We start from the raw sequence: 288,358 nt of genomic DNA on the forward strand, positions 1-288,358 counted from the left end.
ATGCCGGTGCGAGCCGCAGAAAAGCTGCTAAATGTTGGCAGGATGTCTCGGAGGTCTGGGGGGTGGGGGGGTGGGGTGGGGGGGGGGTGGGGGGAGAATCTTTGTGCGGGACCGAGAGTGCGGAGCTGAAAATCTGGAGCCGCTCGGCGCTTCGTGGTTCTTACGGGCGCCGGAATGTGTGAAGTTAAAACGGAGCTTCTGCGATACGCAGAGGGAAACTGGAAACATCAGTGGAGACGTGAAAGCCGCCACTTAGGTCAAACTGTTGGGTTTCAGTTTGTAATTTGCAGTTATCTGAATGAATTAATGTAGATATTTATCGGATCGTTCATCATTTACCGTGAAACATTTCTTATCACGATGGGAATTTAAATTTATCGTCTCAATAAATTTCAATTAATTATAAACAACTAACAGTATTGTTGTTTTTTTTCTTCTATTTTCTCCGATATTTGTTCCAGAGAGCATCAATAGATAGAAGTAAAATTGAAAATATAATTTATTGCAGTTACTTTGTGCAATTTAGTGACACAAATCACACTTTTTAAGTGACTGGCGTCCTAAAGAAGACCATTTCAAATGGGAATGTTTCTCAAAAGCAGTATATTTCTGTTTGTGGCACTATAAATGCTGCGTCACCCGGTCACAGTCATAAAATTACTTAAAAAGAAGCAATACATGTTTTTTTATTGCCATTTTCATCATTATCATAATAGCACTGCAAGATATAATTATAAAATTCTAATCCAAGGCAACCAACCCTAGAATGAATTTTATTTTTACAGCAGATATCTTTATAATATGTAATCAAGAATAATAAGAAAAAGATTGGGAAATAATGTACAGTGCTGAAAACAAGTCTAAAATGTCTCTAAATGTGACTTTTTGGTCACATTTAGACATTTTATTCATTTTAACGGCAACCATAACCCAATAACTGGTAGTGCTATCGCTTTTTGCTTTGCACTTTCTTTTTTGTTTGTTTTTTTTAAATAACTGTCCTGCTGAATAAAGCTAAATAACATCCAATCTGAAGTCAGTCACTGTTTCTTGGTGTGGCGAGTGAAGATCAACTAAGCTTTCTAAAAGAAAAAAAAGACGACGCGTGAATCATGTTTAATTCGTGGTTTAAAAATGAGGTAGAAGCATTTTTCCACATTGCTTTTTGTCTTAAGGAATAAAATCATCATTTGAAAATTGTGTGTTGTGATTACACAAATTATTAAGAGTTGTTAACAACAAGGTGTTGTTTTTACACATGATTAGCATCTCAAAAAAAGGTCAAATAAAACCTGAACTATGACCCCAAATCCTAGCGGAGATTATGGAGAGGCTTTATGGATGCAGAGAGCAAAGGAGGAAGTCAAACCATCTTCTTCATCAATCATAACGGGAAACAATCATATCGACTTCTCCTGCTTGCTTTCTAACTATACCGGCAGAGGAAATTTGAAAGACGAGCGGCAAAAGCAAATGAGGTGGATTAGCAGAGTTGTCAACAACTGATGGTGTCGTCCAGGACTGTGGAACATAATCTCTGAGCTGCTAGCTCGCCGAGGCAGCTCAACAGTCTTCAGTCAGAGGTCGCTACAGATTCAGGAACGGGCCACAGCTTTCCGACTTTCACCGGTAAAAATGGCATGATTTGCATCAATTATGTGACACTCTGTACCGGCGAGTCACAACAAAAAAATATGTGACTTTTTGTCACATATTTTAACCGCAAAGTTAAATCAATTTTGATTTAACTTTGTGGTTCTGGTTCAACAAAACGTGGGTTTGTTTTTCCTCGACATTTTTGCAATTTAAAGGCCAGAATTAAACAAAGTTAGAATTTTATGACATGCACTCCAAGTTATTTGAATAAGACACAGATTATTAGTAATTCTGTTGTTTGTGGAAATAATAGCTTTCAGAATTTTTTTCAGTTTACTGAGCACCATTTATTATTTATGGTAAAACAAAAAAAATTTTTGCCACGATAAAAAGTTTCCTTGATTGTTATCACAATAAATTTCAAATGTTACAAAAAACCTGATTAAAGACATACTTAAGTATCCCTCCCTTTTTTTTCCATGATATCGTCAGTAAACTCAAAAACATGATTTCTTTTTTTCTGTCCAGCAGTGTGGCACTCAAAAATATGATTAAATGAATTATCTGTGTGCAGTTTAGCGATATAACTCACACTTCTTTAACGTCCTGAACAATCTTATCTCAAACAGGAATGTTCTTAAAGACCAGCGTCTAAGTTTGTGGTGCTATGAATGCTGTGCCATGCAGAGTACTACAAATTATCGTGATAAAATTCTACGTCCATATCACCCAGCCCTGGCAGGTAGGTTTTTGTTTCTCTTTTATTAAATATTCTGATTTAGCTAAATGTATAAAAACATTTTTTTAGTTTCTAACGTTTACCATCGTGAGGACTAAACCTGGTCAGGACTTTCTCTTCTCCACACGGACCTGAACTCCACCTGTTTCAGACGAGGTGACATGCCGGGTTCCTGCGAAGCCGTCCGACTGAGCCCACCAGGTGAGCGCGTGACCCCTTGACCTGCGAGCAGTTGCCACCGGCGACAGTGGGGCCGTCCTCTGTGGCAGAGGTGCAATCTATGCACTTAAAACGGGGGAGAGACAGCAGGGCAGGGAGGCTGGGTGAACTGCGAGGCCGCTGAAATGCTTCTCATTGTGACAGCAACTCTGTTTAAACAGCAATCAAGGGTGAAATGCAAAGCGCCGCCACCTGCGTGGCTGGGCGTCTTTAGCAGGCCCTCAAACGTTGCTGACAGTAAATTAGGTGAAGCTATGACGATCCTGACAGCGAGAAACCTGCCGGTCACCGGCTGAAGGTCTCTCCGAGCAGCTACGACCGTTTCCCTTCCAGGTCTATTTAGAAACCGTGACTTCGCTGAAAAGAAAAATGGAAGACGGTGATTTTCACCGTCGAAGTCTCCAGATGAGTTTGTGATGAGCTGTCTGACATTTTGGTGAAGAAGCAAATAATGTTACCCGTCATCAGATTAAGTAAAACTTGCTTTTGGGACAACTAACACATTATTTTGTAGATTCAAGAAGGAGTACTATTAATTTAATTCTGTAATTTGGGATTTGATGTAACAAAGTAAAGTGATAACTGAAATAAAATGGTAAACGTCAAGCTTTGAAATGTTTTACTGGGATTTTATGTGATCGACCAACCAGCACAAAATAGCACATTGATATAAAATGGAAAAAAGCGATTGTTTGACAAAAACGTGGCATTCACTTTTATTAAACACTCTTGTGTTAAATAAAACACACGAGCGTTTGATGTTTTTTGAACCGCTGTTAATTGCAAGTCTTTGGGAGTAAATGTAGAGCTGAGTTAAAGTAGCTCTAGTAAAGTAAGAAATGTCTATAAAATAAATTATTCAAGAAAAAGTCAAAAGGTATTTGGCAAAAAAGGCTATTTAAGTACTGAATAACTGATCAGAAAAATCGGATTTAATGTTTAAAAATGGTTGCATGACAAAAAAAAAGTTATGTGCAAAGCTTTAGACTACAATGAGAGATTAAAAGAAATAAAGACATAATTACAAAATAACAAATAAAGGCAGAAGAAATACTTCTCTATTTTGTTAGAAAAATAGAAAGTTATTAAACTTATTAAACTAGTCCAGTATGTGTATGTATGTTAGGAGAGGGTAAAGTACATCCACTAACAATATAAAATGTTTACTGTAACTTTTTCACGTTTCTCAGCAGAAAGGATCGAACAAGAGATCAACAAAGCTGGTGGTCAGACAAGAGGTCTCACTTTAACATAAACTCCAGGTTTGTTTCTGCATCTGGTATATTTGTGGTTGTAATATTTGTTCTTCATTCAGTAAAATTACTCACAGTGGGTAGAGTATCCAGCACACACACACACACAGTCGTGTTTTTACATTCATTTTCTGCAGTCTAACCCGTACACTACCCCTAATCCTAACTCCAAACCTAACCATCACAGACCTAAAGCCCTGACCCAAAAACAGCATTTCCCCTCAGATACCTAAATGTCCCCATGAGGAGCAGTGGTCCCCACAACCCCACAGTGTAAACAGAAACAGGTCCCCACAAGGATATAAAAACCTAGTTCACACACACACAGGTGTTTAGATTCAGGTCAGGCACACTCTCAGTTGTATTATAACTTATTACTATATATGCATATGTCGTTGCTGATTTGTTTTTTTTTTCTCTTTCTGCAGGTTTAGAGGCAGACTCGTGTTCTCTCTATACGTCTTTCCTACCTCCTTTACTTTTAAACATTTTCCCCACCATTCACTCTTTCCTTTCTCCTTTCTTTTTTTGTCTTCATGGCCATTACACTTGAAATGAATCCAAAGCAAATTCTAATAAAGTTTCACATATACAATACAGGACAATAAAATAAAAAGACTTTAGGTTTGAACTTTGACTGGGACGTTCTAACAGATCCCTGGAGTCCCCCCCCTCCGGCCTCCTGGATTTCACTGAGTTTAGAATCAGTGACCAGAATCTCTGCCCCTCCTGAAGAGAGGCAACCCCACATCATGATGCTACCACCACCATGTTGATGGTGTAGTGCATTTCTAGTTTTGCTGCACTCGCATCGTTTTGCATGTCAGCTAAAAAGTCCCACTTTGGTCTCGTCTCACCTTGTTCATGTAACCTGAACATGGCCAGCTGCAAACTGTAAGGACGTTTTCCTACGATATCTTCCTCCTCGCTATTTTCCACAAGTTTGGAGACGAGTAGCTGTTCCTTTAAACTGATCGCACCTCACGAGTTACACGAGCAGAGAGCCTGTGCGAGGCTTGTTAACTCTTTTCTTCATTTTAATTGGGCAGGAGAGCTGCCGTGGTGCGGCTATGCCGGGGTTCTGGAGTGCGTCGGATTGTCTGCGGGCCTCTGTTTGGATAAGGCCGTGTGTCCATTGTCTCCGATGCCCCAGCTGGACCGAGGTATGCCTCCATGCTCCTGAAATAGACGGACAGCTGAGGGCTGCCATGCATACCGAGGGCAGGACCGGCCGCGCGGGCCGAGCTCCTCTGACCCGCACCGCAACTTAGCACAATGAGAGATGGGGTATTGTCTGGAGCCAGAGCGCAATGTCAGGGCCCCCCAGGCCCCTAAACCGCTAAAAGACTGATTAACTCTTGCTGCGTGTTGCTATCGGCAGTGTGTGAGAGACTGATGGAGGTTGGGTGGTGGTGGTGGGGGAGCGAGTAATTGGGGCTTTAGAGTGTGTTTGTGCCACGCGTCTGCCCGTCTCCACGCCGCTGAGCTGGCGGCTAAGACCTGAGCCCACACAGTTGCTGCAAGGTATTGTGGGCAGGCATGAAGCGATTACAGAAATATCCACCGGCGATGAATGCTTTGATCCAAAACGAAGCTCTGCTTCACCCCTCCGAGTTTAGGTTACCGCTACGGCAATGAGACGGCGACCTTTGAGGGCCAAAAACAGCCGCTTTACAGGGGAAAGAGAGCAGGAAACGTAGAGGGGAGCTGAAGGGCCCCACGAGGTCAAAAACACAATTCACCAGAGGAATAAAGTATGTCTTTATTCGTAATAATTATGTAATACAATTTGTATTAATTGTCACATATCAACTCTTTTTTTGAAACTAGTGTCAGATGAAAATCAGCTCTCAAAATCAGGGTAAAGCATCAACTGAGGATGAATTATTGTTTACATACACATTTACATATTTACTAGATTTTAACAGAATTCTATATTTCAAAAAATATTTATCTTGCAACAGTACACTTGAAAGAAAAAAAAATTTATTAGGTAACAAATTTTAAGGATCCAAATTTTCAACATAAAACTTACTGAACTAAAACTTAGAGTAGGTGATGTGTGTATTTTTATGTTAGCATAGAGTAACGTGTTTCCAGTGAAAACACAGCTGGTTGGAAAAATAAGTAAATTAAAATCCTTGTTCTTTAGACAGTGAAGTTACTCACAGTCCAGAAATTTTACTCAATTAAAAGTAAAAAAAAAAAAAGTGATGCAGTAAAACTCTTCCTAGTTTGTGTTTTTAAACTACTCTAGTAAATGTAGGTACTTCTCATTGTTGGACGATACAACCTCAGGTTTTAAACGTTGGTTATCTCTTAATAACCAAAATTGGTTGTTTTATCATTTGCATATTTCCCAGTCGTAAAAGTGTCACATTTAGCATCTTTCCATCACTTCTTCCTCTGACAAAACCCCACTGACGGCATTTTCACCGGCCTTTAAAATTCTTCTTTTAGTTTACTCACTATAAATAAATCAAACTATTTCAAACATTTTTTTTGTTGCTTTACTCTTAAATATTGTTATATTTACAAGCCACCTTGCTGCTAACAGGCCTAAGAACTGCTGTCGTAAAAATATTTCTATCCAATATTTCTTTCCATTACTTTTTCACACCACAAACCTCAGTGTATTTCATCGGTTTTCCAAACCTTTTACATTTGAAATAAAAACAATGATGCTAATCCAGTATACTTTGATACACAGGTAGACATTAGCTACCTGAGTCAGTATAACGTCCAGAGTAATTTTATATCAGTATACAGTTATTTATTCCCCCAGCAGCTGTAGGTTGAAAGTTGTTTTCCTAAGATTGATTCTAAAAGGAAATTACATTTTGGATAATAATAGGACAACATACAACGGGTATCAATAATCAATAACGAAACCAAACAAAACTGACATTGATATGATTTTATGTTTGTGGTGGTTTGTGCAGTTAAAAAAAAATAATTCTCCACCACAAAATTTGTTTAATTTTCTAAATGTGTTGGAATTGGTTGACCTCTGATGACCTCTGGAAACATTTAGGGATATCTTTAAAATGATAGAGGCACAAACAAAAAACACATTTGGGTTTTTTTGCTGCACAAACATTTGACAATAACTTGGTTTGATTTGAAGGAGTTGGGTGAGGAGCGAGGCCGCCTCCACCCAGGTCCCGCCAGGTCGCCTGACGTCTCTGCCTGGATGTCCCGCAGCTTTGACTCGGTTCAGCTCTCTTTCTTAGACCGCGCTTCCAAATGAAATACACAAACATCGCAGTGGGCGAATCAGTGCGGGAACGAGCCTGACTGCGTTGAGGCCGAAACGGTTTTGAGGAGCAGAGGGAGTGTAAGGCCCAGAGAGGTCAGCTGCAGTGAAGCGGTGCAGAGAAATGTGCAGGGGGAACGACGCAAGCCTCGCGTACACGCTTCCTTCTGTTTTCTGTGTGTGTGTGCGTGTGTGTTTTTACGGGACGGGAGCGTCCGTGTTTGTGGATTTATTTAAAGCCAGCAGCTCTGAGGACTTTGGGAACTCGTCTCCTCCTTGCATGTTATCAACATGCCAATTTTTTTTTTCTTCTTCTGACGGCACACCGAGTGACAGAGTACACAAACCAGCCGCTGCCTCTCTGAAGAGACCCTCGTCCCAGAATAGCTCGCGGCCGGCCCGCTCTATCTCACCGATGCCCAAGAAAAGTTGCAGCCATCACGGCAACACCTCTCCCGCCTGCCACGGCGACAGATAACGGCGTCAACCGGGATCACACGGCCCTCCGCTGCTTCCCCCGGGCCACTCGACCAACTGTTCACACGACCACAACGTTTTTCACAATTTGTCATGCCACAAACACAAGCAATGGTTGTTTTTTAAACAATCGGTATGCAATGTATGTAAAGTATAAGAGTGAAAAGGAAGAAAACTGACACAAAATATATGAAAATCTAAAACGTGTGTTGCGCATTTGTAGCCCTTCTCAGTTAGATGCCTCTAAATAAAATCAAGTGGAGGTCATAAACAGCAACTGTGTGTAAATTACTATCAGTAGAAATGCAGCTGTTCTGTATTTCTGTTGGTTTTTTTTTTTTTAACAAACAGCATAATGAAGACAAAGCAGACAAGCTTAGAGAAAATGTAGTGGAGGAGTTTAAAAGGGTTAGCTTATAAAACAACATCCCAAGTTGCGAACATCTCGTGGAGAACCAGTCGTCACACCTCCAGGCCACTGGAACATCATTAAGAAACATAAAATAATGAACTTTGACACCTTTATTAGTTCTTGTTGTTTTCTTAATCTGCTTCATAAATGCATCGGTTAAATGAAACCTGAATCATTACAACCCTAACCCTGCATTTGTAGAGAGACAAAATAACAATTAAAGCATCACAAAAGTTGTGACTGTGAAATGAAATTTAGCAGGACCGTTTGATTTTAACGCCATTTCTGACTTTAAAATATTTACTTCAAAGCTTAAAAATCAGCTAAAGACGAACCAGAACTGAACTGGTTTTTAAATGTTGTGTTTGTTTTTACTCAGTAGTTTTAAATATGTTAAGTTTCTCTTCTAACATTTTTTTTCGAGCTCTAGAAGGTTTTAATTTGAACATTCAGTGTCAGTGTACTGATGAAACAATGTACTGATGAACAATATATACCGTGTGGGAGCGCCTTTTGCGGCAGCCATCTTGGGTCCTTGCTAAACAGGAAGCCAGTCTGCAACCCAGTTCTTTTACAGGAAGTACGCTGCTAAGAGCCGCAGTTTGATTGGTTTAAAAGGTAAAATAATTGAAAGAATGAAAATACTTGTAAATTGTACATGTTCATACATAAAATGTTTGATATTTTATTATTGACAAATAATTGTTAATTATATAAATATGTGAAGGTAAACTTTGTTTCCTGTTTCCCACTGTGGAAGGCTGAGGCGATTGGCCAGTTTGAATTGAGAAGGCGGGGCTTGACATGTGGACCGCTGGATGGAAGATTGTTGGTGGATCTTTTGGATAATGTGTGGACAGAGCTAAAAGATCAGGCCTTGGAAACAAATCGTCAAAATACCACGGAAACAGACTATAGGACAATCAGAAACTACAAGAAGAGGTTCGATGCTATAATGCAGAAAAAAAAATTATATCACAAAAACTGTGCATACCATTCTAAGCAATCAAAGGATTTTTTTTGTTAATAAAAGGTGAATTAAAAATATTTTTATGTCCATCTGAGTGATGTGTGTCTCCTTTCCAGTCAGAAACAAACTTTGTGGTTGAAGGAAAATGAGTTTGAATCTAAATCTGCCAGAGCTTTGAAAAGTTAGAGGCTTAACTCTCTGGGTTTTATGTTTCAGAATGACCCAGTAAATATTCAGTAAAACCTTAAAACTGATCCTCTCAGAGGCCCTTCATCAAATCTGCTTGAATCCGAAACATGTCGAAAAAAACCCTCAAAATTTTACCAAGTATTTGAGTTTAGATAGTGGAAATATCTCAGCAGGCTTGAAAAGAGACAAAACTAGCTTACAAGTAACTTTTTGTAAGATTTCTTTGCTTTAAGTCAATAATTCATTGATATTATTATTAGATTATTTCACTTATGACATGGGGAAAATGTCTTATAATAAGTTAAACAATCTGCCAGTGGAACTAGTACTTTTTATCATCAATATTAAGGAATTGTGTACTTAAAACTCACTCCTATATTTTGCTAAAAACTTTCTTGTAAGTTAGTTTTGTCTTATTTCAAGTGTAAGCCATTTGCACTAGCAGCAAAATGTGGTTCTATAAAGTGGAACCAAATACTAAGGTTCGCCACACTTTCCATATTTTTTAATTGTAAAGAAAAAAAGGGAAAAATGAAACCATGCAGCTTTTATTTGTTACACTTCACAGTTGTCCTCTATGTTTTTTGGTCTATCAAAGAACGCATATGGTCGTAACGCTGCAACGTTTGGAAGTTCAAGAAATACTTTTGCTAGGTTGTGTGTGCTTGTGAATCTCGTTTGGGACCAATTTACAGAACCAATCAGGAATGCTGGACTCTGGCTTTGTCTATTCTGAGAACCTCTGGTCCTCTTCCCTCCCACTCCACCCCCCACGCCGCGCTGAAGGTCACAACAAATCACCCAACACACACATTTACGTCAACTATGGACTCAAACGTAACCCTCTACTCTATCAAAGCAAAGTTTCTTCTGACTTATCAATCCAACATGGCTGTCGTCTTTCTTTCTTTGGCTCTGTTGGACCAAAGCAGAACAAATATGTTGTATTCTAAGAGGAACATGGTGATAAATTCCCCTGCGGATGAGTGGAAATTGGGTGTTTTTGTGGTGTTGGCTTCACCTCGTAGTGATTCCGGAGCCAGCGCTTCATGCGCCATGTTTCTCTCTATTAATAAAAACCCGTGTATTTATAGTAGCGCGTTTAATGCCACGCAGCTCCTGAAATAATCTCTCCTAAGGTTGCGGCCGCACAATAGTGCACATCCCTGGCAGCTCCTGACATCACCGACCTGCCGCAGCGCGGTTCAGAGGACAGCGGCTCCTCAGCATCAAAGTCAAAGGAGCCCCGGTGAGCTCATGTTTGGGTTTCAGGGCGAGCTGAGCCCGAACCGACCTCCTCTAAGTCTCCGGCTCTGGACGCAAATCATTGTCTAAAAATGAGAATGATGCTCTGTCAGAGTGAAGAAGAAGAAGAAAATAAAAAGATAAATCCTCCTCTGCTGAGATGCTCCCAGCCCCCCCACCCCCCTCCCTCCAACAGTCACACACACACACACACACACACACACACACACACACACACACACACACACACACACACACACACACACACACACACACACACACACCCCACTCCCTCCTCTCAGTGTGTACAGTGCATGAAATATCTGGGATACAAAAATAGCCGGCTTGGGTTTAGCGCTATGACAAAAACGTAGCTTTCCTTTTGTGTCAATTGAGACGGAGGCTCCGCACCAATGGGCTGCGGAGGAGGTGGCATATGCTAATGAGGGACAGATGTCCAATGATCGTGACCTTGAGGAGCGGGCTATAAAGCGGGACACATCTGAGGGAGGTTTCACTGCTGAGGTCAGCGCGCTGCGTCTTTGGCGCTGTGTGGACGCTTTGGGCATTTTTTTTTTTTTTTTTTTTTTTTTTTTTGCGCGCAGAGTGGTTGCACTTTGAAAGAAACTTCAGCAGAATACTCAGCCTTTTTAGATTTCTCTTTTAATCTTAGTCCATATATATGTATGTATTTTTATAGCACAGTCTCATTTGGTGATAATAGAGATGAACTCTAAAAATAATAATAATAATAATAATAATAATAAAAAAAGGCCAAGCAAGCAACGCGTTCCAGAAACCCAAGGCCCGAGCGCAAAGATTTGTTTTCCCACCGAAAGGATTTCCACAATTCGTCTCCAGCTGGTCTAATGTCGCGCTGTGAGGTGAAGAAGTTTGAGGGGTTGAGTGGGTGGATGTGTGTGTGGGGCGGCGGTGAAGGCGAGGGGGGGGGGGAAACTGCGCCGCTTTTACGCACGACTGAAGGGGAGCTGCTGGTGGCGCGCCTCCCACGGAAGGGCCCCGTACAGGCAAGGCCTTGTTTGATTTACACGGCATGTGTGTGGAAAAATGAGCGAGTTTGGGTCTGACATGAGCTTTTAGAGATTTGTCTGCGAGTTAGAAATGTTCAAATGCAAACTTGAAAGGTGATAACATGCGAAGAGATTAAAGAGAAGTAGGACAAAATTACGATTTAAGCCAAAAGAAAACAAACTTCTGCTTGTTTTAAGGCAAAATATTTTAATTGTGCGCACTTATAATATTATTTAAATATATCTCATATTTTATTTACATAGATTTACTTATTTTTATGATATATTTGCAGCAATTTTATTTCATTTCATGATGATTTTATGTCGTAAAGCACGTTGAACTGCCTTGGTGCTGACTTATTTATTGAATTGTGACATTAAATTAGAAGTAAACCACTTAAAACATTAAATATATTTTCTAATGACAGTGGAAAATGTAACGACACTCTGCTGTGCTTTTAGGTTAAACACAAGTCTGGATCCAGAGGAACTGATTGTGTGAGCCTTCATCCTGGTCTGTTACTCTGTCTCTCCTCAGCTTCCTGTGTGATCCCTTCATTCGCTTTGCAGCAGAGGAATATAAACGCGGAGCAGCTCAAGACGCTCCATGTGAGTGAAAACTCGCCGTTCTGCCTCCATGTTTCCTTCAGAAGCAGGATTAAATCAAATAATAAGAGGTCAGGTGTGAACTGGACTCAGGACAGGGTTACGGGTCAGGTAGGATCTTAATATTCTTAATCTCATGCCATGTTCCTCCTCAGGCCTCCTCTGATCTCTGATCTCCCCCGTTGTCATGGCGAATCCACACAAACTGAGACAGCGCTCCAACCCTTACAGTCGATTTCTGTCAGGGTTTTCTCTTCAGTGAGTACAAACGCACACTTAAGTATCAGGCGCATGCATGGAAACACACACAGCACACATACACACACAGTCGTGTTTTCATCACTTGTGGAAACTTCTCATTGACTTCCATTAATTTCTATAGCCTAACCCCCAACATAATCCTAATCCTAACAATATCAATCACATACATAACCACTAACCCAAAAACAACAATTTCCCTCTTGGGGATCAAGAAAATGTCCCCAGAAGGAGCAATGGTCCCATAACCCCACATTGTAGACAGAAACGGGTTTCCATAAGGATATAAAAACCTGGTACACACACACACACACACGTACATGTGGAAACCACAACTACGGCAGCTTTTTCCATTTCTGTTTGATTTAGAAAGTGAAAAAAAAATATGTGTTAAACAGCTGACCTTATAAAGTCAGACGTTTAACAGGATTTTCTCGTTTTTCCAAGTTTTTTGGGAGGATCTGCTCTGACGCTGTGTGTCAACCAGACCCACCATCAGCCAACCGAACGGGATGCACAGAAAATGTAGATTAGAACAATACATGTTATTTCTAGGATGAGATATTTATATTAATAATGACTTGATTAAAAACAACACGGTGGTTGGTAGAACCAGACTGTATCAACATAAATATATCAGTGGAGCCGTGATCCAATGAATGTTTGTCTTTGCATCTTTTCCTTTAAAATAAGTTTCATTCTGACCTTCTGGCTAATTTTCACTATATTGAGACCCCCATTGTATTTCTGGCGGTCTGATATTAGGTTTTCAGGTAGCCGGTTGTATCAAACCTTTACACGCTAATCAAAGAGAGCAAAGGAAGCTGTCAAAAGAAGGATGAGGCCGGCCAGCTCGGTCCACTCCATCATGTGTTTCAGCAGTTTTTTAAATATTTGAATGTCATTCTATCCTTCAGAAATAATAATCCTTTTATTATCATCCCTCTTTCTGCTTTTATGTTTTTGTTTTTTGCAGTTTTCTTTCATCGTTCATTTTTAAAACACCTCATTTTATTTATTTTGTCTTTTAATTTGTTCTCTCATGGCCTTCCTTTTTTGTTTTGAGTCAGAATTTCTTCTGATTAAAAATAATTCCGATTCTGATTCTCGTCTTCATTTTATAGCAAAGCTCAGTAACTAAATTAGAGAAGCAATTTAAACCGACTCAGTTGGTAATTATTGGAAGATGGCGGAATAAAATAGAAATAATACGATGCAGTTATTGTTAAAGTGTTAACATTTTTAATTTGAATCAAGTGAAGAAGCTTATGAGGACCAGATTAATAGAGCAGCAAGACATTTGCCATTCACAATATGTATAAAAAAGGAAATAAATTTTTTCCTGTCCCTGAAAGGTGGCCATGTTGGGTGTCTTTCAACCCAGCAGGAAAAATCACTTTGTCTCAGCACTCTGTAACCTTCCCATAAAGATGTAGACATTTTTTTCCCCCCATAACATAAAAAGAGTTTTCTCATCTGGACAACAATCAGAGATATCAAGCCGGGGTATTCCCCAAGCAAACCCACTTAAGACCATCGAATGTTTTCGATATTTGAGTTTTTACATTTTATCCAGCATGGACTAAACTCTAGATAAAAAACAAATAAAAGCACATCTATTCTTACCTCCATTTTCTTTTCTTTCTTTTCAAGGAGGATGTGGCAGACTGGCTTGTTGAAGTCCTTCGTGAAAGCAGCAGCATCCACGTGAGTGACGGCCGCGGTCTCTGCACAAAACAGGAAGTCAGGCTGAAACCTCGAAGGAGACGTTTAGACGGCTAAAGCGGGATCTTCACCGTGAGTTTATTTATATCTGAATTACCTGGCTAATAAGTAGCAATATAAATATGTTAAAACTCCTTTTGTACATGGTAAATTGTGATCTTTTTTTAATCTACTTTTTCTGGTTCAAATAAGTTTATAAGCACAGGCTGCACTGCGTTTGGCTCCAGCAGCTCAGATCAGCTTCAGAAAACAGAACAGAAAAGTATCTATGGTCAAAATCAAAATGAAATTTGTGAATTTTGATTATTTTTTTTACTCAATCATTTTTAAGGAAACAAAAATGTAGGTCCATTTTCTTCCTCAAGGCTTCAGTAAACTTTTAAAAATTGATCCGATTCCAATTATTTTTGCTTTTACAGGAACCAGAAATTTCTGGAGGAATCAAAGGAAGTCAAAATAATCAGTTCCTCTCACTCTCTCGCAGCGTCTGTCCCAAAGCCCGGCAGATGGGAGAAGATCTGTGAAGGAGGAGTTCATTTTCTTTTCTTTTTTTTTGACAATGTGAGCCTGATGTGTGTTGTGCTTCAGTTTTTAGATGAACTTTAAATCTTGTCAGTGTTTTTGGGTTAACGGGGGAATCGTGAGCAGCGGTCGGATGGACCGGAGGCAGTTAAGACTTGCAGTGATGTTTAGGGCAATGATCTCATGAACATCACTTTAAGTCTGTGCTGGCTCCGCTCCGAAACGTCGAGGATCCCAGTTGGTGGCCGACAAAAACAAGGATAACATGGTGCATGAAATGATCTTGTTACAGTTTGTAAAGTCTTTTTTTTTTCTTGCATGAAGAAGATATTTTACTCACCGTGTTTCATTTTTGTTCATTTGCAATGATTTTTCTTTCTTCTTGCAGAAAAACAATCGGACTCGGCAGTCGTCCTCTCCGGGTGCCGATGACAGCCGGCTGCACACAGCCAAGGTGAGACGGTGTGTGAAGCTCAGCAGCCTGAGCTGCATGCTGCTCAAATTCATACATTTGACATTCCCAACAAGCAACAGCTTAATCTACGACAATGGTAAACATGAAACAAATGCAATCATAAAGCCTGATATGTTGACAGAGATCAGACCATTTCTGGATGAGACTGATTTCCATTTTCTTTGAGGTCTGAGAAGCCAATTCCAGTTTTGACCGATGCAGATATTTTTTTATCCAAGGAAAAATTTGGGAATTATAACATTACCACAATTCATTCATCAACGTATATGTCTCTATTAATAATAATGATAATAATAATACATTTTTAAATTGTACTCAATTTTAATGAATTTAATGAAAAGGGTAAAAATGTGATTTTCTAGGATCTCATTTGCAGATAACTGATGCATCTACAATTTAAATAAGCAGCAAAATTTGCTTAGACAATATCTGAGTTTAGTAAATAAATAATCAGTAAGGCATATTAACTATAATAAATGGTAATATTTGTATTCTGACATATTTAGTTTTGCGGTGCCAATTTTCAACAATCTCTGCAGAGAAAATACGGTTTGAATCACTAAAATGTAATTTATTTGCAAAAAAGTTTTAGTTTAATTCTCCCCATCAAACAAACAACAAAGAACTAAATCTGAGTGTTGTGCCTAGAGTAAATAGCATTCTCACATTTAATTTAGAGGCTAAACAACTGAATCTTATCTTATTTTTTGGTCCGTTTTGTTTTGTTGTCAGAATTATTTCCTCAAAGTTTTACAAAGATCTTCAGGGTCACTTGACAGAGACCTTGAGGAGCTCCACAATGCAAAATAAGGCTTAAAAACCAACTTACAGAGATGATAGACATGTATGTTTTCCCTCCCTTTGATTTAAAATCTCTTGATCGCTGACGTTCCCATGCAGAGGAAAGTCCTTGACCCCCTGGCTCCGAGGCGGGACTCCCCCTGCCCCATTTCGCAGTTGTTTCTCTGAACAGGTTTAATAACACCGCGAAACGCCACGAGCCCTCCGTGATACTCTACACCTTTGCATTCAGTCTTCTGCTGAAGAATGACCGGTATGCAAGGGCAATGTCATCGGCGTGTGTGAGGCGTGTGCTTGCCCTTGTATGGTTACCCGGCGTGTGTGTGGCCCCACTGTTAATAAGACCCCCCTCTGGACCCTCCCGGTCCCATTCACACACGTTACGCTCTCAGGTCTCTGTCCATTCTCTTTCTCTGCTTTTCTAATTTAGACAATGCGGACGGTGTCCTCAGGGCCAGGTGGTGACATGTGTCAAGCAGCAGCTGCTCGGGGCCCTCCCTAAAAATACTAACCCCTCCCTGGATGCCCCGATGGCCCCTTTTGTCCACAGCGTCTGTATTTCTGAGCGGCCACATTGATGGGATGAGTGTTGAGTGACGGAGGATTAAAGCCGCCCGTCCAACAGAGGGCTTTGGTTCCTAAATAACCACAAACTCTCACCTTTGAGGGGCGCGCGGTACAGAGCCATGTTAGAAATGCAATCAGCTCCCCCCGCCACATCCCCACACACCTCCACGCACCCCCACCACGCACACACACTCTCTCCAGGCCTCAATGGGAGGTTCTTGACCAATCTGCTTTGGGTTCCTATTTAGGAACTGTGAGAGCCCTTCCAGCTGGGACCAACTCAACCTGGCAACCCTGTTTGTCTTCACATAAAACCAGCTAAGGGTGTGTGACTTCATGTGTAGGATTAGATATGACGGAGCGGGTCGCAGCGGAGCAGGAGCCAAAAATCGGGCACCAAGGAGAAGGCAATAAATAAACGGGGAAGTCCCCGGATAAAAATTTCTCACCCTCTTGCTCCCAGTTTCTTAAACCGAACATGAAGTTACCTTAACGGCCTCATTAGAGATTACGAAACCGTTCTCACAGACACACCTGGTTTTAGTTACAACCCCGGTCAGACGGTTCCACAAACTCGTCATTGGCATGGAAGGCATCTAATAGGGGATTTTTTTTTTTTGTTATCAGTTCAAACTTTTGCTGCGAGGGTCAGAATGGTCACTCGCAGGCTACAAAAATCTATTTTTAGAGTGGAAAACTAAAAACTACATCCCCTGCGACAATGTAATCTGGTCAACAATGCAATGAATTAAGTATGCAAGGTGTAAATGAAACATATAAAGTTGCCAAATTTTTGTAGAGAAAGAATCTGTAAACCATTGTTGATCTGAAACATAAAGATGTTGCGCTGTTGCCAAATTAACAGACAGGCATGTAACTTTCACATTTTTGCAGGTCGATTCTTCATGTTTTTGGGCTGCAAAAATAGAAAAATAAATGGCCTCCGGGTTGCACTTTGGACAACCCGTGTGCTTTTAATTTGAGTTGAGTTCAGGATCACTCTAAAAGCGTTACGTTTGCCTCCTGTAATCTGTTTGAGACGAGTTCTGATCTTCATCCTGTTGGAACGATCATTGGGTTCAAGTTTCCATCGGAAAGCCTTTGATTTTAGGTGGAGTTGAAGAATTTGGAGGTAATTTCTCTCCGTTATTCCACCAATTATCCACCGTAAACTAAAGGGCCAACAGCATGATGCCATCGCCACAATGCTTGACAATTTGAAGAGGGTCTGTTGGTTTGAAAGTCGCACATTGACCCCTTCTTGTCATTGTATCAAGATGGTTGAATCTTTGATGCCTCTGACCATAAAATTATTCTCCAGAAGGTTGATTTTCTGTTTTTCTGGTCCTTCTTCAGCTGATGTTAAATTTTCTGGCCAGTTCGTGGTCAGCTTTAGCCTTGGTGGTTCCTGGGCTCTTCTTGAACACCCAAAAGAATTTCTTCTGAATTTTTTTGAACTTTTTGAAGAAAAAAAATTATAGTAATAGTCACAAAAGTGGCAAGATGTACTATCGGTCTATAAAATGTCAGTTCAGATGCATCAACATCTGAAAATTCGTACAACAAAGTTTTATATAATGAATCCTCCAATTTTAGAGGAACAAACTTCCCAATGGCCTCAGTAAATCTCCTTCTAAGTTATTACCATTACATTCATGTATTTTTAATTTCAAGCAGACCTGAAAACCAAAAAAGCTCAAATTCCCTTCCCTTCTAGCACACTTGGTGCTAAAAGTTTTGTTTAAATCCCCCTTCAACTCTTATTTTTATTTCCTTATTTTCAGAAATCTTTGGACCTTCTGCTATGTCCCCAAACAAAATAAAACCTAAACCGTCTGCTGACAACCGCTGCAACTGAGAACCAGCTAATCTCTCTGAAGGAGGAAGGAAGAGGAAAGCCGGAGGACGCTCCTGAGGTCGAGTGGAAAAAGCTGCAGGAGGCGGCAGGTCATCCTGAGAGCCGCTAATCAACGTTAACACCTCAGCAGGAAGCAGCAGGGTCCCAGAGAGGACGATAAGGAGATATCTAGGATAAGAACTGGATGAGTGTGTAGACTTTCACTGATGTGACTGAAAATTTTAATCATTTTGGCTGCTCCATCTGTAGACTCCTTTGTGGTGAAGCAGAGAGACAGCATGCTGGCTTTTGAGTCTAAGGAACTGTGCAAGCATTTATTACATCGTTTATCATTTATCGTGGTAAATTCCTTAGAAGAATTTTGATTTATTGTCACAATAAATTCCAATGAATAATGTTTAAAACCCCCAAAAGATGTCCGTATTATCCGCGCTGTTACTTTTACTATCATTTGTTTTATGAGAGTAGCAATACATACCAATAAATTTCAAAATGTGACTAAATGTGGTTAGTGTGTGGTGTTAAATACAAATCCCTTCTTCATGTGACTGGTGTCCTAAAGAAGCTTTACAAACAACTTGTTTTTCAAGTGAGGCATTTGTGTTTGTGGCAGGATGGTTTGTGCCATGCAGTCACAGCCAAAAAAGTAGCAAATAGTTCTTCTTAACTTGTTATCACAATAGTACCACAAAATAATGCGACAAAACTTTAAGTCCATATTGCCCATCACTATAGCTCAGCTTATGCTAAGTTAAAAGCTAATCACAGCTTAGCTTTTGTTACAGGATTTGTTTTAGGCTCTCGTGGCCGGGACTCGAACTTGTGAAGGCCACGGCTCAAGTTTGCGCACGTCGTAAGTATCGAGTTTAGGATTAGGATTTTCCGGTTGAGGATTTTCAAAATAAAAGATCCAGAAGTAGTTCATTATTTCTTGCGCGGCCCGGTACCAATTGGTCCGCGGACTGGTACCGGTCCGCGGACCGGTGGTTGGGGACCACTGCTCTATCCCACTGCCCAAATTAAGGCAAATATTTTATCCAAAAGCTTCATTCTCGTTCGCTCTCCAAAGGAAAAAAAAGAAAAGGAATAAACAAGCCCGAAAGCAAACAAAAGAACAGAAAATAAATAACTAAAAACCAGCAATTCCAGTGTGAGCCTTATGATGCTAATGATAGGGTTAGCTTCCTGCCCGGAGCAGCTAGCTTGATAAACCGTCTACAACTCGGCTCATGACGCTTCAGAATGGAACTAAATGACCTTTGGAGGAATTTATTAAAATTAGCCACCAGGCTTAGAGCAAGGACTAAATTTAGACGAGCCTGGACGTAATCCTCTGTTGAAAATGAACTCGCACGGCACAGCCATCTCGTGTGATGTCTCATGTGGTTCTGGGTGACTGTGTACACCGCTGCTAATAAACATGTCGCCTTGTGCATCTCAGTTTGTCCAGTGATGCAAGGCGTGGCCGCCACGGTCAAGCATTTCATCACTGCAGACACCCAAATTAAGACTGTAAAGCCTCCGACAAGGAGGGTTTTCGGGGAACAGATCAGTAAACAAATGCTGAGGCTGAAGTTGAGTTTGTATTTTAAGGATCGTCTTTTAATAATTTCTAAAGTTCCCTCAGAGTATTTAAGGCGGAGACAGAAAAGAGAGTTAACAGCAGAGTCTTAAAACTCAGATGAAAGATGGACGTCTAGCTTCCTTCAGTATGGACCTTACCAAGCTCCGCCCACAACCGACCCACGTGACCGCAAGTCTCACAAACAAAGCCTTGCTGCTCTTTGTTTCTATGTAAACATGACTCCATTAGTGCATCATTTCTACCGGATTTTCACAATATATCAGCTACTACAATGGACAGAGGAACTAACAAGTTCAGGTCATCATCTGGGAGGAGGTTACTGGTTTCTCAGTCACAAGCTGGTTGCAAACCTGAGGCCAGCAGGTGTCAGTCAGTTATGGTAGATCTGACATTTGGTTTGATGACGTCAATATGAGAAGCTACAGACTGATAGGAGGAACCAAAGAGCTCTGTAAAGGTAAAGGCAAATCTTCTGAAGTTGGGATATAATTAATTTAATTTCACATAATTATTGCGGTAGAAGCCATTTGTTTGTTAAAATTTAATGAAATATATTTGTTCTATTTGATGTTTGTTGTGAATGACAAACTCACAAACGAACGAGGTAATTAGTCCAACGTTTAGAAACTACAGCGGCTGTAATGCGCCACAGCAAAGGTAAACAAAGGTAAAATAACCTGAACAGGTGATCAACTCAAAACCACTCCTACCTTTTTACTCTCTCTCTCTCTCTTTGTAGTTTAAGCACACCTGTTACCGTGGCAACCGCCTGCGCCCCGCAAGACGAGCAAAGATTACGTTAAAAACATAACATTCAGTCCGTTACGATATCAAGTTTCCAGGCTTGATATTTATTTCTCGATTATTAATCAGCGCTTCCCTGAACACAGTGATGGTTGACTGACTAGCTGTACTTGGTGCTAACGTGGCTAACAGGAGTAACAGTTTAGTACAAAACTTTTCTGCTAAAATAAAATCTTTAGTGTATGTCAGATACAGACACATTGCATATTGATCTGTTTAGCTAACGTAAGACTGTGTAGCAGACAGGATTCAAGGTGTAGAAGTTGTATCAGTTCTGCCATTATGCTGTACTTAGCTAACGGGAAGCTAAGTGTGTTTGTGAGACGGCCACGCACGTGACCACGTAGAATGGGCATCAGCCAATGAAAAGCGGCCCCTCTGGTAAGGTCCATTGTGAGAGATGAACTACATCACATTAGCCACCTGTTGCTTTCTGCAATCACCAGGAGCTCGACATTAAACCAAAGAATTAAAATGAGTAGAACAGCCTAACTCAAAAAATAAAATAAAGCTTAAATAATACCTGAACCCCGAATCCAACATGAGTTGAAAAGGAAGCTTCGGGCTGACGAGCAGGACCAGAAGGCAGAGAATGAAGGATGAAGTAGAGCCATCTCTTCCGATCAGTCATAATGGCCAACAGTCATCTCCCCGACTCCAACGTCTCTCTGGTCGGCTTTCTATTGCGTGCTGTTTGCAAAGTTAAAAATTTTTTAAAAAACAATAATTTGTTTTATTTAGCCTCAAATAAATTTTTCAGTCATGTTTTCACCTTTATTCGTACAAAATACGTAATTTACCAGCTAAATGTTCAGTTTACAAAATAAATATTTAGCTTTCAAATTAAATACATAGAAAGCAAAATATCTAGTTCCCAAACAAATTGGAGCCAAATGTTTAGTTTTAAGCTAAATATTTAGTTCCCAAATAAGTATTTATTTTGCTAATGAAATATTTTGTTCCTCCTCTACCCTTCTGCTGTGTTTCTTGATCTTCATGATGCTGTTTGTTTCTGAGGCCTTCACAGGACAATATGAAAGCTAAATTTCTAAATATTTAGCTTGCCATCTAAATATTTAATTTCCAAACTAAATAATCAGCTTGCCAACATGGTGAAATATGACTGAAAAATGGAACACCCACGTTTTTCTCCAACAGGCTTAAATAAGTTAAGCAAAAATGTAATTAATAAAAAATTAAATAAGCAAAAATTAATTGCTGTTAATTTTTGACTGTGTAACTTGACAAACAAGGCAGCCTTGTAGATTTAAAGAGAAACGCCAAAAAGCAACTGAGGTGGATTAGTGCTTCCCAAAACCTGATGATGTCACCCAACACCTGCTGTCCTGTGGAATAGTCAGTTTTCTTTAAGTTAATGAAAATCACTAAACTGTAGAAGAACTGCATGTTTTTCAAAAGTTCTACAAATGACAATCTCAAAAGTGGAAAAAAAAAAAAGCAAATGTATACAACGCCCTTTACTTTGACATTGAAAAAATAAAATCCATTGCAACCAATGGCCTTCGCCAGTCACTTGATTAGCAAACTGGAGTTCCTCCGAGTAATTTAATCTACGCATGAGTCCGGCTGTCCTGTGAAGGCCTCAGAAACAAACAGCATCATGAAGATCAAGAAACACAGCAGAAGGGTAGAGGAGGAAGGTGTGGTGAAATCCAAAGCAGTTAGTTTTTGAAACATCCAAAGCTTCAGACATCACACGGAACAATGTTTAATCTGGCTTCGGATAGTGAAGACTGCAAATGGAAACCGAGAAAAAGTCATCCACTAAGGCAGGGGTGTAAAAACCTTTTGACATGTGGGGCCAAAATTGTAGAGTAGAAATTTATTAGTTCATCAAGCAAATTAGCCTCAATGACAAAATGATTTTGCAGATTTGATTTATCAAAACGAATGGCGTCCAGTTTTCAAATTCTTTTGGGCTTTATTGAACAAACTTATCCTCTGTCATAAGAACAGAATTTGTGTCACTTTCTTTCAAAATGTTTGCTATATTAGGGTTAGTAAATTAGATAAAAGCTAATTTGGGTGCAGCAACGTCAGCTCTTCAGTGAAAGCCTCTGGATGGACTTGGTTCTACTTATTAGAAAAGCTTGGTCGTAAAAATACGGCTACTTTGTGTTGGCACTCAACAATCTCCGATACAAGAAAATTACGTCAGCAGTAGTTTGACCCAGTTTAAAGATAAAAAGAAATTTTACAGGAGAGTTAAAGGGGAGATGGATTCTTCAGCAAGGCAGTGAGTAGGAGAGTTTACCTTTGAAGATAAAATGGATCCCGGTGAAGAACAGCAGAAGGTTTATAGCCGTGTCATGATTGGAAACAGATCTGGACTCCTGTTGTCCAGAACAAACCGACGAAACATAAACCGAGTTTTAAACCAAATAGAGGAGCCTGAAGGAAGAGTCTTCTCTGAATACTAGCACCTGCATAGTTTATTCTCGTTCTAAAGCATCTCTCACAACATTGAAACAATTTGTGTTAGAGAATGGGAACACTTTAATGAACAAATGAGTTAATATATATATATATATATATATATATATATATATATATATATATATATATATATTAAACAATAAAAACAATTATCCTGTGCAATGTTTTATTCTACAGTTTATCCAGAGTTAAAAGCCATTGATCAAAACAAAAGAAAAAATAAACCTCAAAAAGAAAAAAAAGAGAAAAGAATAAAAATAAAATAATCACGAGTCCCTGGGTGAAGCTACTGAAGCCACAAACAGAATGAGTTTTCTTAAGCAAGAGGAATCCTTTAAGATATGAGAACCAGGCCATCTTGCTGATTAAATGGGCCAAGTAGAGCCAGAAAGCACCAACCAAAGACAGCCACGTAGCAAAACAGGGCCAGAGAACAGGAAGATGAGAAGTCCCCCCCCCAGCACCTCTGCAAACGCTCAACCATTCGCATTTTGTTCACCTCTGGCGAGGCAGTGGTGTGGCATGAAGTCAACAGTTAGTCAAAGTAGTGAGAGAGTGAGGCTGGTGACGACACACCACCGTCCTGCACACGTGGGCTCAATCTGTGCTGAGTTTCAAAATCAAGTCCATGTGAAAAGAAACTGGTTGTTTTGGGGGGGGGGGGTTGTTTTGTTTTTTCTTTTTACATATAATTTGTTCATTCATACTTTTCCATAGAGTTCTGTATAGGCTATATAAAAGGCTCTATCTGAATTTCACATAAAGCAAACAACCAATGCAGGTGTCGTTTTTCCAAAGTCTATTATTGTCTGTTAGACCACTGGGAAAGGGGGGCCTGTAGCTTTAAGTTCTCCTTTCCAAAAAAACAAAACAAAAAGCATTTTAACTTTGTGAGAAGATGACAGTCAGTCGAACTCCATTATCCGCTCTCAACTGTGATGACGGCCTCCATGCGAAGGTACGGACAGCAGATGGGTGAGTCTTTAGATCCTGAACGCAGTCACAAAAACACCTGGAGGGGTCGGATCAGAGGAGTCTGAGCCACAGGTGGCCACCGCCCCCCAGCGCCTCCGCCCGCCGGAGGGTCAATCTTCCAGCAGGTCCCTGTCCAGATCTATGAAGGGCTCGTCAATGTAACTCACAATGGCACAGCGAGAAGTTCTGTCAGAGCCCAGAAGTACTGACACCGTCTCCTTCCAGTAGCTGAACGGGATGCAGGAGCTCTGAGGGGGAGAAAGCACAGAATATTTACTTCTGTTTGTTCTACAGCCTTAAATAGGGAAAATATTTTGTTCATCTGGAATGGTTAAAACTAAAGTAGCTGCTGCTAAACATCAATCTTATGTTTATGCCAAACAGAGTCACTCTAAAATGGTTACTGATCATTTTCTGCCACTTGGGGGCAGCAGTAACATAGAAAAGTCCACAAGAGCTTAAGATTATTTTTTGATAATTATTATTATTATTATTATTATTATTATAGAAACATGTATAGAAGTAAATAAATAGCTCCTTTCAATTTTTACATCCAGCTCATCCTGGCAAAATTAGCATTTGGTCACAATCATGTAATTACTTTGACTTTTTCTAAACGTAACATTTTTATCACAGCATCAACACCTGGGTTGACCTGTAAGGGTGTCCAAACTTTTCAAACAGTGGGCCAGATTTAAATTCTGTATTCATTTAGTACAATTCTCATTCACCATCACGTTTCATTTTCTTGTATTCTGTATTTATAACTACAGAATATGAAAGAATAAATAAGTAAAAAACTAAACTAATATTGAAATAAAATGGCAAATTAAATATTGATCATCTAAAGATTATACTGTCTTACTATTCGTGTTACAATTTTTAGATGGAATATTTGGTTGGCACATTACTTACTTAAACCATTCATTTCTTTCAATATCTATTACCAATTTTGGCAGCATCAGGCTCCGTACCTCACTTTAGTACAGAAAATATGAAACAAAAAATCGACATTTCAGGTGTGGCATTCAGTTTGTTCTCACTTACTGCTGCTAGACTCTGATGGACGTTAATATAGTTAGCTCTAAAATCAACGTGACACTTTGTCAACTGTACAATACAGCAGAGGGCTAAAAATACCAACTGTAAATTAATGTGGAAAAAGTTATTTAAAAAAGACCTGGATCTATTCCAAGGTGTTAGCTTAGTCCAATAAAAACATTTTTAATGATCGGTCTGCTGCATTACAACGTACTCATCATGCAATTTGCAAGATCAATTTAAAAAAAAAAAGATTATCCAGGTTGAATTGCATTTTGAGTGAAATGATCAACAAGTCAGATCAAAACAGAGAGAAAATGGAACCAAAGACTTCAGCAAAACCTGACTTCATCAGACTGCAGGTGTACATGTTGAGTCAGATCTATTTTTAGAGATGTGTAGCTGTACTGAAGAAACTACTGATGGAACTAAATATTTGTCACTGAAGAGCAAAGCGATATTGTGGAGTTCGGGATGTCAGTAAGGAGTGACTGAACACATCATGCAGCGTGTTAATTTACTGCAATTTATTTTTGTGTTGAAATAAAAAATATTATTTAAAGCAACTGAGTTTTTAACTATATGAATGGCATTGAAACCTAACTTAAGTAGAACAAGTAAATAAAAAAAAATCTACACACATTTGGACAAAACATTTATTAGCCTAAACTAGCAGGCTAGTTTAGACCACACAAAGATCTGACTTGTGAATGAGTTTCTGATGTCTTAAATTATTGGCACTAATGTCATGCTCTCTGTTCAACCTAAAGGCCCCATTTTAGTTTTGTTCAAATCCAATTATAAAAAAGAAAATGATTACCACTATTTACACTTGTAAATAGAAAAAGAGCATGTTGTGTTTGTCCATTTCGTCCTAAGTTTAGACTTATGAATTCAGTGTTGCAACCGACATTAAACTTTTTAAAGCAATGTTTTTCAGTATCTGGCTGCTGACAGGCTGCTAAAATCAAACCGAATTGTGTAAAATTGCACTTAAATTTTCCTTTCGGTTTGTAGCTCAAATCTGCTTATGAAGTCACTTAAACTCATTTTTGACAATCAAACCTAAATCTGCTATGTCAGGAAATCCAAAATAATAATTTGTCATAAACCTGACTAATTATGATTCCACCGATGTTCTTCTGGTGTGACACTAGAAGTATTTGTTGTAGTCTGGCCCGTCACAAAAACTAATGTTTCTGGACGATTAATTGTCTCAGGAGTTATCGTGATAAACGATAATATTGTTCTGAGACAATTTGCCAGTAAATTGATGACAATAATGCAAGAATATATTCTGAAAGATCAATAAACTTGAAATTCTAATGAACATTTAACACTGGAAGACATTTTAAATATCCAAAATAAATCAACAAAACAACAGAAACAACTAGTGAAATGAATTATGAACTCTAGAAATAAAATTATCCTTCAAAAAAAAAGGTTTAGTTGAGACCAAAACTTCAGATTGAACACTTTTATCATTCATTTTTTAATAGAAAGAAAAAATAAATAAATTATAAAATTGGAAATTAATGAGTTTGTCTTAATTTATCATGCAATTAATTGATTTATTGATTACTGTGCCAGGTTGTATTGTGTTTTCTTTGTGCACTTGTGTTTGTAGACGTGTCACTCTAAGCCAGCCTGCTAGAAAGCAACTTTTCAGACTGACTATTGCACAACTGGTCTGTTTGAGCACTTTTGGCTGATTTATCAAACAGCTGGAAACCACAGGAAGCTCTCAATGAGTAAAAGTACGAGCATCAGGTTGGTTTGCTCAAAATGGAAAACTGAACCAGAGTTTCCACTGACTCTATAAACTCCTTTTTCTTGCTGTGTTAAGCTTTTGGTTAAGACTGTTGGTAATGAATTTCAGGGCCCAGATTTTAACCAACAAGCCTGCATTTCCATTTCGGGATTATTTTTGAATGGTTGACAAATAATACAAAAAACACCAACCGATCTTGATGCGACATGGAAAAAGTAAATTTACGCTAACAACTCATAGTTTAACTGCGTTCAGGGACTCACGTTCTCCAGACATGTGCTATCCTTGTCCTTGTTGAGGTAGTGCCGTTGCCAGAAGCGCAGCAGGTTGTGGAAGTTGTTCAGCAGGCACCCGGGGTATTTCTCCATGTGCTCCTTCTCCCGCAGGGCGTTGAGATAGAAGGGCAGCTTCGCCTTTCGTCTGGCCAACATCAAGATCACCAAGCTGGTATTTAAACAGCTCACATTCTCCTGCAGAAAGGAAGAGAGGCGAGGCGGGGGTCACATGACTCGGTGTCCAGCAGGTTCGCCTGTTTCTGGACGAACACACCGCAGCGAAAGCAAACCCCCACCTGCGTAAGTGTTTGTACGTTGATGATGTTGATGAGTCGGAAGAGGAAGGACAATCTGTTTTCAACTCTGGCAACGTAGGACAGCAGGCAGCACTCAGAAAGCACCTCCATAACTGAGGACAGAAAAATCACTGATTTTTTTTTTTTACTCAAATAAAGCTACTAACTATTTTTATATAACAGAATCATACCAGGGTGGAAAAATGTGGCCTTCCTTAAAGGCTTGTTTTACCTTTGACATCTTCGGTCTGGCTTTCAAAGCGGTCCAGTGAGAGGACGATGCAGCGCACCAGCATGTTGGAGTCCACCAAGGAGCTGTTGATCTGAGTCAGGAAGGCCTGAAACTAAAACAGTTTGAGGTTTAATCAGCTATGACGTCACGTTTACTGATCAATCAAAACGAAGCAGAGGAGTGACACTAAACGCAAAGAGAGAATAAAAGTACTGCGGCTTTAGCTGTGACATTTTGTTGGGTAAAAACAACAAACAGGAAATCATTTCTTAAAACCAAACAAGTACATTTCTGATTCAATTTAAGCACTAAATGCTAAATCAACAGCTACAGTGGCCATGCAGCAAAGAAAGCCAGAATTATTTAAATTTCTGTTCACATAAAATGGTTTCTATTGCAAATTTTCCTGAATTATATTTATGCCTTGCCAATTCCAAATTTAACTCAAATATTACCTAAATTGTATCAACAACCACAATAAAGAGAAACATTTTATTTTTCTTTTAGTGTTTATTATACAACACAAATTACTGAAAATTATTTCGTTGTTTCTGTAAAGTGCTTCAAAATTAGTCTATTTAAAATATTTTTGTAAAAAGACAAAAGAATCCAAATGTGTAGAATTTCATTTATAAAGAGCATTTAGGAAAATAATGACGGTGCTACATTATAATGAGAACTATAATGTTCCAATCACAGATGCACTAAGACGTGCATGGCAGTCCATTTTTTGTGGTTTTTGATAGGACTTGTTGATACTTCAGTGGTAAAAGGTTTTCTTTGCGGCTCCAGTTGATTTGCTAAAGATAAAAAGTCAAAAAGACTCACTCTACTCCTTCATAAACAAAGTGTCATCCTTGAATTTTTTTTTATGGTAAATGCCACACAAATGTACCAAGGTCTCTCCCTCAACACAGTCGGCCACATCAGAGAGTGAGCTACAGTTTCTCTGTTACTATGGTGACCTGTGTAATGGCTGATTAGTAGAAGAATAGAGAGGTCACACACACAAATCAAAAAATATATCAACAGATGTTGTCGCACTCTTTGTACTCTTTCAGATTATGCGTATGTTCTAACATTTTCATATCGGAGTGTTTTCATACCTTCTCTGGAGTGTTGACATATTTGTTGAACCTTTTAAAAGCATCAATGTTGAACTTCATGAGCTCCCCCAGCAGATCAAAGTAGCTCTGGAGGACGTCTCGAGACGTACAGCCGCTGTCTATGATGCAGAGCAGGATGTGCTGTTGGAGGATTGAAATAAAAAACGAGCAGCGACTCGTTAAAATGACCAAAGTTTAAAAAACGTTGTTTTTTTGTGTTGTTTTTTTAACATGAGTGTATTCCTGCGGGACAAACATGTTCTACCTCTAGGAGCCCTCGCTTTAGGAGGAACATTTGGTCTGCATAAGATGTTGCTCCTCTGAGAAAACTTTCCACTGCCCTCGCCTGCCAGAACCTAAACAAACAGGAAAAACAACACGGTTTAGTTCAACGTGCTTTCTGGAATAGAATTACAGTGACAATAATATATAATCTGTACCTAAAGGATGAGTCGGGAGGTTCCCTCTTCATGACGGTGAGGAGACGCGTGAGGAGACCCTTCTTTCCGTCACAAACTAAGCTTCTGTCTGTGTTGACTAGAGCTTCCACCTCTGGGATGTTAGCTTTCATGGAAATGGCACTCAGTTCGTTCAGCTCCTGGTTGTTGAGCAAGAGGTACTTGTTCCTGAAAGACGGACAGCAGATTCTAAAAAACAAGACACCAAAACGCTAAACATCAGCACAAAAGCAGGAGAATTTCAGGACACGTACTCATGGTGATCGCTGAAACTCTGGAGTAGCCGCAGGAATTGGATTTTAAAGGATATCTCCTGCACAACAACAAGGAACATTCTTTTTTGGGGGGTTTTTTTGGACAGGTGATATAAATGTTCACATTCTCTGAAGATTTGCACTTATAAGTGAAAGCAGAAGGTGAAGAGGTTCATACTGGGCTGCAGTCGCAGTTCTCATTCTGGCCGTGCACCACGTGATTGGACGCGGTGTATTTCCTCCAGATGAGCTTGTCGAACAGGTTGTTGAGCCCCGGGATGAGACGGAAATCGGCCAGCATCTTGTGGACCTACGAAAACGACAAGGAGGAATGAGACGAGGCTCGGCCGCGGCGAGGAGCGGGACATGTTTGACTCCGGACGGCGGAGCGGTACCTGGTTCCTCTGTCGGCCCATCAGGAGGACGCAGAGCACGTACAGAACCTCCACCTTGTACATGATCTCGTGGACGGTCTTCATGGACTGGGGCAGCCTGTGTCTCAGAGGGCTGGTGGCCAGAGGACTCTCGTCTGATGACTCTGAAGAGGAAAACAAGTTGAAATTCAGACCATCTGAGACTCTATACACTGTCACTGTCTCTCTGTCACAGTGAAAGGGACACTTTCCACAGAATATAGTGAAAGTGGACATATGTTAAATCTGTTAGGTCTGATTTTCTATAGGCTGGTGCAGTGACATGAAAAGTGATGTCATTATAATCTGGCTAAACCAAGTTCTTGTTTTGTTTTTATTTGGGGATGTGGGGAGGAAATAAAAAGTTTAGAAAATATGAAAATATCAATAAAGCTTAAAAAAAAAAGTGTAACTTTAACAGCAACTTTTTGAAAAAGGTGCCACAAAATTAGAAATAATCACAAGAAAAACATTCTAGAGGGACTGAACTGAAGCTGTAAAACAAAATAGTAGATGGGGTAAAATAATAAGTAAAGAAAATCCAGATTTTCCCAAAAATGTCCAAAATCTCACCTGTGCTGCTCTGCTCAGCCTCCTCGGTGGCCATCTGCATGAGCGCGTCAAGCACCAGTGCGTTGTCCAGCCAGGTGTACCAGTCCTCCAGCTCCTGCAGGAAGTTTGCTCCTGTGGCTTCAGACACTTTTCTAGTGGCTAACTTACACAGCCGCTCAATGAAGCCCGGGATGTTCAGTAGAGTCACTGTGAAACAAACACAGAGATCAGGAACCAATCAGTTTGTTTATTTTTCCCAGACCAATCTGATATCTGTACATAAAACCCAACCTACCCTGGTTGACCTCAGCGCGAGATGGGCAGGCGTTGCGCTTCTGCTGAGCGTTTTTGGCCAGTAGCGTGTGCTTGTCGTCGTTCCCTATATCTGGTTCTGAGATGGTGACGGACAGGATGCGGCAGAAATTGGCCAGCTGCTGCTGGTCGAAGCTTTGGACAAGACCTGAGAGGTTGGGGATTCCTTCCAACTGAATCATCTCCTTAAAACAGACGTGTTGCCGTCAAATTCACACGGAGCGCATTTTACTGGATAACATCCCACATTTACTGACAGAGATCAGGCTGGGGAGATCAACATCTGGAGTTTTTTGCTGATTCATGGTGTTTCATCGTTTTGGTCAACTGAACCAGAGACTCATTGCCAGAAACCGTCACGGAGCATGGAGGACATTTTCATTGCTTCAGTGAGGCCAACAATTTAGTGTTACCACTTTAGATTATTATGCAAGCTGACCAATGATTGTTCTGGTTTCCATCTAACAGTATAAAGACACAACAAAAATTATTCAATAGAACTATTCTCACAATTTCCACTTCTTCAAAAACTAGATTCAAAAACTTTCTATTTTTTCCCTCCAAAGCCATTTGTTTGTATCAGGATATAAAACGCAAAAAATATTACAAGATTAATGGTTTATAATAAAGTGATTTAAACATATTGTTGCAAATTAATTGATACCCAAGCATGAAAAAACATTTTTACTACGTTTTAATCTTAAAAATTAATCATGGTCTTAAAAAAATAATATTGCACTTCTTTATAATCTTTTTAGGCATCTACACTGGGACTTGATTGCATATTCTCAATTCACAACAGAACTCAGTTTGCTAAATATTTTAATCCTGACATCATAATACAGAATATAGTAAAGGTTACAATGCCAGTCATTTATAGGTCTAGTCAAATCCCTGAGTTCCAGTTGTTTTCAGGGCTAAGCGGTTGCTGAATACAATCTAAACGATGTTCGTGTGGCTAAACCACATTGTTCCAGAAAAAGTACGTGTTTACATTAGACAGAGTGCAACTAGAAATACAGAGAACGTGTTTAAAGAGTTATTTTAAAAAATGTGGTTGATGACATGTTTCTCTGCTTGGTGAGAAGAAAATGATTTTATCAATCTCTGAAATAAGAATTTAACAAAAATCCTGCATTTTAACTTGATGCCAAATAATGCAGGTTTATAAAAGCAAAAATATAAGCTTACTGGAGAAAATAAAAAATGTAAAGCCTGTCCTTTTCCTTGTATGATCACTACATATGACGTATTATAACATGAGAAGAAAACAAATAATTAATCCCTCAGCCCTGGTGCTTCCAGAGTCCCACGAACCAACATCTGCAGGTTCAACATGAGAGCACTGCTCACCTTTTTCACTCCAAGAATGTCTTCAATGAGTGTCGCCGTCTGCAGAAACGTCTTCTTGTTTGTCATCAGAGTGAAGAGAAACAGAACAAAGTCGTCCCTGGCTGCCAGGCTCTTTGTCACTCCCTCCGTCTGCAGTCAGAAACGAAACAACTTCACTACAAATGACTTGTCAGAAACAAAACATTCTTTGAAATAAATGGCATGAAAGCTTGAAGCACCTCTGCTTTTATCTTACATTAATAAAATGTAATTGAACACTTACACATATACAACAGTTGTAGAGAACACTAAGGCAGTCTTTGACGAGCTCATCATTCACTGTAAAAATAAAGGAACAGATGTTAGCAGAAATTGAATTGATAAAAGAGAAAAAAATTAGAAAGATGCCATTTTGATGTTATTCTTACTCACTTTTGGGTTTCTTCTTCTGCATAGTTAGTGTGGGTCTCATTAAGATTTCCACAAGCAGCTGCCAAAGAAACAGAAGTAAATTACAGCTTTCATTCAAAAAAGTAAATAAATAAAAGAAAAAAATTGAAGAAATTCTCAAACTTACATCAACTCCACCAAACAGATCAAAGGTGTAGGTGTTGGGGAAGGTGGATTCCTGAGCGGTCTTCCTGTCTTCTGTGACGAAAGACATGGCCTCCACCGAGAGCTGTGATGATAAGCTCTAGAAAAGGAGGGAAAAAAAAGAAAGTGCTAATTAGCATAAAATCTCTAAGCACCAGGTTGGAATCACTGAAAAGGCTGCAACTCCACCATGACAGTGAGCTGCGTACCTTGAGATAGCTGTGAGCGTGGGAGAGGTCGCTGTTGGGGTGGCTGCTCTCGTGGAGCTTCTGGAGCAGGTCAGGGATGCCATGCCACTTAGCAGGTTTATCTCTCTCCTGAAGCAAGCCTCCAGGGAGCTGCAACGTACCAGAGAGGCTGGTCAATAAGACACATGCAGACCCACACAGACAAAACATTTCAAAACAAATGACATGCTGCAAGTTAAACTACTTTCAGTCATGCTATTCAAACTGTGTATAAAGTATGTAAGCACTAAGAATAAAGACTTTAGCTGCAGCAGAGAAAATGAAGGGAAAAAACTAAATCCTCGAAAATGTAAAAGTATCTGACACAGTTTGATGTTTGTCTGCCATGTGGTAGCAAGTGTGTGTTGCATTTAATGAGGTTTCCAGCAGAAAACTGGCTGCTTGTTTCAGAATGCATCACTTTGAACTGGGGGAGTTATTGTTGACATGGTACATTTTGGTTATTGATGATAAATTAAAATTTAAAAAAAAAAACAAGACTTACAATATGATCTGAAATGTTATTTTTGCTTTTATCCTCCACTGTTTAGTATTTTTTTAGTTAACTGTATATCATATTCACATTTATTGATATTTATTGAAGTTCATGTGGAACAAAAAGTAATATAATATAGTAATACTAAACATTGTGATGAAATTGTAAGTTCGTATCACTCACCCCGACATTGAACGTCAATAAAAGACAATTAATCAGATTAATCGTCTTTGAATCACTTAATAAAATAATCGCCAACTGGTTCAATTAGCTGGAAAATACAGCTTCAATAAAAGGCCATTTGCTGAAAGAACAGCACAATCAGTCCAGTAATTATTCAAAAATGCACAATAAATTTATACTTTTGCACTCAAGACAAAAAAAACAAACAAAAAAGAAACACTGGTCTACAAATTTACTTTATCCAGGACAAAAAAGCGTTTACTAAGAACCTGTTTCTACCCAATTATTGATCTGTTAATCCAAAAAAATAGTAAACTGATTGATGTTAAGTTGAGCAGAAAGGGCTGAGCTTCTCACATTTCGATGTTTGTATCTTTTTTTTAGCTGCAGTTGTATCCTTTGATACAGACGATCGGTCCATATTAGGCAATTAAATATTTTGTCAAAAAGTTTCTCATTTTAAAAAAGGAATTCATCATTTATTTATTTGCATCTTTTAATCTAGATAATATTGTTTGAAAATGGTTCAAGTGGTTAAATGAAGTTTTTGTGGAACATACAAAAGTTTTTATCCGATTAATCGTCAGAATAATTGATAGAGCAAACGATGACTAATCGTTAGTTGCAGCCCTAGTGGACGGCAAAGTGTAAGAGAGAGAACCAGAGATCAGTTATATTTGGCAGAGGAAGCCGTCATGTGACGTTTATTGTTAAAATCTCTTCAAATGACTTTGAAGTTTAGAGGATGACTGCAGAAACCTGATTTAGACTGTGGAAAGTTGTAAAGACTTAGTCAGGAAATAATCACATTTTATTCTCTTACTTATTTGAAGGGACCAGACACTGAAAACAAATCTTCTAGGTTCAAGAACTGGATATCTTTGTAAGCAGTTGTGAGCGAGCCCCAGGTTTTTCTGTTACCGTTTTAATCTGGAATCTGCATCTGTTTACCTGCTGACTTTTACAAACTTTAGACACACTGAGGTCAGGACCAGAGTGAACAGTCGGGAGCAGCGGCTCGCTTGTGCGTAAATGCACAGAGGAGGTGAAGGTTTTCTAAATTAAACCACATTTTTCCACTCGGTGATCAGTGGGAATTTAATCAAGCTCACAAAGGAGCAACACCAAAATCTGGAAACAAACTCGCTGCTTCAAATATTGAAAGCTCTTCATGCTGGAGATAATTTTTTGGACAGCAGGACTTTTCTTCAGCCATAGTGTTAAAGGCCAAATCAGTATTCTGTCTCCATGTGGCCACTTGTCCTTATTGTGCACGTTTACCAACTCAGTTAAATACTGCATGTCAACGTTGTTTTCACCTGTTCACAGCAACAATAAAAATTGAAACTACCCTCTACAAATCCATCTGTGGACAAACCCAACGTATAAACAGTCATGTGCTGATATGACGTAAACAGCATTGAAATGCGTACCATCAAAACCACAATCATCATCATATATTTTTATGACTAATTACAAAAAAGCAGCTAAAAATGCTTTAATGCACAAATGTACACAACATATTTTATTCAGAAAGATAAATTCCTTCAATTAAACACCAAATAAAGCATTTTATTGTTTACATTACTGACACAAAAATTAAAGGGAACCTTTACCAGTGTGTTCAAAATGTGACTCTTTCAGTTCAATAGAGAATTAAGAATTTTGATTTATTGTTTTATTGAAATAGTAGCTATTCAATATTTACAGTATTCTAGTCTAAAATATTAGTCTCTCCCCTTTGTTTTTCCTCCCCACTTTCTTTCATTAGTATGAGATTGCAATTAATTTGTAATTATTGTGAAGGGGCAGGTTTTTATAAGGTTTTTCTTCTTCCTGCTCCTTTTCACTCATGTAGATGAAGTGTTACAAGACAGTGTTTTTGGACATTGGTGATGGAATGTGTTTTGTTGAGTGAATAAACCGATTGACTTATCGATTAGTATTTGACATTTAGGATGTCGTATAGTTCAAATTTTATATCTAAAGTGCAACTAACCCCCAAATAAAATGTTTATTGCTGATAAACCGAATATATTATTTAGAGTTCTAGCTCTTTTTTTTTTTTGAAAATTTAATTTTTGTGTAAATTTGTTTAGTTCTGCTATATTCTACGTCTATATAACAACATGCTTTTGTACCAACTCTCCCTGCCGACTGCTTCCAGAGTAATGCAGAATTTTCCTGACTGGAAAATCGTGGGTAAAACTAAATTACCTGATCCTACCTGTTTTCGTTCCCTAATACAGCCAAAGCTGTTCATTACAACACCCTCCACCATGATGTAGCTTTGCAGTTTTGGCTGCTTCATGCTTATGTTTTTTAGAATATGAAATTATTAAAACCATCTCTGAAATCTTGCAAAGATTCATGTTTAACATATTTAGAATAGATATTTCATAGTTTTACCATTTCAGAAATTACTGTAGATTTAACAAATTGTGTCAAAGTAGTCCATAATGAAATTTTTAAGAGATGATGCAAATATCTCACGGGATACTTTTAAAACTTATCACTATATTCAGTAGAAACCTTTTTGCAATTCTAATAGAGATATATATACATATATTTAGATTTGTCGCGTCAAATTAGCTCCCAATTCAATTCTGACAGTTGAGAGGCTAACGCAGTTACCAGGACAATCGAAACCGTTCGTGCTAACCAACTCAACACATGAGCTCTTCATTTGTTGAAGAATACATTTTTACAATAATACATTTTTGTCAACTTGTGAAAACCAAAATAAGCGTGTCAGCCAGCCCAGGCAGCTGCTCTGCACTATCCATTTATGGAAACGGTAGTTATTGTGGTTTCTGCGTGGTTACGTAATCACCTGAGCTGTTGTACTGCCTTAGCTAACCAGCTGTCGTTAGCCCGTTGGCTAACATTAGCAGCTACAACTACCGTCAGTAACGAATTGAAAATCATATATTAAATAAAGCGGAGCTTCTTTTTTTTAGCAACAATTGGATCTTGCAGTACAAAACAAGGATTAATCTAAACAGCTTGACTTATTAGATGATATCGCATTACCGTAGCCCTAGATGCTAAGCTAACGTGGAGCTAACAACAAAAGATGCATTTCATGCGGAGCTTCCATTTGCACTGGTATGAATATTTGCCCAACTACAAGCGATAAAATTCCATTCCAATGCAAGTCATATTTATTATTTTTACCTCTAAATTTACTCTGAAACGTTCTGCCTAATTGGCAAAATACACTCGGACAGGAACGGGAACCTCCCCAACTAACTCTCCGGGATAACGTCTTCATTTTCAGGCTCGACTCCAAGCGCGAGTCCCCGGTCTCACTCGTCTAACTTTCGAAAGCGTTCACAATCGATACAGGCGTCGTTTCTCTTACCTGTGTTCCTCGGTTGAAACCTTTCCCGGTTATTTTACTAGACGTTAACTTTGTGACTATATTACTGTTACAATTTCTTCGTTTTCTTCCACTACTAGAGAACTCAGACCCCAGAAGCGTCGCCATTATTTCTTCTTCCTGAACCCAACTGTTTGGGCAGGAAGTGGAAAGCTTCAATAAAATTGAAAAATGAGGAGTGGCGCGCCATCTGGTGGTAGCGAAACTGACACTGCACGTTTAGTCTCACATCAGTGTATTTTCGTCACAGAATTTGCTTTGTTCAGTAAAGTGCTAATTCAATTAAATTATTAAATACTTTATTGATCCCAAAGCGAACTTAAATATAAATAAAAAATTTAAATTAAATCATATCAGTGGCCCCACAAATTTTTCAGCTTTTAAACCTCAAAATAAGTAATAAAAGATAGAATAACAAAGGTTAAAAAATACTCAAAAATTTGTCTTTAAACAAATTGGGAAAGCCCAGATGATGTGATGCTTCATAAGTTTATGATAGGTTAATTCACCACATTTGAATATGGTGACACTGTGGATGTATTTTGAAGAATCTCATAAGCAACATGGGAAACACTCAAATTAAACAGATCATAGGTGTACATTTTAGCAACGATGACCAAGATTAGCTTTGGAGGAAAAAGAGCCAAGCTTGCAAGCCTGAGAACATAATTCATGCTGTGTGGGTGTTTTGCTGCATGAGAAACTACTGGTAAGAGAAGAAACAATACATATAACAATACATATAAACGCAACATTTGCCACACAGTTGGCGCTTGGGAACAAATGGATCTTCTAGAAGACAAGGTCTATCGGAAAGTCACCACATTAAAAACAAAAGGCTGAAAAGCAACAAAGTCAATGTTTTGGTGGGGTCATCACAAAATCCTGTTCTCAGTACCATAAAAACATGCAGGCAGAGCTGAACAAGCTTATTGTTTCACCAATTATGTCAGGAAGAATGGGAAAAAAATTGAACAAACTGTTGTGAAAACCTTGAAATACTTCATCCAAGCCACCAAATATTAAGGAAATGTTTACAAGTTCTGAATTTAAAAAAGTAGCAATAATATTATTCTATAACTGCTCTACTATTAGTAATAGAAAGCCAAAACAAACAATCTGTTTGTTGTGATTAAATTAACGTGACTGTAATGAAAAAAATTGACTGCATAATTAAACGTTTTTGTAATTCATCCTTTTAGCATTGTGTATGTTAAAAATAAGAATCTGTCGAAAGTAATCTGATTATTTAAAAAATGTTAATATACTTTGAAGATACAGACCTATTTTATTAAATCCACAGTTGTGAGTTGTGTAGTGAAATAAAATATTGGAACTCAAACATTAAATGTGGTGTTCAGTGTCAGCGCCTAAACTTTTTAATTTATGCAGTAATATTTGTGAAGATGGATTTTATTTGCCAATGAGAGACAAAGTGAATTTTTTTTATTGCTCGTGCATCCATTCTTCTACGTTGTTGTCTTCGTTTCTCTCCTTTTTTTTTTTACAGACTTCACTGATGTTTTACGGCCTATGATTTTTTTTTTTTGTGCTGGACTTTTGTGTACTTTTACTTTCAAATTTGCTTGAATTTGAATTGGTGAAGCAAATATCAATGCATATGATGTAATATAATGAGCAAAATAACATTGAACAGGGAAATTATCATTTTTGTTCTTAACTTCTAGAAGCAGTGGCGAAGCTAGAAAATGTTCATGGGGGTGACGGGCTGGGACCGTTACTCACTCAGGGAGGCCAACAACTGATTGGCGCCAGAGCCGCAACGGAGCACAACATCTATATTTTCAAAATAATTCACTAAAGACAGAAAATATTTTCTTGAAGGTCTTACTATATTAATAAACATAGGAGTTTATTGGTTTCATCACTGCTGCCACCACCTGTTTTGGAGGGGAACTGCTTGTTGCTCTGCTCATGAGCGACTTACCTGAATTAACCAATCACTTCACAGGAATGGCAGCAGAGGTGGCCAATGGTTGCCATGGCCACACCCTGGCTCTGCCCCTCTGAGGACTCATATTTACTGACTTGTCAGTCCCCAAACCCAACCTTTGGAACCCTTAAACTAAATCATATGAAATTTTTAAAAAAAGCTCTACACTCTTGTAAATATGTGGTTTTTATTGGTGTAAATTATTTATTGTTAGCGTATAGATTATATTAGTTTCACATAACAAGACAACAGCGACAACATTCAGATACAATCACATTGCTGTAACAGACAATATTAAATTAAAATCTTCATAAATTAGGTGAAACATTCATCGCCTCTTCGCAGCTGACATCCTCTGCCTCTGTGCTTCGTCCGCCTGGCACTAAAAATGGCCGACAGTTTGACTCGTCTCTGAGCAGTGTAGTGCCTCTGCCTCGCTTCTGTTCCGGGACTAATCCTCAGAGACGGCGTTTGGGCGCGCAGAGGACCATCTTCAGGGGTTTGCTCAAGCTTGCAGCAGCCCCAGAGCAGTAATTCCCTTCACTTTTTTTGTTGGACTTCATTTTTTTGTTGACTTTTTTCCCCCCAAACTGACCACACAGGCTTCCCTTCACGTGTCCCAGCTGTGATCTTTGCACTCTGTTAACTGGAGGTAGGAGCTGATGGCCTCCCTCAGCCCGTCGCTCACCAGAGAGTTGTCCGACTCGGTTCTCTTCCTCCCGAGGACCACGGACCTTTTAAATGGAACATAACAGGAAAACGGTTTAGGGGTTTGAATCGCTTCGGTTTTGCTTGACGAGAAAGAAAAAAAAAAGGCCGCAGAACAATTATCACAAATAAAGTAGAACTTCACAGAGTCACACATCTGAACCCAGCGCAGGAAACTTTCTTCAGACCGAACATGGCGGTGAAGCATACAAATAGCAACGAGTCAATACAACCGCAGCCTTATCTACCCCGTTGATCATGTTTTCAAACTCCTCTGCATCGGTTCGCGTAGCTCTAAATCATGCAGTACTGTCGGACTGAACCAGGGTTGTAATAGTTCTGTTTCTCATTATAGTTTCGTTTTATGTCGTTGCGACTTTTTGCTTGTCTAATTTAGTTGGATTTAGTGTGTGTTTGCGAGTCTTTATTGGTTATTATTAGTTAAATGTTGCCTAGTTTTAGTTTAGTTTTTATTAGTCATGGTTTAAAAAATAATGGATTCAATTATTGCTGAGCAACCGTCTGAATTTGCCACCAGCTGATGTAAACTGTCTGTGTGTGTGTGTGTGTGTGTGTGTGTGTGTGTGTGTGTGTAATCAATTTCTCACCAGTTCGAAAGGCTAAGAAATAGATTCATAAACACAAAAACGAAGAATATTATACTTATAATTTCAGTATGTTTTAGTTTTATAAATGCACAACATGGGTCCAGTTTCAGTTTTCGTTACTTTGTTGGTTTTAATGACCTTGGACTGAACCAATGCACTCTGAGGCAATGCCAGCAAAAACAGCCATCAGTTGATCCTCTCACCTGCTAATTTCCCTCCAGTTGATGGTCGGCCTTCTGACGGTGGTGGGAACCGGTCTGGGCTCATCCAACCCTTGGATGAAGCAAGGGACCGTCAGTCGACAGCACAGCCCGTCTGGAAGTTCTGTGGAAGGAAGAATCGCGCCGATGTCAGCCAGGTACATTTTGCTGCGATGACATGAGAAAACAGGGCGAGGACCTCAGCACAAACCTGAATAGTGTTCCACCAGGTAATGGAGGGAGGGGAATGTGAGACCTGGAGAAATGTAGACCCAGGAGTTTTCCAGCTGGGAGATGCGGTAGTGCTTCACGGGGTTCAGGTCTGAGGAGCCGGTCCTCCGCAGGACGGAGAGAGAATAGCTGTCTAAATGCAGAAAACACACACAGACGCAGCTGTTAAAATACACAGGTTTGGACTTTTGTACTGTTTTCCCTGGAGTTGAAATCCCTTTGTTGCACTTTTTAAATAAACGATCAAACACATAGATGAGTTGAGTGATAGAAAAAAACTGATGAATATTTAGATTCTGCCCCCAGAAGAGATTGTTACAATACCAGCAGGGCTGGTCAAAAGTTGAATGGAGCCCTGGGCAGAACTTTGGTTTTTGGCCCACTTCCTGTTTATTCATCAGCCATCATTGCACCAATAATATCTATTTTATATTGTCCACGCTCGATTGTTTCACATTCTGCTTTCATCACATCGTTACTACTTAGAAATCGCTCCGATTCTTTTCTTAAATAGGGATCTGTTAAAAAGTAATTCTCTTAATTGAAGAACGCAAGTTTCTAATCAGCGCGGGACTGACAGCAAACATTTCATAAAGGTTGATGAGAGTGTTATTTCCTTAACCAATAAATAGGTGTCATATTTAAATTGTGGTTTTGTAACATGCACAATTTTCAGCCTGAGTTATAAAATTTCTTGTGCTTTTTGGGCCTCAAGGCCATCAAGGAACTCTAAGTGCTTCTTTTTCTAGGATCATCTGGATCCCAGGAAAAGAATATGCAATATATACTGTAGAAAATGTAAAGATACTGATTTTAAAAATAAAATTTAAAAAAAAAGTTTGTTGTATTCAGTCCCCAAGTTGCTAATCTGGCTGCATTAGCGCTACTCCTATATGAGCTAAGCTGTTTATGTTTTCTCTGTCTTCAACAAAAAAAGCAAGTATTTCAGTTCCTTCATGTGTATGTCTGCATTTTATAAACTGCTGAGTTATTTCTTCAAGCAGAATGCTGGATTCATGGTGCTGGGACAGAAGTTGTGTAGTTTCAACTAGACGTTGTGAGTCAGTTAGTCGGGACAGAGAAAAACCAGAAAGAGCCGCCATTTTGAACTATTCAACAACCTGATGAGTCTACACTGAAACTCTCCCACAGGATGAAATGAGAAATGAACAGATAGTAAAATGATGCGATAAATTATGTTAATGTCAGTGGGTACTGACTAGCTTACATTCACCAGTTTAAACATTAATTAGCCTTTCAGTTTTTAAGCGGTTAGCGCAAGCTAGTGCTAGCTGTGTTCAATATTCACACTTTCACCAAAGAATTAGTCATCAAGTTAATGTAGCTAGATAAAAGGCTAAACTTGTTTCTACTTTCAAGTTTTCTCACAAACGTGGTTCAACATAAGGATCCAAGAATTTTAAACATTTCCATTCTGAGAGTTCATTTTAGGATCTAAATTCAACTTTCTCGATAAGTAAACACAAATTTAAACTAAAACAAATCCTACACAGTATTCCATTTACATAAAGGCCACTCTATGGCAGGCTGAACATTATTTAATGTAACTCATATTCAGTGTACTGGGTCAACCCTGCATGTTAACCCAACTCAGGTCTGAATCTATTTGTCTCAGTGTCCGACTAGCAAAATAACCGTAACAGAGCTGTTTATGGCCTCAAACTCGTTAAAGTTGTACTTTCAAATTAAATACATCACAGCAGAGGCTATTACATTGAATTAAATGTGTTTATTATACAATTTACTATTTAAAAAAACAACAAAAAAACTCTAACCTCTGTTTGTCTCTGATTCGCGGATCAAAAAGGCTCCAGTCTGGTTGCTGGGATGTTTAAGGAGTTCCTCTGCTTTATACCTGCTGATCCCCGTGTACAGCCACCTGTCACAAAAAAAAACAAAAAACAAAAGTATTACCCACATATTCAACAAGATGAGACTACATTGCAACATTTGGTTAATGTTTTCAGGTCTGGAAAATCCACTGGAACACTATGACAGAAGATTGACCCCCCCAGGAGGAGGAGGAGTGAAACTGTTGGAGGCTGTTTGTGTCACCAGAGAGAGCAGACATCTTGTTCCAAACGTCTTTCTCCACCGAGGTGCAGTTCACCTACACAGAACCTCCTCTCACGGAACTCCCCTCTTCTCTTCACGTTCCCTCTGCTTTCTCACACGTACGGCTATTAAGTCTTAACGTCACTCACTTGTCTGTCACCATCGTCGTGTAGTTGGTGGGAACGTAGCTCTCGCGCCCGGTGGTCGTGGACCTCACCATCACGAAATCGCCGTCGCTGTGACGTGAGAGAACAGACGTCTGTCACTAATCTGCCGTCAAGCACAGATCGGATGATGTTTGGAGTTACACTTACTCTGACACTATGGTCAGCCTTTCCCCCATGTGCATGGTCAGTTCTGTGCGCTCAAACGCTGGGTAGTCGTACAAAGAGACGATCACACTTTCCTGTTGTCCTGCAAGAGACGAGATACGTCGATGTTTTCCTTTATTTATTTAATTTATTTACTTTTTTTTGTCCTCCTGCATGTTTCGGGAGTGGAGCTTACTTGGCGTCGCAGATCCGGGCTGATTTCTGAGGACCGTCTGGTTGCACTGACATCTGGTGTAGCAGGTGCCCATCCTCTAACTGGTTTGGGAATTTGTGAGAACAAGTAGAAGAAGTAGAAGTAGAAGAAGATCAAATAGAAGTAGAAGAACAAAGAGAAGAAGAGGTAGAAGTAGAAGAAGAAGTGGAGAACTTAGTGAGACATTCTGGGAAACATGGAGATTTAATTTTCCTCATCCTACTCATTATTGCTATGACTGTGCAGCAAATCGTGGCCACCTATAGGGACTCTACGTTTATTGTAAGCAGGCAACAGACACGAGGTGACAGGAAGGCGCCCGACCACAACAAGAAGCCCGGTGATATCCTGTGTTAAATTTCCATGCAGCATGTAAGCGAGGGAGCGAGCGAGGCTTTGATGCAACTCGAAGGCTAGAAAAGAGGAAGATTTTCCTCTTATGACACAAACTGCAAAATGCACTGAAGACAACGCATTTACTGTTCATCTATTTATCATGAGAGAATTCAATAATACATGTAATCTAAAAAAAGGGTAAAAGTCTCCAGTTAAATAGAACTTACCCAGTTTGTTTCTTGCTCCAGTAATTTATCAAGAGGACGCAGTGATATCCAAAGACAATGCTTGCAGATAAATCCTTATCTTCTGTAAGAAAATCCTTTCAATGCGAGTGACGCTGAGCTCTGCCTCTTCTTCTTCTTCTGCTGATGTGCGCTCTTGGAGGCAGCTGTGTTTTTGCAGCTGTTTCTAACGTGGGCTGACTGAAGAGAGAGGAGGTCTCCCGCCTCGCCTTTATGTACGGCTCCAGCTCCAGCTTCCTGTGACGTGCGACGCTCGAACATCTGACTCAGAGCGCCCTGCAGCGCTGCTCTCTATCCTGTGCAGATCTCTGAAACACACCGCATGTCTATGGAATGAGCCGCCCCGCCTGCGCAAGTGGTGTTTGCACTCGCAGTGCTATTGTGGTTTGATCTGGTGACATAATTTCAATGAGAAAAAGAAAAAAAATTCATTAGCAGTCGTTGGAATCCAAATGTGGCGGCCAGATTACATGATTCTCCGTCGGCCCACTGAAACCCAGCTGCTGATTAAATGGGAACGTTCTGATTAAAGAGCCAGAACCCTGCAGAATCACGTCGGGCTGCCAGCCTACGACTCCATGAAGTGATCATTTCTCATCAGTCTAAAGTTCACCATAATCCTGAGGTTATAGAAGCTTTAACTCTGAAATTCATATCGTATAGTGGAATGGTAAAGAATATTAAAACTTATTTGTAAAAAATATAGTAAAGTAAAAAAAAGCAAAAAAAAAAAAAAAAAATATATATATATATATATATGAAAAATTTTTTAAAAAATATATATATATCTTTTTTCATATATATGAAAATATATATATTTTTCATATATATTTATATGGAAAATATAGAAAATGTATGTATTTATATATACTTATATATATATAAATATAGTAATATACTATATTATATATATATATAATTTTTTTTATTGATTTTTTTCATAAATGTATCTAAAAAAAGAAGAAACTATTCTGAGATTGGATCGTCTAAAATATTTCCAGTAAGACTATTTGTGAAATAGAAAAGTAAAGAGGTGTAAAAATTTACCCTAACCTCTCTCCTGTAAAATAATAGATTTAAAAAGATATATTTTTTTTTTGGACATCTCTCAGTGATCCAGTTATCTGCTAGGGGAAATTATATTGAAATATTGACGCAACATATAACAACTTTTGTAAGAAATCTAAAGCATTGGCACAATAATGAATAAAAGCTTTTTGAAAGGTCCTGGAGGCTTTTATTTAGCACTAATGAGACAGGAAGTGGGAAGGTTTTATAGTAAGGGACCTAAATCTCACCCTGGATGGTTATGTGGAGGGATGACGGTTTCTGTATTTGGACTGCTCTGATGCCACACCATGCGTTGCTTGTAAAGCGAGGCGGCCTACAAACCTGACTCCATTACACCTGTTCTCCATATTACTACATATTAAACAAAGATGCAGGCCAAGTGGAAAGGTCACTGAAAAATTAAGAAGAAATTCACTGTGGCTGTGTTGTTTCTACTTGTGCATTATAAAGGCGAGGAAAAATATTACGATAACATTTTTGTTTGTGCCGGAAAAGGCATCTTCACTGGTACTGGGGGCGTGATAAAATCTTGAGGTTCTTAATCAGTTGCTCGGAGTTTTTATAAGAACCAAAACGACAGCAGTGAACGGAAGAAATAGAAGAACAGATCAGACTGGAGTTAATCACCAGAACAGCCTGTTAGCACAGATGGAAAGTTGGGTCATCACCATTAAAAATCTTCCATAGCAACAGAGCAACATTCATGGAACAGGTCAGATTTTCTAATGGCGGAGCTTAGAAAATCTGACATCATCAGATTCAAGTGCGATGCAGCAGAAGCAGTATTGTTCTGGCCGCCTCCGCAAACCGTTTTACGAAGGTTTCACCAGTACATTTTTCACTTTTTAAAAACCATTTGTAAAACCATTCTTAGTAAAATTTAACACAAGAGATGAGCAAATGTAATGGGACAAAACTGAGACATTTCTGGGGTATTTTTGTAGCTCGTGACAGCAGCTTTGTGCTTCTCACATAGCAAGTGGCTAGACAGCCGTATGCTAGCTACTAACGGTCGGTTTGTTTGCTTGCTAACCACATAGCAAGTGGCTAAACAGCCGTATGCCAGCTGCCAACGGTCGATTTGTTTGTTTGCTAACCACATAGCAAGTGGCTAAACGGCCGTATGCTCGCTGCTAACGGTCGGTTTGTTTGCTTGCTAACCACATAGCAAGTGGCTAAACAGCCGTATGCTAGCTGCCAACGGTCGGTTTGTTTGCTTGCTAACCACATAGCAAGTGGCTAAACAGCCGTATGCTAGCTGCTAACGGTCGGTTTGTTTGCTTGCTAACCATATAGCAAGTGGCTAAACAGCCGTATGCTAGCTGCTAACGGTCGGTTTGTTTGCTTGCTAACCACATAGCAAGCCAGTATTAGCAGCTTGTTATCAGTAGCCTTAACCATATAGGCTAAATGAATATTAAGTGTTTGTGGCCTTGACCACCTTGAGTCGCAGAATAGCTTAAGTTAAGAACGTTTTGCCTGATAGAAAAGTCCTCCGAGGAAAAAAAAATCTACATAGAATACGAAATTAAATAGTGCTGACACAACAAAATTTAAATGATTAGCGCATTTAATGCCAACTTACATTTTTAATCAATTTAATACATATTAAGGCGTGGGATGCGTGTACACCCTGCTAAAAACCAGAACCGAGGGTAAATTCTGATTCCTGACTAATTTTTATTCTGTTTGTAAACTAAAAATATTGCTGAATGAGTTAACAGAATGATTTTTGCACAAATATTTCTCAAGGGTTGAAAAATTAAATTAAAAAAAAAAGAGGAAACTGGGTTTGATTCGTTAACGGACGTCCCCCAAAAAGATCAATCTTAACAGCGTTACATTATGACGCAGTGTTTTCTTGCGCTTGCATAACGTTTAAAGAGAAACTAGAACATTCCTATGCACAGACACATTGTTTTTGTTCCACTCTGCACCTCTCAAGTCGTTGTCTTTTGTAAAGCAGCTGATCATTGTTGTTTTTTATCGCTGCGTGCTAAAAATAGACGGCCTCATCTGTGACAGCAGCAGCTATCACTCAGAAAGGAAATAAGAACATGTGCGGTTGGAAACAGTCTCACCACCGTCACCTCGTTTTTCCACCAACACTACAAAGTACTAGAACTTACCGGCTGCCTTTCTCCTGCCAGCTGAATGAAGAAGCTCCTCTTCCACTTTATTGGGAGAAAGATACAAAATAAAGGCAAACAGAAAAACACCAGACATGTTCTCGTCTCGCAGCTTTTTATTCAGTAGAAGTAGAAATGAGCTGAATCAGCGGACAATGAGAAGCCGTTCTTGGCCCCTATACGTGACAGGACTGCTACACGTTTCACACCTGAACCTGTTTATTAAGCGTCAGTGAAAAATCCATTCAGCCCGAACACAAACATCAACACGGAGCGTAAAGAATTACAGAAAAAGATGGAGGCGTTGAGTTCGATCACAAGGAGAAATCTAAGCTAAACGGTGATATTTTCTAGGAGAATCTCACTTGTGCTACGTCTGCCTCACTTCATCTGCCGTCAAAATGCGGCTCCTCTGCTGGCTCACAAACGTGTGCCCGATATGGTTTATGTGGTGTAAAATAATGAGACCTAAATGCATTCTTACAACTTTGTTCCCATCATCTTTAATGCATCGATTCAACTGAAAAGCAATGAATTGGCGAGATGGAAGGAAGAGAAAAAAAAAAAACGTGGTTTACTTGATTAAGTGAAGGTTTTCAGTCAAACATGGCTGACACTGGGAACCGTTTCACCAATAATACATTCTTAGTGCATGGAGAACACAAGCTGCTCTTGTTATTACTTTTGGCCTCTCAGCGATCCTCCTCCACCCGCTTTTGTCACCATGGTATACAAATGATGCACTGCAAGATCTTGTATCCTTCTCCTGACTGCTACCTTTAAACAACAAGATTCCTTTAATGCACAGGTGTCAAACTCCAGGCCTCGAGGGCCACAGACCTACAGTTTTTAGATACGCCACAGGTACAAACCACTGGAATGAAATGGCTTAATTACCTCCTCCTTGTGTAGATCAGTTCTCCCAGCCTTGACAATGACATAATTATTCTATTCAGGTGTGGTGCAGCAGAGGCACATCTAAAAGATGCAGGACAGCGACCTTTGAGGACTGGAGTTTGAGGCCCCTGCTTTAATACTTTGTAATCTGGCTTTAAAGGCTAGATTAACAAAATGTCTGGTTTGTTTTTCCAGTTCGCCCATTTTTCTTGCAGAAAGTTCATGCACTTCTTCAGTCTTTTCAAAGTTTTCCAGCTCCAGATTTTTAAGAGGAGAACAATATAAAAAACATTTGAATTTGCTACTCTCTAATGTAATTTATTACAGTTATTAATAATGGCTTGTGATGGTAATTCTATATTCTACAGCAGAGACAAAGTAAGCTGAAATGTAGCAAAATTTTATGTTTTCAAATGTCTCCGTACATCTGACTGGGTTAAGTTGCAAAAAAAAAAAATCTTGCTAAGTTTTATGGAATTTACCAAATTGAAATAATTTTGCTAATTGTAACATAAAACAGGAATTAATTTCAGACAGTAAAAAAAAAAGCATCTTGTTTTATTATGCTTAAATATCCAGTCAGTTTCAACTTTAAACGATGCTTTCCAAATTCAGACTTTTAATCAGACGCTATAGATTGCGCTTTCTTTCAAAAAAGGTGACAAGAACTTCAGATGAAATGAAACGCGTTCCAAACCTTGAAGACACGCAAATGAAACTCGAGCCTTTTCGAGCACACCTGCTTTCAGTTTTATCGCACCACATAAAAACATCCCATCCAGGAAAGACCTTTAAAATGATTCATCGTGGCCTCATCTTTCACATCCCAAACCTGCGTCCCGACAAGAATCTGCGCATGTTTTTGTCCCTCGCTTCCTTCTGTGACTCCTCTGCATTGCAGCAGGTTTAAAAAGAGAAACACAATTTGCTGAAAATCCATGAAAGAACTTTAAAAAAAAAAATAAAAACACAATGAAATAAAAGAAGCTCTAGTGAACAGAGAATTTCTACAATGAAGGTCTGAAGAGGCTTAAAACAAAAACAAAAAATAAATACAAGGTTAGACAGCTGACTCAAACATTTAAATATACAACATCTGAATGTTCTCATCGTTTATGTTAGTATGTTGACTTTGACAGTATATATGTATAACATATCCTCTAATATGCTTCTGTTAATATATTTTTTTTATTAGCTCCTCCTTTTCTAATCACACACACACACACTCCCTCTGGCGTCGAGTAGCTTGGGAGCAGGATGAGAGAGAAAAGAGAGGGAGGAGGGGAGTGGCGTATAAATTACTGTGGGAGTGCGCACGCAGGTGGGGTGGGGTTTAACAGGACACCTCCATGGTCTGGGGCGCCACCTGGCTGTCCAGCGCCCCGGCGGCGGCGTTGCCCTCCAGCAGGCTGCTGATGTTGTTGCGGCTGCGGCTGCTCTCCATGGAGGTGATGCTGGAGGAGGAGGTGGTGCGCGAGCGAGCCAGGCGAGTCATTCCTGCTGACGGCACTGAAACAGGGAGGAGGAGGGAGGAGGATAAAAAACAAAAAAACAATAGATGTTAATATTCTACTCTCACACACACACACTCACATCAACACAGAGACCAGAGTGAAGCAGGGATACAGAAACAACTGAAAAACAGAAAAAGAAAAGTGCTTACCATGCAAGCAATTCTCAGATAAAACGACTAATCAGGCTAAAATTCAATAAAGGCGTGTGACTGAGAACTGCTGAACGTGTCCACTGAAGGGGAGGGGAAAAAAAATAAAACGACACAAGCAATGCGGCACAACAGAGCACGGCATTTTGCAGCGGGTCATGCAGTATTTGGACGCCGGAGCGAGGACATGCTAACGGGAAGCGCCGGGCTCCGACAGGCAGAAGAAGAAGAATGTAATACAGAAGCTTCTGAAAATGCTGCTGGAAAACGTCTAGCAGAGCTCTGTGGGGAGCTTTCTGCACACATTCACATTCAGAATGGAGCGGGGTGGGGTGTCAAACTCATTTTCATTTTGGGGCCACATCAAGATAATGAATGTCCCAAAGGGCCGTTTGGGCCGGAATGTATTACTAAAACCCATTAAGCTGTTAAAGAGGCAGTATTATGTGCTCTTTAGGCACAAAGTGACATTTTACAGCACAATCAAGTAACTATGTTACCTTCAGTTACTATCAAAATGCTGCATATACCAAATATGACTTAAAAGAAATTTGACTTTGTAATTTAACACCTTGAAATTGGGCCTTTGTCTCTTTAAGAAACTCCTACTTTTTTCTGAAACTCCACCTTCAGGAAGTCGTCACAACATGGCTCCTTTATAAACCCTTTTAACAACATTTTTACCAGTGGTTCACTGAGAAATAGCTCCTATATTATTAGACGTGACGTTACGCTTATGCAGGTGTTTGCTAATTGCTGCTGGCTAGTCTGAAGGAGCTGAAGGAACTCAAAAAAAGTTGATTTTACAAAAATACTGCCCCTTTAAAAATATTAATAAATATCCTTGTATGAATTCAATAAGCACTTCTTAAAAAGTAAATAATATGGAACATCTTTTCACTCTGGTCAGTCCCTCCAGGATTTCATGACTGCAAAAAAATCAATGAAATTACAAAACCAATCAAAATTTGAGGGGCTAATTTAGAAATATTGGCATGAAATGTTGAGCTTATATTTCAGTAAATGTGACTTTTTTGCTACTCTCCATACTAATCATAAACTATAATTTAACATCAGTTAAGGCTGAGGCAGCAGTGTAGTAGATGTAAGACATACTGCCACCTGCAGGTGGGAGTTAGCATCACTTTAACCCATTGTTTATCAACCACTGTGGAAGAGTTGCAATAAACTCACAATTATGGAGTGGCACGAAAAAGTGCGGAGATCTGTTGATTTTGCGACGGCGAAAAACTCGAGGGACTGATTGATGCAGTTCGGCCGTATAGAGATAAAAACTGTTGCTTTGATTGATGAAACAATATTTAAGCAAACAACTGCTAATTATAGGTGTCCCCCTGCAGTCCAGAGGGACACATAAGTAGCTAAGGCGGGCCGGATTTGGTCCCCGGGCCTTGAGTTTGACATACGTATGCGCCGCAGAAGCATTTTGGTTCAAAGCGCCCCCTGGTGGAGGAGCTGGTGAAGAGTCCAGTACCTGATTCGTTGCTCAGGTGACTGAGGAGAACGTAGGGAACTGAGGGCAATAGTAGAAGAAGAAAAGACAAGAGAAAAAGGAGAAGAGGAGTGAAAAGGTGCATCTTTTTGTTTATAGAGGAGGCTTGGCAGTGGCTGAGGACAAACAGCAGCTGCCTGGCAACAAGAGGTAAGAAATCACAGTATGTGTGCACACATCGAGGGCTGCTTCCTGCCGTCTCTGGCCGTTTCCTGTTGCATTTCACGCTGCCCCGAGGTGTTAATGAGGGGGAAACACACTGAGGTGCCGAAGTTTTATTCTGCACACATTCGCCCTTTTTTTAATCTGCTCTAATCCCGCGGTGACATTTACTCGATAGGTGGCCTGGATGGCCTTTAAAGCGCCACCGCCACGCCAGCTCCTCCCACGGCGAAGAGTTTGAGAGCAGCAGAGACCAAAAGAGAAGTGACATTAAAGAGATTCACTCATACGGCGCCTTGCAAAAAAGTGCTTTCACTTTTTGTCACGTAACATCAAACTGCAGAGGGTTTAATGTGGCAGGCTGACAGGAAAAGAAAAGAAAAGACAAAGAGTTGCATAGCAAGTGGAAAGAAAAATTAACGTTTTGCTTTTATATGAGCAAAAAAATAATCGGAAAAGTGTGGTTCGGATTTATTTTCATTCGGATTTTATTTGCACGTTATTGTGCATTTAAAATGAAGCAACCCAAAAAATACCTAGAGGCAAATTATCTGCCTTGAAGCTTTGATTAATTATGCTTCACTGTTGAGCACAGTGTGTAATGCCCTTATTTCTGCTGATGAGTTGCTAACAAAGGCTAAATGCTGTTAGCATAACATTTGACAATAATAATTGTCATTTTTTTCCAGGGTTTTCAGGTGAAGCAGATAGAAGGAAAACAGCAGGAAGCTGTAGCTGACGCTTAACGAGTGTAGCTTTATAGACGAACCAGAAAATAAATTCCCTACAAAATGTATGCAATATGTACAAAGCTGACATGCGTGTTTCTGTGTGACAAAGATCCCATCACTCATATGGATGCTAAAGCTATAAAAAGGCAATGCCAAGTGAGTGTTCAGTGATTAAAATGACTAAAAATGAATAAACTACAAACTGGAGCATACACGTAAAACACACACAAAATTACGTTTTTGAATATGTAGCTTTTTAATGTTATTACATTGAATATAATTTCAGATTATTGTGGAATTTTGACATAAACCTGTATTATTGTTACAGGTTCATCTTCTAAGAAACAGGAAAGTAATTGTTGGAGATGCACAAATATGAAAATTTGGGCTGATATCTACAGCTGATATTGACACTTCTTTTATTTGATTACACAATTAATCATGAGAATAATAGATGGATTACTTGATTACTAAAATCGTCAACGGGACGATTATTCGTCAAGCACTCCACAAAATGAGTCTTTATGGAGAAGTAGCACGAAGAAAGTCTTCTTGGTCTCTGACCAAAAGGGAACTATGTGCTAAAAACTGACATGTGGCAAAAAACACTGACCACCACTCATCTCCGCACCACAGTGAAACATGGTGGTGGCAGAGTCCCTCAGAGCTAAATCCAGGATAATTCTTGAAGATAAACCTATTTGAGTCTGCAAAAGGCTTGAGAAAGGGGGCGGAGCTTCACCTTCCAGCTGGACAACAAACTCCAGAACTGCAGGCGGATGCCGAAGCTCAGAGCGTGTTCATATTCTGGAACAGCTCGCTCAAAGACACTTTCCATCCAATCAGACTGAAACATTTTTTTTGCAAAGAGGAATGGTGTAGGTGTGCACTGAGCAAAATGTGGTTCTGCAAAGCGTTGAATCAGGGAGGCTGAGTATAAATTTGTTTAACCATTTTTTATCCTATTTGCAAAAAATATGATAAAAAAAGTATAATTTTCTCTGCACTTCCCAGTTATGCACTACTACCCTCTGGACTTGTTAAAGATCCACACATTTCCATTTATTTACTTTATATTTAGCTCATATTTAAAGTACTTGTAGTTTAAATATTAATTTCACACTTGTGTTATAAATATCACTAATTGTTGCTAATATTTAACTGGAGTAGTTTGTCAACAAATAAGCAATTTCCCCCTGGGGATCAATAAAGTATATTATTATTCTCTTGATGACCCTTGTTGATCTTTTACATGAAATCTAAAAAAAAATAAAAAATACAGTGTGGTTTGTTGTTGTAACGTGACAAAATATAAAAATGTTCACTCTCATCACTAATTTTGCAGGCCACTGCAGACAGATGCCATCTGTGTGAGAAAGGAAAGCAAAACTTTATAGACCGAGTCATCTGCCCGGAGGTCACACTCTCAATCTTTTTCTTTTTTCCCAAAACTACAAACAATAAAACCAGAAAGCCTGTTTAACTATGACTCTCCCTCAAAAGAGAGCGCATCAGTAAACAGTTGAGAATTAAAAGGGAGAGAGAGAGAGAAAAAAAAAGCACACCACGAACAATAAAAAAGGGGTCATTTTCAACACCCACTCTGTGCCGAGCAGGAAGCAAATTGCTGTTCAGCACATCTGAGTGTGATTTCAGACACAAACCTCACCTACTGAGAGCTGAGAGTGGCACACGCTGCAAAGAGCACAGAGGAAATTATATTAGCACCAACAGAACCCCCTGCAGGCCGCTCCGTCCGGGATGGGGGCGCAGAGAGCGTGCCTCTTTTCATGCTCTCCTGGACAAAACCCAACCCACTCCACCAAAACCAGGGTTGTTTAGCAACAGGCAGCAATGAGAGGGAGAGAGAAAAACAAAAAACAACCCCCACCAAGTTCAGGAGTCTTTTGTAATTGCGCTCACGTCAACAGGAAGCCGAAGAAGTAAACACAGGCGAACCTGAACCACAAGAACGTCATCGAAAAGCAGCTAGAAAGTGACCACAAAGTCAACTGGTTCAAACCCGAGTTACTATATATATTCATATATTTAGATGTTTTTCAAAGACCTTTGACACATTAAAATGACAGCTGTTTACTTACTGTATCCCATGCCCTGAACAAAGTACTTGAACGCCTCGGCGAGCTTCCCGGGCTGCAGAGAGAAAGTCAAGTTTTATCTCTAAAGCCAATTGGAGCAACAAGGCAGTTCAAAGAGTTCGACATCATAAAAACGTAACACAGTAATGATGAAACAAGCAGCGAACGCTACATTTTGTCAAATGCTATCATTAAAATCATCAGTACACAAATATGTTGATTAATGTTCCAGTTATTATGAATCAAAGGCAAGTCTAAACAGGTGAGTTTTGATTTGAAGGCAGTCAGTGTTTCTGCAGTTTTAAAGTTTTCTGAAAGTTTATTCCAGATTTGTGTTGCGTAGAAGCTGAATGTTGCTTCAGCTTCAGAAAAAAAGTGATATGTTGGATTTCTAAAAAGTAAAACACAAAAAAATTAACTAACCTGCACAACTTGTGGCAAGCCTCCACAATCAGCCATCTAAAGAATCAATATCAGTTTCATTAAAACATGAATTTCAAAGCTAAAATTGATTTGAGTTTTACCGATTCGAAATAGCAAACGCTCTTCACCTTTAGCAGTGTGGTCTTGATGGGATTCAACCTGGAATTGCACTCCACCTGAAACACATAGACGTTGATAACAAAGAAGAAGCAGCAAATTATTTAAATGATCATTTCTGATGAACTTTGACCTACCACAGCCTCGACAGCAGGTGACGTGTCTCCAACCACCAGCAGGGCGGGGCACCTGGTGTGGATGAACAGAAAAACATCTAAGGTCACGCTGCGCTCTGATGCAAAACACCGATCAGCGCCGCCTCAGTCTCAACACCCACGTTAGTGTGTTCACCGTATCCTCGTTCAACCCCACGATGGGCCTCTCGATCTCAAGGTCTCTGCGGCTGCAGACAAAGTAACGGCGTGTTAAGAGAAGATGAAGCCATGATTTGTGTTGACTTCAACTGTGGGGTTAGATTGGCCTTATTGGGATTAATTTTAAGTTTTAACCAGAAATAAAAAAAAATAATTAAAGAACCGAAGAAGGAGAAAAAGCAAAACAATGTGCAGCTTTCACGTCTTTGAGCTTACTACTGGTAGGAGCCACAGAACAGGGCCAGGTTGTCCTGGTTGATGTCCTGGGCGATGTGGAGGCGGTAGGTCTGGATCAGCTCCTGGTTTTCTGTCAGCTCATCCTGGTGGACAGAAAATACTTCAACAAATTCTAGTAAAGACAAACACATTTTAAGAGTCCAGTAATTGTACTTCTTTCTCGTTTTGCCACACTTGGCATGATGTTGTCACTGCTATGTTTCACCATGGGGTGTGCAGGGTGACCCATTAAGGGTTTTTCATGTGCATTTTGAAGCATAGCATTGTAAATAGGTTTATGGAAATGGCAACATTTGAAAAAACTCCATCAATTTCACAAAGATATTTTTACTTTTTTCTGGAAAAGTGTTAATGCGCCGAAGGGGAGATGGAAACACATTTGCTGAACAAGTTCTGACATAGTCAACGTTCCCATCCTACTGGTGCTTTGTCAGAGGCATGGAACAAAACGAAAACTTGCAAAGTTCTCGCTCCATTTTTTCTTAGACTTGTGTGATCCATGCTAGTTTGTAACCTCCACTTCCTGTTTAGTGCAACCATGTGTTTATTACACCTGACGAGATTACGCTTTGCATAGCCTGGTTGATTCGCTCCAAACCTGGAGGCAGAAATGCGCCTAATTTGCGTTTTGTTTTGTGGAACATTTTAGAGGTTTGCTCAAAATTCACAAAACAATTGGATGGAAACATAGATATGGTTAATTTTTAGCCAAAACCTGGACTTTTACATGTAGGTCAAAACAAATAACCTTCTCCCACATGTTTTCTAGTAGCAAACAGCTAACAGTACTTCTTTAAGCTTTCTACTGCCTCTCTTCCATACATGCCAGGTCTATAGAAAGTGTGACTGAACTACTACAAAGTCTTCATAGGTCTCTCACACTGCTGCGCACACACTTCATATCACTTGGACAACATGAACATGCATCAAGAACAAGCTGCAAAAACGTCATAAAGTCCTTGCACCCATGGTATATAGAACTAATTTGTCTGCTCTTATGGAGGATGTATAAGCCCCAACAGCTGTCTATAGGGGGCACTGATTACAGTTTTCAGGTCCGTCGTTGATCTTTAAAAGGCCTGACTTCCCAATTCCAATTTTGGTCGATAATGTTTTTGTTTGTTTGTTTAAAAAGCGACTAAATATAGCGACAAAGTTGCTAAGTTGGCAACAGTGGGTGACTATTGTTGACCTCTGTCAGTCAAACCTCTCCCAAGGCAGAGGAAAAGGGAACAATGGCTGACTTTTAGACCTATGCAGAGGAAGATAAGATCGGTAAGACTGAGGAAATCGGGGCCAATTTTTCAGTTCACACCTACTTGTCTAGTCTATAGAGTCTGTGGATCTCTGCAGCTTCACTTTTCAGATGGGTAAAATACAACCTTGTGTAATTTTTATTCAGCTTCACAATTCTGCTTTAGTTGCATATGACGTCAAACACAAAAAAAACAATGTTTCAAATTTCTGTGCCTGTAATGTGACCTCGTGTGCTGAAAGGATCAAGGAATAATCGATTTCATACACAACAACGTACAGGAAGTCAAAAGCGCAGTGGATGTGAATACATTTTACATGATTGATTCACTCCAACAGCTGCATATGTTTGCACAGTGGGGTCATTTATAGCACTACTAGATGACTGTTTGCTTTAAGCTGGTCATGATCGGCCTCTCTGCATATTAAAGATGTTATTAGCAAACGTCGGATAGCCGTTAACAGTTAGACAAACCTCTGGCTTTTCCAGAGAAGTTGAGTAGTTTACTACAGACGCCAACTCAGAGTCAGTAATGAACGAGGGGAAAATAAAAAGAAAGAGAGTCGCAGTGAGTACTCACAGTGCTGAAGTGGTGAGCCATGACGATGTCCACCAAGTTACTGGTCCATCCAGACAGCTACACACACACAGCCAGCAGAGACAATGTAACACATTTGTCATCATTTTGTTAGTGTGTGCTTTTCATTTTCTTAGGGAACTGATTTTTGTACTCGATGAGCAAATTCAGCTTGTGCAACAATAATAAAAAGAATAAATAGCATAATTAGAGTGTTGCTAAGTTATTACTTAAATAAACATTATTGAACAAGAAACGCTGTCTACTGTGTGTTTTAGAAATGAACATAGAGCAACTTAATATATCTTAAGCTGCACTATGTTACATCAACATGAGGTCTGGTAGAAAAACAACTCTATCTGATTGTATCAGCGCTTTCTGATAAAACTTACGATGTGTATTTTTAACCACTGCTCATCTAATAAAACTGAGTCAGCTCTGCCTGTGCAGATCTTATATTGTACACTTTATTACATTAGTTAAAAGCCAAAAGATTGTCTGGGAGTTTTCAACTGTTTTAGGGTCATTTTGAGGAGCTCAATCCAAAAGTCACACTGGTTTTGCTCAATCAGGTCAACTTTCTGAACTATGGAGCAACATGAGCATCAAAATGCACAACTTGTTCTCATGTCTGGATCCTGAGAATCTGGATCAATGAATGTACAGCAGGAGGAGAGACTCCATCAGGACAGAAAAGAGACAGAGAATTTTACACAATGAAGACAAAATGTTTGATTTACATGTAATTACCTTCATAAATGTTTGTTATTCAATTTACAGAAATCCGAGTTTGTAACATTTAATTAATAAGCTCTGTCGGAAAACAATTTTTTTCTCCTAAAATCATTTTTGGATGAGAAACATTAACAGAAATGAACGGATAAAGTCACAAAAATGTCATGAATTTAGTCAGGAGATTGGATTTCTCTAAATCAAATAAGAATAAAAACCTGATTGAGAAAAATTGATGTAATTTTTGGATGCTAAATAGTCCTAAATCAGTTGAAAAAATAGACAACTTCAAAGAATATTCTGTTGTAACCCAGTGTTGTTGTTCCACCATTTTTGTTGGTAGGATGCTCTTCCTCTAGCAATAATTTAAAAGTCGTCTGAATCGCAGTATGACAACGGTAAAATAAATATATATTTTTTGTGTAGTTTGTCAGTTTATTTTTCCATTTTGGTCGCTTCTGATAGCATATTTCTCATTCATGTTTTCTCATTCAAACTGTCAGTTGGAACACTGACCTTCGAAGCGGCCCAATCAATCCAGCCTTCAGCGCACGGGTCGACGTTGATCAGAACCAGTCCTTCTACGAGGCTGGGGTTGTTCAGCTGGAAAGCAAGCAATAAACGCGAACGTAATGCAGTAGGCCAGCTATGTTTTAGAGACAGGTAAGTTTTAAATAAAAACAAAAAAGGGAAACATTTTTAAATGATTGTGTGGCCATGAACTTTCTTTAAAAAAAAAAACCACTAAAAAGAAAGTGAACAAAAACAAAGAAGCAGGTTTTCTTCTACTCTGATAAACATAGGAGCAGTGAATGGAAGCAGCGGAAAGTCTCAGTTTTTCTCTTTACTACAAATACTTTTCACTCCAGAATTATAAAACAATTGAAGACTTGATTTTAAAGGAAGCAACAGCAAACAGGAAGTTAAGGGGACCAGCCCACCACACAGTTTATGCTGTGGCAAAGGACACACAGTTCTAGCTGTGCGTCAGCCAGCAGGCCACTGAGGTCAGAGGTGATGTTCTTTGTGGGCATAAACTGTTTAAGATAAGAAAATGATGTAATTTTTATTTTGCAGGCATCTTCTGTCACTCTGGGGATGACATGATAAATAACAGGCTGTGGATTTCTAATGCATGTTTACCTGCACTAACAGCTGCAGTCGTGACAAAATGTTTCCTACAGACCAATAAATGAGAGCAGCTGACTGTATCTTAGTATTTTATCTTCAGCTCCTTCCACTAGGTGTGTGGTATTAGCTTGAATTGACTTGTTGAAAAACAACATGCGAGAAAAACTAATTGCTGATGTATGTATGAAGCTAAACCCTCTCAAATAAGATGGGGACTGAAAAGCTCTCTTTACTTTTTCCTCCTCACTGAACAAATTGTTGCCTTATAAACAGGCTGGAGACTATCTCTAATTTTATCTTGGGTGGCAATTAATAATTCATACAATAAATCATCACTCTTCACTACCTTTGTCTGCGCTTTCGGCTGGTTGCCTTTTTCCTTCTAAACATTACTCAGTTTTAGAAGTTGAAAGGACTATCACCATCATCAGCTAAAAGCTCAAAAATAGTTTAAGAAGAAAAATTTTTGGAAGCTATAACTACTAATTGTTTCTTTTTCAAATAGGTGTTGGGTTACAGATTGGGGAAAATAAATATGTTTTTAAAGCTGTTAATGAAGGCAGGAGAACATGAAGAAAATAGCAAAACATAAGAATTTTATGCTCATATGAAGACACTGATAAAACTTATAAAAAAATAAAGCACATCTGTCGGTTCAAATGAAGCTGAGATATGATTCAACAGAGAGTGCTGGGACTCTAAATGCAGGCGAGTGGCTTTAAAATTGCCTGAAGGCAGACAGAGGCTGTCTGGGGAAACACAGAATTGATCTTGTTTAATATCGAGTGGATTCTGCAGATGCTGCGTTTGGCCAAACTATGAATGCGGTGCACTGTGAGTCGCTCTGCCCATCTTGGGTAAAAAGGTTCTCTTTCCGGCCTGTTAAAGCCAAACATATTTCACAATCAATGTTTCCACTTGAGTTTTAAACAGGAGCAGACTGTCCTTGGAGAGACCGTTGCTACTTTTCCATCTCTGCACCTCCCTGCATTACCAGCCTCGTGTTTCATTATTAATCTGTCAGTACTTCCTCTCTTTTCCAGAGCTTTCTGCTAGATTGTGGTTATTTTAGCTTCGTTAAGCAAGTGCAGAAACAAGGCGCATGAAAAAGGAGGGAATCTTAAAGGTGATTCATCACGGGGTGACCGGTACCACAACAGGAACCCGAGAGGATTTCATGTTACAAGCTGTGTGGTCGAAAACCGTCTGTGGGAGAGTGTTGGGGGGGTTCTTTGTTGCACACAAAGATAAATAAAAAGCACCAATGTGGAGGACTCACTGCAAAGCGGGTGAGGACGTAAGCTCCCGCTCCTACACCGATGCCGATCACACTGTTGACCCTACAGAGACGAACAGATACTGTAGCGATTCAGACAAAAAAAACCCCAACAAAACATTAACCAGCAAACAGCAGGAAAAATGCTCACTTCAGCTGAGTCATCACAGAGGGCAGCATTTCAGCCAGCTCGTCCATGGTAGGGTAATGGTATCTGTAGACAGGTGAGAGGTCATGTAATTTATAGTAGGGATGCACGACATATCAGCACAAACATCAGTATTAACCACTCGGTATAGCTGCATCCATATTCCTATGACATACTGGCACTAATATTGACATCGGCCACACAACATTAATATCAGTAATTAATACCAGTATTGGCAGTATGATATATCAACACTAACATCGCATCAGACAAAAATATATAAGCACTAACATTGATATCTGATACACAATATATCAATATTAATATCAGTATTGGCTGTATGATATTTCGGCACCAACATCGTATCGGACAAAAATATATCTGTCCAATAAATAAAACTGGGCCGATATTAACAGCTAATATGTTTTTCTGTTTCGTTGCTGTTTGTTTCTGGAGGGCAAGTGGAGGAGGTTGGTCATGTGGTATAAGTTTGGTCATGTGACATTGATAGAAGCAGAAAAGTTATGTCAATGAAGTGATTTTTTTAAGTGTCAAAATGGTAGTACTGTATACATATATATATATATATATATATATATATATATATATATATATATATATATATATATACGTATATATAAAATAACAGTAAATATTGAGTATCACCCATAATGGCAAGATTTATTATTGGATATCGATATCGGAACAAATCTTTATATCAATGCATCCCTAATTTATACTATCATGTAAAACTGTTTGTGCACTGACAATCTTTACATCATTTTTTCAGACTCAAACCTCAGGAGATTGTATTTAGATTTTGACTGAAGGGCCAACACAAAGTGGTGAATAACTGAGAAGTGTAAGGAGAATTATATATTGTTTTTAATTGGTCATTCTCACACATGCACATCTAAAGCATTCCACTGCAGCTCAGGCTGTACGCTTAGAACAAATTTGAACAGGAGGTAATTAGTTACCCTGGATTATGTTTAGTGGCATTAGAGTATGGGATATATTTGTATATAGGTTTTTCTTTTTGAAAATCCACAAATACTTGTTTCTATTTTGCAGCTGTGCACCACTTTGTGCAAGTCCATCATATAAAACCATAATTAAATACACTGAACATCATGGCTGTAATGTGACAATATTTTTAAAAGGTTCATGGAATACAAGTAGTTTCTAAAGCCCCTTCATTTTCTCATCTTTCAGTTCATCAGAGAAAATGAGATCATTATAGATTTATACATTTAGGAAGTTCGATTTGAAAAACAAAGGACTGGTGAAAATGTTTCCATTAGCAAATGAACCTGCTGCGTCAGGACCAGCTCTAAAATGAATGTGTTAAAGGAGAGCGCCACTCACCCACTAGGGAAGGGAGGCGCGCCCTCCTGCTGGCCGGGCGCGTCCACATGGACCACAGCAAAGTGCTGGGTGATCTCCTGCATGTCCTCATAGTTGAACAGGGTGTTGAAGCAGGACTTGTCTAAAAAATAAAAAAAAAAGAAGGAAAAATAAATTGGAGACAACTCACAAATAAGAAAAAAAAAAATACGAAACACTAACACTAAACCGTGCCATCCATCCTGGAGGGTGGGACATGGGTGAACATATTTTTTGGCTAACTCACGGTTGAGTCCGATGTCGTGATAGGTGAGGATGACGGGCCTGTTGCCCTTGGTAACGCCTCGCATCGTCACATGGAGAACTCCGTGAGGAGTTTCAATATCGTGTTCCTGCAACCGAGGAGAGGGAAAAAATGAGCTTAGGATGAAAGGTGCAATGCCGTAAGGAGGGTAGAAAGGCAGATTTTCCCTTCACATTAAATAAAACAATTCTAGTTTTCTTTTACCAACAAGCTAGGTTACAACAGAAACCTCTCAGATGAACATGAGCAGCAAAAGAAGGTATATAATGTTTCCTGAGAAAGAAACTACTAATAAATAACAGCTGGGTTGTTTCCTTAATCCAAATGGTGGATTTACTTTGGTGGGAGAGTTGTCTAAAAACTGAGAACCAGCGAGCTGGGTTAGAGAGGAGACTAAAAAGTGCCACTTTGAATGAGATATTACTCAACCTCTTCTGCAAGATAGCATAAGCAATGGTAAGGAGGTACAATGATGCTGAATAACAATGTTCATTTCAGCGGCTTATGTAAAGAACATAACATAATTTGTGTAACTTTTCGTCACGCAAGGAAATCAATTTGTTCATTTTAGCGAGCTTTAATTTATTAGCACAAGCTAGTGCTAGTCATGCTAGCCATGCTAGCACTAGCTTGTCAAATGTCTGACCAAAGAGTCAGACATTTAATATGGACATGGTAAGGATGTGTAATTATTTATATTACAAGTTTTCTTGCCGTTTATTAGTTGTGTTACTCTAATTTAAATGAGTTTTACCAAAAATGCACTCAATTTAATCAAGAGATTTAAATGCAAACTGAAGTAAAAAAACAACAACAATATAACAAAAATAAATGTAATTTATTTTGACCCAAATATTAATACTTTAGTACTTTAAATTATTACTCATTGGCCATATTGAGGGTAGAAATGAGCCGCTTTAACTATGTTTTTGGTTAAACACTTCAACAATTAGGTCAAGCCAAGGCTAAACTAAACTATTCAAGTAGAAATTTAAATGTAGTAACACCGGATTAATTACTACATGCTATTTGTTCCTTAATGTTTTGCAGTCCTCAAACTGTTGACAGGTCATTTCTAACACATTTGTTGTATTAGAGTGTCCACCAGGACACTTTAAAGTTTATAAATTGGATATGTAAAGCATGTGTCTTTTCAGTCCTGAGTCCTTGAAGAAACAAAGCAGTGAATAAAGACAGGCTGCAGAACATTTTTCATTTGGTTAAAAAAGGAAAGAGAAAAAGCAGCATTACCGTTCAGGACTCTGAATTCGCTTTCACCCGGATGACTCTGCAAAAATTTCAGCATGGTGTGCTTTGGGCCAATGGGTTTGCAAAGAGAAGCATAATGAAATTCAGAAAGCACTTCCCAGCATTTTTTAAAATATTATTTCTTCATTGTTAACCGGAAAGCCCCATGTTTGTATCAAACGATTAAAAAAAGTGACAAAAATGTGGAATTTGCACAGCAACAAACAATCAAAGCATTGACTGTGTTGATGCAATTCAGAGAGAGGTGACAGGAAGAGGGGGGGAAAAGCCACTTTCCAGGCCAACCTTGTGATTCACAAACTCATCATATTCCAACAAGCAGATTTCTCAAGGTCAGCATGATGCGGCGCTGCAAACAACGCTCTGCATGATGCGGCTCCATACATCTGTGAGGGCGTGTGAGCCGCACAGAGCAGCGGAAGGGGCCGCCGCCCCGGTCTCCAGGCCCGCTGGTCATCAATAATGGAGAGAGAAAGCCGGAGCGAATGAGAAATCCACATTAAGGACAACAGATCGAACGTCGGCCCTGCTTCTCCGTGAACTCCCGGCAGCATTTGGCGAAGCGCATGTGTAGTAAACACTTCAGATTAGATGGAGGCTAATCCTGAGGTCGCTGTAATCGTTCTGATCCGCTGAGTACAACGGACACAGCAACACAAGAAGAGGAGGAGGAGTTGATCCTGTCGGTGCCGTTTTCCTGAACCCCACAGGTCCAGGCAAACATTAAAAATGTACCGCAGTATCAGAAATGAGTAGGGCTGAAACAATTAATCGGATTCATCGCGATGAATCACGATGAATTGATTGTTGAAATAATCGTCAACTAATTAGTAATCGATTAATTGCTAACTGGAGAATACAAACTATAAAAAAGGCCACTAGCTGAGAGAACATATTAAGAACAGCAATTCAGCCAGAACTGTGAAAAAAATAAATAAATAAATACATATTTTGCATTTAAAATAATAATAAAAATCACTTTGTAAATATGTTCAACCCAAAACACCTCAGGTGTTATAGCTAAGTTAGCTAAAACCTTAGCTACTTTTAGCTTTTCCACCCAATTATTAATTGGTTAATCAAACGATAAACCAATTGATCATTGGTTTATTTTTACTGATGAAAAGTTAAGTAGAAAGTGCTGAGATTTTCAGAATATTTAAACTATTTTTTAAGCTGCAGATGCATCCTTTGATTCAAGTCAAGCATACACTAAAGGAATGCTGTTGTTGCGTTTTTTATTTTAAGAACAATGAAGTACTTGTTTACTTGCATATTTCAGTAAACTTCTAATAGTTTAAAAAAAAAGACTTAAGTGGGTAAATGAAAAGTCTTTTATTCGATTAATCGATAAACCGTCAGAATAATTGATTTCAAAAGTAACCATTGGCTTCGGCCCTAGAAATGAGTGGCAAATGAACCAATATTGATATTGAACTCTCATGGCGAGACCAAATAAACCCTGACGGAGGAACTCCTGCCTTTGTGTGGAGCCTTCGCTCGAGGTAAAGCAGAAAAACAACCAGCTGTAGATGGAAAGACCGTCTCAACGGCCGTGCTGCTGCAGATTTTCATTTCCAGACAAGGACAGAGTCAAGGACAAGTCCAGAAATATACTTTGCTCAAACGCCTGTCTTCTTCTGTGCGTGTGTGTGTGTGCCAGAGAGAGCAGGCACATGCATCCCCACCGCTGACATGAAATGAAAAGGTCCATGGATGGAAGCGGGGTGACGATGGGTTAGACGGATCAAGGGACAGACTGGACGTAGACGGAGGGGAAGTAGAGCGTGAAAGTCGTGGCAGAGAGACAAGACAAGAGGCTGGCTGAGGGAGAGTGCCTTAAAACAGAAAGGCCTGCGTCGCTTTAATTTCTCATGTCTGTTCCAACTATAATGTAGAAGGGGAATGAAGGAGGAAAGGAGAGGAAGAGATTTCTGTCGGGCTAAAAGTGTTATTGATTCACTCTTCAAATCTCTCGTCATGCTTTTAAACATATAAACATGAGTGCTTGGATAAGTTCTTAGTAGAGACGAACCAATCAGCGTTGACCAGGCTGATTTTCTTTGTAATAGGAAGTGTTTTTTTTATCCTAATAGCAGTGGCTGCTGCAATTTTCTGGATCTACTGTGTGTGAGCTTTCATCCAGCTTTATCCAGGCTGACAAAGATTTTAAATTTGTTTTGATTATGACCAATTCAGATGTTGTTTTCCTTGAGCAATTGCACAAAAAGAAAAACAAATGTGTTGCAGGCTCCTTAACAGAGGTAACCATTTCTAATCAAATAGAAAATAAAGAAATTACATGACAATCCTGGTTTGTGAATTAGTGTATAGGCACAAATACTGAATTTTATGCCTGAACGAGGAAAAACTACCTCACTTGAACTTCTCTTATCGATCAATCTCATGTACCGATGTTGATCGGTCCATGTGTAGGTTGTAGACATGGCCTGTACAAAACTGGGCAAACGTGTCATTGCAATATTAATTTGAATGCTGCGATGATAACATCGATTGAGATTAAGCCAACATGCGACTCCCGTAGTTGTACCTTTTCCATCAAGATCTCTCTACCATTCTCCCTGAGCTTGAGCCTCTCTGCCATTAAGATCCAGGTCGGTTGTGGGTAAAAACAGCAGCATCCAATTCAAGCTATTCTTCCAATGTCTGTCTTTCAAAATGACTGAATTATGACTCTGCAGTACAGATGAACTATTTAACGTAATTGGTATAGAAAAGTAGCAATCTGATAAAATGTTAGATTTATAGCAGTATTTGTTGTTTGAGTCTCTGACTGTATGTAGTGGCATATTTGCAACCAAATAAATGTTTGATTGATTTTTATTGTCATTGTAATAAATATAAAGTTTGCGATGAAATTCCTCATCTCCCACCCCTACTGGTCGAATAAGTTATTAGTAAGGGGCGTTTGATTGGAAACATAACGACTACTAGTAGAAATACTACTAAAGATGAATATGGATGTGCAATATGGATATTGCACACATCCATATCCTACCAACGATTGTGATTCAACGCATAGAGCTATACGATGGGAAGGGAAGGGCGTTAGTATTTACTCCTGCCCGCTTTGGGCGCGTTGTGGGAATACCAGGGAAACGTCTGTGCTTAAAATAGGAGTATCAGCATGTTCATGAGTGTGAAAAGGTTACAAATGTTTCTCTTTCTAAAAAAAAAAAAGGTGCAAAACAGAGAAGCCACCCTCATCGTCTTCCCGCAACGCCTCGGTCGATCAATACCTGCACTCTCGTTTCCTCCTCCAGCTAAAAACAAGGGCGATCTTGGGTGTGAGCCACTAAACACCTCCATGCACATACAAACATCCATGTGCATATTCCCCCCCAGCGGCCCTCCCCTGCCCGCAGCCCCCCCAATGCTACTTGCCTGTGTCACATCCTAACGGCGGGCTGGAGCTACAAACTCAAGGACTCTGCATGGGGAGTGAAGCAGCAGCAGATGTTTTTAACGTGTTGTTGCCATGCCGTGCGCTGGGGGGTGAGTGACCTCCCTCCCACTGCCTCTTTTTAGTGATGGATGAATAAGAAACACAATGCATGGGCGCACCGCAGACGTTTGCAGAACACGTTCATCTGCAGCGACACACGTACCCACAGACACCGCGGGCATCTTTCATATCGTCACCACACCCTGAGCAAGTTTGGGTGCTGTGTGACCTGTGGGTGTTTGCACACACACACCTCGCAGATGTCCCCCTTATTCAACCAGCAATCCAGAACAGACCCATTGAGTTACTAACAGTCAGTCTATTGAAAAAGTGCAGAATAACGCCTCTCCTCTAAAGACCTAGCCAGGCACTCTAGTCCGACGCATTAGTCACTCACCGCATCATTTCCAGCATACGAAATCTGCTCCAGGTCCAGGACGGTTGACATGTTTTACCCAATGCGGGAGCGGAGTCTGTTATGCTATGCGGAAGCGTGCGCTGAGCGGCTCTTAAGATCTCCAAACCCAGAAGGGGGAGGCAGAGGAGGAGGAAGAGGAGGAGGTTTTGGTTGGATGGGAGGGATGTGGGGTGAGGCTGCCAGATGATCAGCAGCAGCAACAGCAGTGACAATGGAGGAAAAGAGACACACAGAAGAGTGAGAGGCGAGGAGGACGAGGGTAAACAACTTGAATGAAAACAAGGTAGAGGGAGGGCGACTGAGAGGCAAAAAGACTAAGAGAGGGAGAGAGAGAGAGAGACGGGGAAGTGGTGGGAAAAGAGAGCAGGAAAGGAGACAGACGAGGAGGAGAGTGAGACTGCAGCTTGTGTTTGGTAGTCACAGCGCGATCATGCATTCAGCCGATGCTGCGTCTAATTGGACTGCGGAGGGTCAGGTGGGTTGGTGGGAGAGGGAGGGACTTTGAGGAGCATCAAGAGGAGGAGGAGGAGGATAGCGGAGTGGGAGAGGGGTGACGGGGTCCACGGGATGCAAAAAGCAGTCCAGGAATACGGACAGGCTGCTGACATCACTGTGTGCAATTGATGAAGAGGAGAAGAGAGGCAGGGAGGAGGTCGACTTTGACGGCTGGCCCTGGGGTCGTTTTCAGCGTCAGCAAAATGGCCGAACAAGATTGCATAGCTGCCAGCGGGAGAGATCAGAATGACCTTAACCTAACCCTATTCTGGGAGAAATAACCCTAACCCTAAAACTAATCCTGAAGGACCCACTTAATGACCTCCAGATTAATAAGAGGGAGTTGAACTCTGATTTCACACAACACTGTTATGATCATCCATAAGTGCTTCTCTCATAGACCAGAAAAAGGAAACAAGAAGCTCCTTGTTTCCTCTCCAGAACCAGAACGATGAGGATTTTTTTTTGTCCTCTAAACTTCCTGCTTAGTCACCTGATCCACACGGTTTATGGATCTCTCCTCCGTTGGTGCACAGCAGCTAGCAGAGCATGGAGTCACACCTCCGTCGGAGATGGGCTGCTCGCCTCAGCCAATCAGGCGCAGCGCAGTAGGTGAGATTTAAGAGGCAAAAAATGGGTTTTATTGGTCCGTCAGTGCATTAGCATGTTAGGTTGTAGACTGCAGTTTCTAGATCTTCTCATGGTCCTGACCCATAGAGGGGGCTGTTCACACAGTGTAAGGACATGTACAGTAATGTAACACATGGGAACTACTGTATATGTGGATATTGTGTTTCAAACATTTTAATGCTGGCCTCTTAGTTCCTCATGAATGTAGATGGTATAGGCTGCAGCAGAACATATGTCAAACTGCACAAAGGTAGTGTGTGCCAACACAAGGGATTTGTGTCACAATATGCTTTATAGTCAGCAGTGTCGCATACAGGTGATTAAAACATAGAAGCATCCTTTTCTTGTGTCACTTTATCATACAGTGAGTCATCAGGGTCTAAGCATAACTCCGCAGTGGGAGGTTTTATAGATTCACACGAAGCTGCTCAGGTTTGCATTAAGCAATGCACTGTAGCTTTCCATCCATCTATCAATCAGCATACAGAACCCAGCTAAAGTATTCTTGCTCTTGAACCTTCTACATGTTCTTGAATTAAAGCCACAAACTTCAATAGGTTATGTTGGAATCTTAATGTGATAGATAAGCAAAATGAAAATAATGTGCGGTTTTCATTTTCTGTTTACAATCAAAAATCTGAGTGGTGTGGTCTTACATTTCAACTCCCTTTACTCCGACACAGCTAAATGAAATCTAGTCCATCGGTTGTCTTAAAGGGAAAGCAAGGGTGAGATTATGAAAAATATATATTTTTTAGCTTTATATTATGCTAAAATGTTATTCACTCATCTAAAACGTACCAAGTGTGTTGCTTTGAGTCACTCATGCATGTTTGAGAAATCGGTGAATATTTACCGAAAGCGTTTTATTTAGCAGGGACAGAATGGATGGAGCTCAAAACATTGCAGTCCTGAGAAAAAAGTTTGATTCTGCAAAAGACTTGAGATCTGGGAGGAGGTTCTTCTCCCAGCAGAACAGTAAGTAAGCATGTAAATCCAGAGGGAACGACTGAGATCAAAGGATTTGTATGAGTATACAGCTCTGGAAAAAATTAAGAGACCACTGCAAAATGAACAGTTTTTCTGATTTTACTCTTTATAGGTAAATGTTTAAGTAAAAGGAACATTGTTGTTTTATTCTATGAACTACTGACAACATGTCTGCAAACGTCCAAGCAAAAATTTTGTATTTATTAGCAGAAAATGAGAAATGGTCAAAATAATGAAAAAGATGCAGCACTTTCAGACCTCAAATAAAGCAAAGAAAACAAGTTTATGTTCATTTAGAAACAACAATACTAATGTTTTAAGTCAGGAAAAGTTCAGAAATCAATATTTGGTGGAATAGCCATGAGGTTTTTAGTGGGGTTCAAAGCAGTGGGCTCTAACAGGGTTTTTTTTCCAGAGCTTTATTAGTTATAATGCTTCCAAAAATGCATTCAAGTTTGTAGTTAAAGGCAAACATGAAAAACTCATACTTTCGCAGGGAATGCTACCAAATGCATACACTCTTTATGATGATCACAACTCTCAGAAGGATTATCCTTCAGTAAAAGCTGCAAGGAGGAAAGTCATCATGTAAAAGCAAACCAGTCTCAATGAAACAGACAGGCTGATGCTGCCCTCTGCTGGGCACTTCTACGGAGTTAACAATCCTGAGCAGCAACCTGAATCATGTCGAAACGACAGTGCTCAAAGGAAAGACGCTAAATTGCATTAAGTATGCAAATCTATGGTTTATTTCTGAAATAATTAAAGCCAAACAGATTTGGAAAAAAAGAAAACAGGTCATAAAAACGGCCTTGAGCAGACACATCAGGGAAATCTATTTATAGAGCCCAGCATAAGAGCACACTCAGCTGTTTTAGTCATTTTCAGCCCATGAGGCGACTCTATATGCTGACGCTTACACTTTAAAACACTGTTTCACATGGGTCTTACTCAAACCTCCATCCTCAGTATGTCACACAGTGACAAGCAATGCATGATGGTCACGACGCTGTGGGCTGCAGTGTTAACGGAGCAGCCTGCGGGGGGAGCTGTAAGAGCAGGTTTATTGATTTCCAGCTGCTCAGAGTGATGGTGCAGTGGCACGCTTAGTGTATAGATGTAAAATTATGCTGCGTAATGCATATGCCTATTTTTCCTTCGTCTTAATATAAACACTTTTGGTAATGTTCTGAGAAACACAGACTGCTGTGAGAATTGAACCCGCAAACAGCTGCAAAAATACGCTGATGCCTGCGTGTGAGGATGTGCTGTGAGAAACGGTCCAACTGATTCCTGCTTTCCTCCAGGACGTAGTCCAAAGATGGCTACCTCTGAAGTAATTAAAGCTGCTTATGTCCTGGTTTTTAAATACCAATGGTATAGACTTTAAAGAGTCCTTTGTGTAGGGATTGTGTGTCGTTCTTTTATAGTGACTGATAAATGTGGTAGTCTAAGCTTAAAACGGCAACCGAGGAATTAAGGTCAAACGCGTTTAAGCCCGCCTCCATGCTCCTGTCACAGATTTTCTGCAGCTTACAGCTGCATACCTTCAACTGAACAGATAAAAGAAAACGGTGATGGAAAAGACGTTTTATGCTGAATAATTGGGCAGCAGCTCGATATGAACATGACTTTATTAATATCAGCATAAAAGGAATGAGTCCCGAAGAGAATGTATACCATCTGCTTTACCTGAAGTACTGGTACCCTTCCTGCAGCTGCTATATTTAGCTCTGAAGGGATGATAGGATGTGGCTTCAAAGCCAGAAAAAAAAAAAAAAAGGAGAGCGAGGGGTGAGATACTTTACCCCCTTTATGATGATCTCTGAGCAGCGCTACCAGTCAGCTGGCGCAGTCAAGAGCAAATCCATAAAGCTGTTTGAATGTGCTAAATGTCTGCAAACCTGGGTTTAAATATTCCTCCTAACTCTTACTCTAACATGCAGAGGCAGACCTGGTCCTGTCTGCCCTCATGCATAATAATGTACATTTATGTAAATTACAGAAAGGACAAACAGTGTCGCCTCATCATCGACCAGAGCTATTTGTGTTATGCAGATTGCTCGCATAAAAACAGTCTGGCGTTAGCTGCTGGTGGAATTTATCCTCTTTTCTAATGAGGTGTGCATGCTAATTCAAGTAAATACATTTTATATGCAATTAAATCATCTGGGCTGGGTTTTAAAAACAAAATCAATCGAGCGTACGCCATGTTTGTGCAGACATATTTTAGCTTTAATTCATACTTTATATCGCAATATGAATTAGAAAAATGACATATTTCATAACTGGTTTAGAAACGTTCCAGCGTGACGTCTCTGATCGGTTCTTAAAGCTTACAGGAATGCAGAGTCAAGTGAAGACATAATAATAATAATAATAATAATAATAATAATAATAATAATAATAATAATAATAACACAGTTATACAGCAGAAACTAAACTTAAATACAAATAGTTTCCATCTGGACATAATTTGTGGGTTTTTGTCCATGTGTATTTGATGTAATTTGCTTAGTAAATCCAGGGCAGAAATAAATCAAACACCATATGCATGACAATTGCCCTTCAAATGTTTCTGAATGTGAATCGATGTAACATAACAATGTTTTCTGTTGACTGATTTTCTCACTGATTTTTATACGTGTGTCCCTGTAATCCCTTCAAGCTCTGCCATATAAATGTTAACGTGCCAACATGTAAGATTAATTTTATAGGATTATGACTTTATCCAGTTATATGACACTATTATAACAAGTGGATTTAGACAGTGTTGTCAAGCAGTGACAATTTCCCATCACTTTCATGTTGAGGATTACTGGATATGTGATTTATATAAAAAAAAATTTAAAGTGCAGTTTAGCTACTGCAGAACGTCTGGATCCAACTGTAGAGGAGCAAACCATGGTAGATAAACATGATCTGAGCTTCACAGTTAATCAACAGCTATAACAATCTTTAGTATTATGCCTCAGTCAGTCACACCAAAACAGCATTTATTAATTATTAAACCTTAAACCCAGGAGACCCACGGGTCCTAATAAGGAGGAGCATTTGTTTTGTTTTTTTTTGGTTTTTTGCTGCAGCTTTCAGAAAGCTGGACAAAAAGCAAATGCGGGGTGCAAAGATTGATTTATCCATAAAAAGACAAACAAACCGTACTTCTCAGACACTGGGAGGAACAAACACACATGAACACACTTCCAGTATAACAGGGAGGCCGAGGATACAGCCCTTAACCCGTCCACCCCAAGAAGCCTCACAGCATCCGCTCTGACCACCACATAATTAATGGCGAGGAGAGCAGCACTCACCTGGCAGTCGAAATCCTGGAAGTTCCGCGCGTTCTGCAAGAAAAGCAAAAAGAGGAAACTTTAAATGGGCGCCGTTCTCATATCTGAGGCATTTGGCGAGGTGAGCCGATTATGTAGTTCTCACTAGGTTTGTGTAACGCTCACACAAAGGAGGCATGAACTCCAGGGCTTTATGATTCAGGATCTAATAAAACACAATCTGATTCTAAAACGATCTTAATCCAGCCACAGATCACACACTGTAGAAAAAACAAGAAGCTGTTGCATCCCGACAAACCCGCCCACCAGCTCATGTCTGCATGTGTGCGATTAACAATGGTCACCCAGTTTTAATGATTTATATTTATATTATAAACATAAATCATTACGAGAAAAATAAATCGACACTGGCCAAATCAGAATCAGCAAGTCAGTGCAGAAAACTGCAATTCACCTTTAACTTAAATAAATATCGACATTATGGAATATATTGTGTGGGGGTTTTTTGGTACTCTTCATTCAGTCTTTGTACTCTTGATCGTTAACCTAAATTGTTAAAACTGGGACAACAGCAGCTCAGATTTAAACCCAAACAGTGAAAAGATCGACTCCAAACAGGATGAATTAGGAGTAGGGAGCATCTAGGAGAGAATAACTCCCAGTAGGTGTGGACTTTGCAGAGAACACTAAAAATATCTGCAGCAACACTGCAGATATTTATTATCATACAGAAAAAGCCTTTCAAAGCACTGAAGGAACGGGAAACGCACAATATATTCTCCCCAGCAGTAAAAAGGATGTTTCCGCTAAACGTAACAAATAAAAGTGGAGCATTTCATTCTTTTGTTCGTGTTGGCAACGTTTCCACCCACTGCGCACCTTGCTGCAGCCAGAGCTGCCGGCCAGAGCGGTGCGAGTGGGCAGCAGGCAGCAGGGAAAACTATACTGGGATTCTCTCCAGGCGTTACCAGTACAGTTTAGAGGCAACAAAGAGCTTATTGTCGTCTTCCCAAAAACATATCGTATGTAGAAGAAAGTCAAAAAGATAACAAAATATGTTTTGTCTAAGATGGACACTTTCCTTCTCACCAACACTGCACTCAAAGTATGAATTCCCAGATACTGAGATTATATAATTTGGTGAAGGGAGGAAAGAAAAGGCAACAGAAAAAAATTCAGTGTCAGGCTTTTAGGAAAACAGCACCAATGAAATATTAGTATTTATTTACAACGATTTGCTCTCATAATTACCACCATCCTTTGGCTCTTACTGTTTATCTGCCTCATTAGCAAAATAATATCTGAACAGAACTTTTGCCATTGGCCTAAAGGATAAAGAGGGCAGCAAAGCCTCTCCTCTCCAGGTTACCAAAGTTTAAGGCTTCCAGCAGCTGCTTTCTGTTTTGATTCAGGTTAGAGTCTGAAGGGAGGGAATGGACAGAGCTAAAAAAACAAAAAACAAAGTGTATCTCACTTTAGCAAAAATGGTTTTCTTTAAGGAATTATACTTTTTGTATAGATTACACCCACATATGGCCATATTTAATTATATTATTAACCATTTCTATTATTTTTACAACACTAATACTCATCATCTGTGGTTTTTGATGTGAACGATACGGCTCTCCACCCAGGGCTCCATCACTCCAGGGTCAGTTCTATATTTAAAATGAAAAAAAAGAGCTAACAAAAACTTTATTCCACTTGTGAAATCACAGAAAAAGTCTAATCTTGTGGATGGAAAGCCAACATTTTGTACTGTGCATCAGAGGAAGGAGGAGATGTCAATAATGCTAAGACCATCACATCCAGGAAGTAAAAAGAAAATATGAAAGTTTTCTTTTTATATAGAGAGGAACCCTCACGTTTGATATAAACATTTCTTCACGACGTTTGACTTGATCAGATGTTTGACTCAATTAAAGTAGCATCAAAATGTCAAATGTTGTCGAGAACAAGAGTGAACTCTTCTCCATATTTACAAGTTTAACTCCATCTGCTAATGTCATTTTAGTAATCTCTTAATAATCTCAAACCTGACAGATACTAGAAGCGTGTTTGCCATGTCTTCAGGTTACTGCAATTCTTCCAACTAGGTTTATTTTCCTGATATGATCACAGAGGAAGCAACATGAACAACTTAGTTAAATCACTTTATGAAATCTTTAACAGAAACAAAAGAAAGACCCTTATTCATCCATGTTTTGTCTTGATCTTTGCCTTAAACTTCTGTAAGCTCTTTTTGATGAATTGACCACTAGGTGGAGTGAGAGGTCAGTGACAATGTTGTCCATTCAAATGGCGTTTCTGATGCATTTCTCCTGCTGTCATGCATCATGACCAGGAGGAGTTGTCTCCTCCTCGGTCTTCACACCCCCGCTGTGGAGGTGAGATCCCCTCAGATTGGATGAAGAACAGCTCACACTCCTCCTCTCCGAGGTGAGAGGAGCGATCTGCTTCGAGTTTGCTGAGGGAACAAAACGCCCAATCAGATAATCAGCTGCCGAGATGATACTTCAGGGAGGGAAAGGGAGCCGGAGCGAATGGGAATGGCTTTGATCTGCCATTTGGGGTTTTTCTTACCTCATGCTGGCTAGTCAACCTTTTTGAAAATAATTTTTAAAAACAAGGATTTCCTCAAGCTCTTCCTTTCATCTCTTACATTTTTCGACCCTCCTCTGTTTGCTGGCTCTATACGTTTGCCCCCAACATTTCGAGCATGTATGAATAATTCACTTTGATGACCAGAGCTGTAGAGTGTGCTGTTTGTTAGCGTAGAGTTTGGCTTTGGAGCGCTCCGTTTCACTCAACACACAACACTTGAGTTCTGTCTCAGCTGCGCCGGTGACATTAGCAGCTCGTTTCCGTCTCGTTGCGACTCGCCACTCACCTTACTGGTCAGCAGCGGCTTGATCTCGGTCAGCTGTACATCCTGCAGCTCGTCCATCTTCCTGATGCTGAGAATCTCTGCGTTTACTGAAATGACAAAAAAAGAAACAAAAGGAGAATAAAGTCAAGCTGAAAACGAAACATTCAGGAAAGCAAAGCGGCGCATAGCGAGAGTGCTGCACCGTTCAACAACACTGTTTAGATCTGTTAGGCATTACATAACCATCTGGATGTGATTTTTAAGCTCAACGGTAATCACTCTGCATAGGATCCAGGGAGCGGAGGAAATCGAATCAAACGAAGAGGCGTCTCTTCTTAAAGATGCCACTCCGTGTTTGTGTGTGTGTCGTTTTCTCAAACTAAAAGAAGCAAAGTTGGAATAAAGTATGAATTTGTGTTTTTTGCGTCTGTAAAAAACTGCTAATTGTTAGTTTCTGGTAATTGCCAATTTGGGCTGATGATGACAATAAGAGGCAAGAAAAAAATTGTATTAATCTAGCAGGACTAGCAAATATCGGCATCATTTGACAAATTTAGACATATGAATCATTTAAGTTGCTTTTAAGCTGCAAGGGGATCAAACAGATTTTGACTCCGGTGACCGCCACTGTGGAAGTTTCTCAGCAGACTATTTCAGGTCATCCTACAACATCTTAGTCAGATTTCCTGACTTCGACTAGGCCACTTTAAAGCTTTCTTTTCTTCCTCATTTTTGAAGTCATTCATAGGAGGGCTCTGAGCGAGGAAACAATGTGGGAAAAACAGAGTTATAGGTATTTTCTCAACCTATAGAAAAGAACCACAGACAACGTTACTGAGTTTTCAACCAAATTCTTGCAAGAATTGAGAAGGCACAGAGGATCAGATCCTACAAGCTGATCTCCTTGCGTTCTGCCATCCTGCTGCAGAACTTGTCTTTTTATTAGCAGAGAAGGGGAGAGAATGGGAAGTGGGCGAGTGATCTTAACAAAACAGGAGGGCTACACTGTTAACAAGTAAGGATAAACAGAACTAAACTCTACACACAGACAGTTTACAACTAAGGAGTATCTCAGGAAAACCCCCTAAATAACACTTGTGAAAACATGCGTGAGTTCAAGGAAAGGTTAGTTATGTCCTACACACAGTTTATCAAGTTCCTCCTCTCTGGGGTGAGAACACTAAACCTTAAAACTAAACAACAACTAGTAATATAAAACTACTAATGTAAGAAAAATAACAAAACATAATAATTCTAACACAGAGCTTCTGCACTTCTTACAAACTCAAATTTAAGACCTAAATTTAAACTTTAATGGTCTGAAAAATGTCTCAACACTTGCATCTCCAGATAAATGTACGAACTTTGACCAGTTAACTGACGATAAATTTGCATTTATCCATGACATGCACAAAAATGTTAGCTAGCTAGCAAGGGTATATTAGCAGCTACTCAGCGGTAGCCTCAATTGTCTCGAGTCACATGAGAAGAAGTGTCACTCAAACTTTTCCCTGACAGAAAAGTCCCATGAGTAAAAAAACAACAACAAGAAAACAATATACGTGATAAAATTGTTCTGCCAAGACAAAATTTAAAACCTGGGTATAACAATTTGAAGGCCAACTTACTTTATTAATAAATTTAAGACATTTTAAGGCCTCGATTTTAAATACGTTAATTTAATTTAAGACGCTACAAGAAACAACAAAAATACTTAAGGCATATTTAAAACTTCTCACATGCGTTGTCTTATGCATTAAGCAATGTCACCGCAAAAAAACAACTGTTGAAGCTTATTTTTGAGCGGGTCAATTTTATCTCAACTAAATAACATTTTACAACAAACAAAGCAAAGCAAAAACAAAACAATTACATGTCTTTTTATGTAGGTGACCATTTCTAATGTGATTTTTAGTAGGTTTAATAAATATTCATAATGCTACATGAATTACAACTTGTTGAGCAAAGTAGTGTTTCATTTATCAGAATGAACAGAAAAAGACTAGCAGGTTGTAAGTTTAAATTACTTTAAAACGAGTTATTTAGCCTTTCTGTTCAGTACCTTACTAAATAATCAACGGTAAGTGTTTAAAAAGGGATGTGCTGTGGTGGCGCAGGGGTTAAGCACAACCCAGTTTAGGAGGGCTTAGTCCTCGTCGCAGGTTCGATTCCCGGCCCGGCTTCCCCCTTCTCTCATTACCCACTTTCCTGTCAATTAACTATCAAATAAAGGCCACTAGAGCCAATAAAACCTTTAAAAAAAAAAAGCACATGACTCATTTGCCTTCATGTGTCCATTTGCCGGAGCCCGTTTCTCTTCATCTTTACATCCCACATGCTGATTAATAGTAAGTGATAATGACAGCACAGCCAGGGATGACATCTTGAGGAAAAGGGCATCCTTCCAGCCCACACAGGTGTTGCTGCAAACACACAAAGACGGACCGGGCAGACTCGACAAGATGTTCCGAAGCCTTCCTCATTTGTTTTCTCCTTGAAGGGAGCAGCTTGTCCCTGCGCACGATTATAGAGCAACGACAGAGACACAGAAAAAATACCCCCGCCTGTCCCCGAGACAGCTGCTGAAACGCTGCCTGCTCAGCCTCGCCTGGCTGCAGGAGGCGCGGACAGGAAGTAGTGTTGGATTACCTGGCTCAGGTTGCAAATGATCGCACATGAAGCCTGGTCTTTGTCAGTGCCTCAAGCTGCCTGAAGAGGTCAGATCACCTTGTGTTATTTAGAAAAAAAACTGTCTTCATACAGAAAGAAGACACTTCATTAAGAGTCAAAAGCTCTACAGAAGGAAACTCTGAAGGACATAAGACAAGTTTTTAAATTTTAATCAGCCTGTGAATGTAATGTTCAATAATAGCTAAATGTCCAGGGTGTACAATAAGAGAAAGAAACAACCCCAAGGATAAAAGCGTTCACACAATGGATGGATGGATTCTTTCATTAGAAATTTAAATAAACACTATCGTGCTTTTTTTAATGAACTGCTGATTATGCAGAGGGTTTGTACGCCCATTTAATTAGGAAGAGAAACTGATATCCATTGCCTGTTCACAAAAGTCAACAAAAGACTGAAAGAGTAATTTATTTAAAGAATTAAAATTATTTTGAATAAAAACATTTGGATTTACATTTTAAGTATACCAGAGCAGAGCACACCTGACCATTAAATTATTTGTGGAAAATTTACAGATTTTTCACATATTTACAATATTGGAAAGAAAATGCAGCTTGTGAAGCTCAGATACGTAGACAACGCTTTGGCTAGCGTATACAAAGCAGCCAATGCAAGAGAACCATTTATTTTTCCTGTCGTTGATTGGCTGTAAAGTCAAGAGCAGCAAAGAGAAGCTAACATCCACAGCCTTGGATGCTAACTTCTGCATCAGTGCTAAAATGGCTTCCACTGTCCGTATTAGAGCATATTAAGGTATATTTTGTGTTTTAACTATTAAAATAGGTAGTTCTAAGCGTTTATTGAGGGGTTCTCAACTAGTTGCGGATTTTAGCTTTTTGCGGACGACAGTGGTTTCTAACTCCCGCCAATAGCGGGAGTACGCAGTAGAAATTTAATTTACTTGCTAGAGACTTTTGGCCGTAATGCTTACACAGTTTCTACTCAGAAATCTTGGTTAAACTCTACCCAAATGAAACATTTTGAAATTAGTCCATCAGTTTTATTCATTAAATTGTATTATCTGTGTGTGTTTATCACAAACAAGAACACTGACAAAGCTATTCAAGATGCTATACAAATGTATTTGTAAAATTAAATGTACTACTGCTACCACATTTATTGAATGCTAACTGATAATAACATAATATTGTTCATCTAGTTTATCATTCATGTTACAAAGAAACTGAAAATATGAGCAGCACACTGTAATTTTGGCATTAAGCGTTGCTGAAATTGAGTAAACCTTTCCAAATCAACCGTAACTCGGAGGCATGTAAACATTTTCCCTGATGCCTAGCTAGCAGGTTTGACTTTAGCATTAGCGCTGTCATACACGCTTAATGCATACTTAGAAACTTTTTAAACTAAGTCCTATGACTTCTTAGCAAGCCATAAAGACCTGTTTTACTGTTCTTAGCTAACAGTGGATAAGGAAAACCGTTAACTAAACCAAAATTCTTCGCATTTTATTAGTATTTTTAGCTAAATGTTAAACCCATGTTTTATGTAAGAATTGTTAATAAAACTAACTAAATAATCCAATCAGAACTGAACAATTATTGACAATTACATTGAAAAATTGCACTGTCACAACTCACAGAATTTAAATGGTCAAAATTACAGTAATTCCTGTTTAGAGCTCACAAAATGTGAGGAAACGCACTCAGGCATTGGGGACCAAACCAGCTGCTGGAACGGAGCAGAATCACTTCCTGAGTCTGAGCCAATCCTCCCTGAACAACCTTGAGCGGCTGGTGTCGAATAACTTTCAAGGTTGCCGACTGATGAGCCAACTTCCGGCAGGAGGGGTCCTGCCGCCATAACGGCGGCAAGCAATCACGTCTGCATTGACCTCAGATTAAAGCGACAAAGGTCTGAACAGACATCTGCCTACTGACGGATTATTGGTGTCAGAGGTCGCAGCGCTCTGTCAACAGACTGCGTCTCGCACGAAAACAACCAGCAAAGCAGATGGACGCAAGGCAGCAGAGGCTTTAGATTACATAAATCAGAAAAAACATGGAAAGATCCAGTGCGGAAAGTCTTCAGCGATCACAAATAAGAAGCGAAAACACGGCCGGAGAAATCCCTGCTGACAAATCCGGCTCAAGTGTGGAACTGAATAATATTTAGACAAGTGAGCATGGGAGAAAAAGAAAAAAAAATATTCAGCATGCCTGGGCAGATTGAAGGGATCAATCCAATACTTCCTCTGCCACAGAAAGTGGGATAGAGGCAAATACGGCTTTAATTATAGCAGGAAAGTCGGTAATTGAGGCATTAGTGGGAGATAAAGGTCAGCATATGCTTTAACACTGATTGGGTGGCTTTTTCCGTCCCAACCCTACTGATGTCCTACAGACGGGTTACCCAGACATCCTTCAAATACTGATCACCCTTTTCTTAAATGATACCTACTCCTCTCCTGATATCAAATCACAACTTTAAAAAAGACCCAAGCAACCAAAAAAAAAAAAAAAAAACACACGCAAACACCACCACAGTGCACCCATTTCCTTCCCACTACATGCCAGCTCCGCCGCTCGGCATGCACAGCTGTTGCCATAGAGACAAAGCTGGTTGCTGATGTTCATTCTAAACTGGGATAGACCCATGGGACAGATGTGAGGCAAGGAGACGAGCAATAGAAACAATGCCGCAGAACCATGTCTTCACTTTATAAAATCCGTTTACCTCCCGACAATCCCCAAACGAGACGCCAATAATAATAATAATAATAATAAAAGAAAGACGGTAAAGCGAGGTGGAACCAGATCAGAACGTCGTCTCCCCTATGACAGCGGAGAAATCTATTTGCAAGCTGTGCGGCTTGCCCCACATTCACACCATACCATGAATGTGGAACAGCATGAGGCGAGGGATGGAGAACTGATCGTGTACGATCAGAAAGTGGGATTGCCTCTCTCTTGCAAAATGCTTCCCCATTACACCAGACGTTCCTTTAAAGGTGATGAACCAACGTACAGTTACATGGTTAGCCCTAGAATCCTGTTCTCCATGTCCACTCCCCTGCACGGTGCTCTGTTGCAAAGAAGCCTCAGTTCAGCTGTAATTATCACACCACGCAGCGAGGGGCGAGGAGGCTGCAGGGGACGAAGAACTGAGTCGAAGGAAGACCTGTGAGGGAGGGAAGAGGTCCGTTTTCACAGTCAGCGATACCTGTGAGAGATGGACTGTTTACGCAAAGACATGCTCAAATGTGTCGGTTTGATAAACGGGTAACACGTTTAATATCTCATCTCCTCTGTACTGCGCAAACATTTCTGCTCTCCAACACCTCAACACATTCAGGGTTTTGGATGATGGCGTAACAAGAAGATGGATTTGTGTATCGGACCACCTGCAGAGCACAAGTGTTTTAGATTTTGTCGTGGTACAAGAACAACAAACATCCAAGTTTTTTATTGATATTTTAAATAGACCAACGCAAAGTATCCATAAGTTACTGTTATTATAGTCCGGTGGATTGTTCTGATTGGGGAGCAAAATTGCTACATTTGTTACATTTTAGGTGGAGCGGTTCGCTTTCGCACTGTCAAATGAACCGAAAATTTGTTCGCCTCCTCACCTGTGGGGGCGCTGCACCAAAAACCACTGAAGAAAACTACACAAAATCCTCTGAAGAAGACACTGAGCACAACTTCCTACTTCATGAAATGTAAACAAAAATGGATTTCAGTGGTGGTTGGTTATTACTGACAGGCCTAAGACGATCACAAAAAATAAAAAAATAAAAAATCACCCCAAAATGAATTTAGGTTTGTAGGTGTTATGTGACAAAATGTAAAAATGTCCAATGAGGATCAATACTTTTGTAAGGTACTTTTACTCTTTCCGGGTGATCAAGAGGCCAGAAGGTACCACCGACCCACTTTTAGCCTCTTCAATTGGTACCCATTTTCATTTGTCACCATAGTGACGATGACCGTCATTATGACGGCGACTCTTCTGATTGCAGGGTCACAGAGGTGACCGTCATCGGCCTGACTTGGCCACAACAACGTTGGGCTAAACTCCTGAACTCAAACTGCTGAAAGAGGATTATAGTGGAAACGGTGGGAGACGGCTGAGTGACAGGCTGTAGTTAGACCCGGTCTGCCAAATGAAACACTCATTCATTTGAGAAAGCATAGTTCACAATAGACTTGAATTTCAATGCAAGACGATCTCGGTAATGCCGTTTATCCTACCACACAGATCAATCAATATATTACATCATAATTCTTATGATTTATTTATTATATTTACTCAAGTCTAGAAAACATTCCTTTATGACGCACAGCTCCACTTGAAGCCTGCTTTAGAAGTTGGGTGTTTTGGGAGTTTCTTGTTGCAAAGCCGTTCATCAATTTACATAAATCTCATGGAAGGTTATGCAGAAAACTTTGAAGCTTACAAAAACTCAGGTATTAAGTGAAAGTCTCTGGCGAAGGAAAATAATCTGGTCTAGAGAGGGAAAGAAAGAGAGAATAGGTTTCTTTAAATTATCTGTTTAACATGTCTCATCTTTTATCCAAAGCTCGCTTCCAATTGATCAATCAACCCCTTGTGACGTCTCCTGTCTCAAAACCAGGACAAAATGTCTTCCCTGACTGAATGAGAGTTGTCCATTTCTGTCCACGTTAAATGATTTTGTTTGCACTTTACAAAATACGTTATGTTTGGGTTCAAGTTCCTGTAAACACCAGACCTCATACAGTCAATTGGTGACTGTATGAGGTATTTATACCTTTATTTTTGTGTTCTTATGACGTAAAGAACTTTGAACTCATTTGCTGCTGAAATGTGCTCTACAACTAAGCTTGACTGAATGATAAGTACATCCTAATCCTGAGAAATACACCCAAATCTTGTCATTCTTCCCGTTATGCGAGACTGTTTCCTCAAATTCATCCGTCAGATTGATTTTCTGATTATGAAACTGACTTAATATTTGGTAGATTGTCAGACTCGTTTATAGTCTTAAATAATTCAAAGTAGCATAATCAAGTTACATTCCATCCACACAAAATCTGAACTATGCATTGGTGTTTCACTTACGTGGTCATTTTTGTCCTTTTAGAGTCTGGAATTGATTTCACCATAACTTTGTCTTATCAGATTGTATCAGATTGTATTCGACCACCGGCTTGGCTATCAGGGAAACCTAACATATGATTACAGCTCTCAGTTTATAGATACTTTCCAACCTAAATATTACTTCTGCAAGTAGAACACAATCATGTCTCCAGTCCTCACGCTTCTGTAGTTATTCTGGGCGACAAAACGAGACCAGACAACGTCTTCTGGTCGTGTTCGGCTGGGAAACCTCCAGGATCATGTCACTGGAAATTTCCTTATCCCCTCTCCACTTCCCCTCCTGTGCCCCCCCTCCCCCACGACTTTTCGTAAGCCAGTGTTTACTGTTCTGGGTTCGCAGAGACGGCCATCGGCAGCAGAGTAAAGCTAATGGACTGTGACGAGGCTCAGTTCCAGATTATTGCTCCAACACGGCTCGTTTGGTAACAGAATTAGAACGGGAGAAATCCGTTTGAGCGGGATTTGAGCCCCCGCCTCCTCCCTCTCCACTCGTTAGGTCAATAACAAAACATGGGTGAGGTAACGGTTCACTGATTATCTCACTCGTGTTGTGTTGAAATCAAGAGGCCCAAAGAAAAAGAAGACCCTGGGAGCAAATCTGATCTGGGGGTATAATCCTCTCCATGGTGGAAAATGGAACCACCAAAGGTCTCCTGCTGATATTTCCAGCAGACCCCACTCAGACGAAACTCACATCCTCGCACAGCTCCACCCCCCTGTGCTGGGCGTCTGCTTAATTAAATGACAGCTTGCTCTCCCGAGGCGCCGTCCTCCTCATTGCAGCTCCCAGGACTCTCCTGACGCAATCTTCCCGTCTTCAACAGACAATGTGACAAAAAAAAAAAAAAAAGAAACGATCAAAAGATCCTACAGAACACCCACGTTTGAGTTTAGAAATAAAACTGAGAATAATGTGACAGGATGCTTTGAAACGGCAACCAGAACAGGGAAGTAGAAAGCTTGATTAAGTTTGGAAAAAACTGAAAAAAAAACAAGCCTTAAACATGAACCTCACTCATTGATCTTTCCAGGATTAAAAGGGTCTAATAAAAGCTAAAAAGTGCATTACTATAATTGTCGGCGCCTTTATTAAATAAACTCCATCTGAAGCCAGTGTGACGCAGTCTTCACAGCACTTTAAGCTCTCCATCCTCCGTAACGCAATACAGAAGTGATAAACAAAAAATGAAAAAAAAATGTTGCAGAGGTTTTACTCGAACATGGGGAAACCGGATCGATACTCCAGGCGCTGCTGCTGAGGCCTGAGAGCCTCAGCACCCAACACAGCCCATCCAGGACCATTAAATTTACTCCTAATGTGGATGTCGTTATCTCTTTTAGGCAGCCTATAAATAAATCCAAGGTTGTCCTTTTGTGAGGCAAGTTTTATTTGATTAATTTAGGATATGCCTCAATAAAAGGCCATTAGTTCAGCACCTCAGGCTTTGCTGCAACCCTTTGTGGTTTTAAGTACCGGTAGCTAAAAACAAATGGAAACACCCTTAATGAGTGCCATTAAAGCTAATCTTTTTGGTTTCAAAAGATGTAACTAATCGAGATCAAACATATTTTTATACACCTCTAAACTATTATTATTCCTTACCTTATACAGTTTGGAAATGTGATCCTAATAAATACTGCCTACAGTGGACCACCGCCTAGTCCTGGTTGAGTATTCATGGAAAATTTACCTGTATGTGATTTTTTCCATAGAGTAAAATATTCCAAAGAAAATGCAACTCGGGAAGCTAAGACACCTAGCTACAATGCTACTCGACATGCAATTGGCTGGAGTTTACAAAGCAGCCAATCCAGAGGCAGATATTCTTTTCCTTTGGCAGTGATTGGCTGTACCACAGCCCAAGAGTGGAGATGAGGAAGACTGTGGATGTTAGCGTCTGTGGTATTGCTAAGATGGTTTCAGCTTTACGTAGTAATGCAAATTAAGGAGTATTTGATGTTTTGACTATTAGACGAGGAGGCGTAATCTGACATATTCCATAGTCAATTGGCCCAATAGGAGTGTAACACAAAGCTTTAAGTAAATATACAACTATATGGAGGCTATTTATCTCCATAATTCATAGAGACAAAGAGAAATAAAGTACTATGATGAAGTACATCTGTAAAAATAATGAAATTGCAAGACGTAGATAAATGTGGGAGACAGGTATCAAATAGGCAAATGTAGTCTGCAGCAATAATCTTAGCTAATTTAATTATGTGATACAAAATAATCTTTGAAAATTGCTGAAGAATGGAAAACAATACCAGAAGAAAAGCCCTAAAAGAAAAGCTGGTGACAGGAATCGAGTGTTATTCAGACTGAATGGCCCTAGTGAATGAGAGTCAGAATCGTAAAATCCAATCCTTTTCCGCTCAGTAAATGCACCATACTTAAGCCCTATGAGGTCACGCTGAAAAAATAAACACTCTTGTGTAAAAGATGCTACTGATTTTGAGAGTCAGTCAAGTGTTTAAAAACATGGATCCCGAGGATGCGCAAGAGGTGGAAGAAGCTCCTAAAACAGGAAACCGTATCCTCTATGAAGGCATGTCAGGTGTTAATTCAGGCTGATACTTTTAAACACTGAATAATGCTGCAGAGAGGCTGAATCCATTACCACAAAGTTAGCTCTGTTTTATCTTTGTCAGCTTCCAGCCATCGTCTGTCATGGAACATTATAGTTTTGGAAATCCTGGCAGCCTTTTAAGAGTTCAGGTAAAGATCTACATTCTCCAAGAAATATTAAAACTTACGCTTCATAATACAAACTGTGATAACCACCAACATAAGATGCTAGTTGTTTAAAATGTTCCAGATTATTGTAACATCCTCTTTAAAGTCACTTCCTCTTTGCTTTAAAATGATTTATAGTAACTCATCTCTCACACAGTGTGACGTCGCTGCTTAGTAAGCAGCTAACAGAAAGAAAACAATATGTATATTTTGAGTTAAGGTATTCACAAACAAAATGGACGTGCTTTGAGTCCTCGTTGTGATGAACTGAACTTCATGTTGTATTAGCGCTTGCCTCCAGGTCTGCATGCTAACAACCTAGAATCACGTTGTTGGGAAGCTACATGTCTCACCAGCCTCTCTTGCTTTCTTCACCGCAGCGATCGGCTTACAGGCCAGCTGAGACCCGGTGAGTGATTGAGCACGGCGCTGACATGAAATCACTTAACTGATGACAGATTAGAAAGATCCACAGACCTCATAACGCCCGCTCTGCGGTGTAATTTAGTGATAAGAGATAGATGGATTTGAACAGAAGCTGAAAAATACAACTTGTCCAAACAAACAGTTGCATCAACAAAACATTTGCATTCAGACGTGTATTTCAAGGACACATCTGAAAGCGGGTAAATGTCTTCAGTTTCTCAAAGCTGAAGACATGCAAGCGTATATATCATTTAGGAAATGTTGTCAATATCACAAAGTAAAGTTGGGAGAAATGCTCTTTTAATCTAGGTATTCTGTAGTAAATCTTAATTTAACATGTTTTCTGCAACTGCGTCTGGTTTTAAGGAACACAGTGTGGGGTTGCAATTTTAAATCAAACAAAGGAAAATATTCAGACCATAGGAAACTTTGGTCTGAACAAAGTCACTCAGCAACCCACAACTTCGACTCAATCAAATAAAAACACGTCGAAATGTCTGGTGAAATATTAATTACTTTAGTAACAAAAGGAGGACGGACAGAGAACGAAATTATAATTTGACAGAAAATGGCTTCTTAACTGCCAGGGCTTAAACCCCGCAAATATTAAAACGATTTAAAAGTTTTGTATGAATTACGACTTCTCAGCTTTCGCAAAATGTATTTATTCCTTGGAGAAAATATGGTTTGCAGTATAATCCAATCAAAGCAGTAGATGTATTCTAGTAATCGTCTCTGTTATGACTAAGTCTCTCTGAATTAGGCCCTTCTGTACTTATTTCTGGTTCGTTTTATGCCGCATGTGCCCATCTTCTGCAGCCGGTGGCCTGGTCCTTAATGTAGCATGCACAGGTAAGGGAGTGTGTCACTAAGGTCATTTAGATTAAATTACATCTGTAAAGTTAAGCCAAGTTTATTTGTATGGCACTTTAAGCAACAAGGCAGTTCAAGGTGATTCACACCATAAAAACATAACATAGTAACCAATTTTATAAAAACAACAACTAACTTTGCACTTTGTGAAATGCCATCATCAGAATAATCAAATATGTAGATCAATGCTCCATTTTCTACTTATCAAAGGCAACTCTAAACAGGTGAGTTTTTAGCCTTGATTTAAAGAAACTCAGTGTTTCACCTAGTTTTCAGTTTTTTGGAAATTTGTATCAGATTTGTGGAATGCTGCTTCTCCATGTTTGGTTCTGATTTTGGGGATGCAGAGCAAACCAGAACCAGATCATTACTGCTGGTGTTTGCGTGTTTTTTTGTTTGTTTGTTGTTGTTGTTTTTTTAAGTTGTGATTTGATATCAGGAGAGGAGTGGGTATCATCCATCGTTACTCCCAGATCTGGGGCCTGATCCCTAGTTTCTAGCTGTAACAGCTGAAGTTCACATCGTCTTCAAAATGAGTTTAGAGGACCTCTACACAAAAGTATTTTCTACTTCCCCTTATTAAATGTTACACTGGAAAGTCTAATTGTACTCGCATGTCTTAACAAAAGAAAGAAAAACCCATACAAGTCATCTGTCACTGCAACGTCTGTATGCGTATCAGCGAGGAAAAGGCTCGGTCATTAGCAAAGACAGAAACTGGCACAGCATCACGGACTCTGGGTTGCACTGCCTGCCAGAGGGGAGGCCTTCCTCTAATCACTTAGAACTAGAGCCGTGTTTGGGGAAAGCCTCGGATGCACTCATCCATCTAAACAGCACATGACCTGAGCAGACTGGGCCTGTATGCACTGCAGCCACGCAAACACATCCATACACACTTCTTACAACATTGGGCAACAAACTGTAAAACACCTCATTACTAGGAGATTCGAAAGATTTAAATGAATTTAAAGGGCCCTTATGTACCAAGTTGTGCTCCATCATAAAACAGTAGCGCTGGACTTCGTTCATAACGGCATATCCCTCAAATTATCATGTTGGGCAAGATGCACAATGAGAGAAAGCTTCAGAAAACCTGGAAAGTTCTCTGAAAAACAGTGCCATACTTTCCAATATGTAGGCCATGATTTCCAGTGGCAGGCTTATTTTTTTTATACCAATACAGACTCGGGAAGCGACACCAATATTTTCCACTGGCGGAGAGATGTTTCAGACCAGTAAACTGGAAACTATTTATTTATCTATCATTCCCGTAAAGAGAGGACAGTGCACGGAGCAGCTGGGGACTCGGCAGGGTTTAGCTGGGATGTGAGTCAGTCCTCTCCTGTCCACCCCTCTTTAGTGCATCCGTCTATACGGCCTCACAAAGTTACCAAGGATTCTATTTTAGTCAACTTCATGCATGATTAAAAGGACAATTTCTGCAGTGAGTTGCATATCAATTTTATGGGAGTCCTTCAGATTAGCGCACAGAGGCTCTCTGGTTGTAACCAAAGACTGCAACGTAAAACATGAAACATGGGGGTGAGTCAGTACCCCCTTGTCAACAATTAAAATTCATTTTTCATGTCGTACTTACAGTCTGCTTTCAGAAAAAATAAAAGTATTTATCCTCTTGAGGAGATTGAAGAGGGTAACTTTTAAAAAAAAAATCAAGTAGTCAATAGCCCCCCAAAAATAAAAAAAGGTATCACGATCCCAAGTGAATTAAATGATGACTGCGTTTTGAAAATTTTCACAAGAATTTAACTCAATAATACATGGGAAATAAATGCAACTACAAAGAAAATATGCCATGGTTCAAGTACATGGATACAGATTGTCTTGTTTACCAGGATAAAACAAAAGAGGGTAGGAACAAAATGCCAATTCATAGGAATAGAGACAATGTCCTCTCTAAGCTTACTCTCACAGGTCATAAATAATTTCGTAGATTTTCAGAAAAGAAGCTGCCAAATCAAAGGAGGAATTGAAATGAATTCATAAGTTTTGGTTTAACCCTTTGTCAGTGGGCATGCCGTGGTGGTCCTCAATGCGGTCGTCGCGGGTTCGACTCCCAGACCTGGCAACATTTGCCGCATGTGCTCCCCCTTCTTCTTCTCCCTTTCCTGTCAGCCTACTTCCAAAAAAATAAGGGACACTAGAGCCCACAAAAAGACTCCTGGCGGGGTACAAAAAATAAAATAAAATAAACGTCAGTGTGTTTTGACGATGTGACCATAACTACCTTGCATGGTGCCTCAGAGGCACAACAGCAGTGGGATGGTTTAAAACCCCCCTACTGTCTTGGTCCTTACAGAAAACCTACAGGAATGCAGTTAAATCTCAGCTTGAAGTGTTTTTAAAGGGGATTAAGTATTCTGTTAGGTCTAGGAAGATGGATAGAAATTGGGTTGATCACCTGTAGATTGGAAGACAATGGGCATCTACATCATTACCATTTTGCAGTGGGGCATGAAAGCAGGAAAACCTGTGTGAAGTCGACATTCTCCAACACTCCACTTCTGAGCTCTCAACCTCAGTGACTCATGGAACAGGTTGAAATTGGAGATGTTCCTAGCGCAGGGCATTGTGGGTAAAAACAACCAAAATAATCACACAACTCTAGCACATGCAGAAGAAATGACTCGTGGTCTTTTACCAAAGACAAAAGAGAAAACCTACAACCGCTGAAAATCTCAGGCCACTCCATTTTTTGTTTGCATTTTGTGAAGGAGGGAGTTGTGCTCAGTGTTTTCATGTCATTTCCTTCAGTGGTTCTTGGTGCAGTGCCACTACAAGCGAGGGGCTGAACAGCTTACTCAAAGAGTTTGGTTCGTTTGATACAGTGTAGCGTGAAAGCAAACCGCACCAGCTGAAAATGTAACGAATGTTCAAATTTTGGTCAAACTGAGTCTACCAGACTATCAAACAACCTCAGAGTTAAAGAGGTCATTTCTAGAGACCTGAGACAAACAATCATGAACACACACTTAAACCTAAGGGTGATTAATGTCTAGTTTCCACTGAGCGGTACGGCATGGATCGGTGAAGTTCGGGATGCTATTTTGTCTGATTCCATTGTAAAAGTGGCCGATACCATACTATTCCTCACCCCCTTTACCTGTAGCTCCATAGGACAATGGTACAGTATGGTTAGGGTGGAGTTATAGTCCATTGATTTGGGGTATGAACAACGCGTTAGACGTTTGGGTTCAACCCCGTCTGCCCAGTGAAGGTCCACTTGCCGGTTGGAAACTAGGCATGAGAGAAACCAATTAACCTAATATGAATTGATGTGCACAGTAGGAGGAAGTTGGGAGAACCAGGAGAGAGAATGCAAGCAAGCATGGGGAGATCATGCAAACGCCATGCAGAAATCCAGCAGCTTCTTCCTGCAAGTTGACAGTGCCAAGAATTAGATGAAAATAAGTATTGGCAGATAAAGTTTTACAAAAACTAGAGATAGGAAATTGGCCACAAAATTCTTTAGCAATGCATCTTTTGCTAAAGGGTAAAAACGCAGCTGCAGATAATTGCTAAAAAAAAAAAGAACATTGCCAACAAAAACACCGAAAAAAAACAAACCCTCTGTTCTAATAGGTGAAAGTGAGGTCTGAGCCCAGCTGAATGTGGCTCTCCCGGCTGAGCCCCTCCTTCTATTCAGCTATAAATAAAACTGAATGGCTGCCGCTGTCAGCCCTGCACTCAGAGCTGCTAATAGAGTACCTGTCCCTCCGCCGCTACACTAAGCGAGCTGCAGGTCTGTCGGGATTTCCTCAGCCATGGTTGGCCATGTAAAGAGCACTGTCAAAGACAAGTGTCTGAGAGACTCTTGTGTGTGTTTGCGTGTGTGTGTAGCCAGCAGACGTGAGGAGTGCAGAGTTTCCAGAGCAGTGGAGCCCCGCTGGAAGCTCAGCAGGATCCGCAGAGCGCGTTCAGACAAGGGCAGATGTGGCGACAGCGGTGAGGCCATCTGTAAACCCTGCTCGCAAAATGACCGACTGAGACAGAGAGCGCTCGACAGCATGGGCCGAAACATGAGACACAGGCTTCAATAAAACATGAACACAACACGGTGATACCTCTGTCTGTGAGAACATGAAGAGCTTTACATCCAAACACGTCATATTTCAGTGTGAGAACCAGTTCCTCGCGGGAACGCGCCTTCGGCTAATAGAGTTATCCGTGTGGTCAGCCTGGCTGTCACAGTGACTGATTACTGACAATTCAATCTCCAGAGAAACGCCGGGAACACTCCTGCACCGCCCCACCTTTAGCAAACACTGGCTGTGGAGGTCCTGAGTGTCCTTGGCAACCACTCAAGAGGAGGTCCCCTCCCTCCGCCTTCTCCTCTCTTTCCTAACGCCATCCGAAGCTCAGCTGGTGGCGGCCCTGAACTCAAATGACCTTCCAGACATCATTTACATGAAGTCATTCTGCTTTCATGACTTCATTCAACATGTGGAAAACAACAGGCAGCCAAAGCTTTCTGTGCAGAAACAAAGAGTAAGATACACCATGGAGATAAATCCATCGACAGCAAAATAAATCGATAAAAATGTATACGGTGATAGACACGTGGTCAACATCGATAGATAATTTGTCTGACAGAATCTTCAATAATTTCACTGGACTCCGATCAGGACCGCACAGCATTCTGGGGGACGTAGGCAGAGGAAAGGCTTTTGTTGCTCAACCTTTCAAGGTCAGCTAAGCATGATTGGTGGCATCAACTCACTCACTCACTCATTTGTTACCTAGCAACAACCTGTTGAATATCTTGGGCACCAGCAGTTGAAGTTTTTGACCAAATCATAACTGCTTAAAAATAAACAACAGCATGGAGTGAAATGTCTGGATAAAAGAGTCAGGGTACCAGTTTGGCAATAATTATCAATATCAACTGATACGAAATGTTCATGTCGTAATACATTTTTCAGCAATATCATCCAGCCCTATCCATCCTAAGCAGACACACACACGAATCTGCAAGTCCTGGCACACACTCCCTCCTGAGAGATCCACCACCTCGTAGTGAAACTGTGTGTGAACGTTTTCTCCGTGGGCATCAGAAAGAAACCTGCAGCCTCAGAGAGAGCGTCTTCAAAACATCAACAGTCGACGTCCGGCAGGGGTCTCCCAGGGCCAGACGAAGTCCCTCAGGAGGACGAACACAATGTATTGAGAGTCAGTGAGTCTTTACACGAGGCTCTTGCGACAACGTCACTTTTAAACGGGCTCTGGAGAAGTATTCATGCCCCTTTAACTTCACTCTGCAAGACTGTCTGCAGCTGAACAGAAACAGAACTGAAGTTTTCATTTTTGGACCCAAAGAGGAACCATCAAGAGTCAGCATGCAGCTTCAGGAGTTACTGTTAAAAACGAATTATCAGGCCTGAAATATGGGTGTAGTCATGATGGACTCAGACCTGAACCTTCAGAGTCACATAAAGACAGTTACGAAGTCGGCCTTTTATCACCTGAGGAACATTTAGAGGATTAAAAGACTAATGTTGCAGCAAGATCTAGAAAAACTCATCCAAGATACATTTATCTTTAGTTGCATTGATTACTGCAACAGTGTCTTTACATGTCTGCCTAAAAAATATTAGTCTGACAGCTGCAATTGCTCACGTTCTCACTGAAACCAGGAAGATAGACCATATCACCCCAGTTCTAAAGTCCCTACACTGACTCCCTGTAGCTCAGAGAGTAGACTTTAAAATATTTCTCTTAGTTAATAAATCACTGAACAGCTTAGCACCACAATGCATTCAATATCTGCTGTTGTATCAACCTTCCAGACCTCTCATGTTTCCTGGTACTACATTCCCAGAATCAGAACCTAACACGGAGAAGCAGCATTCAGGTTTTACGTTCCACTAAATCTGGAACAAACTTACAGAAACTGCAAAACAGACGAAACGCTGACATCCTTTAAGTCATGGCTAAAAACCCACCTGTTTACATCTGCCTTTAACTAATAACAATTGGAACATTAATTCTAGTCTGAGAAACAACTTTTCATTTATTTTGCCACTAATACAAGTGGCAAAATATTATTTCTATTATTATGCTTGTTTATACTGTTAAAAGCCACGGTTGAAAGAACACCGCTAGAGATTGTGTTTATAGTATGGACACAGAAAACAGGTGGTTTTCCACTTTTTTCCAACCACATATATTCCTGCTCTACTTTGTGTTGGCCTATTAAATGAAACCTCAATAAAATACATCAAAGCTGGTGGTTGCAGCATGACAAGGTGTGAAAAAGTTCCCAGGCAGTGTGTTGGGGGCATGTGAATCCTGGATTTAATGTTTTGGTTCAACTAGCTTAAAACCTGAGCTTTGCTTCTCCCCATCCCCACCTGCTGCCGGTACAGTTGATACTGAAAATGGAGACCGACAGAACCCAGGCTCCAAGCAGGGGAGCCTTCCACCGGATAAAATGCAAAGACTCTCCTTATTGCCTCACTCAAGATACCCCGTCTCAGATACAATTCGAGTCACTGCCACGCTTTTCTTCTTTGCCTTCAGGAAACTCAGCGTTCCCATCGTCCCAACAACCAAACAAAAAAAAAACATCAAAGAAACCTCTGGAGCCGTATGAAATTCCAGCCGGCTTTGTTCCGGGAGACATATTCTCCTGGAAGAGGTGGTGTCCTTGCTTTCGCAACGCTTCGGCTGTAACTCAAAGCTTGGAACATCTTAAATTACAAATAACTTCTAGTTACAAACGTGCTGCGCCTGTGCAGAGCAACGGAGCGAAGGGTCCGGCTGACATCGACGCATAAAGAACAATGTTGGCCTTATTGTCATGACGAAAAACAAACGGCAAACTGAGTAGATGATGATGATAGCAGGCATTTTTGTTTTTGAGGAGCAGGTCAGAGAAGAACTCGACTTGAAACTGGTTGTAGTCTTGACGTCATGAAGACTGGTCAACGTGGACTTGTATGGTGACCTGTTAGTAAATCTAACCATTAGTAACTGACCAGAGAAGAGCCAATTACCAAACTCAAAGTATATCAAAGTTTTAAAAAGTTGCAGCATCAAAACGGTTTTACATTTTCCATCTTTTTAAGGAGACACCAGATGGAAGTTCTCGTAAATACCAGCGAACTTTCCCCTCTCCCCCACCTGCTGCTAAACACGTTCAGCTGGATGAACGGCTGCTACACTTTTTTTTTTTGGTCACCTCTGTGACCTTCGCTTATGAGAAAGAGAAACTTGGAGGGATGCACAATATCTGAGCGCCAATATCAGTTTCAGCTGATATTAGTTATTTGTCGGTATATCTTAATGTACCGATACTGGCCCAAACTTTCATATCGGTGCAGCCCTAGAAACTTGTCTTTAAAGCAGAAGTTGCTATTGTTCAGATAGCCTGACTAAGTAATGGCTAATATCAAGTAGAGCAGAAGAAATGTCCTTTGTAGTCCCGCAACAGGGAAATTCTGCTGTAACAGACGAAAAGTGACAATATATAGAACTTGAATTAAAAATAGCATGCCATATCGTAAAATTTACAACATTAAATACTCTGTGGTAACTAAAGAAATTGAGTATTACAATCTAAACAAATGTGCAACTGAGTAGGATCATTTTTATTTTGAAAAGCACTAAGTGTCCAAGTACACCAAAAAACAGATTTTACTGATAACAAAAACTGATAACAGGCGAGGTGTTATTAAAAATGAGAATCACTGAAAATTTGGAGGAGAGCTGCTGGGAGGAAGGATCTGTGATAATGCTCCTTTGTGCTCTTCAGATGCTGCTGAATGAGCTCTCCACTCCAGCAGCAGCGTGGTGTTAGTAAGCTTCACCCCATAAAGAGCAGAACATCAAAAAAATTAGAATGTGTAGATTAAAGACCTCAAAGTACTGGTGACAGAACCACCAAAGGTTTGGGCCAACACAATCTGCAACACCAGCTAGTTTAGCATGAACAATCTCATAAATTAACCAGCTGGGATTGGATCCTTTCATTATGTCTGAAAGAAATTCAACCAAACTCTGGTTGCCAATAACATAATTGGCCGGTTGGATGAGATTTCAATTTTACAGAGAAACAATTTTTACAGTGGTTTAATCGCTAAACTTATTGCAATATCTTATGACCATGTGCCAATTTTTTGTTTTCCAAATATGTTGCAGTTTTATGCAAAACAGGTTCATAGGAAAAGTCAGTTACTTTAGTAGTTTTTATTAGTTTTTTTAATTTATTTTAGAAGCCAGATTAAAAAGCCATTATGACTTAATGACGTTTCTGAGAAAACAAAGTTAAACCTACAGTTTAAATGCAAGTGTGTTTATGTTGGACAGTAAACAACAATGTAACATGTTTCTATTTTGAATGAGTATTTTTATGTAGAAATATGCAAACGTCAAGAAAACTGCAGCTGAACATTTATTAGAACATAATATGTAACTTTTTATTAACGATACGCAATTCAAACAGTGGCTTTAGAGTCTGTGCACGCATCAACAGTAAGGTCTGACCAGGCCTTCCTCTTACAGGTGTTTCAGGTTTGGTTCTCTGGGTCTGAACATGGATCGATTTTTGGCCCAGCAAAAGCTGAGGTGGAAAAGAAAAAGAAAAAAACAAGGCAGACCGACTGTCAGCACGGAGGCTTAATTACTGTCTCTATCCCTCCGCTGGGTGTTACGGCCTGACATTCATCCCCCGCCGCTGCTGCAAGAAATCCTCTTCCACACAAGAGCTTTTCTGCCTTTTTATGTGCTCGCTAATCCCTGCAATACATCAAGTTTACGCTGTAATCTGAGCTGAAAAGGGCTTTAATATCAGTTTTGATTAATGCGGACGTCCTGAAATTATTTCACATGGTTCACGGATTGTGTTGTTGTGACAAAGAAGGGCCGGGCGGCAGAATTATTCTGTAGTAGTGAAGAGTCGAAACAGATGGGACCGTAATTTGTGGATCTTAATCTTGACTGGTGCCGTCCAACGACTTGAAACTCAGAAAACTACATCTTTTTCTGAGCAGTGAATGCACCATGCCGATTATAGGAGGTTGCACTAGCAGCAACGCTCTTCTGTGTGGAAGTCGTTACTGTGAGAAGACTTAAAAGTTTGCCATTTCTGTATCGGTGAGTGGCAAGTCTGTCGCAATAAGAAATTAATCAACTAGAATGAGCTCAATCATTTCCATTCTGATGATTAATATTTTTTGAAGAGCAACTTTGTTTACAGAAACTTAATAATTCATTTATTTATGTTTTTTATTTCCTATTATTTACAGTTTTGTTTCTTTGATATTTAAATTATCTTCCATTTCCAGTGTGGGGCGTTGTGAACAAAATTACAGTTTAGTAGTCTTTGAGAATGTGGATTAAGATTATTATCCCATCATCGATACATTTCTTGAAAATGGTCTAAAAAAACAATAATATCATATATTGCAATAATTTCTGGGCCAGTTCATCAGCCAGTAAAATGTATTGCGACAGGACTAGGTGTCCTTGCATTGTTATGCCATTATCATTACACTAATTGAAAATCATCTCAAAAATATTATTGTTTAGCGCAATAATGTCTGAATTTACCATCCAGCAAAATTTGTTATTTGAACAGGCCCAGTGAGGAGTTTAAAATGAAGTCAGAGAAAACTCAAATTGTTTTGGAAGCAATTTGAAGGGAAGCTGTATTTTCTACAAGCCGTTCACTCAGACTGCTACCACTAATCAATTCAATTCCGACTCAGACAACCAGATGTCAGCAGTTGCTGCTCATTTCAAAATTTTAGCATTTTTTTCTAGCATGGGTCGTCTCCTACCTTTTCTAGCTAATAATTAGCCCCCCCCCCACCTTGAGGACATTCCTTCACCGGTTGAAGGAGTGGCTCGGCCTGCAGCGGACTTGGGCAGACAACAGAAAGGCCGACCAGCGAACCCGCTCCGTTTCGTTCTTTTGAACCCTTCAGCCTCTTCCTGTCACGGAACATGCTGGATTTATAAACACTGGGAGGCTTTTGGAAATCTCCAAGTTAAGCTGAGGATCTGCGTAATCTCAGGAATGCAAACGGAGGCTGATGTTTTTAGTCATGTTATTGACACTATTAGCGCTAAACCCTGAAAATAATCCCCAAATCGATAACCGTTTAGTTTTCATGAAGTCTGTTGTGTACTGTGATAGCATATTTGCTACTTATTTAAGTAATTAATGACAGCTCATAGTGGGAACCTTTCTTTTGCTGTTTACTTACAATTTGTTGTATTTTTCTCAGTGGGTAAAAGCTTAAAGAATAAAATCTACGGCTGTATCTCTATCTCTATCCTTTTGCTTTAGTCTTAAGACACTAAAGCAAAAATGTTTCCAACAAAATTAAACACCCTGGGGGCAACATGTGGATTAATGAACAACTTTTGACCGTCCCATTGGTATGGCAGTGGATTCTCTGTGTAATAATCAACCAACACACTTCGACAACATGGCTGTAAACCTCTTATTACCCCAGCAAGCCTGATCCTGTAGAAAGACGCCAGCTTTGGCGCTAATCTGTTATCTGGTTGCCTTTCAAGGTGGAGCAACGGTCCTCAGCGGTTAATGTTGCGAGTGTCAACAAACTCATGGTTGCTGCTTGTTGTGCAAGCTGTACGCACTACTCACACTCTGCTAACTGTGTGATGTGTTTAAGGACGCCATGGGAGATAGAGAGCATGAGTCAAACAGCATGACGATGAAATATGGACTGGAGAATACAAACGGATTTGAAGAAGTCAGCAAAAAAAAAAAAGGTCACAATGACCTTCCAGTGTTACCATCTTTTGTTAAAATCAGAGATAAGTGGAATTATGTGTGCGTCTTGTGGTTTTAGTCTCAAACTACAGACTGAGGTCAGCCCACGTGGTGCTTTTTGACCCTGTGTGACCTTCGTGTGTTGTCCTCCTGACATTGGAGTGCATGCCATGTGTGAATGCATGAGCCGATCTGTTTGATAATGATAGATATTAGCAGTGAAATTAATAGATTACTTCTGACACAAATAGATCATAACTTAGTTTTACGTTTCCTTCTTTACAAAAAGAAGGAAAAAAAATCGAAACATTGTGAACGTATAATCCCGTCATAAATAACCAACTAGTAAGAACTTTTATTTTGTGGTTTACATTTATTATGTTTTACTATTATTATTTTAAAGCTGTGTGACGTATTCTGCTAAAATCACATTCGCTGGGAAACGTGTTTCTGTAAGAGGTAGTCATAAATATAACCTGTTAACTCGTTTGTTTTTTAGCTCGGTTTATAAAAAGGTGACAGGCCTTTTCCCATTTTTTTCCTGTAAAACCTACAGCTAATTTAATCCGTGCACGATTAAAAATATATATTCCTACTTAGCATCCCGATAAAAACAAAAAAACGAGCTCCTCGGTGTGTTAATGTCGCATCTCTGTGAGAGATGAGCAGCACTCGAACTCGATCCAGTTCAGCTGCAGTTTTTCTTACTGAACCGCTCCACTTCGTCTCATTTCAGCCCTCTGGGTTCAAACATGTGGCTTTAAGCGGTAAATTTGGGACTTTTTGACGCTTTCACCACCAACTCGGTTCGCCTAATGTAACAGGGTAACATATAGACGAAAAGCAGAGCAAACTGTACCGTATCCAGAAAGCTGAGGCAATCCGCCTGTAGCATCGGGCGCATCTGTAACTGTGGTTAAATTGAAGATGTTCCGGGGTAAACACGGACATAACACTTACCTCGTCGGTGAAATGAGCTTCCGGTGAATTAAAGTTAACTCCCCGCTTGATAAATTGCTGAACAGCAACAAATAAATGCGTATCTTGAGCTGTGGAAAACAAGGAGCTTCTGCTTGCCGCTTCCTCTCCACGACAGCCTGAACGTCCGAGTGACTGTGGGCGGAACTACACGCTGCGGAGGAGCCAATGAGAGGAGGCGGCACAGCGACACAGATAGGAGGAGGAAACAGGAGTTCTCACTCCGCTCAGAAAAACAGACGCGCTTAAAAATCACAGTAATTCAATTTAAAAAGGAAAACTCGCACGACGTGCCATTTTAAATACATTGATATGTTTCCAGGGGCTGTTTCTGTTCATTTTAATTGTTTTAGTAGCTAAATAAAGAAACGTCGATTCAGTTTCTCAGAAATTACAATACTTTGCATGAACAACAACAAAAATAGTTAATATATAAGTCTTATTGTCTTATCTTATAAAAAGCTGGCTCTTCAGAGTGCTGTTTCCTTTACAATCCATATTAGAGAATTATGCGATATTGGACAATGTAGCTAAATATTGCGATTACCTGAAGTACATAAACTGGCACTGTGATATCTTACTTCCTCAGATTTGTTCCTGATGTAGACTCATAGTAAATTTATTCAACTGCTGAAAAAAATTGATACTATGCAAAAAAAAATTGTGGTGAGATAACTTTGTTGGACATTCTAATGGCTCCAAAAACACTTTCTGCTGCAGTATATTCCAAACATAATCAAATATACAATGGCAATAAAGAGGCTGAACACAAGGTATTTAGCTAAAAATTACTGCAGTTTGAGCAATTCTTTGCAATACTAATACGGTGTACAGTCATAATAATAAATTTGTGACTTCTTGTACAGCCCTAGTATTCATTCACATTGTTTGGTTTAGCTTAGTCACTAAGCCTTAGTGAAAGGAAAAAGTGCAGTGGAGAAAAGCCCACAAGCAAAAGGGCCAATTGCAACTTTGAGAGGATTGTGAAGTAAAATTCAAAAGGAAGATTCATGAGTTATGTCTTCTCTGCCAGAGACAAAATCAGCTAGCTGCTTATCCAAGATCAGATTAGATGATTTAAAAGCCACTACAAAAGCAACCTAGGCGTTATTGTTTTAAAAATTGTGTTACTGGCTTTATGTAGAGTTCCAACTTTCAGAGAAACTGACTTTTGGAATCACGTAACCTGATTTCTGTTAAAAAATTAACGGGAATAAGTGCAAGTAAATACTCAGCATCTCAATTATAAAAAAGAAATGTCAATCTGACTCTTCAGTAAAGTGGCAGAAATGGGCTATGCTGTCATATTCAAATAAAAATATGGATTCCAATGACGATCATTTGTCAGATTAAAAGCTCCTTTTGGAAATAACCTTTAAAAGTGTATGAAAAATTTTTCACATTTCCAGTAAAAATAATCAGATGTTTTCATTAGCTATAATGAAAGTGCAGAAAAATAATTACTAGAAATAAAAGCTTGAAAACATGACAGTGTAACATAAGTTTCATTAAGTGAAAATTGAATATGTGAGCAACATTCCAATTTATCGATATGACCGACTTGTTTTTAGTGTTTGAGTAAATAAAAATAAAGCATGTGCAAACAAGATTTTTACCAGGCATGAGCTGAAAATTGTTTTTATCTTATACCAAGATGAAACATTCCCCGCCCCCCATTTTCAGAATCCCAGAATAACCTTTTAATCCCATGAAGTCTCAAATTTCAATCTGAGTAAATGTGACCAAAATAAGCGTTGACCAGAAAAATATTTCCTCCCCGATAGCTTCAGAAAACTCATTTTAAAAATCCAGTTTCTGTTTCCTTGTATAAATGGTGATTTTGTGCTGCAGGTCAGATCTTGAGTTTAAATTTCTTGCACAAGGAGGGAAATTGAAACACTTCTTCGTAGGCCTCCCTAATCCTACTTACGATTTCCACCGCAATACGGAAGCCATTTTGGTTCATATCTTTAATTCTGCGTTAAACAGAAATAGATGTGAATGAAACTGTGCGAGCTGCGACCTCCAACCTAAACACAAAGGCAATCAAACCCATTTAAAATTGTCAAAACGTTTGTTAAAAACGTCACAGAAGATGTGCATAGAGATTAATAACAATGATAGTTTATTTACGTTCCAGATCTGTTTGCATTGCCGTTGACATTTTCCCTGCTTCTAAGACAGACAGTTACAGTACATTACCATACAATATCTGTATTTTTATTCAGAACACATTTTGAATGATGGCTTAAAAACAAAAAGAATCAATGAAGAAAAAAAAAAAACAGAGGAAAGAGAATGAGATAAAAATAAATGTACACATGTTCTAGGCAATATATTACACTTACACAAAATGCTATGTTAAGAGGAATCCACATTACAAGTTCCCAGTGAATCATACTTCAAAATGCTACAGCGACACAAATATAGAAGTAAAAATAAGGAGATGAAGTAATAAACACGAGCCAAAAAAAAAAAAACAGAGCCTACCTTTCATGTGAGACAGAAATTAACTTCACAGTGTATAATAGGAAACTGATCATTTTTATAGACCTCTTTGAAACGTAATTTTACAGTGAATGTCTTCAAATCGCCACCCGTCTAAAAAAAAACAAAACAATTGTTCAATTTAATATGGCAGGACAGACGGAGAAAAACAAAGTCTGAGATGCAAAAAAAACAAGCGAAAATGTGTTCGAAACACTATTGCAAAGAGTGTGTTGGTTCAAGCACACAACTGCAATCTGAATCTAAAGCTGTGTGTAAAGCACTGTGCACCGAGAGAGAGAGAGAGAGAGAGGACAACCTTCAGCGGCAGTTCGGACAAAAGGCATTCACAAGGTTTAGAGTTGCATGAGAGCCACGTTAAGTGTAATCTGGTCCTAAGGATTCCGTCTGGATTTCCCCCCCCTCTTATTTTAACGAGGTTGCTCTTTATGTTAAATCCTGATGCAAAGGATGCTTGCTTTTCCGTTTGTGGACATATCGATATTTCTATGATTCCACCTTGGACGGCGGGAAGCTGAGCGAGGTCGGACCGTTTCCCCCCCAGAGAGAGAGCCTCTTTCGCCGCTCCGCCGTAGACACACGAGTCGCCGCCAGGCGCTCTAACCCGCAGCGGACCTCTGGCGCCCTCATGTGGAGCTGTACAGGGAGATCTGCTGCACCTTGCCGAGCTGCGTCAGCAGCCGCTTCATGCGGTGTTTGAGCTGAGGGAGGCGTGCGAGAGGCTCCGGAGGCTCCAGCTCCCCGGTGTAGTCGAGCCAGCTTTCTAGCACTGAGGAGGAGAAAATAAGAAGGTCAGAGGCTAATGGACACTTTGATCGGCTCAAAAGCAGCACAAACTGGTTTTTTTTTTTGTGTGCTTTTTTCCCCCCCCCTTTACCGTCCAACTCTCGTTCTATGAAGTCCATCCTATGCGAGACCTCGTCCTGGACAGCGTCGATGTGATCCAGCAAGTTAATTTGCCACTGTTGGTACTGGCCGTTATCTGCGAGGTCTCTCCCATCATCCTCTCTGCTCTCAGCATGCAACCATGACACACCCATTAAAGCCTATGATAAAAATAAATACAAGGCATATTTAGTTTCAGTAAATATTTCCAAAATAGCGCAAAATAAGTTAATTCACATGGCTTGTAACAAAGTTCTTTAGGTTATAACTAAAATGGGTCTGATACTCAAAGATCCAATCTTCTAAAAATCAGTGAATGCAACATGACTAGGTGCTACCAGGTCACTGTAGCAACAGCACTCTTCAATGTGGAAGTTATTGAAAGTTTGCCGTATTTAATACAGGGTTCATACACTTTTCCCCCAGTAAAATTCAAGAACTTTTCAAGCAGTTTCAAGAAAACTTTTCCAGCACAACACTAGTAAATTGAAACTGTCTAAAGAAGACAGTTTCAATTCACCATTCTATGTGAATTGAAATGTATTATTATTAGTAGCAATCTTGTATTGCTACTAATAATGTCCTATTAGGTTTTCCCTTATAGTTTACGTTAGAAGGGATAATGTAAACTAAAATATAACAAAATGTGATGCTTTGAAATGGAACTGTTGCTAATAATGCTAATTGTGCTATCGATAATAAAAGACGCCAACATCTATTTACAACAACCGATTCAAACATTTTAGATTGATGAAGTTTGAATTAGTTTTTCCAGATGCTTTTGGTTATTGTAGAAATTTCAGTGATAAACTTGAAAGGACACATAACTTTTTAAAATACAGTTAATAATAGATCATGATTGAATAGTTTTAGTCCAAATTTATGAGAAACAGTGTATTAAAATCTGATTAAAATAGTCCTTTTTAATAAAATTTTTAATAAATAAAATTTATTGTAATAGACATGTAATCAATATCAATAAATAATGGATCTGATCGAATATTCAATAAGCTCAACAAACTGATTCAGAACCGCACAGCATGCTGGGGGACGGAGGCAGGGGAATGGCGCAACCTCTCCCAGCTAGGCTAAGCTAGGTTAGTGGCAATCAAGTACTTCACTCATTCTTTGGTTACCTAGCAACAACCTATTGAGTAACTTGAGCAGCAGTTTCAAGTTTCGCTACAGTGCCTCATAACTGCTTAAAAATAGAAAAATGGCGTGAAGTGAAATGTCTGGATAAAAGAAGAAAGGTCACACCAGCAGTCTGGGAGTATTTCAGATATTTAAAACAAAACCAAAACCAATAATTATCAATAAACCGATGTGAAAGGCTTATGTTGTGATACGTTTTTCAGGCATATCGATTTTTTGACAGGAAGTAACTTTTGGAAGAGTTTTCCCTCATGGAAACCCCTTCAGAAACTAGTGCCATGAATCCAAACCTTGTTGCTGTTGCCCGTTGACTTGGGCCTGTCCATGTCCAGCAGGCTCCCGAAGCGCTGCTCCCGCTCCAGCAGCTCCTCTGTGCTCCTCATGCTGTCCTCCAGCTCGGAGCCCTGCCTGGTCTCCACCACCAGCCGCTGCTCCACGGCCGGGTAATACGTCCGCGGCTTCTGGTAGCAGTGTTCGCTGGTGATGTACGAGTCCTGGAAAGACGGGAAGGGCGAGGGGGAGCTGGAGGACGACGAGGCGGCGGAGGCTGCAGCCGTGGCAGCCCGGCTCAGCTTCTCCAGCGCGTTGGACATCAGGATCTCCCCCCTGCTCATGTCCTCGTCGGGGGTGAGCGGGGACGGGGCCGTGTTGCTGCCGCGGCACGAGTCCGAGCCGAGCCGCGGCCGGTCGAAGTGCTTCCACGGCTGCTGCCATAGCCTGAGGTCGGGGTGAGTGCTGCTCCTGCAACAATTCCACAATGAAGCTTCTAGAAAATAAATGACGGCGCCATTTAAAGCCGACGCCTCGGACTCACTGTAAGACGCTCATCTTGAGCTGCAGTCCGTTGAGGATCTCCACCACGTGGTGCACGTCCCCCAGCAGCTGGTGGGTGGTGGTGATCTTTTTGGCGTTCTGGTGGGAGTAGTTCTCCTCCAGGAAGGAGAGGCCGTACATGTGGCCGTTGGTCAGCCACTCGCGGTCGTACCAGTAGCGCAGACTCTGCCTCTGACCTAAGATGGAGAACACATGTCTTACAAACTGCTGAGTTCTGCATCTGATTTTAAAGACTTCCTCAACTGTAGCTGCGTTTCCGTTTACAGTAAATTTGTGCAGACTGAATCGATTACTCCAGTTTTGATGAAGCTAACGTTTTTCCATAAGACGTTTTTGAGCTAGGATGAGGTGTTTATTCAGCTTTTTTCACATCACAGGAGTCAACGTGACCGGATGTTACTACTGATGGAAACGTCGAAGAAGACAACAGGAAGTAATCTTCTTCGTGGTTTGTTTGGACAATGTGCAGCCGGCTCCAGCAGAGCTCTCGCAGCAACGCACACTTCATAAAAAGTTGTCATTCCAACATGTTGATTATTATAGCTCACTTAACTGTTTACATCCATTGCTGCCATGATATATAATGACTTATCGGGTGAACAAGCTTATTCACAGGTGATTTTAATTTCAGATGTCAGGCATAGCTGACATCAGAAATTGCATCAAGCATCAAGATTAACATCTTTTTGGACGAATTCTCTTCTTCCAATCAGAGGACACTATTCTAAAGTATATTTGTCATCTGTTACTTTATAAATAAACTGTTGCATTTACATGTGTGATGCAAGCAGATCCGTTTCTTTCCAGTTGTGGTTGAAGGTAACTGCATGTCGGTCTCACCTGGCGGATCTCTGCAGATGTAGCAGGTGTATCTGTCCGGGACGTTGTCCTCCATCAGACCCATGCAGGTGCCGTGCTGCCAGCACAAACAATCCTCGCACTGACGAACGGGAGAAACGCGTTAGCTGAAAGCCGCGTGCTTTAATATGACCGAAACGTGTCGGGAAGCAAAGCAAAAACCAGCACAACCTGAATCATGAAGTCGTTCTCCTCTTCCACCTCGCAGATGCAGCGCACGATCTCCTGGTCGGTGGAGTCCAAAGCGCCGGAGTCGACGCTGAGGGGAGGCGTGGTGACGTCCAGGTCCACGTCGAAGTCGTCATCGCTCCAGCCGCAGCTGTCAGTGGACCAGTCGCTGATGCTGTCCTCGTCTACAGAGGCAGGGGGAAGCACAACCGCTGGACTTCAACAGAGGTTTTTCCTCGTCAATTCTGCCACGGCAGAATGTAAAAGTAGCCAAAAGCTGCTCGGTGATTGGATGATTTAATGGGAATTTGCAGGTTAAATCATGAAGCAAGCCACTGCAGCAGAGAAAAGCTCAGGACTCAACCAACCATCGGTTTGATATTAGATATTCATGTCAGCAATGCACAGAGAAACCTGCTGGTTGGAAATAATCAGAAAATCCAACCTTTTTCTGATCGCTGGCCCCACTAGGCTGGCCTGACGACACTCTTCAGAGTGGAAGTTGTTACAGTAGGAAGCAAATTCAGTTCTGATTGGATTGAGTGCCGTTTAAAAATTCATTAACATCCAGCAGAAATGTTGTAAAAATCCATTTAAAAAGAACTATATCCTACTACAAATCAGGACATTTCATGTTCATTCAAACCAAGCGAGACGACAGTTTGGATAAGTGGATTAGTTCAGGGCCTTCCAAACAGCCTCTGGGAAATGAGCCCTTTGCAAACACATAGTGTTACTAAACATGTAAGACACATCAAATTTTACAATGTTTTCTCACTTTTATTCTCTGTTTGATATTACATTTGTTTAGCATAATAAGACATAAACAGATCTAACAGTTCCAGGTGGAACCATTTCCAATTAAACTTTTTGTTTTATATCCTTAACGGTGAAGCACTTTAGTCCAGTTTTGTAATTTTGTTTTAAATCTCCCGTCACCTACATTATAGCTAGTAATGCTCGTCACCAATATAACATGCTAAATGATGCTTAAAATGTCATTTCCAAATCATTTTGGCTCCACCCAAGACTGATAAAACCCTGTCTCACAGCGACACCATTAACCCCACATCTTCTCATATATTTAAAGAAATGTGTGGCCTACCAGAGCAGGAATTCTAGAAAGAAATATTTTGAATGACATTAATTTCTCAAAAAAAAAAAAAGGACTTTAATTTGATTTTATTTTTTTTTATGCTTCTATTGCTACTAGAGGTAAAAACAAAATTACCCCAAATATCTGATGCGTCTCTGGTGCAGTATTGTATTACATTAGATATTATTTGCAAAGCTGGCAGCATGGTTGATTGAATCCCAAGCGAATAAAAGACGGGAGGAGGGAGCAGCTGTCAAACACACTTATTCAAACTGAAGCATATACACACACACACACACACAGTTATAGATATACCCACCATCAACAAGTATCTGCTCTGTGTAGCTGTGTCCAGGCCTGCTGGGGTAGGCCTCGTGATTGTGTGAGAGGGGGAATTTGAGTGGCAAATTCAATTTGGAGTGAAGACCCAATACTGAGATGTCAATATTCTCCTCACTACCAGTGTTTTCTGTTAATACAGGGAGGGGTGGGGAGCAGATGTGAAACAAAAACGTCAGCTGTGGAACAAAACGCCCATCAGGAGGCAACAAAACAAAAACAAAACCAACATCGTTGGTAATTATGGACTCAACAACAACAAGTTCTCAAATAGGTGGTTAGAGGTAGGGCTGGGCGATAAATCCATTTGATCGATTAATTAAATATTTGGCTTTTGAAGATTTTGAGTAAAAAAAATAAATAGAAAAAACAAAAAGGGTGGGGGTAAAAATTTGCATTTTTTTCAACCAACCAACTTATTGTGTTTCCATAGTTGAGGGTGATGTCAGCGTGCCCAAGGCGGCCATCTTGATTAACAAGCGTATTTGACAGCTTCTACTTATCTGGACTTTAATTCAAGTCAACTGGGTGATAAAATATAAGGACCAGGTTACAGTTTCTTTCATTACAAGAATGAAGTTATAATATTACAAGAATACAGTTATACGAGAATAAATCCAAAATAATACGAGAATAATGTCCCATTTCCTGAATAAAGTCGTAGCATTGAAAAAATGAAAAGATAGAACAAATTATCCCAGCTTTGTTTTATTAAAACAACCTTCGTGGAAGATGTTTTTCCTGCATCACTGCATCTTTATTCTCCCAATATGATGACTACATTCTCGAAATTAAACAAATAATTCTTGTAGTCTGGCCCCAATACGTCATTGTACGACTCACAGAAGGGATGACTGAAATAACAGTTTTGAAAATGTTTTCTGTCATTTATAAAACAAAAATAAAAAATTAGCAAAGACAACGGCAAGAGAAAAAAATTTCAAAAATTGGAAAGAACAGATTTTGTTTCTGCAAAAAAAAAATATATTTTTTTTTTTTAAACTAGGATTTTATTTTTAAGCCCTATCACCCAGTCACAGTTAGAGGAAGGCAGCGTGTACATACATCTCAAACACAGTATAGGTATGGAACATAGAGATGAATGTATGAGTCCAGCCAATTAAATCACAAAAAAAGCCCCTGAACTATCAAAAGAAATTATCTGACACATCCTGGCGGTCATGTTGGAGAGACAAAGCAGCCAGAAATGTTCCACTTCTCCCACACACAAGCTCAGTCACCACACCAAGAGGAGTGAATGGATCGCTTTGTGCTTTTAGCAGGCTAGCCATCGCAGCAAGCGCACATGCAGAGCAGCAGATGATTGACCTCGCCCAGTTCTGGGGACCTGCTTCTTACCAGACTTGGCCTTCTTTTTCTTCTTCTTCTTCTTTAGCTTAATGCGGAGGAAGTCCTTCTGTTTGGGTTTCTCTTTGGGTTTCCCTGAGGATCATGAAATAAACATTAAAGGCCATGTGAACACAGAAAGATTGGACCTCTGGTGCAAAAAAGATGAAAACAAATTTCATCTTGTATAGGAGGAGCATAATTTAGCTGTGACAAAACAAAACAAACAAACAAAAAACACTTATTGGCACGCCTAACAATTCTCCTAACTCAACTCCAAGTGTATTATCTTTGTCATTAGTGTTTTGCTTAAATAAAACTATGGCTTCTAAATCAAAATCTACTTAAAAATGTTAATGCAACACAAAGATCCTATTTTTCAAGCTTTCTGGTTTTCTTCTGTTTTCATGGTAACTAGGACCACATCTAGTGGTCCAAGTACACCTTGGTGGACCCAAATCTGCTTTTAACTTGGCTAAATACAGAATGTGTTTTGAAATGAAAACTGCCCTTGACTCTGTTTTTATTGCCAAGAACAGATGAAATACTTTTTCTGTTTCCTTCATTTGAGGTACTGGCTGCCTTTGATTTAACAAGAAAAGTGTGCAAAAATCATTTGAAGTTTCTACATGTCGACCCCAACAGTGGAAGATATAACAAGTAACATCATATATGATTTAAGGCAAAGAAAGCACACTTTACATAAGGGAAAGCAGGGAATAAAGATGAACATCTAACTACATTGAATCAGTTTTTCACTAAATAAAAAACTGCATCACACTCACCAATGTCAAAGCAAATCTTGTCAGTGTCCTTGTCCTGCAGCTGGCAGAGGTTCCTGTCCAGCTGGTTCTCCTTACTCTTCTCCCTCAGCAGCGCCCTCTGCTGGTGGCTGTGGGTGCTGACTGCAGGAGGGGCCGATGTGCGCCTGCCTGCAGCCTTGATGTCACCACGTGGAGCCGCAGCAGCTCCAACTGAGTCTTAAAAAGAACTAGAATTAGTTCATGTACTGAGCAATTAAAGGATGTCACGATTCAGAAAAAGTGAGTCTTATTGTTGTAGGTCATGGATGTATTATGACTGTTCATGCAAACATTGTCTTCATAATTTCCAGGAGCCCCAGTAAGGATGCAAGTTATTGATTAATGACTTAATCTAAATTTGATTGATCTTATTGATACACTAATGATTAATTGATAAGTGGCCATTTTCCTAAAAACCTAAGTTTTTTAATTAAGAGGGCAAAATGTTTCAAAAATATTTACAGTAATATTACAAATATTAAGAAAATTACATTAACATTGTGTCAGCAGTGTTGCACACCAACATACTGAAAATTGTTTTTCTAACATTAAAACTTTCATATTTTTGTTAGATTTACAAAATAGAACAAACATAAACCTGTTAGGTTGCTGAACAGAAAGATAAAAAAGAATAAGATATGTGAAACGCTTAATTCCCCATGAACAGAGAGAGATTTGTGCTTGTAGGCTTCACGTCCCTCTCCCTCTCACATTACAATACTTCCGCTTTATTCTCCATCACGTCCTCGCTTTCTTATTTTAACTGAAAAGTTGACGCCACTATTAAGGTGATAACTTAAGGAGCTTGTGGAGTGTTTATTATTCAAAACAGAATCGGTTTTAGTGCATTTTCCATCCCACACCGAACTCTATTTGGACCGTTTCTCTTTGCTTTTCTGGCATTCCCCGCCATCTTTCATTTCTGCATCAGCTGGCTCCGCTTACGGATGACCAGCGGCGCCCTCTGCTGGATGGCGGCCAAACTACACCACTAAAAGAAGGTCTAAACGGACTTTATAAGTTAGTCAATATGAACTAATTTTAACCTAATAAACCATTAATCTTTGATTAACTGTTGGCATCCCTACACCTGAGTGAAACCGGGCAGGAACTCACGCATAGAGGCAGAAATGGTGCGGCGTCGCTTGGAGCTTTCCAGACCAGGAGCAGCAGCAGGCTGCTTGTCAGAAGCCCTGGTCTGGACGCTCCTGGTGGGGCTCTGCGGTCCCTCCGCAGGTGGCTCTTCACCGTGGTAATATTTCATGTGATAATGCAGCAGCTTCGCTTTACGGAATGACTTTGTGCAGCCTGGAGCGCCACACTTGAAGGGATTGTGGTCGAGGTTGATGGACAGAACCGGAGGAGGCTGGTTTTTGATGACTCGGTACACTAAATAAATAAAATGAGAAAAAAATGGGGGTTTTTTTGTTTTGTTTTTTTTTAAAGCAGATAAAAACAACATATGTGAGGAGACTTACATGGCTCTCGGCTGAATCTGTTGGGATTGTGGAAGCCCTGCTTCCGTACCGCTGAAAATATAACAAAACTTCAGCTTTTGAATAAACCGAATCATCTATTTTTTATTATAGTCATTTTATTGCTGCTGTCGAGCCAAACGCTTACGTTTCACAAGCTGAGGAGGCGGTGCGTCCGCTGCAGGTTGCGCACTCTCTGATTGGACGTTTGGCTTCTGCTCCACATCGCCGCTGGATTCGGCGGTCGTCATAGTGACAGAGTCCTGCTCCGTCGGTGCCGACGACTCGCTCTGCATCTCTGCGTATGGCTTGGGTGGCTCCGTGTATGGCTTTGTTAGGCTCTGCTCCAACTCCTCCTCTTCCTTCTTCACGTCTCCGTTCGCGCGGCGCTCTACCTCCGTCTCCCCGTCGTCTTTTTCCACCTTCACACCATTCATGAGTCCCGTTCCCTTCTCGGCGTCGGCAGGGTCGCTCTGCTCCGAGGTTGCCGTCTCCTGTTTGGTAGCGGCGTGCTCGGCCTCGGAGATGCCGTTCAGTTTGGGGTTTTTGTCGTTCACCGCACCCTCCTCCTGCTCTTCATCATCGCTGTTGCTGTCCTCGTCCTGGTCCGAAGTGCTGCGCCGGGCGCGCTTGTTTTTGGGACAGCCGTTCTCCTGCGGCCTCCTGTCTCTGCGGTTCGGGGCCCTTCGCACCACGTTCTTGTCTGAGGACCGAGATCTGCCCCCAGCTCCACCTCTCTATCAGAACAAAAAACAAAACAAAAAAACAAGTTCAGGAAATCGGCCAGAAGAAGCCGATAGATAGATGGACGGAGAATGTTACCTCTTTAATATAAGGCTTTACATGCATCCCCTTCACCGTCTGGATGACGCCGTCGTAGAACTTCACAGTGTAGGATGCTGAAGGTGAAGACACAGAAACTGAAGCAAACTGTATTTTACACAATCTGGACACAAGCAAGTCCATATTGTGTCTCGCAAAAACCTGTTGATTTTTTACTTTCTCGTGTTACGACTGCAACATTCTGTGCATTTAATTGTGATTTTATCAAACAGAGGAACACAGAGTAGCACATAATTGCGATGTTAAAGGAAAGATTATTTCCTATAATTTTCCAACATGCATTTTCATTCAATTCACCAGAGTCAGCAATTATCTGAATCACATTTCTGCTGAATTTACAGCTGAAATGGATTTGGATTACGCAACTAAGAGAAATAACTTGACTTTTTAAAATAAGATACAAATCCCAGATTTTAGCAATTTTTCTGTTGTGTTTTTTTCATGGAATAGTTCAATTTAATTTCCACAGCAGAATGACACTAAAAGTACCTGTCACTTTTTATTTGGATCTATTTTTTTATGAGGCTGGCAACTGTGCAAATATCAAGAAACTGTAGCCATCATCTTTTTGAAAACGTTTTATTTTTTTTTTATATTAAAACCTAAACATAGGAATTTTCAAAAAAGTAAATATTTAACAACATTTTTTTTAAAAAGTCTTTTCTGTGGCTCTAAATCTGTTTTATTTAGCTGGACTGACGGCCTGGTTGTAGCTTCATCAACTCAGGAGCTTCTCTTACCCGTCAAAAGAAAACATGGTCCCACCATGTTTCAAAAGGCAGATGTTGTGTTGAGGGTGATGTTTACAGTCAGATTAAATGACAAAACTGGACTCTTACCTAAAAGAAGAGTGGCTTCTAAAGGGAATTAGTTTATCTGGAGTGCCAAAGTAAACTGTGCTGAATACAAATGGATGTCACACTTTTTCTAGCTTATTATATCCCAAAACTCCATTCAAGTTAATTGCAACATGAGAAAATATGAATTACTTAAGAGGCCCTAACACTGTTTATGCATCTTGAGAAGCTGGGGCTACTTACCATCTTTATTGACTGAAATGACCTTGGCTGGGTAGAAACGGCAGTCAGACCAGCTGGCCAGAACCTTGTCATTTACATGAAAGCCCTGGAGGAAAGAACACAGTGATCTTAGCAACTTCTGCTGGCGAGCCGATGTTTTCTAAAAGCCAACAGAGAGCAGCACTGCTTTCTGTAGCTTCGCTGAAGTTAAAGCAGAAGCTAGCATTTAGAAGGCGTAAACAAAACGGAGGCGGTGCGTTTTCCCCGTCTCTCCGGCCGGAACGGAGAGGGAGCGGACCGCCGTCTTACAGGTGAGTTGTCGTCGTGCAGGCCCTGCCGTCTCAGCTGAATTCTCTCCACGGGTCTCAGGTACGGACTGGTCCACTCAAACCATTCATCGTAGCGGTGGCTCCACTGGCGGTAATGAATCAGTACTTTCTCATCTTCGTAGTCAATCTTCTCTATGTTGGCAGCATACCTTAAAAAAAAAAAAGTTTATAATGGAAATCATGTTGGGGCTCAAATCAAAATTTGTGTTGCATTTAATATTTCCTACAGCCATCAAAATGAAGAATAATGTGATCTTAGAGGGAAAGAAATTTATTTCCCTTGTAATGATTTCAGTGAGAGGTGAATCTGATGGGGGGGTGGGGGGGGAGCGAACAGTTTACTGGCACGGGAAAAATTAAGAAATAAAAAGTCTAAGATGTTTTTCCCCAACCATAGCCAGTCAAATCAAATAAAAAAAGGAAAATATGCTACAAGAGGCTGAATGTGAGAAAATAAGAGAAGTGAAAGAATGAGGGGAGGAATGAGCGAGGCCATGACTCACCAGTTTTTGAGGCTGTCTCTGGCCTCGAGCTGAGCTCCCACCTCAAATGTTATCCCTCTTCTGTTAGGGGGCGTCTTACTCATACTGCCCACATCAAGGCTCCCTTCCTGCACAAACACACACACATTAACCAACAACATACCAACGCAAAGCTACACTCCTATAACCTTGGGTATGCTACAGAGATACAACACAGAGCCGTCAAGGTCTCTGCAGGCGCTCGACTCCACAGCCGGTCTACAGACTGTGGAAAAAACTCGGCTCTGTGAACCTGAGTGGCAGGTTTGACACCAAGGAGGGGAAGTGAGACAGCAACTTAACAGCAGAACAACGCTGCTGGAAAACACCGGAGAGCAGATGCCCTCTGCAAAAACACACACAACTCATACGTTACGCACGCATTAACTAGAGAGACGCACCGTCTCAGCCGCAGATCAAAATATAACGTTGCCCTTGATCAACTCTCACCTGAGATTTTCAGATCAAACGCTAAATCTGATTTTTTTTCCCCTATTAGTAATGAAAACTTTCACCATTTTCTGCATTGAAACACAACACCAAGCAGCGTAACTAAGACACGCTGCTCAGAGGAATCAGACGTCTAGGTGTAGCGGGGTTTGAAGTGAAGATTTTAAAAGCTTTTCTTTATAGTATTTTAATAAGATGCTTGATAAATCCCAGCTGTGTGAGGCACAAATTAAAGCCGTATGCTGCTGCACACCATCAGTCAGATGGCTGAAAGCAGGCCACTACACCGACTCTGATTAGAATTCAGATTCGGCTGACAAAACAAAAAAAACACAAAAAAATACAACTGAAACAAGCAGTTAGCTAACCGGCTAATTGCTAATTAAATTATTAGTGTTTTGTTCTGCTAGAGCTCAATAGGCACACAAAGAAAACAATCTTTAGCAGGTGCTTAATCTACATTATATATATATATATATACATACAATAGATTGCTGGAGATTATTGGACGTGCAGCAGCATGAATAGAACAGGACTTAGAGCTACACACACTGACCAGTAAATAAATCAGATCAAGGTTACAGACACGTTTTGATACACAGCTGAAGATACTCTTCCATTGCTGTCAGATTAAATTGCATTACTTCTATCAAATAACCCGCAGGAGGAATTTTTTTATGAGTTACATTCCTTCTAAAAAGAGAATTGGTACAAATCAGAATAGCAGGTCAGACCTCAATAAGAAGTGGAGATTGGCTTCAGACTGGAAATCCCTGATCTAGCAGCTCTACTATGAACAGGGTGATGAAAACTGGACTAGTGAGGTGAGCCATGCCCCTGAAATGATGGTGGATATGTTCAGCGACCAGATATTCAAATGAGAATGTGACATTAAAAAAAAAACAACAGCTATTATGCCAGAGAAATATTCACTCCGCATTTCTGGAGAAGACACAAAACGACCAAAGACGGACCATTTTTACCGCCCGCTCCATGAAAAGCCACCAGGAAGCAATCATGCGCCAAGCTGATTCCCGCATCGACTTCACTACACGCTGCGTTAAATCCCACTCTGGTTGTTTCATATGTACACGTTCCTAATACTGTCGGCTTCGGTTTAAAGAAAGGCCTAAATGAAAGGAGATTCATTCAGTCGTTAAAGGGAGGAGGGGGGAAAAAAAGGGCAACCGCATCATCCCTCCTCCGCTAACAGAGCTCCTTTTGTTATGCATAAAAAAGCACGGCGGACACGCTGACATACCGGCGCCCTTTAACTAACAAGCAACGACAAACATTATTTTTAAAAACATGCCGGCAGCGTCTTACTTCTCTCCCGCGTTCAGCCGCCCGGTGAGGTTCGCCATGGTGGAGGTGTTAGCAGGCTTTCATCAACGCAACACACTGCAGCCTACAAACCGGATGTCTCCACACTTCCCGGCCCACGTGTTTTCTGCTCAGCCGATTTCGCCGAACAGACACAATAGGAGACAAAGACTGCCGCGATCATCCTCGTGTGGCAGCTAAAATGTTGAGCACGACGTCAAAAAAAAAAAAAAAAAAAAAAAGCATGGATAGTGATCCAGCCTGAGGAAAGCGATGTTTAAAAATTAACCCGTTTGTTTTTATGGCCTGTAGGAGCCAAAGATGACAGGACGGGCAGGGAGGGAGGAAACCGGGTTTAAGATGCCAACCCTGGGTCAGAGGCTCCGATTATTGGAGGTTTTAAAGGTGAGAGCTTAGCGTATATGTTGTGTAAGCATGAATTTACATATTAGTTCAGATTTAAGCAGTGGGAAAAGGTACTTCGTGCGAAAACAGTCTTATTTATACGAAAGAACTACATACGTGGATAGGTTTCAGCTTTTATTTAAACGGATACAGCGCGAACACGTGCCAAGTTTCCAGGTAAGCTAATGTTGAACCACTTCCACCGCTGCTGGCGCTTTATTGTCCGGCGTTTGGTAACCACAGGGCGCAGCTAGAGACAAACCAGCTGTACGTCAGTGGTTTAGATAAACGTGATTGGTCGAGCCGCTGCGGCGTGGGCGGGCGCTCGCTGTGGCTCGCTGGCGATTGGACGCGCGGTTGCCAGTCACAGGGTGGGCTCTCAGTGGCCTCGCGCTAAGGCCTACCTCCTCGTACTTTTCCAACCGCGAACGAGCGGCGTGGAAATGCAAAACAGTAAACTTCTCCGACTGGGACACCGCACTCACGTCTACGGCTACCCAGGCAGTAACAAGGAGCGTACGCCGAAGTGTAGACGGGTGAACTCATAAATACGGAGCAAACAAATGTACTTAGAGGACATTAAATTATTTACTTCGTCACGTTTGTTTTGAACTCTCCGAGCCGACATGCGGCATCATACCAAGTGTGTGATGCAGCCGCAAACAGGGCTTCGTTTACGGCGGTATAAACTCGGAGATGCGCCATACTCAGAGGATTTAAGCCTCTTACCTGTTCTCCAGTCACTATGTGTCAGGTTGGGCGAAAAATATAGCCTGAAATCCCTTGACTGCGCAGATACAGCCGCCTCCGCCTGTCTGCTCCAAACCACGCAGTTGAATTTCTCTCGCTTGCATTTACCACCGGCGCGGGTAGTGTAAAAGCACGGTGCGCATGCGTGAACCGCCAACTGAACTCTTGGTAATTTAATTATTTAGATAAACATGGTTGTTCCTTTATTTGGGAAATAAACAAGCTTAATATTCACAGACAAGGAAACTCTGAAGTCAAAAATGCCATCTCCATATGCAGTGTGGGCCAAATATTGTAGGACCCCGAAGCAGAAGTAGAGCTGGGGCCAAATCAAATAATTTATTCAAATAAAAGTCGTAAATAAATGGTGGGATCATGGTTCTTTAACTTACAGACTTTGTCTCGAATTTGTATGCGGAGTTCAGCATTTGAGAAAAGACTCGGTTAAAGTAGGAGGTCAGTAGAAATAGTTAATTATTTACTGATTATCATGAAATGTATGCAGTTACATTTGGTATCACAATGAAATTTACCTCAAAACCATCAGAAATTATTTTAAATTAGCAACAGTAAATGACTGTTAACTGTAAACCGTGTTACATTTTTATGCCACGACTTAAATCCAAAAGAAATTTACATTTTGAAATATATGTTTGAAAAATGCTAATACTAGTTTTAATATTTTCCTCTGAGAGCAGTAGCCTTCTCTCGGGCCCCTCTCCCCCTGCTGGCCTGTGGACGTAACAGCAGCGTACTGCCATGAAGCAGAAACACACAATCTCTGAGCATTTTTAAAATAATCTTTTTCTACTTTGAAATATATCTTAGCTCTCTAGAATTATGGAGAAAACAAGAGGCATCATTTTATTGTTCTTTATCTTTGAAAATGCTCTGTAATTTCAATTTTCTCTGAAGAAAGAGTCGATATTGGTTCAAAATAAAGCAGCGAGTGAATTCAGATAATTTGCATCATATAGGCTTAGGCAGTTGAATAGTTGAATTCAGAAATTATGCGCAGTAAATTAACAAAGCTGGGTATTCTGGAAGGAAATGGCAATTATTTAACTTTTCTTTTCCCCTTCTGCTGACTAGAAGAGAAAATGGATCCTTACTCATTTAATCCATTCAATTCTGTCAGGATGTATTAATAATGCACAGCCTCCTAATGGAACAGCTCCCATGCTGCAGGAAGTGGCCTCATGTAGAGAATAACTCATGGAGCTGATGTGGAAAGATATTAAAGTAGAACAATTAAAGCCTAAATGTTAAGGTTGCTGCAGGCAATTTATTGATAACATGTGGTGCATTCACTGTGCCTCTGAAACGGGAACTAGGATTTCAGAATGACGTCACATCCAACTTCACGTTCTGATCCATAAAAGAGACCGCAAGCAATTTTGAGACATGCAGTTCTGCCAGAAACCTTCCCGCATCCTTCAGTTGATTTGTGGAAGAACAGTCTGGTCTCAAAAGTTCCTCCAGATGGACAGCATTCAAGTCAGAGAAACATCTGAACAGAGGTCATCTTTTGGGTTATTGTGAACCTGTTAATAGTTAAATGTCACATAAAAATACTATAAATGTTTAAAAACACATTTTTACTTTCTCATTAACTTTTTAAAACCGTCATGGTTTTAAGAACTTATAGTCCCATCAGGTTTTGGGAGAGGAAAAAGAAGAATACTGTTTGGATGCGCTGTACACGCAGTCGCCATATTGGATTTTGGTTATCGTGGTTGATGAGGAATTTCTTTCTAAATCTTGTGTTGCATCTTCACGGAAACATTCCAGTTATGTTTTTTAAACTTTTATGTGAACGTTTTTTCTGAACTGCCCCAGTTGCAAGTCAGAAAAAAACAGTGCTACTAGTGCTAATTACTATTAGCAATACGAGCTAACAATACATTTCTCAGCTATTGTTCTGTAGCCATCACGGTCGTAGTTCAAAACATTAAAACTTTATTTCTGGACAATTTTCAGCTAATTTGATTTTATTCACTCTGCCAGGGCTTTTTGGAGTTTATTAGAGTTGAATTAAAAATATACATTTTCTCTCTCATTGCCCTAATTTATCTTGGCATGACCACAATCCACTTTATCAACAAATGAACAAACTTTTATTTATAGTCAGTCATTACAGAGAAGACAGTCTGCAAACACACATATGCCGAAAGTGGTTTGAATCTGTTTGTGTTAAAGTAGCAAGCAGTTACAGCAGGAAAACAAGCTGTTAATCACAGCCTCTCACTTACACATCTTTTTTATTGCTCTTTAGAGTGAAACCGAACCCTCTTCCATCCCCACAAGCCATCCCACCCCATAACCCAGATAATTAGAATATACTTCCAAAAGGTTAGTACAAATTTCCACACAGAATTTATTTACAAACCGCTCAGTTTACATATTTAAGAGATTTCACCGACACTTCATTTTTCTCTACAGGTGTTATTAACTGAATTTCAGTCAGCGATATTCATCCAACACCCATTTTTCCCCCCAGTAGGACCTGAGCTAAAAAAAAAAAAACAGAACAATTCCAACTGAAAGACTGACAACAAATAAAATACTTATTATTGCATAAACGGGCTTTGTGAGAGGTTCCATTTTGGGGGAAAAAAAAAAATCTCTTTACTTCTTGTTCAATAAAATGATCTCTAAAGCAGACGTCAGTACAACTAAAAGCAGTCGAGGCAAACCTACCAATAAGACACGACTACAAGAGTTCTTTTGACTTTCGGGTTACACAATAAAAAAAAAAAACCCAAAGGTGTCTTCTGTTCACACTGATAAACCACACAAACACACATTAATAAAACCTGAAAGCTGGGGGGGGAAAAAGTTTCACCTGCTTAAATTAATTTTTCTTTTTTACAAATGAGTGATTTCGATCTTGAATCTCGATTCAACCCCACCTTGCTCGACCAAGCTGTAACAGTAGTAATAGCCCTATAGTTAGAAATAAAGCGTTTTCACGTGCTGCGTTTAAACAAATAGAAATCTGAACTGAAGCGTCTTTCTGGAAATGGAAAACCCCCCCAAAAAAACAAGCATTCACACACATATTCTAAGAGCTGTAAAACATCACCTCAACAAGTTTCCAGTGTGACCTAAACAGAGACAGTGTTGATTTTATTTTATTTTTTTTCTCCGCTGGTTTGTAAATGTGTGACCGATATGTGCGCTCTGGGCATTCCAGTGTCTACACCACGCCCTCGATGAACCCCGTGTCCAGGTGGACGATGAGCATCCGCAGGAAGGACATTTCTTTGCGCGTGTTCTCAAAGATGACGCGCGGGTCGTCCGAGTGGCACCGGAGACAGTTGGGGGCCATCACCATGGCCAGGTTGTTGACATCCATCTTGGTTACGGCGACGTTGGACGGCTGGGCGAATACCTGGAGATGACGCAAGTGTGAGAAGGAAGGAAAGACGAAGGCGCACTGGATGGATGAGCCTTAATCTGCACTCAGAACCTATTGTTTTTGTCGATTTCAGTTTATTATTTACATTGGCTGCCCTACCCCTAGTTGCACTGACAAAACAAATTAAAGTTGGGTTGATTTTACATGTTTGACCAAGCTTGTGAAGCTATTGATGCATTTAAGTGTGCTGCACTGGTGCAGTTGTCAAATAAATTTGTAATTCAGTACACGTACGTCTGTGTTTAAAAAAAAAACGTTTAAAGTCAGAGCAGCACAGTTTTTCAGTATCAAATCGGCAGAGGCTAAACGTCATATTTATATTGATATCGAAAGAGGGGGGGGGGGGATGGACCAGTGCATCCCTGTTCCAGACAGTATGTGAGAAAATGCTGGTTGTTACCTGAAGGAAGTGGATGAAGTAGCACAGAACCAGTCTGTTGAGTTCTGGCAGAGACTGCACCACGGCAATGGCCGCCACCGGGTCGTCGCAGTTGATGATGCACTGCTTGTAGAAGTCCATTGGGATCAGCGGCTCCTCCAGTTCCCGATACCACAGCTTCATCAGAGAGGCTTCATCAAAAGGAAACCGTATTAATCCATAAAGCCTGACGGTGTGCATGTGAAAACGTCTCTGGATGATAAATCCAACCCATACCTGGAACGTTGGGGTCAGAGAGATTCTCTGGAATCCTCCACTGGTCCACTTGGAGCTTTAATGCGTTGACTTCATCAATGTCTCCAGGCACTCTAAAGACCAAAGAAAAAAAACACGCTAGGGTTTCAGCTGGGTCCTAAAAAGTCAGCAAGAATCGCAATGTTAGGCCTTAAGAAGATTTAAATTTATACATTTAAATGTCTTAAATGACATTTTATGGACTAATTGAAAGTCCATAAGTCAATTAGTCATTTGGACTAAATGATTAAATGTCATTTAGTCCAATTTTAACTTCATGTGTAGCTGCTCTGGCTGAGGTAGGAGGAACTGACTGGAGTAGATTGGCACTAAAGCGACTTCTGCTCTGTTTAGGGAAATGAAATCGAAAGGTACTATATATATATATATATTATCCACTGCCAGATTCTTTGACCAAACATACCGGGTGTGTGTGCGCGTGTGTGGTACGTTCAAAAAATTATAAGCATTTGTTAAATAATTAAAATCCAAAATGCATATTTCAAATTATTTCATGTAAGAGAAAATGAGCTGGTGTATGTAAATGGTCCCTCAATGTGTCACCTCCATAACAGAAAAAAAAAAAAGCAATCAAAAGTTTATAATTACTGGCAACATGTATTTTACATCACTATGAAGGATGTGTGTAGATACACATTGTCTGAAGATAAGAAAATCTGACAAGTGGCCATTTATTGCAGTATATATTATATATTGCGATAAGTTTCTGATATTAAATTTGATTTGTCATTTTCATAATAAATTACAATTAATGATGTTTAATAAACCCCCAAACTGACTGGGTTGGCAGGACCCAGTCAGGTTTACTACTTTTGAGATGAGTTTTTCAACATGTTTTTAGTTACCTAAATAGAGGAGTATTACACAGTTTTTCTCACTTATCGTTATCAAAATAGTACCTGAAAATATTGTGATCAAACTTTAACTCCATATTGCCTGATTGATAATCAGACATTTTTCGGAGTGACAAAGACGGAAAAATCCCACAGTTGCACTCTTTGGCCACTAGAGGGACCTTGGTCTCTATTCCACATGTTCCTCAGAGCGATTTTGGATTGCATTTGTTGTGAATTGGTGCAACATAAACACACACAATTCAATTAACTTGAATTAAAATGCAGCTTTTTAAACACAACCTCTTGATCCCAGCAGCCGTACTTTTACTGGAGACGAAAATCAAAACACAATGAAGTCATCATAACCAAACATGCCTTCCAGAGACTTTCCACGGCATGAAGTTTGTTTCGTAAAGGGATCTGATTTGTAAACATGTGGAAATCATACAGAATTTAATCCGACTGAAAACTCTCCACACGCACATCGCTGAGAGGACCCCACGTGCTCTGCCGCTCGGACAGCAATGTAAACACACACATCACCCGGTGTCGCGTTACACAGAGCAGCTATGAGCAGCAAAGTTTGCTTAGAAACAAAAGGAATCACAAGACCACACACACACACACACTTGTTTACACACACTACAGATGCAATAAAAGCCATCCATGTTCTTATGAAAACCCCTTTTGATTAGCCAGACCGCCACAGCGTCGCTCGTGTCGAGGCACGTCGTCGGCCGACTCGGGGTCCGCCTCACCTGAAGATGCCCTCCGTCTGCGCCCCGCCCAGAGCCAGGACGTACTGGGACAGCTGGACCTGCACCCAGGGCAGCTTCCTGTCTGGGAAGAGCTCGCTCTGCCGCTCCATCACTTCCTCCAGAGAGCTGCCGAACAGAGACGGGGTGATGATGGCCCGTCTGCTGTGGTCGATCTCCTCCAAGGTGGGCTTGCGCAGACCCTGCAGGGTAACGGGGAAGCAAGAGGTAGATTTACAATCCAAGTGTGTCAAGGAGACATGGGGGATGGGAAGGGCAAATCACGGCCAGGCCTGCAGGTGCGCTGCTGTGACTGGGCCTTGTGTTTACGTCTCTGCCTGTGACTGTTTCGGCACACCTGTAATTACGTCTCCTTCAGAGACGGATGATTCAGAGGAGGTTCGTACCTTTCAAGCTGATTTGAATGTCCTGCATCGTGTTCCTGCACAGCTTTCGCTTCAAAATTACACTTTAGTCGACTCAAACTTGTAGAGTTCTCAGGACTTTCAGACGCATGCTGAAAGTATCAAACTCTAACTCTGTGACAAAGGCTGTCGCAATAAGCAATAATTTTTTAAAATATCATTATAAATTTAAATGAGCGTGACAAATTTCATGCTTGTTTGCTACATTTTGTAAATATTTTTTTAATATTAGTGAAGAGCCACCAGTTTGAAATTTTTGACAGCCACTTTTACTTGCACTTTTATTTTTTATAAAAGTTCTGAGAGGCACTTTTTCCTATTTTCCCCATCTGTTTTAAAGGGCAATTTTGTTTTGTTGAGACCTCATAATGCATTTTATTTTTTGTTTCGGTTGTTTTGTTTGTTTATTTTTGGATATTTAAAATGCCTCCCAAATCCAGTGTTAAATATTCTTTGGAAACTACAGTTTATTGAACTTTCAGAAGGCGTACTTTCATTATGCCATTTGAAAATGGTCTCAAAACAACAATATTATCGTTTATCACAATGCCTTCTGGAACAATTTATCGTCCCGCCAAAGTGCGTTATTGTGACATATTTACAGTAGGCAGACATTAAAAATAGAACCTGCATAAATCATAGGATGGATAAAACAGCATGAATTGTATCCATCCTCAGATGGTGAACAGATGGTCAGATGGATGAGGGGATAGATGGATGACGAATAGATGGATGGATCAAACGATGGATGTACAGGCAAGCAGATGGACAGAATGAATGGATGGACTAAAATATGGATACATGATGCGACTGATGGAGAATGAACAGAAATTGATTGACAAAAGATGGATGGAAAGCATTTTTTGTTCCCATCTTGTTTTTCCATAAACAAATAGTATTTAGAAAACCTCAAATCGCATTCCAAACTTTTGCATATTGTAAAAAGCAAAAATAAATAAATAAATAAAAAATTATCTGCCCTGCTCACCTTTTTGCCTCCAGTGATCGCCACCTTGAGCAGCTTCCGATGGCAGAACTTGGCGTACGTGCTGACAGGAAGGCCTGCGGAGAACAGAACAAGCAAACACTTAGGACCAAAGAAAACCAAACTTCTCTGGAGACAAAAAAACATAAACCCCCTTCTCTATGTCCTCAAAAGATCCCAAAGTAAAAACTCTGGAACCGTCAGTCAGCGTTGAACGCACAGAACAACAAATGATTTAGATTCTTTCCCACGAACGGGAACAGCAGTGTTTTTATTTCCCACAGATGTCAAAAGGGGAGGCAGAGTTTGGGAGGCGGGCGGCGGTAACTAGAGAGACATGTTGACGGTGCGACGCCGGCATGTGGGGATTAGAGCGTACCCGGTTAAACTGTCAGACTGAGCCGAGATTTACTGCTGCTACAAAAAGCTTGAGGTACGATCCAATCCACACACACACACGCCCACGCACACACACAGGTGATTCATCAGCATACACACATTTAAAAAGAGAGAAGCAGCAGCTTGAGGGGCTTCCTGTCTGACACCTGCATTGGGAGCCATAAACTATTTCAGAAGAGAAATGCATTACAAGTAGGGATACAAGGTATCGATTAGTGAGTTATTCTAAAGTTGACTGATCAATAAGATTGACTAGCAATTAATTGATAAGCGGCAATTATCTTTTAGAAAGAAAACAACATAAAGGGCTAATTTTTTTCAAAATATGGCGAATTTATTTTAAAAATCACCAAATTTTAACATTATTTTTGAGTTAGCTGTGTTAAACACTGACTGAATAAAAAGGAAATATTCAAACTTTGTTCCATGAAGCGGGTTAACTCATGACAGCTTTCAAAATCAGATGTGCTTATTTTTATTATTATTTGTATTGTTTGTTTTTTTACAATCAAGTTACATATTTTTTCAGCGTTTTCTGTCATCATGTCCTATACTTCGTAGCTCTTGCGTAATATTTGGTTGAAAAGTTGACGCTGTTGACGTTAAAGCACGGCTCAATGAGAGCTATTAAGGTGATAAATTAAGGATTTTGTCGAGTGATTATATTTCATAACAAAACCACATAAAGTGCGTTTTCCATCCCACACCGCTATCCGTTGGGTCCGCTTCTCTTTTCCATTCCGATGTAGCTCCGCCATTTTTAATTTCTGTATCAGCAGGCTCCGCTTAAGGATGACCAGCGGCGCCCTCTGTTGGATGGCGGCCAAACTACAACACTAAAAGAAGGTCTAAGCCACAGATGTCAAACTCCAGTCCTCAAGGGCCGCTGTCCTGCAGTTTTTAGATGTGCCTCAGGTACAAAACGCTGGAATGAAATGGCTTAATTGCCTCCTCCTTGTGTAGATCAGTTCTCCAGAGCCTTGCTAATGACCTAATTATTCTGTTCAGGTGTGGTGCAGCAGAGACACGTCTATGTAAAAGTTGCAGGACACCGGCCCTTGAGGACTGGAGTTTGACACCAAGCGGACGATACAAGTTCATCGATTGGAACTAATTTTAATCTAACAAACAATTAAGTGACAATTAATCGTAGGTTGATTAATTGTTTGCATTCCTAATTACAAGAGCTGCCCCCCAAGACTGGACACATTTTAAGAAACATGGAGAAGATTTGAAAAGAGTAACCCCCCCAACCCTCAGAAAGTGTCCTTCTTCAGCTCTCAAAGTAAAAACCAAAAAAGAAAGTTCTGACATTCAGGCATGGATATAATCCACCATCTTTCATCAATGAGGTAACTTGAGCCAAACACTAAGCTCTTGTGGGCTTTATTGTTGTTCTTCAGTGTCCTCACCAAAGCGAGTACCTGAGGCAGGCCCATGTGGAGATGCTTTCTGCAGGGATTTATAAAGTAACAAACTGTCCCCGACATGTTCCCTGGGGTCAAAGCGCTTAGATTAATTGCAAACAGGTGACTCCTATGTGAGATGTTAATCTGACAAACATCAGACTATAATTACATCTATTTAGAAAGATCAGACCAATAATTTGTCCTTGATCTCCACATTCTTCTCTACCCTAACAAAAGCTCCCAGCAGAGACGCAGAACAATTAGTGGGAGAGAAGCCTTAAAGGATAGCTCCCTGTGCTGCTGCTGGTTTAACGCCACCGTTTGCATATATTTGCATCAGCGTCGACGCCGTCAGTACAGCGACAACCAAGCAACCAATGCCTTTGAGAAATAGGAGCCCATTAGATGCTTGAGAGTACTGCTCCGGACTGAGAACAACATGACACCAAACAACTCCCAGTGCTGCTGATCACAGCTACTTGTTGATCTGGTCAGCTGCTATCTACTTTGCAAAAGCATTCCTGCAAGCACTCAGGCTCTTTTAACGTTTCCGTAACCCAAAAAGTTTGGTTTTTGGTCTCATCTGACCAAGGAACCTGTTTTTTGATCCTCTAAAACAGCTTGTTGTAAACTTTTAATTTACACTATGATGGTTGGTTTAAGTGCTGAAGCTCTTTGGTCAACTTGTTTTAAATGTGTTATAAAAATAAATTTGACATTTACATGCAAGCAGCCACTGTCTCCTAAAGGTCAGATTTGAGTGGAGAGAAACTAATACTTCTCTAATCAATACACTGATCAAGTTTTTTGCGATTCCTGATGCAGAAATTCACCTCAAATCAACAGATTCCCACATTTTTTCCACCATAATGCGTAATTATGGTGGAAAAACGCACCATAACTTCCACCAAGATTTTTGCAAGATTTCTGCAAAAATGGTGAAAAACATTTGGTTCAAGGGACAAACTCACCTTATTGCTACTACACTGCTGTGTCAGCCTTACTTGATGTTAAATTATAGTCCTTTATTTATAGCGAGTAACAAAAATTGAACTATTTAAGTTATTTAGAGAACAGAAATGTTTGCATGTGTAAACTGTCATATTTTTCTCATGTTTATTTCTTCTTCATGTAGATTTTGGAAACATATTGTCAAATATGTAACTCCATAAAAACTGTGATTTGATAAAAAATAATTTTAAAAAAATCACAAAAACGATCATGAGGTCGTTATAATATTCCCCAACAACCTTATTAGGTGACTTATAAAATCAACGGTAGCAGCATTAAAAAAAAAAAAGAGAACTGAATGTAAATGTTCACTGCTGCGAATCATTTTTATCTTTTTACTTCACAATTTTGACCCCAATTTGTGTTGATCCATCAAATAAAATCAACTCAAATGTCAAAATGTGAAAATGACTTCTGCAAAGCTGCCACTCGTGTTCCAGCTCTAACTACCAATGTAGGTTTTATTTTCCTCATTTTGATCTTTAACCAGTGGGCTTCACCTTTGACCTCTGAGCTCTGCCTTACTCTGTGTGATTCTGAATCACAGCAGCTCGACGCGAGGCCGCTGTTGTGGCGCTGGATGACGATGACGTCACCGACCATCCAAGTCAAAGGAGTCGGTGAAAGGAAGCCACGTGCTGCTGATGATGATGATGAAGAAATGACCAGAAATGGTGCCAGGATGATTCACAGAGTGGACCATTGTGGCTGTGAAGGACCATCTGAAATTCTCGTCCTACTATTTTTCCCTCCCTGTTCAGCTGTCTGTGAAGCTCACTCGTTGTGCCAGTACATCAGCGCGCACTCATCTGACAAACTACACGGCCCCCGGTTTTCCATCCTTCTTCCAGCGGCCGCTCCGCAGGGAGCAGTCCGTTTGATTTGTAATGGTTTTGCACGGCTTCTGCGGAGAGTGGAAAACCATGTGTGGGACTCCCGGCCTGCTTTAGCTTGTTGTCCAAGCTAAAGCAGGAACACTGGCGCAAGTGGGATTTGCTCGCTTCTTGCCAAAGCGACAACCGAGACGTATTTTGAAAAATGCAGATGAGCGAGAAAACACACCTTCTTCCTCCTCTGTGTTCTGTTTCCGCTTCTTTCTGGACTTCGAGTTCTTTTTCAGCTTAATTTCCTGCTGCTCCAAAATAAACTGGGTCACTATGAAAACAAAGAGGGCAAACATCAATTTTCTGGTGAAAACGGAGAACAAGACGCCGTTTTCCATGGTTAAATCTGTCCTCCTACACACTATTACAGCACACACAGACAGAAAATGAAGAAAAAGGACTGAGTTCTATCAAAAAGTATCACAGAAGGGCTACAACTAATGATTATTCTCACAACCGATTAATCAGGTAAAACAAAACATTCTACAGATTTTTCATTTAATCACACAAATCTTTTTTTTTTAGATAATATTAGAAATGCATTAAAAGATGCAAATAATAAATAATTTAGTTCCTTTATAAAATAAGAAAATAAACATTGTATTGCCTAAAATGCAATATGCATTCCCTTTAGTGACTTTGAAACAATTGAATAAAAAAAAAAAGCCACTTGGGGAGTGTCGGGTAAAATATATTTACAGAAAAATGCATTTTTATCTTAAATGCAAAATGTATATTTATATTATATACATGGCTTAGTATGGCTTAGTTTTAATTATCACTCTGAATATGTAATTTATTTCAGCAAATAGCCTTTTTTTAGTGTGATTAATTGATTACTAAATTAGTTGATTATTTTAATAATCAATTCATCACAATTATTCCCAATAATAATCTCAGCCCTAAAACAAAAATTCAATTCCTTTTTTAAATGAGAAAATAAACATTTCATTGATCAAAATGCAACAGCAGCATTCCTTTAGCTTGATCCTTTGTAGCAAGAGATGCGTCTGTAGCTACAAAATACTTCTAACGTCAACATGTGAAAAGTTCAGCCTTTCCTGCTTGATTTAACATCAAAACAGGTCAGCAGATCTGCTGATTTATTTTTGAGTTAATTTATAAATAATTGGAGAGCAACAGGTTCTTATTAAGAGATTTTTTTTCACAGAATTGGAATCAGATGAAGCTAAAACTATCACTTGAGGAGTTCTGGGTAGAAAATATTTCCAGACAAAGTTTTTTTTTTCTTAATTATCTTAAACGCGAAATATTTGTATTTTTTGCAAGATTTTTGCTTAATAACTGCTCTTAGTACATTGTTCTATCAGCAAATTGCCTTTTTTTGAATTTGTACACTCCAGTTAACGATTAATCGACTCCTAAATTAGTTAATTAATCGATTAATCACAATTAATTGTTTACGTCCTAAATCACAGACAAAACAGGGAGGTGCAGACAGAAAGAAAGGTGACCCACCCTGTGCCTCAGTCTGAGACTCACATTTGTTGTCGCTGTTGGGCTCCGTGTGTCTCTGAATGTAGCCCTCCAGGTAGCAGCGAAACTTCGGCGAGGGCGCAAAGAAGGCCAGGCTGACGGCCATGAGCTCCCACCCCGCCGCCAGGCTCCGGGGGCTGGCGTTGCCCGTGGTCTGCCTCACCAGCTGCACGTACAGCTCGTCCCGCAGCCCCGGCATGTCCCAGCACTTGGTGACGATGAGCAGCGCACAGTGGCGGCGGTCGAGGCGCGACGGCCGGTCGCCCATGTAGGCCTGCACCAGCTTGAACATCTCGCAGGCCTCCTTCCTGATGGCGCGGTCGCTGGTGACCAGCATGGGCTTCTTGATGGACCCGCGGTTCCAGGACAGCATGTTGGCGATAGAGACGCGGCGCCGGAACAGCCCCTGCGTGTGCATGTTGAGGTGCTTGCTGGCCCAGTCCTCCATGCCCATGTCCGGCGGCGGAGGTTGCCGCAGGGTAGCGTAAGAGAGCTGGAAGGAGGACCCTCCTCCTCCTCGGACTCCTGCTCCATCGCCTCCTTCTCGGTTGTCGTGGCTGGCAGAACGATGCGGACCTAGAGACGCCGTCCGTCCATCCACCATGCCTTTCTTCCTGCTCTCCAGCTGAGCCTGTAGCTCTAGGGTTCCCGCCTGCAGGAGAAGGAGAAAGGGACGGGAATCAACGAGGTAGTGGATACAAAGAGGGAGAGGCAAAGAGAGATACAAACTCTGAGTGTAGCTGCATTTTTCATTGTGTCACACTAAGAGCCGGACGGCCTTTCGCCTAATACTCTCCCCTCTCTGCAGTGCTGGGACTCCAGGGGAAACTGTAGCAAGATCGGCACATTCGTTTCCTACAGCTGGATGTGTAGCTGGCAGGAAAGTACGTCCTCCTAAACTCTGGCTGCACACCAGCACAGCAGTCCGAACCCCAGCTCTTCCCTAACATCAGACCGGCCTTCCAGAAAATCCAACGCTTTCCTCTTCGCAAGAACTCCCTCTGAACTTTGCGGTAGAGTAAGCAGCAGCTCTAACTCCTTAGAAGAAATGACCGAGAAGGTCAGATATATTCTACACACAGCCAGAAACAACACACAGAGCAAGACGAGGCCCAAAGCGGAGGTTGTTTTTAGTAGGACATAAAATGCACCAAGATCTCTGATTACTGGATATTTGGGTGGAATGAAACGATCTGTGTTAGGGGAAACTGGACTTCAGATTTTGGTTTCCAATAATCAGCGATAATTGTTTGGATCAACAGAGTCCGTATTGTTGAGGCGTATTAAGATACATTCGGGTTTTAACAAGCTAAAGTTGCAAAACTGCTACAATTTTACACCATTCCTATGGATTAAGACAACTTCTAATGGGGCCAGAGATAGCAGTAGATAGACAGGAGTTTTCTTAACTTCAAAGCTCAAGGCTACTAAACTTTTTTCCTGCATACCAAAAACAGACAAATTTGGTTGCTTAAAATATTTCCAGTAGCAAAATAAGAGCTCCACCCGCTGTGCTTATTAAGGTAAGCCAATTAAAAAACTTCAGTTGGCTACAAACTGTATATCTGTAAAGCAGCAGACTGCAGGCTAGTTATGCAAACAGACAGAATAATTAACCAGCTAAAATCATCTCATTATGCATGTTATTCTGGAGACCTTTGAAAACATTTTTAGGACAATTACTATTTACATTTATATGTAAATTAAGCTTGCTTAGCTTGTTAAGCAAGTTGTTGCTTGCTTAACAACTTAAAAGTTTTTCCAGTTTAGCTTGTGCTTAAGCAAGTAATTTTACATCAAGGTTTTTTAACTTGAACTCTTTGCGGTACACAGCAAGCCTCACAATTATCTACTGAAACGTTTTAGTAATAAATTTAGATATATTCACCTTTTTTCAGACAAAATTAGTCTATATCGTTTAGAAGAAAAGAAACCGCAGACTCATAAACATCAATCTTCAACCAGAAGAAACTATCCCAAAGACATACTTTAGTTCCTTTCAGATATTTAAAACTTTTTAAGACCTTCCAGGACACTGCAAATTTAGCAAATGTTTTTTTCTATATTTTGGCTTACATCTATAAAAAAAGAATGTCAATAGTTTGGATTATTTTAGATTTTTTCCCTCCTGTCTAAAATAAACAACAGGTTCATCTTAGGCCATTTGTATTTAAATTTTAAGCAAATATCTTGATGTAGTGACATTGGAGTACTTTTACTCACATTAAGCACACAGTGAGTCTCATAGACCAGTGGAAAGCTGTCTCAACTTAAAGCAAAATTAAATGTTAGCCTGTCATTTAGAAAAAAAAACCCCAGTATATTCTATGAATGTATAAGCCTGATCTATCAGCAGGTCTGAAGAACATTCCAGCAGACTTAAGGGGCCCTTCTCAACGCTGTCGCTGTTTTCTAACACACGTCAGCTGCAGTGGTACCACAAGGCATTGGTACCACAACGCCTCTCTCCTCTTCCTCACAATCCTAGACCATATGGGCCTCAGTGGTCCTCCTTCCTGACCAAAGGAGGCCATGTCCTGAATCTCTCTGGCCTGGCTTGGGCTTCGCTGCCCAAGCGCAGAGCTGGCATATGAGTTTACAGAGCCTGCAGAGCGAGGCAGATGGAGAGCAGTAAGAGGACGATGACTATTGTTGGAACTGCGGCCATTATAGCCAGCAGTGCTCAGCCCGATGTCTTGGGACCATTTAAATCCCTTTCAGGAGCGCCTTTATAGTAGAATGGGTATCTAGTTATGCATATATGGCTCCCATTTACCTTACAGTTCCTCTCAGCTTTATGCAGATATTTATTAGGCCATAATAATAGCCATCATAACCTATTGAAAGAGGGCATTGAGTTTGAGAATTAGAAATATGTCCGCCTGGCTGTGGGAAATGAGTAGGCATTACAGATGTGGCTAACACAGCAAAGCCTTGCATCGATTACTGCCCTGTGCTGATGGAAGGCCAGAGGAAGACCTCCATCTCTACAGTGGGGTCCACTTCTTCCTATCCTTGGTTAAATAAGTGTTTCTATACCCCACCCAGAAAGATTGGCGTTATAAATCTTTAGAGGAACATCTGGTGGCTCGTTCAAGCTCATTCTGCTGCTTTTGGATTCGTGATACGCAGCAGGTATTTGAAAAGGGACTTTAGTCTCTTTACATTGTAAAAAGACCATAAAATTCAATAATTACAAATGGTCAATCTTTACAAAGTGCAATATATGAGTCTTTGGGATGAATCAGACTTATTACAGGGAAGGCTTAATGGGCGTTAACACGATGTGAAAAGTTGTAATAGTTATAAAGCAGGAGTTTTCTCTACATTCTCAACATTTCTTTCATTCTGCAGATTTTGTAAAGACCTGTGGCTCAAATGTAACCAAATGTCCTCAGTGTGGTCTGAAAAATATACACTGTGTGCAGAAGTATTAAAAAACTGAGTATTCTGACCATCATTTTTTAGGCATATTTTCTAACTACAGTATACACGAACATGAATTCTTTATTTACTTAAGAACAGGAGATAAAGTTTATCTACGTAATGACGGAGCGTGTGACCTAAGGATGTCAACACAAGGTGAGCATAATTATTAGGGAGCTACTTTTCTTTAGGAAAAATGGGTTAAAAAAAAGAGATTTAATCGACTATGAAAAGTGAAATATAAACCAAAAGTTTCTTGGAATAACCAAGATCTTGAAGTCTGATCACAGAAACAAAAGTTTTGTTGAAATAGTCATATGGGTCGCAAGAAACATGTTGAGAAAAATAAGACAAGTTAGCTACCAAAGATTTGAGAAGAGTCAAGCATGAAACTGATCAAGCGACTAACTAAATGATCGAAATGTTTACTGGAAAGTTTTGAGTTGAAAATAAAACAAGTGAGATGGGAAAATGTTTGTTTTTCATTTGATTGAGTAATAATTCTCAACAATAATAAATGCACAAAGATTAAGTACAAACAAATATCCTCCTAAGAAAACCAAAACATCACTGTTACTTTCTTAAACACTCATGTTTGAAGTTTACTAACCTTCTGGATTAACCAAGAGCGCCGTAGACAGTGATTATTAAAAGTAATCCGCACAAATAAGACTTGCCTAATAATTGTGCACACAGTGTAATCTAATCAGTCAGCAGGTACATTTCTGCCCTGCCAAACAATCTGTTCATTGTGACTTAGAGGAACTAGACACATGCATATCTAAAAATTCACACAACTCGCAGATGAAAACAAAGATGCTTTATCCAAGCATGACCGGGCCTCATTTGGGAGCAAATTCTTTTCTTATCCGATAGCTAATCTACAGAGAGATCAGTAATCAGAGCTCCACCAGCTCAAATACACTCAAGCATGTTTAAGCTTTTTAATTACATAGTAAAGACGGCGTTAGATTAGCTAGAATGACAACTTAAATGTTTATTCATGCAGCAACAGATTAGAAATGGGTTGTTTGTAGCTTCATCAGCCCTGGTCTTCTTCCAATAGTGTGTATACTGTGTTTAAGCATTACCAGGTTATGATAACAACTAAACCGTTACAAAGGGAAGACTTAAATTAACCATTTTCAGTATCAGTGATGTTTTTAAAATCAAGTTAAAGGAAAAGGTTTACAATTCAGACTGCAAACAGGGAGAACCACACTTTAGAAAACATTTAAAACATGCAGGTCATTGACACTTTATATTACTGGCCTTAGTGATGCCAACTATGCTAGTCACTAATATATCTCAGAAAGATATTGCCTTTGCTCATAGTATTAACTATTACATATAATGACAGGAGGAGTACAAAAAGGTACTAGGAATTAACTTGGCCCCAGACCTACAACCAATAGTCATAATAGGACGTTACCTGTGATGGTGGTCCTGGGGTCTCTGGTGAAGACAGGCTGGCCTGGCTGTTTATGCTCATCTCCAATGTATCCACCTTTTCATAGGTTCTTTTTTGCCTCCCTGGTATCTCCAGAGGGGTCAAAGCAGGGGGGCCGTAGTTAGCCGTCCCCTTTAGTGACCGCGGCGCACCGCTGATATCCTCTCGTGACGGACACCTGCCCGCAGAGCTCACTCCTCCTCCAAACCACCTGAGTGAGTCGGCGGGGGAGCGTGTCCGAGGTACAACGCCCCTCTCCCCCATCTCCGGGTCCAGTCCCGCTCTCACCTCTCTCATTGTGTTGGAGCGACTCACCACCTCCCTCATTTCAGCCATAAGTCTCTCATTTAGGGCGCACAGCTCCCCGCTGCTGCCTACGGAGCCCGGCCGGCCTCCTGCCCCTCCGCTGCCTCCCATTCTCCTCCGGCTCTTTCTTCTCAAGCTTGGAGAGGGACCCGTTGAGTAACCGGAGTCTTGATAGTTTGCTGTGGCCTGCGGCGTTGTAGACGGGAAATCTTGCGAGGCCTGGCTGCTCTGCCTGCTGTGTCGTGCGTCCATGGCACGCTGCACGGTGGCCTCAAGGATTCGCCAGTTATGCTTTTTGTCCAGTGAACTCGGACCCGGGGTTCCTGGCTCTCTGTCCCTCAACTGGCCTCGTGATTGTTGCGAAGGTTGGGGTTGAGGCAGAGTCAAAACACGCTCCTGTCTGGACGTGGGGGAGGCGGCTCGCGCAGGCAGAGGAGAGCTGGATGGGAGCCCCTGTTTGGGGTCCACGTTGACCATGTGCTTGATACACTCCAGACCAGCTGGGCTGTAGTCAGAGGAAGACGGGTCTCTCCGATGTCTAGAACCTGGATGTGACGACGGAGGGTGAGGGAGAAGTCTGGGCTTTTGGAGACTTTGGGTAGGTGTCAAACGAGACAAATGTTGTCCATTGTACAGGTGTGCCCCCTCTACTTCCATATCTGTAGGAGGTTCGTCATATATGGGACAGTCAGAAACTGGCTCATCATAGATCGGGGCAGTGCTACCATACGGAGGAGATACGGGACGAGGGGTGCAAGTCTGTGACCTATGGAGGAGCGGACTGGGATGGCCACCGTCCGACGTTGCCAAACAGAAACTACCGTTGCTGGATTTTCTCATGTGGTGAGCCTGACGTGCATCACTGGCCATTTTGCCAGAAGGGGCTGTTTTATAGCCCTGGCTGGAGCTCAGGTGTCCTCCTTTGGGTGTGTTGCAGGATTGGTGGAGGGAAGTGGTGCTGGCTTTGCTGAGGGCACTGTGCTGAAGAGGTGGGTTGGGCTGGCCGCGCTGCATGCTGTTCACCTTCACCAACATAGCTGCTTTAGAACCAGGTGCTGGCTGCCATCTTTGAGCATTATCCCTGGAAAGACATAAGTGAGATTTAAATTCAGTAGTAGTAGAAGAGTAAACGCTTTAAAAAGCCTGTCATAAAAACGGCATCATTATATATGACAACTGCAGGCCTGACGGGGCTGGGAAAATCTCCAGCAATCCATGAAGTCTTTTCCAAACATTTCCCCAACCTCTAAAGACTTGAGTCCATTTTTAGCCTGGCAGTCAAAACAGGCCCGTCAAAACCACAACACAATGACTCCTGTATGTGTGTTGTGCAAATCAGTAGCCTAAAATTACCGACTGACTGAACAAAACATATCTCTCTTGAGGTTCTCTTAATAGGTGTGACTCATGTCTGGGGACCATATCGGGACTCATGCAAAAATATTTACTTGGACTCATATGTAGATGATCAAATGCGGAGCTGCTGGGTCGCTGCTGGAACATCTGAGCAGTGAATCAGAGCACAGAGACCTGAATGAAGTCAAGACCACAGCTCCTCACAGATGAGGTTTCCCGAAGGGTGACTCTCCCCCCTTTTTGGGTTGAATGACCGGCCAAACTTCAAAACCAAGAGCCGGCTGCTAATCCCGGCAACGAAAAACAATCTGCCATCAATCTGGTCACGCTGCTCTGGTCTGCTGCCCTCAACGCTGCTGCTGCTTTTTAATCCTCTATTACGATCTCATCCCTCTGCTGATCAAGACGTGGCCTATAGAACAACTTCTACATCTAAAACCAGCATTAAACGTGTACGTCCATGAGTCTACGCTGAGAAACGTGTAAACGACACAAGGCTTTCTTAAAAGGAAAAACAGGTAAATGGGTTTAAATTGAGGCCAGGCAGTCTTACCTTCACACACTCCGACCTAGTCCAATACGGTAATTAATTACATCAAAGCCGATCATCTGGGTAAAGCCAAACAAACAGATCAGTGCGGAGCTGAGAACTTGTGCTTAAAAAGAGTCTCTTCACCGGGAACACTATGACTTGAGAGTTGGACTAGAAGAGCAGGAAGAGGACGCCGAGGGAGGAGAGTAGGAGGTGGAAAGACCCCCTCCTTCTGCCCCTTACGTCTCTCTGGAACAATGCTGAAACAATTCCCCAGAGCTCCCTCACACCAACGGCTAACTTCCTTTAATCCTAGCAGCTACGGTTTTGCCCTCCATCTCTTTATCAGGACCCCGTCTGTGTCTCCCCCCATAACCCCCCATCATCTCCCTATACAGAGTGACTCACGCTGCCTCAGTCATCTGAATGTAAACACACACACTCATCCTGAAACACACACTCATCCTGAAACACTCCAGCAAAGTCGCCATCCAGGCATGGCCTATTAGCAGCCACCCAAATACGCTGCACTGATATTTGACGAACATCAACCCACACCCTCTTCCTCACCAAAGCCTACCGGGACGTTTTACTGCCCTCTTAACACATCCACAGACAGACACGTGCGAACAACCGCTCTGATGAAACGCCACTGTTAGAAGTGTTACAAGCCAGTGGCAGTGTGCCTGGTTACACAGGGTGGTCAGGTGACAGCTGTAAACATGTGGAACCGCCGCCTGCTCGCTTTGAACCAGGGGACGTTTTCTCACTCTGGCCTCGTCAAACAGGAAGAGGAGCCACTGCGACAGGTGGCGCACAGCCGGGTGTTTTAACGCCGCGCAGAAAACCACAAATCCCAGTCTGGTACTCCAGCATAAAAACAAAGCGTTAGGAGGATCTAATCGCCTGGTGAATAAAACATGACTGGGCTTCTCCATATTTGGGCTGCGTGAGTGACTAACTTTGTGAGGATTGACCCCCAAAGAAGAAGTGACCACTACTTCCTGTGTGGAGAAAACTAGGAGGGTTGGGAGAGAGGGCTTCCCTATATGCTGTACAAACAGGAAATGCTTTATGTGAGGTTCACACGCTGCATTTATGGAGGAGGGACTTTTACACACCTTCGGAAAATAAGAAGAGCCTAATTGTGATGTGGAAGGAAAATGAGAGAATCGTTGAAATAAAAAAAAAGTGTCATGCATTTGTATTGAACCAACTTTACTCTGATACCCCTAGATAAAATCCAGCAAATGCCCTCAGATGTCACCTAATAAGTAAACAGAAGTCACCTGTGTGGCTGGGCAATATGGCTGACAAACATGATAAGCATTTCAGATCAGTTGATACCAATAATTATCGATTCATATTTTGCTTTAAATTTCTGAAATACAGCCAAACTGGTGGCCCAACCTTTCCTGTTTTATCCAGTTTCCTCTCTGGCTATTGTGAGAGACGTATAATGGAAAAGATTCACAAAAGCTCTCCATCTATTCTGACTGAGGTCTGTTATGCATAAAAAGTGCTAACTTTTCATTCTGTAGATGTGCAAAGCTGGAAGAGTGAGAACCAAAAAGACTTGCAGCTGTAATTGCAATAAAAGCTGCTTCTGGGACATACCGACATGCTGGGGTTGAATAAACCACATTTTTATTAGTGAAGGCTTTGAAAATCATGGTTATGTTTTCTTCCACTTTGAGTTCATGCACCATTTTGTGTTGCCTGATAAAATAAATAGAGGCTTAGCAGCTCATTTCTCATAGTTCCAAGGGATGGCTTTTTAAGGCGTTGTCTTTGTTTTCTTTGTCCAAACCAGACATGGCAAAATGCTTAGACTGTTTACCATGTCTTATTACATGGATGACATACCGAGTGTCATGATCCTTAAGATAATGACTGTTGTGATTTTAGTCTGACGTCAAACTGTCTTCAGTAGACACCAGTCTTTTTGCGGTCCAGTATTTGCAAATTTTCTGTGGAATGCAATTCCAAATTATTTGTGGAAAATTCAGATATTTGCCGATTTTTTTCCCAAAAGATATTTTCCAAAATATATGAAAGAAAATGTATCCTTGCACCTAGGCACAGTGATACTTGAGAAGATAATGACTGGTGTTTTCAAAGCCACCAACTCAGGAGTGCCATCTATTTTCCTTGGCACTATACCACCAACAGCGTAGATAAGACTGTAGATGTTAGCTTCTGCGGTAGCGCTAAGATGGTTTCCATGGTGTGTATCAATGCATATTTTGGTATATTTGAGGTTTGAACTACTAAAATAGGCAGTTATGAGCGTTTTTAGGGAGGGTTTCAGGTATTTGTAGGTTTTAGCCATTAGCGGATGGCTGTGGTCCCTAAGGCCCTGCAAATACTTGAGGTTCACTATACAGGACTTTCAATCTCTTTCCAAGACTTGTCATCCCGTCACACACCAAACACATACCAACCCAAGTTAATGAAAAGCCCGGTTCTAAATTCTGCACCAAAAGGAAGACCGGAGCAGCACAATGCCGAGAAAAGCCACAGCTAGAAAACATGGGGTAATTTGGAGGTGGTTTTAGTGTGAGGTCTGAGTGAGGAGCAAGAGAGTGAGAGCGAGTGTGAATGTGTGTGTGTGTAAATGAGAAGGGGTGGGGATTAGTCGTGGGAGAGTGCAGCAAGGGAATGAGCGGGAAGGCTGGAATTCCTCAGGGCTCATTCAGAGGCCTTTGTGGCAGCTAGGCGAGCCCAACACAATGCGTGGCTGTGCCATCGTCACGGAGACGCCTCCCTCAATGGCAGCAATGGAGATCGGTGGGGGAGGGGGAGTGGGGGTTGGTGGGGGGACAAAGGAAACAGCCATCTTTGACCTCTCGCGAGTCTGGCGGGATCCGGGTTATGTAATGCGGCGCGGGGCCCTGGGCGTCATTCTAACCGCAAAGAGAGTTGTTTGGAAAGGGCGTGTTGTTTGCTGGATGGCCGCCTGTCAGGTGTTAGCTGAGGATGGGCGCTATGCACGGCTATTCATCACAGAAGTTCAAAAGGCAGGCTTACAGACAGATTATTTCGATTCTTAACATTTAAAAACACACACGAACACACGAACAGCCCTTTAGAAAACAGAAAATCCTCTCCTGAGCAACGAGCTTGCATGTGATAAAGAAATGTTAGATTAAATATGTTTAGAGCTCCTCTGGGACTGAATGGGGTAATCTGATTGCTTCTGAAGAAACAAATCAAGTTATCTGTCAGCAAATTTCAATTAGCTTCAGATCCTCTAGTGCCTCTAAAGCCCAAACAAGGTCTTTGAAAAGCATTTCACCTCTGAATGTTTATTGGAACATTTTATGTAGCCACTTGGTGGGCGGTATGGACTTAGGATTTTATCACGATATTTTGTGGCACTGTTGTGATAGTTCTTTTTCAAGATGGCCCTTACTTAAAGAATTGTGATTTATATAACTGAACTGCACATAAAACTTCAGTTAATCATATACATTTTTTTACATTTACTGATATTTAGTGATGCTCTCATGGAATAAAGTGTGAAGAAAATAGTAAAAATAACATTTCAGTCAGTTTTTTAAAAATATCAAGTGCAATTTATTAACAATAAATAAAAATTCGTATAAAGAGAACTTTTCCACAACACCCACAGCTATTATCCACCCCCATCTCTGTTAAAGAGACGCATCACAATGCCATGATGCTTTCACCACTGAGGGGTACAAACCTGTCACAGTGAACAATAAATCAATAAGTCGTATGATAAATTAAAATGAGCTCAATAATTTAAGGGCTGTTTTGCTTACAGAGACAACAATCCATTTTATTTATGATTTTGGTTGTGGGTATGTTTTTGATTTCCATTTCATTTATGGTTTTTGGTCATTTTGTATATTTATTTTAGATATAAAGTTCCAGTGTTAGGTGTCCTTCAAATGGAAGTTTATTGATATCTGAACTTTCATTATTATGCCATTACCATTATATTACTTGAAAATGGTCTCAAAAATAACAATGTTATCGTTTATCACAATAATTTCTGGGACATTTTATCATGAATTCTTTTGAACTCTACACTATTTCTGAATCTGAAGTTCAGTTTCGGGAGAGAATTCTCACCACATGTCCAAAATAAATTTGGAGAAGCCATTAGCAGAGTCACTTTGCAGGACTTGAATATGGATTTGGAAATTCCTAAATATGATGAGAACAGTGGGATAACAAAAACAGGTTATTATTAACATCGGCTGAACAGGAAGAGGAAATGAGGTCATACGGAGCTGCTGCTGCACAAACACCTCTGAGAATACGGGATCAGTGATCCACAGAGAGGAAGGAAACCAAAGATAGAGTAATCGTTAAAGATAATATTGCACCAATTGGCCAGTGTTCAAGGCCAATTTTTCTTTTTAGAAACCACTTTTTGAAATACCAAATGACATTAAAAAAAAAAAGAAGAACGATAAGATTGAGGGTTTTTAGGGGGAGCTGGTAGCATCCTGTTTCCTGTCAGAGACCAACAGAGAGCCAGCTGTCCTGCAAACAGCTGAAAAAAGACACACCTCCCACCCCCGAGCCAAGACGTCTAGCAGCTGTGTGGGTCCGAGTCGAGAGGAGAACCCGGCCGGGTCAGAGGAGAGCCAGCACGACGGCTCTGGACGATACCAAGGAGACCAGTCTCTGCCATCTGAAAGTTTATCTGCAGCTCTTTCAGCAGCTCCGATAATAGACGATTTGCTGAAACCGTAGTCAGCGTCAGCTCGCTGAAACATAATCAGAGAGCAAAACAGAAGCACACCAACGGCAGTACGCAAATAGACCAGCTCTGACGGCGCGAGTCGATCGAAGGGGTCGTAGCTGAGGTCAGATGCAACCTGGTGCCATCGGGTTTTTAAGAAAAAACACACATTCCATCACATCCCAGAATCACAGTGAGGCGGTTTACTGTAAAAACGCCTTGAATAGGAGCTGAAACAATGGAGGTTTTGGACAAACGGCACGTCTGTAATCAATCTTTTGAGGATGAGATAAACGTCGCAATTATGTGGAATACAGAGAACAAAGTGGGATGTGTAGGAAAAATGGTTTGAAAATGGAAAAAAGAAGAGCACGACTTCAAGGAGACCAAAGTAAAGAGCCATAAACTCAACATGTAGGGTTTTTTTGTAAGTGGAAAAAAAAGAGGCAAAGATTTCCTTTTTTTTTTTTTTAAAGAGCAGACTTAAAACAGCCTCTATAAAGATCAGGAATAAAAGACCTTACCACACCAGCAGAGTCGAGATAAAAACAAATCCTTCCCGTGTGTGTGTGTAAAAAACGCTGCGTACGTCCTCAGACTGGTGCCGCATCAAAAAGCATGAAAGACTTCTGCTCTCGTAGGAAACGCAGACAGAATGTGTGATTCATTAAAATCTTTATCTTACCCATAAAGCTCGCCCTGGCTTCCTAAATAAACCCCAGCAGTGATTTGGCCCGCATGGCTCATGGCCTGTTACTCACGATCGCGTAAGAGGAAGACGGTTTGTTTGGGTTCCTCTGAATACTTTTGCTTTTTGTGCGAAGGGTTTGTTTGCAAAATTCCCTTGGAAGAGTCCCTAAAAACTGAAAGTGAAATAGAGAGTCAGGGTTGGTTCACCGTGGCATAATTCAGAAGAACGGAACATAAAGCGCTCATATAGCGCCAGGGCAAGTTATCAACAAGCCTTTAAATCAGTCAGGTGTTTTCCTGACAATGTTTCTCTTGAGTCTTCAAATTTGAAAATAAAATGTTTCTCTTAAGAATTGACCCATGAAAAAAAAAAAAGACAGCTCTGATAGAGGTAATGGTTTTACAGCAAAAAGAAAATAAAAGCATTTACATGAATTTCCACATTTATTATATATATCATGTTTTTTAATCTATATTTGATTTTTGTTAAACACAAAAATAGCTTGACTGAGTCCTTAAATTTCCTGTTGTTTTTGTTTTTAAGCCACTGGTAATGTTTGACAGTCACTAGAAGGGCAGAGAGAGAGAGAATGTATTTTATTGGATTATTTTATAATCACAAAGTGGTACAAAAACTGTTTTCAAGTTCTTTGCAAAATTTTAAAAAAGTCTTTAGAGTTGAGATATGTATTCAACCCCTTTACTCTGATAACCCTTAATAAAATCTAGTACTAGGTCAGTCACGATAAATTTAGCTAAACAATTAATTGTCCTAGAAATTATTGTGATAAACAACAATATTGTCATTTTGAAACCATTTTTGACTGATAATAATAATGACATGTTGATCCAAGTACACCCCGTCAAAGCTTAAAAACCCCTCGTTTAACACTGGAACTGGAAAGCATTTAAAAATGAAAATGGATTATGACGTCTCAGTAACCAAAACTGCTTTTCAGGCAAAAGTGGCAGGTAGTGCAAACTAGCTACTTTGTAGTGGCCATCAAATCTTTCTCAAAATGGCGGCTTTTTAACAATATTAGAGGAGCATCTTTTTAACAACTGTTGTCCAAATGGAAATGATCCCATTCATTTTAATTTATTATGCGACTCATTGATTTATTAATAATTGTGATAGGCTTGTGTAGTAGTACAACCAAATTGACTTCAGAAATCAACAATTACAATGTCCCACTAAAAATAAAATAAACAATGTCAAAATTGGCTTTACTGTCATCGTGTCTAGCTTTGGCTAAGAGAGCAGACACCCTGTAAAACAGCTCACTGAGAAATAAAGTACTCATAACTAGGCTGCTCCAAAACGGGAAATGCAACCATCAGTGACTAATGGTGTGAATTGCTTTGACTGATCATTACAGGAATAAATTAGAGGTTGCTTGCAAACAGAATGCGGTTCCTCTCATGGCAGCATACGTAAACTTCCTTAAAAAAACTACAAAAAAGGAAGCTTTCAGTTCACCCTGGGGCAGAACTATGTTCAAAAATACCATTTGTTCGCTTTGCTGGTGCATGCTGCCCCTCAGGGCGCAGCACAAGACAAAGGAGAAGCCACGGAGCTCACGTAAACTTCCTCGAGTCGCTTTCTGGTCAACTTAAAGCAAGCAGTCAACCGTCACGCGTGGCTTTATGATCCGACGAACCCTACAGGTGTGCAATTGAAAAGCTGCATGGGAACACGCCCACACGCAGCCGCTATGTACATAAACAGAGAGCCGTTTAAGTCTTTGGTTATGTTTGGTGTTTAACCCCATTAATACCATGTAGACTAATGAATTTCCCACCTCGTTTATCAGTTTTCATCACTACGTCATGGTAAGACCTTGACACTTTCCATCCTGATTCTCCGAGGGGTTCATGGTACTTCCCTAATGAGCTGCTTGAGAAACAGAAATTTCCCTGCACATGTGATAAGACTCGGTCAATGATTCACAGATCTGGCACTGAGACAGACAGCCACACAAGCGTAAACTCACGTGACTGGATTCAGCATTGTTTAAAACAAAACAAAACACAAATACAGGTGTGAGCTTTCTTCCACAAAAAGAAAGGAAGCAGCATCACCAAGTGCAGCTTAGAGACTTTCATAAAAACTAAGCTGTCAGGAAGCTTTTCTGAACGCGTTTAGTCATAACCTAAAACAAAAATAAAGGACAGTCCTGTTTCCACACAGGGCAGCTCTGTTTTTCTAAAACAGGTCAGATGTTAATGTTTTATTCCCACTGCGCTACAAGAAATGGGAACATGTCGAGACGTGTCCGAAATAGCTCAAGTGTTAATACAGAGGGGGGAAAAATTGAGGAAATGGCTCTTTTTTTTTTTCAAGCGAACATTCGATGACCGGAAGCAGAAAACAATCGGCTCATCTCAAACCTTCTCCGAAGCCTCGATTTCAACCATTTTGGGGCAACGCATTCCACCCTCTGTGGGTGTTTTGTGGTTTCCAATTACCTGCTGAGAGACTGAGGGTGGTGAGCCTGTGAAGGACCATATGGTTAATTGGGGTATCAATCCTGTCGGCTAAAGGCTCCTCAGCTTTCTGTGTTGGAATACAACTGGCTATTGTTTTAAAGGAGAGACAGAAAAAAGTTCTGGGAAAGGTTGAGTCACGGGGGGTTGAGTCAGTGTGGGACCCCAGAGTGAAAACTCTCTCTGTAACAATGTGCTGGCAGGTTAACTCATACCTCTAGAACTCTTTTCACATTTTATCACATTACAAACCACAAACCTCAATGTGTTTTACTGGGATTTGATGGGAAATCAAGTAGGTCATAATTTTAAAGTGAAAGAAAGTCATACATGGGCTTCAATCATTTCGCAAATGATCTGAAAAGTGTGGCATTGATTGGTTATTTTGGGCTTTAAAATGTTTATATAGATTCCATATTTTTAGAAACAAACATCAGAACAATTTGATTGGCTGCTTTTCCCCATGGGCCCGCCCCCAGCTACCGATGAAAGCTGCTCTTTGCTCTGGTCCAGCAGGGAACGATTGGATAGCTCCAGTTTTCAGTGGGTTTGGTCACAGTAGTAACACAACAAACTGGTGCTTAGCAAGCGCCAGCATGACTTTGTGTCCATTTTTGGATGATTGACGGAGCCGTTCAAAGCTGGCAATATTGTTTTGTCCTACCACCTCCACCAGTGCCACCCATCAGATTACAATTTAACTCCTCAACCATCTTTCTACAGCACCAAATACAAAGCAGATCCAAGCTGCCAGCCAGTAAGAAGAAGAAACTAATCAATTTTCAAAGACAAAACCTCTGAAAACGTTTCAGGGTTAGCCTTGCTCATAAGCAGCAGGAATGTGGTGGCTCTGTTTGTTATTAACCACCACAACATTCTCTCACATGCCTCTCATGCATGCACATTAGAGGGGTTACAGCGTTCTATGGCCTGGAGCCTGGATTTGTTTAAGGAAAACGAAATGAGCACACAGAGGGACAATGAGATAGCCCCGGTGGCCGTGCGCCAGGGGAAACAGAAGTGGCATGTCTGGTATTTGACTTGGACAGGGAAAGATGCGGTGTAGATGAGGCCGCAACGGCGAGCTCATGACGGGGTTTCTGAATGACTTACTGTTAGGGCTCGTTCTGCACCAGTAACCCAAGCGCGAGGGGGGAAATGATGTGCTGTCTAATATAGCGGACCGTTTTTCCCCCCCATTTGGTAGCGATTTGCTCAAACGGCCGGGCACGGTTCACAGGCGATCGTATGGAAACTTGGGATGTATGGAATGCGCAGATAAGTGAAAAAGAAAACAAGAAAGCAGTCTGAGTCTGGCCCAGATGGTCAAAAGTCAACGCAATCTTGCAAATTCTCACAACAGAAGCATTTGAGAGTCTTTACAAGCAGCAGTGACATATGCTCCGATCGGTATCACGTTTCCTCAACGGTAATATGAGCCTCTAATGATCAAACCTAATCTCAGTAGAAGTCCCTAAAGCAGAGGTGGTGAACCCATTTTCATTTTGGGCCACATCAGGGTCAAGAATGTCCTCGAAGGGCCGGCTGTGACAGAATTTATTGATAAAACCCATAAATGTCAATAAATAACTGCCTCTGCATTTAAACTTCAATAAATAAATAATATTGAACTTGAAATTACAACTTAAAATACAATTTAAGTACACAACAGTTACCTTGAAGGTTTAATTTATGAATCCCTGTGGAATCTGAAGCAGGTGTTGGCTACTTTTAAAGCTTTCAAATGAGCCATTTTGGCTCTCAGTCGAGCTACATGAAACATGTTGAGAGCCCCAAAAGTTGTAATTATAATTTTAGATAAATAGCTAGGATATTTTTGTTATTTTTAACCATTTTATTTCTATTTTGAGGTTTTAAAATAAAGAAAAACTAAACTTTTAGGTCTATAGTTAGGGTAGGCATTTAGCATATTATCATTTACTGCTAAAATTCTCACGGTTTATTGCCATCACAAGAAAATCCAGTTAATGTTTTTTTTAAAAACTGTCTTGTCAGGATTGTTAGTTTTACTATTTTCTCCACTGTTTGTTCAGTGAGTGAATCAATAAATATCCATAAATTTTAAAATATGATTAAATGCAGTTATTGTGAGAATCTTAGTGATACAAACCACACTTTTTTATGTGACTGCTGTCCTAAAGAGGCATTACAAATGGTTTGTTTTCCAAGAGCAGGATTTGTGTTTGTGGGGCTATTATTGCTGTTTCATGCAGTCACAGCCATACCGTTACCTAACACAAGAAGCAATAAATAGTTCCCATCGTCAGTTTATAATTATCACAATACATTGCGATAAATCTTTAAGTCCATATTGCCATCCCCAGTCTAAAGAGCTCCTTGTGGAGATGCATGTTGCAGACCCCTGGTCTAGAGGGTCACATAAAAAGCTATGGCGGGGTGTAGTCGCTTACCTCTGAGGGTCTTTTCCGTCCTCCACTTCATGTTCGGCGCTGCTTCCATCTCCTTTGGTTCGATCGCCCGCTGCCGGGTCCAGCTCGGAGTTGGCACTCTGCTCGTACGGCTCTGGGGCTCTGGGCAACGGGCCGTCGTCGTCCCGTTCGGCCATAGGGGTGCGGCGCCCCTGGCTCCCCACACTGCCTATGCTCCCGGTGGTGGAGCGGTGGTGGTGCTCCTCCGCTGACCCGCTGGCCTTCCTGGCGTCGCTGCACCGCTTCATGGCCTGCAGCTGGGAAAGGGGCACTATGTCGGCCCCCTGAGGCCGGTGCCAGACTGTGCGGCGCCCTGTAGAGTTGTAGTAGTAAAAGCGGCCGCTGTGGGGGTCAAACAGTTCCCACCACTGGTTGCCGTCTGCCTGGCGGACTGGAACGCCGGTAGGGGGATCCCAGCCGCATTCGCCCGTGGTCAGGTTGACATACATGCGCTCGCGGGAGCGAGGCTCCAGAATCTCCACCCAATCAGAGCTGAGGAGGAACAAGCCACAAGATAAAAGAGTTACCAGCAGGTAAAAAAACAAACAAAAAAAAACACAATATCCACGGATGGCACACGATCCACCTTTAGAGGTTGCAGTCACGCCTGAGCACTAATCAACTGGACAGGTGGTAAACAAGTCACGCCATTTGGCAGGCTGAGAGGTTCAAAAACACACGTGTCCATATGGTAAGAGCTTTAATTTCTGGGCTCCCCGTATGCGTCCATCTGTGTGAGTGTGAGCTTTGAGCGATGTCATCTCTGAACTGTGGGGATGTAGAGTGATGGAGTGTGTTCCCCTCAAACCGGGAGACAGGTGGGAATGTCGGTGGGAAGCCAGAGCGTGGGGTCGGCAGTGCCCGAACAGACCCACACGCTCTGGGTGCGCCACAGAAACCACAGAGCTCAACTACAATCAGAGCGGTCTGCAACCGCCAATTCAGCACAATGCAGGCAGGACACAAAAGAAACGCTGGGAGGGAGGAGGCGCAGGAAACAAAAGGAGATATGTAGGGAGGGCGGCAGATAAGTACGCCGCTGAAAAGGTCTGAACCAGTTTATAGTTCTACCATACATCAGAAAAACTTAAAACCCTGGGACAAACTGTTCCACCATTAGGTCAAAATATAAAAACTTTGCAGAGAGCAGATTTTAAACTGGGTTTTAAGGGTTTCTTTAACTGGTGAAAGTCACAAGAACAATGTTTGAAGCACTCTTAGGGAGGCACTAATCAGGCTAATGAATGGTAGCGCTGGGCGATGAATCAAAAACAATATATATCACAATAGACACGTGATCAATATCAACAGATAATATGTCTGATAGAATACTGAGCTTTGACCCAGAGCTGCACATCAGTCTGGGGCATGTAGAAACGGGAAAGGCTTTAACCTCTCAACTTCTCACAGCTAGCTAAGAAAGGTTGAGCGGCTAAACCCAACTCACTCACTCTGGTTACCGAGCAACTACCTGTGAAGTAACTTGAGCAGCAGCAGTTTATGGTTTTATCACTGTACCTCAAACTGCTTAAAATAAAAAAACAACGGCAAGGAGCGAAAACTGGATAAAACAGGAAGGGTCAAGTCTCCTGTTTGGCAGCATTTCACATATTTAAAACAAAAAAAATTAACCAATAATTATCAATATTGACAGACATGAAACGTTTATCTCGCAACACGTTTTTCAGCCCTAATAAATGTGCAGATTATCATTAAAGACACATTGAGATAAGAATTTTGTGCCCAGTGAAATGACTATGCAGATTTTCAATGATTCTCTAAAAGCTGCATTATAGATAGAAAAGGGATTCAAATATCTCTGTTATGCCTCCTGCAATAAATATGGAGGCGACGTCTCACTGTGTGAGAGAAAAACCTAAAAGTAAAAGAGCTTACTTTTTAAAATGACATTAGCATCTTATATCAGTCATTTGCATCACTAAGATGGCTAGCATCATTAAAACTGGTTTTTATGTTAGACTTCATGGGTCTAAGATTTCCAAATCCATTGTAATCCATGACAGAGGATGAAAGCTTAAACAGGTAAAGCAGAGAAACCTTTTTCCTCTGCTACGCCTTTCCGTTACCTCCTGGGCCTTAGGGTTGCTAGGTGACGGTGTAGTGCCCGTCTATCGTCACTTAATAATCCAGAGGTTTTGAAACGACTCATTTTCAGGTCACCAAAAATATCAACTTATTGCTAAAAACAGCTGGTTGTTTATTTTTAAGTGATTGAGTTGTTTTTAGAAGCAGTTGAGACCCAAATAGAAGTACAGAAACATGCAACATGTGAATTTAAGCAATGTTCAAAATCCAAAACAAACTCAAAACGGACAAATATGCAACTATTGTGTAAAAAAAAAAAAAAAAAAACAAGACTCAAAGGCCTCCACTACGACAATCAAATTAACATCTGATAAGCATTTATCTAAATAAAAATAAACAAAGTGCATGAAAACACTGTTAGAGCTGTGTATCCAGGCCGTTAAACTACTGTACTTTCTAGACTCCTTTGATCTAGTTCACCAGTGAAAGACTTTATATATAAATTTTAAAAAAAGGCCAGGCCTATTCATGAGGGAAAAAGGAGAAGTCCTTCACTGAGGCGATGTGTAGGTCACCCCCAGAAGACTGCTTAAAAAAACCCAACATATAATCTGTCCTCCTCTCTCACAATGACCACTTGAAGATCGTGGCAGACTGAGCTCCTTTTCTCTTCCTTTGTGTCCCACCCAGCTCCAGCTAAATATCTCTGGCAGAACGGGCCCGTGGGGATGAACTGGTGTCACTGGAATCTGCTGGATATTTGGCCGCTTTCCCAGTCTGCGACTCTGGGTGGGTGGAAGAAAACCTCCTCGACTCCTCTCTGTCGTTTTGTTTGTAGGCTTGCTGTCCAGACTACCTGTGCTGCTCAAGGGGGTGCAAGAAGCTTAGCGTGGATCAGAGTGTGGAACAACAAGCGCACATATGCGCTCCTTGAGCTCGTGCCAAGTCTCCGCTTGTGGGCTCCAACTCGGGCTCAGAAATAGACACAGAAGACTGGTGCCAGTCAGCCCTGCCAGGATTTACACCGTCACCCACTCTGGGAACGACAGCTGTTCTGTTTTAACGGGAACGCCTTGAGTAATACTGCGGTACCTGTTCCGCCGCACTTTAAATATGGAGTTCAGTTTAATCGGGTGCCAGAAGCAGCCTGGGGCGCTCCCGCTCCCTGATAAAACATCCAGGTAAATGCAGAGCAAACACGGAGGGGAACATAGGAGCCTTCCATGCACTATTTTCCCATGCGGTTCTGGGCTCTCTGCTGGGCAGCCATCTGCTTCATTCCCTCACACCGGCTCCAACCTTCTGACGACTCGATAAGAAAGCTACATTTTATGGCAAGGGGGCACATGAGCGTCAAAGAACAAGCTGCCATTGTTGGGCGCAATGTCTGACGTCCCCCGAACTCAGAGGTCCCACAAAGAGAGCAAACCATTAGAAGATGACTCGCAGACTGATTAGATCCGTAACACTTAATGGCTGGGAAGCCTGGAATATAATAGGCCATTCAAAGCGAAGTCAACAGTCAACATCTCCCCCCACCCCACACACACAACACACATACCAGAGCCTTTATCCTTTTATTGCTCCCAGTCTCTAAATGAGGCGCTCCCACACTAAGAAGCTCAGCTGCATTCAGCGACATTTAGCTGGCTTAATCACCACTTTCTGCCTAGGGAAAGTCTGAATCTATCAGACAAACAGGAGTAGCAACGTGTTGGATGAGGTTTGTCCCTTGACTGCCTCAAATGTCCACTGTAGTGAAGAGGGAAGGCAGGAAAGCAGGATTCAGGGGGTCAGCAGTCAGGGAGGTGGCCGACGAGTTGAGCGGCGTAGGCTGCGTCAGTCGCAAAGGCCGGCTCCCTTTGAGTACATAATCAGCAGTTAGAGCTGAGAGCTAGCCTGCTGGGCTCTGTTGACATGAAAAGATAAGTAGAAAGGCTGGCTAGTGTTCAGGCTGAAATTAATATTGAGGGAAAACTGCAAAGACAAGCAAAAGCCTTTAACAAATTTACCTTAGGAAAAACAAGATTAAATGGTTTTTTAAAATATTTTAACTAAATTGCTGCATCGATTAACCTCAACAATGTTCCATCCAAGGGGCGATGTACAGCGTAGATTGGTCACCAGTTCATTAACAGGGTTTCACCAACTCAAATGTAAGACTTTTAAAATTATGAATGAAATTTAAAATTTCAATTTGTAGCGCGATGTATATGTAAAAAAAAAAACAAAAAGATGATAAATTTGCACTTACCCGTGATAAAAAAAGCTAGCTAACTAGCAAGGGTATATTGGCAGTTGGCTACTGGTAGCCTCAATTAAAGGGAATCACAGAATGCAGTGAAGAGGTCTGCACCTGACTTGAACTTTAGAATGACAGAGAAGTTTAATAAGGTCTGAGTATACGAGATTGTCCTCCCACAACAAAATTTAAGACCATAATTAACTGATTTAAGTTGCTCAATTTGCATTTTTTAAAAATGAATTTAAGTCATTTTAAGGCTTTAATTTCAGATACGTGAATCTAGGACTTTTTAAGGTGCGTAGACACCCTGATTAAAGATGTACGGCTTTTGCACCAAAGAGGTTCCAGTATTTAACCAGCCAGTTCTTCACTGGCTCCGTTAAAACAAACAAAAAAAAAACACACACAAATTATTTGCTTTTCCACCACCCAAGAGCCAAGCCAATGCCGTGTCATTACATCACTATAAAAGTCTCATCCACTTAGTGATCCTTCCACTGTTTTATGCTGTGTTTTTGTAAAGGACTGTCATGGTTGGAGAGAGCTTAACAAACAGGGAATACCAGCAAACAGATATCTGTACAATACCAATCAAATTTATGTTTCACAATCCTAATCAGATGATCTCTCATCGGTGCCAGAACCGCTGGAAAATCAGAGTTAAATAACTTTTACGGCAGAATTGATCAACAATGACACAGCGTTACAGAAGGGACCTGGAGATGGCATTTATGGATTCAGTAGAAAATAATTTGCCGTTTTCTTTTTCTACATGGCACACTGAACCTCTTGAATTCAACGAAAAGAGACATTATTGTATACAGTTAGGAAACCGTTTGTTTTGTTGTGATGTTACTTAGACTTGGTTGTTGTGAATGTGGGATGTTTTTACAGTTTTTTCTTTTTAATTTAGAGGATTAAAGGTGAAGCTAAACTCAAAGTATGGAGCTCGTAAATTTTGAACTGATTCGATTTCAGATTTTTAATCTGCTTAAACCAGTATTGGCAGGTAAAAAGAAAAATCAACGCTTGGCTAAAAACAACTTGCAAAGTTAAAATAAAAATGGTCGTGGCTGAGATTTTAATTTAGGACCGTCTTGTTGTGAAACAGCTGAAGTAACAAATAGTCATTAATATACTTCATGAACAAGGCAGAACAAAAAATAGAGAGAGAGGAAAATTGTTTTTGTTGCATAGCGCTTGTAAATAGTATTCTGTGTATGTAAACTGCACATGATACCATGTAAATTAACCTCAGTTGCCTCAGCAGTAGGCAGTCTGTCTGAGTTGAGAGGCAAACATGAAAGAATAGCTGAGTGCTCTACATAATGTGCTTCATGCTGTAAATGTTCATAAATGGCTTGGAATGCAGTCTGCAACCAGCTCGCTGACATTCAGCTCTGACAGGAATGGGTTTTTTTTATTGATCTAAAATGAACTTGATACGCACGCGGTCCTATGACTGATGAATACAGCACCTGATTTACCTTACGGGGAAACTCCAGCTGAAGCACACCGGTTTCTGTTTCACTCCAACATTGGGAATGGAAATTTTTCTTGTCCATTCTCTTCTTTCATAAACTCTCCAAAGAGCTGCTTTAACTTTTTGTGTCTCAGAAAACATAACTGCCCAAAAGATAGAAGAACTAGGAAGAAATGTAACGTCCATTTTATTCTGGTGTGAAACAAGGGTTTCTATCTCCCAACTGGGTCAAGGAGACGCTTCAGCTGTGTGTTTTTTCTCTTTTTTTCCCCCACAGCAGCTAAAAATAAAGCTGGTCAAATTGTAAATCCACCATCAGGACTAAAAGATACAGAGACAAAACACACCTTCCGCACCATCATATCAGTGGTGGGGATCTCAGAAAGCTCTCTCGCAACTTTCTGGGAGAGAAATAAGACATCTATCAAACAGATTTTTTACCGTCAACTCCAAAAATAACTGGGAGTGAGGGCAGTGTCCCAGAGCGAAGGAAACAACAGAACATGGAATCTGCCCCATTGTTCGAAGCCAACGCCAAAGTGTAAATGGCACTTTTCCCAGTAGCTGTAAACATACAGGACTGGACAATGCAGTCTCTGGAAATAGGGCAACGAGTAACCATGTGTCATTGTCCAGTTGTGGGTTTCAAACAAACTTGAATACCAATGAGTTCAACAAGGAGAAGGAAAGAAATAAATAGAGAGTTATATAGTGAACTCCAGTGGTAGCGTTTAATCAGATCATCAAGAAACGGCTGAATTGCAGCTTTCTGCTTCATTGCCACTCTGGCATTTTGCGATGAACTGATAGGACACCTCTGACAAAGCACAGCAGAGGCTGTCGGTGAGTTCCCGTTTTACACATGATAGTCTAGTAGACTCGGTTCCTTTGGGGATGAAAATTTCAATATTTGTTACATTTTCCGCTGGTGTGTTTTGCTTTCACACTGAACCGTGTCATACAATTCAAACTAATCAAAAACCCTGTTCCCCTCCTCACCAGCGGTGGCGCTGCGCCAATAGCTACTCCAGGAAATAACACAAAGTTGTCCAAAGACGACAGGAGCACGACTTCCTCTTTCGCAAAAAATGTGAACAACAATGGATTAGCGTCAGAATTTAGCAGTTGTAGGAGTTCTCTTTTGTCTTTGGTAAAAGACCACAAGCCATTTCTCCCGCTAGCGCAAGACACCTGTGTTTGTTTTGGTTGTATTTACCCCGAATGCCTTGCACTGTAGTTCTTTTCATGCTTTGGGAGCGGTCTCCGGTTTGCTTGTGTCCAAATATGCATTCGTACCACCACAGAGTTCATTCCAACTGAACCGAGACCTAGGTTTTTAGGCGGAACAGAGTCTGCATCAGAGTTCGATTGCGCTTTCACACCTCCCCAAACGAACCAGACTTTCTAGGCAAAGGAGAGATAGAGTTTGATTAAAGTGAACTAGACTAAGAGGAAAGCACTGAGGCAGTAAGTTGCCAGGTAATCTAGAACATTCTCCAACAAACAGCCCACTCTGAGCTGTTTCTGATGGACCAAGGCAGGCGGAGCTCTCACACAGGGCTCGCCATTCATCCAGGAAACCTTAGCACCCTGAATCGCCGAGCCCAGCAACAAGTGCTAGGGGTCCACCCTTTACCGGTGTATTTACAGGAGTAGCTGCCTCCTATTTCTGCTCAGATACCGACTTAAAAATAAGACGGCGCCTCCAGGGAAAGGGAGAAGTGTTAAATCATCTCACCACACGGAGAAAAGCAGTTAAAAAATTGTGCAATGCTGAGAAACTACTGGGTTATTTCCCCCAACAAAGCATGCAGAGGCCTGTGAATGAAACACAAGACATGATCTGCCAAAATACAAGACTTCTGTTTGGTTATGGATAAAGCATGTTCAAAGTCTATTCAGGGTGGCTGCTAAGCAACGCGCTTATCTAAATATTGTAAAGCACGAAGCGTAGATATGGACCGACAACAGAGCGCTTGGCAGCAGTTCCAGTAGCTGTAACTGTAAACCCAACACGCTGCAGGCCCCGAAGCCTCGCTTCTGTTTCGCAGCGTGACGAGGAGGGCCGTGAAACCAAATGGAGGGGCCGCAAAAGCCAGAGTTGCTCCTGCAGGAAAACAGGAAGAAACTGAGATGAGGTGCAAGATGCGTGACCGGGGTCCGGCTCACCACCCCAGATGTCCGGAACAATCCGAAGAGAGGGGAGAGTGCACATACCTCACATGACAGAAAAACGTCCTGCACCTGCGGCGCACACATTCTCTGGGGCTTTTGTTTAACACCTCCCATTCCTATCGTGTCAGAGGGAGTAGGGAGCAGGACACAGCACAGCTTGTATTCAGCAATGCTTCTTCAGGCTTTCTGAGGAGCCTTTGAAGAGTTGTTTTCTGTAAATGATGGCTGCTTTTTAGTCCCAATTGAAAAATCGAAACAGTCCCTTCAGTTGATTAAACTACTGAATGTCACATTGTATGCAATTGACTTGTAGGGAATCACCTTACTCAGACAAATAGCAGGATTACTACTGCAACAACACATTATCAGTAGGGTAAAACTAACCTGTCTCTCAACGGTCTAACCAAAGCTGTTTTTGGGCCTTTCAATTTGTTTTTTGTAAATGCAAATGAAGAAATGATCAAGAAAACTGCCTCATCAGCCAATCTCCAGAAGGATTGTTTTTTTTATATGGAAAACATCTGATCTTTTGTTTATATATATGACTTTGTCTAGTTGACTGATTTGTAGGTATGTTTTAAGTTTCCTAAATACCCATTCTTCTGGGAAAGGTCAAACAGACTGGTCTAAAAAGAAATGTACATTATATTAAAAGACATAACACAACTAATCCTGAAAGACATTTCTCTTAAGGGGGGCATTGTGTATTTTCTAGGCGCATATTGGGATTTTATAGCACAATCCAGTAACTGTTACCTTCAGTTGCAATAAAAAAGGCAACATATATGAAACATGACTGAAAAGAAATTTGACTTTGCAATTTGACGACTTGAAGTTGGCCTCTGTCTTTAAGAAGCTCCTACTCTGACACTTCGCCTTCACCACGATGCTTCTCATTACGCCGTTTGACAGTTCTTAGGAACATGGGACTGAAAAGTAGTTTGCTTGATAAGCTAAGCAGACTTGCAGTTTCACTAGATGTTTGCTAATTGCTGTTGCTAGTCTGAAGGAGCTGGGTGGGAAAGTTGTGTGGGAGGATGAAATTATACAGTCAGTATTTACTAATAAAAGTACTTATAATGGCAGCTGGCTGCACAAGTTTTCATTACAGGGCGTCTGGGATTGAACACAAGTGAGCGCCACACTTTTCAGAATCATTTGTAAAACATGTTGAAAACCCATTCGTCATTTTTATACGTCTGCTAGGCAGAGTCCAAATTTAAGTTTGTGATTGTAAAGTGAAGATCTTCAAGTGATATGGAGACTTTTGCAAGGCACTGTAACTCTGCTAGAAATATCTAGGAGGTATTCATCCCCACAGCAATCCACATTAAAGTTAATGTTAGGATTCAGGGTGTCATTTACCCATCCTGATCTGTCTTTAGCTTAGTGTTTGTTTTATATACCAGACCCAGTCAAGCCTGCAGCACACTAGTGGTGATTCTACAAAATCCTCTTCTATTTTCTTAAACAGCCCCACATTACAAGACCCCTTAGATTCTCCACAAAATTTGCCAACAAATACTTTGGATTCCTGAAGAGAAATGATGGCGTGAACTAATCCACAGACTTTCCCTTTGCTTCAAGCGTCCTCCAGCTTCCTCTTCCTGTTCTGTTCAGATCTCCAGCAGTTGTTGATGTCCATTCCTCACACGTTGAAATACGAGTTTGTGGGGGGAGGATCGTCTTACGCTCTTAGACACGGGAAGCACGCTAGAACTGCTTTAACTGAGCCAGCAAAGAATGAAGACTGGAAGAAGAGTAGACTCAACAGGTCAAAAATCTGCATGCCTAGTGAGGGAAACGGGGGTCGAATACGATAGAACTGTAGGCACCCCCTGCGCTCTTATCCCTGTGACCGGATTCACTTCCAAACATTGGAATAAGACTAGAAAGCTGTTAATAATGGCTGAAACAATGGTCCTAAGACTGCCTTATATTGCATCATGTGAAATCACATATGGAAAGTGTTCCCTCTCTAGGACGTTTTATCTGAACAGATAAATGTCATTGCCACTTAGTGGAGAAGAGTAAACAGACTCTCAGTAATCTCCAAAACTGACTAGTGCAGTTTTGAGAGATGGGCCAATATTTGTTACTCACCACAATGACGCACCCAAAGGTTCAACAACCAGACTAACCAGTTTGCTCGCAGCACTACAGGACTGGCGCATACAAACTAGTCTAAACATGGGGTTTTTCTTAGACTGATGCAAGGTAAAAAAGAAAAAAAAATACAAAGAAAAACATAACCTTTTCCAATCAGAGTTGTTCAGCAAAACACTACCCGGTTGAAAACAAAGGCAAACTAGATGGTGTGTGATGTGGACACTGATATCACTGAGAAAAATAGGTCAACTTGCTCTGGGTCAGAATGGGATTCTGGGATTCTCACAGTATCACAACCTTAACCTTGTGTAATATACCACAGTTTTGCTTGATCACAGTCCTTGTAAACAAGGAAGAAAATGTATGACATGATCCTATTGTGTTTATTTCAAATTAAACAAGTCAAATTTAAGGCTTTTTAAGAACTTTTAATGCCACCTTGAATGAAATTTACGACATAAAATCATAAATATATGGAACGGTTGGGGGATCCTGTTGTACTAGTCAAGCATCACAAAGCCCTCTGTGGTGCCTAGCTTAAATGTGTTTTGTACAGAATGCACCTAGCCTCATATGTGTTGGCAGCAGAAGTGAGCCAGTAGCGAAAACAAACGTCGTTCAGGCCAACTGGATCTGCACTTAATGATAGACACAGAAAAGTTAGCTAGCTAGTTAGCATGGACATATTAGCAGCTAGTTAATGGTAGGCTTGACCATCTTGACTCACAGAATGCAATGAAGACTCATGACTCAAACTTTAGCTACACAAACAACGTACTGGCCCTCTTTCAGCCAACCAACAAGCAGTGTGCAGCAACAGGTGGGGTAGGGGCAGCAACTCCGGTCTCTGGCATGTCTTTAAAAGTACTTTAAGCCATTAGAGCAATATAAGACTTTTGAAACTGCGACCTTTTAACCCCTTTTAGACTACTGTCTACTGTTGCATTAATTCACTGAACAACCAAAGTATTGTATGTGTATCACTAATGCCTGTTGATGCACACTCCGAGGATCAAATTGGAAACACTTTGTCACTGTCTGGCAGTCAGTTTATTTTGCCAATTAGCTTACCAAATACATGTTAGATCTATGTGCTAAGTATTTAAGTTCAAAGCAACATCAGATGGATTTAGAGTCTGACAAAAACAACGGTCCATACATTTATAAGGGGTTAAAACTTTGGTATACATTGGTAATTGTAACTGGCTTGTGCCTAAAAAGCATTTTGTAAGGGGAAAAAATATGGTACCTTGTACATAAGAATGTCCCATGAAGACACGTGACCGTATGGATTACAAAGCCTTTGAAATAAACCTTTTTCTGAAGCCTGTGGTGGTGCACAACAAAGCCAACTATTGTCAGATCAACAGGCGGGCGCTCATTCAAGGAGGTCTCTGTGCCGCCACCACACGAGGAGAGTCTAGCCAATCAGAGGTAGGGTAAAGGGAGGAGTCTGGGTCATGTAGGAGAGGTGTGGGGTGACCTCCAATACAAGCTGCCCCAAATTTAAAACAAGAGACAATTTCCGCCTCTCCTTTGGCACAGACTTAGAATGGGATCCCACAGGGTCACCGAGCCGCCTTGGGCAAGGCCAATGTTTCCCATACTCTCTTCCAACAAACAATTTTACATGGCTTGAGTGAATTCACGTCCAGGAGCCGCCAAACTGATCAGACCCAGCTGAAGCAAAGTAATTCTCCACAAGTTGTGAAATAAAAGCGCCTAACCCTTTCAAACAGCTCCAGGAGAAGGTTTTTGTGGGACGGCACTTCAAAGCTTCTTCAGATACCCGGCCACAGTGTCTGCCAACAAATTGAATGAGAAGAAGCGTTGCTCAGATCTCTCTATGGAGAGTATTGCCAGGTCCGTCGTCCTGCATTCTCCCACCAGAGCTTTCAGGAACCTCCACCCTCCATCCAGTTCAGCTGAACAGTCTGTGTCTGTCTGAGGTCGCACTCGGCAACAGGATCACTGAACTCTTGGTATAGTCATTCCTGAAATCCCCCCCCCCCACCGAAAACATTTGGAGACTTTTGAGGTCAGATATGAGAACGGGATCAGTGTTTAGCACAAACACGCCTCTAACGTTGGTCTTTGTGACAAAGCTGTCACAAAGCGAACAATGGGGTCACTTGTCCAAACAAGATAAATCCAATTCCTACTTTATTGTTGTAAATTGTATTGTATTTCTTTTGCTGGTGATTCAACAATTCAGTCGCAGTAAATAGAAAATCAGAAACACCAATGGAAGCAAACCAAAGTAGAGGTGGAGAGGCCTACTTGATAACTAGATTTCTTAGTACAAAAACAGTACCGCATCATAAAACAAGCATAGTGAGTGGTAAAATGCGGTGTTTCAAATAAAGTTTCATCTTACAGGCTTTACATACTAGGACTACTTTGACCAAATTCTATAAGATTAATGTATCTGACGTGGGTGAGGACCTTTTGCTTTAACTGGGCCACCTGCTCTCTCAGCAGGCTGGCGGCGGAAGCCAGGTCGGTGTTCTGGGTTTTCAGCGTCTTCACCTTGTCCTCCAGCCGTGAGATCCGCTCCAGTTTGTGCCTCCGACATTTGGAGGCGGCGATCCGGTTTCTGAGCCGCTTCCGCTCGGCTTTGATCCGCTCCTGCGAGTCCATGTCAACGGGAGAGAGCGGCGGGCTCTCCCCGAAGCTCTGGACGTCGGGTACCATCTGGGGCTCCTCCTTCGGTGGCTGAACCGTTACATCGTTAGAGAAAATTTGATCTTTACCATTATATTAATTTAATTTTTCAATGGAAGGTGGTTCAACTTTCAGCCAGTCTCGTGACAGCTATAAGTAGACCAAACAATGCCATTTCTTTCTTTTTTGAAATTTTCTTTTTCAATTTTTGAACAATTTTGTTAAAAAAAACTTAACATCCCTGAAACATCTCTTGCTAAACAAAGACCACATACGTATTTAAGCAAGCTGGTCCCCGTTTGTCTTTCCACCAGCAGTAATTTGTACCATCGTTTTAAGAGGAGCCCCACCTTCGCCCCGCTCCCCCAGATGACATGATAAACGACGCCAGCGTCTAATCCCGGCGTGGAGCTAGGAGGTTAAAGTGGAGGTCAGTGGGCGGACGAGGAGTCAGGCAGGATACGCATGTCCGTTTGTGTTGTCCTCTGGAGGAAGTGAAGACGCCGACCCTCCAGGATTAGAGACGCAGAGCAATCTGGTGAAGATGTTAGCGCTCAGTCTGGCCGGGGCCCGACGGGGAGAGGAGGATTTAAGAGGCCATGGCAGGGGATCAGCATGCAGGGAGAGATTAATATTTCCCAAACAATGGAAGAGCAGTGCAAAGTTTTGTTCCACTCCTGTGTGATTTATACCTTTCACTCAGTTTGACAGCCCACTGGTACCACATGCACCGGCTACATGGGTTAGAACGAGATGAGTCACCCGTTCAGATGTCTATCTGCTTGGTGCAATGAGTTATTATCCGCTTTAATGCGGCTGAGTGATGATCAGCATTTTCCGCGTTGGCTTCGGCTCTGCTGTGCGCAGGTGAGGCGGAGCAGCTTGCAGAGCACGAAAAGTGCGCAACATCAAATGGTTGTGCAGGTGAAGATAAACGTGTTTGACTATAAACCACCTTAACCTCATTACGGAGTCACTGTTGCAGGTCACGGCGAACCAGGTTCAAATTAGAAGGGTGTGTTGGGTTCAACAGAGCTGATCCGCAGATCTGAACAGGATTACAGTTCAGGACAAAAAAAAAAGACATGAGAAACACTAGGGCTGCAGCTAAGGATTTTAGTTATCGATCAATCTGTTGATTGTTTTGACAAACAATTGATTAATTATATTTTTAAAAAACAGTCTGCAGATTTTTAATTTGACCCTTTTTTATACTGTATTAGAAATACATTAAAAGATGCAAATAAACCAGTAAATTCAACTCATTTTTAAAAGTGGAAAAATTCATATTTTGTTGCCTAAAACTAGTGAAATGCTTGACCATCTGTGGCAAAGGATGCATAGCCAAAAATAAAAAATAAAAAAACTAAATAAAACTTCTATCAACAACATATGAGATGCGGTATCAAGCAGATCGGTTCATTACTTTTAGATTAGCAGATCAATACCTGGAACTTAATAGATTTATTTATTACAGTCAAAACTATGCCATGCGAGTTCTGAGTGAAAACCTTTTAAAGACAAACTTTTGTTTTTTATCCAAGATGCATTTTTACAGTTTTGTACTTCTCTGAATATGTTGTACTTTCAGCAACTGGTCTTTTTGTGAGTCTGTATACTCCAGTTAACGATTAATCAATTAAGTTAGTTGATGGTTATTTCAATAATGAAGTTGTCGTGATTGAGCCAAATAATTGTTTCAGCCCTAAAGAAAAGCAAACATTAAATCCTGGTGACATTTTTAATATTTCAAAGTATTTTAGAAGCACTCAACGTCAAAAACACTTTAAAATGTCCCGCAGACCAGCAAAAAGATTAGTTAATTGTCCGAATTTCTTGTCTTTTTGTCTCTTTGACAAAACTTTGATTCATTCTGTAAGGAAGATAGGTAGGGAGTGTGTAAAGTAAGTGGTTCTCCTTTTGTTTCAAACTTCTACTGCAGCCCAACAGGTTAAACACCGAGGTGACGTCCCATTGTGATCCCAGCCATTCATATTAACAAGCCCGTGCAAGGAAGATAAACTCTGCCTTGCGACGACAACAAATGGATCGGAGTTTACGCCATAAAATGACGAGAGACGAGCTTAGTAGAAATGGAGAGGAAAAACCTTTAAACCGCAGCACCCAGGCAGGATGGTGATGGGATCTGCAGCACCCAAGAAGCCATGTTGGCCTGCTGTACCAAACCAACAGCTTCAGGCTATGCAAACCACATCAATAGCTCTGTTTTTTTTTAGATCATGTATGTGGAACAGCTGTCAACAAGAGGTCTTTACAGTCAAATAAAAAAAAAAAGTTACCACTAGGTACACATGTACCAGGGATAAAACAAAAATGATTCTCATGGCCACAGCTCCATCAACTGAGCCATAACAATATCTAGGGAATATGTATACATTTTTTACATCTTTCACATATTGTCACAACCAAAAGCAATGCATGTCACTGAGATTTCATGTGGTAGACCAGCACAAAGCTGTGCATTCTGTCGAGGAAAAAGGTTGGATGTCTGTGAAACGCCTTCACAAACAGGAGATATGAAAAATGAGGTGTGTATTTGTATCAAGTCCCTTTTACACTGACATCCCTAACTAAAACCCTGCACAACTCATCACCCTTGTGTCATTTCCTCTCACTATTGAGAACAACAGTGAAAAAAACAGCATCATGAAGACCAAAGAGCACAACAGACAGGTCTGGGAATAAATAGTGGAGATGTTTAAAGCAGAGTTAGGTAACAAAACAACATCCCAGGATTTAAATAACTACTGAATGGAAATACTATGTCACACCAGAGAGATATGGCTGTTCCCCACAAACACTTGGGGGTCAGGAGCTTCCATCAGGAAAATCACTTTACATCACACTAAACGACGGTGAACATATGAGGAGAATCTAGCTGTGGGGGCTGAAATACAATGGAGGAAAAAAAACAGAGTAAAGTTTTAAAGCACATCTGCTCTGAAAAGCAGATAGTGAAGACAGAATACGAACCCTTATGGCTGAGGCTGACTGAGCCACCAGTGAAACCCGGAGCAACAAATGGGAGACTGTGGAACATTTACTGGCCTCCTAAACCACAGCAAAGAGGAAAGTTAGTCCAGCAAATTACTGGACGAGATCAAAGCCAACCCAGACTTTGTGGCTGCTGGTGGTATATCATTTGGGAGAAGATAAATCTCAAGTCCCTCTACAGCCACTGCTGTGCTGTAGCTCGTTGAAACTCTTAATTAGCGACAAAGAGCTGCAGACGTTTCAGAGTGAAACCTGTTGTTTTCAGCGCTAACCGTTAGCAAACTATAGCAGCGTCAATATGAGTGTTAAAATAAGATTACCAACAGAACCAGACGACACATTTGCAAAGAGAGTCAACGAATCGTCTAGTTTTCCATCCTTTAAGCCTCTCTTGCGCCGTTTTTATCCACAAACTGTAAAGTTTTAAAATTAATTTGAACTAATTAACCAGCAAGTGGCGCGAGAGCAGTCGGGATGATCGCGAGCGGACACACCGAGCTAAACTTTCTGCCTTTAACTTCGCATGAAGGGAGTAAACTTACCTCGTCCCGGCCATTTCTCACATTGTAAACCAAGCGGACGCAGTGAAGAAACTCAGCTCTGGTTCGGAGGTTGGTTTTTCGGAGCGGTGAGTAGCAGGACGGTCCTCCCGGCGCTGCCTGCCTGGGTGAATCCGAGATGGAGTCTCCGCCTCCCCACGTGAATCGTGGGGGTGGGATGGGGGTCACCCGGTCTGCAACCCCCACCGAGGCACTAATACAAACTTCCCAGCCCACATTGAACTCCTCCTCCTCCTCCTCCTTTACTCCACGCCACTCGCCCGCTTCACTCCGCGGCTGTCCGACGACAAGCCGCAGCGTTTGTGACTCATTCAGAAACGGCTTGAAAAGTAGACCTTCCTGCCTGCCACCTTTAAATAGAGCTACGTGAAACCCATTACTGTTAACCAAATATATAGTATATGAATTTCTGAATTACCCAATCTTTTTATTAATACCACTTTCTAACCCTTTACTTGCTCTATTTTGGGTTCAGTGGGTTAGAAAGATAAAGTTGAACCTGTTTCGACTGCCAGGTGTCATGTGGTTCTGTTCCGGTATACTACTGAAATGGAAGGCTGCTGTATTCACCGACTTTCAGAAATCTTGTCTCTCAGTGTTTAGCGAAACGAAAGGTCACCTGAAATCCTACTCTTAAAGTAGGGGCTAAACAAGCAACCCTGAGTTCAGCATCCAATATGGCCGCTTATGAGCGTTTCCTATAGGAGCAAAGAGCAGCAAATCGGCTCGAAATAGCAGCTATTGTACAGTGTAGTGGGTGGAGTCATATATTTGGGTGGCAGTCCAGAAAGTAGCATCCATATGCAACACAAACTCAACAATGGAGGACATGGAAGCTATGTAGACCATTCTGCTTAGTCTGCCATTGTTCTTAAAATCTCCAAATACACTCAGTGGTAGTTGTGAGTTTTTTCAAATGACAGGTCAGATTATTGTACAGGGGTACCAGTGACTTCACCCCCTAGCCAATCAGTGACCTACAGTCTTGACACCAAGTATTTCAACCTGACTCAATACTTGGGACCCCAGCAGATAAGTTTCTAAAAAAAAAAGGAGGGCTGGTACCATGCAACTGGAAAACGGTTATTAACAGACGTCGCGCTGTGTAGGCGCTAATGTAAAAGAGCCTTACATTATAGTAATTACTACCAGTATAAACTATAAACCACTGGTTTCTTGTATGTACAAAATAGATAAAAAATACTTGGTAGACTCTTACTCCATAATTGCACTTCCCACCGTTTTCCAAATTGCAACCAAAATGCCCTCTTCTCTGATTTGAGCCATTCACCTGACATCCAAAGGTGACTCAAATGCAGCATCCGTACATAAAATATCAACTGTTACTAATCAGAATCTCAGACATTGTTTTTTTTTTAAATTGGGCAGTATGGCTTTCCACCCAGGGCAGCACACCACAAGGAAAGTCATTTGTAAACAGGTTTTAGCTAATTTTCATAATGACTCAAAGGAAATAGGTATTGTTAGAAAGTGTGTACACAAATGATTACGCTGACAGAGCATGTGCTTCACAGCTTATGATTCAGTGTTGAATCAAGAGGTCATTTAAAATCTGAAATGTTTAGACTGATTACGCCTCAGCTGGATAATTTGATTTGGAGTAACAGCAAAAGGGTCTCACCTTGTCAATGCTACAAACTGAACTGATTAGAGAGACAAGTTTACTCAGATCTTGGTTTGCTATTTCACATATCACTCAAATCTTGGACTCATGAAAATGTTTAATTGTATTAGAGAACATATTCACCTTATCTACCCATTTTTAATTATGTATTTTATTTTCACAAGCTGTATCTCGCTGCTCTCTGAACTGCAGCACACTGTGTAAACACTGCTCAGCGTATTCGCCCAAATGAGATCCTATCCAGTAGACAAGCAGACAGAGACACCTGCTGGACAAAAACAACATCATGACAATAAAACAATAAAATGCATGCCATTTTTTATTTCAAACAAAACACTTTATTATCCACAATTACTATCAGCTCTATTTAGGTCTATGGAAATGTTTACAAAGAAAAACAAAACATGTTCTAACAAAAAGCAAGTACTTCACATCAAGTATTATTAAACTGTGTTTTTCCCCCCCTCTGGCACAGAGTAGACTATGTATTGATTATTGTACACCTCATCACAGTGAATCCTTTAAGTGCTTTTCTCACGTAAATAAGGACAAACATACAAATCGTGGGATTTCTGAAGCCGCTTCTTACCCAATACGTTCATTTTGTCAACTTGTATTGTACATTGAGGTCTGCCTCTTAAGTATTATAAAAAATATTGTAAACATTTATATTAATTGCACAACATACATTCAAATACATACTGTACTGTACAGCAAAGGTTTAATTCCGTGTTGTTATCCAGTAGCACCATGTATAGCAAGCTAAACAAACTATATAGAAACCTCTAAAGTGTGGTACAAAGGAGTAACATCGAAGTCACTAATGTCACTTTGTGTTCAACGGTCAAAAATCCTTCTGTTCTAACTGTGAGGGAGTGTCCAGTGAAGGCCTATTCAAGGGTTTTCTGTGTAGGTGGTTGAATGATTGTAAAGGAAAAGTCTGGTCACGTCACATCTCACGGCTCTGAGGGAGATGATTCCTCATAAAAGACATTCATCAGTGTTAAAAATCAACTACACCACAACAGGTTATGGCGAGGAGTTGTGTTTTTTTTTTTTTTTACAGTTGGTTGTTAGAAAGTTCACATCACTTCCATGTGCAAACACGTCGGTGCAGTAAATATGTTTGTCTGGTTCCTCATCAGCACGTGCCACGGGGACATAACGAGGCCGTGATGTCATCGTGTAGCAGCAGAGTCGAAGCGTAGCTCATCGTGTTTCCATCCCGGTCCCGTTTCCCGCCAAAGAAAGCAGATTAAAGCGATATTCTGTATGTTATCTACAAGGATTGCTGTCAAAACCAAACGGCTCCTGGACACCAAACTGACCCGAATGCAAATGATTATGAGATATTTTCCGATGCAGATAACTTAAGAAGTTTTCTTAGCTTCTTCAGTCTTAGTGTCTCATTCACGCAAAGGCAACAAAGAGCAGCTCTCCCAAAAACTAAACCCAGTTTAGAGATGAATAGTATCTCAAGTTCATGGTTCAGCGAAGTGTGGTCAAGGTCCTTAGGTCTGTATATAGTCTCCATGCTCCGTCCTCTGCTGGAGGAGGCTGGGGTGGTTTGGGGCTGCAGGTGCTTACCCAACCCAGCCTTCCCAAATCTGTCCTCTGCAAAACAAACAAATAAAGCCATCTGAGTTAAAAGTGCAACCTGAGGCATCTGATAAATCTGCTCCAGTTCTTTCTACCGCCACTGCGAGAAAAAGCAAAAGTAGACGATAGGAGGACTGACAACACAGCATTATAGAATGTTTTTTTTTCCCCCCTGCATTGCATGACTGTTATTGACTAGACAAGATGAAGGAAGAAAAATGAGCCGCAGCTTTGCAATGTAGGTTGTTACTGTAAATGAATGAGTACAGAGCTAAAGCAAATGGCAAGCTGCTGGGTCGTCTGAGCGAGCTGAACAAAAACCCGGAGAGAAACAGGGCGACAGGAGTGGAGCTTGTTTGGCTGACTACAAATAGCAGATGGGTTATGACAAACTCACAGCGACTTGGACGAGGGCTTCTTCATTTTTGGCCTCTTTCGACGATGAACTGGCCTGAGGCATGCACAGCATGTATACACGCGCAGGCCAAATGCACGTGCATGGAAACAAACAGGTATAGACGCACACACGGCGTACACACGTAGAGGCATGCACACACCCACACACACACACACCCCCACACACACACACACACACGCACACACACACACACACACACACACACACACACACACACACACACACACACACACACACACACAAAACAGAGACGAGTCATTAGGGGTCAAAAACAGGACCGGCAGAAACAGCAGAGCAGTGCTTGCATGTTAGCCTGTTTGGTGTTTGTTTGAATCACACTAAAAAGGTTTCGGACTACGATAAAACATAGAGGCTTAAAATAAATTCAGATTATTATTTTTATTGATTCCTCTGACCGCAGACAGTAAGCAGAATCATACAGTGCCTTGCAAAAGATTTTACACCCCTTCAGATTTACACTTTTTCAGTATCAAGGGAACCACTTGTTGCTGCTAGCGGGGCCAACCAGTAGTCATAAGGGGCCGTAAGCAGGACTTCATTATGTCCCGTCCCCCTTTTCAGCACCTCTAACAGCGTTTTAATCCAGATGTGTTGGGATCTGGAAAAGGGGGTGGAGCTTAAAGCAATCGGAGATATGGTAAGTCAAGGTAATTTTATTTATAGAGCACATTTTCAGCAACAAGGCAGTTCCAAGTGCTTAAAAATGAATTAGAAGGAATTACAACAAAAACAACAAACTAAAGGGGTTTCGCTGAATTCTTGTTCTGATAAGGTTGATCTAAGGTAGTAAGTTCCTCTGGATTCTAAGTTTGTTCTAATTCCTTGTCTGGAATAAGCTTGAAGGAGTTTCTCTGCATAATCTAAAAAGTATAATATTGGTCTAAATAGTGAATAATCCACAATTTCTAAAAGTAATATAAGTTTGCTTGAACTAATAAGAATATTAGAATAAACAGGATGAAACGACAACATTGGGAAGAGATAATTGATCTTATTTGCCGAGACGAGTTTATAGACAAACCCAACCTCAAACACAAAAAAACCGTTAAACTCATAGCATCAGATGTACTATGAAGATTATACTTCTGCACTTTTATAAAGTAAACTTCACAATTCCCTTAAAATATTGTAATCTTTCAATTTATCGATGCCGAAACCAATAAATCAAACCTAATATTGTCAATCTTTATAAACAACAATTTACGGGAGGCTCCTGAAGGTCTGGGGTAGGTCTAAGTAGAGGCTTAATTCACTTATGGGCCGGGCCGGCTCTGACTGCTGGGTATGCGGAACCTCAGCCTCAAATTGTGTGCTGCCTGTCAGAAGCGATGCCTGTATTTAGTTATCTTGTTTGTTATGTAATGTTTCTAACAAACCTCTAAATCCTAAACAGGGTTTTACCCTGAGATTTAATCACACACACTGCTACCCTCTATCTGGTAATCAGGTGACTTCTGATAGCAGATGGTAACACTGCAGTTTTCTAGTGGTAGTGTAAGGACTCCGTTTCCCTTTTTGTATCATTCTCCTTCCACCTTGCAGACACGCCCTACTTTGTGTCTTAACAGGGACGATCCTGATGAACTTATAACATGACAAAATGTAAAAGTGTTGTGTTCACTTTTGTGAGGCACTGTAGACGAAGCTTTGCCGTGCAGACAGAAGCCTCCCTGATTTCATTTTGTAGCTTTACTTCCATCTGGAGTGCTTGTGAAAGTAATCAGACAGGAAGGCATACCCGTATTCACTGAAGTGGCTCCTCTCCTTTCCCCCTGGAAGGAAGTTAAAGGGATTAACATCGCTCCGAAATGACTCGAGAAAAAGTGACTAATCACGTTCTGCCTCGATAGGCGTCTTACTCACCCTTCTCCGGGTTGCACTGCTTGTGGCCCTTGCAGCTCCTCAAGCCCATGAGCTGTTGATGCATTGAGTTGAGCGCGTTGCGATCCAGAGTACTGACAGCATTTATCAGCTGCGGGAACGAGTGAGGACAAAATGTCAATGAGCACTTTGTAAACTCTGGAAAATGTCAGTAAAGCTCAACCCCCTGTGGACAAAGGAATGCACTGCTTTCTTTTTTTTTATAGTTATTATTGTTGAAGTATTTATACCCTCCTCTATGGGTGTGTCTGTGCAAACAAAATACCTGGTAGGGGTCGGTACTGAGGTCAAAGTATTCCATGAAACCGGTGGCAAATTCACAGAACAGGAAATTGTGTGTGTCATTGATGGTCCTCAGGCACCAGTACGTGTTGTTGTTGGCACTGGTGCACGCACAGAACGGACCCACTACAGGGAGAGGGAGGCAGAAGGGGAAAGGGAGGGGGCAGATTTAGAAAACAACAGCTTTTCAGAAAAAGGTCACCATAATATTGCTTTTATCTCATCTGCTGTGACAAACGGCAGCAGAGGTAGAAAACGCGTTCCAAAACACTTTCTGAAAAGCCATTTGTCGTTCCTTACTCGTCCAGAAGGGGGCGGTCTGCCAGTGATGGTTGTCGTGGGTGAAGCAGGTCAGACCAGGCATGCTGCAGGTGTCGTTGTTCTGGAGCCTCTTCAGGAATTTGCGCAGTTTTTTTCGGCGCTTCTGCTCCTTCTGCAGCCACTGAGTCTTCTGCTTGGACGGCATTCTGACGGGAACAAAATCTATTATAGTGACTGAAATATTAAAAATGACATAAAAAGGCCTTAACTAATGAAGTAAAGTTTTACCTGAGAGAGTGCATTTGCTCCACATTTAGCAGATAAGCCTCCTTATTCTTGAGAAGATCACTGAGGAGACAAATTTCAGCCGTCACACTTGGTGAATCACCGTGGCGGTCTTAATTTGGATGACTTCCTCACCTGGGCGCGTTGCACTGGCATTCCTCAGGCCGCACCTTTTTCAGGTGACCTTTCACCTCACGCAAGTTCTTGATTTTGGTCTGCAAGGTTTCAATCTGAGAGCAGCGAGAAGAACCAGAGAGTCACCTGGAGCACGTTATATGTCAGACAAGCTGTGGCGTTGGACTGTTTCGGCAGAGTTTAGATAAAAAATGGGAGCACCTCATGCTCAATGTGCAGTTTGTGGTCCTTCCATGCTTGAAGGGACTTGTAGAGGCCCCCGTCACACTTCACCGTGTCGTTCATGAGGATCGAGCATCTGCACGTAGAGGAAAATACGTATAAAAATACGTGTGTATTTAGTACAACACAAGTGAAACTTAAAATCCATTCGGTGTAAATGCTCCCGAGTGAAACGAATGGATTTATCTGACAGTGGAAGCCGAAGGTTAAAGCAGAAATCAAAGTTGTTCCTGAAACTATCCCCTTAAAAATGCTTAAAAATATTTTGAAAATCCAGTGAAGTTGTAGTTTAAGCTCAAATTGAATCAAATACCTGGCAAGGCTATTTTATTTTTGTTAAAATATTATGGAAAACAGAGAATTTATTAAAAATGAATACTCCTTGAATTTCATCTTATCGTCCTCTAACTAACTTGCCTTTGTCATTTTCATTCAAAAACAGATTTCTTGGTTGAATGGATTATGTTGCAAATCTATATTTGTGAATACTTAATAAAACTTTCAATTGCTACACCTTTTATTGTCATTATTTTAGACTTTCATAAAGCAACTTAAGATTAATAAGATTTTATTTTCATTGCAGAACTTAAGAATAGATTGTTTTAAAGACGCACAAGTATACCGACCTACCTTGTTGTGGATGCGTCTCCTCTTTCTCCAATATGTAAATTCGTGCATTTCTTGTTAGTAGTTGCAGTACGTCAGCAGGTGTGTGTGTCCTAATGTGTGTGAAATGGGAATCCTTAATTTGCATTTGCTGTTTTTTAAAAGATCCAATTTAGGATTGGGTTTGCAAATTAGCCCATGGCTAGAAAACCTCCGTACAAAAACAACGGATCTTTGTTTTCATCATGCAACGTTGTTTGCTGTGCTGTCCCTGATTAAATAAACTTGAACTGATTCAGCGGTTGACCAGACTCGGATGATTTTTAGCTTCTTTGTTTTCAGCCAGTTGGATATGCAGAAGTCCAATCCTTTTCCGATCGCCGAACATAATGAAACCAAACAACTGCAAAGTTGCGACAACCACTTTAATATTCATTGCTGGAAGAGCGCCCAAAGTTATCTGTTGTTGGTATAAGTGGGTTTAAAATTGAAGTCACAGAAAGAATAAATACTAAAAAGCTCCTTAAAAAAAGCATAGTGCATTTTCTAACTGTTGAGAAATGAGGTGAGAACAAGTGAGTGAGAGAGAGAAAGCAAGACAAGAAGGATGAACGTATCACAGTAAAGTTGCTCTGTTTCATCTTGAAACAGGATGTGTACTGTTCCAGTAGGCGTCTCTAGGGAATACAATAGGGTTGTTTTAGTAATGCTAAGCTTGCTAATCGCTTATATATGGTGCTGGAATATCAGCTCTGTAAATGTTTTCTTTATTTCTAACTACTGGTAAAACCCCGTTTGAAGAAGCATTGATGTGTGAAGCTGTATTTTTTCAGTCACTTCACCAGAATGACTTCAGCAGGTGCTAATCATTTTACTCCATAATGTGGCACGTTTGCAGTTCTTGTTGTTTTGGCTTGAAAAGGAACCATCAAACACAGAACATCAATCTGTCTCCACGTGTTGTTGTTTCATCAAATCGGAAAAGAGGCTGAACGACCGGGGGTCGACTTCAGCAGACAGCAGAGAGGCTGAATGTAAATCCACGTTGTTGAGTTTTCGTTTTGTTTTGCTTCTGTTCTCTGTCTGCTATGAAAGATGCTGGGTTTGGAAATGTTGGCCGTCTTTTGGAAATCTCACAATTAAGGCAAGGCTCTTTATTCTCTAAGGAAAATACAAACAGTTGCTGATGTTTACAGCTACATTAACCATGTAAATTGCTAACATAAGACGCTGAAGGCATCCTTAAAATAAACAAACACTGTAATCCTGACGTAGTCTCTGCTTCTAAAAGAAATTATTAATGAATGCTCACAGGAGGAAGGCTAGAAATGAACATTTGCTTTGTTTAGTAATAGTTTTTAAAGAAAAATCGGCTTTCCCAAAACCAGAGGTCACAAATCAGTCACATATTTCTGATCACTACATCTCTTATAAAGCTGTTATAAATCTGTAAAAAAAAAAGAAAATCCTTTCATGGAGAAATTACTTCATTTCAGAACAAACATCCAGCTTCAAAACCTCTTTTTTTGCCAACACTTACAGAGCTTACTGTCAGTTTTATTCAGATAGACACATGCAGCAGCTGTGGACCTGACAGCTTGAATATTTGCATGCCCCCCCAACCCCCCCTCCCCTCCCACACACCTGTAGGTGACTTTCAAAGCAGCAGGTGGTGTGAGCTTGTCACGGGTGGTTGGCTTGGCTGCGACTCCCATTCCGCTGAATTCTTCGCCGTCGTCTCCGGCGGCCGCGCCTCTCCACCTGTCTCTGGTCCAGCTGGCGTTCCCGGATCCCAGGGGCCTGTAGCCCTCGTCCAAGTCGACGGCGTACAGATCTCCATCCAGCTCGAACGAGACGGAGCGCGCCCAGCGCTTCCTGGTCACGGCCTTACTGGACTTAATCTCTGCAGAATAGAAAAGAGATTCATTTGATTGACAGAAGACAGTCTGAGCACTTTTGATCAGAGTCGATGCATTTTACAAACATCATATATACCGAATTTGTTTCTTTGGAATGATTTAGGACTCAAGTAATTTCTCAACTCTACCACTTGGTGGCAGCACTGCCACATGCCTCTGAAGTCATGAAAACCTGGTTGTTTTAATGTCAGATTGTAGACCTGCTGCTTCCTTTTCAGGCACAGAAGACGTGTATTTCTGATGAATTCATGGTGTAATAATACTAATAATACTACTACTAATAATAAGTGAGATAAAGAACTCACTCTTTTTGTTTAGGAGTCTCTTCTTCTTAAGGACAGACATTTTGAGCCCCCCATCGCCGCAGTTACAGTCGTCAAAGTTTGAGGTGACAGATATGGTAGAGGGACTGCTGGCCATCAGAGCCTGCATGCGAGGGGCAAACAGACCCGCCATGCCTTTACACTTATACAGCCTCAGCTTGCCCGTCGGATCCTCCACACACTGCCACTTCTGGAACAAAACCAAAAAAGGAAAGGGAAATGTATTTAAGGCAGTTCTATTAAACAAAATGTACATTTTACACATTTTTATATTTCCCTTTGGGTCTCTGCTGCTCCTAAAAACAGCCAGTCATGTTTTGGCAATAAGTTGATGCTTTTTGGTGTCTGGAAAATGAGCCGTTTCAAAAACCTCCCGATTGTTGAGTCACACTGAGTCATTACCGAGCAATCCAAGCAGGTAAGTGCAGCGCAGCTGGTTTTACTCTTTATGGGCTGTACAATGGCTGCTGGAAAATGCAAGTGTTTTGTTGTTGACTTACCATCCAGAAACCGCTTGCTGCTTCTGGTTTTCATTGTGTATCTGTTTGCAGCCATTTTCACATGCGATTGTTAACATTGAGTTTGGGGGGTGGGGGTTGGGGGGGCATGACCAGCAGCAGCTTATTTGGATTTAAAGTGACAAGAGGCCCTAAAACAGATCACTCTGAAAGGAGCTCAGGATGCAACTGAGCAGATTAAAATCTCATTATCTAAGAAAGATTTTGTGCAAAAAAAAAATGTAATGAACATGCTTTGCATATTCATTGCGTTCTATCCTAACCTGTGTAACAGTTCACCTTTAATGATATAGCACTACATATTTTTCCAGATCATGAACAAATCTCAAAGATGTTTGAAAAAAGTGATATCCCGACTCAGTCCTCTTTGTTTATAAAGAAATTAGATGCTATTTTCAAATGCATCCCTGAGCATACAGTGACTGCACGTCACAGTACGTTCACAGATGGCAAATTACTATCCTGCCATGGCAACACAGTTTGTTGGGTTTTTTTGCTGGAAATTGAATAGCCTCCCCTTCTTGGCTCATACAGGTCAGGTACCTGTCCCGATTGTTGGCATGAAGTCTGATATTCTGCTTTCTGGCACAAGTCCTTCACCCTCTGGTATTTTGGCAGAAAGTTTTCCTCCTGGGCCATTTCCTTCCCATCGGCTCTCTTGTGTGGAGGCTTCCTGAAAGAACAGACAGAACATTGACAGGGAGGCCGATGCTGCCAGAACACGGCGCCTTGAATGAGAATGCGTCTTACAAAAAGGTCAATCAATAAAACATACCCCCTCTCCACCAGGAAGGAGTCTCTCCATGTTTTCCCCTTCTTGTTCAACTGGAACCTGAGAAATCAGTAAAAAAGAAAAAAAAAGAAAACAGACTGTGATATTTGCAGTGAGCAAACATCTGCGCCATTTCGAAATGCCACGCTCCCTTAAAAGATAATGATGCTGTACCTCTATGTTTGAATTGTGAATATCATTATGTACGACAAAGCGCTTCGTTTTGGTAAAAAAAAAAAAAATTAAATTCTAGCTAAATCCCTGTTTGACTCGGTCTGTTTCACCCTTCCCTTTTCTAAATGTCGTCCAGGAACCGTCGATGGAATGCTGAGACGCCGAGCGTGTTCACCTGTTCACTGGTCGATCCGAGGCCAGAAGTTTCAGGATGGACTTGCCATCCATTTCGGCAGGAATATCGACGCCTGCCATCTCCAGCATAGTCGGTGCCAGGTCAACGTTCAACACGATGTGAGGATTTCTGCCAAGAAACAGGAAACTCAATGTGATCATCATAGTGTTGCTTCCCACCACCCCCAACAACATATATGGGAAATATTGCAAAAGTACCCATAATGCTTTGAAATATTTCACATTCTGTCACAATAAAACAACAGGTTTGTTTTATTGGGGTTGTATGTGATAAACTATTGCAATATAGTGGATAATTGTGAAGATGAAGGAAAAGGATATAGTTTTTATCACATTTTGAAAGTAACACATTATGAAAAGTTTTGTGTGCTTTTTCAATTAATGCCTTAGTTAATTTTTGGTATCAGAATAAAGCAGGCTGAGTACATATGCATGTCACACTGAGAGTTTGGTTGTATCTAGTTACATTTAGTTATATAAACATGAATAACGTTTTGGAAATATATATATGTTTAGGAGTATTGTCACTAGGCTGTACTTTTTCTTTTTAGTACTTCTCATGTAAAACATACTACAAAATAACAAAATCAGAAAGAACAAAAGTGTTTCAAGTAAAGTTACTTCACAGTAAAGTTAGGTACTTTTATTTATATAGCACATTTTCAGCAACAAGGCAGTTCAATACGGAAGAGGATTAGGGCCACTGAAAAAAAAAATTATGGCCCAGAAAAAAAAATAAATCTCTGAATTCTGATGTAAAACAAACAAAAAAAAATTTCAGTGTCCCGAAAAAAAAAAAAAAAAAATTCAGTGTCCCGAAAAAAAAAAAAAAAAATTCAATGTCCCGGAAAAAAAAAAAAAAAAAATTCAATGTCCCGGAAAAAAAAAAAAAAAAAAAAAAACATTCAGAAACCACAATTCTGACCGATGGGCGCCAGCAAGCAACCAGCTTCAGAACCACAGACAGACGCGAGTTGTGGCGGACAGCTGACGTTTTGGAGAAAGATGTCTGATTTAAGTCACTTTTTACGTGCCAGAGTCCCCGAAGCCTCTATTGCACTAATGGAAGAACAAAAGGTGAGTAAATCAAATGAGATAGTTTGGTGTCTATAGCCCAACGGTTATAGCTAGTAGTTAGCATGTTTGTTAGCTCACGCGGTTATAGCAATAAGCTGATTTACAATGTTAAATCACACAGATGAATAAAGGATGTAACAGCTGGTGATTGCTGGAATTGTCCCGTAAATGTTTGGTGCCTTTATTTTATTGTTCTGTTTGAATGTTTTACAATGAAACTAAGGTTAGCTGAATGTCAGCCACCTTCTAAATAAGATGCCCGCTGTGTTAAATAGTGTAACTTTTAGTTCAGTGGAGGACAGAAACTATAGTATAAAGTGACACAAACGTTTATATATGCAAATATTTAAAAGGAAAATGTATGACTTGCACCGATCTGCGGCTGGCTGTAGATCTGATCGTAGGATCTCTTCACCAACACCAACTAATGTGCATATCTGTGCTATTTTATCTTATGTATATCATATGTTTGTGTTACTGCGTTGGAAAAAGTTACATTATGAGAATCACAAAATCATTTTCTTGCAATGTGATGTGTCAGTTCAGGACTGAAATTACATCTCAATCCCTGAACTAAACTATCAGCACATTTATCGCACAGGTGTGGAAATGGTAGGCTTTGTTTAACTAAATCAAAGTTAATGTGATGTTTAATTTTTGTAATAAAAATGGAACTGTAACAATATTTCCTTGTGTGTTTTGATGCATGATACCTTTTACCTTAAACGGACTGTATATTTATGAATCTGTGTTTTTATACTTACATGCTAAAAAATCCAGTCCTTCCTTTTTTGGTAAAATAGAGGATTGAACATTTACTGCTGCTGTTATTGTAATTCTCCCCAAAACAGTAAATCGTTTTAAGCAGGGACCTAAGGATACAATCTAAAAGGTAACTTTAACGTTGATGTGCAGAGTAAATAATTGTCCTTTCTCATCTGTTTGTGTGCAGATTGACAGAAGAATTTGCAGAAGACTTGGGCTGTTTAGAAGAAAGAATCAGTCCGACCTTGAAGAAGTGCTGGCCTTTATCAAACAACAAATAATGACTAATGGACAAATGCAAGGTTATCGGTGGCTACATCTTCGTGCGGTTCAACATGGATTGTGGTGTCACAAGACACTGTGAGACATTTGATCAAATTGTTTGACCCAGGAGGTGTGGAACTGAGACGAGCACGACGGTTGAGAAGACGTCAGTACAATTGCAGAGGACCAAATGCACTCTGGCTACGATAAACTAAAACCTTATGGCATTGCTATCAGTGGCTGTATAGATGGTTTTAGCCGACATGTTTTATGGATGGAGGCTTATACCACGAACAATGACCCCAAATTGATTGCAAGTTACTATTTGAAAACAGTTTCATGCGTCAACGGATGTCCAGAGAGGATACGTGCCGACAGAGGCACAGAAAACATTTGTATTGAACAAATGCAGATATTTCTGCGGCAAAACCACACAGACAGTTTTGCAGGGGACAAAAGTTTCCTTTACGGAAGTAGTACATCCAACCAGCGCATAGAAGGCTGGTGGTCGACCCTCGGCAAACAGAATGCACAGTTTTGGATGAACTTATTTCAAACCTTTCTGGATGATGGTCACTTTACAGGAGACTTTTTGGATAAAAGCCTCATCCAATTCTGCTTTCTTAATCTTATTCAGGTAGAAGTGTTCACTGGTTCACTGTAATGTTTTTGTTTTAAAAAGTATTAAAAGCAAATCTGTAAAAAGTATTAAAAGCAAATCTGCTGGTATGTTTACTAGAAATAATAAAAGCTCTTCTTCAAAGTATTTAGCCACCTTCAGTGCGCATAAAGATAATTTAAAAAGTGTTGCTGTTTATCTCGATCATGCCATTTGATCGTTTTTGCAATGTCTGATAGGTGCCCTCTAAACAGGACTTCCTGCACTGCATTTAATTAAAGACATATTGTGTGCAAGCAAACATAACATTTTCGACATCATTCTGCTAGAACATGAAAGTTTATTGCTGTCATAATTTTATTGTAGAGTTCTGATTTGACCTGACATTAGTCTTCAAGCTGTTACTGTGCTGATAAAAGTAAAACATACAGTTTTGTTGACATGTTTTCATTTCCCAATCCATAGTTTGTTTTGCTTTCACACTGTCATTTGAAGAAACAACGCTGATGCAAAGTTAATTATTGTTCTATGATAATCAGTTATGTACCAAATATCAATCCTTTTAAATGGGTATGCATTATGATTAATGAAAAATATAATTTTTTTTCAAACACAATGCTGTTATGTTAAACGAAAGATATTGACAATGTATGGTTGAGATGTGAACAAAATGGCAGTACAGCAAGAATTATGTCATAAATTGAACACATGAAAACCAGTTCTTTGTGAAATACAAATGAACTTCATTGTTTTGTTTACCAAGAGTTTACATAGTAGAGTTGATACCAGATATTTATGAGCAGTTGATTAATGTAAAAAAATATATATAATAAAAAAATAAATAATAATTAAAAAAGTCATGTGTAATTTTTTTCTCACTGTCTGACGTTATAAGACAAAACTTTCCTACTTTTTAAGGTTTTTTTGCTATTCCTTTGAGAGTGATCAGACAGGAAAGCCAGTAATGAAGCTACACAGCACAGGTCATCAGTCCGGGGCTTGAACCTGTGATGTCCACATTCAGGACTGAGGCCTCCATACATGGGTTGTGCTTTTCCACCGCACCACCCCAATGTTTCTTGTTCTAAGTTAGTTACAATTAGCAAAATTGTATTTTCTAAATTCCAAAAAACATAAGAACATTTTTAGAGCGTTTTTGTGACTTCCTTCAAATGCAACAGTTTATATATTTTTAGTAATTATCAGGGATAATTGTCTTTTAATGCATTTAGACTATAGCTTTTAGACCTGCTCAAATGGAAAATGAGCTTAATCAACATATTGAAAACCATACCAGGAAAGTATTGGGTAAAGTAACATTTTATTAGCAAAAAGTCAGATGTGGTTTCTGAATTTATTTTTTTATTTTTTTTTTCTGGGACACAGAATTTTTTTTTTTTTCCGGGACACTGAACTTTTTTTTTTTTTTTCTTTTGGACACTGAATTATTTTTTTTTTTTTCGGGACTGAATTTTTTTTTTTTTTTACATGAAAATTCAGAGATTTTATTTTTTTTCTGGGCCATAATTTTTTTTTTTTCAGTGGCCCTAATCCTCTTCCGTAGTTCAAAGTGCTTTACATGAATTAGAAGGAAATACAAACAAAACAACAAAAATAAAAGAAAGAGAAAAAGGTAAAAGTATAAAACTACATGTTGGCTCCCCGTGTTTGATAGGAATAAGTAATTTATAAACTAGTAGGGGTTTCTCTGCATTCTCGCTCTGATAAAACTAGATGCTGGTTCTTTATGTTTGGTAAGATTAGCGAGTATCGCTGCTTTTAATTATTGCTACTTTTAATTATTGCTACTTTTAATTAGATAAAATTTCTGAATACTGATTTCAGACCAGCTTGTTTTAACCAAAAATGCACCAGACTCACAGACACACCTGTGGTTTTTGAAAGTTTCATAAGTTTTATATTGAAAAAATTTGATTTGCAAACATTTTTCTTCTTTCTGATTTTGTTATGTTGTAGTTATGTTTTACATTAATTCTTTACATTTTGGTCTGTTTGATGATGTATTTTTAAAATATTAAATGGTTGACGTCAGGGATCAGGTACTCAGTACATTTTTTACCCTCAAGTAGTTTCTTGGACGGCTACTTTTTACTTTTACTTCAGTAAAAATATGTTGAAGTTGTTCTGCTCTTACTTGAGCACAATTTCTAGGTCCTCTCCTCACCTCTGGCCTTTTCTTGGAGATTTATTTGTACAGAACTTTGAAAATTGTGTATCATTTTCCTTCCACTTTACAATTATGTACTTTTTTTCTAATCCATCACATAAAATCCCAACAAAATATTAACATAAAATGTGAGAAAAAGAGAAATTATCACTAATTAGTTGACTTCTTTCTTGCACCAGACTTCATTCTGGGGTATCAGAATAAAAAGATCATAATTCAAATTCACAGAGCTTTCAAACCTGTTAAATCATAAATCATGCACTACTTCCTGCCAGTTTATCAAATATGATCCTAATAAAACACGTCAAAGACTGAGATTTCAACATGATACAATGTGATCATACGCAAAAGAGTGAGGACTTTAGTACAGCAAAGTGACTAATTTTGCAGTCAGGAAAATTAGCATGGTAGGAGAAATACTCACGTAGCGCCTTGCTCCACATTAGGCCCCCGTATATAGAACGGCACGCGGATATCAAACTCGTAGGGCATTGATTTGCCCTTTACCAGCCCAAACTGGCCGATATGATAGCCGTGATCCGAGGTGTAAATGAGGTAGGTGTTGTCCAGTTCTCCCGTCTCCACCAGCATGTTGTACACCTACGGGGAGACGCAACTCATTGAGCAGGCACATGGGGTGGAAAAGAACAAAAAGAAAAAAGTTACACTTTTTGTTTGATAGCTCAAATCCCTTGTGCCAGTTTCAAGGAAAAGGAGATTGAACAATTTACCAAGTGTGTCAGTGAATTCATTACCCCAGTCCCAGTCAGAACAAGCACAGATCTCCCAGGACCGCCGGCTGTCAGACGGGCGGTACGTGTGCGTCCATGTTTAAGGGTTGATGTGTGTTTAAAGCCTCTGTCTGGCTCACTGCGTACCTTTTGCACGCTATCGTCCACGGACAGCAGCGTCTGCATCCTCCTGCGCTGGAGCATGTTGGTGAACTGCATGTGGACAGGCTTCATTGGGCCAGTGTAGCGCAGGATCCAGTGCTTGTCTGGGTTGGGAGCATAGTTGTAGCTCGGCGTTCTTTGGAGGGAGGAAAAAAAGAAGAAGAAAATAATGAGCTGCAAATGATCAACTACTAAAACTCTCCATTACTGACAAGGATTTCATATTAAAAATGTGTTGTTTATTCAGACGGCACGATTTAAGGTAAACGCTATATCTCCAAGCTATCGTAAAATGTTTGTGGTTCTGTTGTGCAGACGTAGCATCTTTTTCTGCTGGCGAAGCCTAATGACTTTCCAGAATCGAAAGACAACCATTTATTCAGTGTTATAACGGATCTCATATAAGCAATGTAAAAATGCTAACGTGCTAATCAATACGGTTGCGCATTTTAATGAAAATTTAACTCCACTCCATGTTGACATTTAATAATTTGGAAATAATAAGTGCCAAAGAGCTAAGGGGAATAAATGCTAAGGTGGACTGATTGGAAGTAAAAAAAAAAAAAAATTATCACTGTTTTTTTTCTTCTGTAAGTCAAATAGATTGTAAAGTTCAGGACAAAAAGAAAAGGAGAAATAAAAAAGGACTTTGCAGCATCAAAAACCCAACAGGGAGCGCATTTATGGAGAAGCAGCAATTAAAAGTTTCCACAGAGACACGGAGGTTGAATTTTCTGAGTCTTCTCTGTACAAAGCCAGTGTGGTACAGGTTAATGATGCTGGAGGGATTAGATGAAGCAGTACGGGTTTGAGGGGAGGGTGGGCCGAGGGAGGGAATAGTAACTACAATCTCATTACTGGCCTTGGATCCTTCTCTGGAGGCCAATAGTGGGTTTACTATTAGCCAGCAGCTATAGAGAGGCAGTCAGAGGTACAGAAGGTCAGAAAAAAAAAAAACAAGAGGCTCGAATGAAAGAGGTACGCGGTTGTGCATATGCACGACAAAATCATTACCTACGCATTAAAAGTACATCATTTATTCAATTTGTGATCATAGCTGGCAAAACAGTACAAATTAACAACACTAACATGAACACTCAAGCCAAACAAACTGGAGCAAAAGAAGAAACAAAAATAAAAACACTGGCTGTGCATGCAGAGGCACCAATGCTGCCAACAGCCTACTGTAAGCAGTGGAAGATGACATCCAGGTCAGATTATAAAATTTCTGTTATTCTAGGTCATATGAGAAGAAACGTGAACACAGGGATGAGTCATTTGTTACCAAACGGCAGTGAAAAAGTAAAAATGTACTGTGTACTTGTCATCTTTGTCCCACAGAGATCACACAAATTCCCCACGATGACAAAAAACAAAAACTTTTTGTTCAAACACCTTGCAGTTTAATTGAGCATGAATAGTGAGAGAAATACAGAACCTTGCGAAAGCTGTCGACCCCTTAAACATCCTTACATTTTGTCGTGCTACAATAATGGTTTTTGATGCATTTTTAAAAGGATTGTAGTTGATGGACCAAAACAAAGTACAACAGAACTATAAGGTGGAAGAATTATGAGCACTGGTTGCGCCACACACTTTTTTTTATCTAAAAAACTGTGGAGTGATCTGAAATGGCTTATTTGTACTCTGTTGATAAATGGTTTTAATTAATAAAGTCAAGAGGAATCCATTGTTATTTCTCGTGATGTTAGCAGCAAGTTGATCAAAAGTAAACAAAGATGCTCTCTCCAGATCAGATGCAAGGTTTTGGTTTGCTGTCATCCATTTTGTACCAGTCAGTTGTACTTGTACCATAGTTTAGATCAAAGTGCATTCATCTGTCAGAAAGACCCAGTCAAAAGACCAGGCAAAAATCTAATTAAGAGCTTGTTGCAAGACTTTTACTTTTTGCTAATGTTTTCCCTGCAATCTGACTGATCTACTCGCCTACAAACATGAATTTACAAAGTGTTGATTCTGGGATGCTGAATACAAACAGGCGCAGCATGTAAGTTTTCATTTGTTCAATTATTTTAAATACAAGTACATTTCCTTACACATCACAATTGACTTTTTTTTTGCTGATCTATCCCAACTGTTCCCAAACTTTCAAGCTTCTGTGTCTTACATGTGCTGAGAGGCGTTGGGAAAGGCAGCGCTGTACTGCGGGGCGGAGTCCTCTGGACCGTGCGGAGCCACATGGCTCAGGACCATCAGGACCGGCCGGTGAGGGTAAATCCTCTTGGACATCCGGAAGTAGTTGATGCTGTTGTTGGTGATGATATCCGTCAGGTAGTCCTGTGGAACAAAGCAATTATTGCCCATCAGGCACTCAGCAGTCAATGACAATAGAGCAGATGTCAAAGCGTATGTTGCTATGTTGGGTCAGTGTCAAATACTAATAAATCCTGTTTTTTACTTTCTCAAACTGATGAGCCTCGTTCGATCAATCCACTGCTTGTATTAGCAGGAGTATAGCAGGGTATGCATCATGTACACATTTGGTTAAATTACTGATTTTATTTTAATTCTACACAGTTTCTGCAATAGTTCACATATTTGTAAATGAGGTAAAGAATTTTGAAAAGGCTTAATAGAGGAGCGATGCTGTGATGACTTCCTGAAGGTGGAGTTTCAGTTTTTAAAGAGAACTTTAAGGGTTTACAATTTGGAAGTATTGTATTTTATTATGGTATTTTTATAACAACTGAAGTTAACCTAGTTAACTGATTATGCTATAAAATGGCACTTTGTGCCTGAAAAACACAAAATATGGCCCCTTTAATATAATGTCGCCTCACCTTTTAGGAGCTATAAAAGGTGCAACTCTTCAGGCAAAGTATTTTAGTATTATTATGGGAATTTTGGACTATTCCTCTGAAACCCATTTGTGAGGTCATACACTGATGGTTGATGGTTTCCATTTTAATTTGAGGTGATCTATAAAGTTGAGGACTTTGTACAGCTCAACCAGAGTTTTCCCTCACTAAATTCGTTTCTTTACAAATCTTTCTTTGTGTGCTGGTAGGCAGTAATGCTGGAGCAGGAAGGGGCCGTTCCCACACTGTTCCCACAAAGCTAAGACCTTGAAATTGTCCAAATTATCTTTGTATGCTGAAGAATTAATGGTTCCATTCACCGGAGTTAAGGAACTGAACACAACACCAAAAGCGACGGCCCCATATCATTATCCTCTTTTCACCAAACTTAACATAATGTAGTCAGGTAAGTGCCGTTCCTCTGACCAATGTCAAACCAGGACTCCTCCATTAGATTGTCGGACTGACAGGAAAGAACGCCACTCCATTGTTGTGGAATCTAGATGTAATGTCCTTTACACCACTGCATCTAATTATTCGTCTTACACCTTGAAATGTAAAACTTGGATGTAGCCGCTTTCCCAATGGAAACTCCTTCCTCAAAGGTCTCTATGCGCCTTTCTTGAGCTGATCTGAGAACCATGTGAAGCTGTTTACTCTGCAGAAAGTGATCTCTAGGCACTAAGCAACTTATCACCCTTTGACCCTGCTCACTGATTATATATATCCTAGCACTTCATAGCTGATTAGTAAACATTCTTCTTTAATTCTTTAATTTTTATTAAGGTTTTATTGGCTCAAGTGGCCTTTATTTGATAGTTCATTGACAGGAAACAGGAAAGGGAAAGAGGGTAATGAGAGAATGACAGGCAAGAGGGTAATGAGAGAAGGGGGAAGACATGGGGCAAAGGTCGCCAGGCCGGGAATTGAACCTGCAATAGCCGCGTCGAGGACTAAGGCCTCCTTATGTGGGTTGTGCTTAACCCCAGCGCCACCACATTACATCCCTGATTGGTAAACATTCTAATACATGAATTCAATGATTTGAGTGGACAACCCAATACTGTGTGTCTAGTAACAATAATCTCTAAATGTGAAGTGCTTAAAATTTATACTATAATAACCAATTTTCTAAAGTAGGCCATTGTTTTGGGGCATTTAAAGAAGTAATAGAGTATCAATACCTTTGGGTAGTCGCTGCTGTGTTTCTCCCGTACTCCATTTCTGCAGAGGGTGTAGTTGTAGAAGCGGGAGTTTTTCACCAGCGCCACCCATTCCTTCCAGCCAGGTGGCACATAGGAGCCATTGTACTCGTTCAGATACTTTCCGAAGAACGCTGGGTGAAGAATCGGGAGCAAAGACATTAAAGATCTTTCTTGCTCGAGTTCTCAGGACTTCGATAAAAACGTGAAGGCTGTCACGAAGGTACCGACCCGTTCTGTAGCCGGAGTTGTTGAGGTGCACGGCGAACGTGTGCGGCTCGTGGTGCGCCTGCCACGACGGCGAGGAGCAGTTCTCGTTGTTGGTGTAAGTGTGGTGGTTGTGCACGTACTTCCCCGTCAGGATGGAGGAGCGGGACGGGCAGCACATGGGGGTGGTGGAGAAAGCGTTTGAGAAATGCGTGCCTCCCTTCTCCATGATGTGGCGAGTTTTGTTCATGGACTGCATTGAGCCTAAGAGAGCGGGGATGTAGAGAGGAAGAGAGAAAAAAAGAGGATTTAATATTGGGGAAGGGCTGGGAGGGTTACATTCAAAGGCTAACAACTGGAATATAAAGAACCCAAGGTGAGAATTTTTTATTTTTTTAATCTGGAAATTCTAGAAGCACAGCTGGGAAAATGTAAATATACACTTACAGGAGAGGGTAAAATTAATAGGAATAAAATTGGAGAGAAAAAAAAAGTGCTGGACTTAAATGAGAAAATAAATCTTTTTGGTAAAGTCTGACCCATTTAGATTTCTGTGTACCAAAGGCTTTTCAGACTGATGGTGATTGTTTGGGGAAACAGATGCTTGACCATAAATTCCTCCTTCAATGGCTGCCTTCTCACTGCCATCACATGAGGACAAAAGATGTCACAGAGGCCATTATGCCGCTACTCCAATCCAATATGTTGCTAAAGGACTCAAGCGGTTAAGGAGATGGCCAGAGTTTGGCAATCAGACAATGGAAGCTATGGGCTGACCTTAATTCATGTCAGAAACGGAGCTGGCAAAGGGGAGAAACATGACTTGGACTGAGCCAGCTGTTATGTTGCCAGGGAGCGGCTTAGGTTGGTTTTCTCTTACAAATGTTATCCGACTGACATGGACAGAATATCTAAAATAACGGAACAAAAGCAAAGACAGAATTATATGTACACATTATAGATTTCCTCTTTTTACTTCCTTTATTCGTGCTTGAAGGTTTCAGACTGTAAAGCAGATTTTCTGAACCAGAAAAAGATGTAAGAGTAAATGCTTCATCTTATTTATGAAGATGAAAATCTATTCAAAACAACCTGCTGGGATACAGAATAGTAATTGCTCCTAATTCTGATAACTGGTTGTGGCAAATTTGGCAACAATCACTGTCAATCCGTCTTTTCCTGTAAGGTGGAGGAATGTTGGCCCAGTGTTCTTTGCAGATCTGTTTAAATCCAGTCACACTGGAGGGTTTCTGGAGCATGAACAGCCTGTTTCAGGTCAGATCACAGCATCTCAATGGGATTTTAGTATAGACTTTGGCTAGACTACTTCAAAATCCTTCATTTGATGATTTCTACCCGTTCACAGGTGGACTTGGTGGTGTGCTGTGGATCAATCGATTTTCTGCATAATCTAGTTCTAGCTTGTGCTTAAGGTCTTTCTGTGAGGATTTTGTGGTAAAGAGCATAATTCATGATTCTATCAAGATGTCTTCCAGGTTCTGAGGCTTTTACACTTACACCACTGTCCGCATGATGTTCAGTTGGTGAATATTTTTTCTTTTTTTGACAGATCTGACAAGGTTGCACGCCTTGCTATCCACAGAATGGTTTCCCAAGATTCTTGGCGATCATCAATGTGAGACAGGCCTTTATGTTTGTTTTGCTCAGCAGTGATTTTCATATTTAACCCAAAGAGACCTATGCTGCTCAAGACTTTGTTCTTTGTAATTTTGTGACTTTCTGGATGAGTCTTCAATGATTTCTTGGAGTGCATCTGGTAAGCTGGCCACTCCTGAGAAGGTTCGTCATTGTTCCATGTTTTCTCCGTTTGTGGATAATCATTTTCTCTGTTGATTTCTGGTTTTGTAACCCTTTCCAGGCTGACGGAAGTCTGATGATGACTTTTCTTAATCGTAAACTTATGATTAAGAAATCATAAGTTAAATCAGGGGAAGATGTGCTGCTTTTAAGATCACATCCTACAAGCATATTCATGTTGTTAAATAGGCTTTGTTGAGATGAAACAGGCCTGGGAGTTGTTGGTGAAACTAAACTAGAAATGTGGGTAATTGCATTAATTTCTTGATTTTACAAGGTGGGCTATTACAAAATAAACAAAGAAACAAAAAACGTGAAAACAGGAGAACTCTGTAAGCGGGTAAACAGTTTTTCCACAGAACTGCACAACAGTCATCTTACCCAGTTCTATATCCTGATCATCTGTGAGAATAAGAATGATGTTGGGCCGGACGTTTCTCATCTGGCGGTCCCTCTGCAAGCGAGACCTGAGGCGAAACCCAGACAGGTAGCTGGAGCCCTGCGCCTCAGAAGTAACTCCCACCAAGACAAGTAGGAGAAGAAGAGGGGGAACGGCAGGGTGTCGTCGCCCTGCCATCTTTTCAGCTTACAGTACCGCCTCAGTCCTTCATTCACCACACGGGGAGTCGACAGATCTCTCTGTAGCCTGTGAAACAGGACACAGGAGGACTCTGATAAGAACAAAACATTTAAAACCAACGAACACACACACATGGACACACACAAGGAAAAAATTAGCAGATGCAAGCCATACGCAGCCATTACAGGGTGTTCTTCCGTTCAAATGCACCCGATTGGGCTGAGCTCAGCTCGTTAATCAATCATTAATGATGCATTAGAGTGGTGTCATTGGCTGGTTGTAATGATCGCTGGTGATGAGCACATGGCTGCCAGGCTGGGGCTAATGGGCCTGGGACTCGGGCCAGCTCAAGACTCACCTCTCCCTGAGAGGGTTTTGTGGACAGGAGGGATGAAGGGCGGTGTGGGGTCAGGAGGAGGGGTGGAGGTGAAGGAGTAATAGGAGGAGAAAAGCAGGTCAGATTGTGAGAAGGGAGGAAAAAGTTTACAAATGCTAATTTTAAGTACCAGCAAGTAATCAGTTTACGTAAAAAAGGAAATATTTGTGAACATTAAAGCATAAAAATTATATCTGTAATTGAAACCAAGCTCAATACAAACACTCTCATAATATGTTAAGAAAGTGACAAATTCTTATTATGTAAAGTCAGCAAAACTGTTTAATCCCACCACCAAAAATTGTTGCCAGTTTTGAAAAAAAAAATAATAATTTACTGCTGGAATCTCTAAAAATGTTGTTTTGGCTTTGGGCAGCTAACTGAAGTTACAAAATAAAACGGGTTGTCGACTGTGAGCAATATCAATTTAATGTTTCTCTTTGCTGGAGCTAAATGTCTAAATCGAGTACAAGAACAAGCGAATGAAATACTTTAACAAATATTGCTAAAATATTTTGTACATATATTCTTTAAAAGGGTTTTCCAATAATATATAGTGAGAATTTTATATCTGCAGGCATTTTTTGATTGTAAGAAGTGTAAATGTAAGCCTGGCTAGCCGCTAGCATACCACATAGACAGCGCTATGCTAGGTGCCTAACGTTTGGGTGTGCGTTGTATTTATCTTCAGCTTTTTTTCTTTCATTTTTTTACACAATTCTTAAAATATCACATGTTTTAGATTTTCTAGACTTAATAGAACCCCAGAATAATGTGTGCTTTTTTTCACTGTTATTGAAAAAGATGCACCGGAAAGTGATTGTTCAGGGAGCATAAAGGCGAAACAAGTCTATTTTCCTGCTAGACTGCTGAATGGTGAAGCAGAAGTGACCTACATGGACGATAAGGAAGATGTTGAAAGTATTTTTTTTTAATGAATTACATGTAGTATGATGTAGTGTTCAAATATAAAACAAGAACCTGCCATCCCAGTGTTCATCGGCTGCTGAAATCAATGTCTCGCATTAACACACTTTTTAAATAAGCTGTTATTTTGGTGCTTCACACAATTCAATGAGTAACTGACAGCAAAAAAAGGAAGCTCAAATGTTGTGTCTAATTAATGATGACACATAGCTGGAGCCGCGACACGGCCCAGTGACCGCAGCTACAAGCGCAGTTAACATCATGCAGCATCTGCGTGTCTGCTGAGCTGTTCCGCTGTCATGGAGAGAGGAGGGTCTGGATATTTTTGTGTGTGTGTGTATGAGAGACTTTCGCATTCCTTCTCTCGCACATTGATAATCTGCAGAAAATGAACAAATGTAGATATTTAATTGAGTCTGGATGCGCATGGGCCACTCTGTTATTCAGAGGCAGACAGATTTGTTGGCACCAAGCGTAAAATGGTTGAAATGGAAATATCTTTTATTGCAGCAGCAGAATCTCGCACATTTTTAGGAAAAATTCAACCTGTATTTGAGTATATTTATAAAGTCGGGGGGAAATCTTTAACAAAACTACTAGTGGGATAATTGTTGGTACTCCTAATAATACCTTTACAACAATCTAATGCGTTATTTTTAAAATTAAAATTAATATTTACGTGCTGGAGGAACTGTAATCAGATTGGGGATCACACCCACATTTTTTGGGACTGCCCAGTACTGATTCCTTTCTGGCATGGGGTTCAGACAGAAATTAAAAAAATACTTAGGGTCACGTTACCACTGAACCCACTACATTACATATTGGGTTTGACCTCAGGAGAAGATATTGGGAAAAAAGAAGTCCAGTTACTACAGATTCTGCTACTAGTAGCAAGGAAAATGATAACTCTGTCCTGACTCAAGCTTTTGCCTCCCACACTTCAACAATGGCAAGAAAGATTGAAGAATGTGTATATAATGGAAAAGATAACAGCAAACCTTCAGGTAAAAATTGACATTTTTCTGAGTGTATGGACCCCAGCTATTTCCCACTTTGGATGGCCACACTGATAAAGATGCTATGGGTTATAAAAAGCCTCCTCTGTATGTCTTTCTCTTTTAATGGAAGTCACTGAATATGTAAACGTCCCTTTCAGGTGAGAACATCAGGACCTTTCTAAGAAATGTCAATTGCCGAAATGGACTTAAATGTTTGCTGAGCCCCCTAATGTGTTTTTTTAATTAAAAAAATTTTTTTTAAATCTTTTTTTTAAATGTAAGTGCATGTATAAATATACATATGCATATACGTATGTTGGATTCATAATATTCTTAAATAAAGAATGTTCAAAAAATACAAAAATAAATTAATATTTACTTTGTCACACTGGGTTCTAATTAATGATCTACGACATTCGATTTTCTGAGGGCATTTCTCTTACACAGAGCGGCCCAATGGTCACAGAGCCAATACAAATTCTCCAAAGCTCAGGATTTGGGAGTGGTTAGTAGCATATTGGTGGGTATCAAAATCTCCATAGCAACCAGCGGTAGACATTTTGGAAGCCAGGTGCTCAGGTGTATCCACCAGTTTGATACTGTGAACATCAGGTATCTCCCTATTTCAAATCAATAGCCATATGCTGTCTTTCGCTTTACACAACACACTGAAAAAAGGAAAGGATTTCAGTTGGGCACTTTTTTATCTGGAAGAAAAAAATGGCAGATGCTTTAACAGCTTCTGTGTCTAGATGGATAAATCTAGGCTTTAACTGGAGCCATGTGCTGTGGCCAAATGAGACTGACGTTGAACCTTTCAGTGACTAAACACTCCAGGGGCGTTTTTCAGGAAACAAAGGGTGAATCATAGTCAGGTTCGCTGTTAGGCACGGTAGAGGGTGTGTGGTGGTGATGGCTTGTTTCTCTTGAAAACACCCTGGAAACCTTGCTAAAGTGAACGGCTTCATAAGCGATTTAAAAACACCAAATTCAAATCTGGTGGATTCTGGCAATAAACTAAAAACGAGTCTAAAACTGATCTTTCAGCAGAATAAGGGCGTATAAATGATTTAGAGACAAAGTCATCCTTCTTCCATGCATATACTGTAAGTATCCAGATCTAAATCCCACAGGGGTTAGCTAAAAGAAGAGAGCATGCAAGAGAACAATTTAGAGAAATAATCAAAGATCCCTGCGTCAGTGTGGTCCAACCTTTCAGAAATGTTGTAGGAGGACGTCAAGTGGAAAAAGTGAGGCAGATGTGCCTATACCAAATGAAGGGTTGATTTTTCTACTTTTTTTTTAGGGCGAGATAATGTCTGTTCAATAAAAGATGTATTTATTTAAAAGCTTTTCACACATCTTCACCAGCACTCCGACAAATTGCTGCGCTTAATCACAGGATCCCAGCAGATTTATTGCGCTCTGAATGCGGCGGCGCTGCGTTCCAACACCATTTCTGCTCCATAGTGTCCGGATTGTGCTCATTAAGGACCTCCCTATTGCACCAACATCTTCTTCCCTCCTCCTTCCTGTCCTCCGTGGTTCTGCATCGCACACACCTACACATGCAAATCTACTGTGTGACTGTGTACATTAGAGTCTGAGGTAAAATGTATGACAGGGCTATATTTGCTCTGGTTTCCAACACCCGGGGCATGCGCTGCCTCTTCCCCAGGGGAACATCTGATCTCTGACCCGAGGCGATGTGCTATTTGGAAATGTCCTTGCTCCCGTTTTTGTTTTTTTTTTATCCTTTCTGCCTGCCTGGATCTTCCTTTCATCTTTAGCGATGGATTAAAAAAAACAAAACAAAAAAAAACAAGGCACCAGCGAGAAAAGATGATCTAATGTTAAAGTAAAGAAATAAAAATAATGAAAAATGTCCATTTTACTAGCTCCGTTTACATTTAACTGTGAATACATGTTCACAGAGAATCGAGGGTGGATTTGTGTCGATGTGGAGATCATCCTCCGCCAGTGGCTCCTCCGTTCTCAGTGGTTTGTGAACGTTGGAAGGCGTAGTGCTCGCCTTTGATATTTGTTTGAGTCGTTTCAAAAAGCTGATGTGGGCAAACCATGGACTGTAAAAGAAAAAAGCAGAAATCTGCACCACTCTATAGGGAAAACCGTAGCTCTCGTCTTCAAAGAAAGTATTTAGATATTTTTTTTATCAAGATCTATCAATGGCCTCATATGTAAATGAGGGAGTACATCCATTTTATGGCTGTGAATATTTCCTTGCCTTACTCCCGTGAAAGCCGTCTTCTTCCACCTGATACTGAGCGGTAATTGGATTTTCAGGCTTTTATCAGCTGACACATGGACTTATTTCTTCCCACTTTGCTTTTCCACTCTATCTTTTATCAGCAGAAATTGTTTATCCAACTGTGCGATAGATGATACATGAAACAAACAAACAAACAAAAAGAAGCAGATAAAAACAACGTCCGACAGTGCCGAGGGCGACATTTCCAACGATGTAAGGAAATGCAGAGGAGGACAGCTGGTATGCAGTGGGGAAAATGAGCTTTGAACATGTCAACATTTTTTTTCCCAGCAAAAAAATTTCTAACAAGGATAGTGACATGAAACTCAGGCCAGATGGCGATACAATTAACATAAAAAGGTCCTTAAACTATGTGTGACAAAAACAAATGGCATAGAAAATAATTATTGAACATTTTTGATAACAAAAACTTCAAACCATCTCCTGTGTGTAAAAACTAGTCATTTGAATTAATCTGGTGGGCTTTCAAATCTTAAATAGTGTTTTTTCCCAATTGAATTCAAGTGCGAGCCTTTCCAGCAGCTTTAATTATGTTCTCTGAAGCCAGCAGAGAGTTTTAAAGGCTGTGTGTTTGAGATTATCGTCTTGCCGAAAACTCCACCCTTGTTTCATCTTCAGATTTGTTGAAAAATGTCCCAATGCGTTGCTCCATTAATCCTTCACTCAGTTCTACTTCGTCTGCCAGTCCCACATGTTGGAGACGAGAGACATCTTGACATTTTCACACCTTTAAACTTCATTGTCCCGATGTCATTCTGAGCTCCTCTGAAGATTTTGTCCAATTCTCCCCGTACGTCATTAGCTTGTCGAGATGTCCTGCAAGTAAAACTTGGAACTATAAAAACTGATTATTCTTCTCAACTCCACTGGGAAAGAGCTTTAGAGGAAAACCTGGTCGGTTTTTTGGATTTTTTTTTGGTGCAGTTACGTTCTTTCCATTTAAAGCTGCAGTATATACAGTATATATATATATAAATATTTCTTTTTTACATATTTGTTAAAATGGTCACTATGTCATGATAGTATGGTACATATAATCTGTGGGCAGCTCTTAGTCAGAAACAGGAGCTGCCCACCAAACAGAGCCAGGAGGAGGGTCTTAGCGCTGTCAATCATCCTTGTGCAACAAACATTAGTTTGCACTGGAGCGCATTGTGTTTGCTTTCTAAATGCTAAAGAATTTCAGCTACCTTTTTGGCTTTCCGTATCTTTTTTGGAGCTTTCCTCATCTCCAGTAAGGTTTATAGTCTATGGTCTCATTTCTTTTGATTTTTCTTATATGCTGGGGTTTACTCTGGTTGTTGTTACTGATATGTGCTGTAATTTAACAGCCAGGTTTAAAATGTGATAACCCAGAGAAACATGGCCACATGTAATATTTATCTTCCCACTGTCGACCAGCAACACCTTAAGCTTTTCTGACAACATGACCAGAGCGACGGTTTTCAAGCATTTATAAAGCCGTTCCTGAAAACTGGGATGATTCTCGAGCTCGTTTTCCCTGACAGAGCTATATCCGCATCAGCTTTTTGCGCTAACCGAACTGTGAAACGACAATGCTGATTCAGCTCGATGGGACGCAATGAAAGGGGGGGAGTTTCTGCCTTTTAGACAGAAGCAGCAGACAACATGAGTAAATATATCTCTCAGCAAAACTCATTAAAAGCCAGAGGCTCGGAGAGAGGAAGGGCTGTGGGAGTTAGCAATAGCAGAATATGAGATCAGAGAGAATCAGCCTCTAAAAGCTTGGATAAGGAACAAGGATCATCTGAGGTTATACTAATGCCTAGTGATGCTTGGAAGGAAGAACACAGAGGGAAAGTTTTGCTCTTCAGTCATGCGCTTGTAAAGAGGCTCTAAGAGACGGCCGCGCTGCATCATGAGATGAAAACTTAATGCCGTCCATCATTTATTGATAGGACTAAATTATGAATGCAGTGACAACAGGGCTGCCCATGTCACAGCATGGGCATGATGGTAAGACAGCAGCAAGTGTGCAGGGACGAAAACACACACCGGATCAACTCGCAGCTACTTTACACACATCTGCGTCAGAGTCCATACGAGGAAGCTGAGACACAGAGCGAAAGGGAGAAGGAGAGCGGCTTGTGAATTTTTCCCAGATTTTTCAGATGTAATTTTCTTTCCATGAATAAAACACCCTGCATTTTGAAAGAGAAAGTTTGATTCGCCCAATCTCGAATCCTCCCCCGAGATTCAAAAGTGACAGACAGCATTCGATGGAAGCCAGCAAATTGCACGTGTATTTCTTATTAAAGAAGGGCAAACCACTCTGCATTTGCGATTTAATCAGCTGCGTCTCACGATGCATGCAAAATATAGAGCCAGCAGCCCACAAGCTTAAAACCACACTCCTGGATTCTCCTTCTCCATCTCGAACGCTCTGAGACAGAAAAAGATCGAGAAAATACAAGTGGAAAGAAAAAAAAAAAAAGTGGGCGAAAACAAAAAAAAGGAAAAAACTTTGGGAGTACAGCCTATAGTACAAAGACCAAGCACATCCACTGGAGATGGATTTTCTACAGCATTAAACTAGACACCAAGACCAAGGCTTCCATATAAAACAGAACAGAATCAAACAGAATCCACAAGCAGAGAACCTCTATATTTCTCCTTCTTCATTCTCGACACAGAAATGTGCGATCTGCTATTCCCTGACGGCAGGAAGAAAAAAAACATGAAGGAACTGGCCAGGGAAGTTTAGATGGACACATTCAGAGCTGAATGTGACCGGCCGAACATTATCAGGCCAGTCCCTGTGGTCATAATTGAGGCTGGCAGGGCTTTGCTAATGTGTGACTTTGTTCCCACTGGCATGCCTGGCTCCGAACTGAATGTGCAAAATCTCCAAGGACCCTTGAATTTTCCAACAAAAGTTGGTATTCAGATGCAAATTGAGCAACGGCTTGCATTTATGCGAGAGTAACTTCTTCTCAGAGGAGTGTGTGTGTTTTAGCATTTCTCACCTTGTAAGGCCAATTTTGCCAACAAATACTACATTGTGAGGACCCACTGATCCTTTTTTGGCCCATAAGAGGCAGTGCTGTTTTGGGGTTCGGCTGTAGAAACGCATGAAAGCAAATCAATGCAAAATCCTTGTGAAGACAGAAAAATGCAATACGTGTGTGTACTTATTTAGGTATTCTATTTAGGATAATTTCTGGCATATTTACTGAACGTATGAAGACCAACGGGTGTTGCAGGGGCACAAGGGATAGGATCAAGTGATAGGTTTAGATGAATTACGTTTTGGTTAAGGTTAAGAAAAAACTAGAAATGGTTAGGTCTGTCAGGGTTAGGCTGTAGAAATGAATGAAAATCAATGCAAAGTCCTCAGACTGACACAAGTACAAGGATGTATGTGTGGATTCTCAATACAGTACGGAGAGTTTTTTCATGATACAAAAAGCAAGAGCAGCAAGCTGTGGCCTTATTTATCATCATCTACAAGTAAATCTCTGCCCTGCTGCTAGTTTCAGAAAAATCTTTATAACCAGTAAAAGCCCGTCATTCTAATCAGGCTAGTTAATCTTATGGATAAAGTGGATTGACTCAAGAAAATCATACGCAAAAACAGCAAAGACAGATCTGTTTAATTTGTCAGCAAGGCAGCGAGCAGTTCATTCTCAGTCCAGTTGTGTGGGACTTTCTTATGGATCCAGTCAAAAGTGATAAACTGGCCTAATTATCTTAGAGAGCTGAGCTTATCAGAAACGGCGGTCCACCACAGCCTGCAGGATCCAGCTTACCGTCATCAGTTCGTGCTGATACAGCTCACAGAGTTTGTCCACTGGGAGGTAGCAGTAGTTACTAGAAGAAGCTCCGATTATTAGTTTGTTGCAGTGCTCAAAATACTGAAGGGGAGCATGGTTTACTGGGAATGGAAAAGCAATAAATCCACTGAGTTTAGTAGAGTCCACGCGACGTCAAAACAAATTCATTACTAAAGCTGAGCCAAGACATGGACTAAACTGTAAGTTCAGCAAGTTTAATTTGTGTAAAAAACAGGCATCAGGAAAAAGCATTCAATTAAAAAGATAAAGATTCTAGGTTTCTAATACATAAGAAAATTATTGAAAATGGTTTAATTTATGCTAATTTTATTCAGACCGAAAAATAAAAATGAATGGAGTCACGACACCTTCTAGTGTCAGCTTATTAAGAATGATATTAAGAATCAAGATTTGATTTTCCAAGCTATTAGCAGACAGGTCCTCAGTCACAATGAATCAATTTTCACTTTCATTAGTTTTTCATCAGTGAAATTTGACTTTTTGATCTCACTGAGTTACTACTTTTCACATAAATAAGCTCAAAATCAAGAGCTTATTACTCTTTCCTTTGTTATAAGATAAGTCAGAAAATTTACTTTACAGGACATAAAACTTTAGCGTTGGGTTATTTTGGTAATAAAGTCAGAATCTTCTGGTTTGTGTGAATGCTCTAATCTTCATTTCAAAATAGGTAGACGTGTCATTGATCTGTTCCTGTTGAAATGTTCTCCCAGTTTTAATGTTTACATTTATTATTTATTGCCCCTGTTGAAAACAAGGTAAATGCTGCACACCCTTTGTGCAAATATCAGATAAACCTTTTATCCACAGAGTTTCTCATCACTTATTACTGCTGATCCATTTACATGACATCTACAATCCACTGCTATAAAAAGAAAAGAACATATAATTTTATCCATTATAAAATACGTGAAAGCATATTCATTTTCTTAAAATGGAAAAAAATGTCACCTACATACACATTCCTTCGATAAATGTGCCTTTGCTTCCCAAAAACTTCTCTGCCCAACTTCACTAGATCACTTGAGAAAGATAAGAGCTCATTTGGAAGCAAGTTTCATTTACCGCAAAAGATTTAATTTAGATTTCCCTCAGGTTCTGATAAGCTCAGCACTCTGCAGACATTTTAAGATGACAGACACTTCTTGCACAGCAATTTTCATTGTGAGCATGCAGACACAAAAGGGCACTGACTTTTAAAGTGAGAGTGAGATTTCTGCTGAGATACCAGCACTGTAGATAAAAACTGACCCTTTGGAGATGCTCTTAAACGTTTCTGCCTCTGTATTTGCGTCTTGTCTTATTTATATTAGGCTTATGCAACCTTAACGGTGTTGTGAAAAGCTCTTTCTTGAAAGTAAAATATAAATGTGTGTAATTTTAGCACTTAACCCATCATTAATGCAGTTGCCCTGGGAAATGGGGTGAAGACGTGACGTGCTCTGGCTCAGCTCTCCCTCTCTGTCACGTACATCCCCTCTGATAGCCTTCTAATCAGAGGAAAAGAAGGTCTACTCCTGACTTATTTAGGCTTCCTGGGGCGAGACACTAAGCTCTACGTCGCCTCAATGTGTTCATTAACTTGTAATTACGTCTCTAATGGGAAGCTGGCTCAAGGTAAAGAACGAAAGGCTTTTGGAATGTGTTCGTGTTTGCATAACGCCTTGGTCTGGAAAAACCTATTACAATATAAAGCTAACTATATAATTATTGCCGTTTTATATTCGTTATAATTCTGTGTTATGAAGGGACCCAGATAAAGTGAGAGCACACCCTGTAGTAATTTAGCAAACTAAAATGTCATAAAACACTAAACATGATAATAAACAAATTAATCAACAAAGTGGGGATGAGGTGACCTGCATTAAAATAACGTCACCGTGGATAAAAACATGAATGTAGCATAAATAAGTTTTATCTCGGTCAATAAATTAACACAAGCCATATTTTGATAATAAAACTCCAGTTTAATTTTCAGTTTCTCTACAAAGTGCTCAATACTCACCCTGAGATAACGCCATCACCCAGGCACTTACCCAAGTATTTGTAGGACAATACTTTTTTAATGAAGATGTGAGAGCGATTTGTAGAAAATGTAGATTTACTCACTTTAAGAAGAAATCATCACTCATGAGAGATGCATTCGACAAGTAAAAGTCAGTTTTGGTTCATCCAGAGAGAAAGAGTAGAGCCAAAACTTTTCAGCTTATGACCCACAAAACAAAAACAAAAGTAACTTGTAAATACTATATTTATATCTTCTAAAATGTTTAGAATACTTTTGACTTTTTGTGCTAATCATGGTTATTGCTAATATGAGAAAACTAAGAGTTTAAATGTTAATTTTGGAATGTTTTAAAATGTTGGAAAATATCGATTTGACTCCAGAGCTTTAGAACAGTAACATCTCTCTTTCACACACAGTGTGAAGTTGCCTCTATTTATAAACATTATTGATTAAAGGTTCTAGAACAATAGTACATATCAAAAACAAGAATAAAAAAAAAATCCAAGAATTTGTGTTGGAAATTCATGTTTTTTATTCTATGTTTCGCAGTATCTGCGATTTTCCAGAGAAAACTGTAAAAATGGCACAAAAATAAACTTTGTGCACATCCACACTGACTGTCATAAAACCTGGTGTAGAATCTATCCTCGTGCAAAATTATATCTAGAACCAACTGTCTATAATGCAGAAAAGTGGGTCCAGCTCAGTTTGATTATCAGAATTGAAACCGATTCTGACATCATGGATTGGATTTGAAGTTGATGGAGGCCATCCTCAGACAAATTGTACTCTGGAACTTTAAAGTTTATAGTAGAGAATATGAGCAATCTCATATGATGCTAATGAAATATCACTAGTGGTATTATTTCATTATACATAGTACAACTCTGCACAAATACAGAGATGCTGCTAAAGACAGTAATTCTAATGGCTCCAACACCTAAAACTGATCAAATAACTGGTAAAAACATTTTCTAAAACATTTCACCATGAAATGTTTTTTCCCCTCTTTGTTTCACTAAAATAGGAAACTAATTTTATTGTGTCATTTCTCACATATACACAAGCTGTCGGCTCTGCTCATCAATAATTAATGACAGTTAATAATGAGCACATAGCTCCTTAAATTACAGTGGTCCGGTGCCATTTTGTCACCAGTTCAGCAGCTTAGCAGAACATTTTACAAAGCCCAATACACACAATACACTGTGCTCCCTTGCCTTCTCATTTTACATTCTTGTAAAGAACAGCATGATAAAAATAATACTCTTCTAAGTAATCAGTGTTATTTGTTTTGCATCTTCTTCTTTTTTTTTTTTTTACAGCGATTAAGCGCTTCTCATAGTTGCTGAGCAGCTATTTGCATGTTTCCACTGGTATTTGGATGACTTATCTTTAGTGAGGAGTTCCAACTCATTGAGGTTGAAAGGCCTCCTTGCCACCACCTTAAGCTTTACCTCTTGGACAGTACTGGTATCTTGGCAGATATTTAAATCCAAATATCAAAATGTGGATTTTGAAAAAAGTCCTGGCTCAGAGAATCTCTGGACATGTTTTAGTTTAAATGTTTTTATCTGGGACAGAAAGGGCTTGGATACTAGGTGGTTGGTTTAGCGGCAAGTTGCAAAGAGTGATGCAGAAAGAGAAAAGAGGAGAGAGGTAGGATGGTGGTGTCACTTCTGACAAAAGGCCCAGTCATGATGTGTTCTCACTGGAGAACAAAGAGCTCTGACAGAGTCCCTTGGTCTGCTCTGTTGACTATAAATACACACACACACGCACGCAACTTGACGCACACGAGAATACACCCACAGTGTGCATCATTCTTCAAGCTCTCTCTCCAAAAGAGAACATGAAAGAGAAGAGGAACAGCCACGCTAATTATCTCTGAATCTGAACAAAATTAACGACATCGCATTGTTCAATTGTTCTCTAAATGTAAGGTCCAGTCTTCATCACGACATCACAGAGTTACTGTCATACTTTTTTTAATCTCCTTAAGTTACGACAAAGATGGAGCATTTAATGAGCGTGTTATTTTGTCACTATGGATTACACAATGTCAAAATGTGCAGCACAGAGGATGTTTTGGTAGCTGAATGCGGTCCTAATCTCTTCAGATTCTCGTTTTCAAGTTTCATTCACACACTTCCACTTGGCACTGCGTTTCCGTTTCCAGCAGCAACCGCGCGGCACGTCAGGCCTGAGCGGAGGTCCGCGGATTCCTTTCCAGAGAGCTTTAGTCAGAGTCTACGTTCGGGTCGGGGTATTCACCCTTCCTCCGCTGCGGCCTTGTGGTGCACCCCATGAGAGCCTACAGAGAACACAGAGGTGTTCAAGAAAACCCAAACAGAGCTCTGATTGTCACTGCTGAGGGTTTAACACCCCCTCCGGACTCACTCCTAAGCATTTAAGACTGACAGATTGAGCATCCATCAATGGTGGTTCTGTAAATACGTAGCTGTTTGCACTGTGGACGGGCTTATTCAGATGTTGGAGAGAAATCAGTCAGTTCAGAAACGTTGGAGTCCTCAAGTGTCGTCGTCTTCCTTGTCCTATTCAAATTTGCATGGGAAAGTCATTTACAATCTGTCTGAAGCAGCGTCCTTTGAAACGGGGGTTGACAGCTGTAACAAGTGAGCAAGCTGGTGGGCACTACAGCCTGCTGAGTGATGACTGTTTCTTATTGGCACTTATTGACCAGAATCAAAGCCCCCCTACTGTGTCGCAGCACAACTAACTGGATTACAGACACCATCAGACGGCGCTCCCTCTTCCACCGACCCATCTACCTTATTAAGACCTCGGGGGTGGCGAGATGACCGCTGCGTGACACAGCAGAGGTGCAACGCCAGCAACAAATCAAATGTTTCCAAAAACAGATCACAACCAGCGCGGTGGATGGATTGCTATTGAGAAGAATTTTATTGACTCGCAATATTAAAGTTTGCCTGTAGTTCATAATCTGAGCAAACAACGGCAAAATTAGATCTTGTTCCGCATGGCTTAGAGGTTTTCCGTTATCTGTTGTGTTTTAATTACATGAACATTTTTTTTACTCTCTCCCCCCACTTCATCAAATTAGCACCTGCAATGGGAGCTGCTCCAAATGACCCTGATTTAATGATGATTACAGAAAGCAGGAGTTTCAGCTTTCTGTAAACAAATCCATTCCCGCATGCTGAATAAATTACAGATGACTGAAAGGAATCAAAACACCGACTGGAAGTGGACGAAGTGATGAGTTCTGGGGTTTTTGTCATGCTTGCTGTTTGGGGTGTACCCAGGTGAAAACAAGACAGAGGTACGATTTGGACATTCATACTTCAAATTAGTATGAAGATGTTTCTTTCTCTTAGATGACTCATAAGCAACTATTTTAGGATGTTAGTACTAAAAGCTAAAAATGTTCATCTTCTCAATCAATTAATGTCTCTGAGAAAATTAGAAAATAAAAAGGAATTCACAAATTAACTCCTCCCACCAAGTCATACCAGGAAATCATAAGTCGATCAGAAAATTAGTGTGATATCTCAGAAGAATTGATCCACCAGTTAACGTTTGCTACTGTTGAAGTTTAGAAAATAATGGCCTGTTCTGCCTCTGTCTGAAAATGATAAACAGAGGGCATTACAAACTCCAAAATGCTACATATAACTATGAACAATTACTTATACAATGTAAAAATAGCTAATATTCCAAGCAACAACCAATTTTTTAGCGTTGGCTTTGATAACTAACAACTGAAATGTAGATTAATTTTGGTCTTCATTCCAATATTTTATTTTGATGATTTAGTTGACATTTCAGAAAAGGTACTAGGTTTGTTTCCTGTTTTCATCAAGAAAAGCACATTGAATTATCTGTTGCTGAAATGTGATATACAAATAAACTTGCCTTGCCACATCTACCTGAAAACCATCACTGATTCAGAGAATGCGTCTTCACAAATGTTGCTTCAGCCTTCGTATAAAAATGCTATGATTGTGAAAAGAACCAGTGCTTTTGCAGCAGAATATTTTTCTCCTGTCTCAAATAAAATTTCCTGGCTCACGTTAAGACATTTTGTTTATAATTTTGGTGTAAATCCTCCAATACAGTGAAGCCGTGGTATGTTTACTCAAGTTATCACGCTTTCAGACTCACACTAGCCCGTGTTTATTTCTTTACCCTCTCCTCCTCAGCTTGGACGAACCTCAACCACCATAAATGGTGCTCCACCAAAAGGTGGCAGAGTTCAGTGGGCGCAGTGGGAGTCATCTTCATCTAATGTTGAGCACACCCTTGGGACTTTGAGAGGCAACAACTCCTTCTGCACCTCTTCACTCCTCCCATTCTCCGTCCTCACCCCCCCTAAACTTCACTAGCTGCCTTTCTCCTGGCCCTTTTGTCAGCGGATTACCGACGGTTTAGAGATGCACAAACCGATCCCTCCTTCCTCTGTTGGAACCACACAGGGGGTTAAGGCCGGAGCACACAGGGGAGACCCCACACACAATGATCTGAATTACAGAGCCTTTCTGTGCATGCCACTTTGTATCCCCCCCTCCACTTCCCTCCTCCATTTGCTTTGCTCAGAAATCACCACAGAGAGTTATTCAACAACTGTGGTTTTCCCAGCAGGAATCAACAGTTTCTTTGCCAAAAATCCAGATTTTCTGAATCCCTGCGAAGACATACTTCAGACCAACTCTTTGTCTTTTTGTTCTGTCTAAACACAAAACATGTGACTCCTTGTAATGAATCACAATGCAAACAGCGAACTACGGGAAGTCCACTTCCCCACACGGGAACGAAAACCAAGTTCCAGGTGAAACCACAGTTTTTTTTTTAAATCTAGCTGAACAAACTAAAGCCACAGTCGATGGCTTTCCTCGGCACAGCGAGAGAGCACATGCCATCTCTGCTCTTGTACACGTCCGTATCCATCTCTCCCTCCCTTGTCTCTGGGACAGCTGCCCAGACATCTTATCTGTCTGTCCTGACCGGTGTTTGGGACCATCGGGGGAGCCTAAGTGGCCCATGAAGGGGGTCTCTGGCATGCTGCCCACTCGGTAATGACAGCAAAGCTGCCAGCAGCTAGCCTAACAGGTCTCTCATGTGGTGCTACAATATTGATATTGTATCAGATTGCAAAGGGCTTTGCAGCCTTTTAATGAGAGCCCAGATTGATCAAGCAGCGGTGGCTCTCCCTGGCTGTCCCTGCAGATCTCACCTCCATCTGATCCGTTTCACTGGCTGAGAATGAGCAAAAAAACCCAAACCAAAATCAAACCCCTTCACGCACAGAATCCAGATACACGAGCACAGAAACCGGACAATAAAGCAGAAAATCAAATATTTATATTGTGAACAAAAATGTCAATTTTGTAATTTTTACAGATACTCCTGATTTTATCTTTCAGTCAATGTGCAATAAAAGAGTGTCATAAATTTCTCAGCCATACTGAGAAAAAAAGAGAAAAGAAACAGCCATCCTTTGTTGCAGTCACTATTTCTTGTTGTTGCTAAACTGTTCTAATTAATATGGTTTTCAAGCTAAAACAAAGCACGGCTTTCTGCGGACCTGATTAGAAATTAGATTAACAGATTTAGAAACAGTACAGTTGTGCTGTTGATTTCCATAAAATCAGCAGCACAGTTTAGCTCCTCTTCTAATCTTGCTGCAGAAAATGTGCTAACTGAATCCCTCAGAAACTATTCAAATAATAAAAAGATAACTGTGACACCACTTAATTTGGAGTATGAAACCGAATAGTGGACCAATTTACAATCTAGTATTAGAAGAAAACAGAGCAACACAGAGCTCAGAGTTTAAACACTGGCCCACCACCAACACAAGTTCTGGCCATTTACCACATGGGGCTCTGCTCTTTTAATATTACAAAAACTAAATCTTGTGTGACTTAAAAAGAGGGAAGTGCGATAAAAACTATTACAGAAATGCAACTATAAATGTATTTCTCCAGTGAGTAAGAACTAGAAGACAAAACAATGATTCAACATCACCCATTCATACCCAACAGGAGGCTGAAAGGTCTGGCTGCTTTAGCTCATCCCGTAACTCTAAAGCTAAATAATTACCATCTTGTTCCACGTTGATCTGTTTTGAACCGAAGCTTCTTATTTTTGGTTGTACTTTTCTGTTACTTTTTGACACATTACAAACGGTTGGTGATTATTTTGCACTTTTTGTCATTTCCCATCATTTCATTTTCACAGTTTCAAACCAGAAACTTTGTATCCACCAAGTGGGTGATTTTTATCCACTTTCACACAATTTACAGAAAATATTCTACAACTGGTTTACTGTTAGGATTAGGAAATGTGATTATATGACTCCAAAGAATAATATTTAATAGCAGCAGGTCATCTAGTGTTATTTAGTTTGTTCATCTGTCATGTTTTATACCTAAACATAGAGACATGTACACGGAGAACGCAACAACGCAAAGATATAAATATACAATTTAATTGAATTAAACAAAAAACTTGAGCATTTTTATAGATATCTTCATAATTCATTCATAAAATGTTACAAATGAAAATAAAATAATATACTATGGGTTAAGTGCAAGGGCGCCAAGGCTTTTTTTTTTTTACAGGTAGAAAAATGGAAGTAGAAAGAGACAAGATATCTCTTCCTACTTGAAGTGACTCGGATACATTACAGACTTTTCAGTTCATGGGAAGACTGCAATTAAAATTTTATCAAAAACACACAAAAAAAACCATGTTCAACAACTAAGTCCTACATCCAGGAAAAGTTTGTTGAACAAAAAGTTGCTCTTAACGTCACAAAAACTAAAACAGAGGTCATGCTTTCCTAAAAGAACAAGAGATTTTTCTTTCCTGCTTTCTTCTCCCCTGTGAGATCAGGTTGCAGAAAAAGGGATGATAAAAGCAAATGGCAAGCAAGCAGCTCATTCTAACACAAGCTGACAACCTTTCAGATGCACACCTGACAAACTCCACTCAGCCTCCAACGAGTCTGTAAGGAAAAGCAAAACGTTGGAGTTTATCCTGCAGCTTCTACGTGAAGATGTCAGCCGAGACGAGTGTCTAGTAAGTCCACCAGTACTACCAGCCAGCCTCTGTAATGGATCTTAAACTTTGCATCCCTTATCTTCCTTTTCACCTGCCTCCACAAGCTGCCATAAAAGCCACAGACTTGAGTCTTTCCTATTAGCCCTCCATTAGACTCCTGTCAGAAAGGCAGCCAGACACTCTCCCCACCCCTCCATCACCCGCCACTGTTGCGATGCGATCATGACCCCCTTTCAGACCTTGAAACGCCCCCCACTACCCCGGATCTGCAGCAGGGAAGTAACAGGATGACGGTAAAAATGAAACCCTGCTCAGACTCGGAGGAGAGGACATTGTGATTGCTTGTCAGTAAAAAAGACTATTCCACGGCTGTGCAGGCAATCGGTCACACCGAGATGTGATGTGAAAACCTCAAACGCTGAATGCTGCATTACCACGGGTGGAAGGATATGAACTGTGGTCCTCTTTAAAGCGTTCCAGACGCCCGGGCGACGCCAAAATCCTGCTTGTTTTCCTTACCTCCGCTCTGTTTCGCCTCCTTAAAAATGAATAAACAGGCCTCTGATCAAGTTCATAAACCTTGTGCCGTGCCAGAGCAATTCTCCAGACATGAGTGATCGGCCCCTACCATCGCACATCTTTGACTCCTGTCCCCCTGTGCAACTTTAAACCCTCTTACTGCACCCATCCATCAGCTCAGAGGGAACATAAAGCACCAAACACAACGCGGAGATACAGCCAGCTTTTCAACCATGAAGGGATTAATGGGGACCTATATCCATTTACTGTGGATTGCAGGGAGCATGAAAGGTCAATCAGATTCATGAGAAAACGCTGTGGATGAATGTCTGCATTTAATGAACGCTGCGGAGAGCCAAGACCACTGTTACAATCTCCTGTGTGGAGCAGCAAAGCAATGAAAATAAATGGGCGGCAAAGCCGATTCATGATGCTCGGCAAACGACCAGTAAATCCACAGGATAAGCAGACAGAAGAGGGAGTGTCTTCATCTCGGGGAGAAGGACGCCGCTTCGCTGCGATCATTCGGCCTCACGCCATGTTTTAGGAGACCGTTAGGAAGGTAGGCCAACCGGGAGCTACTCCACCTTTCCCTCAATATGTCACTTGGCGTGCGATGTCATGATATCTGATGATGTGACGATACTATTTCGTGTATGATTATATCTGATATTGATATTTTTAATTTATCGAGCTGCATTCTGCCAGCCTTCATTCTGTAATTACTGTTCTGTTCTCAGTGTAGTCGGCTTTGGTTGTTTTTAAGGTGCTCGATAAATAAACTTTGAGTTGGTTTGGGGTCAACATTAACGCATGTGCTTAATCTAAAATGTTTAATGCGTTAATATTGCATAATGCAGATTAATTGCATCACCTATTTTGACCTACAGGACACTCTCCTGCAGAGGAGATACACGGTCAGGTACTATGGAAGGCCATAAGGGACACAAATTGCCGCTTTTGCTAGAGGTATGGTTAAAAAGCTGTGCATAAAACTGTGGTTTATGACTTAGAATGACATAAAATATGCCAGTAACCCCATCCAAATGCGACTTTTTATGCCATTGTAAGACTATAAGAATCGCAAACGTGTGAAAATATGAGTGAGGCGAGTCAGCCTGGTGTGCTTAGTGGCAATTTTCAACTTAAAAACCTTGGCAACGGACGTTTTTTTAAAACCAGTCTAGCTACTTACAGCAGCGGTGAATTACCCTCCCACCAAAGCATAGCCAGTTTATAGTTAGCATTTTCAAATTAAGTTTGAAACAAAGTGGCTTAAGACTAAAATACTTAGAGACAATAAGACATTTTCTTAAACTTATTTTGAAAACGTGTATTTTTACAGTTCAAGCTTACAAAGTTAAGTACAGTGATTGATCACAGCAGTAGAGTGTGATTAATCTGATTACATTTTTGAATGGATTGACAGAAATAATACATATGAGCATTGGAAATTAGTTGAGAGAGAAAAAAGGTCATTTTGAGGCAATTTAACGAATGCTTCTTTCAGACCCCCACGCCCCACTAGACCGCTCAAGTTAGATGAGCAGTTACGCAAGTGGACCTATAGGATTGTTTTCACACACGCACATTTTCGTCACAGCCCGGTGCTTCCTTACAAATACAGAGCCGACTTCCCAGCTTGCTGACGGAAGCCGACACACAGCAGAAGAATGAGCCGCCTCCGTGTCGTCACCATAAAGCCCGGCTGAAGTGCCGAGCGGCCTCACAGTGTGTGGCGCGCAGGTTGGCACACTCACAGGGGTCTTTATTGGGGTGCCGTCCTAAGCTCCAGGCAGCGTGCCCGGTGTTGACAAAGCCTGGTATCGCCTGCTGTCAGCCCATTCTGTGTGCGCCCGGCGGAAAGAATCAATTAGGCCTAGCTCACAACAGAGCACTTTAATATTTGACTTTTAATCGGCAGGCAGTCGGCAGGACGGGATCATGAAAGCAGGGCTGGCAGAGTCCGTTTTACTGATGTGGAAAATGAGGGTCAGAAAAACGCTCCGGGGACGACGGGGGTGCATATCGCGTACCCCATTCGACGGCTGTCATGATCGTAAAAAAGTCCCTCGAGATGTGAAAGGAAGATAAACTTTTATCGCTCACAAGATGCTAAAAGCTTTACGTAACCCGCTGCAAGGAGCAGGGAAGGGGTGTCACAAGTTTGTGCAGAAAGAAGCGCATCGCTCTGCAGAGGACAGTGGTTTGAGAGACGAGAGCTGAGCTGAACTTTGAAGACTCGGGTGTTTAATCCCAGACTGCTGAAGGCCCTGCGTGTCAACAAAAGGATGAGGCAGAGAGAGAGGGAGGTGAACACTGTCCTCACAAAGAGGGGGGTTTTGAAGTGGAGATCAGTCCTCAAAGAGAATATCTTACCAAAGGCCCGTCATTTACCTGTCGGCTCCTGCCAGTGCCACAGACGAGCGATGGAAAAATCAAAGTTCAGCTCCATCGAATATTCTGTCATGAAAAGTTTCTCGGCTGAGCATATATATTCTAAAACTATCACAAAGAAGGTCGTCTGTTCATCCAAGGGGGATCTGATTAGAGCTTCACGTACTGCTGATGTTGAGGTACTAATGAGTCACAGCTGTAAGTCGCAGCAGAAGCTACGGCTTACAGCTGTTCACACAGGATGGCTCTGATCATGGCAAAATGCACCTGTAAGTTACAGGATGCCGGCAGCACTGCACTGCGTCAATTAGCTAACTACAGAGTCTACTGTAAACACATGGAGGCGGATTAATGCTACACCTCCATGTGGCGTAGCATTAATCCGCCAATGTTAGAGACCTTGTAAAGTCTCTAACTTTGCAAAAAAAACAAAACAACAAAAACCTGCAGCTACAATAAAGTTTAGGGATTTTTTTTAACTTTAGTAAATGAGCATGATGCACGAGTTTGTTTCTGAGGTGATGAATCTGTTCGCCTGCAGTAAATAAAGTGTTGACAGTTACTGCGGCGGATAGCGTTTGTGTTTTATTTCCTCTGGGATCTGTAAACTCCACGATAACAGCAGCAGCAATCAGAATCTGACATATTTCTCCGCAGCTGGAGGAACGATACCCACGGAGGTGTAAAACACGAAGACCGCTTTAGAAAGACACAAGCGTTGCACAATTAAACTTTGTGATTCCATAATTTAGTTTTAGGGTTAAGATAGAAAAACACCAACTGGTAGGAAGGGAGCAATCGGTATGAAGATACATCTCTGAGGAAAAAACACACAAAAGCCTCACAAAACTATTCATGATCCTTGAACCTTTACATATTTGTCACATTATAATTACCAACTTTAATTTATGAGATTTTATGTGACAGGCCAACACAAACTAGTCCAGAGTAACAGGAAGTGACCGCCTAACATTGATGTCCTTACACTATTACACCCGCCCTGCCTAATTGCTTACATCCTCAGCCGATCAGAACACTTTCTACGGTCCAAAAGTAATATTTTCTTCTACATTTCATACATGTTTACTTCTTGTCTGACAAAACGTTAAAATATGACTTGGGCAATCATGCCATGAGGCTAATGATTTGCAAGAAGGACAATCATATTCCTTCAAATAAAACACATTGAAGTTTGTCGCTGTAATGTGACGAGTTGGGAAAAAGTTTAAGCTGCAGGAATATGTGGCTCTCTGTCTGTGACAGTGAGGAAGGAGTGGTTTCAATCAATCTGTGAGTAGGTGGTGAACAGCCTTACCTTCTTTTCTAAACAAGCTCCTTTAAATGTTCTCCTCTCCCACAGAAATCAGCCTCAGACTGCCAAGTTCTGTAAGCAAACAAAAAGTGAATGAATTCTTGGCAAGCGCGAGGCTTCAACACAGGAGCCCAAACACCTCGCATATTTTTGCCTTTCCGGCTTGTTTTCAGAAATCCTTTTAAATTAAAAAAATAAATAAAAAATGTTCCTATTCTGATTCACTCAGACTTAATCTACTCGTCCGTCTCCGCCGTAGCAGTTTTTCATAATCCTGATGCCCCTCCCATACCTTGCACTTTACACAGAGGATACTAAATCTGGTGAAGCACTCCAGAAAACACACACACACATTACAGGAGAAGACGGTATAAATACAAATGATATTCACAAAGGATAATTTCATATTTTACTCCTACTGATGCCTGAGGAAACAGGAAATAGTTCTGGGGAAGCTTTAATTAGACCTACGCCAGGAACAAGAGAGAAAAATGGTCTCCGTTTTTTAATATTTAATATTGCCATCATCTGTGTAAAAACTACCACAAGCAGACAGGTGAGTGATGTGCCTTTTTGTGTAGGATATTATTCCAGGACAATAGCAATAATGTTAAAAATGCATTCGAGATGGCAACACCACGTAGAAGCTGGATCACTATCCAGGCAGACAATGTGAAATCCTTTTATTGCTTTTAGCTAGGTGTCAGAAGCAGCCGAGGTACAAAAGAACAAAAAAAAAAAGCTGTTTTCTCTCAGCTTTTTCCATCAGGCTGCCATCTCACAGTATCACTGTGTCTACAAGTGCCTGTATTTGTAATCTTGTAAAGTATGAGGCCTTGTTTTTCATCGCCTGTCAGTGAAGGCATGTTGACAAGAATGAAGCCTGCGTCTCGCGCTCGTTTAGATTGGACAGGTGTCAGTGTCCGGCTCGTGAGCGTCTCGGCTGAGTCGAGTAGACGGCTCGTAACATGGCGAGGCGAGGCGCAGGCATCCATGTCTGTTGCACAACGCACAGCTACGAATAGCGGAGGACTCTATAAAGCCGTGGTCGTCTCACTGCCGAAGCATGTCAACGACCCCCAGCTGTTCTCTGTTTGTGCTAAACTGGAAAACATTTGTGGACATCAGAAAGCTGGTGGTCAAGAGGTTCCCCAAACAGCATTAGCTTCTGGGCAAGGACGCCCTTTACAAACCCACAAACAGTGCTATGAAATATGTAAAGAGTCGTTCACTTTTAGAAAGTTTTTCCCTCACTTTTATTCACTGTTCTATAATTATTACCATCGTTTAGCAGAAATTATGCTACAAAAGTCTCTGATTTTAGTTGGCAATGAGTTTGGGGGAGCAGAGCAGCTTGATAAATTTGATTCCTCGAATTATTCCAGTACTTTGATTATTAAAATTCCTCGAGGAAAATTTATCTGCCTCGAAGTAAAATTTGTAAAATTATGTTTTATTATTTAGCGCCGGGTGGTTATTTGTGTCGGGCAGCGCACTCACTGCCGCCTGTGAGTTGTTGCCATGTGCCAGCAGCATAACGACAAAGTCTCCGGGTTCGTGTCGTTTCTTGGGGGGACCAAAAAGTTGTTTTTTTATTAACTGCCTGACGCGACGCTTGGAGTACAACAGCTTTTCTCCTCCCGGAACTGCGCGTTGACATTTTCAAAGCGAACGGTGAGAAGTGCGCTGCCGGTGTATGTGATGGAGAGAGAGAGAGACGGAGATATTTCCAAGTATTCGATTAATTGTAAAAATAATCGAAAGAGTACTCGATATTCTTTTACAACAGCCCTAATCTTAACTTACATTTTATAACAATGATTGAAAAACAAATGTGATTTTATGACTAAAAAGTCCCCACTTTGAAAAACACTAGTCTAGACAAGGGGTGTCCACGATGTCCAGTGGCCATTTGTGATGATTTTGTCCCCCCCAATAGAAGTTTAACAACGATGTAAATTTGGCCCTCCAGTAGGTCACTGATGCAGAGAGAGAAGTTTTAAATTTTATAATGGAAAAATGTTTCAAACAGAATCCTTTAGGCACCACAATGAATTTGTTTCTCTTAACCTTGGTTTCTGCATCAACTATTAACAGTGAATAGGACCATAAGTGGTCAGCAACTTTTACTCAAAAGCAGGCCTGGACACAACCTTTCATTAAACGTGACTAAAAATAATAAGAGTGACTCATACGCACAAGCTTTCAAAGCCCCAAACTGGGCAAAAACCTTTTTATGTCTCAGATTAAGAATTAGTTCTCAATTCTCAACAATCACAGTATTGCATGTTTAATTCACTAATTAACAAAAAAGAAAAAAAAGGAAGAATATTTAGTTTTGGATTTTTAAATTTCTAAAATATGTAGATAAATTGTATCTTAAAAGTTTGGACACTTCTGGATCTAGACAATGTGCCTCGTCATATGGATGCATTTGTCACACATCGGTTATGGTTTTAACCAGACGTTATGTGAAAAACTTGAAGGCGTATGAATACTTTTGCGAGACATTTAAGTCCACCTGAAACTTTAAAAGACAAGTTGAAAGGTAAATGACATTGGTATTTAAAACAAGGACACATGAGGAGCAAGTTCTTTAGTCATCATGAAGAAACAAAGCCGCAGAGACAAAATTGGTTTTGACAGCTTTTCACAAGGCCAAAAATTGACACCCACATGCTTGCTGCATTCAGCAGACGCAGCAGGCTGCAAATGACTTATTTTTCTTTTTCTCCCAATAAAATGGAAGAATGACAGATTTAATACAAATAAGCGAAGAGGTGGAGGAAGGAGGGAGGAAGGGGGGACCGGTACAGGCTGCGGGTGACAGGGCGCTGTGACGAGCGTAGCAACCGGGGGGGGGGAATGCGACACCTGGCCTTGTCCTTGATGTGAATAAGAGGATGATGCATCAAAAAGTGACAGAGCAGAAAGATGGTTATTACCCTGCCAAAGAGCAAGGGAAAATAGGGAGCAAGAGTAGAAAGGGACTATTTTTAGCAGTAGAGTAAAAATACACCAGAGCTTTACTTGATATTCCTTTTCATCAGAACATTTTGTCATTCCGATATTTTCTCCAAAACTGAATTCTGATCGCTGATTTCGGAACGACCGAATCGACTCGCTGGAATCAGCCGTGCAAGCTGATGCTCTTTTTGACTGAGATAAGTAGGAGCAGGTCCTCCGCTCAGGTCGATCCTGTTGAAAGTTTGATCAAAGGAGTAAGTAAGCAGCAGCCCGAGGCTCTGTTTTCATTCTCCGAGCCAGAGAGAAGGCCGATTGATTTCAGTGGGCTGGAACCCTTGCTTTTCCCTCTATCGATCCCTTATCTCCAGCCCTGTCTCCTCACCAATTAAGAGTTCACTAAAACGCAACTCTTAATTATTTCTTCGTCACTGCCAAAAGTCTCTGCTGTGTATACTTCTTCTGTTGTTTTTAATTCGGTACTTCTCAACCTGTGGTCGCAATCGTCACCGAACGTTAAGAACGACGTTGATCTCGTGATATTGTAGGGTGTTAAGAGAGGTGTAAGAAAAGCTCCCCTTTCTTTAAAAGATAAACTCGCCGCACACGGTTTAAAAATCACAGAGCATCGCTGCAGACCCAGCTGTTTACCCTGCAGCCAGATACCTGAAGGGATCAGAACGAACTGAGATATTTTGGACGCAGAAATCGGGGATGTGTCTGAGTGTCAGGCGAGGAAGATCAAAAGATTCATTAGATGAGAATTAGATCAAACACGGCTGAAGTTGTGCGGACGCACAGAGGAGGTGTAAGAGTGAGCGTGGTCGACATGAGAGGAATAGAAATCCAGGCTGCGGAGCCAGAAAGCCAACTGACTAGGAGCGGCTTTAATTGCTGAGAACATCCACGCCCAAGGAATCTGCCTACATCGTCATCTTTTTTTCCCCAGAACCGTCGGCGTGTTATCCTCTAATCTGGCCATGTTCTGGGTGAAACTTTTATTTAAGCTCTTCACACTCAGAAATTTCAGTCCTCCCTCCACCCCACGTTTCCACCCTTATGTTTAAACTTGTAATCCCATTGCATTGGTGGAGTGAGAAAAATCCAATTTCAGATAGCTGTAGGACCATAAATAATATTAGGCACAGCGGCGGCCGCACCACCCCAAGGGAGAGACAGAACAGGCTATTGTGAAGCAAAGAGAAGATAGAACACCATTTTTGGGCAGGAAAAAAAGGAGAAAAGGGGAAAATAAAGATTTATAGAACACAAAATTTGAGTAGGCTGAGTTGGACACATCAGTGGTTAAGCAAAGTACAGGTACAGTACAGACCAAAAGTTTGGACACACCTTTTAATTCAATGAGTTTCCGTTATTTTCATGACTATTGACATTGTAGATTCACACTGAAGGCATCAAAACTATGAATAACACATGTGGAAATATGCACTAAACAAAAAAGTGTAGAACAACTGAAAATACCCCTTATATTCTAGTTTCTTCAAAGTAGCAACCTTCTGCTGTGATTACTGCTTTGCACACACTGCATTTTCTTGATGAGCTTCAAGAGGTCGTCACCTGAAATGGTTTTCACCTCATAGGTGTGCCCTGTCAGGTTAATAAGTGGGATTTCTTGCCTTATAAATAGCATTGAAAATAAAGAAAACCCATTGAATTAGAAAGGTGTGTCCAAACTTTTGGTCTGTACCATATGTTTGAGATAATTAGAAGAGAAGCAGAACCAAACGAGGAGAAGCAGCATTCGGCTTCTATGCACCACCAACCTGAAACAAACTTCCAGAAAACTGCAGCTGAAACACTGAGCTCCTTAAAATCCAGACTAAAATCCCACCTGTTCAGAGTCGGCTTTGAAGCATAATTGACTAATTTAACAATGGCACTTGACTAAATGTAATGTTTCCATTGTTGATTGTACGTAAAACACTGAAATGCCTTGTTGCTGAAATGTGCTATGCAAATAAAATTTGATTGATTGACTGATTCAACTGAAATGAAAAACTAGCTATGAGCTAGCTGTAGTACTCACGCCATGAAGGTCGTCCTCTTTAGGACTGCGACACAAACTCTTCCTCACTCTAACCAGATAAATGGCACGCAGAAAATAGGTAAAGTGTCTTCACATAAAATACAGCACCTGTACTTGCACTGTGAGCCTGATCCAGGTGGTCCGGAGGCTCTGGGCTTCTTCACCCTCTTTTTAAAACCATTGTTTCCATCTACATTAGTCCTCCGGTGGTTAAGTTCTGCATAGGCCAGGGCTCCAGTCTACCTTTCTGAACTGGTTGCACTTTTACTCTTAGTTTCACCACCACCAAAATTAGGTGCATCAAAATTTTTCACCACATCTCCTTTAACATCTCACATTTACATGTTCACTGTTTTTTAAAATCACCATGCATTAAGACACGTGTGTCAAACTCAAGAACCGTGGGCCAAATCTGGTCCGCCATAGCTTTTTGTGTGGCCCTCTAGATTCTATACTAAACACTAAGAGTGCTTAAATATTATGTCATCAATCAAATCAGTGCAGTTTTTATCTATTTACTGCCAAATTATATCAATTAGTTCCTCCGGTTTCTTGGGAGTTATTGTGGAAATTGACTCAAAATCAACAAATTGCGCTAATAATTGGGAGCTTATTGCAGATTTTTCTCAAAAATTCACAAAAACTTTCTTACTTGTACTAAACAGCTTCCTCAGCCTTAATTTATGTCAGATTTTAGTCCATAATCTACACAGCCAGTATTAAAAAATGCTAAATTTACCATCATAAATAAGCGCCAATATCTGCAAATATTTCCAAATTAGTACCACAAACACATTGATTTATATTGAAAAAAAAAAAAAACCCACAAAAAGAATCACAAAATCCTGGAGGAACTGAAAAGATGTTCAATAATAATATTCAATTTTAAGGATTCGTTGATATTTTAACAGTTGGTGAACGGGTTTGATCGATACATTCTGGCACCTTTAAGAACCTTCATGATCTTAATTTGGCCCAAAACGAAAATGAGTTTGACGCCCCTGCATTAAGGCAAAACTGGCTTGTAAATGATTAGTTAATAACATAGTAAATATAAGTTTTTTGAATGAGCAGAATTGTACAAGACGGGTAACTTTCTGAAAAAGTAACCCCAACATTTCAGGAGTAAATAGTCATTATAAGTAGCGTTTATCAACTAAAGCTAAAGGATAGGTCCTATCTTCAATCTAATAAAAACTCTGTGCAGGTAGCTGGAGATTATGGTGAAGGTGTGACTCTTTTTGCCCAAGAAAAATATCAAAATACCAGTGGAACATGCAAAAAGTTGGTAAGTAGCCAATAGAGGGGTTTGAATACTTTAACACCAATAAAACGTTTTCCACTGAGTACACTTAGATACCAGACCCGTTTCCTACCTACTTCTTGATTGAACTGAAATCACTTTAAATCTTGATCTGCCAGAGTTAGGAAACGTTTTGGCCGTAACTGTACTCCATTTGTATTTCTTTATATATTGGGATGTGTTAAATAAAATCCATTCATGTCCATCAAGCTACAAGAACGTGTTTTACAGGAATGAAGTCGGCAGCTGTTCTTCGTAATGAAGTCAGGAAGGTGGATTTTAGTTTCCAGCAGACAAAGCGTTTAGAGGCATGAAGCAATCAGAGCCAGTAGGACTTTTGAAATGAACAGAGTCATTTATTAGCTGAGGATGGCATATATTGAGCATTAATGTTTCTATGAGTCGAGTTTACAGATGTGAATGTCCTCTTACTAGGCAAACGTTCAGTGCGAGTTCAGATTGTTTTTTTTGTTTTTTCTCAAACACACTATTGAGAAATTAGGATGCATTGGTTGCAGTGAGCCCTGTCGTACTTAACCTCATGTTGAGTTGCCATGACAAGCGACAGCATAATGAAATGGATAACGTGAAGGTTTTGGTGGCTTTCATTTTAGATTCTTCAGCCTCCCATTCTCAATTTCCATCCAGCATTCTCTCTGCAGCTGTTTAACTTCCCTTTTTCCCGTTTTATCAGTTTTACATTTGACCTTTTTCGAAGCCAACACAGGCCAAAAGCGCCCTTTTGAAGAGTAAATTACAGTGGAAGAAAAAAGCTATTTTGAGTTGTTTTGGGTCAGAGTCTCTTACCCTTTTTCCAATGAGTCCTGCAGTCCTAGATTCATTTAATTGTGACTTTAATGGCCCACTTAGTCGACTGCTATCTGAGTGCACTCATTGATTGCTTGCCGAAATTCAGGAGAGTGGGGTGTGTCTGTTTGTTTTGCCTCACTAATGGACACCATCTCAGCATGCACCTCAGCCGAAAGCGAGCGGCAGAGCAAACACAGAGATGAAAAGAAAGAAACATTGCCAGAGAAGAAAGGAATATAAAACAGTCTTAAAAAAAAAAAATCAATGAATCATATTTTTGTGTCAGCAACTCAGGAGGAGTGAAAGATGAGTACGATTCTTAAGGTAACAATCAAACCAGGCCCAATAAAGCCTTGCTTATCAGACAGACAATCTGGTTTTAAACGATTCTTATAATCGTCGCTCGTAGCCATTAGTTAATTCTACAATAAATTAACCACAGCTGTAACAAAATCGCAGATAAAGCCGATTGGAGACGGCCACTGGATAGAGAATTGAATGCTGCATTTTAAGACGTAACATGGCTTTAGCAATGTTGCTGCTGTTTGATATGAGCAGTGAGAAGGGGCCTCAAGCTGCTGTCTCTCGGGATAGATAGGGCAGTGAAGCCCGCACTCTGTGGCCTGCAGGGTATAATCACATTTTCCCGTGGGGCACCTCTGCTGCACCAAATCAGCCATATAGAGGAGAGAGATTGAAATCTGATTGCACTCACGTGCAGCCATCAAATGTCCACACGTCAACAGTGAACGGTTTCACGGCGTGCACGGCGGTCTGCGTCTGGCACGAGTGCAGAGCGAAGGAACGAGCGCCCAATCAAAAGCGTCGCCTGTCATCGTTCTGTCCGACGGTTCTCGCGGAGGAGAGTCTGAGAGAGGCATTGTCAAAACGCCCTTCAGTCTCTCTTTTATTAGAGCTGACGGGAGCAGAAACACCGGTCTCAAATGCTGATCCTCTAAAGCCGCCTCATCGCAGGAAGCACTAATGGCGACTCGTATATTTTTCAGACGAACAGGGATTCAGTTTAGTACTGCTGACTATCAAACTGCGTTAAAACGATTCAGAAGAGTCGCTGTGAGGAAGTGAATAAATAGTGCAACAATAGAGGTTTGTCTCACGAGTTAGAGATGAGTTTCTGGGGGGGGGGGGAACTTGTATATGTTGAAACATTTCATTTTCAGGGCTTCAAACAGCCTAATTTAGCATTCAAGCACCAACCACTACTCTGTGGATTTATGTTGGTTCTTAATATTTCAACATAATTTATTTTGAATAGGGAGCTACAGTCTGCTGCAGACAACTAAATCGAAACGTATATTTGCAACATTGAAAATTAGGTATGTACTAATCTGATCCCAGGTACTGGCTCCAGTTCTGATTATGTTATTTTAAAATGACCCATATTTAATCCTGCTGCACTGTTTGTTTTGTTTTCCTCTTGTGCATATGGGTTCTCTGGCCTTTTCCATCAGCCCAAAAGCATGCATTGTTTGTCCTTTGTGTCTCTACATTGCCCTGAGAGGGCGCTGTCCAGGGCGTTCCTCTGCTAAAGTCACGACTGAGTACGTATTCGGATTTCAAAGTCACGGCGTTGAATGTTTTCAATACTCTCTGGTTTTTTAAAAAAAGGAATAAAAACATGTTTTATTTTTCCTTTGATCAGCAGTAAACAATTTGGTTTTATTATGTTCTAAAACTTTAAAAAGGGGAAGATTTAGAGCTTGTAGGATTATTTCAAAGCCAATGGGAGAAAAGATAAAATGCTACAATATAACCACTTGAAAACATTCATGATGATGTATAGAAATCTTTGAATAAGAGCGTCTCTATTTCAGCACATATATTTCAACAACCCGGTGTCCCAGCTGTACCTGAATGCAGCCTGTAAAGTTGCTTTGATTATCAACAGAGATTCTTGCATTTTAAACGACGTACGGAGTTCGGTCTGATTGGATGCTGCAGGTTTGAAGCCAGCAATTTTCTCCTCCATTATCTGTGATGTCTACATTCAACTTGACTTTGTTTCAGGTGAGTATTTCAGCTAAGTGGAGAGCCGGCTATGTACTTTACTGCTGTATGGTGATAAGGTTGTTTGTTCTAAATGTTTTCTCCTCTCTAGCTGCATGAGGACTCTTAATATTTACACATAGCGGAGCTTAGCGATAGCTGGGAGTCCTCTGTTTTGTTTTTACTTTTTAAAGCTGCCCTAAGAACGTGGCATTACGTACATTTACCACATGTTCCATGTACTCATGTATAAAACAACGCTGTATTTGGTTCATACACGTGCGTACGGAATCAACACGGTTGTACAGAATATTTTTGGTGCAAAACCTTGTGTCGTTACATTCCTGCTGGATGGGTGCTGAGTGTGCCTGGTCTCTCAATAGGCCACTTGTATAGAACCAAATACAATCTAAGGCTGCGTTCACACTGCAGCCTGAAATGACCCAATTACGATCTTTTGTCAAATCTGATTTATTTATTTTTTGCCGTGGCCATTCACACTTCCAAATATACTGGAGATCACCTGTATAGACATACAGGTGATCTCTGTATGTCTATACATACAGACATACAGGTATAGACATACAGGTGATCTCCAGTGTGAACGGGCAAGCGACCTGAAAGTGCCCCGCATGCGCAGTAGAGGGCGCAGTAATGTCACACATGGAGAGTCTGCTCAGTGTTTTGCTAACCACCATAAAAAGAAGTGCTGAGTGTTTGTGGAAGTAAACATGGATGCTAACGGTGGAGCATCTTATGATTTTGAAGTTGTTGTCCGACCGGAGCGGCATATTAACATATTAATCCTCATTATAGTCCACCATGGTTGTTGTTTTTCTTCCCGCTTGCGCGCATCAGGACTCAGAATAGTGACGTTTGTAGAGTATCAACAGTATCAGACTGTCATGAACAGATCAGATACAAGTCGCATTACGTCAAAAAAAAAATCGAAATTGGGTCACTTCAAGCTGCAGTGTGGACACAGCCTAAGTCACAAGATGTGCAAACGATGGAGGAAGTCTTTGTTGGGTCTGCGGTCAAACTCACCAACAGGTCATATCAAAACAGAGTTAACATGTTGACATTAGCTGCTTAGATTAGATTAGATTTATTGTCACTGCACAGTAAGCAGTAAAACAAGATTAATAGAACAGAGCTGCTCCGGGCTTTTATAAACAAACAGTGAGTTGTCTTCTGTAATTGGCTGAATTGGCATTCTAGCAGCCTGTCTTAGCATGGAAACATGTCAACGGGACTGATATCTCTAATAAAGAAATTATAACACTATGGTCCTACACCTGTAAGTTACTAAGTTTAAAAGCAAATAGTTGCCCTTCATGATACCAACTTTAATGAAGAATCAAATTTTGATTCAGATCAGCATGAATAGCAGAAAATCCCGATCAGCACATCCCTGTAAAACAGAGTTGAGAATGACGTACAATCTCAAATCACAGTTTAGATGTTGTGGGATAGAAAATAAGCAATGTATATGAAACACATCTGAAAAGCTCCAACAGAGTCTAATGGGGATGCTAGATTTAGGCCTCTAAATGTGACCCTATTTAAACCATTATCTGACCACAAAAGGCTACGGTGGTGGTAAAACGAGCAGACATTAGAGCTGCCCAGACGTCCTGCAGTGTCACCTTGACTGCTGATATCTGCCACAACACCGCCCTCCGGCTAGGGGAGGAGGTCCGGCTGACAACAGGTCCGTCAGTAGCGCTACGAGGGGTGGAGATCGGAGAAACGCGTTCCTCTGCCTTCGACAGCAGCTACGGCGTGCAGCATTAGCATACAATCCATATTCATGTGTGTTTCCCTTTGACTGCGTCAAGCAGCTCCTCTAGCACATTTTGAGCCATTTTTACAATCAGCATGTCGAGCATTTTCTCCAGGAGTCCCGCGGGCCTCTTGTGTATTCTCAACATGGCCGCCGCAGGGGGAAGAAAAAAAAAAATACATCAACAGGTCTCAAGGTCATTACCTCCTCTTTTTTTGTCTGCATGTTGGCATGTGTGAGGGGTTCGAGTCTTTTAAAAAAACGGTGAGGGAACAATAAAATGGAGAAAATGGCCGATGGTGGTTCAAGTGTTGTGCGTGAGCGTCATTTTAAGCAGCGTGAGAGCATTAGATGCGTGTGTGCAACTAATTTAGTGCAAGTCGGTGGTTGTGGTTTTATTTCTTTTCCCACAACATTGGCGAGGGTAACCAAGCAATTATGCCTGGGAGTGTGTGTCTGTCTGTGAGCATAAACGTGTCCATCTGGGCACAGAGTGCGGCATGCAGTTCCGACATGCCTTGCAGGTAAAGTAAGCCAGAGCATCCTCCTTCGGTCCACTGACATTTAGGTGAGAAAAGAGGCCAGTTGATGTGGGGTTACAGCTTCCATGAGTGTGTAGGAATAAATAATGAATGCTTATGGAAGAGATCCCTGAAGATTCATTTCTTTCCATCCATTCGTCCATCTCTGCATTCGTTCATCCACCCACCAGGAGCACCAAAGACAGCATTCACTGGCGTTCAGAAGCTTCTGTCATAAATATTTCAGCCATCAGGTCAGCGATCACACCCTCCTCCCCTCGGCTGCTCTTAACCGCCACCGCTTGGTGATGACACAGCCTTTTGACCCATAAAGCTATTGACAAAACACTGATAGTGAGTACATTCACTGAGACCAGTTGTCGGTAGGACGCCAGGCAGCGGCAGCTGTTGAAATGGCGACTCTTGAATGAATGCCTAATTGGCTTCCAGAAAAAAAGAAAAAAGGTTGCCACAAGTTAAATAATTCCACACAGACCTGCACCAAACTTTAAAAGTGCTAGCATTTTCACTTTTGTTGTTTTTTGCTCCAGAAGAACAAAACACCAAAACAGACAAAAGAACCACTAAACATATAAAGTGCAATCTTATGGTCGATTTTCAAAACCAAAGATCCACTCAAAAGCAACATCACTTGCGAGGAGTTGCTTAAAAACCAAACGAGAGACAGAGATCACATGTTCACAGCGTGAGTGTTTGAAACTCCAAACTTCGTTCACAAAGCAAAACGCCTAGCCGCTCGCTGCCCTGTCTCGGAGCCAGATCCTGCGGAGCATCCGTTATAAGCGAGAGGTCTGATCTCTTTTAGCCCGATGAGCGGCACTGTTAGCGGCATGCATAAATCTCAGAGGCAAACAGAACGGATCAGAGCGTTCAAGTGTAAAACTAGGGCAAAGCTCCAGCACTGTACCTTCTGGATGTGCTACTCTGGGAAGGAAGGAAGCAAGTCCTGCAGAGGACCGAGATCCGGCACGCGGGGAGAGAGAGATGGGGGGGCAGAGATACGTACACATGGTGCTGTATGTCAGCTGTTACAAACAGACATTATCCGTCAGATATTTATTCACGCACCTGTTTGGCCAGACTACACGCCGTCCACTCCCGTCCTGCTCTGCTCGGATCTGGTCGGCTTGCGCTGGCAAAAGTGAGGAGCGAGTCTCACCCCCCACGCAGCCCGGTGCAGACAGCTCACTGTTATGGATGCACTGACAAGTGAAAGGAGGGAGGCGTGGCTTCACATGAGATAAATAAAAGAGGGAGGGAGAGAGGGAGGAGAGAGGCTCCCTCAATCTACAATTCAATTTTGCCCTCTCTCTCTTTTCAGCGCAGTTTTGTCCTCTTCTTTTAGCATATTCTCGCTCTTTTTAAGCACTCCCTCTCCCCCTTTTTTTCTTTTTTCCTCCCTCCTGCATGTTATTTGTCAATGGTTTCCATTAGTTTGACTCTTTCTTCTCCTGGGTTGCTTCCTGTTTATTCTTTCTGTGTCGCATTTTCCCCTCTGCCTCTTCAGGCTTTTTGGGCTCTCATTCATGAGCAAACATGCTGCAGAGTTGCATGTGTGTATGTGTGTGTGCGTGCGCAGACACTGAACCAGGGCAGCTCTGGCCATCTGTTGGAGCCTGTGAGCTTCACCTATTCACAGTCTCATTAAGGCAGAGGCACACAGAGGAGCAAAAGAGAAAGGAATGGGAGGCAACGAAGGATCAATCTTAACGCTGCAGGGTTGAGGAGGGAAAGCGCGGCATGGCAAACACACACTCTCTCCCTCTCACACACACACACATACACTCTATATCTGTCAGGCTGGCACCTCTGAAGAGAGCTGGCATGGGCACGCCTGCTCACTGGGTTCAGACATTGAAAGGGAATTGGCTCGCAGCGTTTGAGCACGCAGACATAAAAGAAACGCACACCCAAATCAATTTACACAGAAACACACAAAAAGTAAAAACGGCCGTGTTCGCAAAAACACACACACAAAATATCAAAGAAGAATATTTCCCTGACAAACTAGTGCCAAAAAAGTGAATAAGCTTAAATAGACAAGACGATGGAAAACATGGGACATTTTTAAAAAGTCCCTTCTTGGTGATAGTCGGGCTAGAAAAAAAAAAGGGGGGCATTTTCTAGCCTGGCTTCGGCTAACTATTCCTCCTGAGTGCAGGCGTCACCTCCTATTTCTGACCAGAAGGAAGAGGTACGACGGAGGGTAGCAGAGGGCGGAGGCATCCATCTCTGTCTGCTCCAGCTGTCCCATGATGGATGCGCCTGTTTATCCCTCTCTGCAGGTTATTTAGATGCAGTCACAGCCAGAAAGATTAGTGATGGGAAACTTCTGCACCTCTCTGCCTCTCCTCCCACCTCGTCTAATCAATAACACTCTTATCTATAATCAGCATTTTGAGGCATTTCTTCATGGAAATATGAAGAACTGAGAGAGAGAGAGAAAAAAAAAAAGAGTAATTGTCCCACTCCTCTCGATGTTTTCAATTACAGAGTCTGCTATGGATCATCTGCGTGTCAGCGGGGCTAAACAGGTTATTTGTGTCGCTGCGATGAGATGAAACCATGCTGAGCAGGGAAGAAAATAAAAATCAAAACGGCATTTCTCTGACCAGGATTGTTTCTGAAAGAGGCTAAACAAATGGTTTGCCCACGAAGGGAGCAGACAGCACCCAGGTAGAAGAGGCTGCTCTAAGTCAGGCGAGAGCCAATTTGAAATTTTGGTTTATGTGCAAAACAGTCTAATTACAACATCCCCATAGTGAATCATTGAAGAGGCAGCATGCTGTGGGAATACGTTGCTTCAGCGATGACAGGGAGATGAAAACGAAGGGACTCGGATAGGCTCTAAAAAGACTTGCTGCTGACGCATGGCTTCACCTTTCAGCAGAACCAGAATCACAAAGCCAGAACAATGGAAAGCTTTGGATGAAGGCATATTTATGTGTTAAAATGGCCCAATCAATGCCCAGTATCCAATTAAAAGACTTAAAAATTGAAGCTTGAAGTTTATATCTATCCAGTCTGTCAGAGCTTAAAGAATTTTTGATAGGACTTTCAAAACGTGCATGTTTTTTGATGTTGTCCTTTGTGCAACGCAAGGACCAAAAAGTCAAGATTTCCTTTCAGAAGTTTATTTATTCAGCAAAGATGTGTCATTCATTATATAGTGACATTTTTAATGCAGATAGAAAGTAACAGTGTGATTCTAAATGCCATCCTTTGGTTTTTATGACTGAATAGGACAGACAGGCTTAAATAAGCTTGCAGGATATTCCACTAACTGGACTCACCCATTATCCACCCAGGACTACAGATGCAAACACAGGTGTTTATAAAATTACAATACAAACATCAACTCATACTACATTTAAAATAATAAGCAACATTTATCATATTATGAAAGAAACAATTTAGGTAACAATATATTTGAAGGTTTTTTAGAAGAAGAAGAATTACTTTATTCATCCCAGCAGGGAAATTATTTCGCAGTTACAGCAAGAATTTTTTTATACACACACGACAGGAGCTGCGTCTGCAGGCAGCCAGCTGAGCCGGCGCCATTTTTGAAGGAGGACATGCGGCAAAAGGTCGTCGGGACCGGGAGTCAAACCCGCGACGTCCGCGGGTCTAAGGCCTCCAAATGTGGGGCGTGCTAACCCCCTGCGCCACCACAGCACGCCCCCTTTTTTTTTTTTTTTTAAGAAGAAGAATTAAATTGTGCATAAGAATGAGATGACACTGTCATTTTAAATGGGACGCAACACCTGTCATGAGCATGAATGATACTTCATGATTGCAATCAAAGTGTCATTCATTATATGGCATTTTTAATGCAAAGATGCATTAACAGTTGCATCAAAAATGTATCACAGGTGTCACATTTGCATTTTTTAGTAAATAATGACACTTAAAAGAAAAGTTTCAGTAAAAACTTGCATTAAAAGTTCATTAAACGTGCCAACTTTGCATCAGAGGTAGAGCTGGATGTAAACAACGGATGAAGCAAGAAGTGCCTAGTATGAAAATGAATTATGAATGAAGTCAGCGTCAGTGAAGCGCATCACATCACGAGTCCACCACTCCTGGTCGTGAACCGTTCACACAGGAGTCTGATTGAGTTCGCATTTAATTAACATGAACAGCCACGCACACACAAAAAACTAAAATAAATCGGAATTGAGCACCAAGGCCTGCTGTGTGATCAAAGCCTTACCCTCCTAACAAAATCAACAAATTGTTTGTGGTTCTAAATCACTTTTCACCGTCACAAAATGAAAACCAGGAAGCAGCAAGGACAGGTAAAAGACAGAAAAAACCCCCCAAACATTTCTTTCAGACAATTATCTTTGTATTCCTAACATCCATTGTATTTAACCCAAAAAAATGTGCGGTACGTTAACACGGGTCTTGTATAAGGAAGGTGAACGCTGCTGTGACGAGGCGCAGGCTGACACCGAGTTGGACGAGCGTGGCCACAAAAATGCTCATAAACACACACAGACAAAAACCACCCATGTAATTCACCTGATAAATGAATAAAGGCTTTAGCAGTCCTCCCAATTACCGTCTGCTTATTTCAAAGCACGATACACCAATTTGAAGTAGAACAGGAGAAAATATCAGCTGAAATATTTATTCTGTGGCAGCAGTGACGGCTCGCCTTTAAAGTGCAAATTAGGTGGAGACGTAACCTAAAAGAACTCCAGCTGTAATTACAGTGAATGGTGGATTTCAAAAGTTTTCCCTACCACTTCACAGTTAAAGCCAAGTATGCAACTTTTACAAAAAAATGTTGTTTTTTTATTTGTTAAAGCTATCACTATGTTGCGACCGTAGAATATGAGATGTGTACGTGCTGCTCAAACCCTCCACCTTTCTCTCTGTTGTGCTACAGCTGGTTCACCACAACGCAGCCTGCCATGGATGGTCAAGCTAGTTAGCATAGCCACTGATGATGGCAGATAAACGCTTTTCTTGGAACAATAATTTGTTTCTCTGCCATTAGCGCATTTAGTAGCGTGCACACAAGGATGATTGACAGCGCTAAGACCCTCCTCCTGGCTCTGATTGGTTGTTTTTGACTGGAAGCAGTGCATTTCTTCAGTACCAACACTGAAGAAATGCGACCTTTTCACAGATTGCCCGTCATATTGTCACGACATGGTGATCGATTTTACAAATAAAGAAAACAAACACACAAAAAAAACATATTTCTGTAAAAGTTACATCCTGCAGATTTAAATACTACTTTGTACTTGTGTGTAAAATAAAATGTAAAACAATACTTTGCTATTTGTGGCTGTAACTCAGAAAAAAGGTGGAAACGTTCAAGGGTCATAAAGACTTGACAAGATATCATCGTGAATTAAGATTTTAATAAATATTCATAAAGTCACGTGTGACGTGTGCATGTATGTATTAGTCACTTAAAGAAGCCATTTTACAGCTCTTACATGCTAGATTACAGACGATTCCCCAGACACTGCCATGTTTTTCCAGAGCCATGCCGGCATGCCAACACAGCAGCCCAGTGACACCACTTAAGCACATGGTTTATTCATGCTCACTCTCTCTCGGTCCCTCTCAAACGCACTTAAAGCTGTGTCATGCTGCCGACTTCTAATTGGGCTCAACACAGTTAAACAGATGCGTCTTCCATCAAATCAATCATGACCAGAGCAGCGTTGCTTATGCAGCTGGGATTCATCTCAACAGATATCATCCCGGACAGAAAAGTAATTTTTTAAAAAAGACCTCAATAAAAGCCGTGAAACATATAAAGGGAGTTGCACACTAGAAAAAAGGTCTTTATATTAGACCAAAAAAATATATATAATAATAATCACAGTTTAAAGCCTCAGAGAGAGGCCAGACCTTGGGGAACACATTTTGCTTTTCTGTTTTCTGCTTCATTGAATACAAAGTGGGAGAGGCCTTGTGAACAAGCCTTTGCATGATAATGTCAGGGCAGATGCATAAATAAAACCGAAGGATTTCTCCTCAGATACGACAGAAAGACAGCCATGTTCTATCAGGCTGAGATCTTGTCCTTGGCTTCAAGTATGTTGTAACAAATGAATTTGTTCCTCCTCTTGCACTTTGTGGGCCAGGCTAATAAAAATATCCCCGTCAGTTGGCAGCATAAAGAGGAAAAGGGCTCATTGCAAATGAGGCAGACCACCTCAATGCCTTCCTTTCACTGACTCTCCGTCTCAGAGTTTTACTCCTATTATTTTTGCAGCCTGGCCTCGTTGGTTCAAGGCTGACTTCTCCTCATCGCCGCCGAACAGGCGTACAGACATATCCCCAGCGGGCTGTCCTCTGTTCAGCATAAATCCCTTGTTGAATGTCTATGTCACCATGACTACATTATGATGAGAAACAGAGCTGGTGAAGAAAAGTCCCAGAAGCTAAAAATGTAAAGTCTCAAGGACAAGGGATCGGTAGAACGGAGGAGGAGAGAAGTCCTTGTGTTGTGGAGCCTTTCTGGTGAAAGCAGCACACGGGCTGCAGCAGGTTCCCATTTATCCTCAGAGTGCATTGCTTGAGGCTTGAGGCAGGCAGATGCATATCTTTCCTCTTACTGAGCATGCTAAGGCTCAGACATGCTCTAAACTTCAGTTTGCATTCGTAAAAAACGTCCTGACCTACAAAAGACACAACCGTCACAGGGTTAAAACATAGCGCATGTCCAGCTGTGCCCGTTGCTCCAAGACCACATTATGGATTCTAATAACACACATCAAACATCGCCCTGGTACAATGAATTCAACTCAGCTCTTCTGTCATAATTTCCAAGATTGCCACTGAGAACATAAATAGCAGAAGCATGTGTTGTTTCTGATGGATTGTTCCACATCCTCAGGTAATGCCATAATTCATTCAAAAACAACAAAAAAACACGAGAAAGGCAAACTCGTTGTTTCAGCTGCAAATGTGTGACAGAATGTCACAGGACTCACCGAATGTCACAAGTCGCACAATGCAAAGAATTTACCAAGTCAAATATTGGCATAATTAACATCATTTCATGCATCATGAAATAAAGTTTATATGTCAGAATATCTTTATAACTGAAAAAAACTTTAATATTTTCACTCTTGTTGAGTCACATCCTTCACTATTTCTTCTTATTCTCACACAAATACAAAACACTACCCCGATTTCATTTGCTCTCGATTTCTAAAATACTATGCTGCCAACATAGTATAGTAAGGATATACTATACTGCCAGGATAGTAAGATAATACGTCTAAGAGTACCTGGGCATAAGATTTATGGGCAGAGAGACTGAAACAGAATAAGATCATTTCCAGGTGGACTGAGATGAGGCATTACACCTAAACATCCACAGGTAGCCACACTATAACACTCTTCAGTGAAAACGTTGTTACTGTCAGAAGATTCAAGTTACGGTGCTTTGAAAATGTAATTTTCTCCCTTGCAGATTTCCAGTGATCTTGATTTTTTGTCACACTTCAAAACATAAATCATTCGTCAATTGTCTAAAGCCACTCAATCCATGTAGCGACACCTGGTGGTTGCCAGTGTTGCTCTGTAGCCTGACCAGGCTGCAAGCCAACAGTTTAACCAACCACGCTGCTGGTCAAACTGGCCGGATATGAAGGAGTTGGGAGGCAACAACTGTCTGCCATGAAGTCTTTAGCATCACTGGATAAATTCAGTTCTACTCTTCTTTACAGAATCGTTTTCCTTTATGCTTTCGGGCTATGCAGCTGGGGATGTGGAAGCAAAGTGGCGTGGCAACCCTTCATTTGGGTAAAACATGCAGTGATGAACTCTGTCCTCATGGAGGACCAATGTCAGGCACAGTTGTTAATAACTTGCTTATTCCTCAGATCAGAAATTGGGGCGCTGTCTGCTGTCAACACTGTGTGTCTTATAGATGCTGCCTGGGTTTGTACTCCCATTTTAACTCTCAATTCATAGTGGTTACGGTTTATGAGAACCTCCCCAAGTAGATGGATGTAATACTGTTGGTGGACTTCATTCTCCATCCATGTTGGGACCCTTCAGATGATCATGAGGTGTAATAAAGATGCATAGACTACAGAAAAAACCGGATGCTCTGAGAAGATGTTTCTCGATCGTTTCTAATTTATTTTAGATCAGTACATCAAGTGTTGGTTTTCCAGGTCTTTCAGCTCATCAGCCAGGTTCCTTTGGAGTATGTTTTTTATTATTCAGGTCTGGTAGAAATAAGCCCCGCATGTGGCTAGTGAAATTGAACAAAAGAAAATGCCATTAATCAACGTTAACTCATGATTTAACAAAAGGGCAATTGCTTTTTCCAAATAGAGCCAAGTTGCTTTGAATTGCTTTCTCTCCTTAATAAATATAATTACCATTTCAAAACTGTACTTTGTATTCAATCAGATTTTCTTTATCTGACCTTAAGAGTTGTTTGATGATCTAAGTTACTTGAGACAAAATACTTTTTTATCAGCGATGCATCTTCGCTGTCATGGAGGTTTTAAAAATTAAGAACAAAAGCTGTAAGAGGGTGTTTAAAAGGAAACTACTGTTAAACACGTCTTCATCCAGGCAGCTCGTAACCTGGAACAGGGAGCGAGACGTAAAACAGACACCAAGCAGGATGAATGTGTTGCGTCAAAGTTGCCTGGTTTTTTGGTGTGTTGAACTTTCAATGTCTGTCCATTAACGAATGAGCTGCATTTAGAAATGTAAACTTTTAGGAAATCTCTCAGTTAAAGTCTGCATGTACCAGTGAATACACACTGAATTCACACAGATTGACAGACTAAGGGGTTGAGATAAAAAATCCCAAATCATTAACATAAACATATTATAACAGATTATTATTCTAATTATTCTAATCACTGGCAGATTTAGATTAAAAATTATTTTCATCCAGCCAAAAGGTTTGAATCTGATAAAAAAAAAAAAAATCCAATTAAGATCTAAAATGGCAGTGCTGTAAACTATTTTTCCGTTTTAACAAGACTGTGTATATTATATATCATGTTGTCTGAAGGGAGAAGATAGAGTTGGGATTAATAACCTGTTTAGAAAATAGTAGTTTGTTGTTGTTTTTTGCTTCAACTAAGAAAAATCTCATGCTGTGACATATGTAGAACTGAAAATGAGCTGAAAAGAATAAAATCTTCTGTCGTTTCCTCTTTCTGAAGACAAACAACATAAATGATCAATAGTCAAACATGAAAAGTTAATTCAACCTGACAGTTAGAAGCTCACAGAAAAGGATAGTTTGGCAAAGAAAAACTGTAAACTAATTGGATCCGTCATAGAGACAAACACACACCCACAGAGACGCACACACTCTTGCACACACTTTGTTCCCGTCCGTCTGTTCTTCAGCGCTGCAGAGGTTGTGGAAGTGTTGGCAGACCGTGGGATCCGCAGATCAAAGAGCAGCCCCCCTGTTGAGGACTGCAGTCCCAAGGAACACAAGCCGCTATGGGCAAGAGCCAGCATCACATCCCCAGCTAATTAACCAAACCCCCTTTGACACCACGCTATTTGCATTCTTGATGTACAGCACTTGGAAAGTATCTGCTTCACATATTAAACAAGAAGCTTGTGGGTTTGTCTAAAAAGGCACCCCAGTGCTTTCAGCACAAATGCATTGGTAAACCCTTTAAAACGCTGTGAGAACAACTACACAGAGAAGGTTAATTACTCAAAAAAAAAGGTGAATTTAAAACTTAATTAAGACGAAAGACTTGTGCGAACTTTATTGCTCTTGACTTTGATACAGACTGGCACAGGTAGTGTAATTTTGAGGCAACCCACACTCGAGGTACTACGAAGGACGGCTAAGCCTCTGAAGTGTGGCCTTTCGATCTCGCCACTCACTGGAGTGAAAGAGTGGCGTGAATTATGGATCAACCGGCCCTAAACAGCCATGTACTGTAGATCAGCAATGGGTCGTGTTTGGAGTCCTCAATAATTAATTACTTGTTTGCTACTGAGTGGACTTAACTTCTTTTCTGTGTGCCTTTGTGTCTGCAAACAAACACTGGCTGGCATGTAGGGATGTGAGCAGAGCAGCAGAAGAGCCTGCTGTGAAGACCGACATCAGAAAGAAAGGTCAACAATGAGGCAACGGGGTGGGGTCAGGGATAGAGTTGTAAAGCAGGGCCAGGGAATAAAACAGTATCCCAAGATTTGAACATCTTACTGCTGAATCTATCAATAAAAATATAAAGAGTACAGTGAAACATGGTGGAGGAAACAATGTGATATTTTCCACCTGGCACTGGGGCATAACACTGCAAAAACACAAAATCTTACCAAGTATTTTTGCTCTAGTTGCTTGTGCAAATATCTTAGTACACTTGAAATAAGACAAAACTAACTTACAAGTAACTTTTTGGTAAGATTATTTCACTAATAACATGGGGAAAATGTTTTGTTATAAGTGAGTTTATCTGCCACATCTGATGATTGAATCGTATTCAGGTGTTGGCATGGCCAAGTCAAAGTTCAGGCCTAAATCCATTTGATAATTTATTACAAGACTTAGAAGTTGATGTCCATTCATTCTGAGCTGGAGCTATTAAACCAAAAAAGTATGAGCAAACACTCTTTAGATGTGTAAAAGTGATCTTTCTAGCTGCCTAGCCCAAAATGGCTTATTTGTAGAATAATAATAATAATAATAATAATAATAATAATAATAATAATAATAAAAACATCTGTCATTTTCCTTCCACTTCAAAATTATACACAATTTTATGTCAGTGTATCCAGCTAAAACACATTGAAGATTGTAGTTGTAAAGCGGTGAAATGCGGATCAAAAGTTTGACAGGTATGAATACATTTGCAACGCACTGCATGTGAGCACACTCTTACAGCTGCTAATGCGAAGCTGCATTATTCTATCAGCACATGTCGGCACTTACTGCCAACAGAGTCTCCAGTGTGCTATAACAGAACGACGCCTGTACAGCATATTAATGAAGTTATCTTTGTCTGTCCACTGCATCCTACAAAACCTGTAAGGATATGTCTTCCTTACCCTGTGGCCATGTCTCCACCGGTTCCCCAAAACAGCCAGCTAAGCAGACTGCAGTCAGGAGGGAGGATATGAGGCAGCTCCTCCCTCTGCCCTGCAAGGAGTAAAATGATGAATTGTGCTAAATCCTATTTGGCAACTCAAATAAGAAAAAAACAGACAGATTAAGCTAGCAACGCAAAAGCCAGAAAAGAGCTGATGCAGCCGGAGCAGAGGAGGGCCCATTAGAGAGAGGCTCCTGTCTGTCTTTCTGTCCAACTGGGTGACACCCCGTTCCTTAATGAGCTGTCTGAAGTGAAACAGGAGAAATACCAGCACAATAAATTACCAGGCTTATTTCTCCCTGTTCGTCTCCCCTTAGACATGGCTGAATAATCTTTCTATCTGGGCCCACATCATCCACGATGAAACTCTGTCCAAGCACACGCAACAATCTGCAGGGCTATTTACATAACTACATTTGATGTTTCCAGCCAAAACGGGTGACATGTTTTCTTCTACAGTTAATTAGATTCTGGAATTAGTTTTTCTAAGAGAAGAAAAAAGACAAAACAAAAAAAAAAAAAGAGAGGATGATTTCTCTTCTGCTTGGAATAGAAAATATTCCCATTTGGAGGTGACAAGATAAAATTGTGTATGGGGCTAATTGCGTGGCAGCAGTGGCAGAATTAGAGCTGGAGAGAAAATTTATTTATGCAGTTGGGAACTAATACTCTTTTCCAGCACGAGTCTATTTAGCATGCTCGCTGTGAAGCGCTCTCTCCGACATGGCGAACCTCATTAAGATAGAGCAAAGTAATTCACTCGAGGAAAAGAGCTAATTCCTCATATCTGTCTTTTCTGCTTGAGATTTGAAGACAAATTGAAGTGAGGTGCGGAGGGTACGGACAGGCGAAGGTAGACCTTCATCCTGACATATTTAATGCAGATTAAGGAGTCAACGGTGAGAATATAACGGCACCATTAAACCAATGTTGACATAATTAGAGAGCAAGCTGAGTTTTATTCAAGCCAACTCTTTACAAACCTGTCAAAAAAGGTTTTAAGTCTACAGTCACCTCCAAAAATAAAAACACCTCTTGAACTTTTTTATATTTCTTAAAGCAACAGCTCGTAACTTCTGGGGATTTCTGCTATTTTGTCATAAACAGACACAGTTTATTGCAAATTAAAATGAAAATATTCCAAAGTAATGCGGTATTGCACATGTAAAAACTGATAAGTGCGGCATGCTTTTACATGTAGCTCTCATGAATCAGAGCCTTATAGAACGACCTTTTGCTACACTTACATCTCCATGTCCTTGGGTTTTTATCTCCAACTGATTTATACATTTACAGATTCATTTTTTATGCTCCACTAATGGGGAACAAACGTCCAGAAAACAGAAAAAAACAGCGAGTTCCTTAATATCAAGGCTAAAAACTCACCTAAATAGAGTTGTCTTTGATTAGAAGTGCTCAATCTGATGTGGATTTAGTTGATTATTCTGACTATGACATTTAACAAAATTATTTTTGGCATCATTTCTTCTACACTTGAAATAAGGCAGAACCAATTTACAACTTTTTAATCAAGATATAGGAACTTGTTTTAAGTAAATAATTCCTTAATATATATATTTTTTTAAATTAGTTCCACTGGTGAATTGTTTCACTTAACTATGTTATAAATTAAATAATCTGCTAGTGAAACAAGCACTTTTTAAAATCAATATTAGGGATAATTGACTTCAAAACAAGCTCTTATCTCTCACTGAAAAGTTACTTACGAGATAATTTTGTCTTACTTCATGTGTACTTAGATATTTGCACTATAAAGTAAAAAAACTTGGTAAGATTTTGTGTTTTTGCAGTGTAGTAAACTTTAAACAGGTCTACAAAATGACCCTCTTCCCACAGTGGCTTTCTTCTTGCCATTTATTTAGGAAAATGTTTGTCAAAAGTACGACTCAGTTATTCACACACCTGCGCTGTAGATTCCTGCAGATCATCCAGAAACACCACAGGCCTCCTGGCTGCTTTATTTGCCATTGAGCCATAATAACCTAAGCTTACTTTAACACTCCTCAACTTCTTCCCTGACCTGTCTTCTGTGTTATTTGATCTTCATGATGCTGACATTAAATTACATGCAGGTGTATTTACTTATTCTATGGCCTATTGCTTACACGGGATATTATTTGCAGTACAATCTGTTGAGGTTTATAAAGGCTGTAGTGTGACAAAATGAGAAAAGGACCAATAGGAGGAGTAATATTGCAGGGCACAGTTTGTATTCAGTCTATGCCCAACTAATGAACAGGGTTGAGCTCCTATCAAGCAGAGGAATAGGAGAAAAGACAGGAAAGAGACAGGAAAAAGAAAGTGACAGACAGAGGCCGGTCATCCGTTAACAGAGTAGTCCACATGGGATGTAGCATTTACGGAGAAACGCCAAATGCCATAACAGTTAATCAGGCCTTGAATGCCATCTGTTTCATTACTCTTTATAACACTGTTGTGGAGCCACGTTTCAAAAATGGATGTACACTTTTCTCTATATTTGCAGGAGCAGCAATATGTGGATAAAATATTGTCACTTGTCTCCAGACTGATGTGTCAAACTAGGACACACACAGAGAAAGGGAATGAATACATCATTTACGCAGCCCACAGCAGGGCCGGGAGATGCCACGCCGTTTACTCTGCAGGGAGTTGCAAATTTCTTTTGAATCGCCAAGGTCTAATTGACAGAAAAACAATGCGCTGTCACTTTGCTGGTGCGACTGTCATTAACACATTTGTCTTTTTTTTTTTGCATGTGCTCCGAGGCATTATTGTTTTGTTGGCCTCGATCCCTCCCCAGTGCAGTGAATATGTTTTAAAATGGTTGTGAGCAGAATGTTGTTAGCTGCGCCACGCTCCCTGGGGGGAACAAAACACAGGAACAATTGGCTCATTAGAAGGAGAGAGAGACTTCAAGCTGCAATATGGCTGGAACGCACTCAGAGGAGAGACACAAAGTCAGCCAAGGAAGAGCACAGATGGATAGGTGGGAGGGACGCTGGAAGAAACAAAGGCACGTCAACGGAGCAGAGACGACTTTGTGTTCGCAACAAAACGACGGTGAGATTGGCGAGTGAGAGAGTCTCGATACGATCTGAAATATTAGCGCATCTGAAAATGAGTGAGGGAGGAGTTAAATGTCATGCATGTTGTAGTCCAATAAGTTAATCAGAGTCCTAATCACTTCTACACAAATGCAAGACTTTGGAATTAGTTTTAAGCACCTGGAAGGTTACAGGATTTTGGTAATTATAGGTACTACAAGTCCGCATATGCAATGCCTGTAACCTTGAATTGTAAGATAACTTTAAAGGACTTTTTATTCTATCCCCATACACAATTTATAATACCTTATTTCATTCACACACACACACACACGCCTACTCATACTGGAGACTGTTGAGGCGGGGGATTAAACCACCTTCTGACCACAGAACCAGAAGCTCCACAGTCAAAGAGCTTCACTGCTGTAAAGATAAGGTCACCCCTTTACAGATTTGTCCCATTTCAAATCAAACAAATTTTGATGTCAGATAAAGATAACCCAAATAATGAGTTATGTTTTTATTTACCAATGGGAAAAAAAGCAATCCAGGCCAATCTGGTGTTTTTTCTAAGATATACAGTACAGACCAAAAGTTTGGACACACCTTTCTAATTCAATGGGTTTTCTTTATTTTCATGACTATTTATAAGGCAAGAAATCCCACTTTTTAACCTGACAGGGCAACACCTATGAAGTGAAAACCATTTCAGGTGACGACCTCTTGAAGCTCATCAAGAAAATGCAGAGTGTGTGCAAAGCAGTAATCACAGCAAAATGTTGCTACTTTGAAGAAACTAGAATATAAGGGGTATTTTCAGTTGTTTTACACTTTTTTGTTTAGTGCATATTTACACATGTGTTATTCATAGTTTTGATGCCTTCAGTGTGAATCTACAATGTCAATAGTCATGAAAATAAAGGAAACTCATTGAATTTAAAGCTGTGTCCAAACTTTTGGTCTGTACTGTACATATTTTCCACTATTAAATCATGAATTAACTGTTATTATCTTGATTTTGGGTTGAATTTTGTCTAGAGGGGTTTACAAAGGCTTTGGGGTCCTAGTGACGCGCAGTGAAGGCAATCATTCACACATAAAGAAAACACATCGCAGGACTGAACCTTCCCAGGAGGAGCCATGATTGCTCCAGCAGCACATCGTGGCAGCGTGATGTTCTGGAGGACTTGATGGAGCCATGAATTCAGCTCTCTCCTAGTTTTATGGAATTAAATTCGTTTCACAATTATTCCATCAAGAAAAAAAAAAAAGTTGTGTTCAAAACTTTTGGAATTGTAATCTTTTTGTTTCAAACAAAAAAAGAAAAAAACTTTTCACTTCAAAAAAACTAGCAGCAAAGCTAAAGTGGGAAAAACACACCGGACTTCGCTGTTGGTTAATAAACACACGGAGGCTTTACATAACAGATTTAACACACATTTCCTCCAGATAGATTTGGTATTTTGCGACGCTTAATGCAACTCGACAAAGATGCGGTGGTTAATGAACTCAACATAAAGACAGGCGGATATTACACAAGCCTAGTTCATGCACTTTATCTAGTGCAAACATTAGCTAGCACGATATGCTAACAGGGACCGCGGCAGACAAAATATGCGACTGTCGTCATGAGTTATGTAAAATTTCTTCTTTGAAAAAGGGGAGGACACTTTAGCAGCTGTTAACGGTGAAATTTTGTGAAGATTACTTACCATTCCCATTCTGTGTCCCGTCACTGAAGTGATGCAGCAAGCCTTGCAGTTCGGGGCAGAGTTCTGAGACAGCAGCGAGTCAGAGTCTTCCGCTTTAGTCAGCGCTAACCAATAGGAACACGTCTTACAGCGATCGTCATTAGGCCCCGCCCAGGATGTCCATGTTTCCAGCAATCAAAACTCTTCGAGTCTAATGAAAAAAAGGGCCGTCAAAAACTTTGAGAATCGCAACCGAGAACTTACGCTGTCCACCAAAAGATTCTGACATGCGCAAATTAAAGTTTATGTTCTGCAAATAACTTTTTCACTTCATGAGACAAAAAATGAGCGATTTTAATGTTTTTTAAAATAGGTTTTTAAACAAAACTTTTTGTTTTTGACATACATTTTCCTTTTTGTTTGAAACAAAAAAGTTATTACAATTCTAAAAGTTGACAATTTTTTATTATTATTTGAGATTTGTTTTTTTTTTGTTGTTGTTGTTTTTGATTGAATAATTGTGAAACTAATTTAACTCCATATAGTTGTAGACTTGGGCATTATTGGTCAATGTGCCATTTAAATACTGACAACTCAACCAAATAACAGGTAAACAGATATAAGCATAACTAAATGTAGTTCAAAAATGATTTGATCATTTTGTTAAGCTAAATGTGACTTTCAACATCTGTGTGAGGCTTAATTTGGACATTGCATTACATAAAAAACTCTATCTCTAAATTTTCCAGTATTTATAAAGGACTGACCAACCTAAAATAGAAAATAAAAACATGACCACAGATGTCCGGTAACTGGGAAAAATATCTGGCCGTTGTGAGTTTCCTTTGAAGAACGAGTCAATGAGTTTTTGTTTTACTTTTAAAGAGGAAATAGAAAGCAAAAGAGGATGTCCACTGGAGAGAAAATGTCTTGCGGCACTTATCGAAAACATTTTTACAAAGAGAATGCCAATATGCAGTTTTAACAGCAGAGCAGCTTTTTCTCCATCTGCAGTATACGGACAAAAAGGTTTCTATTTTTAATGACACACAAAGTCCACAAAAAACAAGATTTATGGATTCTTCGAAACTCTCCAGAATAGGGGGAATATAAGCAGATTTTTCCCCCCCCATCATGCCATTTCTGAGTACTTTAAATGAAAAAAAAAATCAATAAAGTTTAATAAACAGACTTTTTTTCTGTCCACATCCTGTGCTGCACACCACTGTCATTTCTGATGACTAATAACACCCATACTCTGATTAATGTGCAATAGAAAATGGGTGCTTTAGTGGGTCAGCTTTTACATGGCAGCACTCCAAATATATATTTTTAATCTGCAATAAAGCCCTCCACTGGAAGCAAACAGGACAGCTGCTGCTATATTTACGCTCTTTATGCTCCTTGTGTGTGTCCTCTCTCTTTGTTCCTAACTTCCTCAACTGGCTAATGCACACATCTGTTCTCCCTATTGTTGCTCCTTATGTCTTTTACTTAGTGGCCACTGAGTTACTCACAAGGTCACTTAGTATTAAGGAGGTCTGACACTTAAAGTTTACAAGCACCTATAAAAGCATGTCTATCCTTGACATTTTGCTGTGCTTCAGTATAGTAACGTTTTTTGTTAGTGGATAAAAGGTTTATCTATTTATTAACTGTTAAATCAATTGTACATTATTCAACTTTGATTGGATTTTTTTAAATTTTATTTTTACAGAAAATGAGCTTATTGACTTCACAGTGCAGCGCCGGTAGACTGCTAGATGAGCGGAGATACTGCAGAGTTACTGTCTATGGGACCTTTCTGTTAAAATTTATTCACTTGGTAAATAATGTTTGCAGGACATGGCGTGCAAGACGAGGAGAGAGAACCCGAGAGAGGCTGTTTATGAAATGTTATCGATTTTTACCATAATTCATCACACAGAAATAGCAAAATCATTTTTAAGAGAACCCACAAATAACGTGGAAGTGCGGGTGTTTTATTTAGAGACACCGAGCCTAATTCAGTTTGTAGGGGAGCAGCGGGGAGGGGGGCATGAGGGTGTAAGACTGACTTTGTACTTAATCTTATTTCTAGACAATGCAATAACTATGTTGGCACAAAAAAATGGATTTTATGCTGTCTGAAGTAAAATGGTGAAAGCATATGTTGTAAAATATGAAAAAGATACATGTAATAGTTTCTGCAATGCAGAGGTTTCTATTAATGCAATTTTATCAGAATGTAAACGACAAATTTTAGAAAAAGGGATTGATCCATGTAACCACGGTATCACAACATAAATTTGTCTATTTTAAAACAAAATTAAATACCTACTGTTGTTTTCCTCAGTTCTATTACTGGATAGAAAATTCAATTAGAAATGATCCACTTTCACGCAGCAGTCTCTCTCACACTGATGTTCGCCGCCTTCAAAAGGTTCCCCACCATTCGGATGTCGAGTCGGCTTTGAGAAAAATCAACTAAATGACAATAATGATGCTAAGTGGTGATGTCTCTTTTTAAAATAAAAATAATCCAAAGGTCTACATTTTCACAAATGTGAGTCTGAATTGAAAGTAAATATTACATCTCAAAAAGAGGTTTACAAGTGATTTTTTTTTATTTTTTATTCTGACCCAAAACTGTTTTGAAAGCAAGAAATATTTCTAGGTACTGCTAGTTTAACTCTTAATTTTAAGTCCCTACAACAACAGACCATATTTACCCGGCAACGTTTACATAAATCAGTCATTTTTTCAAAATGAAAAACCTCACACTTTTGGGAGGTTATAAATGGCTCCTACTCTCTTATCCATGTTTTAGTAAATAAAATGGATTTTAGATGAAAGCTGCGACATTTAAGCAGCGGTCATGTTCCCTAACAGAGGGAGCTCACATTGTTGTGGAAAGAAAACCTAATTACATTTGTGTTTAAACGTTCACTATTTAAGTTGTTTTTTCTTTTTAGCTCACCAGTATACACAGTGATTAAATAAGTATAATTAATCAGAAAATCACTGAAAAATAAACCCACTTTGAAACCACTTCAAACGTTTGACATGTTGAAGTGAGTGAATCTTCGTTATTCTAGCATAGAATAGGTTTAGTATTTTTATTGGGTCACATTGAGAATAAATAATTCTGTGTTTTCCTTAGATGGATAGTTTGATGTTGACAAATTGGTCTTTAACGCTAAATTTCTGAGTTATGTTTGTTTTTTTGTTTTCTTCTAAAAGAAGAAAAAGCAGGGGGGATATTGTAGAGATAAATACATAAGCAACAAAATGTTAAATCTGAAACATTTTATATTCCATCCCGAACTCTAGATGGTGGATTTGGAGAACTCTTCAAACACTTTCCAATATTTTAGTCTTTCAGTAATTATCTTACACACAATAACAGACTCCAAATTGATTCCAAATTGATATTTTGATCATATTTTCAGGGGGAGAAGGAGAAAGCCCTATTCCAGGCCAAATTACATGCGAAAAATGGGATACTAAATTTGATAAAAGGAATTGGAATTAAAACTGTATATGGAAAATTGTTTGGAAAATGGAGAAACAAAATTACAATTGCAGCCATCAAAATCCAAGGCCTGAGTCCACCATCAGAACAGTGGATGGAGGGGAGGACCCCCTGTGACTTGATGAGCTCATCCAGAGAAGAAACTCCGCATCCAACCCCCAGAGCCAAGGCTGGGAGACCGGGGCAGAGGAGAACAATGAATTAGTATGGAGGGGTTCTAGATATTGACTAGTCTCACGAATTGTATAAGCTCGTTTTATTGTGCTGATAGGTTTTCCTCTTTATAACTTTTAAATTAGTAAATATTTTAAAATTTATCACGTAATCTTAATTTAGGATCACAATAAGACAGAAATGTTTTGCTCATTTTTATTAACCGTCTCATATTTTTGGGATGTTTGACACTTAAACAAATTGGGATTTAATCATGTTTTGCAACACTGAGGGCTGTGGTCCTTTCACTGCCTGCTGTCCCGCCTCATGATCATCTCCCCACTGAGCTGAGCATGTTCAGCATTGCCTCCTAGTACAAGGAGAGTTGGAGTCTCCCCAGCCACTGTCAGCCAATGGAAAGTCATCCATTGAGCACTGACCAACTACAACAGTGGTCCCCAAACTACGGCCCGCGGGCCAGATGCGGCCCGCCTCCACATTTGGTCCGGCCCCCTGAACAATACCAGAGTATTTTCATATATGTGCATTTTTATTTGATAAGTTGGACTTTTGCAATAAAATAAATGTTAGTAATGAACTTTATTTATTATTAACTACTAGTTAGTAACTATTTTATACATGCATATAATTGACCCTAACCCTTTTTTTATGTGGAGAACCCAGTGTTATTTGGTTATTATTTATTTCATAAATAGTGTTATTTCCTAACTTTTGTTCTCTGAAGAATCCAGAAAAGGTTATTTGATTGTGCTTTCTGAAAAACAATACATTTTTATGTTTAGCACTCTTACAATCGTCACACTTTTTCTGTTACAAACTGACCCCGGCCCCCCATCAGAGAAGGGACAAGTTATGTGGCCCTCACAGGAGAAAGTTTGGGGACCCCTGAACTACAAGAAGGCAACCAGCAACACCAGAGACAAAAGACTATCGTCAGCAAATGTCCCAATTTTCGGGGATTTTTTTTCATAATTTCCCTCAGATCTGTTGTTTTTAACAATGTAATCAAAAGGCCCATGTAAATAATACGTCTCAAACTTTCCCTTGATTTATCCCGTGGTTGGATTATGAAAAGAAATGACCCCATAGGCACAACGGTGCAAAGAGGCCTCTTACTCACCCTGGCAGGGACCAGAGGGTGAACTCCTTTAGTGACGATGCAGCAGCTAAGGACGAGTTTTCTTCTTAATTAGAGAGGAAATAATTTGGTAACGACACAAGGTCAGAGGGATCTGAGAGCATTGCGTCAATAAGCTGACAGAGTAAAGGAGCACTAACATGATAATTCTGCAAGAGATCACTTTGTGGTTAATGTTCAAATTGGGATTTAATCATGGTTTGCAGATTTAACAGCTTTATTATTTAACACACCATTCTCTGCCAGCTGATCTCCAGCTAATACACGGTTTCAAATTGGACTCAAACTCTTTCTAACTGGTTCACCGCTCTGTTGTCCAGGTGACAAATGGTGCACATCCACGCACTTTGAATGAAAGAGAAGATCTTAAAATATTATGCCTGTTTAATCCTCAGGCAGCTTGCGTTTCAGATTTAAGCCTCTTTTTAAGAACATTTTGTTCTTTTCTTTTACTTCGGTCATCTACGTTGTAATAGCTTTATTTCATTTTTGTATTTTCATCGAATTTTGTTCTTCATTCTTACACACAGAATTTATTTGGACATGTGGAAACAGTACAATATTAAAATAATTATCACAGTGTACAAGTTAAAGAGGAGAGGTACCCATGCATTTTACCACAATTAGTCAATGATTAAAACTAAACTAGCTTCTTGTACCCATCTACTGATAACATCCCACCATTACAACATGCTGGACTAAAATTTTGCTTATTGTGCAAGTTTAAAAGCATCATTTTTCACCTCGTTGTTATTCATATTATAATTTTACAGCTGGATCTCAGTACATTTTAATATTTGTGAAAACCTTGCATCTGTTACTCATAAAGTTTAACTGATTTACTACACAGATTCATTAGACATTAATATATATTAGGAGTTTGTTTCTCCTAAAATTTCAATATTGAAGACCGCTAAAAAATTTTTTAGACTGAAGCGTTAGCCAACTCAAAAGTATTTACCCAGTTCCTTTTGCCTGAAATACAGCATCAGTGCAGTGAAAGCTTCTGACTGTGTTGATTTGTAAAACTAGAGCCCGTCTTTGTTGTGTTGTTGGAGAGATTGTTATAACTACAAGGTCAGGAGTCTGCAAAATGTACAGACCAGAGAGCAACTCTTACATTATCTTTTGATAAATGTAAGTGTAAAAAAATTTAAGTGTAAGTGTAAAAAAAAAAAAAAGAAACAATATGTTATCTCTAATTTTGGGTTTTAAAATAACAAAAAGAAGAACAAAAATTATTCGCAAAAAGAGGATGGATACCTATTCTCCTATTGAATATTGATTTTTGTGGCAAAATATAAATACCGTTTCCAACATAAAGACAAGAAAAAAGAAACAATTGCTGGTACTTTTAAAGTAATTTCGTTGTGCAAAATCAATACAGAAAAAAACTGGTAAAATCCCAATTTATTATTGTATCTCTACTTTTTCTTTTTTTAATTGTCGGCTTTACAAGTTGTAAGCCAAGTTATTAAGAGCCATATTGTGGAAAGCAGGTTCCTGAGCCGCAGGTTGCAGACTCCTACGCCCATGTCTTGCTTTTCAAACCAGAAAAGTTTAGCTCTGCGCCGGAGCGACTTTTCGGGTTGCTTTGGCACTAACAGAGACACTCGGTGTTCTTTTGGCAAGTGACGAGCTGTTCTCACCTGAAAAACATCCTGTTAGCAGGAGGCCCAGAGAGCTCCTCTGGTTCGGGCTGGCTTAAACCCGCAGCGATCCCTTCCGACCGCAGAGCTTCTCCGCCGCCGCCAGGGGGAGCCAGAGGAGCGCAGGTGTTACCAATCAGGCTGATTAAGGCTGCGCAGCTTCCGGAACAGGGAAGCAGGGACGCATTTGATGCTGTTACACCTACCATGACATTTTAAAACTAGACAAATATCTCGTAATGCTTCGTGGGAAGACTCTTTTCTTGTGGTATTATTTTCAAGCTAACCCCAACAAATAAAATATTGAGCTATTGAGCCCCAGCAAACAAAAATAGTGTATTTTCTTTCAAGCACATTGACCTTTGCTTCATCAAACCGTTCAATAAAACTCTTTAAGACTAAGTACTTTAATAATTTCATAGTCTGAATCAGAGCTAAGGAGAACAGTACACCAGAAATATGTTGAAACTGAAGTTGGAGCTTGATATAAATTCTTAATAACAAAATGTAAAATATGTCAGTCAAGTGACATTAAAGAGTGTGATGAGAGACCTGATAACCAGGTTAACTCATAGGCAATACAAGCTAATAATTCTGATAGGAAATGAGTCTGGTATTTTTCGAAATCTTATTTTTTAAAAGAAAAGCAAAAGGAGTCAATTTTGAAACAAAACGCAATTTTCTTCTGTTTAAATGTTATTAAAAAGTTACTGTGGTCTCTCAGATTCTCTAGTGGATTCATATAACATAGAAGAACGTGTTGATAAAAGAAAAAGATAATTTCAACCCTAAATCTTCTAAAGGTAATAATGAGGTAAGCAGCTAGATAAGCACATACATAGTGCAAATAATAATAAAAGAACAAAGTATACTTTATAGAAACAACATGCACAAAATATGAATTTCTGCTTGAAGTAGGAATGACAAACCCGTGTAAACAGTTGAGTGTAAAAGAGGCATCAGCATTGCAGTCAGAGGTGACTGTTGCACGGTGTCATGGCCTGAGGCAGGAGTGATTTCCTGTACCTGTTGCCATGGCAGCGCAGTTGGAGAAGTGTTTAAGGAGACACTCGGCTGCTCTGAGGGTGATCAGGGTTAGCCATGATGGATAGCAACATCCTCCTCTTCACCACGCTCTCCAAACTGTTAGGTTTGTTCAGCAGAGGGTGTTGAATCCCAATGTGTAAAAGATTCAAAGGAAACTACTAATAGACTTACCTAATCATGGTTACCGCTAGGTTTTAAATGCAAGGCAGACATATTGGATATATTGGATTTTGAGATTACAGCTTGACCTCTGACTACTTTAAATTCTGACTTCGAGGTTAAATATTTGCTAATAGTTTCATCATTTCGGAGTGTAGATGAGATGCACTCTGATGTTTAACTCTTACACAATAGTGCAGCGCCAGTAAATAAGAATGTTATTCTTTCTGCTACTTTTTGTTAGTGTAATATTACAGATTAAAAAGATCAGGGTCCCGCGATAAAGCTGTTTTAAGGGTTATTGCACTGAGGTTGTAATTGTTTCATATTGGCCACAAGATGGAGCCACCAGCTCACCCTCTTCTCATCTTTAGTTCTGGTCCAATCAGTTTTTCAGGCCTTTTTTGTGGCAGCATTCAGAAAAATGCCCCCTTTCTTCTCCCAAATGTTTCCGAAACAAACAGAATAGTGATTTTTGTGCAAAAAAAAAATATTTTTTCTTCATCACCATTATTGGACTTTTTATCCAAATAAAATCTGAATTACAAATCGTATACCTTTTTAAATGCATCTGTAAATATCTAAGATGTCTTTGTCTCTTTTTGTTATTTCAAGCAAGTAAATCAGGTATGCTGAAACCTTCCTTCAGGTGGGAAATGTCAGCTTGCAAAGACTTGTATCACAAACACTCACCATCTATCCATTACAGCTGCAGAGCAATAGGTGTAAATGAGATATGACAGCAGCATCTGCCTTCCATTGCCCTGGAGGCTAACGTGTGTGTGTGTGTGTGTGTGTGTGTGTGTGTGTGTGTGTGCGTGCGTGTGTGTGTGCGTGCGTGTGTGTGTGTGCGTGTGTGTGTGTGTGTGTGTGTGTGTGTGTGTGTGTGTGGGTGTGTGTGTGTGGAGGGGGTTTAGACAGGCGGGAGGAAATCTGCTTAGCTTACATAAACTCATCCAGGAGTCATGGGAGTGCGAGAGAAAGCAGAGAGCAGTAATAACCTGTGGATCACGTCTCCTTAAGTCAACATCAAGGCGATATGCTTTTTGTTTTTTTTTCCCCCTAAAGGCAAAAAGCTCCTGGAAAAGGACGGTCTCATAACAACATCTCCTCTAAACCCGCTCGTTTCATCTAAACCGTCCTTTCCCTAGAAAGCGCACCATCACTCGCTACGGAGGGCGAACAACATCTTCGCTCCTTCAGCTGGGTTTCGGTTTTCTCATGGAGCGGCGTGGAGCCTGTAACAACAGGCCACACCTACAGGGAGAGAAGCCCATGATCTTTTTAAATATGTCTCTGAGAATTGTTGCTGTCATTACCGGCAGAAGGGTTATTACAGGCATTACTGCGAATGTGACAAAGGGTTGTTGAGATCACAGATGGCAACAGCAGCTGGGGGTGATAGATAGAGCCCAGATGGTTTCACTCTGGTTCCCGAACCGAGCGAGTCGACTGCAGGATTCACCCAGAGTGAAACGGAGCCAGGGAAGCGAGGAGAGTTGAGTGAAAGGTTAAGTGGCACCTGCAGACAACAGGCCATTGGCCATGTCATAACAGAGTCGTAAAGACCCCTGCTATGGTAGTTTGTTAGAGACCGAGTTAGCACACTGGGGATGTTTACAGTAAAGCACTTGGGCTCACTGTTAAAAAAGTTACTGTAGAATTTACAGTAACTTTCTGACAGCAGGGTTGCCAGCCAGCTACTGTAATTTTGACAGTAAAAAAAATTACAGTAGCCCTACTGTATTGTATTACAGTAATTTCATTACAGTCTTACTGTAATTTTTTACTATAAGTTTTACTAAGTTAGCTTTAGCAAACAATGTAATAGAAGCAACAGTAGCTCAATATAACTACATAAAATATATTTTAAGTCATTGTTGGCCCTTGAAAGTTCGCCTACAGCAGCAAACATTAACGGACTAGAGTTAATGTAAAATAGTACATTTAAAATTTACAATACGGCTGTAAATTTCATGATCCAGCGGTCCGATCACGTCCTATGTACTTTCCAAACGCATTTCAGATCACAGTAAAGAGCTGTATTTTCAAATTCCAGCCACCTTACTGCAGTGGCTGGGATCCTTTTGTGACGTGTTTTCATGATGTAGTTTTTACAGCCAGTTGTTGCAGTGCTGATACCTTCACAGACACACACCCTATCTGCTCCTGAAGGGTCCGGTTTGGTGAGTGCCATAAAAACAAGTCACCCGTCAACGAGGCCGCTCCGATGTATCTTTTTGTGGCTACCAGACTGTTTCAGATTTTTCACCCTGTCTGCGCAACATTTGGTGTGCCAACCGCGTTTAAGCTCAATTTTGAAAATATTGATTCTTGGAGTTTTAGACCCACAAAAAGGGAGCGGCCAAACGTTTTTCTTCGCCGATAGCCGACCGTGGTAAAACACAGCATTTCTTGTCACAAAAATCAATAAACGCATTTGTTTTGCTGATATATTCCGTTTTCTATGAATTCAATCAAATAATCTGTATTATAAAGTTGCGTTTAGATGGAGACCACAGTTGGACGCTTTCAGATCCTGCAGCTGGGGTTGTAGAACTGTAGGGGCATGGCCTGCAAATACCTGGGTTCACATTGACCAATTCTTCTCCTTTTCCCCTGACATGAGATCGTCTTGCTTCCTTCCTCTCTTCCCTCCTTTCAGCATCCATCTCTAACAGTGAGCATGTCAATATCCGTAGCTTGCAGTTCTTTTCTTGATAGACTAAAAGCTCAGTTGGATCTGTCGGACACTTAACGCTGCAGCAATAAGTCATGCAGTCTGGCACCATCCATTGTGCGGTGTGACAGGAGTTATTATAATTTCTCGCCCGCACAGTTTTACAGGTTACGTCCTATAAGATTTTAGAAATTCCACAGTAAGTGCCAAAGCTTATGACATCGCTAAAACTGCTGGAGGTGATGCTCATGCAGGCAGGTTGTCCAAATGCATTTAGTACTTTAACGTACTTTAAATGATAGTCCTCTTTTGCTTTGTTCTATGTCAAACTTGTTCCCCTATTGGCTCTTAAAGTGGCAGTGGTTGCAGGTTTATACCTTAAAAGGTAACTCAGTGAGGAGTACAGATCAGTGAACAAAACAAATGATCTGAGGTTTCTTTCTTTGCCACTGAAACACAATGGCGCATTACAACATCTGTGATCCTGTTTAACTTCAGCACAACAGCGTTTCAGAGCTCTGGCTTTTTTTCTTTTTTGATAAATGAATTACACTTTACAGAATCCGCTCATTTGGTCAGCCTCATATTGTTCCTCTACTCAAAATAACACTATCTAAGTGTGATTCTTCTTACACACGTTACTGGTAAGTAATCACCTTTCTTTGCCCTGCCTCCTCACCATAAACGTCACTTCATGAGAAGTCAAACCGCACATCAATGGCTCTTTCCCTGCTATCAGATGGATGGTTTACCCTCATAGCTGACTTAAACCTTTTATTTGCCCAACTCTGTGAACACAAACACAGCTAAAACCAGCCCTTGTGCACCACTAAGTCTGTTGAGCCTCTCCCAGTGGGACGCTGGGAACGCTTGTGTAGACGATTGTGTTGGCCTTAGTAAGCCTGATGATTCACACGTGATCTGGTGCCAATCTGCGGGTCTCAACACACCAGCAGCACACACCTGCCCTGCCCAGCCAGCAGGATGATGCCTTATTGTGCAACAGAAGGACAAATTCCCTCATCCTTGCAGAATTATTAGTTTGAAACTAAAAGCTGACTGTGGCGTATGTAGCCTATTCGTGTGTAATGTGTATTTGCGCTAAGCCCATTTTACTCTGGTGCATCTAAATTAAATCCAGTGCACCTGACCTTCAATAAATCGCCTAATAAGTCCAATGGAGCGTAATTTAGTCCCAGTGTCAGCTAGGATGTTTTGTCAAAGAAGTCCTGCTTGCAGTTTACACCCACCCAGCAAACGTGTGGGAAACTGTGTGCTGGTCAGATGAAGCCAAAACGAAACTGTTTGGCTGCGTGTTTAACGCAATGCAGTGGAGAAAATGATCTTGTGTTTCACTGCCATAAGCATGGTAGTGGCAGCGTCATGACGCTTGGCAGTAGGGAGAAGAAATCTGGTCAGAGCTGATGGGAAGATAAACGATAAATATAGTATGAAATGTTTGCACAACTGGTTAAATAAATAGATTAGTGCCCATTATTGATGAATTCAACCGAATTGTTTCATGAATTGTCTATTTCTGTTGGTTTGTAGTTTGATTGGTTTGTTTGGCTTTCAGTGAGATCTGAATAATGAATTATAATAATGTATGTAATTAATTATTATACTGGTTTTTCATCCATTTGTGATCTGTTGAATCATACTTGATTACATCAACCTGCCCAGAGACTGCTGGTGGAAGTTAGCCTTTTTGTCACTGTGACCTGGTGCCATGCATCTCTCCTTTTAAAAAGTTAATCAAATGTTGCACATCGTCTCTGGGCAAACAAATAAAGAGAATAAATGCAGCTAATTAGGACTGCCTCATAGCTTCACCTTCCAGCACGATACAGTCTGAACAATACTAAACTGGTTTAGATCAGCGGGTCCAAAATCTGGTCTGGGGCAATTAAAGAGTGGTACAAATCTGACTGTCCAGTAGAGGCAGCTAATACAGATCAGTGCTGTTTAAATAATATTTTGGATGAGGTGTTTTTCCTCCCATTTTGATTTCATCCGTGTTTTACGGTGGATGTTTGTGGCAGACAAACATCCACCGCAGACTAATGTGGGCTAATTTTCAAACTCGACCAAGTAGAGCAAGCGTTTTTGAAGAAAAAGAAACGGGTATCCTGTTCTTGCTGCCGAACATAAAATAATCATTAAAAAAAGCCAACAATATATGATATAATTAGAAAACAATGGATTCCCCCAAATTAGGGAATTGATTGTGTCCTTTCTCTAAAATTATCAAACACCCAAGGCACTTTTTGTGTTTCACATCTACACTTTCCTATAAATTCAGACTGATCTGTTTGTACCTTCAAATTATTGCATGTAAAATATGGCAGGTGAAAACAGAAAAATTCAGAAAGAAAGTCAATTATTTACAGAAAGCGAGCACTTTTAACTTGTGATTTTGACCCGCATAGATGGACACCAGTGGTTTAGATGGAGGCATTTTCAGCTGTTGGAACGGTCCAGTCAAAGTCCAGACCAGGTCCCACTCCAAAACAGTAGTTGGTGGCAGCAGTGCGATATTATTTAAGAGGAGGGAATTTTGATGAATTTGTAGCTCCACCCACTCCCTGGAATATGTTTCATGCCGTACATTTATGAAAATATATATAAAGAAAAAACGAAACTAAATATGCTTAGACAGCATAAATATATTATTGTAGAAGTGTATTCAGTTAATTCAAGATCATATTTTCTGTCTTTAGTGGATTATTTTCAAAATGCAGATGTTTTGCTAATGTTGTTAGCATTGTTTGTTAGCATTGGGCCCATGAAGAATTTCTGGCCCCGCCCCCAGTCCAAACCCAAATCCTATTCAGAGTATCTGTGGGGAAACTATTGAATATAAAGCTTCAGTTACCGAAAGGTAGCATCGTCATCAGCATTTTGTTTTTACATACGGTACGTGTCAATAAAGCGCTTGAAAGTTTGAGCGTTCCTCATGCGAGGCGCTCCGTCCCTGCGGCCTCGACGCAGGCGACAGTTTGCACCTGTAATCCGAAGAGCTAAGGTCACACCGAGCACCCGGGACAACTTGTTCTCTTTGTCTGTCATGCAAAGCTCCCTCCCTATTGTGTATCTGGTGTCTTCCGCCCATCTCTTGCCCTCTGCATCTGTCCTCTAACAACAACAGAAAAAGAACTAGGGTGGGAACCGGAGCTGATACAGGTGGTGAGAGAGGGATGTGCAAAAGTTCAACCAGAAGAGTGAAACGTGAGAATGGAGAGGAGAGCAGGGGAACCATTTCTCCTAATGGCTTCCAGAAAAGGCAAACACCAACCAGCGCTGCCCAGATGCAATCAGCAGTCGCTCCTTCTCTCGACGCCTCACTTAAATGAGGATTGCCTTGTTTTCTACTAAAGTGGCTGTACAGTTTGTTCCATTTCGGGGAAGAGGAGAGGGGTAATCAGGCCGCAGCTTTGTGGCGAATATCACGCAGCATGCCTACGACCTGTTTACCAGTAATGCATAATTTAACAGGGTTTCCCCCCATGCAGGGTAGGACGTGGCGTGAATGTCGTAACGCAGTGAAGAACGAAAACAACAACAACAACAGAGATGCTCACGTAAAGCAACGTAAAGTTTCCTCGCCGTGAGCGCCTGTGACGCCTGCCTCTCCGAAAGAGGTCGATCCTGTCACAAGTTTTCCACTGCTTGAGAGGGAAAACGCTCCTGTGCCAAAGGGAAACCCTGATTTATGCTGTTTACTGGAGAGCCAGGCCTGAAATTTAAAACAGACACCGTCAGGAACTATCTATAATTTGCATAACAATCCCAGCTAGCTCCTAATTGTCCCTTAAGTCTCCCCAAACGACGCAAAAGCATTCAAATCGCTTGAACGTTTTAATGTTATAGTGAAACGCATTAGTATGATCTGCTAGAGTTTCATGCAAGTGATGAAACACAAACTAGCACATAACTGTTACAAATATGTAGCATGATGCAAAGTTTTGAATGCATTTTTAATGAAAACAATCTGGAAAGTGTGGTGTGCATCTGGATTCAACCCCCTGTACTGAATTCTCATGAAATGAGACCAAAATTAACTTGTTATATGAAAAAAAAGGCAAGTGTTTATCACCGACAGTCTTCATCCAGTGTGACTGATCTTCTGCTACTTTGTAAAGAATGGACAAACATTTTAGGACGTACATGTGCTAACCTTTATAAAGACTATTCTCCAAAGGAGGACTGCGTGGATCTCTGTTTGCAGACAAAAAAATGGTACTACAAAGTATCGAAAATGCAATCTACACTTTGTATATGAAAAAAACAAATGTGAAGATACATATTGTTTTCCTTCCATGTCATTGTTATACACCATATTTCACTGGGTACTAACTAACTCAGTTATATTTACTTTAGCAATTTTTAAGGGAAAAAATGTACTTTTATTAGTATTTTTACCATGCTGTACTTTTTACTTTTATTTGAGTCATTTTTTTTTTATGAAGTATTGCCACTCTTACTTGAATAAGATTCCTGGATACTCTGTTCACGGTGACTTCACCGAATGGAGAACAAGTTTGTTGCAAGCAAAAATTCAGCTTCAGTTTTCAGTTGCAGTTTTTGTTAACATTTCAAATGTTTCACCCTGAAAGAAAATGATTTGGAAATTTTTTTTTTAAAACTTTTGCTCGATTCTGTTTTGTATTTAAAAATACCAATATTTCCACTAACTTTATATTTTGGTCTGTCTGCTCATGTAATTTTTTGATATTCAGTACTTCATATTCAATACCTTTCTACTCTTGAGTAATTTCTTGGAAAGTTTTGCATTTACTTGAATAAAAATATGTTGAGGTTGTGCTGTTCTTACACTGGTACAATTTTTGCTTTCTCTACCCACATCTGATGTTTGTCAATCCCAATCAAATACACTGATGAAGAAGAAAGTCCACTAGGAGTGAATACTTCTGCAAGGGAGAGTAAATCCTGAAAAGATTGACGTAGGTGAATAACTATTAAAATATAAAGGGTTCTGTGTTTGCACATTACATTTGTACATGCTGAACATAGAAAAAGGGGAACTAGATTTTGTATATCTGGCAAGCATTCTCTGCTTTTTGTACTTTTATGGAGCTGTATTTGTGTTTGAGTGTGAGGCCAAATAAGGACTGATGGACGGTGAGGAAGAGAAGTGGGTGTTTATATTTAAAGCAGGAAGGTAAAGGAAGGGAGGACAGAGAGCTGGAGCCTCGTACCAGGTCATCAACAGAATAAGGAACATTTGTCCTGACAGAACCCAACAGGAGCCACCTTTAAAACAAGGCGGCGTGTGTTGGAGCCCCTGGGGGGGAGGGAGGTATCGTGTTTATTGCAGCTGTTTAATATGTATGTCAGAGCCAATGTGTTTATGTGACCGCTCTTCGGCTTGGGAGCCAATCGGTTGAAAGACCACTGGAGGGGTCCCTCTGTGAACACTTGGCTCCGGCATTTAGAGCAAAGGGAATAACAATCCTCTATGATATCTTCCACATGTGCTTCATGATCCGCTCTCCTGTTTTGTTTTTCTGGCTGTTGTGTCCTCCATCAGATGTGCTGGAGTTTGGACAAGACTGACAAAAAGGGGAGGACGACACAGAGGGGTTAGAAAAGGCAAGTGATGTGAAAATGTCAAAGATTTTTAAAAAATGTTATTTCTCTGTACCTCCCCCCCTCACCCAGTTCAAACTGCTACACAAACACTGTGACTGAAAGCTGAGTTTCAGAGGCTTTGGAGGGGGCGAGGAGCTGAGGCAGAGAGGGATGGATAGATGGATGGATGTGGGAGAAGGAAGGGAGCGAGGCGCTCAGCAGAGCCACTGAGTCTAGACTCCAGATGTTCCGGCAGCAGCAGAGCGGGTGCTTTGGCCCCCACCAGGCTGCGTTGGGAGTATCCCCAACACATGTCCCCACGCCGCCTGTAAATCAGCCCAGCCAGGCCTCAGGCAGCACCGCAGCCACAAAACCCCTCCGCCCGGACCCCCAGAGCAGGCCGGCCAGCGACAGACGGACGCCGATGAGCCCGCCGAACAGCCTTACGTCTTTTAATGGCCTCCCCGCTCTGCCTGTTTAAAATGGAAACTGTTAAAGAAAAAAAAAAGAAGTGACTACCCTTTTCCATGTTCACCTTTCCTTTACCTTCCTTTTTGCATTTGTATGCACAGCTGGAGCCACACATTAGCGTACGCTGTATGAAAGGACACACAACTTTTAATTTTTTCTCTCCATCTGACACCAAATCAGCCTAAACTTTTCCTAGTTTAGGTCAGTTTGGATCGTCAAGGTCATTTCTACTTGTTAAATACCAGAATTGTGAAACAGAATATCTTATTTATTTTTTTCAAAACTAAAAGTTTGAATGTACTTTTATGGGCATGCCTTAAAATAATTCAGAAAATCCCAGATGATGACGTCATAATAGGGCATTGCTATACATCAATTTTATCGATTAATCAAATTTTATGATTTTTGGAAAACCTTAATTTTTTTTTTTACAATGCACTCCTTCTGTGTCCAACATTGACAGTGATGTTAGCTCACCCAAGAACTGCCATCTTTTTTGACAAGTTTGTTTTGCGGCTTCTATTAATTTCGACTTTGAATTTAGGTCAACTCACAGACGGACTTATTTAAATAAAAGCCAGGCTTTTAAGACATTTTCTGTCATTTTTAATTTTTTAGTTCCCATTAACTGACCTCCAGTTTGTTTGAGCTGCGTCGGACTGGCGACCAGTCCAGGGTGAACCCCGCCTCTCGCCCAAAACGTCTCCCTGGAGACAGACACCAGCATTAATTTTAGTACAGAAAATTAATGGATGGATGGCTTGAGAAGAAAGTCCGGTTCATTTGGAGAGTGGTGAATGTGCAACCAAAACTCCGCTTTGAAACCAATGTCTTCGTTGGGTGGAAGTGAACTCTGATGTAGTTCGAATGCATATGTAAACACCAAGCGGCCTGGAGAAAACTCCAAAAGCAGGAAGTGGAGTAAAGCGCCACTTCCTGGATTTGTTTGGGTAAATACAACCAAAACAAATGCGCATGTCCTGCGCTAACGGGAGAAATGGCTCGTGGTCTTTCACCAAACACAAAAGAGAAACATTACAGCCGCTAAAATCTGACGCTACTCCATTTGTGTTTCCGTCAGGAAGTTGCGCTCAGTGTCTTCTTCTGAGGTTTTTGTGTCGTTTCCTTCGGTAGTTCTCAGTGCAGCGCCACCACAGGGGAGAGAGAGAACAGGTTTTTGTCAAAGGGTTTAGTTTATTTGACACAGTGTGGCCTGGAAGCGAACCTCACTAAGTGAAAATGTAGCAAATGTTGCAATCTGAGTTCCTGATCGAACCGAGTCTACTGGACTATCAGGCGTGAAAACACCCACAGTTGTAATCCTACCCAGTTACTGAGGAAATCAACCTAACCTTCTGAATTTCATTACATTTTTTAAAACAAAATTTTCTCTTATTCTGACGTTTCCTGCTTTTGTAATCCTAACCGACACAAGCCAGGAAAAGTTTGGTTTAGTGTCAGAGCGTCATAAAAAACCCCCCCAAAAACAGCTTGTCTTTTTTTTAATTAGCATATGTAAATATCTGGGTTCAAATAACTGTAGGCGCCGCTCAAGACATGGACGATGCCCACCGTAGAACAGAGAGCAGCGCGGCTCTGCGTCATAAACTCAGCCGCCTCTCCTCATTTAGCTCGACCGCAGCTCGTCTGCCGTCCTGCTCCCGAGTCTCACTGGCACCAGGGCATTCCTTCAATTGCACCCTGCATCCCAAACTTTCACATCCACTCCGGGATCCATTCACACAATTACAGATTCCTGCTGAACGCGCGCGCATGTGTGTGTCTGCGCGGCCCTTTTCCCATCAGCGCTCAACACATAATTAGACGTTGAACTTAGAGGCTGGGCCCATATATAGTAAGCAATGCAGACCACAAACATGCACTTAAAACCAGATTCCTTATTGTATTTTGTTGGAGCAGAGAGACAGAGAGAGAGAGCTATTTTGGAGGGAGAAACAAAGTTTTTTGAGCTAGTCGCACACATCCAAACCCAAGGTAGCGTCGGGAGCCCAAAAAGGGGAGGCCTGCATCCATTTCCAAACTCGATAGCATAACATGCTAAAGTCTAAGCTGTTCAAACAGCCTCTGAATAAACAGGTGAAGCGAATGGGGGGAAAAAACTGGACTGGTGGTCACTAAGTATGTCTATTTGCCTGTGTGTCATTTAGCCGTGAATTAAAAAGAGGCCTTTTTTACTTCTGCTTAGCTCTCTGTGTGAACAGATGAGTGAGTCCTTGTTTTTAGTGGACACAAACACCGTAACTGTAACACCTATTTGCACAGTCCCACACACGCAAATCCCAGCTGATCCTCCAAAACACAGCTCTCCTCACTCCTGGTGCGTTTTCCAGTTACGGCAGCCATCTTAGACGCTACATGAGTACAGGCTTTGACTAAATGGTTGTTGAAACATCTCGACGGGCTTGCCCCCTAACCCCCCTCCGTCTCGTCTGTCTCAAATGCAGCACGGGGCGCTCGACGGGACGCCGCGGGGAAAAACAGCTGACGGTCCCTGGAATGCCGTCGGATGCATGAGGTTAACTGGGCTTTAACCTCGGCACCGTGGGAGGGGAGCACCACTGGAACGTGGAGCAGACCTCTGACCAAGCTGTCGTCAAGAGATTACACGAGCCGATCAAGGGTTCTCAGAAATAAAAACATTGTATTGACAGTCAAACATGGTCTGTTGCTGAGGTAATGAGCTGTGCTCACATTTTGAACAATCAGAGACTGCTTGCAAAATTGTATTTTAGACCATTCACGTTATTTGTTAATCCGACAAATTAAAGTTTTCCCAGATGATTTAAGTGTTTTACCCTCTTTGTTACAACGACATTCACTGGGAAAACACAGTTCAGTGAGACTGAACTGGCTGCAGCAGCTCCGTGTTGGTCTGTGTCATGTACTAAATTGTATGATATTCAAAGCAAAGCATACCAAAAAATGTTAGATTATCAAAGAGTGATATCAAAACAGAGTAAATAAGATAAGATTAGCTTAGATTGAAGTAGCTTTCCAAACAGTTTATTCTCTGTCAATGAAGAGTATTGAGGCTATCCTGCAGCTAGACGTTTTCAAGCCTATAAATAATTTGATCTTATTAACTTTAAGTATTGGACTGAGACTGACAGAGGAGGTGAAGTGATTTGTCTCTCATGTTTAAATCACTGGTAAATAATCACACAGCAGATTGCACCCATCACTATCTTTATCTTTTCTGGATTTCTGTGAACTTTCATAGGTCTCCTCCGTTGCACGTCCTTAGTTTTATTTGAGCTTTTTGATACCTGAAAAAAGAGCCAAAAGGAAAATAAAGCACAGAGAGTACATCACATTTATCCAGTGCTGTTGCAGTTTATCTCCCCGCAGCTCATAAAACTGTCTGAAAATCTTCACAACCTGCAGCATAATCTTGCTCCCTTTTTACTTTTTATTACTTGTACAAATCGGGGCACACAAAGTAACATTTTCCCCAAGCAAACAACATTTGGGGACGTTTGGGAGCAGGCCGTTTGTGTAATTACAATCATTTTTGTTCCGCGTTTGCTCCACAGTTTGCCATTTTGCCCTTTCAGTACAGTTGGTCCAGGTATTTAGGGTACTTGGGACCCTAAACACCTGCTTTCAGTAGTGAGAGTGTAGAGCAAATTACGGCTTCTTGTTTTGGTCTAAAGTGTTGTGGTCAGCACTGAATGCAAATACCAATATTTGTCGCTTAAAGCCAGCAGAAGCAGCAATAATAATAATTTAATTATTTAAATAACAATTAGTGTAAGTCTTTCCTTCCATGCATCCTTCATCCTCATTGTCACTCTGGCTCACTCTGGGCTATTTGAAGGAAGTCCTTGGCCAAAAGAGATTTGTTGTTGTAGCTGTAGTTGCCCTGCGAGTTCTGGGTCTATTCTGGAAACTTCTTCTATTTGGATGTGCTGATCAAGTTAGATGCCTGAATCACACCAACCAACACGGAGAAGCAGCGGGTGACAGAACGTCTCAGCCAGTCTCTAAAGCTGAGTCCTACAGAGGAAGCGAGAGCTTGTTATTTTGGCCATACTGAAGGTTGGGATATAGATTAACTGGCACATCAAGAGTTTTGCTTTTTTTTATTGGAACTGCTTTTTCTTCACCAAGACAGACCAGTCAGTCTGTTGTGGCGAAGACAATTGACAGACTTGTGTTGGATTGCAAGGGTCTGATCAGCAGGATGTCCAGGGAAAGATTTTCACTGTAGGATGAAAACACACTACAAGTTCCTATGACTCTCATAAGGTTTCACAATGCCTTGTCCTTTAGGAGTGGTAATGTGGATACATACAGTAGATGAATGATAATCTCACTGTCCCCAACTCTTTACGGAGCGATTAGTCAGCTAACTGAAAGAAATCAGGTTTTGGTACAAAAGAGATTTTTCTTTTTTAAATGTTGCATTTTGTAGTTTACTTAAACACCTATTGGTAAGGTTCACCTTCTCACCATGGTCTATCCTTCCTCTTTCTGTTTTAACCTTCACCGTTCCTCTCAGTCTGACCAAAGTAATTACCACTCTGTGACGAAACAAAGGCTGAACAGAAAACATTATCTGGGAAAGGTATAGAAATATTACTTCCTTGCAAAACGGCACCCACGATGAACAGAGTCCAAAATCACAAACCATATGAATACCTGTTTCTCATTCTGCTGCCAGTTCTATTTACTGCATAACAGAGATCATGCATCAGTTCTGAAAACAACAAAACACTTAAAGAGAGCCCTGTTGCCCTGAAGCCAAAGAGGAAAAAGGCCCTTGAAATTGATGTTCCAACAAGACAACAACCCCAAGCACACCAGTACTTAAGATGCTTCCTTGTTCCACACCAACGTTAACCTTGTGGAGTAGCCGGCACAATGCCCAGACTTTAACCTTAGGCGTTCTCAGCAAAACTCAAGAAAAGAAGAGCAGTCATAGAATCTAATCTGTCCTGCGTTGGAAAACCTTAACGTTGGCCGCCTCCACGCAAAAATAGATCTGAAGCAATTCTCAGAAGCAGGGGCTATGGAACTAAATATTTGGTCAAAAACTCACAGGAGAGCAACATTTCTAATAAATGTCTCATTTTTACAGTAAAAGTTTGAGTTATTTTGTCTGTAGTCTGATATCAGATTTCAATCATTGTAAAAATGATAGGTAATGGTGTTGTTGGTGTACCTCAGGGTTCTACATTTGGTCCTTTGATTTTTACTTTACGTGTCATTGACCTTTGGGAAGTTTAACTTCCTCATGTTACTTATCAGATGTATTTATTGTTGCCGCACATTAACACTCAAACTGATGCAACTATTGGGATCTCTGCCTGATTACGCAGCATATGCTTACAACTCAACCCTGATCACATCGTCTGCGTTTTCCTTCCTGGTTCTAGATATAGAGACCCACATCCAAGTGTTACAGTTTCAAGTAAAAGATGTCAATAGAAAAGAATAAATAAATTGTGCAGCAGTAGATTCACAAGTAGAATAGAATTGGATTCGATAAAATTAATACACAAAAGGAACTGCGTTGCTGACTAAAATAAATGCCATATTTTTTTTCCATGTCAATTATTGTGCAATTTTCTACAACTGCGATTAGTAGAAAAACTCTAAAAGTAAAAATAAATAAATAAATAAAATAGTCAAAGTCATAGCATTGCTGCAACATTTTAGCATTACATAGTTTTCTTAATCGAGGAAAAGAAGATCAAGTTTTAAGACATTTCACCAATTTATATAACCTCCTCTACTGAAGAATTTCCTTGACCAAGATGAGCGCTATAACCAGAGGGGTCTGTAAAATCCTCCATGCAAAAAAATTGCAGTCAGCATTCTCCTAACGCTTAGAATACTGTACCAACAGAGTTGAGGAGCATCAGATTTTACAAACAATTTTCAAAATCGGTGTACAAGAGGCAGACTGACTGTCTTGCATCTTGTTTTGAACTAATCATTAAATTCAGTTTTCTACTTTTGTTTTATCGACACGCCGGGGGCCGTACGTGGAAATGTGCATTTATGTCTAAATCTGGCACCTTTACACAATGAGCGAAACTCCTCGGCATAATTAATGTGCAGTTCCCTTTAATAAATAACTATATAAAATAATGTTTTCTATGAATTTGCATACATGGATATTAACAGATATCAAGATATTTGTACTATATCTTTCTTATTCTCTTTTTTTGTTGTTGCATATAATAACTTTTGTATAATATGAGTTTTTTCTTTTTAATTTTGTAACTTGCTATGCTTTACTACTATCATTACTAGTACCAGCATCTATTTTTGTTCTGAAAGAGACTTGTTAAGTTGTCTGTATTACACTGTAACAGCTTGTATTCACATTAATTGCACCTGGAGGGACTATAGATGGAAACTGGCATTCATGGCTAACTCTGGCATATCATGCGACGTGCATTGTCCCTTTTGAAATAAACAAAAAGCAGCGACAATTCAGCCACTTTAACCTGAGAACAGTTTCTAAAATGGACAATTGCAAATAAATAAATAAATAAATAAATAAAAAGGGATTCACAAACCGTTTTCCAACAAACTGGATTTTGCTCCACAAGGGGGCCACCTACACCGTGTGAGATCCTCTCAGGGGCCAAAACAGATAGGCGTCTCTCTGTCTATGTGTGTATTTACTTGAGTGTCAGCTAGCATGCATGCATGAGCAATCCTGAGTGAGGGCTAGGGAGGAGAGGCGGAGGAGGGTGAGGGTGCTGAAGACAAGGCAGTCAGTCAGACGGCCCTGGGCTCCCCCCAGTTAATTACAAGCAGGGCCTGGACACAAACAGGCCAGCAGCGGGCCGCTTGACTAGCCGTCGTCATGTGAAACGGCTGTAGGGGTGGTGGGGAGGGGGACATCTCCCCAACGCTGCAGATAGAGCCGTTCAAAGAGCTTATCTGAGGCCGTCTGGCCTCGCCTTATCGGATCTGACCCCCGGCTCACATGCCTCCCGTTAGGCTGCGTTTCATCCGGGAGCCGCGTGTGCGTCCATCTGAAGGTGTGCATGCGTGCTGGAATCTGGTTATAAAGTTAAACGCTTGACTTGGATGTCAACCAGGCCACAGTGAGGTCACCGCCGGCCGTAACACAGTTAAATAAGTGAAGGGGGGAAGGGGCGGGGAGTCGGAGGGGTGCAGTTCAGTTCAAATCAGCCACATGTAATCTTACTGCTACAGTGAAAGCTGAAATTGTTTAAGGGTACATTTGTGCTCTGATTTATGAAGTGAATTATGGGAATGCTACACAGGCGATCTCTGTGGCCCGAGCTGGAGTGTGTTTCTGTTTAAGTGTGTTAAGAGGACAGCTGGGCAGGTAAACCTGGACGCAGAGAGCATGCGGACGTGAAAAAGGCCCGTTTTAATGAAGCTGCAGGAGGTGACAAAGAAAAATACAGTAGCTTGCAATTGTTTGTTTGCACAACTAGTTTGGGCGCTTCGCTCTCCGGCCAGTGTGGTAAACAGCCAGCAGAGTGGCAATATTTGGAGTCTCGGAGCACCTGCTCGTCCTGCAGGTGATCGTTTATGTTTCATTATATGCTAACGAGCCGTGTTGCATCTTTCAAATGAGCAATTACGTCCCCCGCTCCGCGCGTTCCTCTCTCCGGCTGGCACCGGCCGGCCGCCTGTGGCCAGGCACCCACAATTCAGACACAATTTAGCTACAACGCCGCAGTAATTGTTGTTGCCCACCCTCCCCCTCACCCCACCCAGGGGTGACCCCTCGCTTCCCGAAACACAAACACATGCAGATACAGATGCACAGAATCACACATATTAGCACACAATGTTGACACAGCTTCAGCAGGGACAACCCCTCCACCCCCCCAACCCCATGACAACCCCACTCCAGCTCCCCCATCTTTGCCTTCTTGATCCCTCATCCCTCTCCACACACACACACACACACACACACACGCACACACACACACACACACACACACACACACACACACACACACACACACACACACAGTGTTGTTTGGTGGAGATCAGAAGCCCAGCTCAGAGGCCCCACACCTGGGCATGTTTGCGGAGGAAGCGGGCCCTGGGCGGGCTGCGCTCCATGCGCCTGTCGACTGGCTCCACCAAGTCTGGCCAGCTGTGCTCCTGGCCTGGCCTCGCGCTGTGGGGGCTGTGCAGCTGGGAAAGGCATGTTTCCCAAAAGAGGAGAAAAAAAGAAAAACAGGACAGAGAGGGGAGGAGGGAGGACACAGAGAGGAGGGAGAAAAATGAGAGAAAGAGAGAGAGAAAAAAGGGTTTAGGTTATTTTGAGCTCATTACACATTCATCCCCGGGTTCCTCTCAAGCATCTCCTTTTATATGAAATTGTCAGAGAAGCCACTCACTACCTTTGGAAGTGTTGGGTTTCATTGTTATAGTTTTCTTACATAGTTTTCACATTTAGATGATTTGAGATTTAAAACAACAGCAACAATGGAAGAATTCAAACAGAATCCAGTTATAATTCCCGGACAAGTGATTTATTTTGAGTTATTTTGACGTCCAAGTTGGACTGCCGCACATCAAAAGTCTGACACGAGCAACGTCTCAACCTTTCACACCTTTCTAAGGAGCTACACGTATAAATCTATGTGCTGTTTGAAAGTGTCAAACAACTTAATAGCAAAAGCTTTGCCAACTGTAGCATGTAGCTCTCTCTTTTTTTTAAACGTATTGGACTAACTGTTTGCTTTGCGATGGGTGTGTTTGTCTCTTTCGCTTGATGATTTATTTTTGGTTCCCTTCTTTTGAAAAAGTGATACGGACTACTTTTTGTCTGGACATAAAGACTTCTATTTGCTGTTTTCCTTCGCAAATAACCAGGCGAGTTGCAAATGCGCTAAATTCTGTCGAGACAGGCCCCGACCGCCTTGTAAAGATTAGACACGTGTGCCAGGAAACAATGAAGGAACTGGAATTGCTGGTAGCATGTAATTCATTATAAATTCAAATATTAAGTATTCTCGGGAAACCGTCCTCAGATGAACACACTCTGTACTTTTACCAGAAGACCAGGAGTCCAACAGACAGGTCAGGAATGAAGCTGTGGAAAAGTCTGAGGCTTTATTTAGGTCATAAAACAATATCCCAGGGCTTTGAGGAGACGCTTCGATCCGTCTTCTGAAAACAGAAATACTACGACACAACAGGTGTGGGTCAAATAAACCTAAAACTTCATTGTGATATTCTGTGGTATTTTAGTGAAAGTGACGGCAAAAATGTATTTTCAATCCTTCCTAACGAATTGCAGACCCACAAACACAGATCCCCATCTGGAAATAGGTTACTTCAGGACACAAGTGACGTAAAAAAAAAGTGTGATTCTTATCAGTAATTTGCACACAGCAACTGCTTTTAGTCATATTTTTGACTTTTATACTGATATTTGTTGATCCTCTCATTGAACCAACAACGGAAAAAAGCAGCAAAAGCAACAAACTCTGCAGTGCAGCCGGTTTCGGGAGGGTTTTCATTTCATCATTAAATTTAGTTTATTGGTTTTCGTGATAAATCAAAATTCGCATCATGGTAACAATTGTTCCTAAGGTAATGATAAATGATACAATAAATATCTAGGCGTTCAGCACAACTAAAAACTTACTGAAACAAAACTGCCCACCTCTGGTGGAGATGTGAAGTTGTTCACTCTACGATTTTGGATTGAACCAAATAAAACCAAGAGAAGTTAGGTTTACACTTTGCATTTTATGAGCTACTTCTCAGTGCACCGCCGGTAAAAAAAAATTGCTAAAGGGTTAACAGATGAGTTGTGATGACTTCCTGGGGGCGGAGTCTCATAAAGAGCAGGAGTTTTTAAAGAGACAGAGAACCGATTTCAGAACATTCATTTAAAACGTCACATTTCTTCTGTCATGTTTGATATATAAAGCATTTTGATAAAAATGTTAACATAGTTACTCAATTGTGCTGTGAAACACATACTACTGCCTCTTTAAGCCAATTATTGTCACAAAATGGTACCCATTCTCATGACATGGATGGACTTTGTCACATTATATGTTTTCGACTTTTATCATGTTATTCATACAACTTTAAAATTATAATATGTAGCAAAATCAAAAACTGAGGACTTTGCTGTTTGCGAGTCTCACACCAGTCGTCATATTAAAGGAGATGAAGATGCATATCACAGCCTGAGAGACGGTCATCTTAATAGTCAACTTCAACTATTTTTTTATGTGTTTGGCAGTTTATTTGTTTGTGTTAGATGTTTACCATTAGCTTCTACTCATTTAAGCAGTTAAGTGTTAGCATTGCTAAGATTCTTTCCTGCTGAATTAGTGCTTAGTGAGCCTAACTTTTTTGTTAGCTGTACCCGCTACTAGCAATAACTACTGTCAATTTTAGTGCAAAAATAAATTTTCCTTGACAAACCAGGGTGGCAATCTTGAAAAATCCAAAAATGACCACTAAATATGAAATCTACAAGTCCAGTTATGTATGACTTGACACTACAAGTATTCACCTGTAATAAATATCGGCAAGTTGATCATGGCGGCCATCTTGAATTTTTCAGTGCCTAACGTTTTTTGTTTCCCCCCCCCAAAAAGCAAGCTCTTGGGAACATCAGTGCTAAGTCGGGTGTCTTACCTCCTCATGTGAAACATTTTGTTGAAATATTCACTCAGCTGCTGAACCATAAGGCTATAAGACTAAGAATTCAGCCAGAACTACAACGGGATGGTTGATCTCTAAGCACGTTACATCTTATATCGATCTACCATAGAAATCCCAATAAAACTGATTTCTTTCCTTTTTCCTAAAGTTGGCTCCAGTAAACGGATTAATGTTCTCCCATCCATGTGGACCTGAGCCACCTTGTCAAATCCGTCTTGATAGACATCACAACAGGTTTGGATTATAGTCACGGGTGAAACACACAGAAGTTGCTAGAAAACCGTTTTCTGCTTCGTCCAGCCTTCAACCACAACTTTTAGCACTCTTAGCACGCCGACATGATCAATATGTGTAAGACAAAGCTGTATGGGATCCTTCGGACATGTTCGGCGCCAGTTGATCTGCTCAGCTATTTATTGCCCCTGGCAGGTCATTCCCTGAGAGAACCTCAAATGTGGGGCAGCAGTTGGGCAAAAATACCCATTTGTCCGTTACACACACCTGGAGCTTTCTGACCCTGACTGGGTTCCAGCTGGACCCATGTGGGAGCAGGAGCTCTCCCTTTCTCAGTTTGGCCTCTGTGCCAATGGATGCTGTTGTGGATCGATGTGTGAAAGCAGCTATATACCTGTTCTTGTCCTTTAGAAGTGGGACAAGAACAGGTATATAGCTGGTATATAACAGGTATATAGCTGCTACACAAACAAACTCGATTTGGTTTTTTTTTAACCAGCACACCTGTTCCTATTGGCTGGTCCCGATGCCCTCTCTCATCGGGCCCACCCCCTGGGGGCCTCATGCCTCACTGGGACGAGTCGTACCAAACTTGATGTTTCTAAGTGGCACGCACTGGCACTTTTGTTCTCTTTCTGGCTACAAGTTAGCGATGTTGCATCACAAGTGGCGATAGCATTACTGGCAGGTGCTGTGTTGCAAGTTCAGACAGAGAGGCATCTACCACCATATTCTCTCCTCTGCTCTGCCATCATTCCTTCTACTCGTCCTCCATTCCTGTATCGGCTCACCCACAGTCTTCCTCTGCCTCTGCCTGTGGATCGTCCTGTCTATACCCATCATTGTCGTCGGGCTCGGTGTGCCGTTTAGAACCAGGTATCGCCCGGGCCCACACACCAACACCCACTGCATTCCACCACTGTTAGCCAGAGGGGAGGGCAAGGTGAACATCAGTCCTTACAGATGATACGCTGTTGTGCAATATTCTAGTTAATTTGATCCTAACCAGCAGGTATGGACTGTGTTGCTGTGGTGTAATAAAGCTGTATGATGAATGGCTTATTTCACTGTAAGGTTGCCCTCCAAAGGTCTGAACTCTGAGAACGTATTGAGTCGCTAAATCCAAGGTGCAGACCTAAATTTAATTGAAAATCAATTGGATTTAGGTTTAGACCTTAAATCATTCATCTTTTTTCCTCTGGACAAAAAAAAGGTGCCCTTCTGATTTTTAAAATTTTTTATATTGTTTTGTTTTACAGTGTATAGTGTGAAGCCCATTGCAGTATTTCTGGATTATATTACCAATGCCATACATTTCTGCAGTTTTGCTCAACAAGTTCTTTTAATAAATCAATCGTGAAAACTTTATTTTAAAAAAGCATCAAACAGATAGTATAGTCAATAGTTGTTAAAAGCCCTCTATGGCATGGCGTTGCCCGCAGGCAACAAACCACATATCTATACCTCATGTTGCTCCTTTATTTTATTTTTTGGGGGGCGTGATTTAAAGTGCCACCAGACATAATTTTGTCCAAATAAAAGAGGTATTGAGGTCCAGGTGACCTTTTACTTGGAAGGTCACCTGCTTTTTATTGAGCAGAGATGCAGGGTACACCTTGCCTCCTACTTGTAAGTTACAGATCACTTTTCTTCATGGCTAAATTTTGGGTAACTCTAACTAAAAATATTTTCATGTCTGTGAGTATGTAAAGAAGCATTGTAGGTCATTTAAATAAATTTTTTAATATAATTTATATGCTAAAACTGTGTTTTGTTCTTTGTTGCCTCAGGGCAACATTGCGCAGTAGGGGTCCTTTTGTTCAGACAATATTATTCTAGTGCGTTGATATGCAGTTGATTACAAAATAATTATCACAGTCAATTTTTTAACTGTATTATTGACTAACAGCAACAGGAGATGGATGCAAGCTCATTTCATGGACAAAAAGTGCGTGGTTCATAAGCTGGGGTCATTCTCGATGAAAACATGAGGATCCACTGTACCACCATTATTTCATTGTTTGTTTATCCTCAAAACTAACTTCAGTCCAAAAGGGCAATAAGCTGGTCATTAATGAATAAATGGCCCTATTCCAAGGCAGGCAAAGACTGAAGCAATATCTGCCAAAACCAAAAATATGGGGCTGCAGGGTACTTCATATGGCTGGTGCAGATTGTGTTCCTTACAACTTTAAAACTTACACAGGGCGAGTCGTGCCACCACCAAATCTACCAGACATGGGAGCTGGTGGACATGTTGTCCTTTGCTTGGCTCAAATTCTACAAAGGAATCAAAATTACAAACTCTTTAAAAAAGAACCTGCAGTCCTAACTCCAGTCACTGATGTGAATCTGGTCGCTACAACCCATGGATAATCAGATAAACAGATGGTGATTCACATGTATGTCAATAATCAAGTACCAGAAATGTGACATACACTCTTTTTCACATCAGCAAGCAATTCCTACCTGATGTTTTACACATAATAGGGAAAAAGACTGATGGCAACATCCTTAGTGATTCTAACTCTGCCAAACATACACGTACAAACACACAAATGCTCGTTTTAGTAGTTTTCTTAAATGTACCATTCGTTAATGAAAGTTTGTTTATTTTATATTTGGTAAGTTGGAACCATGTCTGATTTATTTTTGTCAACAGAAAGTTTTTTTTTATGAATATAGTTTTGGTTTGATTTGTATTTAATTTCTCATAATCACTGTAGAAAACCTTGGTGTTTTAGACCCCCTGTAGCACAATGTTGCCCTGAGGCAACAAACCCAAATCTGGTTCTGGAAGGCGTCAGGGTCCGATTTTATGATTGATATGTAACTAGGGACCATTAAGCTCCCAAAGAATGCAGGAAAATATTTGTTCCCCAAAAAACCTAAAAGTCATGCCATAGAGGGAGTATTTTGTCAAGTGACGTCATTGAAATCATCAATACACATCAAATATGTTGTTCAACTTTCCGCATGTTATGGTTCAAAAGCAAGTTTTTTAGCTTTGATTTAAAGGCTGCTGCACAGTGGCGTAGTTGGTAACACTGTTTCCTTGCAGCAAGAAGGTCCTGGGTTCGATTCCCGGCCGGGGTCTTTCTGCATGGAGTTTGCATGTTCTCCCTGTGCATGCGTGGGTTCTCTCCGGGTACTTCCTCCCACAGTCCAAAGACATGACTGTCAGGTTAATTGGTCTCTCTAAATTCTCCCTAGGGGTGAGTGTGTGTGGATGGTTGTTTGTCCTGTATGTCTCTGTGTTGCCCTGCGACAGACTGGCGACCTGTCCAGGGTGAATCCCGCCTCTCGCCCGGAACGTAGCTGGAGATAGGAACCAGCAACCCTCCTGACCCCATTAGGGACAATGGTGAACAGAAAATGGATGGATGGATTTAAAGGCTCTCAGTGTTTCGGCTGTTTTGCAGTTTTCTAGAAGTTTGTTCCAGATTTGTGGTGCATAGAAGCTGAATGCTGCTTCTCCATGTTTGGTTCTGGTTCTGGTTCTCTGAACGATTCTCATTTCTTTCAAGCTTGTTTATAAATTTGTGGATTTGAAATGGCGACTTTTATTGTGCAGACTCTAATGTGGCTCTGCCACTCTGTACTCTGATGCTGCCGGTTTGACTGCTAGTGTTGAACATTATTAAACATCAGACGACATACGGCTATTGACATGTTCCAAAAATGTCTGCACAAGAAGCTACATTTGGTTCATTACAAAATGTTCTGTCTTTTTTTTCTTTTTTCTTAAAAATCATGTATTCTTTTCTTTCCAGACCACAAATACGTAGCACTTTGCGTCGGTGTGTCGCGAAAAAATGTCAATACAACAAAATACTTTATTGTTTGTAGCTGCGACTTGACAAAAATGCAAAAATGTGAAGCCACGAAGCCGAACACGGGCTCCGTTTCTCAGATTTGCTTTGCATCACGTCAAAAACAAACTTGCTGCACAACAGCAGAGAAAATGGAAAAACAGCACAGAGGTGGAGGGGAGACCTCTGGGGAAAAAAAAAATCCTGACAAAAGCAGAAAGTCGAGAATTATCTCCCCAGCTGTCCGTGCATCAGGAAGACTCTCCCAGCGAGTCAACTCTGGCCAGCTTGATCACAGAGGCAGCGCAGGAAGTCCAACAAAAAAGGAAAGGAAGTGAGCACCAGCTCCAGGAAGTGCATTTTTTTCTCTCTTTTTTTTTTCTTTTTTTTTTTCAGCTTCGGCTCCACGAAGTCTGGACCCCGAGGGGAGGGAGGGAGGGGAGGAGGATGGGAGGCAGCCCAGCTGAACGCCAGAGTGTGAGAGAGGAGGAAAAGAGGAGGAAAAAAGGCAGAGGCAGATTAGGGCGTAGTGACGGCAGTGACAGCTGTCTCTGCGCCGCCAGCTGTGTGTCATTTACAGAGCGCTTATAAAAACGAGCCTGGCACCAGGAGAGTGATGTTCCTGATGCCGTGGCGCCAGGCTCTCCGCTTCAAATGACACTGGGTGCCACCGCCGACTTCCTCTCAGCCTACACACATATGCATGTACACAAATAAGAGAGCACACACACACACACACACACACACACAAAAACAGAAAAGGAAAAAAAAAGTTTGCCTCAGCACAAGTAAAATGCAGGCTTTGCGTTTGTTTGCGAGAGCCGAATTTCCAGCCTCTTCTTCTGCAACAGAAAACCGAAATGTGTTCCCACAAAGCGTCTAATTACACAATGCAGCCATTCAGCAGCATCACGGCTAACGCCGAGTACGTCAGGACAAACAGATTAGTGGCTCCAGCAACAACATCCCCACACACACACGCCGGCACGCACGCACACCTGTGTTCACACATTTCCCAGACTTAGCCTGGTGTTTTGCATGTAAATAGAGTGTGTCACTGTGCTGAGGAGGTGCTAACTTCCTCTCTGCGCTGCACCTGGACCAACTGCTCATCTACATGAGAGGAGGCCAGCGAAAGATGGAGAACATCGGAGGCGTTAGAGGAAGGGCTGATTGGAGGGCCAGATAATCGACGCATGCTGCAGAATTTAAAAGTCCAACATTTTATTCAGTCGTAGGGGGATTTCTTCTCCGCAAAAAAACCCCCAACAACCTGAATTCTCTGTGTACCAAGGTGATATAACATACATCAGGAATGTCAACATATTTGTAATTTTGGGTCTCGTCAAGATCCTGAAATTTCTCAAATTTGTTCTCAAATTTTGAACAAATGTATCGATAAAACCCTAATAAACTCTTAAAATATTCATAAATAGCTGTCTGTATTCCATACTTAGAGCTAAGTAGTATTGAATGTATTTTTACGTTGACATATGTGTCCCTCTAGAGACCACAGGGCCTTGAGTTTGACACATGTAATATACATTGTCTTGAAACGGTATTAATATCCTATGATTTTATTTTTTTGTACATTTTGTTTGAAGCTACAACAACACACTGTAACATACCAGAACTTCATGTGAAAGACCAGGACAAAGAAGCAGAAATGAACAGGTCGATCCAAAACAGCGACAATATCGATACCAAGCCGATACCGGTACCAGGTCAAAACGATCAGATCGATCCTTTAGTTTCAGATTTGTTTTATCTTTGTATTGTAGTTTCTCAACTCTGCCTCAAAAGAGATTTTGTTTCAAATTATAAATTTTTGTACTTTATTAGGGAAAAATGCACACAAACCATGCTAGTGTGTATTTTATTTTATTTTTTTAGACATCTACAGACTTCATCTAAATTCTGTCGGAGGAACAAAATAATTGAAAGGTAAAAACACATAAACGCCTAAAGGTCGTATGTTTGATGACAAGTCGGACTCAAAAAGTATCGGTATCGGTAATGACGATACGGGCCCTGTGTTTACTTGGAATCAGATGGTTAGCAAAACATGCAGCATCTCACACGTCTACAAAGAAGCACCTAATTGCAAAGCTGAGAAAAAATAGTTAATGGTTCACCAATTAATTATTGGTGAACCAACTATTTAGAAGCCACTTATTTTGAAAATTAGAGTCAAACTGGGTAATTTAATCTGAGTAGAAAATGCAGGTCAGGCCTCAGAGGATTATTAGAGAAACATTAGTGAACAAAAAGCCCAACAAAGACCAAGGAACGCAGCAGAAAGGTCATGGAGAGAGAGATGTTAAACGAAGAGTGAGGTTATAAAACAACGTCCCAGCCTTTGACTGAGCTCTGCTCAAACCATCGTCAACCAAACCTAAAGGATATGGCCGAACCGCAAACATGATCCGTCCTCAGGACACAAGCCGAGCGCTCTACAAATATGGAGCCTTTAGCAGTAAAAAGAAAATAGAAAGCTACAAAAAGCTCACGTTGCAGTTTGCCACAAGTAATGGAGCGGACACAGCAAACGTGAAAGAAGGCGCTCCGGTCCGATGAGACCAAAATGTTACTTTTTTTTACTTACCTATAAGCAAAGCGCTACGTGTGAAAAAGTAACACTAAAGATTAGGTCTATTTTTAACGGTTATTTTAGTAATCGAGTATTCTATTGATTACTCTGACGATTAATCAAGTAATCGAATAAAAATTAGAAAAAAGAAATTATTGGTACAAAAATCTGAAATTGTATTCAATTTAATAATAAATAAGGGACACAAAAATACACCTAAAAAATGTCTATACTCCAGTTCTTAGTCTAAGTATTCGTCTTCAGTCGATTTAATAGGTGAATTCTGTCCAGTCATTTATAGTCCATGTGAACGACTGGATTCGGTTCCTTCGTCACGAACAGAAACATCTACCAGCCATGTACCGCCGCCATGCACTCTGCCACCCGTCTGTTGAGACCAGGATGATGGTACATTTACTTTCCAGTTCGTCCGTAAAGCTACACTTACATTAAGCATCAACTACAGAACAGCAGCCTGCTGTGTTCAGTCTATGAGCTCAGATGTATAAATACTCCCACCACTTTTCCCGCTGTTCGCTCTTCACCGCCACCAGGCAGCAGCTCCGGAGAAGAAAGCCTGCCGTACTGCAGATTTCCTGCCAGTCAATTTAAGGATGGTTACTGGTTCCCCAGTAAACCCGGACATTATCATCAGTCAATGAAATCCCCCCCCCCATCGAACTTGAAAATTGGACGTTATGCTGCTAGCACTTAGCTTTGGCGGAAGTGATAGTGTTGCGCAACACAAACAATCACCCGGCTGGAACACGGTGTGCTAAATAATAAAACATAATTTAACGAAGCTTCGAGGCAAGTAATTTTTGTCAAGGAATTTTAATAATTGACGTACTCGAATCACTGGAGGAACCGTTACAGCCCTACTACAGATCAGCCTGAACGCACCATCCCCACGGTGAAGTATGGCGGTGGTAGCATTTTGCTGCTGGGGTGATTTCATTCAGCAGCTACAGGGAAGATGGAGGGAGATCCTGGAATAAAACCTGTTAGAAGCTGATTCAACTAGTGGTTGTGGTTGTTATTTGACGGATCTAAAATAATGGAGTGGGTTTGAATCCCTGGAGAGCCAGTCAGACATTAAAATCAACTTATTTAGAGCAAAGACCAAAGGTTAGCACAACAGAAATATAACAGAAAGACAACACAGGAACCTAAAAATGATTATGTCAAAGTTTTCAGGATCATGACAGTAAGTGTGTAAGGCTCTTCATGGTTCGAATGTCAGCCAGTCCTGAAACCACATCTGAATGTTTTTCCTTTATGATTTATAGGAAGACCCTTTTTCTTCTTACAAAAAGTCACGATACCAAACGATACCAGAACAAATAAGGAACACACAGAGTCTCCGCAAACACGGATAAGCCCAAGTCATCACGTCTCTGTACAGCCAGAGCGTCGTGCTGTTATCTGTGTGTCCTCTATGCCTAATCAGTGGCAAACGATAAAGCCAAACACACGTTCTGCGTTTGTTATCGGAGGCTATCGAGCCTAGCTCTACCCTGCCACGAACCCAGCAAGGCCACGATCCGCGCCGTCCCTCCGCCGCTCGTCGGACGGGGCCTGATGGCGTCTTGGAGTCAGCACGGGACGCGCAGTCACAACACCGGGGTTGGAGTCTTCCCAACAGACATAATTCAGCACAGCTTTGAAAGCAAATGGCTGATAATATTCAAAACGGCTGCTGGGAAAAGGGGAACGTTCACTGCTCTATATTTGGTCATTTCTGCCGGCTCTAGATGACTTCACCAAAGTTTTTCTCTTTTTTTAGTGTGTTATTTCAGTCTCACTTTCAGTAAACTCTGTGATCACCTTGCCTTTTTGTGTTCCGCGCGCCTTTCAGCCGGAGCACAAAGAGAGGGGAGCAGGGCCTTAGTAAAGAGAGAGAGAGAGAAAAAGCCCCCAGCTTTGGCTCCTTAAAGAAAGCAGAGGTTTAGCTCTTTCACTTCCACGCCATTGTTATGCTAAGGCGCAGCTTGGGAAGAAGAGTGAGCCATTAGCATCTGAAGAAGAGCCAACATCTGAGGGAAACATGTCTTTAAGGCCCCGCAAAGAATGGACTCAATGCTGCCTCTCCTTCTCATTTTCTCATTCTCTCGCTCCATCACTTGTTCCTCAACTCAGCTCTCATCCCGGGCCTTTCGACGGCCCATTCTTCTTTTCTTCGCTCTCCTCCGCCGGCTCTTTTGGCGCCAACAGAGGGGGTGGATAAGGGACGTTCGTGTGTGTGTATGGGCGGGTGGAGAGGCAGATTAAGAACGGGAGAAAATGGCCCTTTATAGATACTAAACATCGCTAAATCAAAATGATTAATTCATCACAGATTTATAGAGGCGGGGGAAAGATCTGCTGGAACATTTGGAGGATATCGGGGAAAATCGGTACTTGAGTGCAACTGGTGGCTACAAGAAATGGACAACAAGGAGTAGATGTTTGTTTCCTGCTGTCAGCAGTAAGATGCCCAGCTGCTGTCATGTCTCATTATGTCGTCATGATGAGTAATATTGAGAAAATCACTTGTTGCACTTTCAGTTTCTCGGTTGCGTATTGAACTGGGACAAATGTCTGCAGTTTGGCTTGTTGATGCCTTATAACGCGTGTGTCCAACTCAAGGCCTGGGGGCCAGATCTGGCCCGCTGCAGCTTTTGATGTGGCCATGTAAGCTCCAAAATACATCAATAATTTCCTCCACAAATCTTCAAAATTCACAAAGAATCAACAGATTCCGACGTTTCTTTTCCTTCTGATTTAAACTGCAAACTTCTCTCAAAATTGGCCACAAACGTTGGGATTGTGTGTCTGCTGCCTCAGCCTTATTTGTTGTCAAGTTACAGTCCGTGATCGATACAATAATTAATGATAAGTCACATTTAACGTCACACATTAGCGCACATATCGTAAAAATTCCTCACAAATATTTCAAAATTAGCGCCACAAAATCTGTGATTTTCATTGTAAAAAAAAACCCAAAAAACACACAAACAATCAATACGTCCTGGATGGACTCATCAGTGTGAAAAGATGTTCAGTATTATTTAATCTTCAGAAACAACGGATGCTGAAACAAACAGCTATTTATTGATATTTTAACAGTTTGACGGGTTTTCTCAATACATTATGGCACAACTGGCCCTTTAAGAACATCCAGATTTTTGATATGACCCAAAATGAAAACAAGTGAACCTGCACTCCCACATCAACCCATAAAAAGTATACCCACAGCATGATTCTGCCACCACCAGGTTTCACTGAGGAGGCGGTGTGTGCAGGCTGATGTGCAGCGTTCATTTTCCGTGACACAATGTTTTGTACGTGAGCCAAAAAAGTTTGCTGCTATCTGATCGGAGCGCCTTGTTCCACATGTTTGCTGCGTGCTCTACATGGCTTCTGGCGATAGCTTTCCTTCTTTTGTTGCTTCTTTCTTCGAGTCTGTATGTGTAGGTTTTTGCAGGTTTATGCTCCTAATTCTTGTTTTTTAAAAATCTGTCAAGTTGTGCGGTCCAGTCCAGACAAACAAAACCCAGAACGGTTCCAATGCATTAAAAGCCCCAAATTAATACGACGTGCCGACGACGGGTGTCCTGTGTGTAAACCTTTGACAGGAGCTGTAAACTCGCATAATCTCATGCTAAGCTGTGAGTCGAAGCAGATTTGAGAAAGTTGACGTTCTGTAAGACCTGCGAGGGGGAAGCGCAGATATGGATGTGTCCAGATCCGCTATCAGATCAGCTTAATAAAGTCACTGTCAAGGCTTGTTTCGCAAAGAACAGCAATCACATTTTACCTACAACGTGCACTGGAATCTTTCCAATTTGCAACCGGGCTCATTATCCAGAAACAATCCAAGCAAAACAAAGATTCATTGATCGGAACGTCATGGAGGGAAACCTATCAAACCTCTTTGATTGGTCAGATTTACTCCAGACGCGACAAAATTCAGGTTTGTTCTTATGATAAAGAAATCTCGCATCGTCTCGTATTGTCACGTAATAATGTAATGAAAAATACATTAAAATCATGCCTATCGGGAGAGGCTGGTAATTCACCCTACATCAGCTTCTATGCGCCACAGGTCTGGAACAAACGTCCAAAAAACAAAACGCAGAACAGCCGAAACCCTGAGTTCCTTTAAATCAATTCTGAAACTCCACCTGTTCAGAGTTGCTTTCGAACCACAATAAATGCAACTTTGACCGACATATTTGATGTGCGTTGATGATTTTAGTGACGGCAATCGACAAAATGTAATGTTTGTCACTGGCTTCTCAACTGTTTTTATGACTTCTTATTCTTGTGTTTCTATGACGCAAAGCACTTTGAACTGCCTTGTTCCTGAAATGTGCTTCACAAACAAACTCGATTGATTGATAGATATAAGATACCCTATTCTTAAGTTCGCTGCTGTGGAATGTCTTCAAAACAGAAGTCGTGTTTTGCGGAAAAAGTCTCAGGTGAACGAAGCCTTACCTGTCAGACAATAATGTCACCCGGATAAAGCAATATGGGCTCATAATAGCCACCGAGTGCTAAAGCAGCTTCCTTTTCTCTGCTGCTCTGAGCCACTCATTGTTGTTAAGGCTTAAGCACTAAGCTGCTGCTAAGGGCCTCCAGGCCAGCAGAAGACCCACAAGAGCATTTGGTTTGTTTGAGAAGAAGAAGCTCGATCTGGGAATGATGTCAGACCTGAACTGTTTCGTGTGGAAATCAGACAGACAACATGAAGTTGTTCTTTGCTGTGGTACTAGCGACAATCAGCGACACAGCATGGAAACAATGCGTCACAGGCACAAACAGAGGTTGTGTAGAATAGTAGGGTGTTCTCACACTGATAGTGCAGTAGACTCGGTTTGATTGGGAACCAAAATTGCAAGATTTTGTTATGTTATCAGCTGGTGTTGTTCGCTTTCAAACTGTATTGTGTGGCACGATCCAAACCCTTCGAAAAGCCGGTGGTGGCTGCAGCACACAGAACCACTAAAGGAAATGACACATCAAACCCCTGAGCGCAACTTCCTTCTTCACCAAATGTAAACAAAAGTGGAGAGGCGTCAGATTTTAGCGAATTGTTGTTTGTCTTTGCTAGAAGACCATGAGCCATTTCTCCAGCTAGAGCTAGGTCAGCGCGTTTGCTTTGGTTGTATTCACCCAAAATCCACTTCCTGCTTTTGGAGCAGAATCCGAACCGCTTGCATTCACATATGCATTCAAACCGTGCCAGAGTTCACTTCAACAGAGTAAAGACCCAGGTGTTTAGGCAGACCAGAGTTCGCATCAGGGTTTGATTGCGAATTCACACCTCCCCAAGCGAACTGTTTGATTAAAGTGGACTAAACGGGGCTGGTGTGAATGCAAGAATGAGTGATAATGGTTTATCCTGGCAGCTTTTTTCTATAACTGGCGGCCAAGTTGGAGACTAAATTCGGATTTGCCACCGACTTTCCCAGTCACAATTCCAACTTTAGGGTGCATTCTTGTTGTTTTCCCCACAGGGAGTTTGTAAAATCTGATAAAGAATAATCTTCATAACTTCATAATACTTTGTATGTGTGCTTTCCACACATACAAAGTATCCACACATATAAAGCAATCAAAGCAAATTAGTCCACACATTAGCTTATGGGAGAGAAATGAGCATGCGAATAAGTGTTTAACACATTTATCCAGCTATCTTCTCCAGATACTTGATCTTGCAGGTTGTGAAGCTGGTCTCTACCTCTAGGGGTCGTTGGGTGAGAGGTGGCATACACCTGGGACAAGACACGGCTCCATCACCAGGCAACGCAGGACAAATAACAATGCACACACACACACACACACACGCCCACCCCTGCCTAAGGGCAGTTTGGAGGCCACTTAACCTAAAGGTTGGACTGTGGGAAGAAGTCAGGCATGCACAGAAAGAAAAACCCCAGGTTGGGAATCAAAGCCAGGATCTTCTTGTTGTAAGACATTCTACATCATAATGTTTCAACCTGCAAATGTTTTTTTTTTCGTTTTTCTTTTTTTGTATGGGTGGTTTTGGAGAATCAATCCGTCTCCAAATACGCACAAATATGCATATTATCGTTATCAAACGATCTTCTTGTATTTCACTGACTTGTCCTGATCTTCAGCTTTAACACGCTTTTTCTTCAACAGTGGAGTCTTGTGCAGGGAGTGTTAACTTCTATCACTATTCAGACAGTTTATATTAAGCCAGCTGATGTTGCCTTGCAGATCGCAACAGGGATACTTCCCAAATAATAAAAGTTTTTAGTTGTGTTTTCTGCATTTACATTTCCTTTTCTTAACGTCTCCAGATTGTCTCATTATCCATGATGTTATTTTTGCAGCAATTAGTTTTGATTTCTCTGAATAATCCAGACTACTTGGGTTGTTGCCAAATTCTGGACAGAATTTTGTCAGTAAAAATATTAGAAATGCATGTTTTTGCAAAGAATGTCAAAGTGTTCAATACGTATTTTTCCCCCAGCATGGTAATAGCTCTAAGTAAACATGGAGCTAATTTTGCTTACAGAGCCCCATGCGATCAGAAAATATGAACTCTGGATTTGCTGTGTTTGTCCCGCAGGGGCCACGGTTGGTCAGAGGGGGTGGCTTTGTACACACACACACACACCCGCACACACACACACACACACGCACACGCACACGCACACACACACACACACACACATACAAGATGTTAACCAAAAAAAAAAATTCTAGATGGAGAAAATCTGTATCCATAAACATAAAATCAAACTTTTTTGCTCTCAGGAATCGGGGGCTGATACCAAGAAATGCCGAGTCACTTGAGTTTGGCAGGCTGAGAGAGATTTCTGTTCCTCTCCCAGCTGGCTGCTGACGCGTCACAGCGCAGCGGTTCGCAGAGAGATGTCAACAATGCCATCACCCGCAGCGCCGCTGTGTGATAAACACATGACTCTGTACCGGGGTTCTCTGGTAGAGTCTCTGCCTCAGTGAAACTCCTGAGCCGTTCAGGGAACAGCAGAATGACTAAGTCATGCACCTGCCTCTCGGTCAGGAGAACAGCAGCAGCACGCTGACAGGAGGAAAAGAGGGTGAGAGGTCTGCATGAAAAAAAGAAAAGAGGAATTTCCAAGGACGGGGGAAGATGTTGTGAAATCATATTGCGCATGTGGCCAGCACAGCTGCAGAGGGAGTGAATCGCTCCATGTGTAACAGCATGAATCACTCAGAGTTCCTCAGAAGTCAGATCACACTTTCAGTTCTTTCTCTCTCTCTCTCACACACGCACACACACGCACACACACACACGCCTTCCTCCCTCCCTCCACTCCCCGCCCTCTGTTTTTCATACCTCACCTTCCCAGTCGCAGGTGCAAGCGGTGAAGTAAGCGCACCAGAATTGGCCACATGTGCAGCATCCCCACGCACAGAGACGCGCACATAGCAACACACCTCGGCGATCACAATGAACAATGCCAGAGCCATCCAGAGTCTCCTCGTCAGCGTGAGGTCATGTGGCGTTTTCGTTTAGTTTTTTTTAACCCACATCACTCACACACTTCCTCTTCTTGGTCCTGTCGCTGCGGCGCAGGTGGGCCGCCTGCTGCATTCCCACTCAGTTGTTAAGTGACATCTCCTCTGTAGAAGTGTCCTCATTCTCAGCCAGGAAAAGCTGCATGACTCATCGGGTTCTTTACCTGATGCGTGGATCCTGTTTAAAGTTTCCGAAACACTGGCCTGAAGAATTCCTTACCGCGTCACTGAAGGCAAAGCAAAGAAATGTGACTGTTCGGCAAGTAGAAATGTGACAATGTTCCAACAGAAGCAATCAGATTCTGAGATGATTGCTAATGCAAGTTGCAAATTATCTTCTGGAATTGGACTTTTTGTCTAATGGAAACAAAACTGAGCTCACACTTTTGTTGTTTTTGCACATGACACGGTTAATTCACTTCACAGATACGCACCGAGTTGGCCTAAGAAAACAGAAAAAACTTCTTTGGGTTGCGGGGGGGGGGGGGGGGGGGGGGGGGGGTATCATTGCAAACCTTTATCACATTAAAATATGCTGCATGTTGTGTTTGTAATGTGACAAAATGTGGAAAAGTTAAATAAATACTGCTACAAGGCAGTGTGGCCGATGCAAAACATCACAAATGGGAGTTAAAGAAAGAGTTAAGCCTTTTTTGCGACTGACATTGGATCTGTGTAGCTGCTGAACGCTCACTGAAATTTTAAAGTTGCAACAAAACAAACGTACATGGATGAATTTCACGAGTTTCGTTTGTGATTGAGCAATAACAACGGTGATTCAGAGCTAAATTCCATTTCAGTCAAAAAAAAGCACACACAACTACAACCTGTGATGGCATGTGGAAAGAAGAAGCCGGAAAGGGCGTTGACGTCTTTATCAGTCAAAACCCAGGCCTTCTGACAGCTTTCAAAATGTGTCTCTAATGGTAATTGAATAGCTAAATCCACCCAGAGGTGGGCGCGCAGAATGGCGATGCCCTTCAGGGCAGCAGTGTCACCCCCGGCGTCCCTGAGGACCGCTGGGCGCTGCTCTGTGTGGTCCAGTCTCCCCCCTCGTTGTCTTTCTCCCCCCGAGAGCGGAGTGGTGCTCCTTCATCTCCTTGATATCAGAAGTGCTGGAATGGGGAGAGAGAGAGAGGACTGAAGGAAAGGGTGGGGGTCCCGGGTGGAGAGCCGAGATCTCCGTAGTTGCCAAGCGAACAGCATATGGGCAGCTCGCTGGTGTTACTGGGGCCCCAGGGCAGTTCCCAGAATTCACATGATAATGAAGCCCGGGGCCATTCATGGCGCTGGCCTAAAGCTGGGGCTAAGAGCTTTTGATAGCCCCCAGCAGCCTGTAGGCCTGCCCACCCCGGGCCCGGCCAGCTTTCCTGCCAGGCACAAACCACCTGTTTGATTTTCCCAGGGCCCTGCCACTGTGGAGGGAGAGAGGAGGGGAGGGAAGGAGAGCAAAGGAATGTCTCCCTCTTACTTTGTCACTGAGTGTATACTTCCCATTCACTTCCTCTTTATAATCCCAAAGCCCGGCCCTCACGTGCACACACACACATACGCACGACGTGTCCAACCTAGATGCACATGTGAACACACCCGCGCTGACCCACGCACAAGCTCTTTTGCCCTTTGTTTAAAAAAAAAAAAACAATCCAAGAAGCAAGAAGAATGAGGTTTAAAAGTAGGGCACCTTCTGTCGCATCAAAGATTCACACAAGCACATTCCTGGCAGAGAGCCTTCTGCAAGAAAAAGAAGCAGGACTCTTGTCTTAACTGTGCGCTCGTCTACCGGACGTGGGAACCAGAGGAGGATCATCTCTGGGCAGCCAAAAGGAGACAGGGAGACTGGCAGTATGGGAGGGGGCAGGAGGGATGCCAGACCAAAGCTAGAGGTTCGAGGGGAACGGAGGGGGGATGAGAAGCCGATGTACTGAGGGGTGGGAACAAGGATAAGGGATGAAGCTTATGGAGCTCGCAGGGGAGGTCAACGTACAATATATTTACAGGAAGGACGCATTCCTTTGCCGTGAGAATGGCTGCTCGATGCTTAGCAAACAATACGGGGACAGACAGGACAGATGGCCTGCAGCGACAGTACTGGAGAACAATAGTTCTGTCATTGAGGTGAGAAGATGGGGGAAAAAAAAAAAAAGTTTAGGCTAGTAGAATTTGGCTACAAGGCACAGAAAAATGGCATTTGCATATAAAATGCCAGCTGAATGTGAGCTTTCTTCCCTGCATAGATTCTCCGCCAGGACATTTCCTGTTGCGAAGTCACGTGACGGGATCAACAGTAGCCAAGCACACACTCGCAGGTGCGATGTCGTGTGCTCTGCAGCCACTTCCAGTTCCCAGTGCAAAAAAGGCGGGGCAGCGTTCCTACAGTTTAACCTGAAATGCTGCCTTGCTGGGGGCTAAACACCTGCGCTGCGCTGACAGGGTTTCAGAGAATGGATTGGGTGGGAGGCACAAGTTAGCTGCCTGCACCTTTACCTAAAAGGGTTTCTGGTTACCGTAGTGCCCCGTATGAGCTGCTGCTCTTTTGCAAATAATCCAGGTCAGGTGTATGGGGAGCATAGGCATAGAAAAACATTACAATAACCTTCTCCTGTGACAAGAACGCACACACCTACACCTGTTGCACCTGCGCCGCCTTATGTGGGAAGCCTGAAAAGATTCCCACACCCAAGTAAATTCACTTCCTCCATGGCTTTGACAAACAGAAACAACAAACAGGGGGCGGGGGGGAAGGAGAGGAGCTGGAGGACGCTCCGATCACAGCTGGGTCAGCAATGGACTGTTGAGGTGGGACTCAGGCGTCAAGAGCATCAGGAGAAAGAAACAAAAACTCCCGGAGGCCCAAATAACTTGATTATACCGGCACCACAATCAAAACAAAAGTGGCAGCCCCAATCTGTTCACTGTCAATGGCGGCTCTCATTTGTCAAGCCCATCCAAGAGGTTGGTTCTCAGGCAACTCGCACAATGCCCGGTGACAAACAGGAGGACTCTCCTTTTTACCCCTGCCTGCCACCGGGAAGCCCATCTGAAGTATTAATCTTTTGGTGGAGGAGTGGAGGAGAGGGCTCAGCCTGGCCAGGCCATTGTCCCCAAGGCCTGGGCCCTCTGAATGGGGCTTTGTCAGCTCACCAGCTGCCACTGTCCACGCTCCATCTATGGACTTTGGCTCCCATGTCCCCCTGGCCGTGCTGACTGGACGCCTCTGTGCAGCTGTGGGGATGTGCGAAGGGGTGCGTGTGTGTGTGTGTATGTGTGAGATGGGACGGAGAGAGAGAGGTCAGGTGACGAGCCATTTGTCTCACAACACACAGGGGAAACACACAAATATGTGGCTTAACGCGGGGCCTTACTTGTCATTTCAAAGCAGGGTGTTCAGGTTGCCAAGGAGTTTGAAGGACAACAGCATGAATGCCCGTTTTGAGTTCGGCGTCATCCGGTAAACATGACGATAAAGAAATCGCATGTGTAAAGGAATTCTCCGAAGACTGTTGTGGAACTTACTCGGTGGTTCTGGAATTTGTGACAACAACAAAAATCTGGTTACCTGTGCTGCACAGGAGTAAAACAAAACAAAACAAAAAAATCCCGGCAAGATTTGCATCCCTAATTATGCCCATCTAGTCTAACAATCATGCTGGAGGAGGAAATTAGAAATGGTGCGAGAACAGAAGAGCCTATTTATTTGTTCTCCATCTTCCTCTTACAGCAGGGGGGCAGCTGGCCAACAGCAATCAGCTCTGTCCCCCATAGGCATCCTCTGGCTACCAGCTGGGAACAGCTGGTCTCCCCTTCTGCTACCAGCACAACCAGGCCCTGCTGGAAGCCCTGCAAAGGAGAGGGCCTCATAGCCTTGTGACAAACAAGCAACATTCACTCAAAGACAGGCCGTGCTAACGAATAAGGCTCATTAGGCTTCATTTACAGTTCCTATAGAGGCGCACCAATTGTTGGGTTCAGGAGGTGAGGTAGAGCCAGTGGTTTCCTGGGGACAGCTGTGCACCTCTCCAGGTTTAATCTCCAGCTTCCCCGTCGGCGTCACTGCAAAACCCGCACGGACTCCACTGCCGGACCAGAGCGTGACGTTGATGGCAAACTGTTGCTATGTTTAAACAACCCGGTGGAGGGGCAGAGGTGGGATTGTTAAATAGCTGCTAGTTGTGCAGGGGGTGATGACCGCTGAACGGAAACAAGGCTCTGGCGTTATTAGATTTGCAACAAGGCGTAACACTGTCACCCATTGTGTCTCCCTCCACTCTCCTCCTCCTCTCCCCGAGACCCCCGAACACGGCGAGAAAACTGCGAGTCTTCCCTGAACACCCCTCCCTTTACCCCCACCTCCATCTAGCACACACATGCACGTAAACATGCACACTCACCCTCCCCCCGAGCTAAAGCTCTCTCTCCAGGCAATTGCCACTGGAGTGGAAAGTATTCCAGAGCACAATGCCCGTGCTCTCAATGGGTGCTTTAGCATGCCACCAGTGCGCTGTCACCAGCAGATGGGGAGCTAATTAGAAGCCATTAAAGGGCTTTGATAATGTGTGTGGGAACCAGGCGGAGGGCGATGGCCACAGGGATGTAAAGGAGGGGTGAGGTTTGGGTCCAGAAGACGAGATACAGAGGGAACAAGCTGGCCAAGGACGAACGGCGGAGGACACCTGTGGGATTTCAAGGATCCCTGCGAAGTTCCGGCGGGCGCCAGCTATCAGATGGTAGATAGCGGCCTTGTAACCTACGCCTGGCTCTCAGGAAAGGGCATGCATCCACCCGCCAAGTCTGCCTGTCTGAACACAGGGAAAACACCCAACAGGCGGCAGCGAGGCTCCAGTCGGTCTGCCCTGCCGATGACACATCTCTAAACCAGGACTCCCACAGGAAGTGAGTCCTAACCACTGGTCCTCAGTCATTACAGTTCCTCAGGCTGCCCATGCAGCGACCAGGCCAGACAAGGCCAGGCCAGGAATCCCTCACACACACACACACACACAGCACACCCACTGCAGCTTTACAAACATCCACGAACTTCCTGCACTTGTGTCTGCTGCTGATGCGTATCAAATGTCGCCACTCAATCATCATTCAGATGGTGACACTGCCGTGTGTTGTATCTGACACCACGCTCACCCCTCCCCGCCCCGTGTGAGCCTCTCCGCACACACACACACACACACCTGCGCACAGGTGTGATCATTATCAAGCAAACAGGAAGAGCCTGACTGGGAACTGGAAACTAATCCCACAGCTGCAAGGAGATGACCTATGTGCAGGAGCGCGCGTTAGTGAAAATTGTTGAAAACTTCTCCTCTCATAATCAAATTCTTCCCCAGAACGCATCTCAAAAGGTATAATCCGTCGAAGAAAAGGGTTTATTCAAGCGCTTTGCTCACTTTCATGTTTCAGGAAGCGCTCGGGGTACCACACATTGTTCTCACAGCAATAAAAACCAGCAGCAAAAGTGTCAAGGCATTGCTGGAATGTCCTATTTCCTATGAGTGAATTTCTGCACCGACGTGGCTTCCTGTAGGCCGCTTTTTGTTGATCTTCACTTGCTACAGCGACAAAGAGGGCGTATCAGCTAATGCGCTTCCCACTCCAACAAATACAATTTACTCCAGAGAAATGCTACCGGGAAGGAGTTTTAAATATAACTGAGACACACAGTGTGATGTAACAGAACACAAGTGTTGCCTTTCTGCTGCTTGATGGATGTGCGATGTCGCAACAGCCCCTCGCACAAACAGTAGCCTGTCGCGGCGGCAGAGCACCGAGCGATAATCAGCTCACATGTAAGGGGTCCGCAGGGAAATGAATCCAGTGTCTGGGAGAGGGGCACTGACATTCTGTCAGCTAAAATCAGGAGCTAATATGTTTCACTTTTCTTTCCCCTCCTCTGCCTCTCTCACTCTGTCTTCTCTCTCTCTCTCTCTCTCTTTCCCCTTGCCTTGATGTGCTGTAAACAGGCTAAAAAGGGCCCAGCTGTGTGGAGTTATTGTTGGTGTCAGTAGGAAGTGCTGATAGCTTTTGCAGCTGAACAAAAGCTGGATGAGGGGAGTGGAGGGGCGCTCCAGACACTGTGGCTCCAGCCTAGATTCTCTCCCACAATCCCTGCACCGCACTCCTATTGTTCTGCCCACCCGGCCCTTCCCTCCGCCCTGTCAGCTGCGACCTGGGACAGAGGGCAAAAAGAGGCAGGCAGAGAGAGAGGGCAAAAAAAAAAGTTTTCAGAAAAGTTGCTACAGGCTACTGGGACAACTCGAAGAAACAGTTACTAGCTGTTAACTTTGTTACACTTGGTATTCTGCAACAATTTTGCAGATGACAAAATTACATTTAATGCTCTGAGTAAGACAGCTTTGCATGCTTCATTTGCTAAAACAGACATAATCCCCCCCAAAAAAGTATATTTGAATGTGTTGGGAGTGTAATAGGAGGTTTTATTCCGTCATTATTTGGGTAACATTTCCAGCATTAGTGTCACTAAGCCTGATTTATTAAATATGCTTATCTCAGTTATTTTATTTCTTATAACGTGACGTGCATGACTTACTTTATGAAAACTGACAGCACAGAACGAAGGGAAAATCCTGCAGCAGCAGCGGTGCCAACGTACTGCAAAACACATTCTAACAAAGGACATAATTGCTTACAAGTGTATAATTCTGACGTCCATTAAATCCTACTGGGTATTTATCTTAAAGCACAATGCTGGCTTTAACTGGAGCGGACAGGAGTTGGGTCATTTTAACCAAATATTGGGTCAGAAGCTCGGCTTTTGGGGTTAGAGAAGAGACCAAATGGAGCCAGGGCGTTCTTCACAAGCTGCCATTTTGAACTATCCAACAACCTCATGAGACTAACAGAGTAAAAGAAAAAAAAGAAGTAAAATCATAAAATTATGTCTTATATAGTGTTGATGTTAGCGGGATGTGTCAATAGAACGAGTTTGTTCACCTAAGCTAAGATTAGCCTTTCACCTACTGAGTAGTTAGCGCAAGCTAGTGCTAGCTTTGTGTTGAAGATTCAAACTTTGGCCAGAGTTGGTGAAAATGTCAATACACACACACATGATATTTTATGGAGTTATGAACTAAAGCGGGGTTACTTTAACACAATAGCTTTACAGAGTGTATTTAAAATCAGCAGGATAGCTTTGATTCGGAAACATAATCTGTAATAACAGTGTTTCATTACTGTTCTGCTATAATGTTTGCTCAGGAGGAGATAAGAATGAAACTCGGGTCAGCGGTTAAGCACAAAACTTATTTTTGTGTTGCTGAAATGACATTTTTGTACACAGCTTCAGTAGATAAATCTGAAAAAGGCAAGCCTTTGTGTAAGTATCGCTGTTTCCGTCTGTGCTATGCTAGCTCTGTAGAAACAAAGTTGAAAATCCCAGCAGCTGAAATAAAATGCATGCTTTGAGCCTTTACAGCAACCACAGGGACATAAAGCGGTGAAAGTGGGCTGTCTGCAGGAATGCTGCACTCATTCCCTGTTAAAACAGCATAATGACGAGCCTTCCTCCTTTGTTGCCCCGCTGTTAACCGGCTGACAGCGCTTTGCTCCGCAGGTGCGCTGGGCGGTAATCTCATCCCGCTGCTTTAAGGTGATAAATGGAGGAGAGAGGGGGGAAAGAGGGAGAGAAAGAGCTCCGGAGCCGGTTTGTTCTCATGGCTGCTGCTCCTCCACGCAGGTGAATGGAGGAGTTGCAGAGCGCGAGCCCTCTTGTTTAAAATCTCCATGGAGACCGCCCGAGCGGCGCCAGGCTGACAGGCGTCAAGGCTCGGATGAATGGGTGACGTCAGCGCGCTGGCGCCTGCCAGTCTGCTCTGGCTTGTTTGGACAATCTGGGAGGAGGAGGAGGAGGAGGAGGAGGAGGAAGGCTCGGAACAGAGCGATGTGATCCGAGTTGGTGTGCACACAAGGCTGAGCACACACTGCAGAAACATGTGAAGGAATCCGTGAAGCTGCTGCTTCACACTGGCTCTCCTTCAGCTCCACGCTAAAAAAAAAAAAGAAAAAAAAAAGGGGGAACTGTGTGCTTTTTGTGAACATAAAGAGAGCTTTGAGTTTAATGACCGCAGATTTCACCCAGAGAGCGCCGGTGACGTTGGGATGAATTTTCCAGATCAGTAAAACAGATCGTAACACTCCTAAGTCCATAAACCGTCGGGTCAATTCAGTAAACTCTCTGAGTGAGAAGAAGCCACCAGCCAGAGGCGGTCCGAAGTTGAACAGGGCTCAGGGTAGCATGTCATTTGGGGGCCAACTTTCAGTTTCACAGCTGTTACAGATGCATTTAATGACCTAAATCAACAAATATGTTTTTATTTTCAACCTCATTACTTGGAGAAAAAAAAAATCCTAGTTATTTGTTTATTTATTTACAAAGCTGACTTCCCAGAAAAAGAAAACTTGCTCTGTCAAGCCTTTGCAAAAATAAATAAATAAAAATAGCATCTATGATAATTGTGTGCCAGCATTGTTATGTTATTATTATTAATAATAATAATAATTATTATTATTATGTCATTTATAGCTCTGTTGTGTGATCAGAGTGACACAATGAGGATATAGCGCCGTCATCTGGGCCAGATCTTCCTCGTAAGTGAAATGTCATTGAGACAAGCATAATTAAATAAATTTAAAAAAAAAAGACTGACTGAATCAAAGTTAGAGACCGCCAGCCGCCAGCGTAAAAATATGACTTTTATGGCTTTTGCTGAGCTGCTCTGCAAACCTGTTCAATGAACAAACAACGTCGTGTTTTTACAAATCAGTCGCTGCGAGTAAACAGAGGTATTCTCTGGGCAAATTTTGCCGAGGGCGACCAAAAGGCTTTATGAGCTGCGGTGTAAAATTGACAATCGCAGTAAGAAACGCAGATTTGATGCCAGATGCGAACAAGTGATTTTAAAAGTGCTTTTACTGTGAGCTGTCAAACCCATTACGCTTCTAGACAGGTCATCTGTGGTGCTGTAAAAAAAAAAAAAATTCACATGATATTTGAATAAAAACGCTGACCTCTGTCAAGCAACGGTACCAAAAAAAAAAAAAATCCTCTTTGAGAAGTCATTCCGACTACTTTTAAGGAAAATATGAGGGAAGCATTGATGAAATAACTTTGCACAGACACGTTTGTGCATGAGACTAAATGTTTGGTAAAAGCTCCCAAAATTTAAGAAGCATAGACAGATCCAAAACGATGTTACAGGAAGACAATAATATTGCACATATTAAGGCTTAATATGTGCAATTTAGGGCATAAATTGAGCAGGTAAAGCAATAATAATTATTTTTTCTTTTTGCAGATCTATGTTCACGTGTTTTGTATGCCTTATGACAACTACAGAGTAAATATATTCTGATTCATAAGAGAATACAACTTTTTATGGACTGTATGGTGTTCAGGTTTGTTTTGCTGCTTATTTCTCTTCTGCCTTGGGCCGGCTCTTCCATCATAATTGAGACACTCCTGTTAGAAAAACTATATATATATATATATATATATATATATATATATATATATGCTTATCTGTGTGTGACCGTTCTCCTCAGCCTGTGTGAATAATTCTTACTGTACCATTGTCCGGCACATCTGCAGTGCCATCAGCGGCCGTCAAAGGCAAATCTGGGGCACCGCGGTGGCCTAATTGTCACTAACCATTCATCCCATTCAGCTCCGTCCCATCCCACACACATTCTCCCAGCGTACGGCCCCGGCATTCACCATCCATTGGATTGGACTGCCCCCGCCCCCCTCCAGGCAATCCACACCTGCAGAGTCCCCAAGCCGTGGACAGCTGGATTCCCACATATTACCCATAAAAGACACACATTTGTTTCCATTTGTAACGCCATCCCTCATACAGATTGTAAATTCCGATAACCAGCCCTGGAGCGCGGACATTGGCTGACGGCGCGCCTTCGGAGCGCCTCTCATTGGCCGTCTCCCTTCAAACGGGACGGCTCGGCCCCGCCCCGCACACCCCGTCGCTGCTGCGGTCCTATAAAAGGCCGAGGAGGCTTCCCCATGTGGACGTTGCGAACTGTCAACACAGGCTTGTAGACATACCTCCGAGAGGAAGGGAAGAAACCCGTTTCAGCTGTGTGTGGGGGCGTGCGCGGGTGTGTGTTTTCTTTTTTTTCTTAAACCCTCTCAAAACCCCTCGGCGCGTTCTGTGGAAGCTAACGAGGCAAAAGATGAAGGTTGTCGGATCTACCTGCGCCCTGAAGAGCAAGGTCGGCGGAGAGATCGGCCTGTCCGACCAGAGCCTGGCCATCTCCAAGTGCAAGATCCCGCTGCTGGACGAGCAGATGAACGTCTTCCTGCAGGACATGAACAGCTGCTACAGCAAGCTGAAGGAGCTCGTGCCCACGCTGCCCACCAACAAGAAGGCGAGCAAGGTGGAGATCCTGCAGCACGTCATCGACTACATCTGGGACCTGCAGGTCGAGCTGGACGAGCCGGAGAAGAGCCGCCAGCAGCACGCCGTGCCCCGCACGCCGCTGACCACGCTGAACGCGGAGCTGGCCAGCATCTCGGTGGAGGTAAATATCCCCCTCTCCCCTCCCCTCCTCTCCCCTCCTCGCACGTGCCGCAGACACAGATCAGAGCGTCACGTAAAGCAGGACGCACGTTCGGAACGGATGCATGAGTGCGTAAAGTTGCCAAATCTATGCGTAAAAGCGCATGTTTTCTTTTGCTTTTCGTTTTTAAACCACATCTGTTGTTTTGGCGGTAACCAACATGCACTGACCTGCTTCTCTCTCTCTCTCTCTCTCTCTCTGTCTCCTCCAGAACGGCTGCTCAGAAGAGAGGATAATGTGCCGCTAAGAGCAGATGGAGCATCTAAAAGGCCGCGCGCCCCGGCGGAGGACCAACAAGGCGAACCCGGTGCGACATTCTGGGTCAAACGTCGAAATCTAGCGCCTTCGAACTGTGTAGAGATGTTGAAAACTCTCCCAACTAAAAAAAAAAAAAAAAAAAAAATTACAAAAAAATAAATAAATCAAGACTGGACATCCTCCGGGGTGGACTCTGTCACTCGCAGCTCTCGATTCATCCGGGGGCTTTGAGAGCGGCGGTGTCCAGATCTAGAGAGCCTGAGTCAGTCAGAGGGACCAAGACAAAGTTCAGAGCAACCAGCGACAGACTGCTGCTGCTGCTTGTAGAGTTTCTAAAAAAAACAACAAAAAAACAGAAAAAAAGCTTGCATTTCTGCCCCGATCTCTCTCTCTCTTTTGTATTTTGTGTAAAATCATATAAAGAATTCAAACGTTTTGTAAAAGAAGAAAAATTTATTTCTCAGATTCCTGAGTGACAAACTGTATTGTATATTACAATGCCACAGTATGTGAAGATATTGTTTTCTTACAATGTACTTTATTTGCGTTTTTATTAAAACAAGAACACTATTTTTTGAACAAGAACCCGTCTGTGTTGCGTCTGTTTCTCACCCAGAGCTTTAAAGGATGAAATCAAACTTTTTTATATATATATTTCCTTTTTTCTATTAAAGCAAATACTCTTAGTAGTATTCGGTGTGTTTTTACACGTTAATGGTTTTCTGATGTGACAGTGAACGCATCACTGGAAACACCAGAAGCTGTTAAAAAAAAATACTCAGCCAACCAGGGCTGGCAAAAGATTTTATGGGGCCCCAGAGCAGTATTTGATTTGAGGTCACCATAGTGACACTAATGGGTCAAGTGTCCAAGCATGGTCGTTGTGCATTTATTAGCCTAATTTAATGGTTTTCTAATAAGCTAACAAGCTGCTTTGACCAACATTATTCTCTTTGAGTAACTTATTAAATCACAGACAAGAGTAGGTATGTCTGATTTATTTCATCTGGCTGTTCCCCCCCCCCCCCAACTCTCAGCACTTTAATGTAGATTCAAGAGTGAGAAGTCAATCTAATTATTGATTTACAGGAATATTTTCCACTTTATTATTACAGCTAACCTGTCCGTTCTCTTCGACCTCAAACAAATTTTAAATTCCCCAATGCTAAAAAGTAAGTTTTTGCACAAAAGTCGGCTCATTCTTCGTAGACAATCTTAACTTTCTGCACATCACATACTCGTCGTTCGGAAAGAAGAAGAAGAAAAAAAAGAGTCGATCCAAAAGTTTGGAGAAATTGAAATGTTGAGAGATGTCCGACTTTAAGAAGATCAAAGCGCAAACTTTCCGAACCAGCTCGGCTTTCTTATCCCTTGGGCCGGCTTTGCAGGTAACATCCAAACGCAGCTGGTGGTAAACATAATGGCTCATATCCACGCACTTAAATTGCTCATTTGCCTCTCTGTGGGCCATTAAAGTATCACGTTTCAAGGGGAAATGCAGACCTTGATAAAGACGG

The 288,358-nt window shown here is 41.0% G+C and overlaps 7 protein-coding genes and 1 long non-coding RNA gene across 18 annotated transcripts; 2 read left to right on the forward strand and 6 right to left on the reverse strand.

Annotated features, from left to right (window-relative positions):
- The first annotated feature begins 10,866 nt into the window (after positions 1-10,866).
- On the forward strand, positions 10,867-18,702 carry LOC102223632. Of its 2 annotated transcripts, XR_002754580.1 has the most exons (7): positions 10,867-11,240; positions 11,926-11,996; positions 12,149-12,251; positions 13,905-14,048; positions 14,461-14,537; positions 14,887-14,952; positions 18,126-18,702. It is a non-coding gene; the product is annotated as an uncharacterized LOC102223632 (long non-coding RNA). The 2 variants fall into 2 exon arrangements; XR_312718.2 differs by lacking the exon at positions 14,461-14,537 and having other exon boundaries at positions 10,871-11,240.
- Positions 18,703-23,197: 4,495 nt separating this feature from the next.
- trpc4ap (transient receptor potential cation channel subfamily C member 4 associated protein) lies at positions 23,198-37,071 on the reverse strand. 2 transcript variants are annotated; one of them, XM_023325319.1, is made up of 18 exons: positions 36,927-37,071; positions 32,866-32,994; positions 32,640-32,756; positions 32,495-32,552; positions 32,346-32,401; positions 32,084-32,212; positions 30,714-30,912; positions 30,440-30,625; positions 29,849-29,991; positions 29,632-29,763; positions 29,454-29,512; positions 29,182-29,367; positions 29,007-29,097; positions 28,742-28,882; positions 27,636-27,747; positions 27,404-27,516; positions 27,096-27,302; positions 23,198-24,268 (listed from the first exon to the last, which is right to left on the reverse strand). In XM_023325319.1, the coding sequence occupies exons 1-18, from the start codon at positions 37,050-37,052 to the stop codon at positions 24,131-24,133; spliced, it is 2,322 nt and encodes a 773-aa protein (XP_023181087.1). In that variant the 5' UTR covers positions 37,053-37,071; the 3' UTR covers positions 23,198-24,130. The 2 variants fall into 2 exon arrangements, with proteins under 2 accessions (XP_023181087.1, XP_005800685.1); XM_005800628.2 differs by having other exon boundaries at positions 30,714-30,915.
- A 1,997-nt stretch (positions 37,072-39,068) lies between these two features.
- LOC102236890 (src-like-adapter 2) lies at positions 39,069-44,154 on the reverse strand. Its single transcript, XM_023324533.1, has 8 exons — positions 43,810-44,154; positions 43,229-43,308; positions 43,036-43,135; positions 42,871-42,957; positions 42,442-42,545; positions 40,626-40,778; positions 40,418-40,538; positions 39,069-39,632 (listed from the first exon to the last, which is right to left on the reverse strand). The coding sequence occupies exons 2-8, from the start codon at positions 43,299-43,301 to the stop codon at positions 39,509-39,511; spliced, it is 762 nt and encodes a 253-aa protein (XP_023180301.1). The 5' UTR covers positions 43,302-43,308; positions 43,810-44,154; the 3' UTR covers positions 39,069-39,508.
- Positions 44,155-48,466: 4,312 nt separating this feature from the next.
- On the reverse strand, positions 48,467-99,077 carry ndrg3 (NDRG family member 3). Of its 3 annotated transcripts, XM_005800629.2 has the most exons (17): positions 98,934-99,077; positions 75,405-75,490; positions 72,536-72,568; positions 61,936-62,041; positions 61,671-61,791; positions 60,306-60,368; positions 60,158-60,218; positions 58,264-58,350; positions 57,019-57,075; positions 55,163-55,266; positions 54,910-54,975; positions 54,770-54,821; positions 54,644-54,691; positions 54,516-54,551; positions 54,096-54,147; positions 51,083-51,121; positions 48,467-49,433 (listed from the first exon to the last, which is right to left on the reverse strand). In XM_005800629.2, exons 2-17 carry the CDS (start codon positions 75,459-75,461, stop codon positions 49,258-49,260), a joined length of 1,158 nt encoding a protein of 385 aa, XP_005800686.1. In that variant the 5' UTR covers positions 75,462-75,490; positions 98,934-99,077; the 3' UTR covers positions 48,467-49,257. The 3 variants fall into 3 exon arrangements, with proteins under 3 accessions (XP_005800686.1, XP_005800687.1, XP_005800688.1); XM_005800630.2 differs by lacking the exon at positions 51,083-51,121; XM_005800631.2 differs by lacking the exons at positions 72,536-72,568; positions 75,405-75,490; positions 98,934-99,077 and adding an exon at positions 67,086-67,525.
- A 1,976-nt stretch (positions 99,078-101,053) lies between these two features.
- phf20 (PHD finger protein 20) lies at positions 101,054-116,188 on the reverse strand. 4 transcript variants are annotated; one of them, XM_023325403.1, is made up of 17 exons: positions 116,039-116,188; positions 113,114-113,220; positions 112,591-112,759; positions 112,303-112,387; positions 111,242-111,318; positions 110,568-111,156; positions 110,423-110,473; positions 110,061-110,333; positions 108,927-109,115; positions 108,154-108,237; positions 106,775-106,924; positions 105,363-105,544; positions 105,174-105,273; positions 104,314-104,509; positions 103,790-104,240; positions 102,337-102,505; positions 101,054-102,228 (listed from the first exon to the last, which is right to left on the reverse strand). In XM_023325403.1, exons 2-17 carry the CDS (start codon positions 113,194-113,196, stop codon positions 102,086-102,088), a joined length of 2,991 nt encoding a protein of 996 aa, XP_023181171.1. In that variant the 5' UTR covers positions 113,197-113,220; positions 116,039-116,188; the 3' UTR covers positions 101,054-102,085. The 4 variants fall into 4 exon arrangements, with proteins under 4 accessions (XP_023181171.1, XP_023181169.1, XP_023181170.1 ...); XM_023325401.1 differs by having other exon boundaries at positions 108,927-109,121; XM_023325402.1 differs by lacking the exon at positions 116,039-116,188 and adding an exon at positions 114,908-114,994 and having other exon boundaries at positions 108,927-109,121.
- A 1,962-nt stretch (positions 116,189-118,150) lies between these two features.
- LOC102232283 (rho GTPase-activating protein 39-like) lies at positions 118,151-162,328 on the reverse strand. Of its 2 annotated transcripts, none has more exons than XM_023325400.1 (10): positions 162,072-162,328; positions 145,775-146,284; positions 133,234-134,638; positions 128,382-129,027; positions 127,057-127,149; positions 123,179-123,252; positions 121,769-121,968; positions 120,136-120,227; positions 119,881-120,050; positions 118,151-119,453 (listed from the first exon to the last, which is right to left on the reverse strand). In XM_023325400.1, the coding sequence occupies exons 1-10, from the start codon at positions 162,083-162,085 to the stop codon at positions 119,259-119,261; spliced, it is 3,399 nt and encodes a 1,132-aa protein (XP_023181168.1). In that variant the 5' UTR covers positions 162,086-162,328; the 3' UTR covers positions 118,151-119,258. The 2 variants fall into 2 exon arrangements, with proteins under 2 accessions (XP_023181168.1, XP_023181167.1); XM_023325399.1 differs by having other exon boundaries at positions 128,358-129,027.
- Positions 162,329-164,040: 1,712 nt separating this feature from the next.
- LOC102222582 (extracellular sulfatase Sulf-2-like) lies at positions 164,041-220,138 on the reverse strand. Of its 3 annotated transcripts, XM_023325205.1 has the most exons (22): positions 219,997-220,138; positions 207,473-207,541; positions 185,579-185,843; positions 183,404-183,643; positions 183,155-183,306; positions 181,280-181,449; positions 179,137-179,287; positions 178,683-178,858; positions 173,326-173,454; positions 172,980-173,036; positions 172,748-172,877; positions 171,669-171,876; positions 171,089-171,347; positions 168,818-168,914; positions 168,617-168,711; positions 168,485-168,544; positions 168,236-168,402; positions 167,919-168,061; positions 167,636-167,744; positions 167,511-167,544; positions 165,731-165,784; positions 164,041-165,348 (listed from the first exon to the last, which is right to left on the reverse strand). In XM_023325205.1, the coding sequence occupies exons 3-22, from the start codon at positions 185,772-185,774 to the stop codon at positions 165,318-165,320; spliced, it is 2,658 nt and encodes an 885-aa protein (XP_023180973.1). In that variant the 5' UTR covers positions 185,775-185,843; positions 207,473-207,541; positions 219,997-220,138; the 3' UTR covers positions 164,041-165,317. The 3 variants fall into 3 exon arrangements, with proteins under 3 accessions (XP_023180973.1, XP_023180974.1, XP_023180975.1); XM_023325206.1 differs by lacking the exon at positions 207,473-207,541; XM_023325207.1 differs by lacking the exon at positions 165,731-165,784.
- A 65,882-nt stretch (positions 220,139-286,020) lies between these two features.
- On the forward strand, positions 286,021-287,426 carry LOC102233635 (DNA-binding protein inhibitor ID-1-like). The gene is made up of 2 exons (XM_005816707.3): positions 286,021-286,544; positions 286,795-287,426. The coding sequence occupies exons 1-2, from the start codon at positions 286,197-286,199 to the stop codon at positions 286,828-286,830; spliced, it is 384 nt and encodes a 127-aa protein (XP_005816764.1). The 5' UTR covers positions 286,021-286,196; the 3' UTR covers positions 286,831-287,426.
- Positions 287,427-288,358: the final 932 nt, after the last annotated feature.

The sequence above is a fragment of the Xiphophorus maculatus genome, chromosome 20 (assembly GCF_002775205.1).
Source record: "Xiphophorus maculatus strain JP 163 A chromosome 20, X_maculatus-5.0-male, whole genome shotgun sequence".
Taxonomy (NCBI): domain Eukaryota; kingdom Metazoa; phylum Chordata; class Actinopteri; order Cyprinodontiformes; family Poeciliidae; genus Xiphophorus; species Xiphophorus maculatus.

Excerpts from the sequence above, each read along its gene's own strand:
- ndrg3 (XM_005800629.2), bottom strand. The coding sequence starts at position 75,461 with ATGGACGAGCTGCAGGATGTACAGCTGACCGAGATCAAGCCGCTGCTG. Across the intron at positions 61,792-61,935 it reads TCACGACATCGGACTCAACC|ACAAGTCCTGCTTCAACACC; the intron begins GTGAGTTAGCCA and ends TTTATTTTTTAG. Across the intron at positions 49,434-51,082 it reads TCACCTGAGCAACGAATCAG|TGCCGTCAGCAGGAATGACT; the intron begins GTACTGGACTCT and ends TCCCTGTTTCAG.
- LOC102233635 (XM_005816707.3), top strand. The coding sequence starts at position 286,197 with ATGAAGGTTGTCGGATCTACCTGCGCCCTGAAGAGCAAGGTCGGCGGA. Across the intron at positions 286,545-286,794 it reads TGGCCAGCATCTCGGTGGAG|AACGGCTGCTCAGAAGAGAG; the intron begins GTAAATATCCCC and ends TGTCTCCTCCAG.
- trpc4ap (XM_005800628.2), bottom strand. The coding sequence starts at position 37,052 with ATGGCGACGCTTCTGGGGTCTGAGTTCTCTAGTAGTGGAAGAAAACGA. Across the intron at positions 32,757-32,865 it reads ACGCTCACAGCTATCTCAAG|AGCTTATCATCACAGCTCTC; the intron begins GTACGCAGCTCA and ends CTCCTTTTCTAG. Across the intron at positions 30,916-32,083 it reads ACATTCTTGGAGTGAAAAAG|GAGATGATTCAGTTGGAAGG; the intron begins GTGAGCAGTGCT and ends GTCTGTTTTAAG.
- LOC102232283 (XM_023325399.1), bottom strand. Across the intron at positions 120,228-121,768 it reads CAGACGGAGGGCATCTTCAG|AGTGCCTGGAGACATTGATG; the intron begins GTGAGGCGGACC and ends TTTGGTCTTTAG. Across the intron at positions 119,454-119,880 it reads ACTTCATCCACTTCCTTCAG|GTATTCGCCCAGCCGTCCAA; the intron begins GTAACAACCAGC and ends CGTCATCTCCAG.
- phf20 (XM_023325401.1), bottom strand. The coding sequence starts at position 113,196 with ATGAGTAAGACGCCCCCTAACAGAAGAGGGATAACATTTGAGGTGGGA. Across the intron at positions 110,474-110,567 it reads GCCTCCTCAGCTTGTGAAAC|CGGTACGGAAGCAGGGCTTC; the intron begins GTAAGCGTTTGG and ends TTATATTTTCAG. Across the intron at positions 105,274-105,362 it reads AGAACGACTTCATGATTCAG|TGCGAGGATTGTTTGTGCTG; the intron begins GTTGTGCTGGTT and ends CCCGTTCGTCAG.
- LOC102236890 (XM_023324533.1), bottom strand. The coding sequence starts at position 43,301 with ATGGGCACCTGCTACACCAGATGTCAGTGCAACCAGACGGTCCTCAGA. Across the intron at positions 42,546-42,870 it reads ACGACGATGGTGACAGACAA|GTGGCTGTACACGGGGATCA; the intron begins GTGAGTGACGTT and ends TTTTTGTGACAG. Across the intron at positions 40,779-42,441 it reads CGAATCAGAGACAAACAGAG|ACAGCTATTCTCTCTCCGTC; the intron begins GTTAGAGTTTTT and ends TTCTGCATTTAG.
- LOC102222582 (XM_023325206.1), bottom strand. The coding sequence starts at position 185,774 with ATGGCAGGGCGACGACACCCTGCCGTTCCCCCTCTTCTTCTCCTACTT. Across the intron at positions 168,712-168,817 it reads AACTGCACATTGAGCATGAG|ATTGAAACCTTGCAGACCAA; the intron begins GTGCTCCCATTT and ends CGCTGCTCTCAG. Across the intron at positions 167,545-167,635 it reads GCAGTGCAACCCGGAGAAGG|GGGGAAAGGAGAGGAGCCAC; the intron begins GTGAGTAAGACG and ends ACTTCCTTCCAG.